Here is a 288,358-nt window from a genome sequence, read left to right on the forward strand (position 1 = left end):
AGACACACACACCAGGCACAGAGATGGAACACAGAGCCGAATTTGTCTTGCAAATTTGTTCTATGCAAATGAGCCAGGGCCAGTACTGTGGAAACATTGCAGGATGGCAGGATGGCTGAACTTGCCCGAGGGCATCGATGACACATTCATGGAAGACAGAGCGGGAGATTCCCAAGGAGAGCCATTCTCACTGTGAGATCAAAGAGAAAGTCACATGAGTCTGAGTCATTATTTACTGCTACGATACCTGTGACCAAACAGGCCTTTCATCCTGCCTCGTATCTCCAACTGACTCTGTTTTGGGGTTTAAACCTAAAGAGAAATCACTTTTACAGTTGTAGGACCCAGATTTTTTCTGTGTTCCTCCTGTTTCAACATTTAATGTGAGTCAGCAGATTCAGCAAAATGATTTGTCTGTGAATCAGAAAAACTGCCCTCTCCTTCATGCAAATGCGTTTGACAGAGTAGCATGGTGCTACATGCTACTGCTGGGAAACTGCTTTTAGCTTCTTTTCCATCAAATCAGGGCAAAAATGTAAAAAGACAAGATTAGAGACCAAGAGTGGAAACTGGTTGATTTAAACATTATAAAAGGAAACAATATAAAATAAGAGATATAACAACAGCACAAACAGAGATTTATAGAGACTTTCTGAGAACATGTGGCTTTTATTACAAGATTGAATTAGATATGATAATAGCTTTAATATACCTAATAGGAGGGAACATTCAACTGTCACAGCAGCACAGGGAACAGGCCAAAAAATATGTAGCTACAAACATAAATACAGAAATTATATATAATAAAAATAATAATATTGTTGAGAAACAAAATTTGGCATTAGAAAGTGAATGCAACATGGTGACTGAGGATATAACCTTTAATCTACAGAAAGAATCTTGAAAACAATTCTATGTTTTGTTATTGGGAGTGAGCCAGAACAAAGATATTGAATTAATAAAAAATTGAAGAAAAATCAATGAAAGGTATGCCCCAAATCATAATTGTAAGCAAAAGGCAGCTATAGAATTGTGCTGTCGTTGGAGTGGGGGTTGAATGTCATGCCAGTGATCCATCACTTAAAGAAAAAAACAGTTACAATAGTCCAAATAGAAAAATAAACTGTCAGCAGATTTCCTCCTCATGACTGTACACAGTAAGATGCCGCATGCTCACGTCCGCTGCTGTCACTCAGTGTGGGGGGTGTGATACTGTTTGATTGCCACTGACGCTGTGTTGTGGTCCAGCACGTCCTGCCCACCCACAAATAAGTGATGACGCACACAAAAGGCAACGCCTACAAAGTGTTGTACAAGAGCGATGAGGAGGAAAAATACAGTAGATCAACATCTCCTGTGGTTGCTTTTTCTGGGCTCTAATAATCTATTTACACATAGTCAACACAACCTGTTGTCAAGTCACCAGTAAAGGCAAAAAAATTGTCGCAAAAGATTAATTTACTGACACAACCCAAACTGGGAGAGTCTATCCACTAAAATATATCAGGGTAGTAACCATAGATGTCATGTAAACAGCAGTGGCAGGAGCTGATACTGGTTGGGGAAACCTGGTTGCTCAGTGGACTTGGATGTAAGCCAAGCGACATGTGGTTCCGGGGATAGCACTCACCACATGTCATCCTCTACTCTCCGTCCCAATGATTCCCTGTCAAAACAAAAAATGTCAACCAATTGGTCTTTGTTGGCATTTCAACACATTTCCAACTGTAGCAGATAGTCTACTGCAGTGGTTCCCAACCTCTTCATGACATGATTAAAGGATAAGTTCACAATTTTTCAAGTCTGTCTTAAAACAATTGTCAAGCATCCATATAAACATGGAAGCAGGTTTTGCTCGCTGTTATCACTCCACCTGTTCACACCAGACATAAGAGGACCCCTTCATAATGTGCTTCCAGTGTACAAGGTGGGGGCCAAAATCCACAGTCCTTGTCCTGTGCAAAAAAGTATTCAAATGTTTATCTGAAGATAACATGAGGCCTCAGCTATCCAAATTAGTCAAAGCAAGCAGTTATCTTTCAATGTTATATTCCTTGAAGTACAAAAAGTTAAAGTTTAACCATTTACCATTTGCATACATTTTTGCACAAAATGAGGGCCGTGTATTTATCACTTCCAGTGAAAGCACATTAGGGAGGATCTTTTAATGGGCAGTATGAACAGGAGGAATGATTACACTAAGCAAAACCTCTTTCAGTGTTCATATGGGCACCTGACTGTTGTTTTAAGACATACTTTACTGAAAAATTGTAAAGCTATCCTTTAACAGGGTGGGAAAGCAGAAAAAACATTTACACTAAACTAGATTTATTCCTTCAAACATTCTTTGAATCTTTGCATTTTACATATAAATTAAAGAATGATTTAAAATTTCAGGGATCTAACAATTATTCAGATTAAACAGGGAAACAAAAATAACTCTTTGGTTGACCTGGTCATAATGCATAGATACATTCAACCCATGACGATGAGTCACTAGTAGACATTGCTTGGGAACTACCTGTCTACTCTACTGTGGGGCTTCTCAGCAATTTGCAAGTTCCATGTAATTAAACATGTAATGCTTGTGAGGTTGTATGACAGTCCTGGGCAAATCTTCACATCAAAGATACCTCTGGAATGAATTACTAGAGTGCAGTGAGAGCATCCACTGATAAAAATCTTTTGTTTTGCCTACATAAAGTGATTAGGCTTCATGGGCATGGCCGAATGTTTATATCATACTTCCCAATACAGATTGCCTTTCCAACTGACAAACAGCCAGCCAGCTGCACATCCAGACGTTGGATGTGCAGAAGCTGAGAGAAGGGATGACAGGAGAGAGGGGAAGTGCTGAATGAGAGCAAAGGGGGTGAAATCTGAGGGCAACAGGCTCTTCCAGAGTGAGCCGGGCGGTGGAGGCTCTCTGATAACGTTATCATGTGCTCCACACACTGTAACGGCTAGAACAGGCCAGCAGAGAGGCAGGGAGGAGCGGACAAGCCCTCCACAGAGATAGCACTAAAAGCTGGATGAATATCCACCATCTCTTTCCCCCCCAAGAGAAAAGAAAGACAGAAAGAGATCATCGAAATCCTTACTTCACCACAGCGCACAACAGATTGTCAGTCAGAGTGTTGGGTACCTTTGTCCCCTCCTCCTTGTGTCCCTCCCACTTAACACTGAGCTTCATTACTTCACCATGATGGCCCTGTATCGGTTGACTGTAATCATTTATTGCCATCACAAAGTTGATACAGCTGCATGCTTAAATTTTCCATTAAATTAAGCAAGAGCAACAGAAGACAGACCATAGTGACAGACCATCAAATCATTTAGCCACATTGAGTCCTGATGTTTTCAAGTGTAGTAAAATTGCAGTCTTTGCTGTTATGTGACTGTAAGAAATGGACACTTTTCACAGCAGGCATTTAACTTGTCTTAGCAGGAAAAACACAAGTGTCACTGATAACAGTAATGATGGCTCTGTTCTATTCAAGTGTCCCATTGGCCATGAATCATTCAGAGAGACATTATTAATGTTATTAATTATACCTGAACAGTACTTTTGCTGCTTTAATAAGCTGTAATGTCTGCTGTGAGAAAGGGGTAAAGTCTAGCTCTGTAAAAATCAGACTTTCTAAGAACTCCAAAGCTATTATTTACTTAACATATTGTATAGTCACCTACACATTAAGGGACACGTGGATTTAGTGCTGTGTTATGCATGACAGTGCTAAAAACTGGCAGCACCACTGAGGATTGGATTTTTGAGCTAATGCGTACACCCACAGTACCTCACACAACAATGTCCACTTGTTGTCTGTGTGTATGTTTTTATTTCTGTGTATAAAGATACAATGTGAAATGTGAAAGGCATGTTTACCCCTAGGAGTTAGACTTACTACTGCTCATCTAGGCTAAACATGTTAGACTTAAAAAAAGAATTAGATAAAATAAAATTATAAAACTGCAACCCAAATGAAGGTGATTCAGAAAAGTGAAAAAAGGGAAGGCTACAGGTCCACATGGTTAAAATCCAGTGTTAAGCCTTGTACTCCCTTAAAGGCACGTGGAAAGAAGACAAACTAGAATAAAAGTAAACACAGTGTCACATCAGACTATAATTGCTTATTTAACAGTATCTTAACTAACTTGGTAAACACAACTGTTTCTTCGCTCTTCTTTCTTCTCTGAGGGGATGACAGTCTGTTGACAATTTCTGGGAGGGACAGCACACAAATCCTCTTTACTAAGGTCCTTCTGACAACAGAGGATGTCGCTGTGTGTCAATACAATACTTACAATACATTACTTTTAGTGGCATTTAAATGTCCAGTCATCCATATGAAATAAATATACATTATGGTGCTCATTCAGATGGACTTTTAAAAGAGGATTCAATTACTTATTTTGTTTAACTTTGATGGAGGCTTGATGGTATTCCCACAGCTAGATCATTTCCTTAATTGGCTGTATTTTGTTTGGTTTTACAACGCCATCTTGTGGCCAAAAGCTGCACAATAGCAGCGCTTTGATTTCAGTGGCTTCACAGTTTATTGTGACAACCAGTGGTGGAAAGTAACTAAGTACATTTACTCAAGTGCTGTATTTAAGTATAATTTTGAGGTACTTGTACTTTACTTGAGTATTTCCATTTGATGCTACTTTATACTTCCACTCCACTACATTTCAGAGGGAAATATTGTACTTTCTACTCCACTACATTTATTTGACAGCTTTAGTTACTTTTCAGATGAAGATTTGACACAATGGATAATATAACAAGCTTTTAAAATATGACACATACTTAAAGATGAAACCAGTGGTTTCCAGTCTTTTTGGCTTTTGACGTCTTACAAAAAGCAGTGTGTAGTTGGGGTCATATTTCAGATGTCTATGAGTTGTTAACAGCTCCACCAAATAGTGATTTTACCAAAAATCAAAGATTAGAGGAAAAAGGAAAAAATTAGAGGAAAAAGTCCAAAAACTGAAAAGAATTTTGTGTATCAGACCCATTAATCATCTCACAACCCCTCAGATTTATCTGGTGACCCTTTGGAGGGGTCCATGCAAAGAACCACTGGACTACTTTGCATTATAAAAAACAGAAATATTCAACAATGAATGTAGAAGATAGAAAAGAAAAAATATTAGAGGAAAAAGGAAATATCTATAATACAGTTAAATCCCTGCATTATGTGTTTCATGACTTTTCAGATTTTTTTTAGAGATAACATAAGTAAGAAAAAAGTATTAACAATGGCTTCATTCTTCTACTTGAATTTTTACTTGTAATTTTACTTTTACAAGATAACTTTTGGGGTTAATGATGAATAATAACGACTTCGAAATAAGTGACGGCGGAACTACGTGTGTTTACTAGCGTTTCCACACGGCGTTATTTTGCACTCGGACACACATTCACGCTGCACTAGCAGGCGAATGCGGTTCGGCTTTGTCATTCATAGTTTAGGGTTTATTTGCTCACTATGCCCGCATAAATACATAAAAACAAACAGAGAGGCATAATGGCGGACTCCAGGCAGATGAAGCTGGATTTCACCTTGAAGGAATTGACTCTCTCCTGTCACTCTGAAGATGTTCCCGGCAGCTCGTCCACGGTGGAGCTGCAGGATAAGAAGCTGGTGTGTGTGGAGTATCCGGCGGTGGTCAACAGTGTCAGCAAGATGCTGGAGACTCTCGGCGGTGATCAAGCAGTGTCCAAAGTAAGCAGAACACGTTGTGGCGTTAATTATCTAAACTTTGTGTGCCATAAAACAGTCTTGAATACAGTTCATGAAGACTCGTTTAGGTTTCATACACAGAGTACTTATTCTGTAGTGTCACGCCCTACCTTCATATCCATGTTATCCACTGCAACCGCTGTTTAATATGTTATATGTAAACTACAATATCCGCTGACATGATGGGGGAAGTTAACGGGCCATTGGTTTATTTTCCCGTAAAGTCAGAGGTCACAGTAGTGTCTGTTCTGTGAGTAGATTACTGTCACCATCTTCATAATCTGATACCTGTCTGTATTTCTTGTTAATCTCACAGACCTTCGCTCACCCCAACCGGCGGCTTGAGCTGCGTTACCGACCTCAGGACCCTTTCTGTCATTCTCTGTGTGGAAACCGCTTCCCGTCCAGCAACCTCCTCCTCAGGGTGCGACGGCGGGTGAGAAAAAGTGACCCCAAAGACGCTGAGATCAACATGGATGTACTGGGAGTCATAGGAACAACGTACAAATTCCAAGGTTCGATTAAAAGTTCTTGAGTGTGTGAAGTTTTTGGGATATTTCAAAACCACATGATATTTGGATGTTCTAGATAATATTTCAGTGCTCATTTGTCCAGCCACATCTTGATATACTGAGGTTTCAAGTTTAACTAACATTTTTTTTACCTTCCTTTTATTGTCTTTCTTCTGTTTCCTTTTTTATTTCACTGCTGTTAAACATTGAGCTATTTTCTTGAATTGTGTAATAAAAAAACTATTCTGCATCTTTATCATAGACACATTGTTTGAACATCTCAGAAAAAAACAACTGATTTGACAGATGATGTTGGTCCTTCAGATTACGTGTTTGTCCTTTGCAGGGCTGGCAGACTTTCAGTGCCTCGCTGTGCATTCAGAACATGGGAAAGACACGTCTTTATACGACAAAATCATCCTCCGCAAATCAGAGAATCAAGAGTTCTTTGAGCAGCCCATGCCTTACTTCCTTCCCCCGGCCATCTTCTCACGCCTCGACACTCCTGTGGATTATTTCTACCGGCCTGACATCCATCAAAAGTCAGTAACGTCTCTGTGGGAAAAGCATCATTTGCTTACTCAATTTAACAGCCGTTGCTAGTTCCCTTTGGCAACAGCAGTTAATTGTCCTGTCATTAGTTGACCTCTTTTTGATTTGGCCATGATCACTGATGTATACAAATAAACATATGGGTAGAAAAGTGGATTATGCTGCTGGTTTAAGAAGGTTCTCCGGTGTAAACAATAGTATTGGAAACTATATTTCTTATTTCACCATGCTGCTGCTGCAGCTTGTAAGTAGATCTTTATAATATTTCTCCTCCTTCCTGTTCACAGCCAGATGCCCCTTAACAAGAACTTTATTGGTCTGAATCGCGCCCGCCGGCCCCACAACGCCATTTTTGTCAGCTTCACTGAACCCACTGTGCCCACCGAGTGCCTGGAGGCAGCCAAGGTCAACTGGATACGAGTCTGCCTGAAGGAGCGTGACAAACAGGCAGAAGAACAATTGAAAACAGTATGTCTGCTTTTGAAATCGTGGTCGCTGGCTACTGGAAGCACCACACACCCTCTGATTGCTATGGTCACTAGTGTAATATAAAGAATAATGCAAAAAAAACCTGAGGCACTCTGATGCCAGTTAAGTCCTCTATCACAACAGGAGGGTAAAACACATTAGAAGGACTCATTAGATAAAAATTAAAATAGTGAACTCCAAAATACAAGTAAATGTCTCAGTTTTATATGAATTGTAAATTGAATATCTTAAGATTTTGGACTGTTGGTCAGACAACACCAAACAATATGAGGACGTCACTTTGTAATCTGGGAAATAGTTATGGTTATTATTTTTTCTGACATTTTATAGACAACAGGAATAGTTTTTCATTTCGAATCTTCTATTGGTGTACATACTGATCTATCGTTGTCTTGAAGAATTTAGCATTATATGATGGGAAATAGGACATTTGGGAAGTTAAAACTGAATCCACCGAGGTAAATATTACCCAACTTGCCTTAAAGGAACCATGTGTAAGATTTAGGGGGATCTATTGGCAGAAATTGAATATAATATTCATAAGTATATTTTAAGTAGTGTATAATCCCATGAAAATAAGAATTTTTGTGTTTTCGAGAGGGCATTTCGTGTTTTTCACGAGTTTTGGGGAGGGTGAGGGGAATAGTGTTCATTTGGTTGCAATCTGCAACCTCAGCGCTAGATGCCACTAAATCTTACACACTGGTCCTTTAAAGGTGCTCTGTGGAGTTTTCTTGTAAACAATGTTTATCTTTACATTCAGTGATTCTTACCAAAATGCACTTTAGGTCCAGCAAATGTGACAAATGCATTTCTTTCTTCGTACAAGATTTGAAAAGCCAATATTTAAAAAAAAACCTGCCCTGCTGGTACATTGTTGTGTCTCTTGGCAGGTTACCACCTCCTGTAGATCAGTGGAATGATGTCAGCTCTTTTTCCATCAGGCCATTTTTAACAGTCACTGTTCACCATCCTAATCAACAATTTGCCAAAAATGGCATCTGGTTGAAGTTGGAAAGTGATGTTATATAAAGCAGATATGACTTACCATCATTCTTTTATCTTATCTATAACCAAACTTCTGTGCCTAGATGTTTGAGAGTCGGCCCATCTGGTCACGGAACGCGGTCAAGGCTAACATCAACATCCACCCTGATAAACTGAAACTGCTGCTGCCCGTCTTTGCCTACTACATGGTGAGCTGAGTGTGACTGGTAAATATTTTGAGGTTGCATTTCAGAGGAAAAAATACCTGCTGATAAATGCATTGTTCAGATATACTTATAAACAAGAGAAACTAGTACTAGGAATACTTACTCATGCCTCATTTAGGTGTTGTTCTGCAGTAGATGAACTAAAAGATTTTAAAATGAATTTTTTTTCTCTGGTTAGTAGTTATCAAAAGGTTACAAAGTTACATGAAAACGTATAAGGATTATTATGAATCATAATATAATATATATCATGAACATGCTATGTATCCTCAGTACATTCAATATCACACCATTGTTGTTTGTATACAGGCACGTAACAGGAACCTTTATTACGTACCTGCAACATACATATTTATAGAGTGATGCATAGAATCTGCTGTAATGGAATAATTACATTTTATGTGAACCACAAAACAAATCTGAGAATCTACATTTTTTTTCTGCCCAAATGTGAGTTAAACATCAAATTTACTTTTGTAGGTGACAGGACCATGGAGAAGTCTGTGGGTGAAGCTGGGCTATGACCCACGAAAGAGCACAGATTCCAAAAAATACCAGATGCTGGACTTTAGGATCCGTTGCAGCACCAAGCACGGTAAGAGTCTGAGGCAAGATAGGACAACAGTTTTAGCTTTTTGATTGTTTGGAAAAATGAAGTGCTGTGACATCATAGAATTGGGTTATATTAACATATTTTAGAGGCAAATTTAGCAAAAGTTAGATCTTTTAGTCTATATTCAACATCAGCATTTTTCTATAAACCCTTCCTCAGCATATTGTAGTCTTAATGAAAAGTTATGACTTCTCTGTCTGGCACTTACTGTTGGTTCATCTTCTTCCTACTTTCAGGGTATTCACTATCTGACATGCCAGTGAAAGCCAAGAGGAGTGCCCTTAACTACAGTCTACCAATCACATTTAACAAAGCTGGTGAGTAGGTGAATTTATTTGGATGTATGTATTTATAAAACACAGAGGTCAACAGGCCTTTTTCACAGCAGACATCCACCAAAAGCCTAGTTGGGGTTAAAATATCTCATTTAAGAGAGACCTGACTAAATGAGCAGCATCAAGATTGACAAAAAATTGCAGATAAACATGCACCAATAGGAGAAATAAGCTGCAGTACAAAAGCAAATCAAAAGATATAAGTAAGTTCTTACCAGAAGTCCACAGCAAAGCAGCTCACCAAAGGGACAAATCTATTAGAATTTCATTAAACATCATGAAAAAAGAGGACTTATTGCACTTTTGACCTCTAACTGAATCGATGTGGGTGATAAAAGCTATTATTGCATTTTCACCTATTTTTTTTCCTGAGACATCAGCTAAAGGGAAAAAACAAAAGAATACATTTACTATGAACAAAGCAGGTGAATTAGCTTAAAAATAAAAAGTAAAATTAAGTGTACGTGCACTTAGGTCACAGAGTCACTGTTGGCTTTGTGCATTCACATGATTTCTTAAACGTCATGTAAACAAGAAACCAGTTCCCATTATAGGGGGAGGACATTAGCAAGATTTCTCTTGGAAAAAGCTGATTTCTTGGCCGTTTATATAGGTAACAGTTTTCTAATCTGCTTTTTACACGTGAACATGTGCGTAACAAACACATGAGAAAGGGAAAGACCAGGTGTGACAGCGGGATGAAAGGAAATATAAAATACACACTAAGTAGCCTCTATGAGTCTAAACAAGAAGTTTCCACCGCTGGAAATTTGACTACTTACACGTAAAATTCAGACAAAGAATGGTTGTGCTCTCACTACACAGCCGGCCCTCTAACACACATACACAAGGAAATAAAAAAATAGAAGATGCAGTATCTTATAATGTATCACTGCAGCAGTTAAAATAATGCTTCTAAAATACCTTCAAAGGTTGGGGAGGAAATTTGATTGCTGACCTGCATGTATACATGGATTTACGGTAACCAGATTACTACAGTGCATGTAAACACATTGTCCTGATTTCTCTGAGTAACATTGTTTCTTGTGTGCATGTAAACCTGCTTACAGTCAATAATTGATCTCATCTTTCTATCCAGTCCTGTTAGCTCACACCGTATATATACTGTATGTACTATACTTACTTGGCTCACCGAATTCAAAGGCAGTAACAAGTCCTCAATAATCTCCACTGTCCCGTTGCTGTTGCCGAGGTAAACTGACAACATGTTGTATAAACTGCTGTGTTGTTTTCTTCCAGGTCCTCAGCCAGCTAGTGTGATGGAACTTCCAGCTCAGGAGGGTCCAAGTACCAGTCGAGATCCAGTACCAATCACATACCGGCTGAAGGTCAGTGAAGGTTCAGCATAGACATGTTGATACGAATGCATTATTGGAGCATGATTCATGCTGTTCTGGCTTAGTGTCAGAACTGTTATTTTATGTAAATGTGTGTAACGAATGAGAATGAAGGAACATTGAGCCGTTTCACAAGTTCATGGTTACATTTTATATTTTGCCGTGTTTATTAATATTATTATTTTATATCTTATCTTTTGTTTATTAAAATTTGAACACTTTGGATCTCCTTAAACCTTAAGGTTCTTTCCTTAAGGTTGAAATACTGGAGGATAATGTCTCATCTGATAAAGTCTAAAATTGAAGGTGAAGGGATTGGTTATCACATTGTCTTGTGTAATAGTCATGGAAAAGCTTTTATTTTACATCTATGTGACACTTGACCCTTGTTTCATCTCCACAGGAGTCATCTTACATTTTCAGAGAGGGCATGCTGCCTCCTCACAGACAGATGTTTTACCAGCTCTGTGATTTGGATGTAGAAAGGTACATTGTAGTGCTGTGCATAAGTGGTGTCAAATCATTTGTAATTATTATAATGAAAATGGACATTTTGTCCCTTTTGCTGTATTTGGGTGTAATAAAGCCATGTGTGTGTCTCCAGTGTCCGACAGGTGATTGAGCAGAACAGCGGTAAAGAGGAGGTATGTGACGAGCGGGATGGCTGGTGTGTTCTCGGCACCACCGACAAGCTGAGGGACATAATCTCAGCCATGATCAAGAAGGTCATCCGAGCACAGAAACCATGTAAGGAAAATATCCAACACAAAGAATGGCCTGGGTCACTTCATGGACACCATGTCCTCTTTGTTTGTGATCACAGATTAACTACTCAGACAGTCACACTGATATTACACTTTTCTCTTACTGTAGCCACAACATGGCCAAAAGTGTGACCAGGGCTGATGTTACAGAGAGCAAAAGTCGTTCCCCACTTCTGTCTTGCTAGCTTTCTCAATGTCATTTCTTATAGAGAGTTTCCCTCATTAGCCCAGTGGCTCTCAAATGTTTAGCCTTGTGACCCCCCTAAAATGAAACAAAGGCTCCTTATGACTCCTCATCACACTTCCTTAGTGTGGTTATGAACTGTGAACGACTCAACCAAAGAGGAATTTTTAGCCATGCTAATGCAGTGGCTGTAGAGATGGCAGTGTTGGTCTGTCGGTTCACCGATTTGTCCAGACTGAAATATTTCAACAACTACTGGATGGATTGCCATTACATTATATACAGACATTCATGGTCCCCTGGTGATCCCTAGCTTTTCATTTAGCGCCACCAGCAGGTCAAAGTTTTCACTTATCCACTGATCAACATCAACTGGATGGAGTGGCACTGAATTTTGTACAGACGTTCGGGGTACCCAGAGGATGAATCCTAATGACTTTGGTGATCCTCTAACTTTTCTAGTTTGACCATGTGTTCACATTTGTGGTTTTAAGTGAAATGTCTCGACAACTATTGTTTAGTTTTGTACAAAGATTCATGTGCCCCGCAGGATGACTTGTAACACTGTGGTGATCCCTTAACCTTTCCCCTAGCACCTTCATCAGGTCATTTTTAAAATTTGTCCTATAGTTTGGTCAAATACCTGCAAAACTAGTGACTTCCATCGGCATCAGCTTGTGTTTAGTGCTAGTTAGCAGATGCCAGCATGCTAATATAATGAATATGGTAAACATTATACCTGCTAAACATAAGAGTGGTGGCATTGTCACTGTGAGCATGTTAGCATGCTAACATTAGCATTTAGTTCAAAGCCTTGCTGTGCCCCAGCAGCCTTACAGAGCTGTTTGCATGGCTGTAGACTGGAAGACTTGTTTCTTCTCAGATTGATTCATTTTGAAGATTTTTAGATACCCTAAAGAGGTTAAAGTATCCAGTATTTCATCATTGTGTGACCCCTTCTATTGAGAGGATAACAAAAAGAGATGAAGTGATAATGTTCTTAGATAGAATGGGTATCTAATACAATTGAAAAGTGTGTGTACTAGTAGGCATCTTGGTTAACTGATGTTATTTGTCTCCCCCAGCATTGCCAGAAATGCCCAAGAGGCGCAGACGCACAGGCCTAGATTTAAAATTCCCAGTGAGAGACATGGATGAGGAGGAGGAGGAAGATGAGAGCAAGGAAGATGAAGAGGAAGATGAGGATGATGAATTTCAGCCTTCAGAGGGAAGTGAAAATGAGATGGAGACAGAAATTTTGGATTACATCTGACAAAAGACTTCTGTGTTTTTTCTTTCTGTAAAATGTGATGTTTTGACTTATTTTTGGAGCTAAATGTAAATAAAAATGAAAGTGTTTCTAATGGTTTGTGCAAGAACATAATAAAAATAACAAATAACATTCAAAATCATGACCCAAGAGATACCCAAACTTGTTTAGGCAGATACCTTAGACATCCTATGTGCAGGTCACATGCTGTATGTATCCTTTATTTAATAGATATTATTTTTTTCTAAGACAGAGATGAAATGGGAAATTTATGACAAACATGAAAACAACAATAAGCATGAGAAAACAGCTCAGTACAGTGTCTACAGTACATGTTCCTAAGACCAGCATCCACAATATTGATGAAACAGATTCAGTTGCTTTTTTTTAAAATTGTTGATGTCATTGTTTTTAATAAGTTAATAAGTGAAATTACGTTTTTATCTCTGTTTTCTTGTCCAAAACTAATTTTATAGGTTATTTGGCAGATTAATAGCTAGGCTAATGTTCACTTTTAACTGCTAAAGACGTTACTTATTGTAGGCCATGATGAAAGTATTTACAGCCTGGCTTTGCAGTATTTGTAAAACCATTATACATCAATGAAGGCTTAATATGGATTGGCTACAACTGTGTGACTTTGAGTCTAGTTGGACAGCTGTGTCAACTCAGCAGAGGCTGGCTTCCTGATACACAACTGCAAGTTGGAAGACTAAAAATCATTTCTGAAAGGTATCTCACCTAAACCTTTTCTATGAAGGCCCAGACATGCTTGTGTGGTGCTACTTTTTTTACCCAATCATTTCTGAAAGTCTCTCTTGATTTAACTCACTAAATATCTAAAAACTATCTTAAAGCCAAATTAAAGCTTAATACAGTATGATGACCTCAGCATCCTTTATATACCATGCTCTGAATGTCCAAAGGTTGTGGCATTTTGGAGGGCAGAGAAAACAGTCAACAGAGTAAAACAGAAATATTGTAGCAAATGACAAGAATGCCTCTTTCTCCCTTTTTATTTGTGATTTAAGCATTGGCTATTTGGCTCCACAGAGAGGAGAGATTTAAAGGACCATCACAAGGACAGGACCAGTCTGTTGCCATGGCTATCCTTACACAAGTACACTCCATTAGTTGGTCTGCACAATGGCAGTTTCATGTGAGGTGGAGGTGGGAGGGCTGGGTCTTGATCTCTGGTAGATGTCAGATGTCACAAGGCTTAATTGATATATGCAATTTCAATCCCTTGTAGAGATTTCAGAGAACTGATTCACATTTCAAACTATGTTTTCAAGAAGATAAAATGATCTTATATTTCACCATTGAGCAGGCAAGTAGCTGAAGTCGCTAATAAGGTCAGTGGTTGGTATCAAATGGGCATTTCACTTCTCATGACATTTCTTTTTTTGCTAAATTTGACTCATGACTGATAAGACCCACTGCTGCAACTGATGCCAAACTGACTGCAGCTAACACTTACCCTTTTAACTCAAAAGTGATAAAATTGCCCTTGATCTTGTTTGACAACTACATATGTGATTTGGATCTTAGCCAAATAGGTTTTAAAGTGTTTGAGGTAATCCATGGTATGTATTGAGGAAAGGATTGCTGATACAAGGTGGTTAAATATTATGTGTTGTGTAACAGTGAGAAAAGCAGGCCCACAGACTGCACACTGGTCAGATGCTGGTTAGGGGAGGGGTACCCTTTATAAAAGTCTGGGAAACATTCAACTTGGTTCTCACAGATTGGTCATGATGGCAAAGCTGGGAATTTTGGTGGCTGTTGCTGTGTTTCTGGAGACGGTCTCTGCGGCCTCTGTAAGTGCATTTTATTTCTAGTGTGTTCATAGAGTGGAAGGTCATAGGTGTAACCCAAGTTCTCTGGGTGGAGAGGCTATCTCACCAGCTCCATACATACAGAATATTAATGGTGGAAAGATAGTCTAAAGTATCTAGAATTAAAAATACTATTATTTTGCACCCACAGACTTCCTGTAATTCAGCTACTATCCTTAATCAAGAAAGGATAATTATTTGCTCATTTTTAGCCATCCATCACTTTGATAGATATAATATATTGGAACAAAAGTCTATATGTCTATGTCACAACATATTTGTAACCTATTAATGTGTTTAAAGTATAATTAGTAGTAAAGTGCTGCATGAATTACTGTACCCGATGACTTTTTCCAAGACATGCCAAATTAAAACTGAGAAATCCAACTTAAAATCTATGCACCAAATGTCATAAATGTAGTCCTACGTGCAAAGAATTACTTTAATGCAAAATGTTTAGCGGACTACCACATCAACTTAATCTCTTGTACTTATTTGCCTAATTTCTGTAGCTTGGGGTGGTGTACACAGAGGGAGGCATGGTGCAGGGGGAGAACATTCGTCTTGGGTTCCGCCGTCACATGGACATCTTCAGGGGGATTCCCTTTGCGGACATTCCTGGACGGTTTGAGAAACCAAAGCGTCACCCTGGCTGGGACGGTGGGTAGACATCATTAAACTACAGACCTATTGGATTTTACATCTAGACAAATAACAAAAAACTAATGATGCTTGTTGCTCAAGAATTCACCTAACAAAGATTAGTAAGTTCCTGTAGCAATAAAAGCCATAATTACTGGCAACCAATTCTGCCACATCTTCCCTTTTATTTGTATTGACAGAAAAGATTTTATGGTCGCTTCTTGTAGGCATCAGATAAATGCAGAAACTTAAGAAAATGTACATAATTTATCTTGGCATTTTTCAAAAGTCCTGCTTATCAGGCTGAAGTTTATTGCCTGCCTCTAACAATGTTTGTGATTCTCGTCAGGTGTTCTGCAGGCCACTAAGTATAGGAGGAGGTGCCTTCAGCTGAACCTTATCATGACTGACACCAGAGGCAGCGAGGACTGTCTTTATCTTAACATCTGGGTTCCTCATGGCCGCTCAGGTAAAGACTCGATGAAGCAGACAGTGTCATCCATATTAGATGCATACTACAAGAGACTCTAATTCTTTTTGTTCTTAGTATCCACTGGTCTGCCGGTCATGGTCTGGATCTATGGAGGAGGCTACCTGGTTGGAGGTTCGATGGGTGCTAACTTTCTGGACAACTATCTGTACAGTGGGCAGGAGATTGCAGACAGAGGAGATGTTATCGTGGTGACACTAGGATACCGTGTGGGAACTCTGGGTTTCCTGAGCACTGGAGATGCTAGCTTACCTGGTTGGTGCCAATTTATTTTCTTACAACAGCAACACAATTGTACAGAGCCAAGTAGAGGTGGGGAAAGGTTTTGGTAAATTGTTACATATAATTAGTAATTCCTGTTGTGAATTTAATTAATGTTATGTCCTAAGACATAAAAGCTACTTAAGGGCTCTATTTGTTTCTTGTCAGGAAACTATGGTCTGTGGGACCAGCAGGCTGCCATCGCCTGGGTGCACAGGAACATCCGATCATTCGGAGGAGACCCCGACAACCTCACCATCTTTGGAGAGTCTGCAGGTGGAGCTAGTGTCAGCTTCCAGGTGAGAAGCTTTTTCTCAATTTCTAGCTCATTGCATGCACTGCTCCATCACAGCAAAAACATCTGTAAGGTTGAATGAGGCATTGAAACAGATGATTGATATGAAATGAAATCAAATTAATTCTCATCTATAAATATGAGTCTAAATTAATTTCAAGAACACACTAAAATATTTCTTATTTTCTGTCTGTCTACCCAGACTCTCACTCCCCACAACAAAGGGTTGATCAAGAGAGCCATCTCCCAGAGTGGAGTCGCCCTTTGCCCATGGGGTGTCATTAGGAACCCCCGCAAGGTCGCTGAGCAGGTACATAACAGCTTCTTTGACATGTTTCACTTGTTCTGTTGAACGTTTGACGCTGTCGTTTTAGGAATAGTAAACTTTGAGCTGAGAAACAATTAAAGATGATCTGCATCTTCTTCCTAGGTTGCTCTGAAGGTCAACTGCCCCACCGATGACACTATGGTTGCCTGTTTAAAGATGACAGATCCTGTGCTCCTAACAATGGCTGGTACTATGAAACTGGCCAGCTCACCCGATGGTAAGGACTGCACTCCAAACAGCATTGTTTTTTTGACATTGTATCAGTGCTTCTTACCAGAGCAAAGCACAGTGAAGTATGCATCTATGGCTTGATTAGTAACCATGATCTTCTCCCCTTCGGGGAAGATTTAGACTACCAAAGGCTAGGTCTAACAGGGTGAATAATTATTTTATCTCTCAGGCCACCAAACTGTTGAATTCTCATGATGACTCAGCTCATGATGAGTTTCTCATGTAACTATTGTGTGACTTGAGGGTTTTTTAACCTTTGATAGTTGGATTGAATGGTAAAACTTAGCTCTGGGTTTTATGTTGTCACTTGATGTGTACATGTTTCAAGCATTTTATTAGGCTTTATGTATGTTTTATGTTGGATGCACCTTAGTCTTGTGCTTAAGTCTCTGTGTATTCTATCTGGATTCAAGACAAATTTCCCCTAAGGGGATAATGAAGTTGAAAGTTGAAATGATGTGACATGAAGCAACGCAGCCAGCGTGTCTTGTCCTTAAGGGTCCTGACACACCAAACCGACCTCAAAGAGCTACTGAACTCACATTGCCTAATGTCTTCTAAAATTTGTACTTGAAGACACAGCAAAGACTACATCAAATGGCTCAATAGCCAGCTCTATGTGTGTGAATTCCACAACGCAAGTCAGTGGACATTGCTGTCTGCCACAGTGTCTTTTTTGAGACAACCACTGGGGGATGCCAAAGTTGCACATTTCAAATGCTCCACATTTTGTGGTGGCGTTTTAATGGCCCAAATCCTGAGATTGACTGGTTCCTTTCATATTTAGAGTTTAGTGTTATATATTGAATGAAATTCAGAAAATAATCTTGCATGACCTTGTGTTCAAAGTCTGTAGGTTTCTTATTGCTACACTAGAAAGGGTTGGTCAGAGTGCCACCACAGTGATGGGTAAAACTGGGGGGATTGTGTGATCCTCCTTTGCATTATGCCTGGAAAAGCTCACCACTTGCATTTGAAATAGAAGTGTGTCCAGTTTACACCCTCCATGGGCCAACAGCACATACAGCAAATGGCAAATTAGAATGCTGGACATTTATAAAACATACAGTACTGATGTCTGATTGTATCTGCCTTTGTTAGCCCCCCTTGTACTCAACCTGGTCCTGTCAGGTGTAATTGATGGGGACTTCCTGCCAGATGAACCTTACAACTTGTTCCACAATGCGGCTGAAATTGACTACATCGCTGGAGTCAACGACATGGATGGACACCTCTTTACTGGTTTAGACGTCCCTTCAATCAATTCCCCCCTAGTGGACACATCTGTGTGAGTTCAAGCCATTAGCCCGTAATAAGAAACATTGACAATTCTGTAACCGATCTAACCAGGGTAACATACCATACTTTTGTTTGAACTAGAAGCTATTAATATTTTGTGTAGAAGGAAGTTGTTTTAACAGACCTAATATTCAAACCTTATCTTCCATATCTTAGTAAGGATGTGAAGAGGCTCCTGGCTTCATACACTAAAGAGAAGGGCCAGGCTGGTTTGGACAAGGCCTACTCCACATACACCTCAACATGGGGCACAAATCCCAGCAGGGAAACCATTAAGAGAACAGTTGTGGAGATTGGATCAGACTACATCTTCATTGTCCCTACACAGGCTGCCCTTTACCTTCATGCTGCCAACGCCACGTGAGAACAAGATCTTTCTATGTCACTGTCAGTTTATTTATAAGTGCTTTTGTTCCTCATATTGCTTTACAATGTGAGGAATAAAAGAAGAGAATAACCTCTCTTAATTCTTAGTGGGGCCATTGGCTTGTGTCAATTTTAGTACCCTAAGAAAACAGGTTTTAAACCTGCTTGGGGGTAATTCATTGCAGTGAAAATTTGACTGCTTTTGCTTTTTTTTGTCAAAGTCAAAACCCCTCTTACTGTTCTATGGGTTGGATCTTTATTGATCTGTAGTGTGGCACATTGGCTGCATGTCTTTAAAAGCATCTGAAGTGTGGATGAAATTAAACTTAACTGTAAAACAGCAGAGTAAAGAAATCATAATGTACAATAGAAAAATACAAGAATAAGAATAATAAAATTATTTTGTGTATCAATTTAACTCCATCAGCTTTAATTCTTTCATCATTGAATGACAGAATAATGCTGTAAAATTGAATGATCATTTTATTATATTTTTGCATGCTTTATTGCATAATTTAAATGCAGTTGTCTTATGCAATTAATTACTTTACAAACTGTTCAAATCAAATCAATTCATAAATTAACTGCTTCATTGCTAAAAACAGTATCATGCATCCAAAACGGTCTCTACTGTGCTGTATAACATAGTTATTACTTTACGTGTAGGAGCCAGGCATTAAAAGAACTTTCAGTATTTATGTTGTTTTTACCAGACTGCAATGGGCCCTAATTTTAAGATTTCAGTTTTTTGAGTGCCATTTCTTCCTTATCTTTTTGCAAGGCTATTTCCCGCTTTTACTCATTCTTACACCCCTGTTCTCTTCTTGTCTCATCAAAGAACTGGTCGCACCTATTCCTACTTATTCTCCCAGCCCAACCGTATGGGTGGCATTGGCAGACCCTACCCCAGCTGGATGGGAGCCGACCATGCGGATGACCTGCAGTACGTGTTTGGAAAGCCTTTCACCACACCACTGGCATACTGGCCTCGCCACCGTGATGTCTCTGGATACATGATCGCCTACTGGACCAACTTTGCCAGAACTGGGTATAATTCTGCAGACACTATAGGAACATCGCAGAAATCAATTCAACCTTAATCAGAAACTAGAAATAGAAAACAAAAACTACCTCAATTCAGTTGTCTGTTTTCTGTTTCATATCCACAGAGACCCAAACAAAGGGAACCTGAGAGTGCCAGTTACATGGCCCAAATTCACCAGCAATGGAAACCAATTCCTGGAGATCAATTCTAGTATGGACAAGAGCTATGTACAACAGAAGATGAGGATGCGCTATGTGCATTTCTGGACCAGCATCCTGCCCAGCCTTCCCACAGTGAGCTCAGAATAAAGACCACCTGTGTGCCTGCAGTATGGACCTGTAGATCTAAAGTATTACATCATTATTGGTTCATGAAAAATAAAGTGATGATGAATACTTACAATGTTTCCTTGGCTTTATTAAATCATACGTATCTTTATTGTGACTCTTTAAATTTACAATATATAGTACTAAACAAATGTACTTTAGTACTAAACAAATGTACTTTGTATGTATTGCATAAGTGTTGGGTTATTATTTAACAGATACTGCTGCTAAATTATATTTTTGCATTGAGCTAATTTAATGTACAAAAATCTGTGGTATTTTTGTACCATAAAATGTGTGGTAGAATTGAAATGTAAAACAAAATCACAACAGACAATAAAATCATTCTATCATTCTATCTGTGTTAGCTAGCATACAGTTAGCCTAATATAAGTTTGTATAGCAACACAGCTGATTGTTTAAGGCAATTTGCATATTAAATGCAAGTTGACAAGGTAGAGGCGAAGGTTTCAGCAATGCAAATTAAGAGCTTCTCCATTGTTTCATTGTTACTCGTTTCAAACAAGGCCATCAGAGGTTATTATCACTGCCAAGACATAGATACCATGCCAAAGAAACAAAAGAGAGGCTGTGTTAATGAACCTAAGACAAATAATTAAGACAATTGAAAGATTAAAATGGGAGATACCAGATGCCACACCTTTTTGCTTCAAAGAGGAAGAAAAAACAAACAAAACTTTGTGATATGACAGTGAATTGAACAGTTACTTTAATTAAGGAACTATTCAGCAGCCAATTGTTTTACTGTTGTTGTACTAATTGACTGTGATTGCAAAACAATAACTAATTCATCAATACATCATGGTTCCAAAAGTTGGAGTGACACATCCACGTGCAGTTTTATTCAATAAAACACACATAATTTTTCTGTCTAGATAACAATACATCTATGAATACCACAGACAGAGGTTTGCAATCTATTGTGTGTTTTGTGCTTGAAGTTGGTTGTGCATATTATTCAAAAAGGTCTGTGTGAGAGGTTTACTAAAAATGCAGCTTTTAATTGAAAACAACAGAAAAACACAGTAATACACATGCATCATCAAATACATCATAGATCAAAATGACAAAGAGTTCAAATTAGGTATGTCTCCATCATGTTTTTGTTTTTCTCCTATAGCACAGCCTAAATAAAATTAGTAAATCAATTTACATGTTTGACTCCTGAATAGCTCTGCATTAAATAGAACAAAATACTACATTTCAAATACCTTTCTCAACAGTAGCACTTTAGAGGTGTGGGGTTATTACAGAGTTTTATCTTATCTGTGTTGTTGGCTAATCTGTGAATCAGTCCACCTGTTTCTGTGAGTCGACAGCAGCTTTGCTTCATTTACAGCTTTAAAAGGACTGCTGGGCTTTTGCTCCTCCATGTGTTAATGTATCTTCAGTATTTTTCAGTATTGCAATTTGTGACAATATTATTTTAGTGACATAAGAAATAAGGACTCAACAAGTAAACATTTTTACTCCTAATATCAAAGAAGAAAACAACAATAGTCTTGTAAAATGTTCAACTTCTTTGAAAATGTGCTTTATTGGGACATCTTATATTTGGGTGTTTGAGCTTAAAGTTTTATTGAAAAAAGATAACTTTTTTCATAAAGGATTTTAGTTCCCATCACAGAACATTGATAGGACAATCAGAAGAATTAGTTTTGGCTTCAAAATGTTAAAGTATGTAGACTCAAAATTCTGTCGTCTGTCAGTAATTGGGGATGAAGTTATACAGTATATTGTCCACTCCATTTTGAATACATTTGTGGCTTGGCAAGGTTTACACCAGGCTGTTTCCCATAAAGTTCAGAGGTCACATCATGGTCAGTTGGACCACAGGGTGACAGTATTGGTGTAAAGGTTGTATAACATGAGTAAACAGCTACGTTTACCATTTATTCTCTTGCAAGGGGTCTTGTGTATATAAGCACCCGGAGAGCCATTCGCTGGTTTGTGGACAGCCATGGAGAAGTTGAAGATTTTGTTTGCTGTTGTTCTGTCTCTGGGAACGGCCTCAGCAGCCTCTGTAAGTCTGCAGAATTTAATCTCATGTTTAATACGTGAATATGTGAATTAAAAGCATACAAGATCTGCACAGAGTGATAAATCTGCTCGTTGTGGCTTGAAAATGTTTGACTAATTTGGTGGTAAAAAGTGTCTTTCTTAACTGTCTGTGTTTGCGAATGATCAGATGGAAATTTAACAGCTGCTCAAACACACGTACATACAGTTTAACTTTCGCAGCAAGAGGAAAATTCTGTAACAATGTACTATTACATGTAATTTCTCAAAAGCACATTTTGTCAACAGTGACCATCCGCAATTTAATAGTTTATTCTCAACCAACTCTCTAGGTTCAAATTTTAATTCTTCAATATACAACATGCACATTCTGCTCTGTTATGTTAATATCTTTTAAAGATGTCATGATGTGTTAGTGCTGTGTCATTTACATTTTAGAATAGCTATCATTGGGATATACTGTCATTGAAGGCGAAAGCTCTCTTTTGACTGTTTACCTAGCTGGGTGTGGTGCACACAGAAGGTGGCGACGTTCGGGGACAAAATATCCCCCTTGGTCTTTTCCGCTCAGTGGATGTTTTCAAAGGAATTCCCTTTGCTGCCAAGCCTGGAACATTTGAGAAACCCAAACCTCATCCTGGCTGGGACGGTACATTCAAACTGACAAAGCAAAGCTGAAAATTTGAATGTATTATTTGCATAGCATAAATAGCTGCTCTGAAACATTAAGCATTTTCATTTTATGAATCAAAATCCCCAGGCATACTGAAGGCAACAAAGTTCGCCAAGAGATGTCTCCAGATCAGCATGCTCCAGACTTCAACTTTTGGTAGTGAAGACTGCCTCTACCTCAACATCTGGGTTCCTCATGGCCGACACGGTAGCATTTTTTGTATTACTACATGTTAATGTTAGAATTAATTGATACAGTAGATGTGGTTGCTCGTAAAATAAAATTGCTTCTCTTTTTCCTCCCAAGTGTCATCAAATCTCCCAGTGATGATTTGGTTTTATGGAGGAGGCTTCATGGTCGGAGGTTCTATGGGCCCAAATTTTCTCAACAACTATCTGTACAGTGGTCAGGAAATTGCAGACAAGGGCAATGTTATTGTGGTGTCAGTGGGCTATCGTGTTGGAACCCTGGGCTTCCTCAGCACAGGGGACTCTAGGTTACCTGGTGAGTGCATTAAAAGGAAATTGTCTGGAACTGGTGAAATCCTGTGCATTTGCTCCTTTTTCCTATGTGTCTACAGTGTGTTACACTACATTCGTTTACTGGGAAAAATGCACTTTTAACTCAGTATTTGCTCCTACGACAGGAAACTATGGTCTGTGGGACCAGCACGCTGCCATCGCCTGGGTGCACAGGAACATTCGTTCATTTGGAGGAGACCCCAACAACATCACCATCTTTGGAGAGTCTGCAGGTGGAGCTAGTGTCAGCTTCCAGGTGAGAAGCTCTCAGCAGAAATTTATTTTCAAAGTAAAATACACTAAGTTGACGTGAAATCAGACCAAACATGGTACAACTTTCTGAGTAGACATAAGGGTTAATCAGTTGTCATAATGGCTTTATTAATGGTTAATAAAGTAACATTTGTTTTTTACATACCATTACACCCCCTTTTAAAGTATTCCTTATAATTCTTGCCTACACAACAACAAATATGCCTTTTACTGATTAATTACTGATTAGTTTAAGACCAGAAAACGGACATTTCATGTTCATATTTCCATTACTTAAGCAAAGCAAATTGTAAAATAAACATAAATATAAGTCACATTTCTTATACTACACAGACTCTCTCTCCCCACAACAAAGGGCTGTTCAAGAGAGCCATCTCTCAGAGTGGTGTTGCCTTCTGCCCCTGGGCTCTCAACAGGAACCCACGCAAGGTTGCACAGGAGGTATGTACTGCATCTGTGTCACTGTCAGATACCATAGAGATGTGCGCTGGTGTCAAGAAAAAGTACCCACATAAGTCCCCAAGTGATTATAGAGATATGAATAGGTACAAATATACTGTAGATGGGTATTGGATTTAGACTTTTGATAATCAAAACATCTGCTGATATACTGAATTATCACTATCTTGTATATATGAGTTACATATACATTATACAGTATATGCCACATAGACATTGACATGCAGTGAATGTCTTAACCATCAAATTTGCAGCTAAGCAAGTTGGTTAACTTGCTAGCAATGCAATTTATACCAAATAAATGCCCATAAAATTATTATTCTTCCCTGGAAAGTTTTCATGTTCAGGGTCTTTTTCTGTTGATCAGTGTCAAAAAAGCTACATTACATCTACTTTAATTCAATGTTGTAAAGCAATAAAATATGAAAAATTCCATGGGGTTTGAATATCTCTTATAGGCACTGTCAGTGCTTTAGGATTTGGCCTGCACCAAGATATCTGTGAAATCATTATCAGTGAATTGATAATCGTCTATCACAGGATTTAGGCACACCATGCTTGTATTTTTGGCATAAAGCAGTGGTTGAAGTGGCTTTAAAGCGAAATGATAAGTTAACATTAAGAACACAACTCTGGTTTTAAACCTGATTTCCATATACAATACTCAATACTTATCTGTAGCAGCCTTTACTACCGTCATTCACTGTTGTCAGTGGAGGCCAGGAGCAGTTTTTAGCACAATTAAGAGTTTGGCTATGATCAGTTTTATTTTCCTTCTCTTTGCATTTATGGATCTTAGAAGTGTCCCCTCAGCTCAACAGTTTAAAGCAGCTATAATCAATATTTTTTATACTGACAATGCATTACTTGACTACTCATATGTAAAATGGATTCTTTCATATTAATTCAGATTAAAGATTTATGCTGGTACATCACATAAAGAACGAATCCACAGGGAATTACCACCCAACTCTGCAGTTTCCCTCAGCTCTTCGGAGTGTTTTAGCTCATTTCAGATCATTGTTTTGGTTCAGTCTCACCACTATTGTCAGTGTAATTTGCAGATGTAGCAAACTCTAAAAACCTGATGTATGTTACCTGCCCAGCACAAAATAGACAAAGTTTGTGGTGAACGTAGTGGAGCATGTATTAGCTAAAGAGCCAGAGACCAAAACAGAGCTTAATGCAGAGCTAATACTGAACTTACATTTGACAGGTAGCCAGAAACAAAACTTAAAATGTTGCTTTGTATCTACTGGATGTGTAAATTGGCAGGCAAGTTCACCATAACAACTTTGTACGGTAATAATACAAAAATATTCTGTTCATAGCTTGTTTCTGCCAACCCAAGTGGCCAAAGACACCACTGAGCATGTGCGAAACATGGTTCTGTTTACAGAGCTTCACTAGTTTGTTGTGTTAAATAACAAAACCTCTTGACTTTATACTGAAATTCTTTGAGAAATGTAGTACAAAGAGGTTTTTTCATGTACAACAATAGAGGTCTACAGCATAGAGGAATTACATATGTCAGGCTTTGGATACATGCATAATACTTGTAAGGATGAGTTCATTGTTGGTTTGGCTCTGCACATGAGATTTGTTGACAACAAGAAAAATATAGAAAATCACCAGTTTTATACTTTAAAGAAGCAAAAATGCATGTTTTTTTTTAAATAACATCATAAAAGTCTAGCTAAATGCAGCGAGAAGGCATCTTAAACATGGCTTGATTACCTACCATGTACTCAGGTTGCTGAGAAGGTCGGCTGCCCCACTGATGACAGAATGGTGGCTTGTCTGAAATCAACTGATGCTGGGACTCTCGCCATGGCTTCTCCCCCCATAACACAAGGCTCCCCAGACCGTGAGCATAATTTTCCTTCAATGGAGCAGTATGGATGGGATATTTGGCCAATCTACTTTATTTGCAATATTTATCAGGCAATGTTCACAAAAGAGCGTGCAAAAGATGATCATACCATTGTTGACAAAATGATTCCCTTAGTTAGTTTTAAGATGCCTCTTGGTCATAGTCCTACAATTCATCATAAAGTACACGTAATTTCTTTCAGTATAATTGCTTTACACACAAGCTACCAACATATTACAATGTGCATGCAATAAGATGACAGTTTATTAATTCTGTATCAATCATTCTCAGATCCGGCTGTGGAAAACCTTCTTCTGTCTCCTGTTGTTGATGGAGACTTCCTCCCTGATCAACCTGGCAACTTGTTCCACAACGCTGCTGAAATTGACTACCTTGCAGGGGCTAATGACATGGATGGGCACCTCTTCACATCACAGGACATTCCCTCTCTTGGTGACAAGAATCAAGAGACCCCCATGTAAGGGAGGCATTTTATTTTGTGGGCTCTTATAGCTTTTTTGCATAGTAATTTCACTAACAGAGCTCTCTACCTTATTTTCACTGCAGAGAAGATGTAAAGCGGCTTCTTGCTGCTTATACCAAAGAGAAGGGCCAAGCTGGTTTGGACATTGCCTTTGCTGAATACTCATCCAATTGGGGATCAACACCCAGCCAGGACACCATTAAGAGAACTGCTGTGGACATTGGGACTGACTACATATTCCTGGTTCCTATACAGACTGCCATTTACCTTCATGCTGCTAACGCCATGTGAGTCAGTTTTTGTGGTATTTTTTTTCCTCAAGAGGTTATACATAACAACAAAAGACATAAATACATAAATACAATAAAAGAGTTTTAATGAACAATTTTAATGAAACACAAATAAGCTTTTTGAAGAGCTATAAACCAAGATGCATTTCTCTCTCAGTGCTGAGATGCGGCCTTTAGTCTATGGACAATAGACGTGGGTGCTTCACTCAACATATTCTTTGAGCTTCTGTTATACAGAAGTACTCTTCGACCTTTGACAGCTCTAAATTATCTAATGCTGCACCTGATCTTGCACTCTCATGAAATTTACCCTTGAGATCATAATTTCGAAAATGTTTGAAAGAAATTAGGTTTGGTTTTCTTTTTTGACTTTGGAAGTTAAGGGCAAAGTTTGAGACTGGCATCACCAGTTTATGGCAATAGTAATATGGGACAGATACAGTCTAAACACACGGTGATGGTCTTTAACAGGTCTGGCCGTACCTACTCCTACCAGCTGTCTGAGCCTAGTTTAATGGCTGGACCAGGCAAACCTTACCATGACTGGGTGGGAGCCGACCATGCTGATGACCTGCAGTATGTGTTCGGCAAACCCTTCACCACACCCAAGGCTTATGGGGACAGACACAGAGACCTGTCTGGCTACATGATTGCCTATTGGACTAACTTTGCTAGAACTGGGTAAAACACACTATGCATGCATGTCATCATTGAAAAATTTTAACAGCTTGAAGATAATTTTATCACAACACATGGACAGAAGTGATTAAGATGAGATCAATTTTCTGCTTTGAGTCCTGGAAATACCAAACTATTCTCTAATGGATGCTTTCTTATTTTCGCAGAGATCCCAACAAAGGAAACATGAAGGTGCCTGTGACCTGGCCTGAATTTACCAGCACTGGACACCAGTTCCTGAATATCAATGCTAAGATGAATGAGAGCTCCATTGAAAAAGAAATGAGGCTACGTTTTGTACGACTTTGGACCAGCACCCTTCCCAGCCTCCCATCTTATGGTGTCACAGATGCAGAGTGATGCATTTTGAGTTTTTAAAAAAGAGACTTAAAAGAGACAAATAAAAGTGTGTAACCTAAAATCGAATGAAAAACAGAGTTTCTGTGGTTGTGATAATAAAAATAGACATAGACAAAGTATTAAATAAGATACAAAGACACATTAGAAAGCAGACATCTGCTATAAGGCTGCACAATCTTCTAAACATGTTTTAATAAAAACATTGGAACCTACATTCTAGCATTTTCTTAGGGTTATTTTCTCAGGCTTGACAAAGCTCCTCCAGAGCCACAACTTAGAGCCACAAGTTCTCAAATTCAGAAGTTCTTAAATTGGCCATCCAGTAATAAAAGAGGAAATCAGGCAAGGCCGGATCACCATTTGTCTTGCCTTTACAGATGCCATTTACTTATTCTGCGAGTTTTGTAGTCCCAAATAAAAGGTAGCATAATGGCCCAGTTTCTTAAAGAAATGTTTCAGGAGGAATATTGGTACATTTTGAAAGAGGTATAGTATTTGTGAGAGAAAGATCATTCTGATGGCATTAACCCTACCTAAAGGGGATATGGGTAATGATGTCCAAAACTGAATATTGGTGCTTAATTTGCAATCAAAGGAGTAAGTTTGCTCCTCATAAAGAAAAATACTTTCTAGTAAGTTTGAGGCCCAAGTATGTGAATTTCTCCAGATTAGATTCAAATTCATTGATCAGTGCTAAAATATGGGGTATACTGGTGCAGAGTTTGGAAATGTTTAATAGAATCATCCATGAATAGTACATTTTATTTAAAGTGATTGTATTGTTATACCCTTGAATTTTTTCTGAATTTTTCAATTCTCATATGGCACATTCCTCCCATAGAAATCCAAACTGGTTCCAGATATACTCATGCACCCTCTTAGTCATTATACCTCCCATTCTATTAGGAAATGATATTCCTCTGAACCTTATTACCTGTTGTGCTATCCACTATTATCAATATTGACTTTATGAGTGTGAGATCCCTGTTCATCAAACCATTTGTATGCCAAGCCTTAATAATAAACAAGAATCATGGTTTCATCCAGGTGACACATTACATGAAGCCACCCTTCTCAAGTATGGTGGCTTCCATGAACCACATTAACTGTTTATGGCCTGCCATAGAAAGAGGGAGTTTGCACCATTAGTCCATATCTGTCCTACACTTACAGTACCAGTCAAACGACTTTTGACTGGTACTGTCCAAACTTTTGACTGGTAAAGTATGTCTCAAAGAAGTTAGATTAAATTCAAGGAAGAGTTTGACAGTTTGAGAGACCACTATGCCAAGATACTTGAAGTGAAAACTCACTCCTCTAAAAGGAAATTCTGAAGATGCCATGTTTTGGGAAGCTGGGTTGTCAGGATATAATTCCCCATATTTTGTTTAAGAAAACCATAATGGAGATTACATCAGATTACATCCTCCTGGTTCCTACTCAGGCTTCCCTTTATCTTCATGCTGCCAAAACCAGGTGTGATCAAGATCTTGCTATACATTTTTACTGCATTATCTGAATGCAAATTGTTTTAATGCATCAATCATACTTGGTTCCAGAAACCACTGAGGATGCTTCAGAGGTTAGTGATGGGTAACTTGCAGTAGTTAGAGCACAGACTGTGTAGTAAGGGAATTGTAGAAACAGTGTACTGATGATGCAGTGTCAGGTATATGAAGGGAATACGTTCATTGTGTGACTTAAACTGAACCTTTGTGGAGCGTAAGCAGTCGCACCTCTCCTCCAATCACTTCTTCCTGTAACTGTAACCTGATATCCCTGTGGACCCCCGACCGGGCCAACAAAACCGAGCTCCCTCTTGGTCGCTCTCTTTTCTCTGCCCATGCTCTTACATGATGGTTCTCTGACCTCTGTGTGGTCTGCCTGTAGCAGACGCACCAAATTCCTTTCTTCATGGCAGTGATGTGAGAGACTGCCTAAGATTTCTGGTTAGCTCAGTACGCACCATTAACCAAGAGTAAACAAGTGTATTTAGCGCCAGCAGCAATGACACAAAGGCTGCCAGCTAACTCTACAAACCACAGGAGCAATAAAGCAAGTTAGCGCTGAGCTGCTAACTCTGTAAGGAGAACAAAGGAGTGACCGGTTTCCTCCAACCTGCACAATTGGACCACTGACAGCATAGCAAAGACTGCATCACTCGAATTACAGCTCTTCCCAGCCTGGCTCACCCATAGCCAATGAAATCGTTTGCTAACAAAGCAGCACGCCAAAGAGCCTCTCTCCCTTCATGGACTGATAACTTTAACTGGGCATAGCATAGCGTAACAGTACACAGCTAAGCACAGCTAAGCAGATGTTAGTTTTGCGTCACACATGTATTGAACTGGAGTTACATCCGGTAACTACCATGTCTTAAACTAACTATCCTCTTTTCTAACCTGGCACCGTGTCCCACACGAATTGGCCTTAAACATAGCCACACACACACACACACACACACACACACACATGGTCTAAGCCATCTTGGATCTGAGTCTTCCATTTTGTTTTGTCTGTTTTCTTTGTTCACACACATGCACACACACATACACTTGTATATAGTACCACCAGTCACGACTTACAATGTGTTCCTTAGTTAAGCATATTTAGTTAGATTACATATTGTGTGTTTTTACTCTTGTTATCTTTGAAATAAATGCTAATGAATATACACACTAGTCTATTTAATGTTGCACAAAGGTGAATGCTGCCAATCTCTACTCTTCAGAACCTATCAACCTTTATTAGCTATTGAACTGGTAATTTTGGCTGCTCTGCAGGTGCGCTTGTGGTAAATGGGCAGAGACAAGCCTCCTGAATTTGCACCGAAAATGCTGTCAAAAATTTTATTTACAATTTCCACTGCAACCTCCATAATCATTGCTCAGGGAAGAGGCAGAAAAAAGGTGCATAGTGTCATTAGGGAGAGCGCACAGTTAAATCACCCCAAATAACAATCACTCAATACAGAGTAAAAAAGAGAGAGACACACAGAGTGAAACAGATGAAAGAGCGGGGGAGTTAACAGATCATTAGAATAGTTATAATTAGAATTAAAATAAGTTCTCTTTCAAATCAAACATCCCAAGATATGAGTGGAAAGTATTGTTCTTGCATCTACGTTTACCTTTTTTTTTTTTTTTTGGACTGAAACACAGCTTAACCATGTCATGTGATATGCTACTTCAGTACACTTTAACAACAACAAATATTACTGGGACCACTACAGAAAATTGCAGATGAACATTTAATATCCAGTAATTCAAATTATAGACAGTACCACTGACTATCATTGTAAAAAAAAAAAAAGGCCACAATTTCACACACTGACTATACACAGTCCAGCCATATACTAGGTTTTGACCTAGTCTTGTTTACTTGTATGCACACCTTGTGTAAATTTTGCATTTTTCTTCTTTTCTTCACAAACAGGAGTTGAATCAATCAATCAGCTTGCTCCTTCCTTATGATGCATTGTTGATATTTGGGAGGTGTGTGCACAGTGGCGGATCTAGAGAATTTTACATGGGGTGGCAAGAGATTTTGGCAGGGTGGCACGTGGGGATCCCCAAATAATAATACAACTCTACTTCTGTAGGTAAATGGGTTCAACACAAGATCCACAAATATATTTTTATAATTATTCCTACATTACGTTGTTTTGATACACATGTTCTTAATGATGAACAACAGGAACAACATACCAGCATTCATACAAAAACTGTGCAAGCAGTCGCTTCCATGAAATGCACGTAGTCCATTTCCACTGATTGTGTTCATGTGTGTGTGTGAATTCTGTAAGAAAACAAAGTATAACTTAAAAATTGTCCTTGTACACTAAATGTACTGTTGTGCTCCAGTAACAATAAAGCTGACATATTATCTCTGCATTCTCCAGAGCATTACTGAGACAAGACCACAAGAGGGCACATGCAGCACATGAGTGAGCACAAGTCAGGTTGATTATACTGGTGGCCTACATTTTCACATTTACACCACATTAAACTAAAAAATAGTATAAATTCAATTAATGTAAAATATAAACTAATAGATATTATGCATACAAGGAACTGAGATAAGATAAGATAAGATAAGATAAGATTATATACTTTATTGTTGATGGATCATTTATTATTTTCTATGCCTCTCTAAGCACACACTTTCATATAGAAACTGAAGAGAATGCAGTTCTTTTCTCCCTATAACTTTCATAGTAGTCTGAACAAGTTTAATGGTCCTGAGAGGTTACTGTACCATGGCTGAATACTGTACCTGATTAAACTCTCTTGACTGATAAAACAAAAACTTGGTCTCTTGTCTACGCCATAGAATCACACTTTCTTAAGAAAGTACAGCCTCTGCTATAGCCCAGAGCAAAGGCTTTCAACATGGGCATGCCAGGTAAGAGACTTGATTAATGGAAGTAATCACCTGGTGGCACTCTGCTAATTGTTCACTCTAAACATAGAAGCAGTATTTAGAAGATTTCGGTGTTGATGTTAAATAGTGCCCTTAATCATAGTGTCAATTATATATATTGATTGAAGAAGTGATTCATTTCCTCACCGATGAAAGACAGAATGATACATCTTATTGATCTAATCTCACCTCAGATCCATTTAGTAGTTGCTCTGGAGCTTTTGATCAAATGATCTTCATCAGCACATGGTTGTCATGGAAATGTAGGTTTTCACACTTTCATTTTTTCTGAGAATTTTAAGTACACCTCATCAATGTTGGCTTTAAAGTCAATCCATCTGCTGATGAAGATAATGTAATGTGATTAAAGACTACAGAACAGCCTCTACTGAAGTTGTGTTTTCATTAATTAGATGCTTTCTCACTGTTGTGTTCGGCCTCTCTGGCCATCCCGGGTAAGGAGAGTGAGCATTACTTCTATAAGGTAAATTAAATTAGATTTTTTTTCCTCTGTAATGCTGGTGTGGTTATAAAAAAGTTGCATACACAGTTAGATTTGCTAGACTATATGAGACACATTCAATCATTAAATTGATTGGATTAATTATTTTGTTTGACAAAGGGAAAAAGTGATGAGCACCCTTATCCATTAAATCTGAGGAAGGCCACAGGACCAGATCATTTTAGTGCTTTTGCTTGTACTGAAAGATTTTCAGCTGAGCTTGTGCCTGTGTGACGACCTATTTGTCAGTGTTTTATAGATATATAATACGTGACATGAATATGACATATTGTGTTATACCTCTTCTGAATTAAGTGTGTTGCATTCGCTGTATGTGGACAAAAAAAAGTGTTGTACTGTAAAACTAATTTCAGAGATGTGTGACATTAATCTGAACTGGGCATCACGACACTGTTGCCTCACAGCAAGATGGTCTGGGGTTCGAATCCCGGCTGTCCCAAGTCCTTTCTGTGCAGAGTTTGCATGTTTTCCATGTGTTTGCGTGGGTACGTCTTCTTCTTACATAGTTAGAAAAAAGAGGGGTGGGGGGGTCCCAAATAAACGTTCACCTTAGGGCCACCAGACTGGCAGGGCCGGACCTGGGTGTGGCTTAAACAAAGTGGGGCATCTGGTCTCTAAGCACCCGTGTCAATGCGTGCCACCTAGGCGACACATCATGCCTTAAGTGTCTGATGCTCACAGTACGCTGATAAGTACCTATAGGGACAGGATAGACAGTCAGAACATGTTCACCGGGAAGGTGGCTGCTGCTGTTATTGGGTTGGGAATATGTGCAGTGCTTGTCATGCAAGGTGGAGAAACGCAGGGCTCTGTCAGCATCGGGTACCCAACATGGAGGGAAACTGGACTGCTCGGTGCTCCAGCGCGAGCTGCGGTCTGCATCATCGCCGGGGTTTCCCTCCTCGCCACGGGCTGGCTGTACAGGCTGCTCTTCTGCCCCCTGGAGCTGCTCAAAGCACCCGACGATGTGGGGTACATCGCCGAGGACGGTCGCTCCAAGGCGCAGGCTGCAAACCAGGTCCGCCGCAGGAGGAAAGCCGGAGAACTACCTCCGGTGTATCCAAACGGCTGGTACCGAGTGCTGGACTCACACATGCTGAAGACGGGCGAGGTCAAAAATGTCTCTGTAGTAGGTATGATACAAATTCAGTGGTAAAAACATGGGTTAATTACACTAAACAACCAGCTCCCATAATAGCGTGTGACGCATTCAGTTGTTAAAGCTGGACAAACATGACCATAATAACAAAACAACATTGAAATAAGTCTTTTATTAAGGCCAAATCCCTCTGTGACATAACAAATAGCATAATTTAAATCTGAAAGTTTGTAGACTGAGGCTCAGGTAATATACAGGAAGTGAAGATGCTGACAGTGCACCTCTATCTACCTGAGCTGCTGCAGTGATCAGTGTAGCAGTGTAGCAGAGTGATGTCATATTTAAAACATCTGAATCTAAATGTGTGATGCAGACAGGTGAGGTTTGAAGACCACCAGGAGACACTGGAACAAGAGTGCCAGAGTCTGTAGGATCTTATCTAAAAATGTTCTGTATCCTCTCCAGTTAATCAGATACACTAGTCTTTAATGAGACTAGCTGGTGCTGTAACTTATTTCATCACAGGCAAGGTCAGTTTATTTGAAGAGCACATTTCATACGTAAAGGCAACTCAAAGTGTTTTATATTATGTCTTAAAACAAGAAATTAATTGTAGATTTGTAAAGATGGTAATACAAGTCACGAATACTTCAGGTGTACTCAAAGGCGTGCATCAAAGTTTTAGACCTGCTTTAAAGGCAGTCAGTTGCAGCACGTCTCCTATCTTCAGGAAATTTGTTCCACCTCTGTGTAGCATAGTAACTAAATACTCCATGTTTAGAGTGGACTCTGGGAACAGTTAGCAGACTGCCACAAGAGATTTATTGCCACAAATTATAAATCAACTGTTTTTTCTTTTGAGATTTATTAAGATTTGTTAAATTTCAAATTGTAATGAATAAAGATAATAACAATAAACTTTATTTATATAGCACCTTTCAAAACACAGTTACAAAGTTCTTTACAATAAAAACAAAACATATTTCAAACACAGAGAGATTAAAATGAACTAAAAGCCATAAAAAAATCCCCATTATAAAACACAAAGGGAGCAAAACATAAAGTTAGAAATATTAAATATGAAATTAAAAACAAATGAAGTCAAGTAAAATAAGCAGGCAGCTCATGTAAAATCAGGAAATGCTTTCTGCTGGAAGTTTTTTAAGGAGAGACTTGACAGAAGGCAAAGACTCAGACAGCCTTATTTCCTTGGGCAGGTCGTTCCAGCGCCTCAGGGCTCTGATGGCAAAGGCTCTGTCTCCTTTGGTTTTCAGCCTGGACAGAAGACAGAAGACCTCTGCCCAGGAATCTCAAACTATGCAAAGGTTCATTAGGGATTAAAAGGTCTAAAATATAGTCTGGAGACAGGTCATGAAGAGCCTTAAAGGGAATATCTTAGAATCAACCTTAAAACAAACAGGGAGCCAATGTAAAGAGACTAAAACAGGTGTGATGATGTGATCATGCCTCTTAGTTCTGGCAGCTGTTCTGTACAGTCTGTAGTCGTTTCAAGGTTTTTTGATTAAGACAAGAGAGAAGGCTGTTGAAACAATCAAGGCGCAAGGAGATAAAAGCATGTACAACAGCTTCGGCATCTCTAAAATATCTAACAACCCTGATGGTTGTCAGTTTCAGGTGTGTACAGTAGGTGTAGTGAAGCCAAGTTGCCGGGATACTGTAGTAGAGAGAAGCTCATATTACAGAGATTTTTGGTACTTAAAGTATACATTTCAGACACAATGGCTTTTGGTATGTGTTAGAGGAGTCTGTACATTTTGTTGCTTAGTAACAATTTCTTTTTGAACAAAGCCTCATTGTTTCAGGTCAAACAAGCTTTTAACTGCTTGTTTGATTTAGAGGTGTATTGGAGACAATGTTGTGGTTACTAATCACTGAATCACTTAATCACTTAATGGCAGTAGGGCTGCAACTAACAATTCTTTTGATTATTGATTAATCTGATGTTTATTTTCTAGATCCTTAAATAGCTCCTTTTGTCTGACCAAAACCCCAAATTATTCAGTCAATATATATATATATGAAACAGTAAAGCATCAAGAATGAAATGGTAAATTGAAAATCAAAATAGTTGCAGATTAGTGTCTCTGTTTGATTAATTTCATACTGAGTATTCAACTCATACCGTGCTGCATGAGCCCAGATGAAATCTTCATGTTAATTAGCTGTACATAAAAATGCATTTTCAAATTTAAGCATATTGCTGTGTGCAGTATACAGCTAAGTAACACAACACAGAGGAGTCTTCTATACTGAATAGTCTGTTTTTGCTATTGTTCCTTAACCATTGACAGTGATATTTATGTTATTTGCGAGTTGTATCATAGAACAACGGATTTTCCCAAAACTGAAAGATCAGGATGTTGGGTTAGTCAGCAGCCTGATGTTAATAAAGCTTACTATGAGAACCAAGTTTGACCAAAATTACATATTAAACATATTTAAAAATATTTAAAACATATTTATCATTTAAAAACTACTACTAAGCTACAGTCTCTTATGATTGATTTTGATTCAGGAGCACTCAGCAGACCTCTTTGATTGAGTGTTTATGGTGATCTGACAGACAATCTATCCTGCATCAGCATCAAAGCTTTTAATATGTCATTTTTTTTATACAGTATGTGTTGCTTGATAGCAGATCTTAAATCAGATTGTTTTCATGCTGATATGTGATCTATTTTGGCATGTTTCCATTGCGTCACCTGATTTAAAACAGTTACGTGTTTCACATTTTAAATGTGTCATACTGGTCTTGATATGTGATGGGACTGTTTGATCTGTTCAGAGAGTTTCTTTGAGTTTGAGTTCAAAAAGGTTTCAAAGAGGGCAAGGTGCTTTCATGTGTCAGTCATATCACCTGCCATCAATAAACAAACAACAACAAACAACATGAAAGGTTTTCTACCTGAAAAAGATACCCACCTGTAAAAAGAGACACCTGCTCTTGCAGAGTGATTCAATGTACAGCTGCAAATAACTAGTTGCTGATAAAGATTATTACCAATTAATCTGTCTATTCTTTGATTAATCACGTAATCCATCCATTAAATTTGGGAAAAATTATGTCTTCAAATAGCAAGTTTTTAAATTTTATGACAATTGGCTGATCAATCAACTGATTGCTTCAGCGCTAATTCAGTGTTCCAACTTAAAACTGCTTACTGTGATAAGTGGAAAAAACAATTCAAGCTCTGCTTGCTAGCTTTTTCCTGAGCTGTTTTCATCAGCGGATGGAGTTTGCAAAGTTGTCATGGAGATGAATCTGTTGACATGTGAGCCAGATAGTAGCATAGCTAAAATTGATATGGATGATAAAAAACAGCTACTGAGCTTGCATGTCAACAGATCCATCTCCATGACAACTGAGCAAACTCCATCCACAGATGAGGAGATTGAGATTTGTTTAAAAGCTCCTGAAAACTAGTGAGCAGAGCAGTTGCTCTGAGCAGTTGCCAGGCAACTAATGGAAGTAGAAAGCAAGTTATTACTCCCAGCCAAGAAATTGTCCGGTACATAACTCGCTTTAAGTGGCAAATTGTCATTTTTATACTTTGATTTTTGTACAGATTAAACAAATGAGATATTACGTGTTAATTAAAGATGCTGGTAGGTGGAGAGACGCAGGCTAGCTGTTTCCCACTGTTTCTAGTCTTTATGCTAATCATAGATAACCAGCTACTGGTTGTAGCTTCATTATTTAATGGATAGATATGAGAATTGTATCACTCTCATCTAACTCTCTGACAGAAAGCAAATAAGTGTAATTCCCAAAATGTCAAACTATTCCTTTAAATCTCCTACACACTAAAAGTGTGCTGCAGATCAGTAATTGCCAAAGAGAGGATGAGGGAGTGCCAGAAAACCACAGGGTGTACTGTGCATGTTGGATAACATTAAATGATGAAGTACAGATTGTGTTTTTCTCCAAACAACATGAATGCCTTTCTGTCCATGATGCGTAATATACAGTAGATTAGACAGAGTTGTATTTTTCTTATCTTAAACCCGTCTGTTCACCTTTCTCCACCTGTATTCCCTTTCAGCAAAAGTTCTACCTCCAGCCCCACCATTTTTCTGTCCCAAATTCTTTTGACTCAAATCAAAACTTGGCCTCCTTTAGGGTCTGGATCTTGCTTTGAAGTACCGCAGTGCCTCACTCCTTACATTTCTCTGCTGTCATCCATTTACAGTATATTAAATTCTGCTCAGTGTGTCTTTTCCCCCGTGCAGTTCTCTCACATTGGGCTGTAGTTCAATTCTGCCCCACAACTCTCAAGGGGCAGCAGTGTGCTGCTGTGTCACTCCTCATTTTGGTGAACCTTATTTTGGATTTCTCAGAATTTTACTGAGATTTACCCTGACTAGACACTGCTAGAGCTGGCTTACTCCTAACCACCGTCAACCAGCCTCTGCTAATCTGGGTGCAATCTGAGCACTGTAGGTCAGCCAAATGTTAAGCCAAATACAGTAGATACAGTAGGTAGAGATCCCCAGGTGTGGTGTCTGACTGGAAACAGATTCAGTCTAAGCATGCAACATGCAAAGTGATTCCCAAGACATACCATAGCTGTAGTCTATCCCTTGAACCTAATCAGACCAATCAAGACTAATTAAAGTGTATCTATATAAAGCAGTGACTTCAAACTGCTAGTGCTTAACCATTGCAAAAGAGACAGAGGATGAGGGAGGAACAAGGCAAAAGAAACATTTAAAACTGTTGCCTACATCTGTTTAAAGCCATGATGTGTACTGTTTAAAGTATAGTGTGTGGTGAAAAGAAAGACACTAGTTGATAGCAATGCACGATGGGGCTTTCAAATTTTTCTACAAACAGAAACTTGATCCATCAAAATAATTTGATGAAAAAGCTAAAATAAATTCTACCCATATGGGCTTTAATGATTAATGAAACAATTTTTAATTTCCACCAAGAGAGACATTAGAAAAAGTGAGATTTTTGTTTGTGTTTAATTTATTTCCTACATTTCATGATGTTACCATTGTGTTCTGAAGCGGTGGCTCATTCGAGAAAATATTTTTTACATTTGTCCCCACTGTAATTAATCCTCCTAGGTGAGCAGGTGGCAGTGTTTCGGGGCCAGGATGGGAAGGCCTATGTGGTGGATGCCTACTGCCCTCATCTGGGTGCCAACCTGGCTGTAGGAGGACGGGTTGTGGGAAGCTGCATAGAGTGCCCATTTCATGGATGGCGGTTTCAGGGTAACGATGGCAAGTGTGTGAGGATCCCTTATGCAGAAAAAGGTATTAATTGAAGGTGATGTCCAATGATTGGTCATTGTATTTTTCAAAATGTATCTACACTATTATGTCTCCTTGGTTAGGTGTGTAATTTAAAAAGTAAGCAACAAAATTATTTACTATAACTTAAATGCTAATTCATGTTTTATCATGTTTTACTTTTTCCTCCATCTGTTTTTAGTAAAATAAAACTAAAAGTTAAACTTTGTCTCATGAAACTGCCACAACGTAAAATCCTGATTTTGCTGTTATTATTCTTAGAGCCTTATGAGTTAAATGTAAAGAATTTTCGCCATACTAGTGACACTGCTCTAGGGATGGCAACATTGCTGTCAGGTCGTTGGTCGGTCTACTACTTTGGTCCAGACTGAAATATCTCAACAGCTACTGGATAGATTTCCATGAAATATTGTCCACACATTCATAGTCTCCACATGATGAATGTTAATTGGTTTGGTAATCCTCTGACCTTTCCTCTAGAGCCATTAGCAGATCATATTTTTCACTTTTCCAGTGAAATATTTTGACATGTACTTGATGGATTGGCATGAAATGTGGTACAGACATTCATGATTTCCAGAAGATGAATTCTAATAACTTTGGATCCCCTGAATTTTCCTCTGGTTCGACATTGGCTTCACATTTGTGGTTTAAATATCTCAACAACTATTGGGAGGGATTTCTATGAAATCACTTTTGATCTAGAGCCACCACCGGCTCAAAATTTTAGTTGTTCAATGCTTTGTTTTATGACAAAATAGCACAACAGTTATAACTAATAGCATTCCCATCAGCCCCAGCTGTACTAATGTCTAATGTTGACAATTTGGCTTGAGGGTGACACTGCCCATGCAAGGTCAAAGTTCTGAAAGGTTAATTCTCTGAGAAGTATGAATGGACTCAATTAATTTATGCCATATGTACATACATGTACATATATAAGATGAGTGCTTGTTGAGAGGTCAAGGATTCAACAAAAATATTAAGATTCCCTACAGCAGATAGTGCACAAATCTTAGTTTGTGTACAAAGTTGACAATTTGACCTGAGGGTGGCACCAGAGGCAAGCTGATGGGTTGTCCAGGTTTCATCCTCTGGGATGGTAAATATACTGTAATGACTTTAGATTATGGTGTTTTCTATGGTGTTATGGGTTTAAACATTATGTTGTGAAAGTCAATAAACCAGCATTTGTTCTTCATATGTTGATAGTCTGTGGTTGAACAATGTTGTAGACAGCTTTATGTCTACTGTTAGGGGTGAACAGTGAATTGCCATAACACAGTGCTACCTATTTCCTTGTATGCATGCACACTAAAGAGACAATGATTTAGATTTTATTTGTCTTTCAGTGCCGGAGTTTGCCAATGTGCGCTGCTGGCCCAGCTGTGAGGTCAACTCTCAGATTCTGGTTTGGTTTCACTGTGATGGAGAAGATCCTCAGTGGACCATCCCAGAGCAGCAGGAGATCGCAAAGGGCGAGTGGGTCTATCGAGGGAGAACTGAACATTTCATCAATGCTCACATACAGGTATGCACTGTGATTTTATGTCTGCAGAATGATGATGTTTTTGTATGTTTGAGGACGTTGTTAGGTGTGTCTACAACTTCATATATTATTAATGTGGTTGTTTAGTGTAAAGAAATTGTACCTGTTCCCTCATTGTGGCTGGCTAGAGAGCAGGGAGGGAAAACTTTCTATAATGACACATGAATTCAGTTTCAAACCCCACCAGGAAGAGCAGATGTTTTCACAGTCACATAAAGGTGACCTGTCTTCCCTTTAGGAGATCCCTGAAAATGCAGCAGATATCGCTCATCTGGCTCACCTTCACACACCAGGCATCGTCAGCGGAGTAGATCTGCGCTACACAAACAGCAAAACCTGGGAATTTTTGCGACATGACTGGAAGGTGAGATTTGATGTAATGATGATGGTGCTTTTGCAATCCTCAAAGCTTCAGAGTTGTATATCTGTGCTATTTTTTTGAAAAGGATTTTAAAATGCACCTGAATGACCATTTTTCTTAACCTACTTTGCGCCATACTAGTGATTGTAATGTCAGACAGCCGGTTTAAGAATGAAAAGTCTTGACAAATATTGGATGACAATATTGGAAGACAATCATGTTCCTCAGAAGAGGAATCATATTCATTTTATAATCCCCTGACTTTTCACCCATTGCACCATCAGGTCAAAAATTCTATTTGTCCAATACTTCAGTTTATGACAAAATACCTGCAAAACTAATGACATTCCCAGCAGCCTCGGCTGTACTCTGTGTTTAATGGCAGCATGCCAACACAAATTAATGCCTCTTTGTCTGTGTGTGTGTGTGTGTGTGTGTATTTATTCAAGGTTCAATGGGAACCAGAGTCAGAACCCAACAAGCATTGTTCTCAGATGTTGGTGAAACATTCCCTAACTGTGTTTGGATGCCACTGGTCTCTGTTGGACATTCATGTTGTGGCCAGACAGGTACAGTAAAGTTCAAATGAGGAATGCACTTTATACATAATTCCCTGCGATTGATTGCAAATTATATTGACAGAATATAGAACATAATATAATTAGTAGTTGTTTAATATTGTCTTGTGCTCTATGCTTCTTCAACTCAAGAGCACAGAACTGTGTTTCTCTAGACGGCTGTTAAATTTAGATGAAAAGTTAACATCATCTCTTCCTTCTGGCTGTTCTGAAGACATAGCTCTAAGGATTTCTCCTAGTGCTGCCGTCAAGTGTTTACTAAAACAGTACATGGCCCGATGGATGTAGATGTGTGCTGGAGCAGTCAGCAGCATTATTGTGGGATGAGCATGGACTTAAATTGTCACTGTTTTATTTTTTATTTGTTTACATTTCAGGTAGGACCAGGAGTGGTGTTTCTGCTGTTTGACCACAGTTTTTTGGGCCGGGGTGTGATCATGCACTGTGTGACTCCAGTGGAGCCTCTGTTGCAGTGTGTCTCTCACACTATCTTCTATCAGTCCAATATCCCACCTCTGGTGCCCAAATTCATCCTTAAAGCAGAGTGCATTCAGGTACAGTCCACACTGACCTTCTGCTAGCACTGTGACATACACTAGAACAACAGGACAAAAGTCTGGACTGAACCCACTGTTGTTCTGTGATATCTGGAAAGAAATAAAAATGGTAAAAAACATTGGTTAGTGCAATGTTATTTACATTAATGATGGAATGTTATATTCATAAGTATGTTTTAATCAGTGTATAATCACCTAACAGTAAGAATCACTGTGTTTTTGTTACCTTAGAATGAGCCCTTTATATCTACATAGGGAGCTAGTCCTCTTCCACAAAGCCCACCATGTTGTACCACGCAGACCAGAAAAACCAAATACTGGCTCAAGAGAGGACCTTTCGTGTCTTTTGCAAGTTTCGCGGCCACCGTAGGTGGCAAAAAATCAGCAAATAGGAGTACCTCTATCAGCAGTCCACAGACAGTCAGACTACCTATGAAGGAACTGTGGCGTTTTGGCTTTACATTTGATATTCAACTTAAAAAGTTGTTCTATATCATAACATATCTTGGGAGTATACATCAAAAGTGGCTGAACTCCATGAATATTGTGCTTGCTACTTTGAGGTCACAGTTATATATTGGTAGTAAGTTTCAGTTTCAATTCAGAATTGCTTTTAAACTTCAATGTGAAGAGATTATTGTGTGTATTTGCCTCCCACTCTGCCTTTGATTTCATTTTGCCTCTTCATTGCCACCAGAAGTAACACCACACAATCACAGAAAAGGTGTAAGTAGTCCTCATTAAATGTGATAATTAGCTGTGTGGTAAAGTGAAAACTAATACATTGGCTCACAAGACATGGGGAAAAGTATTTTTGTGAATGGTAAATCAAAGGTTGTGCTCATAGCTGTGCAGTCAGACACCAAAATACACCCAGAACTCTAAAACTGACAGTTTTATCAGCTTGATATACAAGAGAAGCAATGTGATTAAACACAGAACACATGGCGATTGTGTTTCTGCCTCAAAGAATCATTTTTAAAAGAATCATGTAGAATTATTTTTGTCAAATTACTTTGTTTCCTGATGTAGTACAAGCCACCAAAGGAAACTCATTTTTAGAGGGTAGTTCCAAGAGGTGGAGTTTGGATGAATTGCCAAATCTCAGCAGCTGACGTTTAATTCTTAGTCCTACTCAAGTGTAAGTCTGTTCCTTTTCAAATCTTCTGCAACTGTGCTACCTACTTGATTATCATGTGCTCACAAGAACTGAATGAGGATAGAGGAAGTGCTGAGAGTACAAACAAATATGCTTTTAAGTGCATGTAAATATGCAATACTAAAAAAAAAAAAAAACATGTCAAGTTTGTTTAAATATTCATATTTACTCAGCATTTGTCTTCTTCACAGCTTTTTGAAATCACAGTGTCCAGTGACCTTCTCCTGTTTTCTTATTTTGTCTAGTTTGAACGGGATGTGATGATCTGGAACAATAAGAAGTACATCTCCAAGCCTCTTCTCGTGAAGGAGGATTCAGCCATCCGGAAGCACAGGCGCTGGTTCAGTCAATTCTACAGTGAGAACAGCCCGCGGCTGCAGTACCAGCATGACACTTTAAACTTCTGACCTCCTTGGACTACGGGGCGAGTGATCAGCAGAGAGATGTCTGATCAGGGTTGACATTAATCAGACGTCTCAGACGAGGGAGTCCACAGTTGGATTTTATCTCGCATGTAATAAATTGAAAGAAGAAAGGAGGCCTGACTTGTTTGTGGGAAAGTCCTGGGCATTCATTCATTCATTCTGGGCCTGAATCTTACATTAAACCTGAAATCCTCCTTAACTTCTTGTTTAAGTGGATAATTGGACTTTCCAGCCTCATATATGCAAGTGCCTGAAGCTGTCATGGATTAGTGTAACTGACTGAGAAGATTCAGGCCATAAATGTGAACTTTTGATGAACCAGTGCTAGTTATCAAAGCAAGCAATACTAAGAACACCAGAATTGCCTCGATGTAACTGAGAAGAAGACCATAAGATTGTCAAAATACTGTTTTACTCTGCAAAATGTGGATAATTTATATACTTACATATACAGTCCTATGCCTGAGTGACTGTTTCAGCATGTTTGACATAGTTTAATATAAACCACCTGCTTCTATTTGAGCAACAGATCAGCGAAAAGGTTCCTCTGTAGTATGTCTCACAATGCTATCACTTGATATTAGTTTCTGTGTTACTTTGACTTTAGAAAATATTAATCCGGCCGTCCACACTGTTAGTTTCAATCTTTAATGTGTAATCAAAGTCAGTCACAGGTTTAACTGCAGGTGTGTTTGTTTTCTCATTTATATCTCAGGTTACTCAACAGCGAGCTGATAGCATAGGCGGCGGGTAAGGCTGAGCATGGCGAAGGCAAATACTACTACAGTGGTGCTGAGCCGACGCCCGAGGGTGGGGGTGCTGCTGCTGGGCTGATGACGCATCTCTCTCGCTCTTGTTTTTGTATAATGGGCTGCTCAAGCGGCACACTTGCTCTTTTGGTTTTGTATAATGGGCTGGTCAATGTGGCCCACATAGCGAGCGGGGGATTTCTCCCGGTGCTCCTGATGGCTAGTCCGACTCTGAATTTAGGGAAGGCTTAGCCGTCTCTAGCCTACATTACCCGCCGCCCTTGGCTGATAGACATTTTCTAGTGACTATTGTGCAATGACAACTTAAGTAGTTTTATTAATCAGTGGTATTTCCGGTTATTATGCAGGAAATACCACTACAGCATAATCAGGAGGAGGATCTAGGGTAGTAATGACTACATGCTTCTTGTAAGTTACAGTCAATATTAAAGGAATAGAGAGTGATATGAGAAGATTGATATCAACCTTTTGTGTTAAGTAACAAGCTGAAGCGGGGAATGGATTAATTTAGTTTAGCATAAAGATTGGAGGCAGGAGGAAACAGCTAGCCCAGCTTTCTTCAAAGTGGCAAAAATATGCCCACCAGCACCTCTAAAGCTAACTCTTTAACAATTGCTGGAACAATTTCTTGGCCAAATACCAGCTGGGTGCAGTGACTGTGCGCAGCTTAGCAAAGTCTCGTCATGAAGTTGGCAGGTTGATACTACTGTGCCTGTACATAAACCTCCACTAAACTATGTGCTCACCAACTGTATCTGACAACTTGCTGTGGCATGCTGCAGTACTGGGCTGCATGGATGCTTATTTTTTGTGAAACTGACTTTGTGAAGAAATAGTTACAGCACATACCTACTCCTAAAATCGCAATTTTCAATTGTTTTTATTTCTGTTTGTGTATGAAATAAACTTACGAAATACAACATGATAACTTAGTAAGCTGAAGAGGTGGTGGTAGGGTGTAGTGGTGAACCAAGCTAGCTAGCTGTTTTCCCTCTGCTTCCAGTCTTTATGCTAAGCTATGCTAACCACATCCAGACTCCAGCATTGTGCTCTGCACAGACATTATATTTAGCTTCTCATCTCTTGGAAAGAATGGCAAATTAGCATATTTGAATATCATTAGCAACTATTCCTTTAACAAGCATAATTGTACATACAGGTAGTAAGATAATGTGGCACAAATGGTGACAAATAAGGTGGTCCTTTGATTATGAGAGATGATGATTGTTGTGAAATTATAATGTACACAAAAATTATTGACCTGAATTGAATAGTATTAAAAGAAAATATGTCCTCCTTTAATGTATATCAGCATACAAAAACTTTGTTGTAGGGTTACCTCTCTGGTCCACATTAGTTATAAAGGATTATTGCATTAGTGTATTTTTTTTTTTTTTTTAAAGTTCATCTCCTGATGTCCTTTTTCACAAGTTTCTTGTTGATATTTTTCAAAGCTATACTTTGAAAACTTTTATTTAAATTCATTAATTTCTGTCTGATCATTTGATACAGTGGGTATGTTTACATGTGCACAGTAGTGTGATTATGGCCAATACTGCGATTAAGACATTAGTGCGATTATGCTGTTTGCATGATTGCGAAGGTGACAACTCCCTTTAATAATCCTGTTTACATGTGTCATAAAGTTTGATTATATAAAGAGAGGTGTGACGTTTAGTAGCTTTGTTTACTTCCTGTTGTTATGTTTATTACTTTTAAGTCAATATGCATGCACGCCATACATGTCACCATGTACAACTCCTCAAACTTCCAGAAATGTTGTTTCTTCTCTGTTTTGCTTTCCATCATCACATTTGTCAACACTACAACCACATGGAGCACTACGTCACCAGTTGCCTATGCGCACCCTTATCAGAGTTTCAGTAATTTGACTGTATACATGCTCTGACTGGCCCCAAAAAAGTAATCCACATATTTTACTGTGATTATGCTTACTTGGACTATGAGCATAATCGCATTAACATAATTTGAGTATGGTGTTTACATGGGTTCTGCTTTACTCGCATTATTGCCTTAATCGCATTATAATCAAATTATTAATGTGCATGTAAATATAACCACTGTCATATTTTTTACATTACTCCTCTAGACCTCTGTCTCTGTAAGACAGCAATATGCTGATTCAGATTTTCTTTTTGTTCATTTACTCTGCACAGACATGACTCATTACTGACTTAATCATTGATGACGACAATGCTGTGAATCTTTATTAAATGCTGCTGTGCCTTCTTTGAAATGTGACAAAAATATAAAAGCAATAATGTTCAGTTGCCGGGTGGGGGTTGGCTATGTGGGATTGGTTGACATTACATTTTAATTTCCATGTTTCTGTTTGTCAGGTGGTCATAGAAGAGAGATACATTTCAAAGTAAATAACCAGTGATGTTAAAAAGCACAATACTTCATATGAACATCAGATGAACGCCTCCCTTCTGTTTCCTTTCAATATTAAAATGTATTTTTGTAACTAGCTAATCTACAGATGTAATGTTTATTTAAATATGCAGAATAAATCTGTCTGCTCTGCTCTAATGTGTTTGCTCATGCATGTCTGAAATGGCAAAATCTTTCCGTTGCACTGAATACGTTAGCATGTTAAATTGAGCAGAATGGTGAAATGTTCACTGTACTACTTGGCCAGTGGCACTTCTCTGCAGCTCATAATATTGCTTGGCACTGCGTATCTGAGAATGTACTTATCTTATCTTGGTTTATGGTGGGAGAGAACTGTTGCCTTTGCTTTACTAAAGCATTACATCAACAATTTGCTCAGTTGAGCTTTGTCCAGGAAGAAGTAGACTAGCTGTAATGAGGAAATGCAGTACATTGAACTTGTGTTAAAGTTGAGTTAACTGTACTGAACAGAGAGAAAAAAGATTTTTTTAAAAATCTTAATGTTATGAAGGATGGCTGAAGCAGAAGTCTTTGAATCTGAGGAAGAGGGCATGGTTACACTCGAAGAAAAGCACCTGCCAGCTACAGAGGAGACTTATCTCAGAGTTTTATACACAACAAGGAGAGTAGAGAAACAAGAAAATGAGAACGACTCAGTCATACAGCCTCTGCTTCAGCACAAACATCAGGACAACCGTGATGAGAATCACAAATCAGACACGCAAACAGCGACAGATGGGGCTGACCGAAAGACATCTGTTCCACAAGAGCTGGAATCGGCTGGCAGGGATCAGCCTGGCTGCAGTGGAAGTGTCAGGAGTTTGTGCAGTGACAGCAGCCGGCACGAGTGCCCCATCTGCAGTGAGCTCTTCGACTCACACGGAGTCACCTTATTGAACTGTAACCACACTCTGTGCCACCACTGTATAGCTGGCATCCTGAGGCAGGCCAAGGATCCGGGCCGACTGCAGTGCCCTTTCTGTCGACAGACCACCCCGTGCCCACAGTGGGAGATCCGGAGACTGCAGGAGGAATCGTACAGTGACAGCGTCTACCAGCCCGGACCGGACCTCGTCATCAGGCCTGGCCTTGAATTTCAGGCCGTCCCAACATCACCGTTATGCTGCTTTGCTCTAGAGAGACAGCTGGAGGCGCAGGCACACACAAACATATGTGGATGCTGCGTTTATCCTTCCTGCCTTCTTGGAGGACTGAGACTGATGCAACTACACTCCCTCTGCTTCTCTGTCACTGCTCTCCTGCTGCTCTTCATGGCGCTGCTGGGTTGTTTCCTCTACATAGTTGTTCCTGCTATAATAATATCCATACTTTTCGGTAATGACTAAGGTTGTAGATAATCATTTGAGTGACTTCAGCTGTCTGGCTACTGCGAAACTGTTTATGGCTTTGAATTAACTGCTTGTTAGCGATTTAAGTGCCATTACAGACAAATGACATTTGGGGAATACAATGTACATTTCTTTGGCACTTTCAACAGTGAACACAGATAATGGAATACAACCTTTTATTTGAGGCTTTTGCTCAAACAATAATTCAATGTCAAATGTCATTTACTCTACAGTTGTTTTATTAACCTCATTTCTTATCTTTCATTTCACATAACCTGATTATTCCAGACTTACCTTTGGACTGAGGTCTGTAAGGCAGCCTATTAGATATTATAATTGGAAAACATCCAATTTGGAGTTGGCAAAAGCCAAACTGACTCCTAAAAAGATGATTTGCAGGTGCACATGCAGAATTCATCGTTAATATTGCAAACGCCTGGAAAAAAGTACCAAGAAGTTTATCGCACAACATTTCTAAAATATGTCTAGGACTAAGAGGAGTCTCTTATGAGTTTGTCAATCTCTGACTTTTGTTTACTTTGAAGAGTGCTGCAGCTTTGTAGGGTTTGGTGCTGGGGATAATTGAGGTTTGACTTTGGATCAAAACTCTTCATATCTTTCTGGGTCTCATGTTGACCTACTTCTCATCAGAACAGCTCGGATGATCTCTGTTGTAGCTGCAGCATATTCTTAGCAACAAACCCCATCTTGATCTCCTTTCATAGCGGACATGAAGGAAACTTGGCCCTACAATTTTATCCTTTATATCAATATTATTTATTCAAAGAGAGAGAGAGACAGAGGGAGGGAGCAATGATGAAAGCTGGAATGCTTCTCTGGATTGTTTCTTCCTTGTTTTGTTTGTCAGTACTGTATGTAGTTTTTTTAGATGATAGATAACTCTGAATAGATTTCTGCTTAACCAAACTTTTTCAACAAACATGTTCTGTATGCTTCTCTACTGTATATCATGAAATCAAAATTCAAACACAATGGAAATTGGTAAAGTTTAGATTTAACTTTAAAGCTGCACTCATCAATATTTTTTTATATTAACAATGGGTCAAATGACCATGAAAGAGGTCACTTGTAGTGATAAAGCCACAGAAAATGACCACCAACTCTACGCTCTCATCAACCCTGTTTCCAGTAGCAGCTGTTTTCAGATAAAAACCTCTGATAAACTTCCTGTGCACTACCTGCCGAGCATCACCCGGCAGACAAAGTTAGCCACTAGCTGGCGAAGAAAGTTGAACAGGAAAGTGCATACTGGGCCTACATTCATGAGGTGCAAACCTGACTCCATATAAGTCGCTCTGTGTTTGCTAAATGTGTGAATTTAAGTTTGCTAACATGTTTGCTACACATGGTAGGAAGATGCAGACAAAGTTCTGCTACAAAGTTCAGTTTTATATCACAGCACAGTATCAAGGTTATAGTTTAGCCATAACATGTGAAATACTACTCTAATAATATTTTTAAAAAACTCACTACAGTTTAAATTGAATCTTTTGAAATTTCTAAACTGCCAGAAACCCAACTGATCGTCCAACAGCCAGGTCATTGATCAGGCAATTGATGAGGCATTGTAACCCCCCTCAAACTACACGTCAAACGACAACTTTTCTGGCAGAAATTTGGCTAGTGTCCGACTGGCTTAAAGGGGTTATGTCAGTGTTGTTTTCAGCTTGTTCAACTGCCACCAAGTGGCCAAAAGTATCTATTGTAACAGCTTTGCTGCTATATAAGGAAAACGATGCGGAGAAGGTGGTATAGGTTTTAAAAAACTCCAATAAAGACTAAAACCTAATAATCTACCATGTTAAAGTGATGTGTCAAGTTGCAAAATTTGACTTTGGTAGAAAATGTATTTGTTGTTTTTTTGCGCTGGGCTTTACTGTGCATATACATGTGTCTTTACAAAAGAGGCAGGTTCCCAGTATCAGTGGTTGACTGGTTGTAATTATTACAGCCAAGATAACAGCCAAGACAAGATTCTCAAACATTTCTTAAAAATGCATTTCTTACAAAAATACTGTATAGAAAATGTACAGAACTGATGTAAAGACGTAAAATCACCTGATACTGTTTCAAGATGGTGATCAACAGAAGGACAACGCAATAATGTGAACAGACAATCTAAGGCACTCTATAGATAGCATACACACATGCTCAACATCCATTATTCATTCAGTATATTCACTATGCTGTAAATCTACATCCAGTATTGCATGACTTTGAGGAACAACAGGATCATTATGCTCTGTAATAACACATATGCTTGTTTCCGGAGATCGAATCCTAGTTCTCTTCTGACTCTCTGCACTGTCTCAATTACTGAAGCACAAATTTGGTGCTAACAAGCCTCTCCAATGTGAAACGAGAAATTGATCCATATTGATCAGGCCTGCAGCCCCCTTGAGAGTTTGCAGTGTTGGAAATAAAGCTGGAACCTAAAATCCGGAAAAGTCTTCATGTTCTCTGCAGCATGAATACTTCAGCTCAGCATGGGGACCAGGAAGCAAGCGAGCACCGAGGGGGCTCACACATCTATGATTTATGTGAGGACTTCACACTACATGAGAAACACATCAGATAGGCAGGCATCCATCTGCAGATGACTCATCGAGGCAATCCATTTCCAAGACCTCATCAGCCCTGTTTATGTCAAAGCACTGGCAGAGCACGACCTGGTTTTCTCCCCCCCTTCGGTCAGATAATGTGGGCTCCATGAGACAGACGTTCAACAACTACCACGCAAAATGCTGATTGATGCTTTTAAAGCGATCTTCACATATCATTTATAGTGCACTTCTTCACACCAGTCGACTTGGACATGTTCAGGTCAGAGCAAATGTGTTCTGAAAAAACATTCATCTGATGCAAAGAGCAACATGAGGCGTTGAAGACACGCATTGCTGTCATGCCAAGCGTTAAAACATGTAGGAGTCTAAATGTAACATGCTATGTCTGTTCTCTGCTCCCACTTTGTATGTTTCATACATGCATGATTCTTCAATTAAAGGCACTTTTGACCATTTAAAATTCTAGAAACATGCAGTGAAATTACTTGTTACTTAAATCAAGTTTGTTTTATGTTTGTTAAAATGTGTATAACAAGTCCTGATTAAAACACGTCCACAGGGTTTGATCACCTTCAAAACCTCCACCTTCAAAAGAAATATGATATTTTAAGGCATTCTTTGTTGCTGCCAAAGCAAGATGCCATCACCATTGCAACAGGGAAGGATTTCATTTTAAATGGGATGAAAAAGGTTCAAAAGTCCCTTAAACATTTCCCTTACAAAACTTACAACATAGAGAACATCATCTCAAATTCATTTTAAATACTAAAATGCTTTAGTTTATACAGTGACACTTCAGCAGTATGCAGTATATACAGTAGATGATTATGTGCACTGGCGAGTGTAGTTTTATGAAGATTAGCTTCAGCTAGATGAAAAGGCTGGTGCTCATGGTGTTCATGAGTGTTTTCCGTATAGCCACACAGAACTCTCAGTTGTTCCACTGATGATAAACACACACCTTAGTCAAGATTTATTTCTACTGTGGCATGTACTGGAAGATGAAGATAATGTTATAAAGGTGGAGCTGGACCAATCACCCCTCGGGACATGCTCATTATATATGCATGAGGAAAACTGAAGATGCAGTGAGGAAAATGGGGAATGTTGTGTGGGGAAACTGCTAAATAATGAAGTGTGTGCCAAGATCAAAGCAATAGTAAAATAAAGGAGTTAAAAATGAAAATGAGCTAGTAAAAAATAAATAGAAGAGGAAAATAAATCAAGTTTTGATTTATTTTAATTTCATTAACTGATTGGTAGTTAAGGAAAAAGAAATGAAGCTTTTTGCTTTTTTACCTACTGATTGGAGGTTGAAGGACAAGTATACATCTTTAGATTTCTTTTAATAATTGATTTTATTCATTTTAATTACTTAAAGTAGCTATAATCAATATTCTTGTGGCAAGGATGGAGTCCATGCAAGAGTTGTATGTAAAACAAATGTAATTTATTAAAACTAAAGCTAACACAAACAAACAGTAGGGTGTGTAGAACAAGGTGCAAAACCAACAGAAGGTGATGCAGGATGGATTTTGGCAGAAGGAAGAAGAGCAAGAGTGACCACATGGGTCATAGCCTGCAGGCCCAGGTGAACACATCTGACAGCCCTCCACTGTCATTCAGACCAAATCCTGCAATCTGGCACTACGGTACGGCAATGGTGGGGGCATGTTGTTTGAGGTACTACAGGTGAGACAATGAAATACGATCCAGGAAGTCAAGCTGATACACTGTACAGTGGTTTGTAATTCACAGACAGGATTTTAGAACTCTGGGAAGTTTTCACAGCGGCAGCTGTTTTCAGAGAAAAAGCTCTAATAAATCCACTGTACGCTGCCTGCTTAGCACCAAACGGCAAAGTTGCAACTAGCTAGCTGGTGAACAAAGTCAGGCATTTAGCAGCTAAAGAGCCAGATATTTCCCTCAGGAATTATAGAGAGCAAAAACAGAGCTAAAAGAGAGTGAATATTGGACGCCCCTGTACGCCAGCTGTACAGGGGTGGCAAAGGAGTGGCAAGAGGTTTTGGCAGGGTGGCATGGAAGGGTGCAGTATGTGGGGATCCCCAAATAAAAATACAAGTCTACTTATGTACATAAATGAGTTGAACAAAAGATCCACAAATATATTTTATATTTATTCTTACATTATGTTATTTTGATTCACACGTTTAATGACGGACAGCAGAAACAAGATGCCAGCATTCATACAAAAAACTGTGCAGCTCTTACTGGCTCCCAGTAGAGGTCCCAGTATTTGTATTTGTTGAGGCAGCAAAATTATTTGTATTTGTATATGTACTCGAATAAAAGTGGAAAGAGGCTTTAAAATCCTATTTTTGTTTTTATTACGCTTTTGATTTTAGAAAATTAAAGTGTTAATGAATGAATAAGTCAATAAATAATGAAGAAGTGTTCATGAATAAACTACCTTATGAAGGAGGTCCCCACACGAGTCTCGAACTGGAGTCTCCCAGATCACAGACAACTGCACTGACTACTGAGCTAAAACTTTGCCAATTACAATTGTGCAGACAGACCTTTAGGTATACATACAACCATAACACAGAAACAGCACAATGTGTAACATGTAGGGAGGAACTTCAAAGGTGATTATTGCTTTGCACTTTTCATTTATTGCCCATTTTTTACAACCTAACTTTGTGGAAAGGAGAAGGGGAAGTACAGGTTATGGAGAGTCCCTTGGGAGGATTCCACGTGTGTTAGTAGCTCAGCTTTATCTCTGGGGAGTGATGTCCAAAATAGGAAATGTGCGTCATGTAGCAGGTCGATGGGACTCCCCTTGTTGAGACCTGCTTATAGACATAACAGCAGAGCACAGGAGAGAGACTGATATAGTGATGTAACCGACCTGCGCACTTGTATTTTGTTTGTTTTTTTCTTCTGGAAAAAACAAATAATTTAAAAAATATTTGTATCAAACAAATATTCGTAAAAAAAACCCCCACTATTTGTGTTTTGCCATATAATGTATTTGTATTCAGGCACACCCCTACTCTGCACTAACCATCAGGTCATATTCAATCACCATTTTTTTAAGACAGCTAAAAGCGATGATTTTTATGCTTTGCAGCAAAACATTTCACTAACATATCTTGTATTAATGCTGAGTTTTCTTGCTGAAAAATCTGGAAATATAACCACTTTTGCCCTTCCTTTTAATTTTCAGTCCGCACTGCACACCAGTCCAACTATTCTGACCTCCAGTAGTCAAGTAATCAGTAGGATTATGATGTGATTCATAATGCGATGCATGATGTGATTTATGATGTGTTGTATGTTGTGTTATATGATGTGTTGTATGTTGTGTTGTATGTTGTGTTACATGATGTGTTGTATGATGTTAGATGATGTGTTATATGATTTGATGTATGATGTTATTATGATGTGTTTTATGATGTGATGTATGTTGTGTTATATGATGTGTTGTATGATGTTTTGTATGTTGTTTTATATGATTTGATGTATGTTGTGTTATATGATGTGTTATATGTGTTGTATGATGTGTTGTATGATGTGCTTGGTTGAAAGCCATGTATTACATTACACTGTAAGGGCATGTGGTTAATAAATAACAATAAAACAATCAGATTTAACGCTGAGTTATATTTAGACTAATTAATCCCCTCATCACTAATATATTCAGTCTGACAGTCACGAAGGCAGCAGCCTGTTTGTGTGTAGACTCTGTGCTGTACTCTGTTAGAAGGGCAGTTGCTAATCAACCAAAAATAATACACTAATGTGCAGTTATTAGGCTACAGTCCCAACAACCCACTCCCTAAGCGTGATGGATTCAAACACAACAGTGTTTGCACCTGCAGCTTTTGATATCTATGAAAATCGAGGCTCAGAATGACAAAGGCTCTTCCTAATCATGTCTTGTGAGGTTAAGCTAGTGACTTAACCTTTGACATGCTCTCAATACTGAATCAAGTTTTGCATACAGTAATTACATTCAATTAACTTAACTTCACTTGCAACCCAGCCTCACAGCAGTTTGTGAAATAGTTATGAAATTTAATCTATAGATTTGTGTACATGGACACGAGTTTTCCATTTTTTTCATGACAGTCAGTGTGACTTTCAAGCTAATGTATTTCAATTGGAAGCATGTTTTGTGCCTGCACCACGTTTTTTTTTTCTGTCACTCAGGACTCAGGAGCACAGAAGCTGTATTGTTTTTTCTCTTTTGTTATTCTTTTTGTTATTTCTTTTCAACTACAACCACTACATTACTCAACATTTAATCATGAGATTTTATTCTTGTTTTTATTTCTATTTTAATTTTATCAGTACAGTCAGTGGTGTCAGTCTGATGGGTGGACCAAATGACCTGCTTATATGACCTGGAAGTAGCTTATTTTCCTCACCGTGTTAAGGTTTTCCTTCAATGATATCTTTAACATTTCTTAACACAAAAACACTAAAGTGTCCTTGATAACTCAACAATAGGATAGGTTAATGTTAAGGTCATCAGTTGTAATTATTTCTCCTTCAATTCTGAGAAATAAAGGTTTTTGTCCGGGTCCAGACTGACAGAAAAAAACGTGGTGCAGGCATGAAACATATTCCCAATTGAAATACATTAGATTGAAAGCTGTGCTGACTGTCAAAAAAATGGAAAATTCATGTCTATCTACAGAAATCTATAGATTAAATTTCATTTCACACTACACTACTGCCATGAGATCGGGTTGTTGTTTGAGTTAAATTGGTCTGGCTGGTTAAACTTCACACAGAGAACATCTGACTTCACTTCACCTGCAGATGCTGCAGCTCTCAGTCTCTCCGTGTGTTGTGTTGTTCTGACTCGCTGTGACTGTGTGTCTGTGCACATTTGACACAGTACCATACGGAAAGTTTTCGGGGACCAAAGTGAGCATTTTGCTTATTTCAGTGCTACCCCCCCTTACCCTTCCTCTGGATCCACCCCTAACTGTTTGCTAAAAGGTTTATCATCTTAAAATGTGATTTGTTGTGTTCTTCTTCCCTCAAGTGGACTAAATAAATAAATAAATAAAAATTCACTCATTTCAGGATTAACTAATATTATTTATTGTCAATTTAGTTTCAAATATTTCAAATTTAGTCTTTCAAATGACTAAATTGACATTTCGATGCACCAAAAAGATTTTATATCAAAATTGCCTCTAAATTTGCATAATTTCTCACATTTTCTTAGAGCTTGTTTATTTTCAATTCCAAAGTTTGTAACATTTTTAAGTGTATGAGAAGCAATATGAAACGTCCTTAGTGTATGAATTATGCTGTTTAAATACATTTGTCTCACCTTGCCTAAAAAAGTGTTTTCACATTGTGTTGGTATTAACCTAAATAACACTTGTTTCACAACACATACACACACAAACATCCCTCTCCTTTCCCTGCAGAGGACTGTGTGGGTGGTGTATGAGTATGTATTACTTCTGTGTGGGCGGATGGCTCAAAGTGGGAACTCAAGATTGTGTCCACGTGTGTGTGTATGTCTTCGTGTGGATTCGCACGTATGTGTGTGAATTTAAAAGTCTGCAATGATCTATGTGTGCTCGGCTGCATGTGCTCCCTTTTGTGCCTTACTGAGAATCCACATCTGAAGCGAGACGTGAGCAGCGCGTAAAGCTAGGTTTATGTTTGATGTCACCGCATCTTTCATGTCAAGGCTCCACAAGTTGTTACGCTTGGTCATGCACCTCTGACTTTTTGCAACTAGGCACGCTGCCTGGTTGCAAAAGTAGCTGAAGTGCATTTCCTTGCATTTTCCTTGCATTTCCTAGCACGCATCAACCTCACAATACAGCTGTATTCCCCATTGAAATGTCTCTCTGCATGTAAGGGATGGACAGACCATCTCCTCTTGCATTGCCTTTGTAGTTTTAATAACCAAAAGCAGATAAATTCTTCCTTGGCAATGACAAAGCTCCGGGGCAGCGTGTTTAGCCATGTTGGATAATGATGTTCTTCCGGTAACACTCATTGATTTCTTGCTTATTCACAGTATATTTTGTTTGTACGCCCCCTGGCCCAGGCTACTGCAATGAACGTGTTGAGTATAAACACCTCTGTGCATGCTCATAGCTTGGGCGCCATCTGCGGAGGCCTGCACCACGGTGTCTCGCATGAGCCTTAAGCGTGTTTTACCCGTTGATTTCACACTGACTCCAACCTTCATTCAGCTTCTCTGTCTACAGAGCTGGTGTTACACCGTATTTGATAACCCATCAGATTCTGTGACCTGCCCTGATATTCTTACCCTAACCATCTCACTCCTCAGGCCTAAACCTAACCAACACCAGGCCGTCTGTCAGCAGCAGCTCCTGACAAGCAACCGGCTAACCAAGCTGACTGACAGCAGAAATTTACTGAACCAAAATAGTTTTCATGTCGGCTCCACAGGAAGAAAATCAACAGTGTCTGTATTTATTGATTCATTGATTGTATTTCCCCACCCACCCTAGCGAGTGAGGGGAATCTGCCTGTAGAGAAACAGGCGAGCTCACAGACAGACTGGGAACCTTGATCAATCAACATAGATACGGTTAATACGTTCAAAACAACATATGCAGCTGGATATTTGTGTGATTTAAACAGCTGTCTGTGCAGATTACACTTCACTAAACGTGACAGAAATAGACGTAAAATACTCAGATTCAGTGTGGATTGATATATTTAATGAAATGGAATTGTATCCACTCCGTAAGATGTAAGTGACATCCATCACTTACGCTTCAAAATACGATTGAATTGGCCATTGTCTCACTGAACTTAAGAGTCTTTATATGACTCTTGTGTTGTATTACTCCAGAAGCAGACAAACAAACTTATTAGATAATGGCTACAGAGCGGATTGGTCTACCCTTATTGATGTGTGAGTGGTCGGTGAGTGGGCAGGAAGTGAGGCAGAGGAGGGCTTCATAACCTCATTTAACAAGAGGCCCACACTCTCACAGGGCCAACCAATTGTGGTGAGTTTAATACAAACTGGCTGCGGCAGTCACGCCGAGGCTGGGAGGGTAATCATTAGGTGCTCTGCTCAACACCATTATTTGTTCAGTTATTTTCAGTGGTTTGATGGTGTCAGGGACTTGTCTCCTCCTGTCTGTGGCTAGCATTTTGAAGGCAGTGTGTTTTATGGCCCCAGTAGCTTATTCGCTTCAATGAGAGAAAATGCCTCTGAAAATGAATCTATCCCGGCTGAGCCCCAGAGGGAGAACATGAACCAAAATCCTGGAACCAGCCAGTCCTGTCTTTTTCTTTTTGTTGATTTGTATAATGATAAAGGCAAATTTGTGTGTTAGCTGTTGTTTATTATATGGTTTGTTTGGGGGGTATTTTTTGCACTTTTTTACTCTGTTACCAGTCTGCCAGTCACATATCTCTCCTGTCATTCAGCCTCAGTGTGTTCTTGCCTATCTCTATCACCTTTTGACTGTTGCCTGCCTTTTCCTGTCTGTTTACTTGTTATGCTCTTTTGGAAGTGACCTCTGCTTTGTTTTTGAACCATAAATAAACTTTGCTTTTACTTGTTCTGTGTGTGAGTCATTCTTTTGAGTGAATTAAACTGCCTGAACTAAATAGATTTGAAAGTGTTCAGATATGGTGAAAAACTTCATAGGGCTGCTTTGTATGGGCTATAATGTATAAAGCCAAGCATTAGTCAGAGCCCTGCTGTGTTCCCTTCACGTAGGCTATGTAGAGGGTGATTTGTTTGGGTTGGTGTTTTTTTTTTATTATGGGACTGGATTACCACATTATTGTGTTTTCTCTTCTATCAAATATAATTTTGACTAATGAGATTCAACATTTTAAGTCATTTTAAAATAAAGTGAGGAGATACTTAGCCAGCTGCCAATAAGTCTGTTTCATATAAGTGCATATAAAGTACATTTTTCCTTGTGTCAAATTGTCAGAAGAAAAGAGAAAACTTCCAAATCATATCTGAGACAGCCTCATTTTGGAAGCACACAGCCAGCAGCTGATGAATGTTGATTTCTTCAGCCTTGTGATTAATTTATCAGCTCTCTGCAACAGAGAGAGACACCACTGTGTTGTGTGATTTATAATTCAGAACACTGTTCGATGATTTTAAACTGGCCTCGTTTCCAAAAACACCTTTTTCCAATTGCAGGAATCGTTGACATTAATACTTGGAATAAACGCACCAAAGCCCAGAGAAAAATCCTCCTGGGGCAAAAATATTTATTTGACTGTTAATAATTGAAATGTGTGCACGAGTTTCTCTGACTGAAATGTCTTATTCATTTTCGTGCGCTTACGTGTTTTGTTGAAGTGTTTTATTTGGATGCTTCCTGCTGTGATGAATAAACTCACTGTCAGCTCGCCACAGAATATTTCCTCAGTGTGAAGAACCTCCTTTGTGCGTGTGTGTTGTAAAAATCCTGTTTCCTAGGTAACCAGGAGGTTGATTCTGCTGCAGGGATGCTCCCAACAGTTACTTACACACTCCAGAGATTACACAACATCTTCACCACAGTCTGATTTTACTCCTGTTTGCACACACACATACACACACATGATTAAAAACACAGGACAGGTCTTGTGTTAGAGTGGACGGATGTTACTGACATGCTCAGTGATTAATGAGCTGTCCACGGAGACCTACACGACAAATAAGACCCCCCTTCCAGTTTGGAGGAAAATCCCGCATCAGAGCCCGTGTCCGTGGCTCAACTCTGACCTAAAACCCGTTACACTGGAATAAAGACCCCTCCATCTGCTCTTCTCCAATCAGGCTATTTGAGGGGAAAATCTCACAACGGTCTGCTTCTCATTTCAAAGCACAGGCAATAACAAAGCCCACATATGAATCCGAATTAATTTTATAACCTATCCATGCCCTGCAGGTATGCAAACGAACACTTCATGTGCGCTGCCCTCAGTGATCTCGTCTGTCATGTCACATTATGAAAAACATGGTGATCGAGAGTATTTGGAACAAGTAGGTGCATTTATTTTTCATACGATCAGCTTCTGCTTCAGCATTAGCAGCGGCAGCACAGCACGCCAACGCGCAAAACCCGGAGTGGGTAGCCGATACGGCGGGAGCGCGCAGTACCACCGAAGCGCGCATGCACAGCTGTCAGCACCAAGGACAGCAGCCGCTCAGCCCGGAGCGACCAGCCAGCGACGCATCGGTGTGAACAGTCCGCACAGAGCGCACGGAGCAGCGGCTGGAGGGAGAGATATACACCCCTGAGAGGAAGCCGCCTGGAAGCTCGGACTATGGTTTAACTCTTCTCTCAAAGCCGAGGGGAGGTTTGAGGAATTCTGCAGAAGAGTGCAAAAAAAAAAGGTGCACAATGCGGTTTGGACGTCTCTGGTTGACAGCCTGCCCCTAATATGATCATGCACATTCCTCCGCATTGCACATAATTCCACCGAATTTTTTTTCGGTCTTCTTCCTTTTTTGGCCTCCCTCCCTCGTTCACAACGCCCACCTGGATCGCGTCTGCAGTCGTGCAAGCAACTGGCTGAGCCGCGCTGCTGTCCAGAAGCTGGTCGAGCCGACCCGCCACCGGGGAGAAAAGCTACCGGGCTGCACTGTGCTGTTTGGTGGTCCACACGATGCGTCTGTTTCTGCTGGCGGTGCTCTTCTCGTGCTCCTGCGCGCGGGCCGGCTGCGAGCCGAAGATCGTGAACATCGGGGCCGTCCTGAGCCAGAAGAGATACGAGCAGGTCTTTAAAGATGCCGTGACCCAGGCCAACCAGGTCTACGGCAGGGACAAATTCAAGCTGACCGCCATCTCCGTAACGCATAAACCTAACGCCATCCAGATGGCTCTCTCCGTCTGCGAGGACCTCATCTCCAGTCAGGTAGTTTACCGCCACCTCTGCATGGGCGCTTCATCAGATAACTGCTTCATTTATCATTGAATCATAGCCTATATCTCACAGGCATATATGATCCATGCACTCATCCATCTAACTGTAAAATGCTTTGCTGTTGGACTCTGCATCAGGGTGTTTTGGAGGAACAGCAGCCTAGAAATTCCTGTGCCTTGCCATACAAAGTTGGGGCTTTCAGGAAACATTTCCTACATGTCATAATCAGATGTTTTTTCTCACTCAAAGGCCATGATTGGTTGCCATGACCACATCATCAGTCTTGAACTCTGAATGGCTAAATGGTTTTATTTTTTCTACAGACTCTAGCAGAGCAACTGTCCACTCAGCATGTAAATATTCCCAAATGTACAGAAAGATTAAAAGAAAGCAGGTCTGTCATTTATCTAATTTGGCATCCACTCAACACTTTTACACATAAACCCATAAATTAGTCCACATTGTACAATTCTAAAACAATGAAATCCCCACAGACCCATCTGTTTTACAGACATCCAAAAATAGGCTTTGGTTCGAGGCATATCTCGGATGAGAGGGCAACTGTACATTTCAGGACACACAGCTGCAAATCTACTGAACTGCAAAGGAATCAGTGAGGAGTGAAAATGTGCAATACATCATTTGCAATTAACGACTCGGCTGTCAGTGTGTGTGCTGCATGATAATTTTTGGCAGGAGGAGACTGACACGGCTGCAGACAGTTTGAGCAAACAGTTTCTGTATGTCGGCCTTCAGGCGTGGATCATTTTCTCTGCTGCAGTCTGTGTGGTAACATGAAAAACTGTGTTTAGAAGTCTGCGAGAATGAGTTTCACTTCAGAAATAGACACATTTGCCAGGGAAGAATTTTCTATCAGCATAAAGGTTCATATGTGCTGCATATCTAACACATGAAACACATTTCATAAGTAATGCATGGTGAGTGTGAGCACCTTTGAGAGTTATTAAAACACTGAAGCACACTGAAATGCACCATCCATCCTCTCATATAATGCTCAACATGGCTTTTAAATAGCGCCAACATTATGTCACAGCATGTTGAGGCGTGAATTCCCTCTCGTTCCCGTTTCTCCCACACACATAATTAGGCTTTATTCAAAGAAAAAAATGCACACCCACAGCTTCAGTGCTGCTCTCGTGTCCTTGGTCCTGTGCTTAGTGTAATGAGTCTAATTGATACAGGCTTGTACAATAATATTGCCACATCCAGTCTCCTGTCACATGCTCACTCAAAGTATGAACATACAATCCACCCATTAGGTTGCTCACATTACAACAACAATCGTCCAGATCTCCACACACACACACACACACCTTTTTGTAAATTAGACACACCTCACACCTAATTTAGGCAGAAAAGTCTACAGAAGGTTTAATCAGATGAGATTAGCTTGTAGGCGATAACAGTCACTGAGAAGGAAAGTTCGTGGCAGATGGAGGAGTAGATGCCTGGGAGCAGTCCTTGGAAGATAGACCTCATTTCTGACCCAACCATACGGACTGCTCATATCCAATAATTCATGCCTGCACGGCAATGCCAACTTTATTCCTCTTCCTCCACAACTCTGAGGCATTTGTCAAAGCTGGGCTTTAAGAGAGACACGCTGAAATTATTTTCTTCTCAAGTAGTTGGCCAGCTTTTTTTGCCTAATGCGGGGATAAGACTGAATCAGATGGCCTCAAATTAATATTAGTCCACCAGCCCACACAGTGAAGACATTTGAACAAAGGAGACAAATTCTTTGCTCTTCTATTTCTCTGTTATACATGAGTTTGTCCCTGACTACAATTTATATAGCTATTCACAGTTCAAACATGTTATTTTTAACCTGTTATACAACATTTTAGAGCAGCGGCTGCACCCACTAAAAGATGACTAAATGTAATTAAAGTACACTCATGTTTAATTTATCTTGATGCTGAAAACCAGATGTTTCAGTCACGGCTGGATTATCGACCAGGGAACATGGCCATCTGCCCCAGAGCCCCAGATGGTCAGGGACCCTAAAGGTCCACGATTCAATGTAGCAATTAGTTTGTGATACTCTGATTACCTGTAACTATAAACTGAAATTGAAAGGGCTTTTAGGTGACTCCTGCATATGTACTTAATCCTGAGGCTCTGTCTTACAGACAGTCTTAGACAGTATATATTCTTAAAGACATTTGCATTTATTCATGTTACAACCAAGTTAAGATGGGGAACACGATCAAATCAAATCAATCAATCAAAACATCTCACTTTTTGCCTTGGGGCCCACTAGTGGATTCATCCAAAAATAGTTTTACAATCAAGATTTCATCAGTTAACAGTGATGACTGAAACATCTGTTTTTTCTACATCATGCTGAAAATTTTATAGTCACCCTTAAGTCACACTTGTAAGTGTGCATAGGAAATGTTTTTTGTATGTGTGTGTGTATGCAACCCTAACAGAGTGAGAACTATACACTGAATCAGGGCGGTTTCATTTATTTTTTGTCTTTTTGTTGTAGTGCTAGCATTATAAAAAATTAAGTTTATTTGATTCAGGAAAAGGATACTGTACACTTATGTGCATGTGTGTATTGTGTGTGATGAATATTTAAATATGTTTATATATTTTTGCAGTACATGTCATGTTTCGTTCCCTACTGACTGCAAAAAAAGAGAAAACTATTCAATAAAAAAAGAAAAGAAAGATAGTAAAAATGCAGAATGTCCAAAATGGACGCCTCTAAGACTTACACCTTTATCAGGGTGTGAATAGAGGTGTCTTTATGCCAGTGTCAAAATGACAAAGTGCCCTTCTTCTGTGTCTCTGCAGGTCTATGCTATCCTGGTGAGTCACCCTCCCCAGTCCAATGACCACCTCACTCCGACGCCTGTCTCCTACACTGCAGGCTTCTACCGCATCCCTGTGGTGGGTCTCACCACCCGCATGTCCATCTACTCAGACAAGGTGAGTGATGGATGAGAGAGATGTAAAAAGAGATAAAGAGAAGAAAACAGGAAGAGAGTGAGCGGAGAACGAGGGAGTAAGGAGCTCCCCTGGGGAGGCTTCAAAAGCTTCTTAGATTAAACGTCCCATCACTGTCCATTAGGGAGCTGTGATTAAATGGGTTTCCAGCTGAAAATTGAAAGAACATCATTAATAATGTCTGTGACCTAAGTAATGTTTTTATGAAGCAAAAACCATTAAAATGAAACTTTAAAGCAATCACATAAATAAAACTCCAAGGACTTTAATATCTTAATTTAAAGTCGATTAATTGACATACTGCCTAATCTGGTAAATTATGGGAAATCAAAGGCATTAAATCCAGATGTTTGTCCAGTAGTTATCTGGTTTGGTATTTCTTTACCACCTAAAATAAACAGAATCTTCCCTTGTATCATTTTTTTTTGTCCACTTATTTTCCAAATGTTATGAGCTATGAGTCATTCATTAAAAATATAAGGCGTTGTGTAAAACATCTCTATTCCGTGACTCATGCTCCTCAGAGTATCCACCTGTCCTTTCTGCGGACAGTCCCTCCCTACTCCCACCAGGCGCACGTGTGGTTCGACCTGATGCGCGAGTTCAACTGGAACCACATCATCCTGATAGTGAGCGACGACCACGAGGGGCGGGCTGCTCAAAAGAGGCTCGAGACCCTCTTGGAGGAGAGAGAAACAAAGGTGAGACGCTTCTGCTCCCAGGGGCCCTCCCCCAGAGTGTGTGAGCGTGAGCACGCGCGTGTGTGTTGTAAGGCCTCTGTTTTTTAAACCTCAAAGGTCTTCTATGTATGTAACTGTTTTCCTTTCTGTTATGTGGCCACATCTCTTTCTCACCATTGTGTAAACATTGGCTAACATTCCTAGAGACATCAACAGCGTTTAATGTGGTCTAATCTGACAAAAGTTTGTATGTTTATTTGCTCATCTTCACGTTGCTTTTCGCCATAGTCCAAATTATCCTGTGTCTATCCACAATGGGAGCCAAATAGCGGACTTTAACGTGGGGCTTTGCAAACCATCACAGACTGAAGTGTTGAAGAGTTTATCGGGGGCCAAGGTGGAAGACAGGTGTTTCTCTTCTCTCAGCGTGTGACGAATGGCCGGTTTCATTACTGTGCACAGAGTCCTTGTGTTTATTGCACCATGCTAGGTCATGATCACAAGATATGGGAGATGTTTTCGCCTTTTCAGATACCGCTGATGCATCCATTCTGAGTGTAGCTCTGAGCTGTGTATGTGGGTCAGTGAAATGCTGATTCTCTATGAGCCAAAACAGACTTGAGACTGCGACGATGCGTGCCCTTTAGGAACGGAGAGCAAGCGAGAGGGGAAAAAAACAACTGCCATCTATTTCATCCATTTAATAAGATGAAATTACCTTGGGATATATTTTTTCTTTATACTCTATGATGCTTGTCCCTCTCTGAGGACTTTTGCTGTAATTGTGTGGCAGAGTGAAATGAGTTCTGATTCAGAGGTTTAATTAAATCAAACGCTGAAGAGACAGTGAATATGACACACACCCGAGAGTAATTCACGGAAGGCACCGACAGTTAAAGTGAAAGCTGCTTAAATTAAGTGACCGTATTGATTAACAACAACCAATTGGAAACATTTGCATCCGCATCCGTGCAGTTTAAATGATGCTACTGACGTTCAAAATCATTAAGCAGTGACTCACATCCTGCACAAGAGAAGAGAAATTTGTGTATTAAAAGCCTTTGATGAGAATCCAGGAAGTCCTTTTATGTTTGTATAATCTGACTTTGGATCTCAAAATGAACCCATCTGTGATTCCCATTGAATCTCATAATGCTGAGAGAAGTTGCTGCAACTCTCTCTCCTATGAAGCTGTAATCCTGCGTATATTTAATTATGACTGCAGGGCCAGCTGGAGCAATTCTGGGCCCCTGAGAAGGATTTATTAAAATCTCCCAAAATGTGTGCAGCAAAAATTAAATTGAAAACCTAGTAAAACTCAAAGGATAAGGCTGGTGATATTATATATATTTCTTATTATCTTTAAATCCCATGATAACACCAACAATGAATTGATCCTACTAACAAGTATTATCTGTGTATCAAAAGTCTGATATATCTTATTGAGCTCCACTGTTAAAACTAAAACTATTAAAAAAACATTAAGAGGCTACACTGGCTAACATGTTCCTTCATTGCCATGAAAACAAGCAATGTAGTGTATTTCCCAAACACACCGTCCTGCTGCCGTAAATACTCACCAGTGCACCAAATGTGTATTAATCCGCAGCTGAAAACAGTCCCCAACAAATGCACTATTTCACTTTCATAATAGCTGCTCTAAAATTGAGAGATGTCTATGTTTTTTTGGCATATTCTTTTCTATTGGCCTGCGTCTACATCACGTGACTGTCAAGTTTCTTTCTGTGAAAAAAAAGGCTGACATTCCTTTTATTCTCAGTGGAAAATGCAATATTTTAAGATAGTTTCTACATTAAAATGCATTTTGATAACATTTCAAGCGAGAAATGTGCATTTTACTTTTATAATCATTCATAATCGTTCAGTGAATGTATATGATGTTTAGTTTGTTAGTTATTATGGAGATTCTTTCAGTTCTTGCCAAAATATTGTTGGAATGCAAAGTTTTCTATTGTTGCTATAGTGGTTGCTATGGATGCTGCTATCGCTGAAACCACATAGTTGCATGTTGTTTGAATCATTGTCTTTGCGTTGTGGAGTTATGTTATTTGTGTTATTTTATGTAACTGAGATTTTGTGTGTGTTCAAGGAGTCTCTCCCTTCACACACAACAGAGATAGTGACATTTGGATTCAGATAGTTGTGTTCGCAGCCAACAGGCAGTAATTTGAAGTGGAATGAAGCCCACTGACATCAGACAACCCAAAACAGGAGTTGAACATGCCAAGTCCGCCCACAACACATTGCCCTTCCTTAACCTTAACTTGCCTTTGCACTAAATTGTATCAAGTCTTGTACCATGGCCATATAGACGGGATGAAGACAGGGATCTTGCATTTCATCATGGAAAAGTCTCAACCTGGAGAGTAACATCATGTCAGTCTGAAGCTGATACATGACTCCAGTTTGGAAATATTGACCTCTGAACCTTGAACCCAGTGCATGTTTGAAGGCTTGTCATTCAGCAACAGGAGGGGCTACAGACATAGGACCAGCTGTTATAGAAAGCTCTTTACCTCAGCTGTCATGTGGGTGTGGTCACTGTTAGGCACCAACTGGGGGCACTGTCAGATATGGAAAAAAGCCATTTTCGCCCATTTAACGATTAGATTTTTAAATCTAATAACACCAATGTGTTTCCCATCCCCTAAAACCCCCTAGGGTACCCGCAGTTTAATACTGCCAGCTTCTAATTATGGGGAATATATCAATGTATTTAAAAACTACAATTCCCATTAGAGACGTGACATAGAACTTGTTATGAAGCGTACAAATCAGCCAGCACACTTGTAGTTCTTGCGGTTTCCAGAGTAGGGTTGTAATTAAAAAATGTATCTTTACTAAAAAAATGTGTGTGTATATATATATATACATATTTTTTAGTAACTCCTAAATATATCCTATATAGTCCTATATAGTCCTATATATATATATATATATATATATATATATATATATATATATATATCAATAAATATAACAATCTACAACAGTAGTGTAAGTTGTGGACACTGTCAGCAGGAGTTATACGACCCTTAAAAGAGGGATTAAGGATCTTTCGGTAACTCCCCCCCATGGATGTAACAAACTGTGTTGAAATAATACATAATTCAGGTTCATTGAAAAACTCTAGGGGACTGTACATTCCAACATTTTTCTGGTGAGACCTGACAGAATCTCAGTAATAATTAACAAACTAAACATCATATACATTAACTGAACAAAGACTATAAAAGTAAAATGCACATTTCTAACTAGAAATGTTATCAAAATGCATTTTAATATCGTCTTAAAATATTGCATTTCAACTAAGAATAAAAGGAATGTCAGCCATTTACATCTTCAGGGGGAAAGACTGGGCTTGGGGCTGAGGGCTACATACAGGGCAGGAAAGTCTTGAGAGATCGCCAAACAGATAGTTGGTTTTGGTCTTTACATGGCATTTTTTTCATATTAAGAAAAATATAGAATAATGCCAGCCTTATCTATTAAATATTACTTGATTGCTACAGCATAAATTCGTATGGAAATTGAATATAAAAAGAACATTTAAAAAAGCAAAGGATATAATAACATTAAAATGTACTCCCTAATTTTCATAAAGGGTCACCAAATATCAAAATTTGGTGTTCCATTGCCAAAATGTTGTCAGCTGTGAGGATGTTGATGAGGATTTGCTGCACTATAACAAAATCAGGAGGTGAGACTTTAAATTTTAAGACAAGATAAAAAGAAAATTTGTTTACACTACTGATTTTTTGGACGCCCCCTGGTTGTTCAGCAGCCCTGAACATCTACTTAACTCATCTTCACCTCAGCCCTGAAATCCAATGTGTGTCACGACACCAGCAGGATAATGAAACCTTTCCCAGCTCTTTCATTGTATGTTTGGGTCATGGCGTCAGCTAAAAACCTAAACAGTTAATGCAGCAACAGCTTTGACTGTCTTAGATGATGTTAGTTTGGATGTAGCAGATTCCAGCTACGTCACATTATGCTCTACTTAAAAGAGAGATGTGTTATTCCTGCTAATCACCCGGCTGTGTTACATAGATGCAGTAAATTTACATAGTATTTTTAGCTTCATGGCAAGTTGTTACTGAGGTCGCACAGTCACAGGAGGATCACTGTCACCACCAGCTAAGAGGCTCTGGACACAGTGGACTTAGTCAGAGAGCAAATGTGACCAACACAACATGAAATATTAATGCCTGACTGAGGATACAAAAATAGAGCACTGAGAAAAACTCTTGGAAGAAAAAAGACGAAGACAGTTTTTTTTTCTTGTTGCTCATGGAGACTGAGGACACATAATGACGCATTTCTGTTAAAATTCTGATGGTAGTTACTTGGTATTTAATACTGACTCTTCATAGTTTTGCATGACTGAACTGGACTGTAATTAAAATCTGTCTTAATATTTTAGTTTTCCCAAAAAAAAGGAAAATATATACTCTTGCTTATTTCACTTGTTTCAATTGTAGTTTTATACAATTGTGATATTGTTCCTCCATCTTTTACAATATCTCATGATCTCAGAATATATTCTTAATAAAATGCAGAAGTGGAATAGGAGGAATTATTCATAACCTCACTACAATTTTTTCAAAGAAAATGTGTTGACATTGGAAAAAATATTTTTTGTCATAAGTATGACGACTTAACATTTACCTCTCAACATTTAAAGTCACAATTACTCAAACTAACATGACTAACACAAAAAACATGACAGCCTCAGCTTGTATAACAGGCCTCGAAGGCTTTCAGTTGATGTGATTGGAAGTGTTTCTGGTCTGCATTGTTGTGAATTTGCTTGTCAGCATGAATATTGTGCTGATCGGCACTGACTTTGTGAGGGGAGGGCAGCAGACCCATAGTGCACTGAGGTGTGAGCTGTGAAGCCAGGCAGCTGTGCAAGAAACCCCGTGAAGCAGAAAGATGCTGTATATTCCAGCAAAATGGCTTCCTGTCTCAAGCAGGACTCCCGAGTGTCTCTTCTCACTGACACAGGACCGGACTGAAATTCAAAATGGTGACACCTCTGGTCCGACAGTCTGAAGAGTCTGACTTACGTTTAACCTGCTCAGCCGCTACTGAAAATCAGTATCTTGTGCCGTCTCCCAATTCCATACAACATACTAAATGTATACAGTATTTACTATATAGAAACTTGATAGTATATTGTTTTATCAGGTATTATACAACATATCAATTTACTGTTTTATACCAACGGGAAAACATCAAACAGCTACTTTGGAAAGCAAATTAAACATCACAGAGAGAAAGCAGCATTTTCTACAGATTTAATACTTGCTTTTTATTTGATTTATTTTCTTAGATCTTTCTGAAGCTGTCTGACAAACATTCACAATTAATTTAAATTCTTTGCAGCCGTGAGGTCGAGCCTCGAGTGCATCTACTAATTGTGTGTAAATCAAAAGCACACTCAAAAATTCAGTGCTTTTAATATGAATAGTATACTTAATTTTGACACTTTTCCGTGGTGAACACATTACATAATCAATGCCTGTCTAGAATTAGTGTGTCGTATGAAACCGGGACACAGCTTTTGATTATTTGCTGGAATTAAATTGTGGGATAAATGACCAGTGTGAATCTTTTACTTGTGTTTGTGATTTAAGTTAGATTACTGCTTTTCCCTGTCTGATTTGGTTAAATTTGATTTTGTAAATCACAATTAAATAAGACCACCAGTATTAGCCAAACTTTATAATTGTTGAATAAAAATGCTCCATGTAAATGAAGCTATTTAGCTTTTGATATGTTGTTTCAAGTGTGTGGTCACACTAGTTAATAATATTAAGGATAACTAGCAGCAGCCTCTGAAGTTGGCATGTCTGAGCTGGTGAAAATATTGTCACCTCAGCAGATGGTTGGATAGATGAGCAGTTTCCTCTTTCAGTTTTGCAAGTTTACACACTTCACACCTTTTATTGAGTACTGCAAATATTTTAGGAAGGCAAAATGTGGTCATGCTTTGGACTCAACGCATCTTCATAATTAAGTGACAGTATAGGTCTAAAATTCAGCCTTCAAAAAACAACTTATAGTTATGTTTATGCCATCTAGCAACCGTATTAATGCGGCCTGAATTTTAGACCTATACTGTCGTTTTTCTTGTGAGGACGGTCTGTTTGGACTCGTTGGTGTGTTTGTAGAGTGTTGAAAATCTGCTCTCTTTGACAGCCATGTTCTTTTCTTAAGTTTCCAGTATCCAGTTGTATAATATTAGTTTCCAGTATGGTGAAGAAGACACCAAACATGGTAGAGTTAATGAGCTGTAAGTATTGATTATTGCTGGAGCCAGAGCATTTTGATCCAATTATTTCTTACAGTTGATTGATGCATCTGAATCAGCATCATTGATAACTGATGAATCAACTATAATGAATAAATCACCCTGATAATTATTTTGTACTTTCTATTTTAATCAAGTACACATGATTTCAGCATTATTATTAAGCGATCATCTCTGATGTTCTTTGCAAGCCCCTCTGTTAAAGATCCCAATTTGAAGCAGAAAAGTGGAGATTTGTTGGAATGCTTTACTGCCCTCCATTTTCAACTGTTTATAATATTTTTCTGTGTCTGCATATTTTCTCTGTGCACATTACTCATCAGAATAAAAAAAGGAACTATGAAAACCTCGACCAACTGTCCTATGACAACAAGCGAGGACCTAAGGTATATTTGCATGGTCAATGCACGCCGCCCACCAACTTTCCAAACGTAGCAACTAGAAACCAGCCCAAACCAGTCACCAGCCGACCCAGAAATGTCCCTCTATTGGTAGCACATGTTTTCTTTAATTTTTACTTTGAGACATTTCCCTATGATTTAAATAAAGAATGATTTTGTTATGAAAAATCTATAATTTTCGGTCATTACAGAAAAAAAAAAGAAATCAGTGAACAGCGCCCCGCTTTTATCATTTTCATTTTCTCCTTCAATAAAGGAATGCATGTACTCAGAACACACACACTCACACACAAAAAGAGTTTGCAAGTCCATTCCTTTGTGGAGAACCGGTAGTGTGGGACAAAACCGTTTCCCAGATGCTACTTCCTCCTGTTCTGTAGCACCTCCCTAGTTTTCAGCAGTTTTTTTGTTGGGGGAAAACGTCCCCCTCACCCCCCTTCACCCGTTTTTAGTTACTGGTTGCATTGACCTTCTTCTTCCCCCTACCTAACACATGCACGTCCTTCTTTGGAGCCTTGATAACCCTCAGTTTGCATGCGAACAAATGCAAAAGTTTTTTTTCCCTTCAAGCTTTTTTTTTTTTTTTTTAGTTCAGCCGGTTCCCCTGGATCGCTTTCCTTTTTATCTCTGTCTCCCGTTTTCAAATAAAATCGGCCAAGCTCGAACCAAGCAGGTAAAGAGGCAGCATGGTGTCTACGGTAGGGAAAAGTAGCTGGCTTGACCTTTCTTATGCCCCGATCACAGGCAGAGAAAGTCCTCCAGTTCAGCCAGGAGACTAACTTAACTGCCCTGCTACTGGAGGCGAAAGAGCTGGAGGCCCGAGTCATCATCCTGTCCGCCAGGTGAGATTTTTATCTAAAATTGCACATAAATGTCACCCAACTTCTGAGAGTTAGCGTCAGCAATGTTATCAGATGCTGAGAAATGTACACAAGATTGAACTGGGTAAAAAAAATACAAACAAGATCATTTTTATTATAGAGGTGACATTCAACATAAACCTTCTGCTGGATCTAGCTGTTGTACTTTATGTTCAGTTGTAGGGTGACTCTAAATTCAGGCTGAATTTTACAAAATTTGTCAAACTTGAAAGCTAATTAAAAATCAAGCAGACATTTAGGACCCAATACACAAAAAAAGAAGACATTTCACATCTTTCGTGTAATCGAAAGTACTGGTAGTAATAAAATGTTGGAGGGCAAGCATGCCCCAAACTCAATTACAGTGATATTGTACATATGTACACATTGTACATGTGCATATATGTGTGTATATTTTTTTATGTATACACACACACACACACATATGTGTATATAGTATATAAAAATACTTTTTCCTTCTTCCTACAGTGCCACTGTTATTGAAGTATTTTTCTTATTCTACCTTGTTCTATTTTATTCTACTCTAATTTATTACCTGTGTCTTTTTATACATTTCCTGTGTGTGTAGCATGTAGGGGGCTACAACTGCATTTTATTGTGCAATCCTGTATTGTATAATGACAGTAAGACTCAACCTTAAGCCCTCAGTGACTAAAAATGATCACAAAATGTCTTCCTCACACTTACATTCAGCATGTTCTGATGTGAAAAATAATCTTTTGTCTATTTTCAACATTCCAGTGAGGAAGATGCTGCTGCAGTGTACAAGGCTGCCCGCTTCCTCAACATGACGGGCTCAGGCTACGTGTGGCTGGTGGGCGAGCGGGAGATGTCGGGTAAAGCCCTGAGCGAGGCGCCAGACGGTACGTTTATCCAGAAGAGATCAGTGGGAAATACGCGAGTTAACCCCGGCTCTACTCACAGGCCGATCATAACACACACAGGATTAGAGAGATTAACCGTTTAACCATGGATGCATTACATGATTAACTGTAACTGCTTGTTGTGTGTTGAGCATTTAAACGTTTAAGCATTGTGTGTTTAAAGGTTTAAATGTGTTGTATGCAGAAGCTACACTCAGTTTTTAGCGTATATGTGTATGTCCTGGATTATCCAACGGTAAATTCATTGTCTACTTTGTCATATTAATACCCTGGTTTCTAATGAATCATGAAGGGAGAGTTTTGCAACAGATAACTGATAGAATGGTAAGCTACAACAGCCTTTCTTGTCTCTGTTACTGGATTTCCGCACAAGTCTTTCACAATGTTTTATCGTTTTGTGGTCACAAAAGTCGAGCGTCTTCCCCCCCAGGCACTCTAACACAACCAACCCCTGCAGAGAGTTTGTTGTCCTGTCCATGTCCAGTCTCCTTCACCTCCACTGCGGCTTCTTCCAGGAGTCTGCAAGACTGACGGACCTGGTTGCAATCAGAAAACTTAGCTGAAGTTGGATTGTTGCTCGATTTAAATTTAGGTCTGATTGCATTTTTGTTTGGTCCTAACACGAATAATGCTTTGCCTGTGCTGATTCCCCAAACCTTAGCTGGTAGGGTCGGGGAAAAAAAAAATCCAACTTCAAGGGACTCTTTACACATGCTGTGAAAAGGTCATCAGTGGCATAAAAATGATCCATTTATCTCTGTTGCCTTGTCTCATAAATGACACTTTGTGGATATTTTCTGAGTTATCGTCCCTGAGATTAACAGGCAATGAAGATGGATCATGCAGCTGATGTCTGACCTTTATTCAGGATGTCTAAAGTGGAAGCCCTATAAGTTTTTTTCCACTTTGTGCATTGCAAAAGGATCCTGAGAAACTTTAGATGGCTCAGGTCAGTGATTATCTTTGTTGTCGGCCTGGTCTCAGGTCTGATTGGCCTCCAGCTCATCAACGGGAAGAATGAGTCAGCCCATATCAATGATGCAGTGGCTGTGGTGGCTCAGTCCATCCAGGAGCTCTTTGAGAAGGAGAATATCACAGAACCCCCAAGAGGATGTGTAGGCAACACCAACATCTGGAAAACAGGACCCCTCTTCAAACGGTAAGCTTGGATTTGCAATGCTTCAATTCTATTAGATATTAAGATATAGATGACAAAGGTGGCTAAAGGAATCTATAAGTCTGACTTAATTTAGCCAGATGTGTCAAATCCAGATTTCTCAATTGAGGAAGAACTGATTTTAATTTTGTAAAGTTTGCTCAGTTCCTCATTCTCTCACTCTGGTTGAGTTCCTGATACTTTTTTGGTCATTTCCAGGATTTTTACATGTCTGGAAAACTGCCTTATAGAATGACAGTTTATCAGGTTTCCCAGGATGTGTAGGAACCTCGTTTCCAAATGAAACAACTGAGTTTTGACTGACCCACTTAGAGCGGTTTCTCAGCATAACATAAAATAAATGCAGTGCTTCCAAACAGATGTGGTGACAACAATAGCCCATATCATCCTCGCTCAACAAACACAGCTCTGTTGTGTTCATAAAACTTTCAACAAAAACTGTGTCGATGCAGTCAGTTTACCACATGCACTGAATTGGGAGCCTCATAGCGAATGATACACAAGACGCATCATTACACTCCAAGAAGATGACATACATGATATCCATGCGTAAACAAATGTGCACCCATTCGCACATATAATCATTCTGCTTGGCTTGCCACAGGGTGTTGATGTCATCTAAATACCCAGAGGGCCTCACTGGACGTGTGGAGTTCAATGATGACGGAGACAGGAAGTACGCCCACTACAGTATTCTCAACTACCAGAAGAGTCGACTCATTCAAGTCGGCATATACAATGGAACACAGGTAAACTCTTAAATATTTGACACAACCATAAAACAAATTTTATAGGAATTTTAAATTAGAGTTTTTCAAGTTCATCTTCTACTTTATACTCATGTGTATGTTGTACAGAGTCTTCTTTTTATTTATGCTGGACATGCCGCTCCAGTTTTCTATCTATAGTACAATGTAGCTAATGTAGGACAACTCCACAGTCCTCATTCTGTGCAAAAACACTCTGCAGTACATGATGCTACAACAGTCCATCATGATGGATTAGAGGGGGTATTTAGAATTTTGTTATTTATAACTGGGGCACATAGAAGATATGATGATTTACAACAACTGGATGCCAAGAGGGCAAGGAGAGGAAGTGGTCAGTTTATAATTAAAATTGACTACAAACTTCAAATTACCAGGTCGTTTTACTAAGATTTTGACTTTGGCCGAACCGTGCTTTGATTTTTTTTCTGTATTGGCTGGGGACTGTAGATTTGTCCAGTGTTTAACTGTAGTCAACTCTAGATGCCAAACTGGACCTGAAATCAAAACCGACATAAATGTGCTTAATGAAAACAAGGTATAAAAACAGGGATAAAAAGAAATCAATCGAGAAATCAAGATACCGAAAGCAAACAACCGCATTCCTATTATGGATAATAATGTGGGTTTGGCTTGACAACAAAAACATCACTCATGAATTCAAATTTCGTCACTTACACTAAAATGTAAGAGTCAGCTGCTCCACATCTTGGATGTCTTTTTCTCAAACTGTGTCACCATACCACCATAACTTGACCAAAAAAAAAACCCTGTTTGCTGTAATGGATTGCCTATTTCAATTTGCACTGAATTTGGAATAGCTGAAAATAAATCTAAAAATGTTGCTTGAGATGCAATTAAAAGCTGTGGGATGAACTAGTTAGTTTTGTCAAACTATTCAATTTGTAGCTAATGGTGGTTATTAACATGCTGCAGCCATGCAAAGTGCAAACAGTAAGGACTGCAGGGATCAGCACTTCAGTTCCCTGGTGATAGGTGTAATAATAATAAGTTCCTGAAGCCTTCAGGTATGATACATAAGTCAGAGGTCAATGTGATAAATAAAGGAACCGCTGAGCTGTGGTTATATAAAGCTGACTCATTAGTGATGCTCACCCACAGTGTTGGAGCCTCATCAGCAGCATGCCTTCTGTCAGCACTCAACTATAATACCTTATATGTGTGTGGCATCCCTGCAGGTGGTAATGAACAATCAGCGGAAGATCATCTGGCCCGGAGGAGAGACTGAAAAACCGCAGGGCTTCCAGATGTCCACTCGATTAAAGGTAAGGTGCCTTCACTTAGCTGCAGCGATGTGACATTTATGTCTACACAGATAGAGTACGGACCTCAGCTGATATGCTTGTGTTGGACAGTGCGTTAACGTTTGTTTCTCAGAGGGGAATGAAGTTACTCTTCGTTCATGAAGGCTGCAGTGATTTATTTGCTATGACTTGTATCTCTTCAAATTTGTCATAGGCCTGCAAAGAGCCTCTCATTTTTATCCTTGTCAGTTATTTTTACATTCAACTATTTGTCTGTCTTTATGTGTCTCTGGGTATCTGGGCATTTGGACATGGGTTTAATTTCTCTCTCGCTCTCTCTCGGCTATTCTGAAGTCCCTCAGGATCGAAACGGGTCCAGCTCTGACTACGTGATAAACAGCTTTCTGTCCCGTCTGTTGTAGATAGTGACGATACACCAGGAGCCATTTGTGTATGTCAAACCAACTATGCCGGACGGAACGTGCAAGGAGGAAATGACATTAAATGGAGTCTTAATTAAAAAGGTTATCTGCACTGGGCCCAATGAGACCATCCCAGGTAACACATCAGGGACGTTTATAATATCAATGTGCTTTTACTGCACCCGCCAAACACCCACTGGAGATGCATACATATATATGCAGTAGGTATCTATATATGTATGCATGTAGCTGAGTGTGCCATCCAGAATGTGTGATTGTCAGGATGCTGGGACGTGCGTGGTTTGCTGAGTGTGATGTCTGAGTGTGTGAGTGCAAGGGGCACCGTGTGACGCATTTTGTTCAGTCTACGTGCGCCGCCTTTGGATTCAAAAAATTAAATCTAACATGTTTCCTCAGGACTGATTGTAACTTGCAACCATTGCTGGTTTTGTTACAGGACGCCCAATTGTACCGCAGTGTTGTTATGGATTCTGTATTGATCTCCTGATCAAGTTGGCTATGACCATGAACTTTACCTATGAGGTTCACCTGGTGGCTGATGGGAAATTTGGAACACAGGAGCGGGTTAGTTTTACATTAACAAACTAACAGCCATATCTGTCATATTTATAGGCATGAATGCACATTTTTGCATGAAGCACAGGTTGCATGCAATATCTCACATTCATTACTTTACGTGACTTAAACTTTTTATCATTTTGTTGTACTCGACTAACAGTAGTAATCTCACTTATCCCAAGCTGAAGCGTTAAGCAGTCATAGAGCAAAGACCCACAGCTGTCAAATGTCCAGTAGGTGATTTTGTCAATAGTCAGTGATCTAGTTTCAGTTTTAAAATGTGTTTTAATAGACAATATAGTTATCACATGCAAACATGTATTGATAGGTTGTAAAACAGGTACCAGTACACATTGAAGATACTAGATATATTCCAGAAAAAAAACCTGTAAAAATCTACAATGAGATTCTAATTTATTCCACCTCCAACTACTGTGGGTTTTGGATGAAAAGGTCAGTTTTCTGCTGTGGTTTGAATTTGAATTTTTATTTTATTTGATAGGGACGATGCAATTTAACATAGTTCCAATACAGAGCATGAAACTGTTGCTATTAGCTATTGCTAATTTTCAGCTCTTGTCCTTAGTTGGGCTTTACATGAACAGTGTAATTAAAATATATATACATGCATATAGGTTGGGAGCCTAGTTTATGTTTAACAATGAGCTAATTATTTAATATGGCTCAAATCTCATTATTTATGTTGTTCATCTGCTCTGGTGTTGCAGTCAATGAACAATATCCATTCATTTTCAACATTGCCCTGTGAGGGAAACGATTACAAGTAAATTAGGAAACATGCCATCATAACAATTTACATTCATGATAACTTTTGTTGGAAATAAAATAATCACTTCAGGCAAAATTGGTAACACAAAAAAAATCTTTGTGTTAACAATAAAGTACAATATTCCAGTACTCAAATCCATTCCCACAAAGGCTCACAATAAAATCCAACAGACTGAGGTGCATCTAAATTATTATTATTATTGTTTAGTGTTTATCTATATGATTTCACAGTACCAGTATTACAACGATACATATATTTAAGAGCATACATTATATGTATCATGACATATCCGAGCCATGTTTTAATGTCATGGTATTATTTAGATGCAATGCCAACACCATGTAGCCTAACATTGATTTTATTTCATATTATTCATTATTTCATGTGAATTTAACCAGGAAGATCTCTCGAGATTAAAATCTCTTTTGTGACAGAGTCCTGGAAAAAATGGCAGCATGACTGTGTAACACAAGTCAATAAAGATCCCACTTTCACAGAAGTAAGACGAGAAAGGAAAGGAGGGAAAACCTGCATGGACTGAACAGAAACATGAACCTCTAACCCAGAAAAAAAGCCTGTTTTATAGTCAAAGCATGAGCACAATCCTACACTTTTGGTGTTACATTATCAGATTTCTTGAAGAACAGAAAATAGTGAACCCACTTTTGATATATATATATATATATAAGACAGAGCCCGTTTTAAAGATGTAGAGCATGCCTAGCACTTTGTATATCCCCACTAGGCTTAACCCAAATCCTAAAACCTGTAAAAAACATTCTGTGGTCTAGTAGACAGCGGGTTGATAGCGGACTCTCATGTCAACACCTTCCTTTTGGGGCTGTAGGTGAACAACAGTAACAAGAAAGAGTGGAATGGCATGATGGGAGAGCTCCTGGGGGGCCTGGCTGACATGATTGTAGCCCCGCTGACTATAAACAACGAACGAGCCCAGTACATCGAGTTCTCCAAACCCTTTAAATATCAAGGTCTCACCATCCTTGTCAAAAAGGTATGTGTTCACTTTTGGTGCTTTGTCATGTCAGATAGCCACCGGGGAATTGCATGTATCATCTTGTTGTGCATTTGCTCTTGTTCGAAAAAACCCGTCAAGGCAATTTTTTATTCTGTGTGCACCTACTGTGTCAGTAAGGACCAGCAATTTTACGCTCGCTATGACATTTGCAAATAAACACAGAAAACTTGCTTGTTAGGTGTGTAACCACCATACTATCCTAATAATTTTACATGATATATGGACAGCAGTAGTGACATGTGATATGATGAGCAATAACACAAATTACATACATTTGGGTCACCATTCATCTGAAAATAATTATTGAGTGGGAGGGAAATTTATACACAGCTGCCATGGTTTCTGCCGCTTCATTACTTCTGTTTTCTGCACATCATATAGACTTTAAATCACACCTGACCTTTTTGCAAACAATGTGCACTGTGTACTTTCAGGCATCTATTAGCTTTCATCCATTTCTATACTGTCTGGTATTAAAATCTTTTATCACACTCATGTGTAATCCATCACATTGGACAGCAAATCTGCATATATATTTGTTATTAATATGAGGTAATGCAGTGCTGGCTTCAAATCAATTGGCATTTGCCACACAAGGGTGATCATGTGACAAAATTTATGGTACCTTATTACCTGTGGATTAACTATGGGTTACACAACTCACGCAAGTTTCAAGGGTTTGCTTAAGATTTTCATTCCACTCAGAAATTAATGGAAACAAGAGGGTGCCTGGAGCCACAAGGTGCCAGAAGGAAGAATACATCTAAATCTAAAACTCTATAGCAAAAATGGTTAGCAAAAATTGTAAATGTACATGGGTTGAAAAGTTTAGGACATAATATGCGCAACTAAGGTAATAAAAGTTGTTAAATATCAATCAATAACCATCTGTGGTGTGTGCTTTCAGGAAATCCCTCGCAGTACACTGGACTCGTTCATGCAGCCGTTCCAAAGCACGCTGTGGCTGCTGGTGGGTCTTTCGGTGCATGTGGTGGCGGTGATGCTTTACCTACTAGACCGGTTCAGGTACAAGGGGAACCTGTGTGTGTGTATGTGTGTGCCCGTGTGTGTGTGTGTGTTCATGTGTACTCAGGTCTGAATCAGCGAGTGTGTGTATATGTGTGTACATGCGCTCCTTGCCCGCTACAGATCTTCCCTCGGTGTGGACAAGAAGGCAGACAGAGGTGAAGATTGGCTCCAACCATCCCACCGCTCTGTCCCTGTGCCGCCGTCTGTGTCTGTTTTCTTTCTGTTTTCTTTCTTGCTTCGCTCGCTCATGTTCAGTTCCTTTCCCTGCCTGGGGTTGCCAGGGTTTTCGCCTCTACAGTTTCTCAGTGATTTCTCACTGTATCTCCCGCAACCCCTCCCGATTTCTTCCCTCTAGCCCGTTTGGAAGATTTAAAGTAAACAGTGAAGAAGAAGAAGAAGATGCCCTCACCTTATCATCTGCTATGTGGTTCTCCTGGGGAGTGTTGCTGAACTCTGGAATAGGAGAAGGTGAATGTTCCCTTTCTCCCAGAACACTGTAATACACCTTTTTCACTGAAGAAATTTGCCACAGCCACACTGTCATAGCTTAACGGAGCCATCATTAATGTTATTAGTAACATCTGTGCTTTTCCCACTTTGATGAACCAACATATCCGCTGTGAAAAATAGCCTATTCTGTTGAGTACTTTGGTCTTTAAGCAGTTGTATAAAGACCAAAATCAAGACGTTTGTGGCAGAGAAATGCTCCAGGTGTTGCCTCACTGTGGGGTTTTTCTTTGAGGATGACAAATTAATTGCTTTTAAATCGCATTTTGTGAAGACAGGCTTTGATGCTGGTTGTCTTTCAGCAGTTTTACTCCTGCTGCCTTTGCTTGTTTCATTTGTCTTCAAGTGTGTCATTTTCATGTCTGATAGTTTTAGTGGCTTGTATTTTTTGTTCTAGGTCATTTCTTTTGTTCCAGGTAGTTTTGTAAGATAATTAGAGTTTTTTTAACCATCGATTGTAATATATTGTTAATGATCGTTGTTATTATTATTATTATTTGCAGAAGCTGTAACAGTAGTAAAAGTAGTAACAGAAGTAGCAGTTTTAGAGGTTATTAGTGTTGAGTGGTACAACTATTACTTGACAGAAATGGAAATATCTACTACTCTACACAGCTGATCTGATTTGAAATGGAAATTTACTGAGCTTAAAGGTCAAATCTTGAACTTTCCACACAGGTGCCCCGCGCAGCTTCTCAGCGAGAATCCTGGGTATGGTGTGGGCCGGCTTTGCCATGATCATTGTGGCATCTTATACTGCCAACCTGGCTGCCTTCCTGGTGTTGGACCGGCCTGAGGAGCGCATCACCGGCATCAATGACCCAAGGGTGTGTAGATGATGGTGCTAGACCACACAAAAACATTGATATTTATGAAATTAAATTTATAAAATTATTTTTAAAAATTACACATCAATGGAAATTATTAGCAGTCGTTACATGACTGTTTGTGCCTTGTCCTTGTCTCCTTGTGCAGCTGAGAAACCCATCGGACAAGTTCATCTATGCCACAGTGAAGCAGAGTTCTGTGGACATCTACTTCCGGCGGCAGGTGGAGCTTAGCACCATGTACCGCCACATGGAGAAGCACAACTATGAGAGTGCCGCCGAGGCTATCCAGGCTGTGCGTGACAAGTGAGTCTCGGCCAGGCCGGGCCGACCAGAGCACGTGTCGGCCGGCTGCTCGACCTGTCAGGCACATATTCCAGGGTCAGTCCAGTCAGCTCGGGGGGGGGGACATGGACCTCCGGACCAGGTGGAAGCGGCAGGACTTACTGCAGCCTTCCATCTGATCCAGGCCCATCGCCCAGCCAAGGCAGACGTCCAGGGACAGGAGCAGGTGTGGACGTGTCAACAGCACTGGCACCAGTGTGAGGTTGAGCTAACATTGAGTCGAGGAGCACCCTTTTTCAGGTTGTACCCAGACGAACATCTTTGAGATGGGGGGAATCCAATGGGGGACGCGCCCTCACCCATCTGGCATTGGATTTCATTTGGGCCATAAGCAGCGGTAGAGATTGCTGGTAAACGCTGAATGACACACACGATCTGGTGTGCGAGAGAGAGAAGGGTGGGAGCCGTAAATGTGTATGTAAATCATTGTATTGTTGCACCGTAACCCCCTCCTTCCCCTCCTCCTCCTCCCTCCTTCCTCCTCCTCCTCCTCCCTCCCCCTCCCCCACAGCAAGCTGCATGCTTTCATCTGGGACTCTGCGGTGCTGGAGTTTGAAGCCTCGCAGAAGTGCGACCTGGTGACCACGGGAGAGCTGTTTTTCCGTTCGGGCTTTGGCATAGGCATGCGCAAGGACAGCCCCTGGAAACAGAATGTGTCCCTGGCCATTCTCAGGTCTGTCCCAGCCGAAGCTGCATTACTCGTATGACTTTTTTGGTTTCTTATCAATATGATTTCGTGGTCACGTATTGACCATTTACAGCCATCCAATACATCGCCTTATGTTACATCTCTCTCTGTATCTCCCCTCTCCTGCCCTCTCTGTCTGTTTGTCTCTGTCTGTTTATGTCTGTTTGTCAGTGAACTTGTCTAGCTGTCTCAGTCTCATTTATGTTGCTATCTGGGAGTGAGCGGCTCGAATATTCCCTCATTTGCGGCGTGTATTAACTTTGTCACCTCTCTCCCCACCACCCCCAACCCCCTGCAGTTCTCATGAGAACGGCTTCATGGAAGACCTAGATAAAACCTGGGTGAGATACCAGGAGTGTGACTCGAGGAGCAATGCCCCAGCCACACTCACCTTTGAAAACATGGCAGGTATGGTCCTTATAGCGTAGAGAAACCGTTAAAAGTGATTGGACAAAAACTGCAGTGGTAAGGTACTGTAGCCCTTTTTTGTCCAATACCTTTGCAAAATCGTTGTTTTAGTGTCGGCGTGGGTGCTCTGTGGAAGTGTGCCGTACAGTATTTTGTGCTGTGGCTTTGTGCGGTTGTGGTCTTCAATTAATATTGTGTGGTTTACAGCCGCTGTCGTCAGTAGGAGCGGGTTGAAAAAAGGCGGGGTGACCGCTGAGCATGACAGGCAGACCATGCATTCATGCTCAGTGGGAGCGGCGGGGGTTGTAGACCAGCAGCTCACACATCTCCGTCTCTGCTCTTTCTCCAACTGTCTGTCCCTTCCCGACAGGGGTCTTCATGCTGGTGGCTGGAGGCATAGCAGCAGGGATCTTCCTCATCTTCATTGAAATCGCCTATAAGCGCCATAAAGACGCCCGCAGGAAGCAGATGCAGCTGGCCTTTGCGGCCGTCAATGTCTGGAGGAAGAACCTGCAGGTAGGAATGATCCCCTCTGTCCTCTCACATCTAGGGTGGAAGGGCCGGGACTGGGGTGCGAGCCAGCAAAGCCTCTCTTCTCATGGAGGTTGATTTCTGTCTCTGTCAGGAGCCTTTAATTTTTCACATCAACAGTGGTCAGACTTCCAGATCACGGCATGAGAAACTGTGATCTCTGATGCCTTCATGTACTGCAAGGCATCCTGAGCGGCCACCCTGTAGGTCCTAACAGCTCCCAGAGGCCAACTGCGCCCGTGTGTCTTGTGTGTGCCTGCAGGACAATAAGGAGGCCTCCGGAAGTCAAGCGGTGGCTGGGACTCCCTCATTAGTATGTAACTGATTAGCAGAGCCATTTCCACCGCCATGTCACCGCTCACTGTTTTTACTCAACAACAATAAGATAATCAGCCTCGTGATCCTTTAACATATTGGACATCCAAATTAAAACTTCACCTTCCACGTTCATGGCATGAACCAGTAGTTTCTAAGCTGCTACTGTGGCGCTTATACGCTTCATAAGGTCAGATGATGCGGACATGGAAAGCCTTGAAAACAAACAAATGTCCAGCCAGTCATAAAAAAAACAATAACAACAGTGATTAGTGGACAGTTAATGCTCTTTGAGCACGTCATCATTGATTTCCTTCAATCTTCCAACAACAGCCAGAAGCTAACAATGCAAATAGAGCATAAAGATTAAAATCAATGCCCTGGAACAATCACACAGCAGTGACTCTCGCAGTATTGTCGGCATAGCTGTAACGTGCCACGCTGCAGTGTACAGTGTGTCTGCCTCCCCCTCTAATCCACTGCAGTGTCCATAATGCACACATCCAACAAGAGTCAAACTTATCTTGCATGCCGGAGGCTTCATGCAACACAGTGGCTGCCTAGCAGGCAGCAATTTAAAGGGTCAGCTCAATCAAATTATATAAATACATATTTTCCGACTTGCCCTAGTGATATCTAGCCATGCAGGGAGTTTTGGATAGATATCCATTATACCTCTGTAACTAAATAAAATGGAGGTCTGTCGTTCACAGTATGCATGGCTACGTACCATTAGTAGTAAATAAGATTTTTTTTTCTTTTGAGTGAACCGGCCCTTTAAGCTATAATCAAGCAATAAGGTCCTCTGCTCAGCCAATGAAGAACATGATTTGCCTGCCAATGCAATTAAATATGGCTGTGAAGCGTTGGCACATCGGAGCACCCCTCCTCCACCCCCACATACTCCTTTCCTGTACTCTTTATGGTTTTACTAGCTGATTGGATAGTTAGGAGGTCCAGGGGTGCCACATTTAATGGCCAGTCACTGTGAGTGTGTGATGTGGCTCTTCCTGCTGCATCTCTGTAAAAGCCTTGAACCAGAACTCGGTGCTCAGCCCTGCTGAGTAGAGACAGCAGGGCTGCAGGAAGGTACAGTATAAAATCACAAGTGCCTGTCAGCAAATCGATGTCCTTCTGAGAGTGTCTGCCATCGACCTGACTACTGTATGTAACTGTTGTGACTGTCCTCATATGGATGTACGTTCTCTAGGCGCACTCAGCAGGCGAATGCATGCAGGTGTTGGGGGGGAGCATCACTGAGAAAGGAGAGGGACACACTAAACTGCCTGTAGACCAGCGCGTTTTAGATCTATGTCAGCCATGAGCATGTTGATTTTTCTGCACCGTTGAACAAAGACGGCTCATGCATGCTCATCTTACTCATCTACTGTCACTGTGGGCCCTCGAGCTAAAATCACGGACCCACACAATCTTCACTGCTCTAACTATAACCGCTGTAATGGGGCCTCATGCAAGGAGCACAGAGTGAGCCCACAAAGTCGAGCTTATACAATCTGTTCTGTTCTGCGTGAGTATTATTCAGGATATTATTCATACTGTTTTGGTGCACTGATGTGATTACTCACCGTGATCTGATTTACACAAATTAAAAATGACAACTTGGTTATGTAAGAAACAAACTCATCATGATGGAAAATCTAAGATCACAGTTTATGTGGCCTCCTCCTTCCTTAGTACAGCAAGCACTGAAACCTGGAGTCCCATTGTTGGCATAATTTTGACTGCTTGTATGTGTGTTTGTATGTTATTATGTGCTTATACTGCCTCAGGTTTGTGTATTATGCAAAGCACTGTGAAGTACTGTGCACCTTTCAACACAGAGACATAACCCCAGAGAATGTGCACTTCTGACTAATCTAAATCTGTCCATGTAGTACATTCCTCATCGTCTGCAGACTGACATGACCTCGCAAAATATACAAGTTCATTAACTACCACACTTTGCTTTCACAATGCTTTACAAAGAGATAAAGATGCATGCATTGTTAGCATTGCATGCCCACAATAATCCAGCTTTATGGAGCTGTAGCCACAGAGGTGTAGTGGGGGTAAACCTACAAAATCTCAGTTAGTACATATTTATATTTAGGTAAGAGAATTTAAAGCTGATTTAAATCTTTATGATCTAAATTTATAATTTACATTATACAAAGTATTGTATGTAATGGATGTACTGTTTAGCCACACTATCAGTCCATAAGATGTCTCTCTTTTTAAGAGATTTGTAATGAGTGAGGAAATAAAGATACAATAAGTACTACATTTGAGGCCAGTATCAAAATATTTGTTATACTGTATCAGCCAATATTCATTTTTAACATGAACAGATTTTTGAAAAAGATTAATCAAAGATTAAGCTGACACAGAGCTGTCACAGAGACAGTATGCACTGAGGAAGGATATTACAATTGAACAATCAAAGATGACAGTAAAGCTCTTTTCAGACATGCACTTTACTATAAATGTAAATGTGCTGGCATTTTTACATGGCGGTCTCATGCCCCAGAGACTTTCCCTTAACAGTCATGACAGCAATCTTACTAAGTTGCACTAACTAACTACATTAACATGACTCAAGTCTGAATTAAATGTCAACAAATAGGCACGCACAGGAATAAAAAGCAATACAGAGATCATTCTGAAGTAGCAGATTTGACTCAGCTGCTTTCCCTCTGCACCATGGGCCAGACAACAAGGCACTTAATGGGACTGTATACGACAACATGATTGACATCCTTCATCAACAACGCATATAATTCTGTTATAGTCACGTCATGTTTAAATTATTTATAAATCTGTGTTTTTGTGAGCTCAGAGTCCATTACCTTTACAGACAGATGAAGCCAGCAATTTTATAGATACTTGGCTGGAAATTTTGAGTCTACATTTAACAGAAACTCAAATAGTACATAGTAAAGTTGGAACAATTATACAACAAGAAATACAGCATATAATTCATTTTTTCACATCTCCACTATTGATGCTGTGCCAATATATGTGTAATAAGCCAATATTGACCAATGATCTGGCTCTGATATGTTCTTTATAGGCTTCATATATTAATTGTTTTGCTGATTGGTCTTAATGCTACTAACTATAATGTATTCTATAAAGTTACATCATAATTATTTATATCACTACATGTTTCTGATTTCTCTTACTATTATGATACGGTGCAGATAGTTTACCCAACGTTTTGTTGACCACTACATCACTAAGAGGCTACATGTCCGGCTTTCTAGCTTTCTCTGTTAAAACAGATGTTAGTCAGAAGTGCACTGTCTGATGAAGACTGAAACTGGTGTCAGTCTAAGATGATAACAAAGTGTCAGAAACCCTGTTACGTGATGATGATGATGATGATGATGATGATGATGATGATGATGATGATGGTGTATAATGACGATGCACTGCGGCGGCTCGCCTCTGTTTCCGACGAGAAACAGGCGAGTCTGATGCCACACTTCATCTGACAGCCCAGCATGCCCTGCATGGCCGGGACTGTGCACACGCAGCACCTCATCAGGGCTCAGAGCGACCAGACTGCATTCCTGCAGTCTCACAACGTGTAAGAAATGGGGGAAAATAACAGAGAAGTGACGTCACTTGGGCATTGATTTTTCCTGAAACCAAGACAGTTAAAATCACTTGTTACACATGCTGACGTTCACCATTTACTAACATGAGATGTCATCTCCCAACAGGAAAAACATTTTACTTATTACACCTGCACTAAAATCAAGTGATGTCTTGCACCAATCACTCCTCCTGCCAGCTTTCATCGAACCGCCATGCCAGCTAATGCCTGCTCGCCACCTGATATCATGACATCAGGGGATTGAGAGGAAAACGCTGGTTGGCGGGGTGATGGGTGGTACAAATGTGCCCAAAAAGAGCCTAGTCATGTGACCTGATGAAAAAGGATGTACTGCGGGGCCAGTGCTGGCCAAAATTGATTTGTCATGCTATTTGTTTTGTGTTTACTTATTCTATGTTTCCCCCTTTTTTATCTCTCCCTCCATTCATACAATGTTTTTGGCATGTTGAAATTCACACCACACTGCCCCGCCCACCCAAAGGGCCTCACTCCCTGCAACTACTCGCTCATCCTCCACTTATACTTTACTAACGCCCATCTTAGAATGCTTTCTTTTGTAGAAGTAGCATCTTCCATCAAATCTTTTCCATTTCTGCACTTAAACTTACAGAAAGAATATTTTTTGCAGCTACAGTAGAAGACCATTCATTTTCCTCTTATGCTCTCCATCTCCATCCCATCCCCTTGTGTGTGGGGTGAATTTCCATTATACCCCTTTAAAGGTATAATGACTTTCAATGGGCTTTAATTACTGACTTTTGTCGCTGTTGTTTTCCCTCTTTGATATGCATTTTAGTGGCTCTCCTGCCTCTGATACCATACGTAGCTTCTCGACTTTTTTACACCTGCCTGGCTTTGGATGTGGATGTTTGCTTTGCTAGTGTTTTTTTAAAGATATTCACCCTTTTTGGTTCCCTTGGCTTTTGCTTAAGGATCTTCTTTAAAGTAATAACGATCAAGTGGATGGAAATTTATTTCATTTTTCTTTTCTCCCCCTATGCAGCCCTCTTCCTCTCTAGAGACTCAGGATGTAAGAATACCTTAATATGAGTTTTTTTGCACACAAACACCCAGTTATTGTGCTGAGAGTAGCTGTGGGGCACTCTGATGGTATGAGGGAGGGAAGGGAGGGCACCAAATTGGCTCGCCGGTTAAAAATGCTTCTTTTTTCTTTTTCTTCTTTTGTTTATTTTTTGTGACGGGAATGCATTTGAAAATGTTTTCTAGAACCGAGTAGCGAATATGTTCTAGATATTTTCAAAAAGTCATATTCAGCATTCTGTTTAGTCGATCCATGTTTAATTTGACATCGCTTGTGTGTGGAGATGAGGAAGTTGGAACTGTAAAGTGTGCGTTCAGGCAATAGTGAGCGTACAGGTAGAATACTGTAGATGGTTTAAGTAGTGTAACGTAGGTATCACACCCACTGACATCTTTACTAGTCAGTCATCACTCATTCCAATGCATTTCTAGGAGCCGAGTGAATGTGTCAGCACATTTCTAGAGGACTACTGTGCCATCTTGTGCAGTCCCAGTGTGACAGTGTTGCTTAAAATGTAGTCGAGTGCCCTCATATCAGACTGAACAGACTATTTCCACTCTCACATCTAACAGGCTTTATCCCTTTCTTTCTTCCTCTTTGCGCATTTTACTTTTACAAATGATCTAGTCTTTCTCACAAGGACCCTCCCTCTATTTAGAAAATAATAATTAATTCATTGGGGTGGCGGGTGGTGGTGGTGGTGGTGGGAAGAGAAGAATGGGTGAGACCAAGGTTATCACTCAAGCCAGAGAACATGAATAATGTTTCTACATATATTTATTTTAGGATAGGAAAAGTGGTAGAGCAGAGCCCGACCCCAAAAAGAAAGCCTCTTTTAGGTCCATCAGTACCACCCTGGCCTCCAGCATCAAGAGACGTAGGTCCTCCAAAGACACGGTAAGGAGACGAAGAAGCAACATCTTCCCTTGTTTATTCTTCCCTCTCTTTCTTCTTCTCCTCCTTCTCCTCTGTCTCTCCTCCTCCCCCCCTCCTTTCTCTTTTTTCCTCTTCTCTGTCCTCTCTGCCTACATCCCCATATCCGACCGCGAGAGAGTCCCATGTTCCACTCACCCATTTCCACACGGCTCCGCGGCCTCTGCCACGTGTCTGTCCGTTCACCATCGATCAACCATCACCATTTAGCATCTGTAGGTCCTCAACAGGCCGGAAGGCATCAGTGCAGGAACTCAGGTCAGGCCAGGCCAGGAGCTGGGCTCTGAATTGGGGAGGGGTCGTCCAAGTGTCCAGGATTTTGGGGGGGTTTGATGGGATTAGCGGTGTGTTCTTCTGGAGAAGAGGTGCGACAAAAGCAAGCAGTCTGCCAGTGGTGTTTTGTCTTGGGCTGTTCTTCCTCCCCGCCTCTGGTTTAGACGTGGATTCTGGCGATTGTGTCCCATTTGGTGGCGTTGTGGTGTGTGTACTGTACATGAGCGTGTGTGTGTTTGTATATTTGTGTTGGTGTCCTGTCGTTTTGACTGCTTGATCCTTTGTATATCCACCTTTTATTTGCACCAACCCTGCACTTCCTCTGTTTGGGTTTCAGCCGCTGTTGGTTTGCTTTTGGTTTGAAAAGCATGCGCTGGTGTTTTGTCATTTTGTACAGTCCATTTCCAAGGTAGTCGTGATGGCCAGTCCTCCTGAGAAGAAAACTAATGTGTGGTCTTATTTATCAACATGTCTATTTCAGGATTACACTCATGGATTTCTATTAATCAATTTACTTTTTGCTTTGTCATATTTTCTTTGTCATAATTCCTGTTTATTTTTCAGTGTCCTTGTGGTCTGAACTGTGCATGCCTCTTTCAGGGTATATTTTCAGGTGGCGAAGACAGTCTTCTTTTTTGTTTTAATTCTTGTCTTTATGGGCTACAAACTCTGTGAAGCCTTAGACTCTCACTGTGTTACAAACTATTCTTTCTTTAAAAATCCCTTTTTACACCATCTTTAGATCTCATATCTCTTTGACTCCTTTGTTGCAGCACAATGAGAGTGTCAGGTTTTCTCCATTCCTTCACAGTTCAGTTGAAAAACCCTGCTCGTTGCGGTCGGGGGGGGGGGCTGCACTCCGCAAGCTTGGAGTGCTCTGACAAACCAGTGACCCCACAGTCATTTGTGCCCAGCTGCTCCGCCAGACATAGCTGGTCTGCTGACCAAATCTGGCATGGGACTCTAAAAAGAAAAGAAAACGTAAATCTCTGAAGATAGCACAGATACCTTCAGTGGAAGGCTTCTGTACTAACATTGTGTTTTGAATGTGTTTCTCAGGGGAGATGTAGCTTATTGCAGCTAAGCTAACAGGTCACAAATTTTTTTTGAGTGTTTTTATTTGATCTTCTGTCTTTCTCTCTCTTTCTCTTGTGTTAACTGTCTTTTTTTATGGATGTTTCTGCATTGAACCAAACCATCTTTACTCTCCCCTGGAGGTTTCACAATAGAATTGGTCACCTTTGAAGAGAAGAAGAGTTGGATCACCATTGTTATTATGTCTTTATGAGGGTTCGGATGCTGGTTTGGGAGCCCCAGTAGGGAAAAAAATGGCTCAAAGTGGAAACTTAAAACAGGATTCAGCGTAATCAAAAAAGATGCTCCAATTTAAAGATTTACCATCTTCAGTCTTTGACCATTATTTTGATTTTATATAAATGTTCTTCTTTTATATTAATGGATATCAATGGACTTGAGTGTCAGTGTCCCTCACCCACATGCCACACTGCTCCTCTCTCCCTCTGCAAGCATGCCGATTACTGTAACTGTCATAGATGTAGTAACGGTAGAACTAAGTAGAAATAATCTTTGTAGTTGTGCCATATATTAAGATGACTCACTATAGCTGTATTGAATAAGTAGCTTTAAAACCATTAACTGTGGTTGTGAAGTGTCTCTCTTTTGCTGGTCCACTTGACCCCAGTAGGGTGAGCTGTTAGCAGGCCCTCAAGGTACAAGACATGAGGAGACCTAAATGGGGGCTGTAAGCCGTCGGATGATGCAACTCACGGGTCAAGGAGATGAGCGACATCCACTCTGACGCCAGTTGATTTAGAAAAATGAAACCTTTTATCATTCAGGCTGGATGTTGCCCCATCTGTCAGCATGTTAGTTGCATCATAACAGCTTCTGAAGCTCATATGCTTGAATGTATTGGCTCTATCAGCTTAAAACGAGAGGAACTTAAATTGTAAGATCTTGCTTAATGGAGACACAAAAAGTACAAAAGTGAGATGGATACCGTGAGGCAAGACTCTTCCCTGTTTTGGTTCTGTCATCATTAATGTAGGACAATTATCTTTTATGTATTTAATGTCTTGCACATTGGGTGTTATGAAACTGGTTCTTCTAATATAGTGCTGTGAGTCAGGATTTTAATTGGCATTTTGGAAATCAGTCCAATTTTAAAGAGCATAATGCAGACAAGTTAGTTACTCCGCCCAATACCACTGTGTTTTAAAACATGACACAAGGAATCATTACTACAAAAAAAAACGCATGTTGAAGCTATATTTATGATGTAATTGACTGTATTCACAATTTTTAATGAGTGATTGTTTCATAATGTTTCTATATTTTTGCTCATTAGTAGAAAAAGCAGCCTCAGCATTGTGAAAAATATGGCTTACTGCTTTCAGACCACACAAGACTCAAAAGACTCAGTCAAAAGCATAATAACGATTACCATAGAAACTAAGCACCTGCATGCAATCGAGATCTTGTTTCCCCCTCTCAGTACTGTAGACGCCTCTAATTCAACGCACTATGCTTTAAAAGAAGCACAGTGAAGTGGGGACTGGATGTAAGAGTCCGACACAACAGCACTTTGAAATCAGCCTGAAATTCATCTTCTCCTCCTGAGCTGCTAAAATTAGAGAAGTCTGCATGCGTACAAATGACTGCAGGGAGATAAATGAGCTGTCCATTTTACCCGTGGCAGCAAATTATCACCCAGTCATGTTGTCAGGCTGGAAAATAAATGATTGCCTGATTCAAATTTGCTGTTGTCTAGACTCTCATGACCTTACATCTGCTCCCAACTAGCCCACCTCAGGCACAACCAAACTGCTTTACAAAAATCCAAACTTAAAAGATTCAAAATAGCAATATCAGAAAAACTGAGGTCTGCCTGAGAGGGGTTAGAGAACCCTCCTGCTTCTACATTTCTCCAGAAATGAAGCGCAGGTTTTCTTAAAATCAAAACGAATGTATAGATTAAGTTGCAACAAAGCTTCCAAATGCTGCTTTTGTCAAGAAATCACACCCTCTTATGTGTCTCCCTTTACTCCTTTCCCCCCCATTTCTCTTCACCTCTGCAGCAGTACCCACCCACTGACATCACGGGCCAACTCAACTTGTCTGACCCGTCTGTCAGCACTGTGGTGTAAAAGAGAGGGAGACGCCGAGGTTTGCTCCCCAAAGGAGAGAGGAAAAACGAGACGAGGAAGGAGAAGGGGAAGCGGAGGGGAGAGAGCCATCTCCTCGACTTCCCTTCACCGTTGAAGCTGAAGCTTTCATTTCACCGCTTTCGAAGCTTTCGAGGAAACTGCTTGCTGAAGAAGTGGCTGAAAACACTGAAGTTGCACCTTTTTTGAAGTCAGGATTACCTGGTGTTAGATGTTTGTAGGGTCCCTGAGCATGCACAGAAGAACCCATCTGACTCACATATACAATCTTTCCGTCTGTATATTATTAGCTGACTTATTTAACCTTGTTTTTGTCCTTTTACTCACAGAAATTTACTTAATGTTTGATGTTATTTCCAGTTTCCTGACCAGCTTAGTTTGGTTAAGTTTAAATAAACCAGTTTTGGTGCAAGTACTGTACTTAACATATCACTTCCAATTAGGGCCTAGATACAATAGTAATATTTAGCATTTCTTAACAACATATACTGCAATACAATATGTACTGTAAGCTTCGATGGATATCAAGTATTTTTAATAGGAACTTCTTGTGTTTTTATCTACACTTTAAAAGTTTTTAGATGATATTTCTTTCATCAGGAGGCACTAATGATAACAAAGAGGATATAACTAATCTTGTCTACCAGAGAAGATGATGGAAGCATGTGTGTGCTTGTATATGAATAAGAGCTTTATGTATCTGAATGATATAGTTAATGAAATAGATAATTGATATTTTGAAGGCTATATTCTGGATTAGTAGTTGTTAAAATTGAATCTTTTTCCCCTTTCATTTTCTACAAAAATGCCAAATGCATGTTTTGTTTTTTATTTCTAAGAACTCAGTTTCTTAAGGAAAATCAGTTAAATTTTGCTACTATTTATAGCGAGAGATAAGTAGTGAATACATGAAGTTACAGATTAATTTGCAATCTGATGAAACCTTCAAGTAAGACTGGTGTTTTTAGGTCTCAGCCATAAGCCATGTTGCGTTTGGGGACGCCCTCTCTCTTCCTCTCTCCTGCTGCAGCAGTCTTTCTCAATTTCCAGTCTCAACGGGGTTGCATCAAAGGGCCAGGTTTTTCACCCAACCAACACTCGATCTTTCGTGCAAAACACTCCTTGCTGCGCAGCACCGGAGAACTTTTACACGAAGGAACCCGAGTGAATTGAAAGCGTGGCTCAGCTTGCGAGCTTGTGTGCAGGTCTTGGTTAGATGCAAAAACAGGCCGTTTCCCATTTTCTGGAGCTGAGAAACCACTGCTGCTTGTTGAAAGACTATCACATTCTTTCTGGTGTCTGGCTGGCACCGCATAGCACTTTAAGCTGAGGGGTCTCCCAAAACTGTTGAAAATATACTGATTTATCAAGAGAATAGGAACAGAACCTCTATAACATCAGTCAAACATGTTAACTTCTCCACATTAAGATGTTTTAATTTCACAAATCTTACAAACAGTAGTATCTACAAAGTCTTTATAAGTGACATAATGACACTTTTACACAACCACGCAATGTGCTAAAACAGAGTTTGGTTTCTAAACTTGAACCAATACTTTGCCTCTGATCACATTCTCATTCTGGCCTATGCATGCTTACGTGTTATTATCAGTGCTTTCGTTTTTTTGTTTGTTTGTTTTTTTTCTTGGATGCGTGTTGTTTGCCGTGTACAGTTAGCTGAGCTGTGTGACGCACTTAAGTTGAATGAAATGTAAATAGAATCTGGTTCAGTGTAGATGGGGGTTGAGGAGATTGTACTGCGCTTGTATTATGACTGCAGCTGAGAATGTCTTATATTATAGTTATACACACACACACACACACACACACACACACATACACACACTCACACACACAACAGTTGTGATACACAGGCATGCATCAACACACACACACACACACAGAAACATGACAACACCCCTTAAGGGAAGAATCACTTGTTTTTCTTACCTTTTCCAGTAAAGATCTTGCATTGAATTATCTTGTTTATACAACTGTAAATAAAATATACTTACATACTGCCAAGTCCATCCGCTCTTCTGCTTTAATTATTTAAAGTCCTGCATCTTACAGTTACTTACAGTATCAATTAATCTCTCAGCTGTTTTTTTTCAACGAATCAATAAATAGCACAAAAATAATCAATAAAATGTCACTTTCCTCAGTGGACAAAGTGGTGTCTGCAAACTGCTTAAGTCCAACCCAAAGATATTCAATTTACAATCATATAAAACAGAAAAAAGGAGCAAATCCTCACATTTGAGAAGCAGGAGAATGTGAATGTTTGGCATTTTTGCTTGACTTAAACAATAAATCAATTACCAAAATTGTTAGCAATTATTTTTGTTGTGATCGACTGAGTACAGTATGAGTAAGTCAGTAAAGTTTTTGTAATATAGCACTTCTTAAACTGCTATATGAGGAGTCTCTAGGTGTGTCGTATCTACAAACGAAACTGTTGTGGATTTTCGGAGCTGATGCACTGGCAGTTGTCAGTTTGAAGAAGAGAAGACCAAACCAAACTTCGTATGATGATTCTGGGAAAACTTTAATGAAGAACCTTGCAAGGGAGAGCGACTCAAGGGACACCTCCTGTTCGTACGGTGTCCCCTAACTCGTCTGACCCTCACAGTCCAAAACCAGCCTTTAAGCCAATCATAGAAACTAGTTCGTCAGTTCCGAATCATAAACCTATGACCTAAATCTGTATCTTTGGTTTGTCTTGTTGCGTCTGATGATGACCTGCATTCTGGCCTTGGTTCGCCTGTGAGGCTCCTGGTTTATTAAACAACATGTGTTATCTTCTGTTTGAGAGAACAGAAGAGTACAGCTTGACATTCTGTTGTCCTGGTCAGTTATGGAATATCCATAACAATCCCCTCTTATTGATCAAAAGATCAATACAAATTACCAATTTATGACTGGACTGGTGGACTGTAAGGGCACAAACAGAGTAGAAACAACATCCGCACAACAGATAACAATTCTCACACAAAAGTAATACAAGAATCAACAATTGCATTGCACAAAATCAAAAGTAAAATCATCAAAACACATAATCATTTAAACACATAATGCAATAACAATAAAAGCAAACAATCAGTAAATTAGATAAAAAACCCCTCTTATGTACCCCTTTAAAACAACTGTCATGTGACCCATGAGTTCTGTCTTCCAACCACCAGGGGCAGTAGTGAGGCAAAATCCTCAAAGAAGATCTCCTAGAACACCAAAGCGTTAAAGGAGGTCATTGACAGAGGTCACCAGTCACATGCGCAAACAACCTAAGACAAGACACTTCCTGCCTCTTACTAGATGAAATCCTAGCAACTTAAAGGGGAGTCATACAAACATTTGATTACATCATAACAATAAAACAAATCAATCACAAAGTGAAGTCTTCAACCCATGCACTTTGCGTACAGTAGAGGGCCATCACCATGGAGAGGTTACTAGCACATACGATGCATGGTGATGTGGAATCCATCCTCCTTCGTCGACGTGGATGAACTCTGCTTCGTCTCAAACAGTGTTTTATCATATGTAGACCACCGCCATCTACCTCGAGAAAAAGTAACTGGATATGCAATATTACAATCATTCATTTTACATCTGTCAATAGGACATTTAAAAACAATAGAATTCACAATTCGTTTAACTCGGGAGAGAGCTGGTAAAATATGTCCATCAGTCTTTTCTGACTCTTTTTCTTCAGACTCTCTCATTGCAGCATTGTCAATGTATCTCACTGTTTTGTCAGGACTTACAGTGTTGTAGAGTCCCAATGGGCTCATTGATTTGTCCGTATGTCCAAGATCTGGCTCTTGGTCTGCATTTTCTGGATCATTCTGCAAAGGGCGCCCCTGTCCATGGGGCACTGGGTTCATGGCACCGACTGTGTCATGAGAAGGAAAGCCTTTCCGCTCTCCTTCGCCTGGAATCAGAGAGACTCCTGTCTCTCTCTCATTTGGACCGACTTGACCTGTCCCCTGCCCGAACCTACTAAACAGGAGAGAAAAAAGGAGTAACCATCCGGTTACCTGCCAGGGCTCTGCTCTCCTCCGCCAGTGGTTGGGGGAGCCAGTCTGCACCTTGTGGCGTGGATCCATTCTGCTCTGCCTTCGACCTTCAGGGCCGTCCTAGTAGTCAGCAGCACCTGGTATGGACCTTTCCACCTAGGAGACAAAGACACTTTTTCCAGAGATTTGATTAATACCAGGTCACCTTCTCGAAAGGAATGAATTGGTTCTTCCGATGGTTTGGGGAGTCTGTCAGCCACCTGTAAATGATACTTTCTCAAAATCTCTGTTAGTCTTTTCACATACTCAGTCATGAACTCATCCGTCCAAAGCAGAGTAGCTTTGTGTGGTGTCAGTGGGGGACTTGTCCCTGTGGACATTGGTCTTCCCATCAGCACCTCGTGAGGACTCAGTCCTGTAGTTGCACTTGGTGCACTCCGAATGGAGTACAGCACAATCGGCAGTGCATCAGGCCATTTCAGGCCTGTGGCTAGGACTGTTTTGGTCAATCTGTCTTTGATAGTTGCATTCATTCTCTCAACTTGACCTGAACTCTGTGGATGATAAGGAACATGTAACTGCCACTTAAATCCTAAGATTTCTGACAGTCCCTGAGTGATTTTTGACACAAAAGCTGGACCTCTGTCGCTATCTATTCCCTGCGGCACTCCGTACCTAGGGATTACCTCTTTTAGCAGACACTTTACAACTGTTCTTGCGTCTTCTTTTTTCGTTGCAAAAGCTTCTACCCACTTCGAGAACCTGTCGGTTATGACTAGCAAGTATTTGAAGCCTTGTGAGCTTGGCATATGTACAAAATCTATTTGCATATTTACAAAAGGACCTGATGGGGGTTCTAAGTGGTCATGTTTCACTGTGCTATTCTTTTTTCTGGTCTGTTGACATATCATACAACTATCCACAAGTGTTTGTGAAACTTGAGTAATGCCTGGAGCAAACCACTGTGAGCGAATAACATCATTCATCACCCCTCTTCCAACATGCGCTGGACCATGCGTCACACGTGCCAGTACATGAAGGAGAGCTCGAGGGCAAACCGGTCGACCATCAGGGTGGAGCCACAAGCCAGACTCCGCGTCAACTTTACAACCTTTACGCAACCAAAGACTTCGCTCCCTGTCATCAGCGTGATTTTGCATTGTCACGACATCATTAGCGGAAGGAACTGGAATTGGATTGGTAGGTTGTGTGGAGGCACATTGAAGTACCAAAGAGGGAGAGGAAAGTGCCGCTTGTTTGGCTGCAGTGTCAGCCATTGCATTTCCTCGTGAAACAGGATCAGTTCCATTCGTGTGAGCAGCACATTTGATGATTGCAAGCTGAGATGGGCGCAAAATAGCATCTAACAGGTCATTAACCAAAGTGTGATGCTGTAGTGGTTTTCCAGAAGATGACACAAAACCTCTCATCTTCCATAACTGGCCAAAATCATGAGCAGCGCCAAATGCATATCTTGAGTCAGTGTAAATAGTAGCCACCTTACCAGAAGCAAGAATACACGCTCTAGTTAGAGCATACAGTTCTGCTGCTTGAGCAGAGGTACCTGGAGGCAGTGCTTTTGCCTCTACTACCCCCCAATCGTTAACTACTGCATAGCCAGCTAGATGTGTGCTATCAGATGGTCTGCTAGCTGAACCATCAGTGTAAAAAATCAAATCAGAATTGGGTATTGGTGTCTGCAACAAGTCTGGCCTTGGGGATGTACACAGGTCAATAGTTGTGATGCAATCATGCTCATCATCTGTGTCAATCAATGGAAGGAGAGTAGCTGGATTCAATGGAGGTGAGCGTTTTAAAGTGATGTGTGGACTATGAAGAATGATTGCTTCATAGCCTGAACGACGTGCAGCTGTCATGTGTTGGGTAGCAGATGTGTTCAAGATGTGAAGTACTGCATGTGGAACGTGCACAACACAGTCATGAGCCAGTACAATTGGAGAAGATTTCTCAATCATGATGGCAACGGCGGCCACCGCTCTTAAGCAACCTGGCATGCCAAGAACCACAGGGGTTAGTCGAGAGGAGTAGTACGCAACTGGACGGTAATGAGACCCATGTTTTTGCACGAGAATGCCTGTAGCAAAGCCATCTCGTTCATGTACATGCAGATGGAACGGCTGATGATAGTCCGGCAGCCCCAATGCCGGAGCCAAGGTGAGAGCATGTTTCAGGTCCTGAAAAGCTTTGTTCATGTCCTCAGTCCACTGCACCTTGGGAGGAGCTGATTGCAGTGTGGCGTTTCGCAAAACAGAGTCCATAGCAGCATACTCAAAGATCCAATGTCTGCAATAATTCGCCATCCCCAAGAACGAGAGCATTTGTTTCTTGGTTGTGGGAGGAGGCATGTTAACCAGCAGTTTCAACCTCTCCGGTGACAACAGGCACTGTCCATTTTTCAAAACATGACCCAAGTATGTCACCTCAGACCGACAAAATTGCAGTTTGGCAAGTGATGCTCTATGACCACACTCAGCTAGTCTCTGTAGGAGCAAGATGGAGTCCGTTCGACAAGCTTCCTGTGATGGTGAAGCTATCAGGAGGTCATCTGCATACTGTAGGAGAGTGGAGCCCCCTGGAAAGTGGAGGTCATCCAAGTCCCGTTTCACTGCTGCTGCGTAAACTGTAGGACTCTCGACAAAACCCTGAGGCAAACGCTGCCAGGTGTACTGTTTTCCTTTGAATGTGAATGCAAACAGATACTGGCTATCTGGATGCAACGGGATTGAGAAAAAAGCTGAACTCAAATCAATGACTGTGTAGTGTGTTGAGTTGGATGGTAGTGAAGCTAAAATCGAATTTGTGTCTGGCACAATTGGAGCTGTTGGCACTACAATGCTATTAATAGCTTGCAAATCTTGTACAAAACGCCATTCATCTGGGCGGTTTGCTTTTGGAATGGGTAAAATGGGTGTGTTACATGGGCTTGTTGTTTGAACCAACACACCTTGATCCAGTAAAGACTGAATTACACCTTCAATACCAGCAATTGACTTGTGTGGCAAATTGTATTGCCTGACCATTGGTAGTTTAGCACCAGGTTTGAGTGTGACTTCGTGAGGTGGAGCCGAATTCACAAAACCCACATGGTTTTTATGTTTAGCCCATAAAATAGATGGAACCTCTGAAAGCTCTGATGGAGGCCCATACTGTGTGGGGAGGGGTGGTTGTTGCAAAACAAACCTACTCTGAGGTAGCTGGATGTGCTCAGTTAAAGATAACATGTACAGCTCAAGGCCCAAGTGTGTTATTGTTTGAGTTTGAGGAGTCTGCGCAGCTCCTCTCAATGCCTGGCACTGTGCCACCATGCTTTCAAGCTGTTGTGGGTCACAGCCAGGAGAGACAGCTACAGTGATGTATGGAAATGAATCTTTATCATTAACCAATTTGCGCTGTGCGTCAGATAACCGAATTGGAATTGCACATCCCTGTGGACCAACAAACAAACATTGTTCACACTCCAACCCCTCTTGTGTATTCAAAAACACATCAGCTAATTGTTTGTACACCTCTGGGGGGTTAAATGCTGCTGTACAGTGACACTGTAGTACAGGCCTCATGGCAGACATCTGTGTTGCACATGCTGGTGAAATTTGAGCAATTTTTTGAATGCTAGATACTGTGAAACTGGAAGCCATGTTAAAATCAGTCAATGACCAACAATACAAACAATCAGCAATAGTTTTCAAAAACTGAAATGCATGAGCAGCCTTCACATCAGGTAGGCTTAAAAACAATCCATCAGGTGTGCATTGAATGGTGGCATGTAGCTTGCAAAGTAAATCTCGTCCCATGAGATTAATTGGACTTTTCTCAGAAATCAGGAAAGAATGTTGCACATCTGAACCTTCAACAGTTATTTTAGCTCTCTGTGATAGTGGCTCAACAACAGGAACGCCGGAAACACCCACGGTGGTGACAAAATTAGGTGTTGGTGTACATACATGCTCATCAGCTTTAACAGTGGAAATTGTGGCCCCACTATCTACCATAATGTCAACTCTACTACCATTTACTTCAACAGGCATTATTGGATCTTCTGAAGGATCTTTTGAAAGTCGAATTACAGCTGCTTGAATGGGAAATGTTTTTTCTGATCCTGCCCCTCTATGGCCTCCCTATGCTTGATTGTAATATTGTCCATGATTCACATTATCAACATGTGGAGGAGGTGGTAGTGGTTGTTGTTGTTGTTGTGGTAAAGCAAGGGGGGCTGTTTGTTGGAAATTCCTTGTTTGGTGATCCTGGAATGGGTAATTTTGCTTGTTCTGACGACGACCACTTCTACACTCATTAGCCCAATGTCCCGCTTTCCCACATTTGTGACACTTTCCCGGTTTTCGCTTGTTATTGTTTTTGAAATGCTGTTGTCCACCCCCCTGTCGCGCATGCTGTAACATTTGTTTTGGGAAGGAGGCAGATTTGTCTTCAGCAAAAACTTCACACCTATCTAGCGCCATCATTTTGTTTACCGTTGCTTTCCAGTCTTTGGTTTGCCAATCGGTGACAGACAATTTGTATGCAGCTGCAACATTTGGTTTTAGATTTTGCACAAAGGTTGTAACAACAAAATATTCATTTCCTTCTCGTCCTATTCCTGCATTGCTATCCCAAGTACGTGTAAATCTGTTAACAAACTCAGGTACAGTTTCATATGCATCTTGGACACAGTGAATTACTTTATTAAAGTCAGTGCGCTGTCGTGCACATTTTCTTATTGCTGTTTTTGCTTCTTCATTTAACCAGTCAATCATGGTTCTATGAGGAGGCCACTGGCCATCCTCTGTCCGAGCAGGGAAAAGAAATTCACCTTTGCACAAATCCCACTCCGTTCTGTATGAGCCAGCAAGTAATTGTTCAACATCAGGTATCAGACAGTTATACACAGAGCATACATATCTTAACCATCCCCAGTATTCATCTGGGTTTGTGGTCGGATTGGGGGCATTTTGTGTCATTCCAACTATCTCAGCAGGAGTCCATGGTTTGCAGACAGCTGTGTTGCCAACCATGATTTTTGGAGCATTTATTGAGGTGGATGTAATGTTTAGAGGGGGCTCTAAAATGTTAGTTTTCGATCTTGTATGTCTTTCCAGATGTGAATGTGTCATTCTAGTTGTACCTCGTCTCTGAGTTTTGCTACTTGCAGTGTGGGGTCGTCTCTGTGTCATCTTTGGCCTGACTGCAGGTTCTGTGTCGTCACTATGGTCTGTGTCAGACTCCTCCCCCTTACCTCTGGCTCCTTGTAACTCAAGTTCTACCTCACTTTCTCCTGAGCTGTCCTGAGTGTCTATCTCTGTTTCTTCAGCAACGGCAGCTAAATGTCTTTTCTTTTCCTTTCTTTTCTGGCTTTTTACCTGTTTGAATGACAAATTAGCTTTCTTTTCTTTTTCTGCAGCTTTCCTAGCTTTTTCTTCGTCGGCTCTATCTTTCTTTTCCTGTTTAACTCTTTCCCTTTCTCTAGCAGCCTGACTGTCTCTTTCCCTTTCTCTAGCAGCCTGACTGTCTCTTTCCCTTTCTCTAGCTGCTATCTGCTCTTCTCTATTTTCTACTTCAGTCTGTAGTCTTTGTCCCTCAACAGCTGCGGCTAGTAAGAGAAATTCATCGTCAGTCTTTGCTTGTTGTGAAATGGTTTGATCAGTCATGTTAGCAGCTGAAAAGGGGTTTGAAGGTGAAAGTTGTGGAAAAATTGAAATCATTGTTTTGTTTGTGTGTGACTCTTGCAAAGGCACTCCAGCTTTGGATATTATGGTCAACAAAGTTTGTGGAGAGGGAGCATCAGTTTGCCGTTTTGCCCAACCGTATATGATAGCTTTGGAAATGGCCTTCACATTCTCACCATGCCTCTGTTTAATTTTCATCATTTCTGTAGCTCTGGTTTGCAACTCTGCTTCCAACATAGGCAAGTGACATGCTGTCACACATTTAACACAGTTCTCCACTGCTGCTCTGAACTCATCAGAAAAACGATCAACTCTTTTTTCATCCAGACTCACTCCACACCTCTGACGAGCAACAGTTAACCACACATTTACACAATCTTTCATATACGCACTATCCCAAGATGGATTTCCAAAATCTGGGTTAACATTGTACTCAGCAATCTGAAGCTTATCTCTATCAAACGCTCCTTCGTATGGCCATTCGCCGTCTGTCCACTGATTCATAAGGGAAGAAAATGGAAACACACAAGTCCATCCTTTCAATCTACCAACAACTCCCGCCGGAGATTGTGGAGAAAACATCGCTCTATATTGTGCATCTGTGAGTGTGTGGGGGTTTGCTTCGGGAAGCTTATCAATGGCAGATTGACCTTTTACTTCTGAATTGGTGCGTTTGTTTCCTACTGAAACAGATTTGTTCTTTCTCTTGTGTTTTGGTGAATGAATTAATTTTGTAGTAGATTGTGTTCTACTCACTGCTTTAGACGTGTTGTTGCCCATTTTAACACATTTACATTAAAAACATCACACAAACAAACACATCAAACACAAAACAGACACATCAAAACTTTCCCAGCATCACCGAAGTTCTTTTTTTTACACCTCTCTTCCTGGTGCAATAGCAGTGATCTGAAGCCAAACCGACGAAGCAACTCTTCGTCTTGTGTACACTGTTTATTGTTTGAAAAAATTTTTATCGGCGCCCGACTCTAGGACTTAGAATCCCAAGTCTGAAAACATTTCTCACAGGACACAGAGTGGATGATCCCCGATCTTGGCTTAAACGAAATAGGCCAAATCCTACCCCGAAAACGTCTTTTCTATAGTTTAAACCTCAGGTGGGTCCCCCTGTGCCGGACGTAGCCCGAAGCTAGCCCAGAAATCCCAGCCACTTTTGTGGCACTGCAGGAGTTAAGACTCACTCAACTCTGCCTTTTTTTACCTCTTCACAACCACATGCTTTGCACCTGCTTATCACTGCACAGTTTCAACACATTTTCATGTGTTTAGATTCTTTAACCATCAGCTTTTTGCTTTTTTTTTTTGTTCACTTTGTGACCACCTTTAAAGTGAAAGTGATGCACAGTTTCTTTGTGATTTCGTCAAACGCAGACATGGTAAGGCACAATAATAAAATAAAATTATGCACTTACCACGTCTTTGTTGTGTTGAAATCCTGTTCGTGACGCCAAATTGTTGTGGATTTTCGGAGCTGATGCACTGGCAGTTGTCAGTTTGAAGAAGAGAAGACCAAACCAAACTTCGTATGATGATTCTGGGAAAACTTTAATGAAGAACCTTGCAAGGGAGAGCGACTCAAGGGACACCTCCTGTTCGTACGGTGTCCCCTAACTCGTCTGACCCTCACAGTCCAAAACCAGCCTTTAAGCCAATCATAGAAACTAGTTCGTCAGTTCCGAATCATAAACCTATGACCTAAATCTGTATCTTTGGTTTGTCTTGTTGCGTCTGATGATGACCTGCATTCTGGCCTTGGTTCGCCTGTGAGGCTCCTGGTTTATTAAACAACATGTGTTATCTTCTGTTTGAGAGAACAGAAGAGTACAGCTTGACATTCTGTTGTCCTGGTCAGTTATGGAATATCCATAACAGAAACAATATAAGTACACACTGTACCAAAAAAGAACAAAAGAGAGGGAAGAGATAAAAAGAAAATAACACCTTTGCATCAATATATGAATCGAAGACAAACGAGTTTTTAAAAAGGCTGAGAACAAATCAAAGCAAGAGAGAGCATCGGTAAAAGGCCTCCGAGAAAAACAGGTCTTGCAATGAGATTTAAAATGCATTTGATACTATCATACAACCCGTATCAGATTCATTTCCCAATAATGTGATTGCCTAACAAGCACAGTACTGGACGAGTCACTTCGGATTTGGCAGCAAACTCACCAACTCCAATGGTAGCCTGATGTTGGCAAAGGCAGGCATTTTCCAACAGTCTGATGTGCAGTGGTCCAGTGCTGAAGCAGCAGTGCATGCTGGAGATTTTTAACAATCTCGCCTGCTTTCATGTTGAGCTTGATAGACTTTTCTTAAAAGAAAGAAAAATAGACATGTAGCACTTCTCAAACACATGGCTTAAATGTTCCACACCATTGTAAATAAAATACACACATATAAAATGAATTAAAATGTTTGATGTTAAAAGTAAATCAGTGATGTGATGTTGCAAGTGTTGCCAGAATTATAAACTTTGCAGCAGCTCTATGCAGCTTTTAGTCACTGTAATAGCTAATTGTTTTGGCTATCTGACTGTATGGTTGACTCCATAATGTTCATACCAACCATTCATATAAAACTGAAAGCAGCAATCTCCAGATAACAAGCTCAGACAAGCTGAATGTGACCTGCCCAGCAGGAAGCAGCAGAGCTGAAGTGAATGGTTGGTGAACTGAGCAGCTAAAGAGCCTGATGTTTTTCTCAGGGGTTCATGGAGACCAAACCAGAGCTAAAAACAATTGTGACTATTGGACTTACACTCATTACACAACATGTGATGATAATGTTGATCTGAGTCAGGTGAACATGTAACTTTTTATCAACATGCCAGCCAAGTGATCAGCTGATAGTATGTCTCAGCTGTGGTGTTTTGGAGCCTGTCTTTCCCCTGGTGATACAAAAAGTGCTTAAAAAAACAAGAGAAGCCAGCAAAACACATCAAAAAATGGAAAAGATGAATATGCAATTAAAGAACCGGGTTTCATTACAGTCAAAATTAATATTATGCTCTTTGCAGTGACTTAAGAGTCAGCTATACAACTGACAAACTGTATCTGTTCCTGGCTATTTTGGCCACTACTTTGAAATTGAAATATCTCAAAAACTAGGATGTAGCCTTGTTAATCGAACTGTCAGTATATGTCTCTTCCACACATTGTACCATGTAACTTAAAAACAAACTGACAAGTTTGATAAAATCAAGGGTTTCTCCCTGTATCTGTCAAAATGTCATGTTGCATCTACAGACAAAATAAGGGGTGCTGTCTGACATGTACTGTATATCTTTAGGCTCATTGGAAACCTTCATTCTTTTAAACAGCCCTCACACATTGTCAATAATATGACCTAGAGCAGCTGAAATGATACCAATGTCATTCTGGATACCTAAGTGGAATATACCATAACACCAACACAGTCACTGTCAGTGTAATCTTTAATTAAATTGGGAGGACCATCATTCTTCACATCACAGCTGTCTTTGTTAATTAATGACATACCTTGTACGTCATTTATTAACGCAGGGTTTTGTCAGGTGAGACATTTTTTCTGGTCCATTGACCCTGTGTCCTGATCACAGCAGACACTCTGTCACACTCTGTGAGAGAGATTGATGTGACACTGAGTGCTGATTGGTCCTGTGGATTACAACCAGATTTTATGTACAGGTCTCAGGCCTCTGCTAAAAAAACACAATAAACACAACAATGTCATTTAAACATAAAGTTTGATGTACAGTCTGAGTAACTGTCCTTATTTCTAATACATATTGCAGGGTTTTTCCTTGTAAACAAGTTAGATTCTTTTAATTTTTTTTTTTTTTTTAAGTTTTTACCTAAATTTGCTGTGTTCAACCTCTAAATTACTGTACATCAAGTTGGTGCTGTGGGTGATCAGAACAGTTGAGCCTTAATTAACCCTTTTACTGTAAATGTCCTGAAGTTGCTGCTCATGTAAAATGTCAATGTCAAAACATGTCTGATGCCATATTGTGTCTGCAATCATTCATGTACAAGAAACAATGAGAGAAAGTACAGGCCTGAGGAAAGGCTGTGGAGGAATTTATGATTTAAATGTTCCCTCTTATATACTTACTTAAAAATGCATTTGGACTGTTTGCTCTGCTTAAGTGTGTGCTATAGCCAAATGAAATTTAGCACAGTCTGACATCCACACTTTCATTTCTCCTTGACTGCCTCTTGCTGAAGGAGCTAATGCAGGTTCTAAAAGTGACCACAAGATGTCCAACATGTGCCTTGCTTTCTCATAGGCCCTGTTTACACCCAGCATTAACATGAGTGTTGGGTGATCTGATCACAAGTGTGAATGCACCCAAGATGCTTTGAGGACACATTGATATCTGATTACATAAAGATCTGTGAGGCGTGATAGACGAACTTGTTCCCACATGACGTGGATTCGGTGGAAGTTGCTCAGGACTGTTATGAGACTTTGGAAAAAGTCTGACTCATGAAAAGAACAATGAAACGGGCTGCAATTAAGAATTAGGCTGGATGTAAAATGCAAAACTTTATGGCAAATTTCAGCTTGAAAAGTCATTCTTGACTTTTGAAACTGCAATTCAACAATACAATCTCACTTTCTAGCTTTTGCTGAAGCTTTTAAACATATCACACAGTCTTCATCAGCAGATGGAGTTTGTTCAGTTGTCAAGGAACTGTAATTATAGGATTTTTTTGTCCTTAAAAGTTGATCTTGACAGTTCATTCTTGACTTAGAAACAACAAAATAATTTCAACTCACTAAAGTCCTCAATTTGAACACATAGTTTCATGACAAACTCCATATACTAATGACGACTGTGATACAGTTGAATGCTAAAGAAAAAGGTTTTTGTTGTTTTTTACAGCATTGCTCCTTTATATTTTTTCACTTATCACAGCTATACTTATTTATTCTGAATATAATGTGTTTATTTTTTGCTCCTCTCTCCCTACTTCCTCCTCTCTGCTGTATTTTCAATATGGACCTTACATAAATGGGCCCATTTTAAATGCCAGCTGCTTTATGACTGTGTTTTTAATGGGAAAGTCAAAAGTGGAAATATGTCAAAAAATTGCATGTTTGTTGATTCACTTGTGTGTTATTATGACAAAGGTCAGGAAAAAATATCTCTTCTGTTGAGGTTGAGTCACTGGGTTAGAGGCACTGTTAGTAAGTAAAGTTTATTCATACAGCGCCTTTCACAGACACCAGTCACAAAGTGCTTCACAGGCACGCACACAAAAAACAATAAATAAATAAATCAAAGATAAACAACAAATAAAACACACAGGAGGTAAAAAACAGGTATAAATCACAAGTTAAAACATAAAATACCACATGCTACCTAAATGCCCCTCTGGACAGATGGGTTCTTAACTGCTTTGTAAGAGTCCCCAGAGTCCAAAGCTTAGGTGCTGCTGACTCGAATGCATGATTTCCCTGAGTCTTAAAATGTGTCCAAGGACCACTTGGAAGACCCTGATTAGAGGACCCTCTGGTGGTGCAGAGGGTCCACGATATAATGTGGAGCTAAGTGGGGCTCTATAAGTGAGTACCAAGATTTTAAAATGAATCCTAAAATTAACAGGAAGCCAATGTACAGAGATTAAAATAGGTGTAATATGTGACCATCTGTTGACTTGTGTTAAAAGCCTAGCAGCAGCATTTTGGACGGTTTATAAGCAGTCCAAGGAAGATTCATTAATACGGGTAAAAACAGAGTTCCAGCTCTTGACACATCAGACCTGAGTTTGGCTGTTTCTTAAGTGAAAGAAACATGATCAAGTCAGCTTCCTAATATAAGCATCAAAACTCATGTATTGGACAAAAATCACACCAAGATTACACAGACTAGATTGAGAAGATGAGGATAAGGCACCAAGGTTCTGCCTGATCACTGAGTGAAGGTTATCAGGAGCAATAATCAATACTTCAGTTTTATCTGCATCTAACTGCAGGAAATTATTTGCCATCAAGTTCCTAGTTGCATTTAAACACCTGTTCAATACAGACAGTCTGTCAAGCTCATCAGGTTTGAAGGAAAAGTACTGTAATTGTCACACTACTGTAATTATTTTTGGCATTTAGTCTCCCAGATGAGCCTGTTAACCTGGGGTGGGATACTGACAGTTACAATAACAGTATATACTTAATGTTTTTGCTTTTTGCTTTATTATGCAATGTCTAGCATACTGCAAAGGATACAAACATTTAAATCTGTGCTGGAGTGACAACATAAGGATAGCTCAAGTGCTTAACTCAGAAGCTCCTTCAAAATACCTCATTATATATTCTGCTAAATTTGGACACTGTCAGACTTTTTTAGACAAGACTTTTTTAAGTACAAGTACAAAGAAATTTAAGGCCACTACTGAAAACTTGATGAAAACTTCATTTCCATGCTTCACTTTACATTCAAATGAGGGTGCAATTTGCAAGTCAGGTTTTGAGCTGCACCCATTCACATGCAAATACGGGGGGAAAAAACAAAAAACAGCTCTGCAGTTCCTCTGTCCAACTGCCTACAATCTGGACCTCTGCCGGTTTACGCCACCCATTGTTTTCCATAAATGATTATATAATTATAATATTCATCAGATTTTTATCTCTCTTAAATTAACAAGGAAATGATTAGGCAGAGATTAGACGTAGCTCCACCCTGACTAACCGCTGAGTGTGAATGAGTAGCTCAGGCCCATAATAAAAACATTTTCCCCTCCATGGCACCAGTAGCCTTGGAGCTGATTTCATTCATTGACCCAGGAGAAGGTTTCAGACACATGGAGGAGGACTTGGTTGCGCTGGGAACATAAATTCAGGTCAGACTTTGCTATCTCAAGTGAAATGTAAAACAGGAGGCAGGCAGCAGGTGAAGCGTGAACCACAGGCGGGCCGGCAGCGGGAAGCCACCAGTACCTTCTCCCTCTTGGCCACTACTATTAAACGACGCTCAAATTTCCAGCAGGCGCAAAGAGGAGCTGCACTTCTCACTTCATGGCTCAGCGCTCCGCTCATCCTGTCGTCCCCATCGCGCTGCTGGTGTTTGGATTTGTTGCAATCCTGCTCCTCACTATCCCCACCGAAGACATCCAAGAGGCGCCGGGGTTCATGGTAAGGTCCCGTCGGGTATTTTTAGCTCTTGTCAGGGTGTTAAGTCGTAGGGATGTGTTACCAAAAGCGCTGCTGTGCAGGGTGCACAGGAAGCAAAAAGGTGTTACATAGAAATCGGTGGCACTGGAGGATTCTGTGAGATTACTACCTGAATGTAGTTTACTCAGACTGGGTTTTACCCTTAAGTTCTTTACATCCTCGGCTGTCTTCAAAAAAGATGGGGTTGGTTAATAGTCTCTGGGTCAGCTCAAATATATGGAAGTAAAATACTGACAATATTAAATAAAACGTATTATACTCTAAATTTGATTTGCTATACACGTGCACATTATATATTATATTATATATATTATATAAGTATTTTTATGTTTAATTTTTACTTTCATATTGAGAAATGATTTGGTGATTTGCAGTTCAAAAGACAACTAGACATTAAAATGGGTTTCAATCCCTGGACTGACAGGATAATTCTGGGTGTGGAAAGTGAAAAAGCAGCGCATGCCCCTCCTGCATTACCATCACTGAGGTGTCCTTGAGCAAGGCCCTTAACCCCAACTGCTCCAGTGGAGCTGCTCAGTGGCTGGTAGATCAGACTGTGGTTGTACTGGGCAGCTTCCAGGTGTGAATGTGTGTAACTGTTATACTCTAAATTGTATTTGCTATACACGTGCACATTATATATTTTATATATATATATATATATATATTATATATATTATATAAGTCTTTTATTTTTACTTTCATAGTGGGAAATGATTTGGTGATTTGTAGGTCAAAAGACCACTAGACATTAAAATGGGTTAACTTTGGATAAAAAGTGAACATTTTATAAATGTTAAGTTGTTTCAACAGCATTTCAGTGACTATATTCTAACATGTAGTTAGGACCTCCCTCATATTTAAATATAGTCATTTAAATGCTGCTGAAACAAAGTTGGGCTAGTTTTAACCAGTCATCTGATTAATCTTATCCTCTCCTATTTTTATTATCTGTATGTTTGGCTCTTGGTCATGGCTCACTCATCTGTTGCTCACTCAATATCAACTGAGGACAGTACTGTTTGCCTATCATGAGACTGTCATCAGTAAGTTTGTGATATGCTATATATTATGCACTCAGGTGACCTCATGGCTGAAATACTGATAAACTGTAGTTGCCTCATTGTAATGAAGCAAAAAATATGGCAAAGAGACTGCCCTACATCCAGAATGTAAACCAAGATTTAACGAAGAGACAAACAAATAAATGACAAGCTTGGCTGTCTTGAGGATTAAGGCAGTGAAAGGTTGTTGTTCACTGCTGTTAGGAAACTGCCAATGCAGCTACACTGGAGAAGTTTCATTGTAAAGTGCCCCATATCTATTATAAATCTATCGTAAAGCATTTTTAAAGTGAAATTTGAAAGTTTTCTCATGTTATAATTTTGACCATATATCTAATGATTACAACACACACACACACACAAAAACAACATAAAACTCTCAACTCCATGCATGGACTTTCCTGTCTATTCCCTTGTTTTGAAACTGTAGTGGAGTGCTGTTTTAGCATTCAGAGCAGGATTGCTGCAAAGGTCAACTCCAGCTTCTGTTGCCTCTGCACCATCCCAGTGTTTGTGTTACCGGCTAAATATCCCATGGTTCCTTTTTTAGTATAACGTAGCTGCCCTTTCGCTCAGTAACAATGTGGTCAACCAGTCACACAAAAGGGCACAAAAAGGTTTTTCTTACGTTTTTCAGGGAAACAACTGCAAGAGTTCCCATAGTGTATCACATGAAAGGACAAACAGATCATTAGAGTTCCTGTGTGTTTTTGGCAAGTGTAGAGCAGGTCCTTACAACTGACTGCACAGCAGTAATGAGAAAATATTATGAGAAGTAAAGCTGCCAACTTCCACATGACATTACTGTTCACCTGTTGTGCTGATTTGAGAGGCTGTGTGTTTTCAAATGTGAATGTAGAAGGATGTGCAAGTATCTATTTAAGCACACGTATTTGTGTGTATGTGTGTGTGAGATCCTTTTCTCTCAGATTATCAGTCAGATATCCTCTTGCGTGTGCAGACATCCTGGGGTCCAAGTACCTTTTATCTAAACAAGAGGTAGAGGAGGTATTTCCTGCTAAACAACTAAGACAATTAGTACTGTTCACACACAATATATTTTAGGCTACATGGTTGGTAATGTAGTGTTATGATAGAGACTGTATAGTGTGATAACATGCACCCGAGAGTTCAATGCATACTTCAGTAACCGCAAGTATGTTGTAACAATGCTAAATGTCTACAATATGTTATAACAACCTGAAAACAAAAAATCTTGGATGTATAAGAGTGGAGAGATACAGAAGTACAATGCATTTACATTTACCTGAGAAAAAACTATTGTGGCATTTTCTTATAATTATGACTCTGTATCTTATAGTTTTTTTTTCCTTAATATCTCTATCTTATGATTATAAAATGAAATCTTGTAGTTATGAGATCTGTCATCTGTGTCAGTTGGGAGAGTTAACGAGTCCCAGGCCCAAAAGGTTTCCGTAGATTGAACTGAGCTATCCCCTAAATACACCAACCCACCCCACGAACACTCCTGCAGTTGTTTCAATACGTTTTCTTAGTTTGACCAGCAAAAATTGTATTTTTATTTTTGCCAGTGTCACACAAAATTAAAAGCACACACAATTGGCTGGATGCAAGAAGTGGAGCAAGAACTTCAACTGGATTGTACAGAAGACTACTCAGTTTTAGATTTCATATTTCATTCCTTCAGTCTTGTGGAGCCCAGTTGAAATGTGTAAGTTTGACGTATACAGTACCAAAAGCTGCATATCAAAGTGCTGAGTCCTTACTTAGCAATGTCATTAAGATGAAAAACTGAGAGTTGTTTGAAAGAGAATGAATAAGCAAACATGTAAGACAACTAGTAACTGGTACTTTATATTTCAGAGCTAACATTAAGGTTAATAAAAAACATAAATAAGGTTAATATTATTACAATTTTAATGATGATTTTTATGACTTAAAAAAAATTGTCAACTTTGAATAAACTACATATATTGATGTGAAGCAGTGTAACTTGAACTCATCTGGCATATTCTTGTACACAAAACAATATTGGCATTTCTGCACAAATAAAAAAAAAGCAAAATAACACATTTTCTTACTTATTTTATAAAAGTGAACTCCTCCTTTCCTGTATTATAAAGGTGAGGATTAAAGATAGGGTAAAAATGTAATGCAATCAGTGTCTTTCCAACACAAATACTTGTGTAATATGAGGCCCAGAATGCTGTCTTTGAACATTCACATTATTAGTTAACCTAGTCTGCAGCCAAATGGCTTCAAGATGCCAACATTGAGGTTACACAGCCATGACTGTTAACGTCTTTCATGTTCTTTTATATGGTTAACTAGAGTCCTCTTTTCAAGACTGTCAGCACAATTAACTTTTTGAAATGTTGAGTTGTCTCTGTTATAACCCCCTTCACTTTTTTCTCACTCTATAGTATGGGATTGTCCTGGATGCTGGGTCTTCGCACACAGCTTTGTATATATACAAGTGGCCAGCAGACAAGCAAAATGGCACAGGCGTGGTCACTCAGCACAGGGAATGTCATGTGCAGGGTAAGTATTAGCAGTTTCTCCACCAAACACTTCACTACCAATACTCCTGCTTGTATGCTTTGGAGATGGTTTTGAAAAGTTTCTACTTCATCTCAGAGGATGGCAGCTTTAGTCGGCTCAGATTCATAACAGTTTCAACAGCAGCCCATTCACAGTGAAAAAAGAATATCCTCAGAGACATTTCAAAACACTATCTGTTTCTCTTTCACTTATAGTGATCACGTCTGTCGGGGTCAAATTGATCACTATAAGCGGATGATTATTATAACCTTTTTTTTTTCTTTTTCTTTATTTCTCATTCAGATTACAATCTGTATATTTATATATTTGTATACTTATTACATGAATATAAAGTAATAAAACAGACACCGTCACTATTTACTGGATTTTATTTACTGTTTCAAAATACAGTACAGCTGTTTTAAACTCTTGTTGTTTCACTGCTGCATGTTGTTGGCTTGTTTTTGGCAGTTTGTCATAAGCCCCAAGGAGACTATGTTCTTCATTCAGAGAAAAAGTCTTTCTTTTTCCTGTTTTCAATGTGCATGCAACACCAGCCTCAGGTAACCAGCTGGTGCTGCAGCCGCTAACACATATCATATGTGTATCATGGGAGTAAAGTAAAAAGAAAATAGAATCACCTTAGTTTTAACATTTTTTTCCATATGTTGTCATGTATGAAAATACCCAAAATGAGCACTGTAAGTGGAGTGCTTGATTACTACAAGCAAATTATTTAAACAGCATTTGTATAGGAATGATTCTGTCCTAAGCTTTTTGATCCTTATAAGCGGTTGATCACTGTAACCTTGATCACTATAAGTGGTTTCCACTGCACTGTTTGACAATAGGCTAGCTCATGATGACCATAAGCAAGCTAATGTGAAAGTTAGCTTGCTTATGGTCACAATAGCAACAGAAGATGTCATACAGTAGTTTGTCATATTTTAGAAAAAAATATGAGAAATTCATATTTTAAAGTCGTTCATTTCATGATTTTGCTCCCTAGTTTTACATTATTTAGCTGAAATACTCTTAAATACTCTAATCTTATTTCAGTAAAACAAATCAAATCTTGAATAAATCAGTTACGTGGTGTTCTATCATGGGCAGATCAGACGGTCACACTGAGCCTGACTGCATCCTGCTACACAACACAAGAGCCACTGACTCTGAACAACAACCCACATTAGCTTTCTTGATAAAGTCTCATTCTTATCTAACTTACAAACATGAACACACATTATATCCTGCACCTTAGCTTGTTGAACAAGTCACCAAACAAACATTCACTGGGGAAAAGTGCACCGCTAACATCAAGTTAGTAGTGCACTTTTCCTAGTGCACAGGCTATCTAGCCCGAAGTTAGCAGGCTAGATAGCCAATTAGCTAATCAGCTACAGCACATTAAATTGCATGTAAACATAGGCTACCTGCAAATATCACTTTGGTCTGGTTAGATCCTGGTTTGGTCGTTGCTCTTCAAAATCCCTGTTAGCAACACAATGTCTGGCCATGACTTGTAGCTACAGCAGTTTGTTTATTTTATCTGTGTTCTGTACGTTGTAACACTGGCAGCCTGCCAACTAATGTCAATAAAACAAGCCTCAATCCTGGAGGGGGCTGTTGGAATCAGATAAATTGCCTCAAGTGACATCAATTGAGGCACTTTTATAACTGACAAATAACAAAAAACAAAGCTTACAAAGTTCTTTGTCTTGTTATATTACCAGTGAGTGGGATCTCAGATAGTGCCTGCTGGCTCCTGGGACTGGAATACTGCACATTGTGAAGCAAATTTTTGTCTCCAGCAATCATGAATCACAAATGAGTCAGAGTTGAGCTGTGCGGGTTGCCACTCCTGTCCTGCCAAAGGGTCTTTATGTTTTAAAAGAAAGATAAACAAAGATTTTTTTTTTTCCAATTAGTCATTAAGATGGTGTTTACTTTGTCATGTTTGTCATGTTTCATTGTAAAAATGTCCTATCAGTAGTGACCTTTGATCCTTAGATGGATGTCTGAGAAGGATATCCAAAATTACAAATTTCTAAATATAAATCAGACAATTTACAGTGCCCCAAGTTTCCTTGAATATTTGTAACATTTTACTTCACTATTTTTTATGAAGTCCATGATCAGTGACCTCTGATAACAGTGAGGAAGAACTAAAACATTCTTAAAGTTGATTTCTCAGTCAAGAAAAGCAGTATTCCTTCCACACTGCGTGATTCATTTTCATTGTTCACCCACAACTGTGATGAGTAGATTATGTTGCAGTTTTCTTACCAGGTAAGTGGGAGATTTCTAGTGTTGTCGGCGTGATTGATTTGCATCAGAATGCAGGTTGGTCACAGATGCAGAACAAGATTCTTCAAGTCGATTATGTAATCAGATGGGTTTTTTCCTTCTCTTCCTTTCATCACTCACCCAGGAGGAGGGATCTCCAGCTATGCAGGCCAACAGGGAGCGGCAGGAAAGAGCTTAGAGGCATGTCTGGACCAGGCAATGAGTGACATCCCCAAAGAAAAACATCAGGTCACGCCTGTGTACCTGGGAGCCACAGCTGGCATGAGGCTTCTGCAGTGAGTCAGTGTGTGTCTCTCTGTCCATATAACCAGACTGTCACTGTCTGTGTTTATTTTGTTTTGTTTAAATGTGACTTTGCTTGTCTTTCTCATACTTCACCCTCCTATGTTACTCCTTTTATACGTTATAATAATAGTAAAACAAACATTTTGATCTAGCATAATATATATATTAGTGGCCGATAGGTTATACTCCAATACAGGAGAAAATTTGATTATTATTGTACCAATATGGAATTTCAGCCAATTATTACGTCTAATAAGGCTTTTCTTACAGTAGTTGTCCATGGTTCCTCTGTGGCCTTGAATGAACACTATATATAATCCTACCACAGGCAGATAGATGAATTTATATTAATTGCACTGTTGCCTGTTAGCACTTTTAGAGGGAAAAAGATAAAGATGAATGGCACATATTTTTTGCATTAACTACAATGTGTTTACCAAATTGACAGTGGAAAAATAAATTGGTCATCATTAAAATCAGCCCTGAAATTGCATATCGTTACATGTTTAATGTAGCACATACTGTATATCTTTGACATTGTGAATATCTTATTTAAATAGTAATGATAAGTCTGTGGACGCTTTATTTTTCTCCCTGCACGTTACATTCAATTATTATTCTGTTTGACTTGACTTGAATTGACTCAGTGAACTTGCATATCTTATCTTGCATTACATTCTTGCATATTTTGCATACACAGGTATGTATTTTGCAGGGCAGTCTGTGGTATATCTCTGTTAAGATAGATATGCACCTATCCTCCAGCACACATGAAATAGACAAATTACTGTAAGTTGATGCCTCTATGATCTCAGCAGTGCTAGATTGTGTCTATTTTTTTGCTAAGTAGAAATATGTGGTATACTGACTATATAAATCTGTAAATACTGTATGAACTCCATTTTTGTTGCAGTTGAGACTTAACTTCCTTGACTATATCTACTGATTTCTTTCTTTTGTTATTATTCAGTATGCATAGATCAACTTCAGGTTCTGGAATCAGTCATGATGGTACAACTGACCAACAGACTGGAGGGCCTACATTAATATTAATAATGCCAATTTCCTCCGCATTAAATTTGAGCTTATTTCCAAATTTTGTTTTGGCCTTTCTCGCTCTACATACGTTTTAAGAGAGGCAATTGAATATCTGTCCAATTGACAGATATTGGGTAGCGCATGATATCAGATTGGATATCATGCCTGGGTGTGACGTCGGTAGGTATCACATTGACTGGGTGGTGCATGATGTCCAGGTTGACTGGATAGCTGGTGTCTGGGAACTGGATAGGTGGTGTGCAGTTTGGGTGGGGTTTTGAATGACAGGGCTCCTCATAGGGTGGTGCCTTCGGTGACAACCAATAGCAAAGCTCGTTAGAGAGCGGAGCACGTACAAAATAGAAATAGTAGTTACCTATATGTAGCTCCAGGTCTATGAGTATGTGCAGAGCCCTCCTACTACTAGCTCAGTGGGCCCCAGTTGTTTGTTGCTGAGTTTCAAAGGGACACAAGCAGCACAGACACTGGGGTTTTATAGTGGGAGGATGCTGCACGGTTGCTACCTCCTGATTGCAAAGATCTTTTCTTAGGTGATGGGGCAGAGCCTCATAAGGGTAAACCAACAGCAAAGTCCATTAGAGGACTCCGCACATAATCCTAGAACTGGAGTTACATCCAGGTAACTACTATTTAACATTAGTTGATTCAGGAAATGAATCGATTTGTGGCACACTTTTTAAATAACATACTTTTTAATTTGGGCTTGGAGGAAAGTTTCTGTCTTCAGCTGTCTGTCTAGAATGAGTCCACTTAGTAGCTCTTGTGGAGTCTGGTAGGCTGGGTGAAATTGGTGCATCTGGTCATGCTGACAAACATGTGTAACTGATTTCACTGTGGTGTCTCCATGAAGCTTTCAAATGGGTAAACCTCAACTGGAAGTTCAGGGTTTGTTAAACCTTTGTAGTTTTAGAGGTCAGCAGTGAAACCTGAAGCCTGAGGGAGTAAAAGAGGGAGAAATAAGTCAGGTTTATGAAAACTGCTCATTTTCAGCCATCTAACAGCGTTTTATTCATACAACTTCTGAATGAATGTCCAGAAAATTACCTGCTGCAGCTGAAACGTATAATGGTCTAATAAATTACGACTCTTATTTCTCCCCACCAGTAAGTCCAATCCAGAGCAGTCTGCTCACACTCTGCAGGAAGTGGGCCGTAAAATCCAGTCCTACCCTTTCAAGTACCAGGGTGCAACCATACTGAGTGGTCAAGAGGAGGGGGCTTATGGCTGGGTCACCGTCAACTATCTCTTAGAGAACTTTATCAAGGTACCAAAGCTTGTGCAAAGTGTTGGAAGGTTTGAATAAGTAGGAGTCTGTATTTTTATCTAAATCAACTATAGGGTGTCAACTGATGTCAAGGCAACCAGTTAGAAATCTGGGAGCAACAAATGGATAACAATTACAGTTGTACTTTGTGAGACAGGATGGTGCCAAAAAGCAGCTTACACCAGAATCAATTCCTGTAATGTTAAAATTCATTTAAAATATATTCTTGTTTTTTGCTCTGGTAATTGTTGCAAAGATTGTCTGTCTTGAGGTATTTTTCTCTTTAAACCTTATTTAGTGGGTGACCGATGACATCTAGTGGCTTCTCCAACACTAATGGTCATATGCTTTTAAATACATCAGATATTGTCTAAATACATTTCTATGTCAGTGGAAAGTGGTTAAAGATTGCATGAGGCATCATGTGGAAATATACAGTACATGTAGGAAATGGCTCTTTAGACAATGAACACAAAAAAAAGATAATTTTCTGCTTTTGTTCCCTATTCCTCACCAGTATGGTTTCGTGGGGCACTGGTTCAGCCCTGGCAGACCCACAGTGGGAGCCCTCGATTTCGGTGGGGCGTCCACCCAGATAACATTTGCAACCCAGGAGGAAGTAGAGGACGAGAAGGACTTGATAAAACTGCGTCTGTATGGCCAGGAGTACTCTCTGTACACACACAGCTTCCTCTGCTACGGGCAGGACCAGGTCCTCAAGAAACTGCTGGCCCATATGGTGAAGGTAGAGTAACATGCCGTCTTCACACTCACTAAAAGCAAACTCAACCATCCTATTATTTCAAAAATGTATGTTAAACACAGCAGAGAGACTGGATACCAAGAAACTGTTGAAACAGTTATACCAAAAGACATCAATGAATGTTGTCAAGACACTGTGTCACAGCTTACTAAAAGCATATGACATGTGGACTGTACAACATCCTGGCAGTTAAAGCAATTGATGTGCTGCATACAGTTGATAGTGACAACACTTGTTTTCTGTGGTTAGGATCCAGATGTTACGTTAACTGGCTTAAAGTTAGTGTTTTCACTGTCTTTAGACCCAGACTAATCCAGGCTGCATGATAGACCAGATTTCATTGTTAAAATATAACAATATCATATGTCTTGTCGATATTATAGCCTCTTCCCTACAAATTTTCAAACATATTCAAGCTTTCTGTATTGTTGTTAAGTAACCCAAATATTTTATTTTATTATATTTTATAGATATTAAACATATGTAGGTATTCGGCACTAAATAAGGATGCATCTTTTGCTGTTATTTTTAGGCCCTAAGCCTACTAATACTGGATTTTACAGGCTGTAACTATGGCAATATAAACATTTGATAGTTTAAATGATTTGATGGTAATATATTGGCAGATATAACACACATTACATACACATACAGTATGATGTAAACAAACATTTTGATAAAGAAAGGTGTCATGCAGTCAGTTTTTTTGAGGGATACAGTTTCACACCACATATGTTCATATTCACACCAAACCAAGTCGTTAACAGTAATTATTTGCTTTGGCTTCTATATTTATGATCTAATAATAATTTAATGACAAAATGTTAGCAAAAAGGTTTTAAACTCAGGGGTAACGTTAGCTTGGTTAGCGAACCAGCACCGTTGATTATTTAACATATGTAAAGAAAACTGACAAACACGTAGCTAATAACTGCAAATGACATAAGCTAAAACTAATGTTAATTACTCATGGGTTATAGTTAAAACCTCTAAGTAATTTACAAATTCAACTTGTCAGCGGTCTCTGCTGGACAAAAGTATGTAATGGCAACATCAATTTACTTATCAGCCATCACATTCAACCATACAGTTATATCTGTAATAAACTGTACGGTATACATACAGTACATACAAAGTACATGTGCATATTAGAAACTTTAATGTTTGATTGTAATTGTTATATTAATTTAAAGGATTTGTGAAGGGAATGTGTCAAGGCTCTCTTTCGCTCTCTGTCTCTCTCTCTCAGTCTCAGGGTTATTCAGAGTCAGTCACTCACCCCTGCTATCCTGCAGGACACACCAGAACTTTAAAGCTGGGCAGCATATTCAACTCTCCGTGTACGACAGAGAGCAAACCCGACTCCTACATCCCTCAGGCCTCTTTGACGGTACAAGGCAGTGGACATTATGAACACTGTGTGGGCAATGTGTCCGAGATCTTCGACTTCAACAGCTGCCCCTACTCCCAGTGCTCTTTTGATAAAGTCTACCAGCCAAATGTCACCGGTAGCTTCATGGTAAGATCACAGGTAGTATTATACACTAAAGGTCAGCCTGTACACACAGGGTTCAGATACAGTGTTAGTGATGCCTACAGTTGTACTTATTTACCATTTGGAAAGCTGTTGACACCACAGCAGCTGTACTGTATTGTCCTTTATATGTCAGATATTAAATATGTAGCTAACATCACTGTATCACACACTAAAACTTGTGTGTTGTGACTTACACATAAACTGGGCAAATTTTTTGTCATTCCATCGCTCTTATGGCTATATCATTTTCCATATACTCTTACCGTAATTGCCCAAGTCTGAGTTTTGTATTTTGTCTTCTTTCTGTGTTATCAGGCGTTCTCTGCATTCTTCTACATTCACTCCTTCCTGCAGCGTATCACTGGTATCACTGTGAGCACTCCCTCACAAATGGAGGAGGCAGCCAAAACACTGTGCAGTATGACTTTCGATCAAGTTATGTGAAGCTATGAATTCATAACATCTCACTTGTGTCTTCACGTGTTTGGAGTGCTTGTATGTATGGAGTGTGCCACCTGATTAATTTATACATTTTCATTGGTTAATTATTATCATTTATTAATTGATGCATTGAAAGCTATTCACAATGGGTTCATGGATTTGGAAATACATTTTTAAATGACATCTATTTCTTAAATTCCATTTGGGAATGTGTCTTCCTGTCATATTCACACTCACAGTTGTTTTATTTTTAATCCCTTCCACTCAAAAGTGTGTTTTACTAATTGTTTCTTCACTTCACGTGTCCAGAGTTTGATACTGCAAAGCCGTTCTCACATCATTGTAGTGCACACAGCACACAGCACATAAATTGATTAATTAAGACAAGTTAACAGAACTTTTTTTGTGTGGAAAACCCATATCAGACAAAAGTAATCATTACAAGCAGAGTATTTTTATAGGTATTTTTACATGTCCGGGGGGGGTCTTTAAATTTAACATTTTAACTTTCACTTTCGTGACCACTTTGATTAAAGACCCATGTTTTTAATTTTAAAAAACATGTGGCCAGTGTGTCACATTGAAAATGAAAGAGAGAAAAGTGAAACAGATTTTTTTTTGTAAACTTGTAGTTTATTTGTATACCATCATTTACATATATATTTCATTATTCACTTCATCAAGGTCTGAAAAAATGTATAATTATTCTGGTGGTACAATCAAGACTCCATATACTGTACACTTGGGTGGATGGGTATTATTTTTAATCCTATGTATTCATCATACTCTAACATTACAATATATTTTAATCTTTGTTCCAGTTGCTGCTTCTTGCTCCAGAGCAAAAGTCTCGTTTGCAGGACTATTGCACTTCCTCTGTGTTTGTCAAGATTCTCATGGTGAGAGGATACAGCTTCGATGAGACGTCATTCCCACACATTTCCTTCCAGAAGAAGGTGAGAAATTCATCATCATTTTACAATACATTATATCCTCATCATCATTTCACAAAACAGTATATCCTCAATGCTCATTTAACAATAACTTGCAACAATATTATGTTGCTGATCCTCCAGGCAGGGGACACCTCCGTGGGTTGGGCTCTGGGCTACATGTTGAGTTTGAGCAATTTGCTGCCAGCAGAGAGAGTGCAGCTGAAGAAGGCCCTGAACCTGGGAGCGTGGGGAACTCTTATCTTCCTCTTTGTCCTCCTCCTAGCAGCAGTCATGGTCTTCATTTTACTTCGAGCTCGTGATGGGAGGAAGAAGGGAGTCAGTGAAAGTACCATCTAGGTACTGCCAGTCAGAAAACAGTAGGACAGAAACACATTTTTGTTTGTTTTGGCACTGTAGTACAGCACATTGGATTTGAAATAAAGATATGACTATGAGGTAAAAGAACTGCTTAGAATTCCAATTTCTGGTGTTCACATTATAATCGGTGAACACTGTAAAAGCCCTAACTCTCTTTATAAAGTCCCCCAACTTTAGGTTAATTCAACAGGACAATGATCCTAAGAGACTGTTATGTATGTTCACAGTCTGTGTATTTGTATTTTACACTTTACCTAGACTTATGTTTACTTATCCAATTACTTTAAGCCCCCTAAAATTGGTGCATTCTGCACAAGAAAATTTTGCAGAGCCAACACAATAAAAAATGTGTTAGACTGAAATATTGTATGACTGCTCAAATGGTTGAAAAACACATCACTCCGCTGGTGCCATCAGCACTACAGTGGAGGTCTGTATGTAATTTTTATTTTTAACAAGTCAAACCACTTTTTGGTCCTATGATATGTAAAAAAAAAAAATACAGCTTTTTCTTTTGTAGAGTAAGACTGTACTCTGAAGCACTGTTACAGTAAACTCATTGTGGAGATGACTACCAGTTTAGTATATGAGGGATCATAATTTTCTAAATGTTTGTCTAAATGTTCAAAAACATTTTTCAGGTAGCAGTTTTTATTCACATTTTAGTCTGTCTAGATTCTACAGCAGAGTTTAAGTCATTAATAAAGATTGTGTCACACAGAGGAGGGTTAATAACTAACTTTGACTGATTTTGAGGCAAATGCCGAAGAGCCGTGACTCTTCCAGAAGTTAATAGTCAGTAATGGAGACCTTAACTTGTACTTTTGATACAGGTCGATATCTGATAGAATAGAGCTCTCACTATCATTGATAAAATGTAGAATGACAAATGGATAAGGTTTGGTGTTTAAACTAAACTACATCACACTCCCCATGTACAGTTCAGAAAGGAATGTGCAATGTTAAGTTACTGAAGAAAACTCACATCAGATCTCACCGACCTTGTGTTTATATTTTTCTTATACGTTTCTTTAATGACATTAATGCAGGTTTTAGTCATGTGTGCTGTAATAAACTTTAGCCATCACAAATCAAGCTAACATTTTGACTTTATATAGATGTTCAGAGAATCAGAATCAGAATTGCTTTATTGGCCAAATGTACAATGTACACAGGAGTTTGACTCGGTGATACAGTGCAGTGAAACAAGAAAATAGCAGAATAAGACATAGATGAGCACACTGAGGTTAAGCAAAAGTGAGAGTAGAAGGAGAAACATAATAGAACAAAAAACCATACAGTTGCTGGGTGCCATTTCCCAGAACACAATGCCCATTATAGTATAAGTGTACTTGTACTACAGTATGAAAACCATCTTTTTGAAGTTTATAATGTTTTGGGTTTAGTTGACATTGTGTTAAAAAGATCATCAAAACCTTTTTTTTATCACAGCTCAGTGATCATTTTTTAATTGCATTTGGTACTGTTGTACTGTGTTATATTGTCAGAGGTATTTTGAACCATACATACACAACATTAAAAAAAAAACACTGTCTACAGTGTCTGGGCGCCTTTTTACATGTTTACATGTTGAATTTGTATGTATATTATGGAGTATTTCAAATTATTCTAATACCATAATGCGTTTTTGGTTGTTGAAAAATCTGACAATTCTGGTAATTAGTGCAGTCTGTGTGTTACTTTCAGCCCATTCAATCAATCATTGTTTGATGAAACAGGTGTGACAGTAGATTAAACAAATGTTTTACCAACATATTCCCTTGACTCATCAAATCCTTAATTAATAACCATTGTTAATTTTGTATTTTATTTCCATCACTTACACTGCTTTCTGTGCGGTCACGTTGTATCTTTTACTTCACATAAACAATTAAATGTTATTTTTCTTTATTTGTACAAGGAGCCAACTGTGTCTGAGCATCTTCCACTCAGCTAAACGTGCCTCCCTCCTTCCTTAACTTCTTTTGGACCACAACTACCAGAATACTTATTTTACGGAAGTTTGCCACTCGTTGACTGCCGACATAGTCGCTTTGCCTTCAAAATAAAAGCTGGGAGCAAGTCAAAGCATGGGGAAGGGAGGCTCAATATACATTCTATTAACGTTCAAAGTCGTAAAAGAACATACTTGTAGATTTTGATATTGTTTCCTAACTGTTTCAGCTAGGACTGCTGAAAAGGAAGACAACTTTTTACATGGTGAATTGAGGTGGTCATGAAATTATAGTGTAAATGTGCAGTGTGTAGAATTTAGTGGCTTCTAGCAGAGCGGACTTGGCAGAAATGGAGATGGAATAAGGATGTTTTAATTAGTATATAATCACCTGAAACTAAGAATCACTGTTTCCGTTACCTTAGAATGAGCCCCTTATATTTACATAGTGAGCAGGTCCTCTTCCACGAAGCCTGCCATGTTTCTACAGTATCCCAGAACCGACAAACCAGACAGTGGCTCTAGAGAGGGCCTTTCGCATTTTTCCATAGACTGTATAAAAATAATGGACGTAGCAACCATGACGTCACCCATCGTCACCCATTTTCAATTCTCAAGTTTGAAGCCTTGAGTTTGGCATTTTGACTGTTGCCATCTTGGTTTTTTGGAGCCATAAGTGATAAGAGGTGTCCATATTTAAACACGAGTGTGCAGCTGGGGAGGAGCTCCCCAGGGTCAAATTACAGCACCTCATGCAACGCCGTGAGAGCAACTTGTCAATCACATAGTAGCCACACCGTAAAGCATACCCTGCTTTATCATGTATCATACTCTAACTGTAATTTACAAAATGAACATCATGCTGTATTGAAGAAGAATTCAGTTGGTTGCAATCTGCAACCTTTCCGCTTGCAGGATGAAATATTTGTATTTATAATAGCGCGATGGCGCTTTTATTTTGAAGGCTATAATCGGAAGTAGTTTTGTTGTTGCTGCATGGTGGAACAGGCGTGACAGCAGAGGAACCGCTTGCTGTTGTAATAATTCATTATTGCTCCATATACGTCTTGCTCAAACTATTAACGGCGTGTTTCCTCAGGGGCAGACAGAGAGTCTGTTGAGAACATACGAGCATTTTTTTTGTTTGTGTTAGTGTGGCTGCAGACAGGTGTGAAGATGTGCACTCAGACGAAGGCTGCTGCTCTCATGGCAAACATACCGCAGGCAGACATCGACCCGTCCGGTGTGTTTAAATACGTCCTGATCCGAGTTCACAGCAGAGAGGAGGGAGACGACTCGGAGGTAGACATAGTCCGAGGATACGGCTGGGCGGAGTACCACGGTGAGTCAGGACCTACACAACCAGACTGCTACTAGCCAACAGAGTACATGACCATGGATGTATAAAGAGAACAGGCTGAAGGGTCCCCGACAAACCATCAGGTTTCCGTTTATTAGGTGTAGCTAGCATTAGTGCAGTCTAATACTATGGCCATGCAGTAAAACACACATTCATGAAAGTATTAATGTCAAGTTTTTGTTGAAAACATTTTAAGGGGTGTTCATTCAGATTTCTGGTCATTTTGGAGGCAGTAGTCCTTGTGTTGATGTTGAATTGTATAACGTTATATTAAGAGGTGTTCCTATAGCCTACGAGGGTTGACGACATTTCAGAAACACCTCCTCAGTATGAACTAAAGCCTCCATCCTGACCATGAAGTCAGATCAACACCTCTCTACATCAGCTGTAACAGAAGCCTTCATGAAGGTAGGATGGATTTATTGCAGTGCTGTTGTATTAAAGTTATGTGTAACTGTTGAACTGGAAAGTTATAGTTTTTCACGTTCATCTCGCAAAACTAATTATGTATTCATTAAATCAAAAAATGCTTGCAACTGCTGGTTTTTGTTATGATGAATGACGAGATAACTCTAGCGTGTGCGCGCTGTAGACTGACCGGGTGCTGCACTGCCCTCGCAGTTGAGTTCCGCCTTTTTGGTTCCGTCAACATTACGTTATTAACATTTAGAAATTCGATTTTTGACGTTTGGGAATCAATGCAGAATCGTCCACGTCCGCGTCGCGATGCATCTAAAGGCTTTTAGGCGACCCCCCACCCCCACCCCAGTTGAGACAAGTTGATTTTGAAGATATAGCAGCAAAAACAGATTCCAGCACTATGTTCTGAATTTTGGTTGCTGGGAAATTGAGTTATCTATGTACATGTAAAGCTTTGCTAGGTGTTTCCAGTAAGAGGGGGATGTCAAGTTAAATTCAATAAATAACAGCAGAGAAAAACCAAATATACATATAAAACTGGAAATAAATGTACAGTACAATGCAGAATAATGTTTGTATTACTGGGTTTACGCAAGATCACCACAGTAACTGCCCAAACCTGTAGGGATTAAAAGTCATTTCTATTATCAGTATATTCATTTATACACATAAGTGGTATCTAAAGTATGGAATATGATTTTTTTTTTAAAACACCAGATGGAGGCAGCACATCTACACAACAAGCAGACATTTGAAATGATAAACATATTTAATGGACAGCTGGCAACTCAAACATGAATGGCTTAATTCACAAGTTTATTAAAAACAAATGTACTTATTGAGGCAAAATCTGTTGTTCAAACTAAATTTTTCTATCATAACCCAAATTATAAATACTAAACATATTTTTCATCATGTATATTTAGATGAATTAAATAATTTTTCATATTTCTTTTTCTTGCAGCTGATATCTATGAGAAGGTTTCAGAGGAGCTTGAAAAGGACGGACACCTGGACTGTGAGTGTATCGGAGGAGGGAGGATTAAACATGATGCTCAGGCCAAGAAGATCCACATCTATGGATACTCAATGGTAAGAGACTCCTGCTTCCTGCTTCCCTCCTCATTTCCTTCATGTTATCATTATATATATAAAGATATTGATCATTTGATTTTAAATAAATGGTTGTCTTTTAACTGTAAGGGAACATTGATGTGGTACTTTTCATTACAGGGATTTGGAAGAGCGAACCACGCAGTATCTACTGAAAAACTGAAGGCTCGGTATCCAGACTATGAGGTGACCTGGGATAATGAAGGATACTGAACTGAGACCAGCCTTTGTTTGACACCCTTCCTGGACTGACTTAGTACTTAGTCCATAAGGAACGTTTTGATACCACATTTATAATCCAAGACAAAGATTGACAAGTCTAAATAGAAACAAGCCTTTTTTGATTTTCTTATGTTACAAATGAAGTAAAGTAAAGCAAACAATGTTGTTTTTCACATTTAAATTTTATTTACTGTAGGTCTAAAACAAATGCATGATAGTCTAATTTGGAATTACAATTGTGTAAAATCTCCCCATTAAACTTGTTTCTTAATAAAATAAATAACTGGTTATGACAGTTTTGTAGTGTGACATACAGTCACGCATTGACTTGTTTTAAAGTCACATAGCCTCATAAAGTTCACCTTATCACTAAGATAAGTTGGAAAGTGAACCTTAAATGCTTTGTTGCAATGTATGTTTCATAAAGGTTTCCTGAAATCTGCTAAGTTGTGTGGATACTGTGTCTCTCCTGTCACTGAGCTCATTGCTTATCTTTTGGCCAACAGCCATTTATTTCTTGGCAGCCTCTGAACTGTAAACTGCTGATGAATGTCATTTCCTTAATTTAAAGTGGGGTAAGTGCTAGATAAGTGCTGATGAACTTGTTGATCTTGAAATTATAATACACCCGTATCATTGCTAGTGATCTAATTAAGAGGATAGAGGATGGATACGTGCTGTTGAGCTGCATCTTGTATGAGCTGTTGTATCTGTTGTATGAACAATATAAGATAAACCTTTGGACAGTGCAACAAACTACAAACACAGTTATAATATTATCACCTTACAAAGTTGAAATGGCTTATTTTCCAATATTCACTTTTTATAGCCTTGTTTTGGTCTCCACTAACTAATTGTATGTAAAATAATTGTCTCTACAGCTGCTAAATGCTCTACTTCTTTCATAAGTTTACATACAGTGGATTTATGTGAGAGTTGTTGCTGAAAGAAACTGCCTGCTGTGATAAGAAATTAAGCTGATGAGAGCGATTAATCAAAATGGTAAAACCAAAACAATGAGCTGAAAGATGCTAAAATGCTGTTGACCATCACCAACGTAATATTGTATTATTAATAACAGAATACATTCAGCTCATTCAAAAGGAGCTATAAACTGTTGGTATGTTGTTTAATGTACTAATGAACCACTAAAAATGTTACACTGTAAGAAAACATCTAATTTTAGCTTAATTCCCATTTATCTGGTAGGTTAGCAACAGGGGCAACCATGAGAGATCTTTAAATCATGCCTGAACGCTCCACAACTTGAAATAATGTTTCCCTTTTCTTCAGACCAGCTAAAGGACTTTAAACCACTTACATTTTCTTAAACAAGGCACTTAACCTACATCTGCTCTTGTGAAGCAGAGTCAGTGAACACAAGGGATAAATAAAGATCAAATATAATAATAATAAAGTTTGGAGTATAATTTTGTAGACTACACAGCAGTTATAGCTGAATTGTTCTGCAGTTCTGTTGCCAATTGTGTGTACTTCATTTATTGCTGAATCTACGGATGTATCCTGTGAAACATCCGTAGATTTAGAGGAAATTGTTTTATGGTTTGTTGCACTTGCATACTTGGTGAATTTAAAGTCCAGCTGTTATCTCAGAAACGGAGACGGGTCAGAGTTAACTAGAGAAGACTTTCCAGGTTGTGTTCAGTCCTTCACTGAGCTGGTGGAAGAGGAAAGATGTTACATTCAAGGGGCTCAGCCCTCTTTCTGCTGTTGATTCTGCAATGGGGTAAGTGCACATTCAGCCAAACTCCATTCAAACATTGTCAATTTTTTAATGTAGAAATTATGCTGCTGTTTGTTGGGCTAAACTTATCTTAAGTAGAGTAGAAATTCAGATTCAGATTTCTAAACAAGCCACTAAAGTTTGGCCAAACATCTTAACTTAATGTCTTACTTACAAGTTCAACCACTCAAAAAAGACTTCAAAACAGCATTTAGACCTTTACATTGAGATATGTGTATATATGTGTGTATATATTATAATAATAATAATAGTAATTATTATTATTATTATTATTATTATTATTATTATTATTATTATTATTATTATTATTATTATTATTATTATTATTAAATTATCATTATATTATTATTATTATTATTATTATTATTATTATTATTATTATTATTGTATTATGTTATATTATGTAATGATATTATCTTTTTTTTCTTCTTTTTTTTCTTTTAAATAGACTAACTGGAAAACTTACTTTATGTCTAACTACATATGCTCGCTTGTGGTGACATAATTTGTTCTTGCAATATCCATTTTCATCGTTATGCAGAAGACTGTTTTCCTTTTTTGCCCATAAAAATGTCAAAACCAGTTAAGACAAGCACAAATTATCTTTAAGATTTCCTACATTGCATAATTTTAGAATTCTTAACAATATTTCTAGATTTTTTTTTGCCTTGAAAAAGAAAAAAAAACAGAAAAGAGAAATAGCCACATACATAATTACATGCATTAAGAAAATACTAATCATGTGAAGATATTATCAAAAGATAACAATAAAATAACCATAAAATCATTAATTTAAGTAAAATATATCAACTACTTCAGCTATAAACAACAATTTGTCTTGTTTGGGTATAAACAAAATATAGTAAATCAGGATCCAATCATCATCCAATAATTCTTTCTTCACATTTACATTTATTTCACATTAAAAAGGAACAACCAGAAAAATATTCCCATTGAAAAATAAGTTTTAAGAAGTTTTCTCTTTTCTTTGATTGAACTCAGTTAGAGTCATGACTCAACATTTTCTCAGTTTGAAACATGATTCATCATCCTACTTGCTGTTATGTTTAATTTCCTGCCATCAGGCTGATGAAGCAAAAAGTCTTGAGTCTTAATCAGAGACCTTTGGATGGTCGGATGGTATTTTGCTTGCAACCTGATTACTTCTCTCTGGCCTTTGAGCCTATTGACATTAGTTATGCCATAAATCTGTGAGAGCAATGAGTCCTGATAAGAGAATAAGTGTTTGTGCTTGAGTCATCTGTGGGATTTTATACAGTCTTCAAACAGAGGCAAAGAAAGAAGGTAATAAATGTAAGAACAGTTACTTATTTATGGAATTTTACATTTTTCCTTCATGAAATTTCAGAGTAAAAAATAAAATAGAATAAAATATATCGCTCTTTTTATTTTACCACATTTATCTGAAGGCTGACTTGTTACTTTACACAAACTCTGCAAGTCTGTCTTAAAACAACAGCCAGGAGCCTAAATGAACATTGAAACATGTTTTTCTTGCTGTAATCATTCCTCTTGTTCAGCTTCAGTCCACCACATTCATCAAATCAAGTAGATATCTTTCAACGTTACAGTCTATTTGATGCTAAAAAGACAGTAAATGTGGCAGATATCCACTTGATATGACTAACTCAGACTGCTGAAGCCTCATATAAGCTTCACATCAACTTTTAAATGCATCTGTTCACAAAATGACTGTGTGGACACACTCTGGATTTTGGCCTCCATCACTTACATTGAAAGCACATTAGAAGGTAATATTTTAATAGCCAGTATGAACAAGAGGAATGATAACAGCGAGGAAAACCTCTTTCACTGTTCATATGGACGTGTTTTAAGACTGTTTTGAACAATTCTGAACCTATCCTTTAAGATCTTACATTAAAAACATGAGCAATAAGCTGAGCTTGACAGATCATTCTTGACCTTGGAAACAGTTGACACAACAATCAAGGTCCACTTACTAGCGTCTGACGTTTTCAACTGTATCATACACTCTTAATCAGCACATGAAGTTCCCATGTCAAGAATGAACTGTCAAGCCTGTTTAAGTCATAGACATGATCTGATGTTAAAAATTAAATCATTTCAGAAAACGACACATGTTGACAGAGTTTAATCATTTGCTTTATTTAATATTTTGTATTGATTTTCTGATTTAACTTGAAGTAACACTGTCTTCTGATGTTTCTATCTAATGACACAGCAGCTGGTGCTCAGGCTAATCCATGTGAGACTGACCTGAGATGTGACTTTGTGTGTGACTGCACTGACTGCAGCGATGAGCAGGACTGTGGTACGTTCACAACATTTAAACATGTTTAAAACACACCGCTGAAAACTGAACTCTCAATTGCAACTTTATTATAAATATCATAACTTCTTCACTTACCAAGACGACAGTGTATCTACTGAGGCTGGCACCTGATCTAATAATGACTTTTCCATCATTTACATATCAAAAAGTAGCACAAAATTGAAGCCTGGTGGACAAAAACACTTCAAAGTTATATGTCTGAGTATATTATTAATATAACATAAAAAGATCTTGTCTTCAATGTTAGAAAATTTTTTGAAAACTGATTTTACTGATTCAATTTTTTCTGTTTTTTTCTTTTCTTTTTTTTAAATTTTTTTTTTTACCGTTTTACCTTTCCAGGCTACAGTGGGAAGGGGTATGAGTGTGACTTTGAGAACTCAGGGATGTGTGGATGGACTGCCCACACCTTGGATGGAGAATACTTCTGGGAGAGGCGTCAGAGAGGCGACACCCTGCCCAACAGTGGACCGTCCTCTGACTTCACCATCGGTACAGCTACAGGTATGCTTCAGTACACAGTTACTTATCCCCTTTTATATCACCCTGATGTCGTATATGCCACAAGTGTCTATACAAGTTTCAAGACAGTACACTATTTATTTGTCAGTTTGCTGTCTTCTGCCAAATGTATTTGATTGTTCTGTACAGTTCTGCAAGATCAAGGTGATTAATTCACATTTTAGTGTCTGCTCCAAAGAAAATTACAATGACTAAAACAGCAGTGTGAGTTTATGAGTGTAGCTGTTTCCAATATTTCTGACCTTGTAAATACACTTGATGAGAAGTTAATAACCAAGTAATATAGATGCATTTTTCTGTTTAATGAACACTGTTAGAACTAATAATAACTAATAACAATTTGTTTGTTGCTGGTGTGTTGATCAGTGAGTGGTGCACAGAAATAACAAAGACTGATGTGTTACAGGAATGGAGAAAATATTATAATTTTGACTGATATTGAGTTATGTCTCTATAGCAACCACCACACAATTATACCACTGAAAAGATGCATGAAATTAAGTTAAAATCATTCATGCTATAAATGGCAACTGAACAGTAAGTGACTCCAAGGTTTTTGCAGAGACTCCTAATGAAAGAACTGTGTAAACATGAAACGCACTGATGTAGTGTGTAATTAACGGAACATGGGGTGATTTTCACAGCCAGCTTCAACATCCACTAATTTCTCTGCAGCTGTGAGGTCAACTATAACAACAGCGATCTCTCCCCAGCAGTTAGTCGTCATTTAACAAGAAGACATGTGTTGAACACTAAGATATTAGATTACAACATGTCATAAAGAAAGTATAGATGGAAGACATATTGGAAACTTCAGTTCTAGTTGAAGATTTTAAAACATGATCCTCAGATTATAAATTTAGTTTTCTTCCATTTGAAGTTAATTGTCCATTGTGTGTTAGCTGTGTGTTTGAATTATATGTGTTTGCTTTCACTTTTTTGTGTGCTTTTTTTGTACATTGTATGTTTTGCTGTACATGGGTTTCTGTTAATAAAGCAATTATGATCTCAGTTAGATCAGCTGTTTAAAGGATTAATAACTGCAGTAAATAATGATGCAAATAGATCAAAACCAGACTGATAGAACTTGGTGTATATGCGCATACATACAGCTTGGAATGAGCCATTATTTACATTACCTTATATGTATAGACATATTTAGTTTTAGTTTCTTTTTAACTTAATTTTATAACTTTAATGTTACAGGTTAGTTTAGCTACAAAAATGTGAGTGTAACAAGTTGCTTTAGATCAAACAGCACTAAATAATAATGTGAAATATAACATGTCTAATTTGACGTCACACAGGTTGGTTTATGGGGGTAAGTGAAGTGAAGACAACGCATCTCAGTCAGGCAGCTTTAGTCTCTCCGAAGATTCAACAGACTTCACCAACATGTCGTCTTCGTCTCAGATATTTCCTGTGGGATTCAGGTAAACTGTCTGCCTCAGCCAGCTTCTCACAATGACTGGATTTCATACTAATTTGTGCAACTTTTATTTCTCATAATTCTAATTTAATTGATTGCTCTACTGCATCTTATAATCCTTTAACTTTGGCAATTAAAATAGTAATTAATAAGTCATTTATTGTTGTGTACATTGAGACCAAATTTCATTTCCTATCATTTCCTGAAGGCAACAGAGGACTGGGCTCCTCACCCCTGTGGGCGTCTATCCGTCACCCGGACTCTCAAGAATCCGTAGTGTGGCGTCCTGAGGCCACAAGTGTGCGAGGCTGGAGGGAGGACACCATGTATCTGGGCCGTATTTCCACAGCCTTTCACATCGTTATTTACTCGCAGCGCTCTGACGGACGAAGAGGAGATGTGGCCATAGACCAGATGGAGTTTCTGGACTGTGCTCTGCCCTGTGAGTGCTTCATAATATCTCTTTCATGTGTTGTTTCTGCCTTATAAATGGATTAATTAAAATTAACTGTATATAACTTAATAATCACACATTCATTTTCTTATATACTTATGCCAAGAATTCAGTTACAACAAAAACACAAAAGTTTAAAAAGCTTTAAAAATATATAACTTTTTCTTATAACTTATGACTTAATATGTGTATTTCTTCACAATACACACATTAGGTTTGATCATCATAATCATGATTTGGTGTTAATGCTGTTTTTCTCTCATTACATCATCAGTACCCCTCCCTGGTCAACACTGTCCACGAGGGATGATAGAGTGTAAGCGTGAGGGCTGCGTGAAGGAGCAGCAGGTCTGTGACGGCACTGACGACTGCGGTGATGGGACTGATGAGGAGAACTGTGGTGAGAAATCACATGTCTTCTGAATTACAGCAGAGAACCTGCCGTAAATATTGTAGGAATCTGTCTAAAGACGCATGATTCACCGTACAAACTGTCACAGCACAAAACAAAAGATTCTGTGATGACAGTGCAAGACTTATTATGGAGAAGCGATTCTGGGACCAGTCCAACACTTTTGTGGTATCCACAGACCTCACTGCAGATTTAACAGGAATCACTTTCGACAGAAGATATAGTCCCAATAGAAACTGTTGACAGCGTTGTCTGTAAATTATCCAGAGAGACTAGGATATTGTTTGTAAGACACACTGCTGCTGAGTTTTTCACATATATATTTTTTTAAGATTTTAGCTAATAAAATTGCCTTCAATTAAATTTAATTTGGATGGAGGTGGAAGTTTCAAAGGCAGTTATCTTAAAAAAAAAACTACTAGCTACTGCTGCCTTTGCTTCACCGAAAGAAGAAGTCATTATTTGCATGATCAAATGGTTGTTTGTCAAGAGAACGCAAATGTACACCAGTAAACAAACAACGAGCGCTGTCACCTCTGTTTCCACAACAGCTTTCCCAACTTTCCCACTGAAATATCCAATTTCTTCCAACACTCTCTGTATGGAGTACACTTTCCATTATCCCACAATATTCTTCATATTCAGAGACAAGAAATTACTTTCCATGTAATCTACAGAGTACATTTTACAACATGCATATCCAGTGATCACCAGTCAAAGTGAGATATGTGTGTGTCTTGTGTCTCCAGGAGAGTACAGGCGCTGTGATTTCGAGGACGGCCTGTGTGATTGGGACCTGAGATCATTTTCCTCACTGAAATGGGAAAGGACAAATCAGGAAACCATCTCTTTGACGGATCCTCTGAAAGGACCAGGCAGGGATCATTCCAACAACACCGGATCAGGTATCATATCTGACCAATCAGAGTCAGTACAGTATGTTTTTTTATTGTTGAAACCACATTGTTGTTCTGCTTCACAGTTCATGTGTTTGGTGTTACTCTTTTGTAAGTATTTAAAGTAAATTTGTAAATAAATAAGAATATTTTTAAAAAAAGACTATTCTTATTATTGCAGGTTACTTCCTTTATGTCACCGTCCCTGAGGGTGGTCTCAAAGACGACTGGGCATCTTTCCAAAGTCCGTTTCTTCAACCCACCAATAGTTCACACCCTTGCAAGGTGAATCCCAAGTTCCCTCCTCAATCAGAGAGGTTTTTATTTCACTCTTACGCTTCAGTTTCACGGTAATTTTCATACAGTCCCACTTAACATGTACTGATTCTCTTTAAAATTAAAAATAAAAAAGATTCTTTACACAAGGAAAATATTCAGAAAGAAAATGTCTGAGACTCCGATGAATTAATTGTCATTTCATCATGTTTAAAACATTTGAATTAAGAAATTATATATTTTTAAGCATAATTTGAACCTACTTCAACAAGTCTCCTGTGTCTGCCCACTATAGCTGGTGATGTACACACACCAGTTTGGGCCAAGGTCCGGCGGTCTGACAGTGATGGTGGCGGATACTAAAATCTACCCGGTGTGGGAGAGGGGTGGAGCCCTGGGTGATGTCTGGGTGAAAACAGAAGTGGACATTGTCACCAACAGTACTTTCGCAGTAAGTAGTTCACCTGAGTTTGTAGCAGTGAAAATGATAACAGCAATAAATTTATTATAAGCATATTTTAAACAGTTACTGAGCACTACATTTTGATAAATAGAAGTAAGGAATAACAGAATTAATGCAAATTTAGTGCAGGTTGTCAGTGCTTCATCATTTGAGAGAAATAATGATGATAGGAGCAAAAAAATTATAATTGATGTTTAAATTAAATGATGATGAATTCTTTCCTAATCTAGGTACAGAGCAAATTAATAATTAACGATTTCAGATCTCTAGTTTATTTTTTGTTGTATTTAAATCATTTTGATGAAATTTACCCTTTATTCTTATTTCTTATTTTTCCCCTCTGCTGTTGAATTTCCTCTCCATTATAGATTGTAATAATGGCAGCAATCAGGGACATGGCGTATGGAGGTATCGGTATTGACAGCATTGTGTTGTCTCCTGAATGCCGCTTATCAAATGGTAATCTCTTCAACTGTCTGAACTTTTAATTTTGTGATTCCACACATCTGAAAAGTAAGAATAAGTATCTCCTTCCTGCTATCTCACTCTCTCTTCTTGAACAGAAAGTAATACCATCGGGGAATTCCCGGATGGTCCTGAACACCACTGCCAGAAACCAGACAAGATGTGCAATTTTCACCCTGACTGTCAAGAAGGACATGATGAATCCAAATGTGGTGAGTTCGTTTATCCTGTTTACCAAGTTTTACTTTTATCAACAAGTCTGCAAAGGTTGAAGAGCCAGCTGAGGATTAAGTAAGGCTGCTTAGGGCCTCAGGAGCCACCAGGGGGCCCCCCAAATGAGCAAATTACACAATGAAAACATAAGAAAAACACACACTAGTGTTAGAGGGATGACAGACACAGAATGGGTATTTTTTTTAAAAACGGTTTTATGGGCCTGAAAGTTTAAAATATTCAGTCCAAGGTGGAGCAAGACTGTCCTCACCAGGAAAAACAACATCACTGGTTGTTTGTTCAAACACTAAAAATAATCTGTTTACATTTTCCTGACAAGTCAACTCTTGACCGTGCATATGACTGTTGTCACTGAGAAACAAAGGAGGAAGGAGTGCGATGTTGTCATAGCGCCTCATAGGGATGAGGTCAGATGTTTGTTTCTTTAAACCATGACGTCCAGCTTTTTTTCTTACCCTTGCCTTTACTTGTTTTGACCAAATATTATATTTTGGGAAGAACTGACAAATAATGTCATCCAGTGTTATGTTTTCGACAAACTGTGTAGTCCTGGTTTCATTTTTTAATACAGGTATTCTGTTTTTGTACCATTTTGATACCCAAAATTGAAAATAAACTGAAGGTCCCAAATATGCTTTAGTCAGCTCTAATCTTAATGAGCCCTGTCTCAAGCACTGAACTTGTAACATACAGCAATAATGCAAGTTGTTGTTGTAAGGTTATTTTTGTTGATGTTGTTTTTAATACCATAACATAACTCATTTTGAATGTGATGTCTCCATGAATGATTTCTGCAGGGGATTTCTCTTACCCTGACGGCAGCTCAGGCTGGACTGATACCAGCATTGGGAGTCAAGGTTGGGTGCTGTACAAAAATGCCACAGCCAAAGGTACATCATCACTTTCTTTACTTATTGATTATTACTATATACTGATTTAAAAAGCATAATCTTTAAATATTTCTCTCTCTGGCATGATGCTTTTCCCTCCCTTTCATATTTGTTAGAGAATTACCTGTATGTGGCCAAGGCCCCAGGCCAGCAACTGACTGAAGCCCTGACACGGACCCCCCTCCTGGGACCCTCCGGCCCAGCCTGCACCCTCAGCTTTGATTATGCACTGACTGGAAATCCATCCCACATTGGTATAGCTGTTAATTTAATGGGGGTTTTTTTCATAATAAAGACACATAATTTGGATGTTTTAATAGGACTCCAATTATGTCTCTCTGCTGCAGGTGAGGTGTCAGTGAGGGTGATTGACAGCGTGATGGGCATGCAGCCTAAGCTGTGGGAGTTCAGTGGGAAGACGGGAAGAGAGGAAGGGGTGTGGGCACATGCTGAAGTATCTATTGGATCCAGGAAAAATCGCTTCCAGGTGAGCTTTTTTTTTAGGACTTGTCTCATATAATCATCACCTTTACATTTAAATTTTTTTGCGGTGATGATGAAATTGGACTCACAGATACTGTTCTCCTCTAAAATAAACACAGGTCAATCTTTGAAAAAAAGTCAGGTTGTCTGAAAACAATCAGAGTGGAAACATTTTATATATCCCCAAAGTCTCAGTCTTTATCCTGTCGGTAAAAAAATATTTTGCCAGGTGGAAAGTAGATTTTTTATTTAAACAAAAATGGCAACTTGTAACAAATTGTCATTTTTACATTTTTACATTTCAAATTTTTTACTTTGATGATAACACTTGACTTACAAATATGATCCACTCTTCTCAAAATAAGTCAGACTTTGATTTTTGAGGACAGCAGCATCTGCGACTAGAATGTAATCATGAGTGTAAAAATGGTGATTGCAAGACAGTAACAAACAGAAGCTAAGGAACTTTAACACTTGAAGATGAATTTGTTGAGTTTTGTGAATGTCTTTTCACTTATTAGGGCTCCTCTGTTTTTCTTGTTTTATCTTTATCAGCTGGAATTTGAAGCTCGTGCTAAAAAAATGTGTCGATGTACCAAGATTAAAGTGGCAAACGTTCGCTACATCGGCTGTCATGCTGAGTATTTTCCATTTACTCCAACAGGTAACTAAGGACAAAATACAAACATGATACTGTAAATTAATATTTGAATATTTTACCTATAGATTTCTCAATGCCTTGATGTTTTTGCTGGGTTTTTTTTGGCCAGGGCTGTCATGTAACTTTGAGGACGGACTGTGTGGATGGTATCAGGACCACAATGACAACTTTGAGTGGACGGTGCTTGATGGGATAGACCACACCATCGGGATTGGTAATGTCATTTAAAAATAAACAGTGTATATACAAAAATACACAGTGTCCTTCTCAGTAGAGACACATACTTAACCTTCATGTTTCCTTGGCCTCATTCATAGAAAACATAACATTTTAAATATGTCATGTAGAGTAAAAAATACATATTGAAATCATGGTTTGGTGCAATAATAAGTTACCAGTTTCTTTCAGGTGTTCTCTCCATTTAAATCATTTTATTATTATATATTATTAATATATTTATTATTATGATTATTATTATACATTTTTTTGTCTGAAAGTTTGTTTCCTTGACAACACTCAAACTTCCATGTTCATCAGGGTGAGATTCTGAGATCTGACATTTGGGATGTTATTCTAGTCCCAAAATAGCCTCGAGCCTTTAAGCTATCATTATATTCATAGTCACTGTATCAGGGAACATGGAGTGACAGCAGTGCTCCATTCTGTTCAATAGACAATATGAACAAAACTATTATCTTTTTAAAGTTATAATATAATACATTTCTGAATAGTTTAATTGGGGTAAATGTGCACACTTAGTATATAATGTAGTTCATAAATTGCATTAATAATCACTACAAAACATAAAGAAGATACAGTATAATTGTGATGCTTTAAAACTCACTTCAGTTTTCCATCTTTCTGTTGATGTCCAGGCAAAAGTCTGTCTGTGGACATGTGGAGTTCATCACTGCGTGGTGTGTTTGGACGTTTACTTTCATACCCGCAGATGCCAAGTTCTACAGATTACTGTCTGTCCTTCTTCTACAAACTTTACGGGCCGAACACAGGTGAGATGTTGAGCCGGGATGAGACTGATGTTGTGATGTTCCAAGTTGTTTCTACGAGGCTGTGCGTGCATTTTGAGGGGGACAATGGCAACAGTGATGTTTTTTTGTCAATTTAACTCTAACAAATTAAACTTGCTATTGATCAGTTTAAGAGTGAATAAGTTGTTCAAAAATGCAGATATGTCGGTTTGTAACTGAATTTTACCTAATTGGTTACTCCCTCCTCCTCTTCCACCCACTGATTCCATCCAGGTGTTCTGAATGTGAAGCTGTTAGATAACAATGGTTATGAGCACATCCTATGGACCCGCAGTGGAGCTCATGGCAACATCTGGCACCAAGCACACTGCTCAGTACCACATCAGCTCACAGGCTTTCAGGTACGGTATAACAGTCAGCCTGAAATTATGAATGAATGTGACAGAGCTTAATGTATCTGTAATATTTTTTCAAAAAAGTGACAGAAGGGGAGAAAATAGAATAAAAGGGGGGTTTAATCAAGTGGTTTGGAGTTTTGGGAATCTCTGCCCCCATGTGGTAAAATATCACTGCAGCTTTAAGCAAGTAGTCAAAAACAGATAAGATCTTTCTTCTTTTTCAACTAACCCTATCTGTCTGTCTTTTGACCTACCAACAGCTGATGTTTGAAGCAGTTCGCGCCGGCTTTGATGGGCAGGTGGCCATTGATGATGTGGTGTTCGCTGAAGGTCCATGCACCGTGCCGAGGACGTGTTCCTTTGAGGGCCAGCAGTGTGGGTTCACCAGCTCTGGTGAAGTTCGCTGGATCCACCGCAATGGACGCGGCGTAACATTGGCTGGACCCAAAACTGACCACACTCTGGAGACTGATCTGGGTAAATAATATTAATATTTGAACACACATGCAGAGAAATGAGAGACTCTGAATGTTTATTACCAATCACTACATTATACATCACAACTATGCAGTCGCTCCCTCAGAAATGATAGTAAAGGTGGGCACTACTAATATCAGTCATGGTTCATTCAAGATATTTTTGGTCAGTTACTGTCAGAAGAATAAAAGGTTGTTTTGCCAACTACTGTAGGTTTTATTTTTTTACAATTCAGATATGAAATAAGTAAATATAAATAAATATTCACACATAAAGAACTTAAGAGCAACAAAAAATCGAAAACTAGAAAACTTTAAATGACATTCTTACATTCAAGTAGTGACTAGCAACAAATAACAATGTTTTCATTATTGATTTATCTGTTATAAGCTTTTCAATTATTTTTAAAAATAATTTAGTCTACAAAGTGTCAGAAAATACTGAAAATGCCCATCACTAGTCTTCAAATATCTGTTTTCTGCTCAATCAACAGCCCATAGCCCAAAGATATTCAATTTAGAATGATATAAAACAGAAAATTAGCACAAAATTACAAAACATTTGGTGCCAAATGTGCCAAAAATTGAAATTACACACATGTAAACAAGGATTCCTCTGCCCGGTCTGTGCTCAGGTTACTACATGATGGTGAACACTGGAGCGAAGATCCTTCCCCCTGGCGGTACGTCAGTCCTCACATCTCCTGTTCGCCATGGAACCATGAAGACCGAGTGTGTCAATTTCTGGTATCACACGGATGGAGTGAATCCTGGTGAGACACCTGCACACACTGAAAAACACAAAACACACACAAAAAAGTGACAGAAAAACACGATATGACGTGTGTGTGTGTGTGTGTGTGTGTGTGTGTGTGTGTGGTTTGCAGGTTATCTGACAGTGTACATGAAGCCAGTGAAAGGAGAAAGGGTGAAGATCTTCTCTGACACTCTGAGCCAGGGAAAAGTCTGGCGCCATGGCAACGGAAACATCTCGAGTGTCCTTGTGGACTGGCAGGTACAGTGTAGAGGCTGGAGAGGGACGCTGGAACAATTATAGACTTTTCAAGTGGTCAGTTATGAAACAAGTAATTAGTTTATGCATTAAGAAAATAATTTATGAATTCATGAAGTGTGCTATTAATAAAGTATTTCATACAAAGTGATGAAACATGAAAAATATGCAAATTAATATATTCTGTTTGAGTATTATGCATGAAAAGACTCCCTGGTCTTTGAAACATATTCTGTCACACAGTTCATTATTTTGCCTTCATGTCCCATTTAGTTTCTGTTTTATCCACAATTAATTTTAAAATGCTTCTCTAATTCAGAGACGTCTTTAAATGTCTTGGTGAGGGTGTCGCAACTCTCCAATAGAATTTTACCCAGAAACTTTTGAGAATTGTTTTTAGGGAACTTTAATATTTAAGATCTTGTGTTTGTCAATGTAACCACGCTGATGTTGTGCTCATTTTGTTCTGTAGGTGGAGTTTGAGGTGGTGGGAGCCGGAGGCAAAGACACTGCTATTGCAATTGATGATATCTTCTTTTTACCTTTTCCGTGTGAGAGTCAAGGTTCGTATCAGCTTCATCAAAACTAAGGTGGAACATGACAGACTTTTAGATTTTTCTAAGCGAACTTGGTTATTTATACACATGTCCACATCTAATTAAAAGACTACATAAAAGTCAAGTTATGGTGACATTATTACTAGGTTTAATTAAAGAAAACAAACTGTACCACATACAATCTGTATTTTGTAACATTTCAATGTTAAACAACAGTACACTGTTGTATCTTCTCTGTGTCATGTATAATTTTGTTCTGTTAAAGGTTCTAAGTGCAGTCTGGAGAGAGGAATGTGCAGCTGGAGCAACACTCAAAACGCCAATTTGGATAAACTGGACTGGGAGCTGACGAGTCAGGAGGGAGAGAGACACTACTCCACCCCCCCTGAGGACCACACTCTGGGAACAGAGAAAGGTAAACCAGAGAGAGAAACAGAGACAAGCGACTGAATATTGTGTCATTAAGAGAACAACATTTCTGTGTGTGTTTGTTCATCCAACATGTACAAAAGAAAACATACTGAAGTGGAAAATAATCTACCTTCCCTTTTCTTTCCGCCAGGTCACTTCCTGATCTTTCCAAGCAGCAACCGGACAAGTGTCTATGAAAATGCTCAGCTGCTGAGCCCCCACCTGCCCTCAACCAAAGGCACCTGCCTGAAATTCTGGGCCTACAAGCCCTACTCATGTAAGGATCAATGTTCTAAATGAAACTTTAATGAAGCTTGGTTCATCTGTGGCTGGGCTGATACAGCTCTAAAGCTGTATCCAGATCCACATTTAATCTCAATTCAGGTGCATGCTGGTGTGTGTGTTGCATTCCCCTTTTTATATTTTGTAACGACCCACTTTTTTAATTGTATGCAGCGGACAGCCAGCTGAAGGTGTGGGCTCTGTCTGAAGGTCGTCTCCTGCAGCTGCTGGTGGTGAAAGAACTGGGAGGACCGTGGAAACGCTTCAATGTAGACATCAAGTCTACTGAGGAATACCAGGTTAGACTCTCATCTGCTATAAAACACTGAATACTAATACAATGATTATAACATGTTAATTAATCAATTGTCAAATTAGTTGCCTATTAATTCATTATTGACTAATTGATTAATAGACAAATTGTTGCAGCTCCAATTCATTGTAACTTTCAAGTTCAAATTCCTTACATGAGACTGACTACTACTGTATCTCTGCTGCTGTTTTTGTTGTTAACAGATTGTGTTTGAAGGAATCACAGGCACATCCGGCTCTGTAGCTCTGGACGACATTGAGTACACAATTGAGGTCAGCTGTGATAACCAAGACAACATAGTTGCAAGTAAGATGGGCCAGTGATTTTATGTGTTTTTCAGCCAATTAAGCGCTAACAACATATGTGTAACACATGTGTTTTTTGTTTTTACTTATTTTCTCTGAAAAATACCAGGATTTTTTAAAAGAATAGTTGGACATTTTGGGGAATATTGGAAGATGCTTTCTTGCATTGCAAACTTGGTTTTAAGTTGATATTCATAGCACACTGAAATTCATTTAATTGAATCGCTGCCTAGAAGGTAGGAAATAAGACTAAAAACCTATGGTATGCTTCGAAAATTGTTCAGCAGCAAAGGAATTTGTTAAATGTCAGCAGTTTGGCTTGAAATGCAAACCCAGCTGAACAGCCTTACACTGAATTCCTATCTGAAATGTAACATGTTCTTGTTGTCTTCAGCACTATTCTCTACTGGAACTGAAATCTAAACATTTTCCATCTCCTCTGTAGCCAAATCAGAGAAAGACGATAAAGGAGCACTTGCAGCGTCCGTCATCATAGTCCTGCTGCTGATTGGCACGGTGGTCGCCGTGCTGGTTTGGTACCTGCTAATCAAACAGAGAATCTTAGAAGCTCAGGCTGGTCCATCACAATCTCCACCATCATTCCCATCATCTTCCTCAGCTGGTGTTGGTTTCAGTAATGAGGGATATGAAGCTGAAACCACAGTAAGTTAATGACATTAAAACTTGTGACAACACTTAAAAAAAACTCAGTCAAATGAGGATAATTCTGGTTTATTACAATTTGAGTCTAATCCTAAAGTTCATTGCTGGGATTCTTCAGATTCCCGCTGTAATTAACTAGTTGTAAATCAAGTCATGTCAACTTTAGCCCAAAACCACAAATGTTCCTCAAAGGGCTTCATTATCTGTAAAGCATACAACAACCACTAGACCTTCAGTTTGGAAAAGAAAAAACTTGCCAAAAAACAACCCTTGAGTGCCTGCAACATCTATAGATAAGCATTTCTAATTTACAGACATGCCTCTTTAGAAGAAACACTCAGTCAGCACAAACCATTGTAGTATAGTTAGAGAGGATATGGTAACTGTGGATAACTAGAAGCTAAACTAGGAGCTAAATTAACATGGCAGCAACAAAGGCTACACTGAATGCTAAAATCATTTCTAAAATGTAATCTACTATGATTTAGACTTATCACAGAGAGAATAACAGATAGTAGATAAGGAGAAGTGTGAAAATTAACTCAATTAATTTACAGAACCGAGAGAGTGTACATAAAGGTTATCAATCTCATGGCAGTCATGTTTTGCAGTTGTTGAGGTGTAATTTAAATGATAATAAAACTACAACAAAGATGGAGTACCATAGCACTTGTGACATTGGTCATTTTGTCTGTTTTCTATGTAGTTAGCTCAACCAAAATGCCCTCAACTGGCTAAGTAATGTCTTCAACAATTTGCTGTTTGCCTAAGAGAGAAAATGAATCAGCCACAGTAAACCAGCAACATACTGTATGTACCCACAAGTGAATTGTGGGTATTGTGGATGTAATGTAGCTAGCAGCAGAAATCCTTTTTGTATTGTGTCTGATTCATGGTTAATCATTTGTTCATTTCAGCAAGACCGTTCGAAGGTTACAGTACCGCATAACCATCCGATGGCAGCTGGGTTCAATAATGTTTCTGTGAGTATAGAGTTCTTTTTTATGACTTGTGTTTTATTTCATTTATCTATTTTATTTGGTGGGGAGACAGTAAATTCATCCTTATTTCCATGTACTCTTTAAATATAGTTGAATAAAGGTGGTTTAAAGCTGCGACCACTCAAGGACAGAAAGTAGGCTCCAAAATACCCAACATTACACATCTAGCAGGGATGAAGCAACATGGTGCTCAATGGAGTCATTTCTGTCTTCACCTGTCAAATGCAATTATTATTATTATTATTATTATTATTATTATTATTATTATTATTCTCTTTAGTGTATTTAGCTGAAAGCCACTGATGGTCCAGACTGAAGTGTTGATTCACAGTCCGATCAGCAGCAGCAGCCGCTCTTTCACATTTCAGGAATGGATTTGATTTTAAGAGAATATTAAAAACTTTTGGTTAAAGCTTCAATTTCACTTTCATTTTATGACAGATACCAAAACAACACAATTAATAGGACTCATTATAAATTATTCAAAGGAGTCATTTCTTATTTCTCAAACATGTTTGTGCAGACTTCTAAATAAAACTATTACCATTTACCGACAAGCTGTCATCCTTCCTGGGCAGATTTAAGTTGTGCTAACTGACGGATTTGACTCTTCTTGTGTTTCAGGAAGTCTCTGTTGATGTGAGAGGCATGGCAGAGGCCTGAAGCAGGAGGAGTGGGGGTCCTGCCAACTAAAGTTGGCTTTGTGAAATTTGGGCGATATCACAGCAGAAGAACTGCTTGTGTCACCCTTACATGACACACACACACTAACACACACACACACACACACACTAACACACACACACACACGCACAGCCCACATACTGAAACACTGATGAAGGCCTAATCGGTGCAGCTGCCTAACATCTGATGGAGCCCTCAAAGGTCACAGCTCTCTGCCTGTGGACAGACATTCGAAGTTAGAGGGACAACACATAGCGCTACACTCCTGAATCATGTTTGTCTAGTTTAAGGAGAACTCAGCAGATTTGGCTTCTTTCTCATGGGTTAAAGGGACACTTGTCCAATATCTTACAGTGTCAATTTACTTGTTGTGGAGCATATACGAGTCAGCCTGTGAAACAGTTGTATAATGTCTTCCATGGCTCTGGAATTAATCAATTAATTTAGAAAACATCTCCCTCAGTAACTCATCACCAGCCTATCAGCTTTAGCTGGGAGACTACACACTTACAACAAAAAGCTGGGAGCATGGAAGACTTGATTACCAGGCAGGGATGGTCTAACGAAAGATGCTATCAAATTGCATTATGGAAGAAGAGCTTGACTCACAATAGGGACTATCTGACTCTAATATGTCTCTCACAGGTCCCACAAGTGGACAGAAGGGCAATACTAATTGGCTGGAGTGCCCCTCTGAAGAGAAAGGAAAAAGAAAAGAATTATTGTAAACAAACTTGTGGAAACTGTAAAAAAAGATTTTCAGATTACAAAGGAAGTCAACATGCTGTAATGCTATTGTTCGGAAAGAGACTGTAGGAAGGATGTATTGCTTTAGATGTGTTGGGGGGGCACATTTACTCTGCTTTGAAACAAGAAATAATTGAACTCTGATGATAAATAAATTAAACTTTAGCAGTAAAACACTGGTGTCCGAGTGTTTTTTTACTCAGAGAGTAAATTGCTTGACTGGGGAAATTAAATATCGGCATCATGTCATGCAGATGCTGAGATAGGAAATATTTTTAGGGTGAAAAAGTTGATGTGATGATCATTCCTCGTAATACAAAAATCTGATTCTCTAAGTTGCTCTTATTATTTTGATATTGTGGCTTGAAGTTAAATATTTGTCTTCATTCTAGAAAATCTTGTCAGTCACAGTTGTTATTTATGGATGGCTGCAAGGTGGTTTAAAGTGAAATTTCAGGTATTTTTGCTAAAAAAAAATTAGTGCAGAAGTTAATTAAAATATTAATATTAATAAACAATTAATTCTGAAGATCTTTGATAATTGACTAACATTCAATCGATTAACTATTTAATTAAAAATATTGCATGGTTGCATCTTTTCAGTTTTGAAGATTTTCCTGCCTTTCTGCTTGTTCTGTTATAATATTTGGCTGCTGATGAGACAGTATTGATATACTATATATCCTCTATAATTCATAGTTTTTTGGACTAAATATTTATCAGTTGATGAAAAAGAATATTTATGAAAGAAATTAATTGATCATTCAAATAATCAATAATGGCAGCCTGTGTCAGAGGATGAATGGTATAGCCTCATAAAGCAATCATGCGGGAGGACACAGTCATGCGTGCACTTAATAGGTAGCTACCGGCATGGCTCTGATTTGGTCAAATGCCTCGTTCATCTTTAGGAAAGGGATGACGACATCCTGTCCCTAGCAACGGTCGCGTCTCTACGGCAACATCCTCCGCTGTCCCCTCTCTGCAGCTGTCACCGTGACTCTCATCTGTTGTCAGTGAGAGAGAGAGAGCGAGAGTGAGAGAGAGAGAGAGAGAGATCACTGTTTTCACTCGGATGAACTGATGATTTTGGAGGATGCTGTGTTGTCATGGGTGGAGTGCGTGCGCCCACCTCTGCAGCCGTTTGTGTTTCGCGACTCGAGTGCCTGAAGTTGGACTGGACACGTGGCAACTTGGGCACGAGGGCCCTCTCCTTATCTTCCTCATCCTCATCATCATCACCATCACCGTCCCTCCTCCTGCACAAGGCTGCAACCCCGCGCCGTCTGCAGCCCGGTGCTGCTCTTTCTCATCTGGATCGTTTTTTATTTGCACCGCGCGGTTCTCATCCAGCGGTGCGCGCGATTTGAATGGATCCGGCCGTGCTCATCTTCCTGCTGTACGTGATGATCGCGCACGAATTGGTCTGTGGCTTGATGCAGTACCGGAGACAGAGTGCCAAGCCCCGCAAACGGGCTGGACCTCTGCTGCGCTCAAGGTGTGTGTGTGTGATAGCTATTTGATACACCTACATTTACACAATAGACTTAGTAAATAGGCCTATGTTTGCACTGCTGTATTGATTGGTAGGCTACTATTAACCCAAAGATAGTTCTGAAAGGATTAACTGAACATCAGCTAATAAAAAAGATATATATTTCATGTATAATACGACATACTATATTGCCTAAAGATTAATAGCCTAATTTATTAATCAGTTTTGTTGAGTTTGGTGTCATGTAATAAAATATAACTGTTACATGACATTTTCTTCAAATTCATCAGTGTTAAAAGTTATCTACATTCAGCTGTACAGGAACAAGAACTTGTCTATAGATAACATATTTGTTTAAAATACTATTTGAGGTTCATTCTTGACCACTAGATTTCACTTACTGGATATTTTTCAGGAGCTTTCAATCATATCTCAGTGCATTCTCCATTGGATGGAACTTGATCAGATATTATCATATACAGCCACCTGTTTTCATATGACACAGGTTCAGTAGTTACGACAGGTGAGGACACCTGAGCGAGCTGCATTAGCTCCAGAGAAGCTCAGGAAAATAGATAGTCAGCGATCCTTGAGTTTCGAATATTTTATCAATGAAAGGAAAACTGAATTAATAAAATTATGATTTAAGTCACAAAATACGACCAATTATCATTAACAACAATTATGGATAATCAAGTGCTGGAGACATTATACAGCACTTTGTACTCCAATGGTTTTGAGGTTTAATACCCCATGCAGTCCAACATTTTTGTCATTTATTGGTAAAAATATGGTTGTGGTGTCAGCTTTAAGTACAAAGAGTCACTCGCTTTTCTCTGTTTTTACACCATTATACATTGAATATTTGGGTTTTTTCACTTGTCACCCATGAAACAAATTTTGGTTGTGGGAATATTCTGGGAGCATTTTTTGTAGATAAGAGATAATTCCCAAATGTTTACAGAGTAACATTTAAATATTTCCTCAACAGTCACTTTTCTGTGTTGGATGGGGTTGAGGTCAGGGCTCTGTGCAGACCACTCAAGCTCTTCCACACGAAACTGGGAAAATCATTTCTTTATTGACCTGGCTTTGTGCACAGGCAGTACTGTCATGTTGAAACAGGAAAGGGTCTTCCCCAAACTGTTGCCACACAGTTGGAGACACGCTATTGACTAAAATATTGTAGTGTGTAGTGTTAAGATTTCCCTTAACTGGAATTAAAGGTCCTGAACCAAACCATAAAAAAGAGCCTGAGACAAGATAAGTTATACTTTATTGCCCCTGAGGGGGAAGTTGTCTTGGCTTAAGTGCTGCAAAGGAGAGACCAAATGTACACAAGTATGTGGACAGGGGTCAAAAAGTGAACCTGACGGAAATGTTTCTGAAAATTTCTTTGACGTTTACAATGAATAATAAGCCTTAGGGGAGCCATAAAAAGTATGTGTTTCCTTGGCAAACACACAATTTTCACTTTGAGCTCAGTGTTTTAATTAATCATTGTCTTATTGACAAGTTGGTTTGATCTTTTATTCTAAAAAATATCTCTGGATGAATCAGTTCTGAAATAAAACAATTTTTGCTTTGGACAAAATTGAAAATTATTACAACTAGAGTTCACTTACACTCTTGGAGTTAGATGTTGGTTGATTGCAGGAAAAGTGATACCATTTACTAGTCTTATGACCTGAAGATATGTGGTGTGTGGTTGATTACTCACTCTTTCTACTGAAATTGCCTACGTTGTGGCTTTCTGTTTAATCCCTTGTACTTCCTCCTCAGCACCCGGGTATGTCAGGGAGCATGGAGGGTGAGCAGCCAGCCAGCCAGGACCGACAGAGGAGGGAGAGACCTGAGGAAGAGTGGACGCATCGTGAGAAAAGCTTAATCAAGAGAGACGACAGATATAAATGGCCATTTGTTGAAGGATAACTTTGACTTGATTTCCATGTGACTGCTGAGCGTGAACTTTTTGTCTGCCAGTCAGATCAAGTCCACCTTGCCTTTAGGCTTTATTTTAATTGCACATTCGAGCATTTGAACCTTTTATTACTGTGTTAGTCTTAGTTCTTTGACAAGTGAACCATGTAACACTGTTGGCGAAAGGAATTTCTGTCTGACATAAATTAAGGTTCAGATGGCCAAACTTCTGAGAGAGTAACACCAAAAATGCAGCATTTTTATTGAAAATACAAGCCATGGCATTTCAGTAGTGATCTTCATGATGGACTTTCATCAGATCAGTATCTCAGCCTCTTCTCATCAGTTTACTTTTGAGCTGCACCTTTCACAATTGTTGTTTTGTGCTCATTTTGTTTTGGTTTGGTTGTATTGCTAAGACAGCCTATTAAACCCATCCACCAGCCATCCCCTTTGCCTCTATTTCAAGTGATCAAAGGTCAAATGTGAAATATCATGGGCCTCCCTGGCTGATTTTTATTGACCTAAGACTGACAATGTGTCCACAGTGTTCCCCTATTTTTTCTCTAGTCAGTGATCTATTTTGTTTGACCCTTTTCCTCCATTGTTTTTGTCTCTCAGGTCAGAAAAATCCCTAAAAATAGAATGAAATGCAGGGATATTAGTGGCCTGGTTGCAGACCTCTGAATCACTGCCAACATCTCTGACTTTACCTCTGATTCAGTTATGTGCTCATGGACAGCTGTTTCCCTGGCTGGAAAAACAACAACAGAGTGAATCAGAGCTTTTTAGATGGGATTAAAAGTGAGAATGTTGTCTTCTCGCACCAGAGCTAGAATCCTTTCAAACCAATCCTGTTACACATCTCTCAACCATTTGTGCAAGAGCTTTTCTTTGGGGTTTACAGTGAAGAGAATTATTCAGTTTGTTATACCCTCTTTAACCAACAAATAAGTTTTGATCAACATGACATTATGTTAACTGCGCCAATAGCAACCACTAGTGCAGCAGCTAAAGGCGACACTGTTAACTGATGTTTCTGTCCAGTCCCTTCTGAATAATAAGGTTAAAACAAAATGGCAATTCATTCTGATTATATCACCTGAGAGTCCCTCAAAGCATCAATATTAAGAAACTACAGGCAAGTGGCTCTGTGAGGCTGTACTAGGGTACTGCACTCAGCTAAATGTTAACATCAGTATGTAAGCATTCTAAATTTTTGCCAGAACAGCTGAGGCTGATGGGAATGTCATTTATTTTGCATGAATTTGGGCATAAACCAATGTATTGATCACACAGAAAATGTGACCTGGTGAAAAGGCCACTGCAAATCCAAAGTCGTCAAAGTTATGTACAGGATATTTCACAAAAAAACCCAAAATGTCAACCTGCTGGTGGTGCCAAAGGAAAAAGTCAGGGGATCACCAAAGTCATCAGGATACCATGAAGATGATACCATGGATCATCTGGGAACCATGAAGGTACCAAAATCTGTGCCAAAGCATAATGTAGGGATATTTCACTGGATAAGTGAAAACTTTGACCTGCTGGTGATGGTAGATGAAAAGTCAGGGCATCATCACAGTCACTAAAATTCAGTCTATGTATATCTGTGCAAAATTTAATGCCAATACATCAAATACTGTTGAGATGTTTCAGTCTGGACCAAACCTAAACTTCTGGTCTAGATACCACTAATGGTAAGTGGAAAATGTTTTCAGGGTTACGTGACCAGTTAATGTTCCTACTTTTTATCGTGATGTGCGGGTGGTGCCGTGTACATTATCTGTTTTCTTTTGTACTTTGTCATTGTTCCCTCCTAAGGTTGGTGAACCTTTGCACCACAAGCCAACAACAACAACAACAATATGCAAAAGAATGTCATCCTTCAAGTTTGTTGTTTACTGTGGTTGTAAGGGAACGATTTAGTGATGACGAAAGCAATCTTCATGCGTGGGAGGGAAAGGGAGGGAACTCAGACTGTATCTCGCTGATCCATGACTCTTGATGCCTGAAAATGATGTCATAATCATAATGTGATATCTTCTGACCTGATTCCTCTGTTTGAGCTGCTTTTAGAAACAAACTTTGTGCTCAGACTCAGAACTTCATGAACTGAAGGCCTGTATGGATTCCCTGTCATATATTCATCTTCAGCTGCAAGAGCAAAAACACAAACAAACGACAATTTCCAGTGGAGTATGAACGAAACACTGCTTTGCCTTTTTGTTTATTAATATCCCTTTTTAAAACTATGCATATGTCACATGATGTGGCAGTTATGACACTGAATCTTGATCAGCTAATGATTAAACATTGGCAGGTTGAGTGACTAAAGCGTCTTGTTGAGGATTATTTCAAATAATTTGAACTAACAGGTATCAGGTTCGTCAGTTTATTATACCTGATAAACTGTTCACGCTGAACTCAATTTCACTGCGAGACAGCTTGTGGTCTATGGAGGACCGAAACTGCCAAAATCATTAAGAAAATAAGAAATAAGTAAATGACTCAATAAATAAATTAATATGCCATTAATTGCACCAAAAATAAATGTAGGCCTTAATTAATTAATAAAAATGACATGAATTAATATTTCTGTTTTAATTTGCTTCTGTATTTATTTACCTTTGTATTAATTTATTTTTTCTCTCCCATTTTACTTATTCATTTATTCATTTTTAAATTTATTTATTTATGTATTTATTCATGCATTGGTTTCTGTGTTATTTTCCCTTTGCATTTTTCCCCCCATCTATTTCCCCAAACTTATTTATTTCTATATTTTCTTTTTACATTTCTTTATGCATTTCTGCTTCATTATGCAAATGATGGAGTCAACTTTTCACCTATTTGCGCCTTTTCACCATTGTATGGTGGCGTCAGCTAGATGCTAGGTGCTGGAGTTGTTAAGAGAGGCGACTAATAGACTAGAGGAGTTATACAATACCATACGGCGTGAGAAGCAGCAGAGAACTGGGCAGATGTGCTGCTAGCGGCAGGTAATGCTGTGTTGTTTCACCTCACAATGTTGTAATGTTTGCTATCACATATCAGTTAGTACCAGCAACAGTAGTGATTGTCTACAAGATACCCACAACAGAAACTAATGTGCAAAGATCAGCTTGTTAGGTCAGTTATATGTCACAGTGTCTGATTAAACTCTACTTTTATGGCACTGCCACACAGCAGAGAGAGAGAGGCAGATAAAAAGAGTTTCTAATCAAAGTTTTTAATAGGACAGAGGATATTACAAAGGGTTTCAATGGCCTCATTAAGGTGACAATAAAAGTTATCAAGATAACAACCAAGTGTTTGGATGTATTCAAACATTTTATGCAGTTAAGAGCAGCTTCATAATTATCCAACAGATGCTGCATTACTTGCAAGGCCTGCAGGCATTAGTAGCTAATACTATTAAAAAACCTATATAAATAAAAACTTTTAGTGCATTCTAATATTCTCCAACTGCATTGAGTAAAACAAAGCTCATTATGTAATAAAAATGTAAACCAAGGTTTAGTCCCATCACCAAAATTCAAAACACTAACTTAGAAGTTACTATCACAATCAAACTGATCAGTAAGTGTTTTGACAGATAGAGTGAACAGTAACAGGCAACCACTAACCTATAAAATACTGGTATGAAATATACAGTATCTATAGAATCAGGTAAGACGTATATACAAACATAATGAATGTAAGTTTTTAATGGATGTATCTGGATGTATCTCAAACAAATGGTCAAATGAAAAAATACCAGTTTACACTTTTAAAACAACAAGAAAGCACAGAGTGTATACCACCAAAGCTGCACAATATTTAATTAGCTATTTCAAAATGTTTCAATCTGTGTCTGGCTCTACTTCAAAATACACACAGAGACAGACAATCGTGAGACAGATTTTTATTTAATAATCATGAGTAAATAGTGAAAATGTTCAAAAATACCCCATCACTCAATCATTCATGATCTAATTTTTTTCCCCAAATTTCATATAAATCTCTTACCAGGTTCCAAATATAAATAAACAACAAAACAACTGAATCAGTCTGAAACTGAAAATTTAACCTCTTAGTAAATACTGTACGAGTACCTATTGTAGAATCAATCTGACTTGTAATAATGTAAAACTGAGAACCACAACATCTGTGCTGGGTTTCACACTAAAGTCCTGTGTTAAACCGTCAAGGCTGTGCAAGTTAAAGGGCAACTGCCTTGACATGTCTGACATATCTGCTTTCAGGATCTGGAAAGGGACCCTGGGTCAGTGGAGGACAGGGCAGCACTGCTGTCTCGTAGAGTCTTTGGTGTATGTGTTTGGTTGGCTTGTGAGCCTTTGTTTTAGAGGAACCTTTGAGTATGGTACTTTCGTTCAGTTCATATTCCAGTTTTGTGTTTGGTTTCTGGAATTTTGTGAAGGCAAAACATTGGAGGTTTGTTTGCTTCATCTTGCTGCAGGCCACTTTTACACTTAAGATTAGCTCTGGTGTTCATTCTGACCTCAACATTTTTGCATACTTCAGGTCAAGGGTTGAACCTCATTCCATCCTGACCACATTCCTTGCTATTCTGTTTCCCTCACTTTCCTGTGTTCCGCAAAGACAAATCATCATTTTTAGGTGGGTACTGTCTTATACCATTTGGATATTCATTTCAAAGGTACAGTAAAATCCATACAGCTATGAACGAGTCTTGTCTTGACTATTTACTTGCCAATTAACTAGCCTCTCTGTTTTGATGGGTTTGTGTACTCCCCATTTAAGTGCTCCTCAGGATCCAAGGTTGCTGGGTGGGGATTCAAATCTGGTGAATTGGGTGGCAGTGATTTAAGTGTTTAGTCATTCATTGATATGGATGTGTGTGACTGCCATTCTAAGATTATGGGGAACAATTGTGAATTTTACATTGAGCAAATGTAACCATTTCTCTTTCTATGAAATATTGTATTGTTTTGTCTTTGTAACAACTTTGTTTTGCTTCAGATGTCAAGGTGGAGGTGTGACGGCCCTCTCACTGTCTTGGAGGCTGCCTTCTGGATATTGGCTGACAGCGGAGGGTCATCAGTGTAATATGGTTCACCTGGGCCTGCCAAGCTATAAAAGCTAGCCCATGTTGTCACTCTCTCTCCCTTCCTCCTGCTGACATCCACCCTGACTCATCTTTTCTTTTGTTTGCACTTTGTTCTAAACACCTTGTTTTGTTAGTTTTAGAATAAATAAATATTTGTCTTAAGCATATTTGTTTTAATGTTTGTTTTTATTTGGTTAATCAATATTACAATATCTAAGTGTTTTCTCATTGGTTCATGAGGTGTGGTTGACTTGACATAGATGACAGAAATTATTGAATATTCAATTTGTAAGCACTTCATTTTCAGATATTTGACAGGAATTTCCCTTTTATTTGAAGGTTAGTTTTTCTCTCCACACAAAGGAATGCGGTCCCTCAAAAGAGCGCCAAGGATCCTTTTCTTTCAGAACACACCTTATAGGCTATAAAAAGTTGTATAACTCTCTTCTGCTTTTTGACTTGCTGACAAATAAAATTATACCTGCTCCTGCATGCAGAGCTAATGTCAGTATGAACGCTCCCTTAGTCCTGTTGAGATACAACAGAAATTTGTCATTTGGTTGTTTGGGGAACCCATGGTGGCCTTTTGGTGGCCCCTCAGCTCCCAAACAGCTGCTGAGGTTGCTTGTGTCATCAGCATCACACCCTTAAACACACCATCACAGTGTCTCATGTGATTATTCCTATTTCTGTAGGAGTTGTTGAATTTCTGCTCTCATGCCTGATCTGAGGACAGCTAACCAGACGGAAACTGAACATATGAGCTGCTCCTAGTCTGTAATTGTGTTCACTGAGCTGCAAGACTTGACTCAGCTCAGCAAACAGCAGTCACTATAAGCAGATGGCCTCTCCAGCACAGGTGGGTGTTCATTATTATTTCTCATGGGAGTTTATGGTCGCCTCAGCTGTACCTGTGCAATGATTTGATTGATTTGTTTTGTTTTGCTTTCTGTGTGCACTTTTATATGTTTTATTTGTATAGTATATGTTATGTGGAGGACAGAATGGGTGGATTTTGACTGAGGAGGTCAGTTTAAATGTTTACAATGTGCTGACTGTATACGGATGTCATGTTTACTGCTTGACATGTTTTCTCTCCACAGAGCAAATCTTGTCACAGATTTTAAATGTTTTTCTTAACAGACGCATGAAGGATCTGTTTTTGTCTAATGAAAACATCATCATCAGACTGTATGTAATGGAAACATACATACAGTATTACACATAAACACACACCTACAACTAATGAAAGCCTTTAAAATGTCATATTATGTTGAGTCCATGTGATCCTGTGACGTCAGCGTGGTCATTTACATTCCAGTTAAATACCACAAACAGGTTCAGGCAGATCAGACAAAGTTGTCTATAGTCACTTGACTACATCTGGAGCCACCTGTAACACAGTAAGTCCAAATATTTATCTGTTTTATTTTTAATGTGCTTCAACAAAGCACAACATTGTGTAATCTGAATCAACACTCATGATTTGAGTTAATGTATCAATTTTTGATCCTTACATGAGGAAAATTGCTGTGTCTGATGCTATTAACTGGACAAATGTGGTCATTAAGTGATACAGCTCAAACTACCTGAACTTATATTACTAAGAACTAAAGGTTTTGAAAAGTTTTACATGTTGCTGAAGATAAGAGTGTTAAAGTTGTTGAGTGAAGGAAACATGAGGGAAAATGAAAGTAAAAATTAAGTTTTGTACTTTTTCTGTGAATGAAGTTAAGGGAATCTTTAAATTTAATTAAGCATAATATTATAATATGATATATATGTATATGTTCTTTATCCACAACTGGATCTGTTAATACATTATTTACAGATTTTGTAAAAAAAAAAAAAAACCATAGATATATATATATAACAATAATAAATAATTCATAATTGATGAGGTGCACATGCAAAAACCCCAATGTTGTGTGTATATTGTGTAATATATATAGGTTATAATATATTTGACCTACTTATTGTTTACATTTTACTGACAGCAAACAGCTGTTCCTGGCAGCCTCTGATTGGTTTTCTCTTCCTGGTTTATGTTTACATATACATGGTATCGGCACTCTTTGTCTGTCTAAATCTTGCCTGATGAAGGTCTGAGGACTGATTTGATGTTAATAAAAAAGAGTAGAGGTGATTGACAGCATGCATTCAGAGACCAGATGTTACAAATTTTCATTCGTTTTCTTCTCTGTTCTATTTTCATTTACTGTAATTGTGCCTCATAGAGATTTCAGCAGAGCACAGGCAAAAGACAGATTTGGTTTCAGTAAATATTAGTGTACAGTTGTGCACTAATATGTGCACTTGATTTATTATTTTCAATCAGATGGGTTTTTTCTTTGTTTGTTTGGTTTTCTATTTTTCACTGTTTGCTTTTGAGTGTTTGTAACTGCAGTCTCCATATACAAGTGTGTTTAAGTCTTGATCCTGGTCTTCTGTGCATGGAGTTTATCACCTGTCAATGAACATACTTGGTTTAAGGTGAATTGGAGACTCTAAATTTCTTCACTAAAGTAAAAGAAAGAACTATGGAATTGCAGCCTAAAAAACTTTCCTGAGGTAAAAGTAAACAAACAACACAATATTTCCCTTTAAGAGTTGTCAGAGGTAAGTGCTATAAGTAGGCAGATCAACTACTAATCTAAAGAAGTGACTAATCCAGCGTCTAACATAAAACACAAAACCTAGGACAGATACTGGAGGTAACAAGTCACATAATATAATAAAAACATCACCTCTGCATTGTGATCTGTCTCTCTGATCAAAGGTAAACATGGCATCAGTGTCAGTCAGTTCCTGTCTTAACAAGGCTGTGCACCAGCAGTACATGAGCCTGCCGCAGGGCGGGAAGTGCCAGGTCACCTACATCTGGATCGACGGCACTGGAGAGGGACTTCGCAATAAGACCCGAACCCTGGATGAGGAACCAAAGAGCATAGATGGTAAATGTCCTCTTTTTATTGTGAAATACTTTTGGGGTGCGTAGCAGTTGACATTTTACCTAACTTTAAGGAGTCTACTTTTACCTTTGTACCTTTACTTTTCATGTCAAGATAAAGTAAAATATGCATTTAATACGTTTCTTTAAGGGGTGAAACAATTGATCCTTCAGTCTACTCTTAGCAGTTAATGGCTTTAAAAACTTAATGTAATGGTTATTTAAAATGTCCTCCAGCCTTGCAAAGTAGAGAAAGACATTAAATTAGGAGATTAAGAGATGGATAGAGATTACAGAATGATTTAGGCATTTAAAATTTATTTTAGAGATGTTTGTGGTCTAGTGAAGGAGTTATTCATAAACAAATATCTAGACGAATAACAGCTGCGTTGTTAGGGAGAAGCTCCAAGAAAAGGGAGGGTTGCACACCTACATTGTAAACAGCACAGGTATAGAAGAGCATCCTGGTACAACGTCAGTGAAACGCAGGCTCAGCTAGAGACCAAATGTTTAAGTACTGTATTGAGATCTCAGAGGGCACTGGTACTTAGAGTTGCACTTTATGTTAACAACAGATCAAATGACTAAGTGTAATGTTAAAAGGTGACCCTTGTAAATTATCAACTGACTCTGCAGTTCCACTCAGCTCTATGGGGAATTTTAGTTTCCTTTAGGTCCTTTAACCAACTTCAACTTTAATTGTTTTGGTTTTCCAGCTCTTAACGGAGGCAGTGGGTGGCTGTTTTCAATGAAAAAGGTCCAATAAACCAAATGTACCCTGATTGCCCTGCACTAAACAGCAGACAACGTTAGCGACTAGCTGGTGGACAAAGTGGAGCATTTAGCAGTTAAAAAAGCAAGAGACCAAACTAAAAGGAGAGAGAGAATTGGATTTACATTCATCAGGTGGCCAGAAACATGACTCCAAATGAATGTTAATATTGGTTTGTATCAATTGGGTGTGTAAGAAGATATTTGACAGTGCATGGTAACAACTTTGTCAATGTTCTCAGCTTGTTCCACTGCCCCCAAGTGGCCAAATAAATCAATTAATGCTGCTTTAAATCCTTTCTTCACCTGATCTGATCATGGAAACCTTGAGATCCAAGGTTTTCGCTTGACAGAAAAAATATCCTAACCCTACTCTACTTTTGATACTTTTGGTACATTTTACTGTTAATAACAATCAACAGTGTGTAATAGTGTAATTTTCCATTATGATGTTTGTATTTAAGTAAAACATTTAAGTTAATTTGGTTCCCAAATACAATAAATGCACAGGATTTTTTTCCTGGTGGCATCAGAGTTAAAATAGTCTGTGAGCTGATCAGGTTTCACATTACGCAGCATGACACAAATCCAATTCTGACTTATATTTAGAAGAGATGTTTTTGCTGACAATCATTTGGCTAAAATGATATTACCAGATATTCCTGAGTGGAACTTTGATGGCTCGAGCACATACCAGGCCGAAGGCTCCAACAGTGACATGTACCTCATCCCTGTGTGCATGTTCAGGGATCCATTCACATTCGACCCCAACAAACTGGTCCTGTGTGAGGTCCTCAAATACAACCGCTTGCCTTCAGGTACATTTTTCACCTTTCTGTTTACCTTTTTACGGCCATGACCCATAAGGTTAGGACAAACAAGCTGTACTGGTTTTTGTCTTTACTGTCTAGAAACGAACCATCGAGCGAGCTGCAACAAAGTGATGGAGAAGATTAAAGAGCACTCTATGTGGTTCGGCATGGAGCAGGAGTACACTCTCTTAGGAATTGATAAATACCCTTTTGGTTGGCCTGCGAATGGATATCCACCACCCCAAGGTGAGTCAGCAACCAATTTTCACTCCTCTTTGTTCAAATTATTCATGTGGAAGAAGTATTGCAAAATAAGGTACCACTGTTTAATAAGCAAATAAGTAATAAGTAAGTAATTTATGGCTTATTGATTTTTAGTAAAGTAAAGTATTTAATACTTAACAAAGCAATAATAAGCTGCTTGCAAGCTGAACATTTGGGTTGCCAGGTTGTGAGAAATCTAGGCCATTGACTAACACATCGCTAACACCTACAACTGCAGACCTCATGACTTATTAGAAAGTAAGAAATCCACAACTTTTTAGCAAGATAAATCTACGGGGTCACAATAAGATTAACAAGTTAAAAAAGAATCAGGCAAAACACTTCTGTAGCAGAAAACTCAGCAATTTTTTTAAAATTTAGAATTGTAAATAAATCAACTTAATTTAAAAAGAAAAGCTACATGTAATTTCAAATAAATCTTTGGTTTTTTATGAAATACTTTGGGAATTTTACCTCCTCAGAACTCTAAAAATAATCTGATAAGGAAACATCACTTTTTGGTTCAAACTGTTCACTGCTTGGCCGTGAATGTGCATTGGCTATAAAGGATAACAATCCAAAAAGGTTGTGAATGAGCGTAACAAGTTATCAAATCTGCAGTTATAAATGTTGGTGAGTCTCTTATAAAGAATTTGTTCCATGAAAAAAATAAAATGAATTAAATTAAATGTGTAGTGTGGATGCTCTTTAGCTCTTGGTCCGACTCATACACCAGAGAATTTTCAGAACCTGGCAACCCAAAAGTTCTCCTTGCAAACAGCTCATCAGATCTTCCCTGTGAATTAAAGAATGAGATAAAAAGACAAAATCATTTATGCTGGTGGAGGATCACCTCCAGCCAAACTGTTTTTTACAAACTGGCATATTATAAAGTGGTACCAGAAATAAAATTATCTCAGAATTGTCAATTAATCACAAATACAATTAATTTTTGCACAGGCTTTGCATGAATTTTGTCTTAACAAGCTTCCCATCTTATCCCCCATTTTCAGGTCCTTACTACTGTGGGGTGGGGGCAGACAATGCTTATGGACGGGACATTGTGGAGTGTCACTACAAGGCCTGTCTCTATGCAGGAATCAAAATCTGTGGCTCCAACGCTGAGGTTATGCCATCTCAGGCAAGTGTCAGCATTATTCAAATACACAGCAGTGGAAAGAAAATGCTTCCACATTGGCATGACTTTGCATTCAACTTGAATTATTGTTCATGTTTTTTCTTTTCTTCCCATGTGCTATTTCACCCTCTTTTCATTGCCTCTACCCTTCTTCTAACCTCAGTGGGAGTTCCAGGTGGGTCCCTGTGAGGGCATTGAGATGGGAGACCACCTGTGGGTTGCACGCTTCCTGCTGCACCGTGTTTGTGAAGATTTTGGGGTTGTTGCAACACTGGACCCCAAACCAATGGAGGGCAACTGGAACGGTGCTGGTTGCCACACAAATGTCAGCACCAAGCAGATGAGGGAAGAAGGGGGACTGCAGTGAGTAAACATTTCCATAGAAACTTCTAGTGACAGCAATTCATTCATTTTAATTGGTAAATAATTAGGATTAAATATGTTTTTATTGACAATGTTTTTATTTTTGCAAATGGTTGGATGGTTTTAAAAGACTGTCGGTAAATTATTAAAAGCACTGTTTTGAAGTCAGAGTTTATCTAGAAAATGAATGTTCTGGTAAATAGTGTCACTTATAGATTCTGAAACACACTCTAATTGTGTTTGCATGATCACAAATCTCTCTATAGAGCTATATGATTTTGTATTTGATATGATCCAATAACATAGCTGTTATTTGATTTGGTCTTAATACAATGTGATTCCATACAATACAATGAAAATCCCCAAGTATAATTTACATTTACTTTACTTTTTGTGTCCTTATTTGATCATTTTTGGTACTTAGGGTGATAAAAACACAGTAACACACTGCAGCTTTTCCAACAGGCTAAATTTTTCACTGGTTGATCATTTCACATAACACATGCACCTTTGAAATTTCTCTGTTTTCAGGCAGAAATCTTTTAATTTTTTACATACTCAAAACTTATAAAGAAAGAAACAATTGGACTAATTTAATATGGACTGTAAGTGTTCCTGTGACTGCAGATAATTGAGTTTCTCTAAATTCTGTAACTTAACGCGGCTATCAGCAATATTTATATATAAACGATGAAATACTTGTATGTACAAGGGATCACTTGATAGCGTGATAGACCTTTATAGCACCTTTCAGCTCATTGTTTTGGATTTCTGGCCTTTACTGTTTTGGTTCACTCTCACAGTTCTCATAGTGTTGTTTGTGGCTATGTTCTCTGTGGAAAAACTCTAAAAACCTGCCATACACTAATGCCCAGCACCAAACTCCACTCAACTGTCTCTTCTGTTTTTTTCTCTGATGACAGATACATCGAGCAGGCCATTGAGAAGTTGAGCAAAAGACACTTGGAGCACATCAAAGTGTACGACCCACGTGGAGGTCAGGACAACATGAGACGTCTCACAGGTCATCATGAAACCTCCAGCATCAATGATTTCTCTGCTGGAGTGGCCAACCGTGGCTCCAGCGTCCGCATCCCTCGCCAGGTAGGCCATGAGAAGAAAGGCTACTTTGAGGACCGCCGCCCTGCAGCAAATTGCGACCCGTACGCTGTGACAAAGGCCATCGCGAGCACCTGCCTGCTTGATTCACAAGAGGAAGAGGAGAGCGAGTAGGAGAATTGCACATCTATCTGTGCGTCTACCTGAGTAAGATGCTTGAATAACATGGCGATGAAGAAATTAAGACATGATGTTTGTTTTTGTTGATGAATTTATTGATCTAAGTGGTTTAGTTTGACATAGCTTGCATTTACATGTGCAGATGTGCACAGACAGCTGCTTCTCCAGTACTGTTATAGTCCTTAGAAATAAGAAGTTAAATATTTTGCACAGCAGTTTTGTCAGAAATGCAGGTGGGTTTTTTTCGGAGCCCTCATACATATTATATTGTATTAAAATATTAGTCATTGTTTCTTAAATCTTGTGTTACATGTGTTAGTGCGGACAAAGTGAAATAAAGATACATGGTGCTGTACTTGTCTCAGTTTTTTCTTGTTTGTCTCTTAAAATTTGCAAAAATGTAACAGGTTAAAACTAGAGCAGAGCAATCAATCAATACAATAGCAATAGTATCATGGTCAATAGAGTGTAATTTGTCCTATTGATTGGTTGCTGAATGTCAGACAGAGACACCAAAAGAAATTAGTAAGTAAGGAGAGGGAAGGAAAGACGAACAAGATAGGTGGTGTGCTGCTGACAGCAAGGAATAACCCTCATCCCTGAAGTGTTTTGGTTCAGATCCTGCTTTGAATTATAATAATGTGTGTCTAATATGTTTTTCCATAAAAAACTACTTTAAGATCCTTAAAATGGCATCTCCTCCTTCTTCCTCATTGAAAAAACTGCTGGATAGCCTACGAGATGTCTCCTACTTCACTGTAAAGTCCATTCTCAGTGTATGTGCACTGGAGTCTTCAAGTTTCTACATCACACGTGTTTAAGTTGCATACTGGGCCATGATTGGCTTCCAAACTAGTTGTGATGTCACAAATCATGCTCATAGGTATACGCCTTAAACTGAGAATTAAGATAGAGAAATTTTACTCATTCAGCAGATGAAGGTGAAAACAACTTTGTAGTGTCTCTGCACATACGTCCTTCTGCACAGTAAAGCTCAAACATGCAGCTGAAGTAATAATAAGAAAATCAAATTTTTCAGTGTAGGGACTTTAACCTAAATGAAATGTAGGCAACGCTGTGAGCAGTCAGTGTTCGGAAGCAACTGTGGGAAATAAACTGAGCTCATCTGGGTTCGTTCACTCAGTTTGGGTATTCAGTATATGTTGTGGCCCGTTAGAAGCTGCTATAGCCACAAAGCTTAGTGGCAACAAGGTGGCAGGAAGTTTCGGCAGGGTGGTGTGCGGGGGTCCCCACGATTCTGCAGGTAAATGACAGAACATAGCCAATAACTTTTTGAGTGAGTGTGTTATTGTGCTGGAATTTATATAAACAGAGAGAAAACATACCATGACGTCCAGCTGAAAGCAGAAACAGAGTCAAAAGTCCCTTAATTCAATTTTTCAATTTTTTTCAATTAAATTCAACTTTATTTATTTAACGCCGAATCACAACAGAAGTTATCTCAGGGCACTTTTCACATAAAGCAGGTCTAGATTGTACTCTTTATTTTACAGAGACCCAACATTCTCCCATGAGCAAGCATTTGGCAACAGCAGCAAGGAAAAACTCCCCTTTGATGGGAAGAAGAACCAGGCTCTTGGTGGGCGGCCATCTGCCCTCACTGGTTGGGTTGAGAGAGAAAGAGGGAAGGGAAGAGAGGAGAGAGAGACACAGAGAAGCATAATAACAACAACACTAACAATAACAACAACAATAATAATAATAGAAATATGACTAATACTCTCAGTCCTTATCTCTTCCTGTCAGTTTCTGTTTCTGTGCCTGTGCCATTCTTATTCTGTCTCATCTTTCTCACTCAGTTCTTCATCCCTCACATTCAGTTCTTCTTCATCTCATTCTTCTCTCTCTCTCTTCTCCTTTTCTCTTCCCTTTGTGAGTTTGTCGTCCTCCTGCCTCTCACTCTGCTCTCCTTTTCCATCCCTCCCTATCTCTTCCTCTTGCGCAGTCTGTAGCATGTTTTGTTAAAGATGGTGCTATCTGCTGCTCTGCCCTTCCTTTTCAGTTTCTATCTGAACAATCCAGCTGCACTGACCTACAGTAGTCAACAAGTGAAGGGACATCTTGGTTAAAATCTGTTATGTAGAAAGTATAAAGAACTATATTTGCTACAGTGATATGCAATTACTCTAATTACAAATACTGTGATAGGTTAAAAGACTTTATTCAGCTTATCTGACTCTAAAAGGAAAGACTCATACTTTTACAACAGTTGTGCTAGATGAGGAGAAAAGGCAAAAAAGGCCTTAAAAACATCAAAACATCCAATCCCAAGAGTAAAATAAATTCAGGAAACAGCCATCTGGCCTAAACCACCACTGTAGTTACAGATGTAAATACTTATGGCAACTGTCCACCAGGTGGAGCTTCTGCTGTATTTCTCATCTTACTTTGTCTCAGCATGACTCCACAGTTAAAACAACAGTAATTCACTTGTCAGATCCACCTGATGGAAGGTCAGAGTGTCATTACAGACCAGAACCTCCGTTTCCCAAATGCATCTTAAGGCTAAGATGATCTCAGTCTCATTTTAAGTCTGTGGGCTAAGATCACATTAATCTTAAAATCCTTTTGGGAAATGGGGCCTTGAGACATCTATGCAGCACTTTATGAAGGGAGAAGAAGGATGTGGTTTGAGTAGATGAACCATCAATCCACAACAAGAACAACATGATCTGTTATCATATGATATATGATGGCAGAAAAAACATGAATGAGGTTGCCTAGTCATCATACTCTCAGTATTGGCATGGATTCACCTCAACCTGATGCTCAGTGTATCTGACATATGGCGTTAACATCTTATCCTGTTACTTCCTGAAATACGATCCTCTCATTTTCATCCTTGCGGTGTCAAAATGACTCATTATTCAAGCTGTTGGAGGGAAGCGTTTTTTGCAATACGAGTAAACAAAAAAAAAAAAGAGATTCTTTAGGCCAGATCAGATGCCACCAGATTTCCATGGATACAGGGAGTAACTTGGCAACCATGGTGTTTGTCTGTCGTCATGGAAACATCAGAGCTTTTTACCAGGAATATTGGCAGCCTTGTGAGATGATGACGGAGAAAGAGAAGCAGAATGAAAACTATTGTCTGTCTCTGTGTGTTTGACGTCATTTTTTTTTTGTCTTCTGATGAGTGCCATATTTTAAAGCTTCATGACTAAAACTGAAAGTGGAAACAATAAAAAGCAAATTATCTTTTCTGTGAATGTTTTATGCATCAAAGCTATCAAAACTTTCAAATCTATAACATTCATCTGCTGGTGCTGCACATCGAGACAGGAAGCACAGTTAGAGACAGGAAGCATACACAGAGATGGGAAGTGTATGAGCCAAGAGAAGTGCTGTGAGACAATTTTATTCAAACTGTGTTTCTAATAGTGTATGTTTTAACTTACCAAAATACAAAATGAAGTGCACTTAAAAATGCCAGCATGCAGTCTAAAATGCCTTAATTTTTGAGTGTGGTTTTGATGTACTTGGTTAGCCCACAATGGAAATGGTTGAATCACTCACAGCAGGAAAAAGTTGCGGACAGTTGTGCAATGCTTTGCCAACTGCTGAAAAAGAAAAGAAAAAAACACATTTGTGTTGAATATGTGGTGCAATAGTTTTACATTTTTTACTATATGTTAAGTTTTGATTCAGAGTCTTTTGGTTCACACCTGGTATCTTTTCCTGTTAATACAAGACAATATGGTCATATATTGTTCTCTAAATGCCAACATAGTGCTCTTAACATTGACTAAAAGGATTGCGACACTGCCAGTCTACATGCAATACATTTCGTTTAGAGGGTTTTCCTGTTTTGAACATAGACAATATTGTAATAATGTCATTTGAGACAGTTGAGTTGAGTTCCCCACACTAACACCTTCACCCCTTGCTGAGAGTGAACTCTATTAGACTTGAACTGCATGCACTCAGAAATTAAGTGCAGAAAAGTACTTTTTGGAGGGCAGTGCCAATAAGGCTGGATTATCAAATGGCAAAGTGGGCAACTGCTCCAGGGCCCCAGAACTCCAGGAGCCCCAGAAGCTCCAGTCTTGCTGTACTGTATGTTACCCGAGATCCCGAGGCCCTAGCTTGAGAAGGGTCCCTGTGAAAGACTAGTTGATAACCTTTCTATTTCAGATTTGTACTTACATGTTGTATATTCCTAAATCATTTTGTGTTTAAACAAATAACCACACAGGTAGAATTCTAGCTTAAAAAAAACTGTAAACAATTTACAGAGCGAGAGGAAGTAAGGACTTAATAGTGTCCCAGCAGCTCATTTTTTACCCTTGTTTATCCCATGCATCTATAATGATACACTGGGAAGGAATGTAGGCCTACCAAATGAACAAGATTTCTCAGACTGCGTGGTAATATTTGTACTGTATTATCATCCTTGGAAAGTCCTGTACAGTCAAAATGAAACTGAACCTGCATTACAGGTATTACAGTATGGGTAGACACATGAGGATATGGCTGTGTACAACATGTGTCCAACTTTCAAGTGCACACAGGATAAACTGCTATAGTTGGTGAAACAACATCACCAACTATGGCATATCCTTTCAGTCTTACTGGTATTTGGAGCTCTGTATTTCCTTTCCTCTTCTTCCTCTTCTTTTTAATAAACAAGGATGTATCAACAGTTGCATTATAAAAACAAATAAATAAATAAAAACATGGCAAAATGTGTACGGGGTGAAGGGTATTAAGTTGAGTAAAGCCATTAAGTCCACTAAATGAAATTCATCCAGAATGCTGACATCTTTCTTTCTTTCTTTCTTTCTTTCTTTCTTTTTTTGGAGATTGACTTCTGCAATTACAATGTTGAAAGCAGGTTTTAGAGCCAGTTAATTTAGATAAATACTAATTGTAACCTTCATTTATATAGGCTAGCACTTTTCAAAAATAAGTGCTTCACAGACATAAAAACAGAAAAGACACAGTGAAATTATAAATTAGAATAAGTTCAATGCAATCAATGAGCAGGACAATGAATAAAAAATTTAAGAATAGACAGCTAAATTAAAAACGTAAACAAAACAAAACAAAAATACTATACCGTGCAACTTAATTATATTGTGGTACTCAAAGTGGGGTCCGGGGACCTCTAGCGGTCCTTCGGGGGGCTCTGGATGGTCCCCAGCCAAAAGGGGAATAATTTATTTTCACTAAAATTTCATCCGTAAATAAGACAATGACAGAACGTATGACTATTTTGGTCATGGGTTTCATACACTTTCTGTAATAAAACATCTCAAAGCAAAAATCTTATCAAGTAGAGGAACCTGGGACAAAATCTTATCAGATGGGGGTCCGTGGTCTGATTTGTGTCAGTTTAGGGGTCCTTGACGTGAAAAAGTTTGAGAACCACTGGTTTAAACGACCTTCGCCTTCAGCCCATAAACCGCGAGATGAATCAGTGATTATCCCTCCCATTACTCTCAATGGGCTGTCAAAGTGACGTCAGTGGTCTCTGTCGGCAGCAGGTGAGAGCGCAGCGTCGCCTCCTCGCTGCTTTCACAGACGCAGAGCGGCGGAGGAGCGGAGCCATGGGAAAGCTTCAAGAATTTGAGATCACTTTTGCCAACAACAAGGTGGTTTACAGTCCGGGAGAGTCTATACGCGGAAGTGTGAAAATACGAACCGGCAACTCGCTGCAGTACAAAGGTAACCTCCAACATTTCCACACAGAAGGAGAGAAACATGTTTGTGCCAGCGTGTCTTTCAGCTGCTGGTTCAGCGAAGCGCGCGGAGAAGGTCGATGTAAATAAACTTTTCCTCGGTGATGGTAGACATGTAGGAGAATATATGTCGCTGTGGCAGCAAAGTGGTGATTTCTCAGCCGATTGAACGTATCGTTTTGTGACCGTGACCGCCTTAAAAATGTGGTGCGGACATCACGGATTTCGGTGCTGCTGCTGCGCCGAGGAGAGGACGGAGCGTTTCCTCCCGGCAAATGACACCAGCAGCCGCGGAGGATTCTGTTGTTGTGCCATAAAAGCTGGTTGTTACTGCTTCTCGTTAGTCAGGCCGTTTGAAAACCACATCCTGGATCACATCCTGCTTGTTATAACATGTTGCTTCCACATATTGTTTTTTGCGAACCCTAGAAATTGTTTGGAGATATTGTTTGAATGATGAGAAGCTTCCAAAAAAAATCAGGACAACAGGTGTTAAACACTTTATTGCTATTAAAAAATCTTTGTCTGTTCATTTACGGTATGGAAGGATATTAAAAGCTTTTACTGCCAAGCATCACAAACTTGTGGGTACAGTTAATAATGGGAGTAAAGTAGGTTAACAAGGTGGGGAGCAGCTCTTTGGAGTTTCCATGGAAGTACACAAAGAATCCATTGTACGAAAGTGATCCTTGTGGGGATTCTTCTCTAATAATAGAGGGCTGCTAACAACTTTAACTAGCCTAAAGCACTTGTTGTATGGGAGTCTGGCACAGAGGTATGTTAATTGACAGGGACAGTAAATGAGACGGGTTTCTGTGTGTTTGCCGAAGTTGTGAGAACGAAAGATGTAAATGTTTACCTTTTGTCATTGCCATGAAATAACAAGTGCAGAGCTGCACTTGCAACTTTCCCCACATGCATTTTAAATGTGTGCAACATAGCCGGCTGCCAAGTGAACATCCATCCTCTCAAAGGAAACATTCATGAACATCTGCTTCCAACAGAACTAATCTATCAAGATGATTTACTAAAAAGACTATTCATGGCTTGATGTCTTGATGATTTAAAAACCTGATTCACCTCTTGAATTCCATCATATTTTAGAGATTTTGTGTGTTTGTGTGTGCATGTTTGTGTGTGTGTGTGTGAAGTTATGTGGTGTATGTCTGACGTGGTGAAATTAATTTGCCATAATGCACAGGCTGACCTGAAGCAGATGGTGTTACAACAGAGGTCAGAGCTCCTGCTGAGCTCTGTTACACTGTAAGGTCACACGGCTGCAGTTCCCCAGTACCTGACACCGGCTTTATTCCTAAATAGACCCTCTTGTGGTGGCTGCTGTGGCAGAAATCGGCTGTTCTTCTCCAAATTACTGTATGTGAGCAGCTCAATAAAAGTATTTTGCAGTAAGTTGGTGACCAGAACATGTGGAGAGATTCAGATGTTGATTGAGGCTTTGGATCAGCTGCACTGACTTGAAATGTATCTGTTGCAATTACTGGTCTTTGTTTGAAGTCAGATGTCACAAATGCAACGTTCAACCAGACCGCAGTGTGCTTTCAGTTCTCACTGCTGTGACAAACGACACAATTATTAACAACACTGATACAAAAATCATCATTTTTCAAAGCAAAGTAGATCTTAAATCTTTAATTAGATAAATGCAGATCAACTCAGAAAATGCCAAAAAAATGCACTTCAAGAGAAATAAAACCAGGAAAGGAGAATAAAATTTCACGCTGCAATCATCTTGACCAAAATGATTTTGTTACATTGTCATTCAGTTGACTACAGAAATAAAATAACAATCTTCAAACGGTATTAATGACAAAGGACAGTCACATTTATATGACTGTATCTGGATGTTGTGAAGGTTCTGCCAGAGCTGACACACACCTCCACAAACACTTAACTAAACACAATTACTGAAGGTATATTTTTGAACAATGTGACCCAATAGAACAAATTTTTATTCAAGCCTTTCCTGGAATTCGACTATAAACGTTTTTGACAGATGTTCTTTCTTTGAAAAGAACCACAATAACAGAAAAGTTCATATCAATATAACTTTTTATAGTTTTGGCAGACTGTGACAGTTCTACAGAGTGATTTTATCCGGCAGGCTGGACAGTAGGAGGTAAAAAGTTAAAAACATTTTCAACAGATTCTTTTAGTTTTCCAGTGGTATTTTTGTCAAAACTGAAATATATCTCTATATTTGCAACTTTGCTTTGATCGTAGAAAAAGTGCCGTTTTCTCTTTGTCTTTCTATTACAACAAAACAAAATAGCTGTGTCCACCTTCTGCCATGATAAATGTGTATACTGGCATGCTGCTGAGTGCAGACCACGTAGGAGGTGGCATAGGAGAGTCTTCTTGTTGCTTGTAACTGCTGTTTTTCTGTAACAGCACATACTGAACTGAAGCTCACTAAAGCTCAACTGTAAAGTGTGACGGGGAAGTGATATACAAGATAATACTGTTTATGCCAGTCAGAATCCTCCGCTTCCTCCTCCAGGTGAAGGTTCTTCAGCTGAGGAGCTCCATCTCAGGCTCACAGCATGTCCGTTGTACTGTAAATGCCGAGGCTGCATTATGCATCCAGTGATGTCACCCCTCTAAATCACGACTGCTGATGATTCCATCAATCAGACAGCTTGAATCATGCTGAAGCAGGAAAAAACGTCTCCATATCTGCTTTGTTTTGAGCGTGAGAATTTCCTGTTTTTGTGTCTTGAGGAAAGAACAAAGAGGAGTAGGTGGTTTGTTACGGTAAATCTGGAAACTCATTGATGGGGACAGTCGGAATAGGTTCGCCATTTAATCCGTTTAATGATTTTATTTGATTAAGGATGTCTCATTAAGTCAGATGATGAGTCACAATGGTAATAAGTGTGCATGGTCCTAGAGTCTTTTTTTTATTTTTATTTTTTTACCAAAAGAATGAATATCTCTTAATGAAAACAGCAAAAAACACATTTTTAACTGAAGAGAACTAAGCATTTGCCTTGAACATGTGTTGGTCAACAGAAAGTTAATCGTCGACAATTCTTCCGGTTCAGTCAGCTTTCACATTTCTCTTCCATTCCGTGTTCATGAGTCTCTGATAGTCGATTTTAACAGCTGCTGTTTCCCACCAGAAATCTGTGTAGCGCCCATGAAAGGCAGAATCCATCCTCAGATACTTCACCAAAGAGCAGCACTGGTCTTCTTTTTCAGGGCATGATATCAAAGTGGACTGTAAATGTATGTTTTATGTCCTTTGAGAGTGTGTGTGTGTGTGTGTGTGTGTGTGTGTGTGTGTGTGTGTGTGTGTGTGTGTGTGTGTGTGTGTGTGTGTGTGTGTGTGTGTGTGTGTGTGTGTGTGTGTGTGTGTGTGTGTGTGTTTGGTGTGATAAGCAACAGAGGCTATCTGTTACACAGATTGTGGCACCATATGAGCTGTTTAGTATTTTATTTACATTGCAGTGTGTGTCTGGTGTGTACTGTTACCAAGTAACATGATGAAATAAATACAGAGGGATATTATTAACAACATACAGGCTTTCTGAGCTGCTGGATACTGTAGAGGTCCAAATTCTCAGCCTCACTGTATTATTGATGATGGAGACCATTAGACAGCATTTCTATTGATTGGCTTCCTTACAAAGACATTTGTCTTGGAGCTTTCAGTCATTTGAGCAGAGTCGTGAATGCATGAATGAAAGTACACGAATAAGCAACTTATACTATACTGATACAGACAGACTGATAGACATGTCGTTGCTGTCATGTTACTGTCGTTACATTAGAGCAGGTAGCATAATATGAAGAACAGTTGTGGGAAGAAATTGAACAGCATATGTTCAGCAAAGCATTCATCCTTTCTTTTGCAGTGGTTACCAGAGCCATATCTTTGGCTCACTTATGTAATGCGTTTTAGCCCCTCTAGTTTTGATGTTTGAGTGGTCGGGTGGTTGGGATTTTCTGTGGAACTTTTCCGTTTTTGTGGTGTTTCAGGTGGATGGACTAATTTGCAGTGTTTGTTTTGCTCGCAAAGTAACATAGGTGTTTTTGACTGTCATCAGTTTCGGTTTATTTGTTGTTCCTCCCTGTTGCCGGATCAAGTCAAGTCTTGTTTTGTGCTTGTTTTGATGTAATGCGTCTCTGTGCCAATGCAAACACGGCAGAATCGCATAGAGGCCTCAATCAAGATTAAAAATCAAGAAGACTTATTTTAATTAATCATGCAGCTGTAGGTGCATGATTTACATCTAATGCTGACGTTGCAATTGTGCAGGAAGTAGTTAGTCCTTTATGTTGTGAGGCAAAAAGTATGTTTCGGGTGGTGGATTGGCAGTGTAGTGCGTCTGACTTTCATTCTGAAGATTGGAGTTTGCAACCCTTCACAGACAAACGATGTATGGTTTTTTTAAAAAAACCATATCCAAGATCTTTTCCTAATGTTAAGTTTTTAATCTTAACCTTTTCTCATCCATAGTTTATTTGCCATAATCACAATCTTTCCCAAGTCATAACTATACTATAGATTCTTGATTTTTGGTGTTATCATTGTCAACAGAGCACTTTACTATTTGTTTTTGATGTCTTTATTTGTAAGATTTTTTAGTATTTGTTTGACAGTTGCCACAGACGCAGAATGAATTTCCTAAACTAATCATAAAAAGTTGAAATATAAACTACATTTTCTGTTATTGACTCGGGGCAGTGACAGAGAACACACTCAGTGAGCAGCAGGGGATCCCTCTGTGTCACTGATGATGATGAGTTATAGATCTGAGGTAGTGGGCAGAGCCAGCCTGTCTGTTTGGTTTAGCCTCCTCCTGTGTCTTGATCGGCCTCGCGGCTCTCAGCAGCACCTATAGTCACCTGATACAGGAGATGTTGCTGTATTGACTCAGTGTCTCAGCTTGTATGGACATTTTATCTCATGAGGGACATTCCTCTTTATTGACAGTTTACTCCAGCCTTTGCCACTGTATGAAAGTGAGAAGTAAGGTTTTGGAACAACAACTGTAACAGGAAATGAGTCACCTTAAGTAAAAGTCCTCTCGGTCTGATTTCCTGCCTGTTTGTAGTCTTATTTACTTTGTCTTCACTGTATATCTAAGTAGACTCCTATGTAAATCTGTCAGTGTGCAGGTGTGAAACTCCTTTCTCAGATGACAGCAGTAGATCTCAGCTAAGATTTCAACAAAGCAGAAACACAAACACCTACTGTAATATAATCGTCATCTGTGGTAATGCAAACCACCGGCTTTATGTAAACAAGACTATCCTGCCCTCAGGTTCATAGGAAACTGGCCACAAGCACGCATATGCACACATACACACACACATACACACACACATTTTTATCTTGTATATAACCTGTGGTTTGTGAATCACATGGGAAGAGTCACTTGTTTTTACAAACTAGTGACAAATAATTTGGACTTTTTCTGCCTTTGTGAGTAGTCAGTGAATTACTAACTCATCCTGTCTGTGTTTTTGTCTAAATGTCACTGAGCAGTTTTGTGTATTCTCACATGTCTGTTGGTTATACCACCACGCTTGTTTCACAGCCATGTTTATATGACAGAGAAGAAGGTGTGAACCTATCCAGTTGCCTCTCTATTAGCTCTGCTAAATTTATGCAAATGTATGCTCTTTACATTTGTTTTTACAATATCAGTTGTACTTTTTTTTAATAATATTGGACAAAGATAACATATGACTACGAGTCACACATCAAAATAGGGAAATGTTATCATTTCCCTATTTTCACCACTTTGTAAATCCTCCTCCTCCTCGAATCTGCTACCTGGCCGGTTGAGGTTTTCAAGTGTAAAAAATAAGTAAACATCAAGGAAAAGCTGGAGGGGATAAACACCAGCCACGATCCAGAACACATAGACAAGCAAGACCATCTCTGCATCCATGTCAACATCGAAGGAAACACAGAGGTAAACATGGAGGGATTAAACACCGGCTGTAGTGTTTCCCTGATATATTCTGCAGAATCATGAGTGCCACTGCTAAAATTTTACACAATCATTAATATCAATGGGCTACTAATGATTTTCACTCGCACACTGTGCAAGCACAATAATACCCTACATTATTGTGGAATTGTTTTGAATCATCGACTAGTGCCAAGGTCACTACTATGTGGACTGCAATCCGGGTCCGGTATTCTTTGTTTCAACCGTGGTTACTGTCTTCTATCATGTATGTAGTGCATGCTCATCTGAAATACTCACCAGCAACTAGATTAAATAGAAGCCGAAGGACAACAAGAGATGAAAATGTGATTGGAAAAAGACTGGATTATTTAATACTGCAGTTTATTCATCACTGTTTTGACTTTAGCTGATGTCCGTTAGGCAAACACTGTCTGGTAATCCAAAGAAAACTGGGGTCAAATTGCTACAGAATAAATCAATGAATCCAGTGTATAAGTGTCTCTTCATTGTGGCAAGACATATCCCAGCAGGCTGAGGTTTCTGTGTGACTGTCTAGTCTCAGGGCCTGAGTAAATCATGACATCATTGCCCAGAGGGTGACTGATAAGAGATCCGTCTGAACAAGAAAAGAGCTCTGCACTGAGCACTCAAAATAGAGGACATTCTGATGACAGACTTTAGCACATCAGACTTTAAGTAAATCACAGTGAAAAGACTGGAAACTACTACAGAAATCTATTGATTTTTTTTACTACTACTGCGGCTATTACTATTACTACAACTGTGCCTACTACTGCAACTGCTACTACTACTTACTACTGCTACCACTGCAACTGTTACTACAACTGCAACCTCAGCTACTACAGTTGCAATTATTGCAACTTTTATGACTACAACTGCAACAACTGCTACTGCGACTACTGCAACTGCTAATACAATTGTGACTATTTCAACCACAACTACTACAACTCTGACAACTGCAACTTCTACTACTACAACTGCTACCACAACTGAGAGTATTGCAACTTCTAATACTATAACAATGCCCACTGCATCCTCTACTACTGCAGCTGTGACTACTGCAACTGCTACTACAACTGAGAGTATTGCAACTTCTAATACTATAACAATGCCCACTGCATCCTCTACTACTGCAGCTGTGACTACTGCAACTGCTACCACAACTGAGAGTATTGCAACTTCTAATACTATAACAATGCCCACTGCATCCTCTACTACTGCAGCTGTGACTACTGCAACTGCTACTACAACTGCGAGAACTGCAACTTCTATGGCTACAACTGTGACTACTACTAATGTAACTGATACTACTTCTGCTACTGTAACTGTTACGGTGTGTTCATACATACGGATACAAAGTAATTGTCAGTCTCTGGCCTCTTGTGAATCTGTAGTTGTGTGTGTGTGTGTGTGTGTTGAGAACATAATTTTACTTACTCTGCTCCAACTGGACAGTTATTTTCTGATGTAGCCATCGTAATAATGAACCAACAATGTCAGCGATTTGTTTCCACATGTTGTTCTTTTAATTGTCTTGGCAGCTCATTAAATACACGTCGTAGAGAAGCCGGACGCCATGACGATCAGCTTTTCCTCCATTTTGTTGTAAGTTATTTCATGTAGCAGTGTGGAATAGTTAACAACTCTGTGCTTCCGTTTCCACAAGAATCAAAACAAGTTTGTGTGAGTGGCTCTTGCTGGTTGTCGCTCACACTGCATCAGAGGACATTTGCATAAAGTTGAGCCTTTCTCAACTTTCCCCTGCAGTGTCGCTGGGCATTGTCTGAATCTCTCTAGCTCAGCGGGGGACACTATGCTGTAAAGCCAGGTGTCATTCACAATGAATAGTAGCCATCATTGTGCCAGTTTTTGAGTCTGTATGTTTGAAGGCCCGTTACTAGTGGTGCTCCTACAAAGAGTTTCTTTCTTGTTTTAATAGGTTTGGTTTGATAGGTCACCATGACCTCTGATCATACTTCACTTTGTTTTGTGGTTAAATTTTTTAGAGGTGTCTTTTCCAGTTTTCTGTTTGCATTGTCCTTTTATGCTTGTCACGGAAAGACTACACTGTATGATCCTGAACTGAGGAAGAAAGAGCTTTTAATCCCTCTGACTTGTGGTGTCTTTTGTCCTGAAATGAGGAACATGACACATGATTACTCAGTGTGAATAACAGTGACTCAGAGCGACTCCATTCTCTCTGCTGCCCTTCAATGTGTGCGGTTGGCATTGATCCACATTTATATTATCATCTCAGTGTACTGTGCCCATAGAGCCGGTGCCATGAGCTGGAAATCTTGGCACCAGCTGCTCCCTCTCCCCCTGGACTTAGTCATCTTAATAATAACTATCCTTTGACCTCCATAACCAACACCCTGTCTAGCCCCACTGCCAGTTATTTAGGTCTATCATAAGAGGATTCTGTCTCATTCCCCATGATAAGCACAAAACACCCCCCGATCACTCCCCCTCGTCCTCTCTCTAAAACACTGTCCTAGATCCTGTGCTATAAAATGAGAAAAAGGAGCAAAAGCAGTTTTCAGTGAGGATGTCACTCTTCTGTGGAAGTGGAACAAAACGTCAATTATTTCCTGCTAACAATGAAACTAAAGATAGAAAGCATGTAGTCAGCTGGGATATAGGAAGTTGGTTTATGCTTGCTCTAGTTTGTTGTTATCTGTGAAGGCGCACATGGTACAGGGATATTCTCAATCCAATCTTAATGCACTGACCAATGTTTTTATATTAACTATGATTTAAAAAACTGTATGTAATGTGAAAGATGGCATAAACCCAGATAATTACCACCAACTCTGAGGCTTTATGCAGCTTTTTAGCCTCTTTGACCTCCATAGTTTTGATTTTCGTCGACATATTTGCAGTACAGTTCAGCTCTCTGCTCGTATTAGCCTCATTTTCAGCAGCAGCAGACGGCTATTTTCAGCCATCAAGCTCTGATAAACCCACTATGCACCACCTACCCAGGACCAGAGACCAAGTTTATGACTAGCTGGTAAAGAAAAGTGGAACATCTGGGAGCTAAAGAGCTCCTGAGCTTTAACTTTTCATTGAAAAAGCCAGGTTAATTCCGCTGAGATCATTTTTTAAGGAAAACTTTGTAAAGTAAATTTAGTAAAAAGAACTTGGAAAAAGTGCTATAATCTTAAAGACCGTGGAGGAACAGGACATGTGATGTTTGCTAAGAGGGCTGAAGTTTTGCTTGATGTGGAGCGAGAAACCATGTTGAATAACAGGCTGCAGAACACAGAGATTATATCTTTTATATCCCGTATTTAGAGGTGAACCTGTGTGTGTGAGTGTGTGTGTGTGCGTTCGATCCAGCTTTTGAGAGGCCATGAAAGGTTTCAATCATCATTCCATCGTTCCACATTTGCTGCTAATCCTCCATCACCTTCTCCCTTCTCACCCACATTTTTCGACAAAGCTCATCTTTCCCCATTTGACGTAGCTGAAAATTGTTTCATCCCTCATGCCTTTGTCAACCTATGATGGGAACTGCCACCACTTCCTATTGACACTTTGATTTAGAGATTGAATACTTCCAGAAACATTTAAATATTGTTTTCTTTTACTTCTGCTCCTTCCATTTCTCTCAAATGCTGATTTCAGTACCAAACTGGAGTGTTGTGGTCGGGGCAGTGATGCTTCTGTAAACAGCATACGGTTGGTTAGCATGTATACTCGTTCCAGGGTTCTCAGTTGTGGGAAATTGTGTTTGTGGCAGACTAGAATCAGCAATAATGGACAGTCTGAATATAAGTTTGTTTCCTCCATTCTTCCTTCCAGTTTTTTAGCACTGGCTTATTGAAGGGTAGTCTGCTTTCCTGACATGGTTTTTTGGAAGCTCCAGGCCATTGGCAGCTGTTATTGTTGAATCTAGTTCACCTACAAACCAAATGAAAAGTTCTGCATAATTTGTATATAATTTGTCCATAACACACTTTGTTAGGTACCCAGATTCATGTCGGGCTTTTTCAAAACAACTGCAGTGCTCAGAAGTCACCAATAACACAAATAGCACAAGTCTTTGGATGGTACTGATCACTACACGAATGCAGCCCAAACACACCTACATCATAAAATCAGCTGCGATTGAACACTGACAGTTACATTCAGAGGGAGTGAGCAGAGGTCTGAAGGTCGCTGTTGGGCGGCTGTTGATACTAAATGACTAATCACACAATCAAAACCAATGTCTGTAGCTTAGAGCAGAGTAAATATCTCTCCACTATAAGTATGGAAAACACAGAACAGGACAGTTTTAATAGTAAATGTTAGATGCAGCAATGATCCTCATGTAACCACATGATGTAACAGTTGATTAATAGTAATAATGAATAATAAATATGAATGCAAAGAGAGTTGCTGGCTTTCTGACTTGGTCTATCATTATACTATGACTGATTATATGAGTCACATCTGGTGGCCCAACTGAAACTGAAACTTTCCGCCTGTTTTGCTGAATACTTAATCTTGAAATAAGATGTCAAAAGATTCAAGACGACTTCGGAAACCAGCTGCTTTGTGTGAAGCCAGTAAAATGAGACCAGGTCAACTGAGGACATCACTGATTGCTGCAAGCCAATGCTAATGTAGGTCTCTGCTGACACAGATACCATCAAACGTGATCCTAAACTGGCAGTGAAGCAGTGTTTACACATCTTGATTCCTGAGTGAGCCTCATACAAATGGCAAGATAATGAAATATCCAGAGAATGAAATGATTAATTCCCTTGCTTCTTGTCATATGATGAAAACCAGATGATAAGTTAGCTGCTAAATATGTGAGTATCTTTTGATGTTTTTGTTTTCCTGATAAAGTCCATAAAGAATACAGAGGAAATTTGTGTCTCCTCAGATCATGATGTCTGCCTGGATTTGAGCCTAAAGCAGTTAAATGTTGAAATTCGTGCCATGATGGGTAACGTGGGAGCGAGTACAGATTACACGTCTGCTGGGTGTTTTATGATGTAACATCTGCAGAGATAAGCCTCTTATACATGCATGCAAACATACGCAGGGATTTGTGTGTGTACTGTACATGCAGATGTGTATGCACCTCGACTCTAACACGTGCAAACACAAACATCATAAACTGATGAGTGATATTAAAGTGTGCAAAGGTCGTCAGCATCCATAGAGGAGGTGAATATTATGGTGCTTGGGCTGGTCCATGATATCAAACTCTGTTTTAATATCACAGCAAAGAAGTGAACTGCATTGGTTAGAACTAGTTTAACACTGCCAGCATGGATATCTGTTGAATTATATGGATGAACTATGTGCTCTACAAACCAACTTGATAGCATTGCTAGAACAGCAGAACAAATTAATGGTACAACCAACGTTAAATGTGTTAGTAAGGTGTTTTTCCACCACAAGCCTCCAGAACAGTTTCAGTGCTCCTTACCATAGATCCTCTATGTGTCTGAACTCTACTGGAGGGATGAACACTAGTCTTCTAAAGATAATCCCTCATTACGGGTTTTGATGATGGTGATGGAGAGCGCTGTCTGATACATTGCTTCTAAATCCAATTGGTGTTCAGTTGGGTTGAGAGCTGAGGCGATGTATCGAAGTAATTTGATTCACCTCTAAATTTTCAGTTATTACAATATGCACACAACAGTTATTTTTAGTCAAAAAGTAACACAGATGCTATATTAGTCGTTTTGAGTCACAACAGTCCTGTAAACTGTGACGTGATTAGTTGGACTACCTGCACACCTGCTGCGGTTTACAGGACTGTCATGACTCCTGGTGGCTAGCTGTCTCTGGCTGTCTCCTAGTGAATTTAGCCATCACATCTACAAGAAGGACAGACTGAAAATGACTCTGCACACTGGTCTGTGCTCCTGGTTCGCATTTGTTGACGAGGCATCATCTCCGGCTCTGAGAGTGGAAGTGCTGGGAGTCTACTGAACAGTTCCCAGATTCTGCTATGTTCAGTTTGTCCCTACCTGCCAGGTAAATAATGCTAGCTACTAGCAGTCTGCCGATATCAGACTGATGTCTCATAAAGAAACAAACAACAGCACATCAATTAGTGAGCGAACCATTCTGCTCTGTCTGTACTGAAACCCATTATTAAAATGGATGTGCTCTAACTAGTTGGAGCATCTAGTACTGACAGTCAGTAGCTGTATGGGATAACCTGTATTTTATGCAGAAATGATGACAGCCTAGCAGGTGATGCAGGTGTTTTATTATTATTGCTCAACTGTTTTATAAAACTTGAGCTTGAGAAAAATCGGATTATATTTTTTGACATATCGCCTGTATGGAAGCGTCTGCATTCCTTGCATTCATCAGGTTTTTCCTTTAATTTCTCACCTCTCTTTACATTCTCCAGCTTGGAGGTGTGATACAGTGAGTGATGTTAGGTATCTGAGAAGAGTTTTAGGATGCAGAAACAGACATATGGTCCCCTTTTACCGCCTGAACTTTTCCAGGAACCTTCTCAGGAATCCTTGAGTTCGACCAGGGAAACTGAAGTGCATCTCTTTTACTTTTCTACTGGAGAAGAACTTTTGTGAAGGAGAACGCAGTGTTAAGAATAATTGGCAAAGGCTTGTGGTCAAACACTGCTGCAACTTGTACACAGCCTTCATTCAGACTGCAAACAGCTGCAACCTAATATCAGGGATGGGAATATGTATTTAATTTCTACTGGTGTTCAAGGACAGTTGTGTAATGCACTTTCCAAATGGTCAGAAACAGATACGTAACTTAATATGTGCTAAAGCAGAAAAATAACCAGAAAAGTACACTTCCCTGCACTTTAGTCCATCTTGCAAAAAAACTCAATCTCAATTAGATTACTTGATTAAATAAAGGTTATTCATCTGTGCATTTCCTTTTCAAACATCACAGTAAATGACTTCACTCTATCACAGTATATTACAAGAAATAACGAGTATAATAATAATAATAAGATTCTGTGTTAATGTCATGTCAAAAGGTTTTCTCAGTCCATTGTCTGGTGATGTAATTTCCCCAGTTTTCATGGTTTTTGAGAAGTGGTGGAAACACAAACGCAAATGCATTAAGGGAATGTTTGGACTCAGTTTGTAGTTCCTGTGTTTTGTTCATGTGCTTTTCTAGTTCCTGGCAAGTGTTTAGTTGAAAACTGTAACAGAGGGCATGAAGCTGTGTGTTAATTTTGTCTCTCTTTCACTGACACGTTTCTGTCTGTTACTAATCCTACAGTGAGCTAACTCAGGACGTGTCTGAACGAACAGCCCTGGCTCTGTTCTGCTGTGGGATTGTGGGGGATTCCCTTACAGTCCAGAGTAATAGATCATAAGATCAGGTGGCAGTGTTTGTCGGCTCGCACTGAGAGGCATTAGAAAGGAGATGAGGGATGATGTTGGAAAAGTGAGAGGGACTAATTGTTTGCAGCGCTTAAAGATTTAATGAAGGTAGTAAGTGTTGCGTCGGGTTACTCTGCTGTACAGAATGATGGCTGTGACCTCTGAGCTGTGTGGAGGAAACTAGAAATAGTTTTATCAAAAGGTTTTACAAATATTGAGAGAACAGAGGATCAGTGGTGTCTGTTAGTGCATTTTGTTATCTGTTCTTCACTGCTGTTGTTAAAGCTACAAGAAAAATGAATTACCCTAAAACTCCCTCAGATAAAAATATGTGTCTCTGACCTCACTGGTAGAATGACAGTTACAGAGACATGTCAAAACAAAACTGTATTTCCTCTTTGTGCAGTATCAGTACAAGAAACAAATGATGTTTTCTTCATCAAGAAGTTAAATTTCAATTTCTCATACTGTGTGTTAATGAGCTTCTAATGTTTTAAATCTTGACTCCTCAGTTATAACAACTCCATCAGGCTAATTAATCAATTTCTTCATTTCAAAAACCAGTGCAGCAAAGCATTATCACATCAAACTAACCACCAAAGCCAACCAACAACTGAACCACTTAATTATCAAATCTTACTCAGGGTTTCCCCCAGAAAAGTTGTTAGGCCTGGTGGCAAGTATCCTTTTTTTGACGGGGCTGCAGTGCAGGCCAACAACAGACTGATGGCAGCATTAAAGTAGGGCCCTATAGTTTCTGTGATAACAGAATCACAGGTGGAATCGTGGTATTGAGAATTTAAAAAAGCTATAACACAGATTCAGCAGGGCCCTACATTAAGTCACTGCTAAAAGCTGACTGGAGATTTGAAAATATGACTACGTAGTGTGTTATTAATAGTCATTTATTCAGCAAAAACAACAAAAAAAATCAACAACTATTGCAGAGTCTTACACAGAATCTGACAATGTACAGTCTCTGAATGCTGTGTTTTCAACAACAACAAAAGAAATTAAATTAAAATAAATAATATCAAAGTTTTTGCACTCTACAAAAAACTTGAAAAAAGTCCTAATTGGTGACAGATTCTTGCAGCCTTGGAATCCTGGGCACATTTCAACAACAACAAAATAAATTAAAATGAATAATACCAAAGTTTACGCCATAGCTGATTGAAAAGCTCTGAGATACCATTACTGCTCCATGGAATAAATTGCAGCTCATTCATGTCACTACAATCAGCAGAATTAATCTACACAAGATTCAGGAATTCTGCTTTGCTCAAATGACTGCGCATTTATTTTTATTGCAAAATGAGGATCATAATATACACGTACACAGTGTATACTGCTCACCCAGCTCTGCGCTTATCAGCACACCTCTGTCCGCCCTGATACCAGCCACGCCACCGCTCTCTCACTCTCCCTCGCCCACTCACTCACATTGCTAGTTTTCTTTTAGCCGTTCGCCTGCACACCGCAGCTGAAACATGAGTGATGCCTCAAACGGTCAAGACTGCACTTCAACACAACTGCTAGCAAAACTTTCTGTCCTTAACATGCAGGCTACAGTAAGTAGCTTTCCATCCATTATATCTATGTTTCCAACCGAGCCGCCCCACTCAACTGTACTTTAAAAAACATCTTAAAAATACATTTTAAAAAAAATTGCCTGATGCTTAGGCTCAGTGGGGGGTCAACTTAGGCCCAGCGGGTTACTGGGCTTGCAGTACACTGGCGGAAACTCTGAACTTACTGGATCAAAGTTTGAGCTGCCGCTTCTCAAATTGCGGTTTGTAACATTTCCACAGAAGCTTCATTTTAAAACAGTCCGGTCTTATCACGCAGACACTGCTTTGGGAGTTTCCATGCTTCATTATGCTGGAATGTTTATATATGACGTCCGAGGAGCCTTTTGGTGCATTTGAGGAATGTTGGTAAATTCAAGTCATTCAAAAAGCCTCTCTCAGTCCCCCTCACACTCCTGACCCACTTCAAGATGACCTTTTAGTTGTTGAAAAGGCACAGTTCCTCTCTAGTCTGTGTTGTCTGAGAGGTTTGGGGTTTCCTCAGTCTGCTTTGTTCTTATAAAGTCCAGACCTTGAACAAACTCACTGAGGCTCCTTTGTGCTTCAGGCAGTCAGCTGAAACTGGAATGTAATCAGTGTAAATAAGGAACTGTCATTATCAGCCCGGCTTCCCTGCATGCTTCCCCACCAGCCCCCGAGCTGACTTTTCCCATTTACTGATGCAACATGCTGTAAGCTCTGACATAATGGTTTTATCCCACAGACACACTTCTGCTTTTTTCCTGGTATAGTTAAACATTTGTTGCTTAAGTCATTTTTCTCAGTCAACATATTTGTATTGATATGTGGGCCAGTGTGCAAACAAAATTTTTCATAAAGAAACTTCATAAAATAAAGCGGCTCTTTGTTTGGAAAAGCTGATGACAGAGCAAATAACACTATTGCGTAACTGGCACATACTTTCTCAGGGAAGTACGCCCTCAAGGACAAATATCCTGCACTGGGAGAGGGTGGAAGAGAAAAGTATGAGTTGCATCAATGACTTTGCCAGACAAAAAAAGTTATTCTTATAGGTATGTGAAGGATGGCATAGAGGAATCAACAATCAGTTATTTAGCTAACAGTTGTCTGTTCAAATCAAGTAAGAGGATACCTCAAACATGTAGATAACCATAGCAACAGTACTTGCTACATACAGTTGCCACATGCTAAAAGTTAAACTAGCTTTCACTGATGAAACTGACCGAAATGTGGGTTAAACTAACCACAAATACATTTTTAACAAAGGATGATAATTTGAACACACATGCTTTTTTTGCACTTGGTAAGTGGCCATGCTATAAGCAGGGCTGGATATTGAACCTACTGCACTTTTTTGGCGCTGACCTAAATGGGTCCATAGCTCTGAGCATCAAAGCTTAAAAGTACCAAAGTATCTGTCATGAATGTCTGGTCAGATTCTTTATCTTCTTTACTTGTTATTTGATCAGATGGTTCCTGATTTAAATCCACATTTTTCCACTTTTAGACTGTTTTATTTCAACATCATTAAACTAGGGCAGCAATTAACAATTATTTTCATTATTAATTTAATCTGCTGTTTATTTTCTCGATTAATTGATTAATTATTTTGTCTATAAAATGTTAGGAAATAGTGAAAAATGCTTGTCGTGATTTCTTAGAGCCCAAGATGATGTCTTCACATGTCTTGTTTCATCTGACAACAGTCTGAAATCCAAATATTTACTGTCATGTATGACACATAAAAGCTTCACATCTTCACATCTTCACGTCTGGGAGGCTGCAATCAGCAAATGTATCATAAGACTCTAATCATTGCACCTCTACATTCAACATTTGTATGTTGTTTGTTTTTGTTAAGCAAAAAAAAGGTTTAGTAGGAAAAAGTTCATATTTCTTATCATTGTGTTATGTTATTGAGAAAAGTATAGTAAATCAGAGAGAATAGAGGAAATGAAAGAGTGACAGTCTGTTCCTTATCTTACATTTGACTTCTTTTTTTTTTTTTGACTTTGTCATCCCTACGTAGAAGTTCTGCCAGCCAGCTGCAGTAAAACAGAATTTACTTTACAGATGCATAATGGCATAAAGAGATAAGAATCTGACTTAAGGAGTCAACCGCTTACTCAACAGTATTACACCTTCAACTCTCACCTACATCCTCCACGACCCACCAACACCCTGTTCTAACCCACATCAGACAATCCTTGACGCAGTGCAACCAGCAGCCAGATCTAGACACAGTATCGATTCCATCTTCTCAGGCACACAGACAGTAATGGGCCTGGTGGCACTGACCCACCCAGCCAAGTTTGATCAAAATACATGTTGTAACAATGAATATATATATATATATATATAAATAAATATAAACTTGATTCATTGTTGACTTGTGTGCGTTGAATTTGTCTTCTGATTAAAACGGATCTGTTGAAACAAGTTGTAGGAAGTCTCCCAACTGTAATTGAGTAAGAAGACATGCCACTGCCTCTATCAACCAAGTCCACCAGACTCGTCAGCCCGGCCGCTCACTCCCTTGTGGTACAGCGCTTTCTCCCGGTCAGCCTGATGCAGATTCACCTGTAGCTGCTGGAAAGTAGAGATACTGAAGGTGCTGCAGCCTCCAGGTGGCCTATAGGCCAGTGGTGGAAAGTAACCAAGTACATTTACTCAAGTGCTGTACTTAAGTACAGTTTTGAGGGACTTGTACTTTACTTGGGTATTTCCATTCTTTGCAGCTTTATACTTCCACTCCACTACATTTCAGAGAGAAATATTGTACTTTCTACTCCACTACATTTATTTGACAGCTTTAGTTACAATGGATAATATAAGAAGCCTTTAAAATACACATAGTTAAAGATGAAACCAGTGGTTTCCAACCTTTTTGGCTTTTGATGTCTTACAAAAATCAGTGTGTAGTTGAGGTCACATTTCAGATTTTTTCCCTCTAAACTTCTCGCATGGTTTCATTTCAATAAATGTTCAAATGATCCAATATTTCATCAAAAATGAAAGATTAGAGAAAAAGTCCAAAAACTGAAAACAGTTTTGTGTATCAGAACTTTGTTTTTTCTTCTTTCTTCTCCCATTAATCATCTCATGACCCCTGAGATTTATCTGGTGTCCCTTTGGAGGGGCCCAGCCCCTAGGTTGGGAACCACTGGACTAAACTAACTGTAAATAAAGTTGTTGAAACTAGCTCCACCTGCAGTAGTTACAAGAGTAACATGCTGCTTACACACTGATGCTTCAGTATTAATGATGTAATGATGTCATATATAATAATATATTAGTCAAAAACTGTACTTATAAACTTGACAGGACAGAGGAAACTCTCCAGGAAACAGAATTAAACTTTTAGCTTCCGAAATACATTTTTTAGACAGCTCTGATGGAGCTCAGGATTTATCAGGAAGACGGCTGCTTTACTCCAAACAATTTCACTGTATGAACCTGGACTGTGTGTGTGACCTTTTAGATGTGTAGAAGAACACAGAACATTAACATGAGATCCTGACCGATCCTGTAAGCGTGTCTGGAAATTTAAATGCCTCCTGCGTAAATGCGCACAGCGTCTGTCTCAACGGGGAGACGCACTTATCATTTCTGCTGCGATGGGATCGCTGCAAGTATTTAATAAATTGAAACAGTTTTTTGTGAAGGGATGTTTAATCATCAACACCCCCACACCTCCAGCTGGAATCATGTTCTCGTGGCTATGGGTTCACCTGCCAATTCATGTGCTATTTATGAACCACGGCCAAATTTGTATGCATGTCCCTGCACAGTCAAGAATGGAAAATCAAGGTGGTATGGAAAGTTTTCTTGATGTGTCCATATAGTGTTTTTCTCTGGCAGAAAAGTGCTGGCAGGTGCTGGGGAGTGCTGGGATGAAGCGCTTGTGCGACAAGAGAAAAAACGTTGCGTGTGACGGTATTTTAGGCTGGATAGGCAATAAAAAAATGCTTTTTGTCTATACTGTTGTGTACCGCCTTTATCGACTGAGGCTCTATTGGTTGAGCATGTTGGATAGGCAGTGTTTTGCTGTTATTGCCTTTTATGATGCAGAACGTTGCAAAGTAAACTGGTCGCTTGTTTTTCAGTTGGTTCTTTTTTTCTTCTTCTAACTTTTCATAAGTCAGTTATTCTGGGAAAAGATGGCCCACCCACCTTTTGTATTAGCCCAGCTGAAATAAAATTCCTGCCTACGCCACTGCATCCTCTTGGATCTGTTGCCCACTCAGTCTAATTCTTCAAATCTAATGAGTAGTAGCACCAGGATCGTCTACGCCTACGGACACTCTCATTGAACCGTAGAAAGGACCTGGACAGACTCCAGTGTGTTGGCAACAAATCCAGGCAGCTGCTGAGTCAGAGCATGCTCTACTGCAGGCTCCTACTACCGAGTGTCAGTCTCCCTCCAGGCTGTGGTTTATTGTGTGGAGAGGTGGCCCCTGGCATAGATTCCTGTGCTGGCATTTCTAAGGTGTGATCCATAGCTGCTGGTGTGTGGACAAGCTGGAAGTTGTCTGTTTGGCAAAAACCAGATGAAATCTTGTGCGCTCAGTCCTGCTGCAGGATTTTTGTCATGAAACTTCTGAAGTTTGTGAAGAACTACTTAAATTGGCTATCATAGATCACAAATCTAGCATAATTTTGGAACTTTATGGTCTACTTTTTGCCTCAAATTAATTTATAGACCAATTTTAGTGGCACTGTAAACACGTAACCTGAACAGCCAACCTGTATTTTCCTGTTTAAAATCAGAAGCAAAGACAAATTGTAACCCAGTGAGTCAGTTTGTCTAGATCCTCACAAATATTCCCATAGCACTGATTTGTATTTATGTAACATTTGGAGGGATACATCTATTGACAATTAACATTTCAGCCTCTATAATTCTTTGCCTAGAAGAGCAAGAAAGAGACACAGAGACACCAGGCAATCCTAGCAAAAGAAAAAAGTCCTTGGATGCAAAAGACTTCATCAAACTCCAGGTGAAGTTTAAGTTTAGGTCATCATCTTTATGTCTGGAAGCGCGTCCCATTAAACACATCATCACTACTTGTGGTCCATCCGGCTCCATGTGTCTGCGGAGAGGCGGGCCCATCATTTATCCACAGACAGCCAGTCTCTCTGCCAAAGCAGCTTGTCTCTTATGACAGAACTATTCACTATTCAGCTCTGCTGCAGCCGCTCTTCCTGTTGCTGCTGCTACTGGGATATTAACAGATTACCCCTGTGCTGACCTTTCACAGGCTGAACTCTTCACTTTTCCACACCAGACAGCTTTAAACAATATCTCGTAGAAGTCATTGTTTGCCTTTTATCGTCGTGTTTGAGTTCTTTGCACTTCTACCGTTGCTTCTGCGAAGTGTAACGACTCCATAGAGCTCACAGGGTTTCGGTATGTGTGTCTGTGTGTGAATGTGGAGAATAAAGGTATTATTCTCGTACGTGAATGAGGCAGATGGCTGGAGGAGCAGATTGCAGGGTTTAATTAATGACCATAAAAATGGACGTTAGTCTGCGTGGCTGAAGGACACAGCTCTGTTTTGTGCGCTGCAGATTTTGGTTTTCTGTTTTTACCTCCTCCCCCAAACTGTGCCAACAGTCCTGCCGGTGTGGAGAGCGCAGCCATCTGCCACTTTTAGAGAGAGAGTGTGTGTATGTTTGTGTGTGTGTGTGTGTGTGTGTGTGTGTGTGTGTGTGTGTGTGTGTGATCCATGATGCCAGTACAGGATCTTACGTGGGTGTGAGCCAGTGATTGGTCAAACACTGTCTGTAGCATGATATTGTGTTTAGGATTTTTTGGGTTTGCACATGTTTCTTATTAATACCAGAATATTGATCAAATCGTGTTGGTAGCTTTGTGAATCGAAGACATGCAGGGTTTGGCATCATGACAACAACAAGTGGAGAATTTGTCCTATTCTGTATGTTGAGGTGTCCCTAATGTCTCTGCTTGGACAGGAATCCATTATAGCAAATCAAGGAGCAGGTGTGCTTCATGCCAATATCAGATTTTTTATTATGTATGCATCAGTGTGACAAATTACCTTTATTTTATGGCTGAAACTACCAACTTTTTTCATTATCAATCTATTTATTGCATTTTTATTAAGTTAGTCTATAAAATGACAAATGTCCACCACAGGTTCCCCAAGCTCAAGGTGATGTATTCAAATTGCCTGTTTAGTCCGACCCTCAGTCCAAAAACACAAAAATATTCAATTCACAATGATATAAAACAGAGAAAAGCAGCAAATTCTCACATTTGAGAAGCTGGAACCAGTGAATGTGTGACATTTTTGCACAATAAATGATTTAATCCATTAATTGATCCAGAAACTTGTTGGCGATTTAAGTTTCAGACCTGGTTGAGTTGTCAGGTCTTTAATTGACTGAATTGGGCAAAGGGTTATGGTTAGGGTTAGCGTTCTAAGTGGTTCTTGTTTACTTTTCTCTTTTTCCATATTACCAGACTTAAATTAAGTATATTTTGTCATTTAAAAGTACATTGCGGAGGTAACATTGTACAGATGTTTTGGTCAAAGCAAACAAAAGAACTTTAAAAGTTAAGTTTAAAAAAGCGAGTAGCTCGGAAGGAAATAAAGAAATTCATGTGTCACATCAGGACCGATAACATTTATTTAGAACGATACTTAGCCTGATCTATCTGTCTGTCTGTCCGCTTATCAAAATACTGAGATAATACTGAGGCCAGGCCATCTCTGTTTAATCCTCTGGCTTCTGTCACAGTTTGGGTGTTTGTGTTTATTTGTGTGTGTGTGTGTGTGCGTGTGTGTATGTGTGTGTGTGTGTATGTGTGTGTGCATGTGTGTCCGTGTGTGTGTGTATTATCAGAAGATTTTCATTTCCTCACAGACAGATCAACAGGGAGACAACAAGGATAGAGAGAGGAGGGGTGACACAGACAGACAGGCTGTGTTCACGCTGCAGACCTGCAGGGCCGTTCATGTTGCTCACTTCTAACTTTCTTTTGCGCTTGTTGGTGGACTGTTGACGTCTGTCACAAGACACATATAGCGCCATTGTGAATTCAGAGTGGCGTCTTTAGTGCAGAGTATAAATGATCTTATCATCTTGATGTCTGTATCAAGCGTGAGAATGAGATAACACCATTTCCTGCACCTGAAGCAGCAGTACAGGAAAACATGTTGCTTAACCTCACCACTTGTCTTGTGGTTTACTGGCGACAGAAACACTGTCCAAATGGTGAAGAGTATTGGCAACCACTGAAAACATCTGCTGATTCTTAATTGTTGTCACTCTTATTCTTTAACACCTCTTTTTGTCCTTGTTGTTGCTTCTGCTTAGTTACTTTTTTTTTGTTTTTTTCCCAAAACGGCTTTCTCAGCATTTTTTTGAGGCCACCGTACACATCGACAGGCAGGAAAACAATGAAGTCGGGTTCAGTTGACAGAAAACAATGTGTCTCTGTGCGGTTATTTACATTTACATTACATTCATGCATCCTGTTGTAATATCAGTAATCCCGATATGACGTCAGCTTTATCTAATCTGCGTTAAGCATCATCGCCATCGTCATCACAACAAGCTACTGAAGGTGAAGCACAATCAGTGTTATAATCTAAACCAGTCAGACCTGAAGCATCCAGGCCTTTATTCACAGTAACCTCTTTCTTTCAAAACAGCTCCCTGATAAAGTTACTTGTCCTCTTTCCCATCTGTTGACAGAAAGCCCATTCACAGCCTCTCCTGATTATTTACAACTACGGCAGCACGGGCTCCTAATGATTTAGTGAGGCGTCCTTGCTTGTTAATCATTGTCGTGCTGATTTGTGTATATTGTGCCGGAGGTCCGTATTTCTCAGACTGTGGTGCTCAAACTGGCAGCGGTTACATGAGACATTTCTTTCTTTTTCCAAATTAATCAGAGCTTTTTTGGCTCAATAGTCAGAAATAAGAAAGAGGACTTCTGTCAATGTTCTGACTGAAGACTTTACGCAACATTTTTTAAGTCTGATTAAGCTTTTATTGTGATTATTGGTGGAGTAAAAGATTTAGATTCAGTCCCAATTAAATTTCTGTTTTCAGGTAATCAGTCGGCAACTATTTTGATAATCGAATAATTGTTTTAGTCATTTTTTAAGGAAAAGTGCCAATAGTTTGCTGTTTTGTGATTTAATGATTTTCTTTGTCATATGTGAGACATAGGCCATAGGTCAGAAAAAAATTAGACATCTGAAATGGGAAGATATAACCTTAATTTTTCACCATTTTCTGACATTTTATAGACCAATTGATTAGTTAACAGATAATGAAAATGACAGTTAGTTGCAACCCTACTTATTTTTTAATAATAATTTTGGAAATATCTGAAAATACCAGTGAACTTGCACAGGACTGTTTGTTTTCAGACAGCAGACTGACTGTTGTTCTCTCTCCTCTTTCCACAGCCATCAAGGTGAACTGTCAGGGATCATGTGGGATCTCCAACAAAATGAACGACCCCTCGTGGACTCTGGAGGAGCAGTACTTCAACAGCACGTTGTCTGTCGCTGACAAAGGTGATGACAGGAAAACCCTCAAGACTTTATTTGTAGCTTTTCTGTTGATGGCACATTTAGCCCCGATCATTGAACAGGGCACATCAAAACACTGTAAGGGTGCATGAATGGAGACCGTAATATATAGGCTTTACATTTTATTTTAAAGTTAAAGAACCACACCAATATTTTTGTTCATTTGCCCATTTGGTGCATAGACAACTTTCAATAGTATAGACAGGTTTTTGTCAGGTTACATTTTTCCTACTTTCCAGGCGGCTGTAGATCTTTATTCCTATTTGTGCACACTATTAAAAAACGGAACATCAACCCTAAATGATAAACCTCAAATATATGTGACTTGTAGATAGTGGTCTATACATGTAAAAACACTGTTACAGTCATTTAAAAGTACAGCACATAATCATCATGTGCATGTGTCTCTGCTGACATCCTCCATATGAAACAAACCGATTTATTCGTCACCCCGGAGGACATTGAAATGTCAGAAACCCAACCTCCCCGCCATAACAACACTGTGGCGTGACTGAAGGTTCCTGTCTTTCACCTCATTTAGTTTATGGGAAATGTGCAGGAACAGGTTTAATCTCACAATGAATTAGGTGTCAGCAGCAGGTTTTTTCGGCCCAGTAGTGAGGAGTTAAAGTCTCAATCAGTCAGAGTAACAGTCTCCTGCAGAGATGTTCCAGCCTGCCTCACTGCATGACACTTCTCCAAGGTGAGACATGGTCATCAGTGTCCACCAAGTCTCCAAATGAGAATGTTAGATATGCTCCACAGAGGACAGGTTTACACCCCCCTCCCCCCCCCCCTCCTCCAACCACTCCCCCCCAGCGCCTTCCCCTGCAGCACTGAGGCCCAGCTCGCCTGCGGAAACGAGGGCTTACAGGACCTTTTGTTGTGAGCGTGATCTTCCATCTTTTGTATGTGTTGTCGATACTGCCTACAGCCAGAAGGTGAAATGTGCCGTGCATGCATGAAATCTGTTGTAAATGCAAAGTGCACTGTGGGACTTTTAACAGTCATTAGAGCATGTAATCCATGCTGGTTAGAACACCACGAAGCAGTTCAATGTTTAACTCTCATTCACTCTGTCTCAGGACTGTGTCCTTCAACATGTGTTACTCTCTCTATATATATATATTATATATACAACCTCTGTATATACTATATACTGTACTACATTCTGCATGCACCATTACTGAAGAATAGAGGAAATACAAAATAACACTGCACAGGGCCATTATTTATAATGACTCCTTTTACTTTTGATGCTTAAATACAATTTACTGCTAACACTTTTTTTAACTACTGACTTTTACTTGTGTACTATTTTAAATGCATTAATTGTACATAAGTAAAGGATGCTTCTTCCACCACTGACTAGTATAGCATAGAAACCTGTATTACACAGGGAAAAGGTTTTCATTCAAAATACTTTCCACTGAAGAAATATTCTATATGGAAACAGTTGACAGCAACATCTAGATTTCCCTTCCGGTGAGAGAGTAGAAAGGAAAATACAGTGTTTGCATTGGGGACTACTAGGTGTAAATGAGAAAGAAATGTATTTTATAATTTGGGGGACTTGAAGTAAGTGGAAAAAAAATCAAAGATATTGGATTCTTCTGCTTGTTTCCAGTGTGACTCTGGTGTGTGGTGATACCGTGTAGTTATCTTCAAGGAATTCAAAGTAAGTTTAGGCTCTGCTCCATTTCAAGATAAATAAGAGGGGAGTTCACGTGTTGAAACAGAAATAAGATCCTGAGGCTGAAGAAAAGATGAAATGTCTTGTTACGCTGGAGATTTTGTAAAATACTTTGATATATAATTTCTTACAGTATTTCTGTTTCTCTTCCATCAGCTCAAGAGATTAAGACAAATTCAACTACAGGAACTTGAATTATTGTATCATTTAAAGTGATTTCCAGTTGATGTGAGTGAGTGAGTTATGATTCTAGATCAAATGTCAAACAGGATGTAAAAGAGAAGTGAAAATTTGCCCACAAAGCGGGCACAGGTTATTCAAACCGACCCAAAAAAACCAGGCATAAACATGAACACACCCATCTCACACAGGAACATGCAGACCTGTTGCCATACTACTATATTAGCTTAGAATGGTGCATGCATAGAAGTGAAACTTGCAGTGAAGGTAAAACGTTACTTACAGGCTAGTTATCAAACGTCAACATTTTTGGTACTTCCCAAAATGTGTCCACACACCAACTACTGAAAACTCAAGTGATGAAAGTTTGCAGTGAATTTCTGGTCTTTCTTGTCTTTCTTTTCTTTCTTGTTTATTTTTTGATCATAAGTGCCCAATTTAAATTTAAATAAAGCCAGTTTTACACTACTTTATTAAGGCAAAATTCTTGTACAGCTGCTTGTGTTAAGACATTTAATTTTTGGTTAAATGAAAAAAGGTGAATTTACTTTTTTAATTCATATTTCTCAAAGTAAAGTATCAAAAAATGGTATTGTTTCATTAGTAGTCTCAAAAAATTGTGACATGAAAGAATTAAAAAAATCATGCACGCTGTTGAAGTACCTTTCAAGTGATCGACAGAGTGCAGGATATTTTGGTTCTTTCCCAGTAAGAGTTTGTGACTTTCTAGTATGCAAAAACTTTTAAGCGATAGATATGAGAAATAAAAAACACATACCACATCTGCAAAATAATATGGACGAGGAGATCTCTGAAGCAATATTAAAACCCATTCAACACCTCTGTACACATACACACACACCCACAGCATATTGTAAAACACCAGGCGCACTCCAAACGGAGGAGGACATAAATAATTCATTACACACCCTCCCTCTGTGCTCCGCTTTATCTCTGCCATTTTTCCGTATCCCATTCTCTTCCGAAAATGGGCTGCTCTGCCCCCAAGGGCCGAGCAACACAGAGAGAGCGAGACAGGAGGGGTGACAGAAGATCACCACACACACTCACATACACACTCTTGCACAAAACAAGCGACGCTCACTGTGGGTGACTGATAATGTGGTATGCCACGGATGCTTGACGGTTGGAGGAGTAAAGACCAGTGATGTCAGCGTCCGCTCTTCATCCTGTCACTGATCTCGGTTAATGACCTTCAGGAAATAAGGATCTCACTCTCACTGCTGGTGTGTGATTGTGGTTCCACTGAAGGCTTGCTTCATATTTAGACCACGAATAAGGGAGATTTATTGTAGTATTTCCTGTATTTTTTATATTTTACTTCTTAATACTACTACTTCACACATCTCTGCACAGACAGTATTTGTCATCATTTCCAAAAATGATGATCAAGTTCTTGGCATTCAAAGAAGCTCCCGTGGAGTTTTTCCAACGTGGGAACACATAATATGTCATCCTAAATGTTGCTAGACTCATAGGTCAGTCTCTAAACGCTTCGCTCAAAGAGACAGAGGACAATCTCCCAGGTTTGGTTGTTAAAACTGGGTGGAAACAATTAGAGAGTTTTAAAAAATCCTACATCACAGAACAAAACCAAGCCAACATCTTTAGGACAGCCCTTCATACTGGGGCGGTCACATGCAATTCGCTACGGAGGAGAATGTGGGTAGAGCATAATTTCCAGTAGGGTGTGTCCTTGACAAAATGTAAAGGACGAAGGTTTGTTAGCGTCTCTTCTTGCTACCATTCAAGGAGCTACTGAGCATCAAGAAATCCCCAGCTTTCAGTAGGCAGAGATCTCCGATTGTCTGGTATCGCAAGACTAAAATGTTGCTCACTCCCTTATTCTCTTTTAATGTGTAATTTGTCCCAAAATTAATTTAACGTTACAGGACGACAGGAATTCCCAGCAACTCCAAAAATAGAAAATCAATATGTGGCGGGCAATGTTGATGCTGCCACAGATAAATGAATGTATGGGAAACCCTGATGTCTGAACTAGCCTGTGCCACCTGGAGCTAGCCAGCCCAAGGAACTAGTGGCGTTTAACCTCCGAAGGTGCAGGGCTTTTGGGAAACGGTGTGTGATAAAGGCTGATAAAAACTGAGATATCAAATAAACAATACACCACCATAAGTGTTGACCAAGGTTATGTTCCAGGGCTGTATTTTTAGTAATGAGTTTTTCTTACTCTAGAACCTGGACGTTTTACTTCATCTCTTTACAGCCATGCTAGCAATCATGATATCATCAACTGTGTTAGACGAGCGGACATTTTGTCCAACGGTAATGTAAGTGTTGCCAGATTTAAAGTCAGTTGATCATTAAAGTCATCAGGATTCATTAACATCTACACCAAATTACATGTAAAACCATTCTATATTTGTTGAGATAATTTACTTGGAAATAAAGTCAAACTCCAACAGTGTCTAAAAACAACATCACTAGGTCAACACAGGGTCAAGGAGAAATAATTATAGATAAAGAGAGTTATCACTGCCCATTGTCCTAAAGACAAATCCAGTGAACTGAACACATTCACAGACAGTGAAAGCAGTGAGGTTTGGATTAATCACGGTTGGCAGTTGCCCCTCCGACAGATAAGCGTAGCCTGTGTGACTGTGGCAGTTGTTCAGTAAAACGCTAGTGTAAAGCAGTTAAGACACAGACTTTGGAAAAAATAAGATTAATGTACCGCCTCTGTCCAACCTCCATGATGTGGATATCAAAGTGATGCGAAGGAATTAAACCAGCTGGCAGTACACACTATTTTATACCTGTAAATACACAAACTGAACCATGATTTCAACTGACCATTGTAATGAGAAGAAATGCATCATTTAATAAAAATCTGAAACACATGATAGTGTGAAAGTGGAATGTTGGCTTGGAAACACAAGAGAGTATCCAGCTAGCAAGAGATATGTGGATTGGCTGCTCACCATTGGCCCTGTGCAGCACACGGCTTGGGTCAGTCCTTTGCTGGCATACTGCTCAAAATGCTTGTGAAGATTTAAAGTAAAATTTATTTCAAAAATGACAAGCAGTGGATTTGCCTTCTGTTTTTTCCGATTATTGTTGGAGGAACTGATAACAGCACAGAACAGAAAAAAAATCTTAAAAGCTGAGTGAAACTTTGTGAAAGGTTTTCAGATTGTACCTTTAATTTAAATGACATTCAATGTCTATATTTTTAACGTGTAACAGATTCTACAGGATGTCTTAGACAAAAGCAGTTAAAAAGTAAAGTCATTTACATACATTACAGTATACTGGGTTTGAAGGTGCCACCATAGTAATGGCTGCTTGTTTACTTCCGGGGTGGGTGAGGGGTGCTGCAGCCAGGACCTATAACAGTAACCTGGGAACACCCTCAGGTGACTGACTTTACTTTCAAGTGTTCCCAGTTGCGCTAATGACCACCTGTACAGCAGTACAGCAAACAGGCAGGTGAATCACTCAGCAAAACAGACGACACCAGGGGTTGTCACACCTCCTACAACCCACAAGTTGGCTGTGTTGGATATTTAAAAAGTGTGAGATATGGCAGATGTAGTAATGAGAGGGATCATCTCTTAAGGTACAGGAATATGAGCCATGAGTCTATTACAGTATATATAAGTATATTTTTAAGTTTGTTTGGTTGAGTTTTAGCGTTTTTTTTTTTTCAAAACTGGACTGTTCTGTTTTTAACTTTCAGCCAGTAGACTACTGATAGTTTTGCCCTTTCCCTTGAGTGTAATTATATAGTCTTAGCAGTGACTAGTACTGTAAGTATGCAATGGGTTTTAATAGTCTAGGATTGTTATAGGTTCGATGGATATTCAAAGTGAAGGGTTTGTATGCTGAGGGCTTTAATATTTTTCTTTCTATACCTGTAGAGTTTAGCCACTTTAGTTGAGTATCTATAGTAGGTGTTGCACCTGCACAGTGCTGGTTGAAAGCTTGACTGCTTCCTCTAGCAATAAACATGAAAATGTAAATGAACACACAACCAGTCTGTGCACTTCCCCTACTGAATTGAGACCAGTGGAAAAAGTTGTGCTTGTCCCTAATGAGGTGAGACATTTTGCTGTCTGGAAGAATTTAATTGGGCTGTCAGCTCACGTAGAGAATTAATCATCTCATTGGCTCAAGGTGCTCTAAGTCTGACGGAGATGGAAAGGTCTTATTCTCTTGTTATAAATTCAGTTGAGCTTGTGAAGTATACAAGATTGAAAAATTCTCTTCACAATTATGTAATTGAATGAATTGCAATTTTGTTAAAGATTTAGTTTCTTGGCAAACTTGGAGACGTCGAGTTCTGCAGCCAGCTGGTGTCGTATTGATTGCAGCGAACATTGTAATAACCAGGCAATGTCTGAATAACTGAGATAAAAGCTGAGCTCCTATTTTGTGGATACAAATTCTTATTCTGGGTTTGCAGTTTTATTGTTTTCTTCCAAAACACATCTTCATATTTCAAAGCACTTCCTTCCATCCTCAAAATGCCACATGTATTTCTGAAACCCCCCAGTGAATTCTGCTTCAGTTCACTCTGTGTTGTCTGATAACATACAAAGTTTGCAGCCCTCTGCACTGCTGCTTGATAGAACTCCTGTTCATAGCACTTTCTTTCTCGTCTTTCCCTGTATACCTTTTGTTTATGCCAACATCTTTAAAGAATAAGGCTGGAAATATTCTATATGTTTATTATCAACAAATCCCATGAAAAAACAAAACCAACAGTGAACTGATCTACTTACAAGTATTGTCTGTGCATCCAAAGCCTGATATATCTTATTCCTCTGTGCTGTAGAGCTCCATTGTTGTCAAAAAATATTAAAAACACATCAGTGAGCCACACTGTTACACTGGCTGACATATTCCCTCATTAAAATAAACATACACACTGTAGTTTATTTTGTGAATCCCCCACACACACTGTCCTGCTGCTGTAAAAACTCTCTAGAGCAGCAAATATGTATTAATCTGCACCTGAAAATAGTCCCTAACAAGTTTGCTACTGACTTCTATTTGAATAGGTTTACTAAAAACTACAGTGCCCAGCTGCTTGGGGAAATTGCTGAGCCCCTTTTAAAAATGAAAGAATATATTTATCACACATTTCATAAGATTTATATGTCTTCAGTAGGAACCAGAGGAGTTGGGGCTGAGTGCCACAGACAGGGTTGTTGACAATAAAGGAAAATATAGAATAAAGCCAGTCTTATTCTTTAATCTAAAAAGGGCAGACTTGGCACACTGATGCTGACTTGTAGCTGTTGTAACGGTGCAGAAGAGTGCACTCAGAGTCTTGGGTCGATCACTGCTGGTCCCGCTGTGCTTGTAAATCATTGATTAACGTTGCTGAGAAATGCTCCAACTTTGGCAGCTACACATGTAGGCTATTACACTCCCAACAGTTAATCACTTCCTCTGACACTGGATGATTAGTTTCAGTTGCAAGTTCCGTTAACTATAAAAGACATCTTAGCTCAGCTGTCTTTGAACAACAAAGCCTTGTTGTCTCAGTGACTCCCACTGGTAAAGCAGATGAGCCCAACAGTCACGGCATCACCTGGACAACTGTTTACTAAGGAATATGTGAAGCTAGAATAAACACAAACCCTGAGAATTATCACTGTAGCAGAATTTGCATTTTTTTCTTTTCTTTCTGTCTGATGTGTAACTGATAAACCCTCCTCTTTTGCAGGAACTCTGGCAGCTGGCGAACACAATTTCCCTTTCCAGTTTGTCATTCCAGGTGAGTGTGGGATTAACCTCAGTGACCTGTTTCACCACATTCCTCTATGTGAAGGGCACACTCTCAGTATCCATAATTGTTTTCTTATGGACCTGCTTTATCAGAAGTCCAGATGACGTCAGTGTAAGGAGTGTGCAGGTGCGATAAACTCTGATAACCTGGGACTTTCCTCAGCATGTGCACTGACAAAATATTTACACCCTTTGTGTCTGACACAAAGCAGACGCGCAGAGATCTGTGATGCCGATGGTATGTGAAGGCTCATAACGTAGTTAATGTTTAAAAGGTACAGGAGGAGCATGCTAATGTGAAGCCTCGGCATCATAAAGTCTTTACTCCATGTGACACAAGCACATTCTTCAATCACAAAAAAAAGTACATTTTTTTCTGAAGGCTGGCAAAAAATTACTAAACCATGACTATGCAAATAACACAACGATCAGCTGAACATACTTGGCACCTGTGAGGGCACACACCATGCAGTGTCTGTCTGGTATCTTATACTCTCTCAGGCGTGGGCTGGAGCACAGGGAGGCTTTGGGGTTATTTTTAGTTCCCTCTCCTGTTGTGCAGTCACTGTTTAATTGGTCTTCATGCCCCCATGCTTCGCCCTCCCCTCCTTGCGGGCTCTCTGACTTGAGAGCAACAGCACAGGGCATGTTAACAATCAGCTAGAGATAAGTGGATCATTGGAGAATAAGGTGTCTCCTACTGCCTCCTGCTGGCACTTAAAACAGACTGTCATGCTCTTTTGTGTGCTTAAAAGAGCTGAAGCAAAGCAGGTTTTTAGTAAGTTTAAAGGCAAAATGAGCCAACCTGAGTTTTAACACAGGATTTAAAGAGGTGATGGTGATAATTTGTTTTTTATCACCTTTTTTTTAATCCTCTGTTCAGATATGAAAACATACATTCAGTGCTAGAGAACAGCAGGTGTGCCAGAGATCTTAAAGCTTGTTTGTGTGATAGCGTTGGCAACAACAGTTCAATGTTGTTTTTAAGGGAGAAAGAAGAAGAAGAAAGTAGTAAGAGACTTTGATGAAATATGCAGGCTGCAGTGTTTTCTGTAAGTCATAAGTACTGAAGAAAGTATTTCTTGACAAAAGCTGCGTAGAAGCCTTCACATCAATAACATACACCTCGTCACCAATTTACCAGGTACACCTAGCCGAAACTAACATAATGTTAATACAACCACTCAAGCAATAAATCCTACCTTCATGAAGATTATAGTCATTTTTTGTTGAAACAGTTTTCGAGAGATGTTGACTTAACTTTATGGTCATTTCGGTGACTGTAGTTTGTGGTGCTGTTGAATTTTATTGTGTTATAATGAGGGGTGTTTCTAATATTTATTCTACCCTTGTTCATATAGTTAACCGTTAATTCTCTCAACCCATCTACAGCAAAAAATAACCCTCAAGATGGTAGGATTTATTGCAGGTCATTTGTCAAAATAAATAATAAATACATAATTTAAGAATAAGCCACAACAGTCCACAAAGAGTATTAGCAACTAGTTTGGTATCTGTGTATCTTTGATGGTGTCAGTTTGTTTTGTAAGTCAAAGTCAGTTTCAAGGCTTTACCACCTGACACCAGATAGTACAAGTTAGTGCTTTGGAGAAAATTGTCAATAACAGAGCACACAAATACATTTCTGATGACAAGTCCACATTTTTTATTTTATTTGTACATAATGAAATTTTTATGCCTCCCTCCGACACCAGCCGTGGAGGCATCATGTTTGTCGAGTTGTTTGTCCATCAGTCCATCCCATTCTTGTGAACGTGATATTTCGGGAACACCTTGAGTGAATTTCTTCAAATTTGGCAAAAATGTCCACTTAGACTCAATGATGAAATGATTAGATTGCGGTGGTCAAAGGTCAAGGTCACTTTGACCTCAAAAAAACACGTTTTTGGGCATATCTCAAGAATTCATATGCTAATTATGAAATTTCACACAAAAGATTTTGATGGTCAAAGGTCAAGGTCACTGTGACCTCACGTCCTTCCCATTCTCTGACGAATGCGATATCTCAGGAATGCCTTGAGGGAATTTCTTCAAATTTGGCACAAACATCCACTTGGATTCAAAGATGAACTGATTAGATTTTGGTGGTCAAAGGTCAAGGTCACTGACCTCATGTCCGTCCCATTCTCATGAACGTGATATCTCAGGAACGCATAAAGGGAATTTCATCATGTCTGGCACAAACATCCACTTGGACTCAGGGATGAACAGATTAGAATCTGGTGGTCAAAGGTCAAACTTAATACCTTTTTATTAAATTACTTCAAAGTCTTCACTACAAATATTATGAGTATGGACAGACATGGATGTAATCTTCAACTTGACTAGTTGACAGAGGCATACAACCGCGAGGCGGTATTTCTAGTTCAGATATGTACCATCTTGCTGTTACTTTGAAATTTTCTTTGCATTTGTTTATTTAAAGAAAAAGTTATAATGCAAGCAGAAATGATTAATGTGTTATGAAAGTTAGAAGATCAAGGTTGCATGACATCAGTTTTTTTTAGCAAAGCTGTCCTGAAAGGACTAACAGAGCATTTCTTTTAACAAGCCCAGCCCTTTTATCTGAAGTGAAGGCACCAGGTGTTGTTCATTTCTCACTGAGGGAAGAACAAAATTCAAAGAGGAGTGGAAGGTATAGGCTGAGATAAACACAGTACAAGGACACTTAGAGGGATAAATAAGGTTAGATGATATGGTGGATGGCCTCATTCCAAAGGGACATGAGTTACAAGTTCAGGAAGAAAGGAGAGAAGAACAAAATAAATGAAAAGTCATACTATTACCATTAGATTGCCACTGTATAACTTTGTAGATGAGTCCCTGCACAAATAAACCAAATAACCAGTGAGCAGCTAACTCCATAGCTGAAGATCTCCATATATCCTCCTATCTCACTGCTGATCTTCTGCTGAAATTTTACTGTCAACTGTGATAAATTTCAAAACCTCCATACTGAGCTGGAAGGAGGGTTTTGGGGGGCATAATTGGCTGCTACCCAGTGAGTGTACCGTCAGACAGACTATGTGTGAAATGTGTGACGCCTCTCCTGACCAGCCAGACCTTTTTAAAATCAAAAATATTGTTACCTCCAAGCAGGATTTCTACCCACAACTAATTTCCTATGTGTGTGCGTAACGTTCACTTTGTTAGCGCACTGTTAACCTAGATGTCTTCTGACCCGCAGTCAACAAGTGTTTACATACACAAGTCCATGCTGAAGAAGAAATTTTAGGGGTTGCTTGTTGAAATTAAGATATGCCCCTGCCATTTTCAGCAGCCACGAGCAGCTCAGCCTGGTGTGTCTCCAGGGAAAGTCAGCCTAGTGCTTCAGTCTGTTGCCAAGCTGTCTGCTACAAGGCGGCAACAGCGTTCTTCTCCTGGTTAATTCTTATTGACAGCAGCAGCAGACTTGTCCCTGCAGCAGCTGCAGGCTGCACCGACATTACCATCTGAATGAGGATCAGGGAACAAAAGGAACACATTAAAATAGTGAGGGTGAGAGAGTGGCTCGGTTTGTATTTTGACAACACATTAATCACCTTTTTCTACATCCTGTTTGGGAATTTATGTGCAGATTGTTTGTCAGAATATCAGAAAATGTTTAGATTCCAATGTATTTTTTTTCCTCTCCTCTGGCTCTGAACATCTCTCTGCTTTTGTCTGTCTGGCTGCTCTCTCCCCAAAAAGATATTTTTATCTCGCTCTTCTTAAATTTCCTGCCCTCCAGCCGTTTCCCTCCCTGTTTCCTTCACTGTCCTTTTCTCGAGTCACAAAAAACAAGGATGAGACAAGAGGTGCAGGAATCGGTCTGAATGGCTCCTTACATCTTCTGACAGCTCTGATAGAAGGACACAGTTTACACCTCTGGAACTAGGAACTAATATAGAAGAAATTCACATAACATTGCTTTTGCTAGCATCACATCCTTAATTTATTAGGAAAAGAACATGCATTAATTGACCATTCATTCATTGTGGAAATTATTAAATGAATGGGCTTTAGCAGTTAGTATGTAAATCAGTCCACCTGAAATGTCAGCATCTGTCCTCAGTGTCAAACTGATGTGTGTGTTGTCTTCCTGCCTCCTTCCCTCCCCCTCAGTCTCTGTCCCGACTTCATTTGAGGGACCCTTTGGGAAGATTGTTTACCGTGTGAGGGCAGTCATTGACACACCCCGCTTCTCCAAGGACTACAAATCCCAGAAGCCCTTCTACCTACTCAACCTGCTCAACCTCAATGAGGTGCCTGACATTGACGTAAGTTTGATGCACAGATCTGTCTATTTTGTCATAATTTCTCTGCTCATTTTTATCCCTTACAAACTAAAATCTTGCCATTTTGTCTTTTGAAGAGCTGTAATGCATCTCTTTATTTGATCAACCTTTATCTCGGTTTAGGCTTATTTGATTTCATGGAGGAGGATCATATTCGTTTTTTTCTTTACTCCCTTGCATTATTTACTGTTCACTCTCTTCCTGTCATGTCTGAGATCTCTGATACTCTGGAACTGAGCAGGAAAAGATTATCAGCTAATGAGGCAAAGCACAAACAAGCAATTATCCTGTGACTCTGTCTCTGCAGCATTCGAGTTACGCTGTGATCACTAAGAAGTTCAACTACCTCCTGGTGAAGACAGGGACCCTGATGCTGAAAGCTCGCAGTGACCTCAGGGGTTACATCCCCGGTCAGGTGATCAAGTTAGCCACCGAGATCCACAACAAGTCTGGGAAGGACACGGGATATGTACTGGCCAGTCTCATACAGGTAGCTGCTGGATTATTGGATATAATTATGGTTTTGATCACCTTTTCTTTTTCTAAATAAGATAACATATTTCCTACAGTAAGTCATCTTTAGAAATATGATTTTGTCTTTATTGGATTTGCAGGTGTTGAGTACAGAACAGGTGCACTGAAAAATGCATTGAGTTGAAAGAACTAAAGAAAATAGATCATAAAATAAAATATGGAACACAACACTTCTAAACATCATCCCACCTCTTCAACCCACAGATGTGCATCTTCATAGTCTTTGCTGAATCCCAAATACCAGTATGAGCACAGCCAGTGTGAACTGCCCCCTGGAAATTTCCATTTTAGAGGGTATTGACCTTTTAGAGATGTATTATAAATCTCTGCTGGGACTCGGAAGCTTCAAACATAACCATTCATAGAACTAATCCTTTCATGTGGGTGCACATAAAATCTCTATACCCCAAGATAACAGTAATAGAGGTTTCCTTGATCCGTTTCAAAAGAACGTTTTTCCTTGCAATAAGCCAGAGGTGGATGAAGTGGTTGGAAGACACTATCACATCTTTTTATGTCTGGATATGATTTTTTTTTGTGCACACCAGAAAGTGACCTATAAGACCAAGCGGCCTGTGTTTGACCTGCGGACCATTGCGGAGGTGGAGGGAGCTGGAGTGAAAGCAGGAAAACACGCAGAGTGGAGGGAGCAGATCATCGTCCCTCCTCTTCCTCAGTCAGCGCTGGCCTGCTGTGGCCTCATAGATATCGACTATTTCATTCAGGTCAGTGTGTGTGTGTGTGTGTGTGTGTGTGTGTGTGTTTGTTTCAAACACTATATTATAGCTTTATAAGCTGGCACAACTTATATAAGTGTAGACAAAATGATTGAACTTCCCCTCTGACTTCCACAGTTCATGGTATTTTGTTGTATTGTTTTTTTACTTGTGTACTTAAAGGACACAAGTCCCTCTTTGTGAACCAGTGAATTCTTGATGACCCTCACTCATTATAAACTCACTGTAGAGAACTGTGACATAAAGTGATATTATTGAAATATTATAGTGATTATGTACTTGGTGGTTCAGGCTGTTCCTGTTTTCTCTTTTGGATCAACTTTTTTGCAGCTTTGTTTTTTTTCCCTTTTGTCAGCTTTCCAATCACATTTACAAAAGTAAATGTAGAATAACCTAATTATGTTCAGCGTTGTGTAAATGTAAACACAGACAAATAAATGTGCTCTAATTTATTATGCTATAATTTATTTTTTACTTTTAAAAAAAGGCTAAATAATTTCTTTAAACTGGTAAACTGTTTTGCAAATAGTATATATTTTAATAAAAACTAAAAACTAATGGTAATGAGCCATAATCATATTGCAGCATAAATGTAAAATCTAATTGAGGCCTGTGCTTTATTCATAAGTCCGTGTTTGTGTTACAGGTATCACTAAAATCTCCAGACACAGTCGTCACTCTGCCCATCTACATCGGGAACATCGCTGTCAACTTGTCTCCGTCGAGGCCCATTGCCTCTAGTCCGGACTGCTGTGGTGCGGCCAGCATGGCAGGGGTGACACCCAGTGCCCCACCGGTGGAGGAGGACCTAGGGGAGGGGTTGTGCGCAGGTGGTGTGGCCAGTGAGGAGATTCCCACCAAGAGTCACTCTCAGCAGGATCCCTCAGGTCAGCCGGTCACCATGTCCCCGAGCGCCTTCGGTCACGCCCCCGGCGCAGCGCTGCCTCCCGGCCGCAGACGGCCCGACGCGTCAGCTCCCCTGTTCTGCGTGTCCACCGGGGCTACCATACCTTTCTTTACAGAGGGAAACGTCACTCCTGTCCCCACTTCCTGTTCTCTCATTCTCCCTCCAGAGTACAGCAGCTGGGACTACCCTCACGGTTAGATCTTAATATAATCCTGCACACGAACACATACACAGATGCATGCAGGGACATACAGTAGATGATATTGACTAAATATTCATATGAGTTTGTCATCTTTATCAAAGTTGATGCTTTGAATATCCTTTTTGTTTTTTTCACCAGTCAAATCAAGCAACAAGTTCTTTCTAAAACCAGATACACCCTGGCTGATGTTCTGTCAGCAGTGGACTATTGTAATAATTTTGTTATATGTCCTTCCTATTGATAAACCATAATAAGACAAACACAGAAGTAATCTTACAGTCACCTTGCTCAAATCACATATCAGACAATAGTACCACAGAGCTGTGGATGCAACGTTATGTCACTTTTAACACAGACAAAATCTGTATGTGTGCCCACTCACTCTTGAAAATTCCGTAATACAACTTTCTAATCATGGAAAAGTCCTGAAAACGCCAAAATGTCCTGGAAAACAAGCAGGTATCTGTAAATTGTTTCAGGTTACTCTTTGACCTTTCATAAGCACAACATTTATTTATTTATGATGTCCCCAAAATGGCTAGCAGCTGAAATTACAGTTCTGTTGAGGGACGATATGAAACTGAGACTTTGGGGCTCCAGTTTTTTTTTGTAACATTTTAAACACCTTGCTATGGTGAGAGCTGTTAAATGCCCCCCTAGGCTAGTTAGGGAAGACAACTACTTTTAAAATTCAAATGAATGCAAGTGACCAATGACCTGAGGCCACATTTATGAAACAGTGCATAGGATCCATACCAAGAAATGGCATACTCCAAAAAATGAAAATAAGATTTATAAAACAGTGCAAATGCACGTCTGCATGCATTTTCCTTTTTATAAATCACAATCAACTTAGAGTAGTAGAATAGTAGATTTTATTTTATGTTAAAATATGGACAGAAAATGACAGGAACATGCTTCAGATTTTCAGATAGACTGATGAAAGAATGACCTACAGATACTGGTGGAACAGAGGCTAGGAGAAGGCGCAGGACTTCAACTGTATTACTGATTTTACCGTATTTACTTTTTGCCTTTGTGTGTTACAGAGCCCCCGCCCACTTATGAGGAAAGCTGCAGTAGCGCCAACTCCAGTTTCAACAGTAGACAGTAGAGAAGAAGCAGGTGATGAAGCATCATGGCCAAGCCCACCCACACCTGTCTGCACTCGCCTCTGGACAAATCAGGACGGAGAGACGCTGGGTGAAAGAGTGTGGAAGATAACTCAAACCCCAACACTCCAACTCCAACCCAAACACCCCAGAGATTTTTATTTGTCCTCTATGAGTAGAAAAGGGATCATATCTTATATTGAATATAAGAATTTTAATTTCACCTCATGTCCCAGCAGGTAGTGTCAGACAGAACGGGAGAACATCACTGTGCCTAAAAGAAGTATTTTCAATCATCACACAGCATTTAGAATATTCAGTGATTGGTTGGACCTGATTCTTTCTTGGGGCAGGGTAAAATCCTTTTTTTTTTTCAATGAATTGTTGCATCTGTGATGCCTTGAAAATGATTTCGGTCTACTGAGGGTCGTGTTTGACAAGACCAAACTTTGGCCTTTTTTGTAGCGCCGTTCCAAATGTGCACTTGTCATCGTGGTCCTTCGCTGTCTGTTTGTGTCTCAGTGTGTCCTCGTCATCAGCGGGGCAGGGTTGTCTTCATGCTGGATATCAAGAGGAGAACTTACAGCCACAGGTCTGTCTGTAAAACTAGTTAAAACCCCTGTGTGTAGGATTTTTCTGCATCTTTAAAATGATTCTGATGGTTTAAGTCTTGGAAGAAATATGAGGCACTGTGTACTACAGCAGCATGTCTTGCTCTCTGCCTCCGTGTATTTATTCAACATACCACTGAAAATCACCATACTTTTTGAATCCTACACAAAGGGGCTTTAAAGTAGGGCTGCAACTAAAGATTATTTTCATCATCGATTCATCTATCGAAATGTCAGAAAATTGTGAAACTTTTCCGATCATTGCTCTTTAAAGCCCAAGATGCAACCCAAAATGTCTCGTTTTGTCCACAACCCAAATATTTTCAGCTTACTATCATAGAGGACTAAAGCAACCAAAAAATATTCACATTTAAGAAGCCGGAACCAGAAAATTTTGTCATTTTTTGTTAAACGACAAACTATTCACTGATTATTAAAACGGTCACTGATTAATTTTCTGTTGATCGACTTATCGTTGCAGCTCTACTTTCAAGAGTGTGTCTAAAGGAAACCTCTCAGTTGTGTAACTTGAGACACAAGTAGCAGTAAACACAAAATACAAATGAATGCATTCACACGAAAATAGACATATTTTAAAACTTTTCTATTTATTTCTATGTTTTAATTGACATGAATTAACCAATTGGAATATTTACGCTATTTTGTGTGTTTTTATGCAAAATCATTTATGTTGAGTAAATCAAATTCAACACATGGAAGAGCACTTATACTGACACTCTGAAAAAGTAAATTCTATTAAATATATATATATATTTATGCATATATATTTCACCTCTGTACCGCCACTCTGTGTTGGCTCATAAAACTGAGAGGTTTTTCTTTGACACCAGTTTTGTATTCAGGAGACAGTTTATCTGCAGATGAGATTCATTTTTCCTGCAGCTGGACATGTAGACTTCAGTACTGACACGGTCTTTCTCTGCCCTCTAGTGGTCAGTACTGTTACAGACTTTATCTCAACTTAGAACTGGAGCCCGACATTATCACCCATGCAAGCTGAAATGCTAAATTGACTCCTTGATTCAGTGGTGCACGAATTAAGATTGGCTGTGTAGACTTAATCTTATTTTTTTGCGACTGTCTGTTCAGCAGAACCGACAAATTGAGATTCATGTTGTTTCAACATCTTTTCAGTCAGTCTGGATGAGATTGTATTTTGTTTTTTCCTCCTGTTTGTTGCCTTAACTTTCTTTATTGTTACATTAATGAGATGAGAATCTTCTAAAATGTCAGTCGGTGCACATGATAAACACACATGTGCACAGCAACACAGCACTTTTGATCATTTGAGTGCATGGGTTTCTATGAGTGTGCGTGTCTACTGTACATTTTGTGTGTATGAGTGTGTGTCTGTAAAATATAGCTGTCTTTACTTGCTGTTTATTTGGACCAGATGCTAAATTCACCTCAAATCTGTTTTCAGTCAAACAAAACAATTTCCAATTAATTCTAGATTCAAGGTCTCTTATAAATTGTCTGTAAGAAACATTTTTCTTTGCTTGTCTACAAGGGCTGGGTGATCAAACGTTGTATGAGCAAATTGCAATTAAAAAAGTTTTTAAACATCAATTTGGTTATTTTATATATGATTTCACATATATGTATTATATCGTATCATATATTGGTAAAAGACAATGTCCTTATTTATATCATAATAATGATTTTAACCATGTCATCCAGCCCTACTGTGTTGTAAAAGCATCAGCACATATTCATTGTCTGTGGGAATGTCTGTCTAATGCCACTGAGGATGTGCTGTACTTAATGTTTGTGTTGCTATTGATGTTTTTATCTTATTTTACCATTATTTTACCAAGTCCAGTTAACTTTTAATTCTGTGAATTGAGAAAAAAAATCACAGTGCTGGTTTTGGCTTCTTACAAACAATCTTGTTTTGCAGAACTTGTATTCACATCAGCTCTGATATTTCCATCGACAAACTGCTTTTACTGTTAGAACCCTGACAGTCACCCTAACTACAATATTCTGGCTCTACATTATTGTGAATGCATGCCTTAAACAATCTGGATTTCCACCGCCCCCCTACAGGAGCCTGTGATGGACATTTCTTTTTTGTCATGGAGGACATCAGGATGTGCTCATGCAGCTCTTTCTGTTTTGTCTCCCGTGGACTGTGCCAAGTGCACTTGATGTATACAAATGTAGCTTTTAAAGGACACTGGACCCTGGTTAAAATTTGTTTTTATTGTTTTAGAAAATATGTGCAATTCCTCTCATCACCAAGAAGGCTGCAGCAGCAGCAGCAGCTTGGTTCCCTGAAGTCATTTCACGCTGCCTTTATTGTTCCTCATTCTGTTAAGTTCTTCTTCACCAAAAGGTACTATAGCTTTATGAAGCCCCACTTGTTTTGTGCTATTTTTTCATTGTTTCTCCCTCACATATTGATGAGTGGTGTCTGGTTTTGTATTTTTCTACTTGTAAACTGTTTACAGGTGCAGTATGCAGATGCTAATAGTAGCACCTCAATCAGTAAATGTAATATTTCAACCTACAGCGCAGAATCAAAGTTGTACTGTACAGTATAACAATAAAATTATCTGACATGTGTTTTGGTGTCCATGTGCAGTCAGCTTTGTATTTCTGAAATGGGAACATGCCAACAGAATATCATGGCAACCATTTATATTTAGTCTCACAAAATAGATTAAATGGTCTATAATTTCTGGAAAATATGTGTTCAACCAAAGGAATCCTCAAATCAAAAGGCGGAACGGTAAAGATACTGAGAGATTGTACTTTGCATAACGCAGATCAGTGGGAGGAGGCCTTTTTCACAGAAGACATGATGATGTGTCATAGAGGGAAAAGTACAGGTGTAAATAATAACATTAATGATGGCTATATCCTATTTAGCGGCTTCAGTTTCAGGGTCCTGGTATTGTGTATGCTGGTTCACTGTCACACTGTCATGGCTCACTGGGACACTTGACTAAAATGGGGCCATTAATGTTATTAGTTATACCTGCACTTTTCCTACAGTTATGAGTCAAAATGTCTGCTATGAAAAAGGCCTAACATCAATATTTTGCAGTTTAAATCCTGTGTGGGACATAGAGCAAGTTAATAATCCCAGATAACATAATTTGTTAAAACAAACATATATTACACAGTATAACAACATAAACAATATTACATATTGAAATTTCAAAAAAAGTAAATATTGATTGCACCTGGTTCGGCTCATTCAAAGATTTACCGCAATCATTTGTTGTTTGTAGGTTGACAAAAGATTTCTAACAGTACGAGTTACAGCGAAAGAGGCCGAAACTCCACGAATGCCTCCCTCGGCTATCTCCGTCTGTCACATGACCCAAGTCGTAGTAAACAATGCTGTATGTTATGCGCATGCGTGTTGTCTTGAGAGAAAGTAACAGTAGTGGCTACATTCCTCGGCTAAAGTTAGCCAACTATTGAATTTAATGCTAATGTTTGTCAGTTAGACATAGCTACACGGACTCTACTCTTTGTTGACGATGACATTTCGTTTTCTGGACGACTGGAATAGTAATTGAGTCACTATTTCGACTTTATTCGCGGTTGCTGAAAAACTCCACTAACCGTCAGCCCTTTGTGTCGGCGTCATTCCGCTACACTGAGAGTCGCTTGGTCAGCTGCGGGTAATAATGTGGTACAGTTGAGAAATGAGTCGTACTTGAGCGCTCTCTAAAAGCAACTGTATCCCGGCTGTGAGCCGCCCATGATGGGGAAACAGAGCCAGTAACCGCTGAGACTGTCGTGTTTGCCTCCGCGCAGCAAGTTCAACATGATGTCTGTAAGTTATGTGTTTATAGTTTGCCACAGCTCAGTATCATAATGTGTTTCTGGAAGAAGTTGCTTTGCATTTAATATATTGATGCCTGTTCAAGTGTGGCGTTGAGTAACGTTAAATCAGTGTGTGTGGAAAAACAAACGATATGACCCGCATGGAGCAGACCATAATAAGAAGTGAATATCCACAAGTTTTGAGTGAACTGCTGTCAGGTTTTGACCATAGACATTCTACACACGAATATATATATCTCCACAGAATTTAAACTGCAAAAATATTAATGATAGGCCTTTTTCATAGCAGACATTTTGACTTGTCACAGTGGGAAAAGCGCAGCTGTAACCAATAACATTAATGGCTCCATTCTGGTCAAGTGTTATGCATGCACAATACCAGGACCCTGAAACTGAAACAGCTAGATGGGATATAGCCATCATTAATGTTATTATTTATACTTGACGTTAGTGTTCCTCTTATGACACATCATCATGTCTTCTATGAAAAAGACCTACTCTCACTCATCTATTATACAAAGTACAATCTCTTAATATCTTTACCCTCCACGTTTTGATTTGAGGATTCCTTCAGTTGAACACATATTTCCCAGAAATTATAGATCATTTAATCTATTTTGTGAGAATAACTATAAATGGTTGCCATAATAATGAGTGAATATCAACAAGTTTTGAGTGAACAGCTGTTAGGTTTTGACCATAGACATTATGTGTGTGTTAGGCTGGAGAGTTAGTACACCTCTTGACAAATAACATTCTATTTTCAGCTAACATTAATACATAGTTACATTTTATGTCAAACTGAACAAAAAATAAAATAAAAAACATCATTGTGGCATTTGCACCCTATACAGTCAGTACTTGGTAACACTCTCTATGGCAGATATCACAGGTAAAAGTCTTTCAGTTCTTGTATTTGGGCCCATTCTTCCTGTTCTAGTAGTACAATATTCTTGGGCTGTCTTGCATGCACAGCTCTTTTAAGATCTACCCACAGATGTTCAATCATGTTAAAGTCAGGGGACTGTGAGGGACATTCCAAAAGCCTCCACCTGTGCAGTGTTTCCTGTGCCACTGGCTGCAACACAACCCCAAAGTATAATAGATCCACACCCTTGCTTAACAATTGGCAAGGTGTTCTTTTCATGAACTGCTGCTCCTTTTTTTTCCTCCTAACATACTTTTGCTGATTGTGGCTGAAGAGTTCTATTTAACTTGATCAATCCACAGCACTTGTTTCAAAACACATCAGGCTTCTGTAGATGTTCTGTTGCATACTTCTGATGTTGGATTTTATGATGAGGACTCAAATAATGTTTTCTTCTACTGACTCTTCCATGAAGGTCTTGTTTGTGCAAGCATCGCTGCACAGTGGAACGGTGCACCACCACTCCTGAGTCTGCTAAATCTTCCTGCAAGTTTTTTCCAGTCAAACAGGGTTTTTGATTTGCCTTTCTGACCAGCATATAAGCAGCTCTCTCTCATCTCTCATCTCGACCTCCACAGTTGCCCTAAACCGCTATCTCTAAATTACATTTCGCACTGTGGAAACTGCAAGTTGACAACACTTTGCTATCTTCTTGTAGCCTTCCCTTACATTATAGGCATCAATAACTTTCATTTTCAGAGTCTCACACAGCTGCTTAGAGGAACCCATGGTTTCTGAGTGTTCACATAAGGTTTGAAGAATCAGAATATTTATAAAGCTTTGAAATTGGCACCAGCTGACATTTCCTAATGACAATTGTTGACATGCTTCAGGCCTAATAAGCTGATTAAGCTCTGAGACCTTTTTATAAAAAGAATCTAAGGCTTCAGAACTCTTAGGCTGCCCAAACTCTTGCGTACAACAGAACCTCTCACTGCTCGAAAAGATTAACTGTAAAACCTGAAGGCTGTGTTTTAAAGAGCCCATTTAACTAGGCCCTCAAATCACATTTTACACTCATAACAGAATTTAATTAATTTAGCCAGTTATGAATCACAGTTTGCACAGGCCCATTAACTGTGACAACATCATTTTGTAAAAACAATAACGTGATCAAATCATCATGATTTGATTCCATTAAAAGTCCATATACTTAGATATAGAGTGATTGTCCTGCCCTACATGTAACCAATTTATATCACACGTACTTCACATGATTCCCTGGCATTTTTCAAGGTGAATCTTAGCTTCTTATATTTTTTTAATGTGTTATTCCTTTCTGTCAGGCAGCCAGTATAAGAGAGTAAACTTGCATTGAATTGAGAAGCAAAAATCATCAATATTTTTTGGTTGAAATGAGAATTAAGTTAAATTTGCGTAACTCAAGACGCTGCAACATCTTTGCAGGCTGTTGCAAAGATATTAGTCGGCAATGACAAGAACAGCAACCAAAAACGTACAAAGTTATATGCTTGCAAAATGCTTGACTGACGTACGTGTGACCTGAAACATGCAAAAAGACACGCAGTCCTTTGAAAGTGTACTGGGAATGTTTGTAGTAGAAGCAGTGCTGTCACGGTTTGCAGTCTCAACATTCACCTGGCAAACAAGTATCAGGTTTTCACAAGCAGCTTGAAAGATAAGCTCACAACGATCACCCTGCCTGGCCTTGACTCAGATTGTTGACTCAAGTTGTCCATATTTGACTTTCTCTGTGGTGTTTTCCAACCGTGTCAAATACTTCCCTTTTCCTCATCACTTTAACGGGACTTTTTTTGCACTGTCCTTCATCTTTTTTTGCTTTGACCTTTTACTATTTTTCAATGTCGAAGCTGTTCACGAGTCTGTCAGTTAAAGAAGTTTCTACACATTTGACATCAAAAGAATTGGATTTTAATGGAGCGGATAAAAGTGAAAGTGACATTGAGTTAATGAGGTCACTTTTCCGCAGAAGCCGATTTTCCTCTTTTCCAGCTGACACAGATTTTTAAAAGATAACTCGATATACCACAATAGGATCTTGTTTTTGTAGGTCATTTTACTCACCAAGTTAATTGCTGAGATCTGAGAACATGGTGTCATCACTGAAAAGAAACCGAACAGTCAGACGATGAGACAAGTTTCAACCAAACCCCGCTGTTAGATAATCTGTAGGATAAAACAAAGGAAAACTGTGAAATTATTACCCAATGTGATTACTCATGTTTCTCGCCCCATTGTGTGATGTGATGTCACTGTGTTAACTAGGTATGTACCATGTTATCATGACTGATAGAAATGAAGCTAAGAAAATAAAAGCCAAGTTATGGAATTACCCTTTGATATTTCATTTGGTCTTTAATCGGACAGTTGAAAGTGAAGAGGGACCAGAAGAGTGTGAGAAAACCTGGTTTGTGTTCCACCTCAGTAGAGCTGCAACAATTAGCTAGTCAATCAATTAGTCAGTCAGCAGAGAATAAATCACCAACTATTTTAATAATCGTACAATGAAGCTTTGTGTTTTTCTTTGTGTTCCCTGTGATGGGGAAGGACTACATACACATTGTATGCACAGTTGCATCACATAAACTAGAGCTGCAACATAGTTTTTTTTATTAGAAAATGTCAGACAGTTGAGAGAAATGCCTTTGGCTTGCTTCCAAATCCTATATTGATGTCTTCACATTGCTTGTTTTGTCCAGCCAGCAGCTCAAAACACCAAAAAAAATAAAGTAAATCCTCACATTTTAGAAGCTGGAACTGTAATATGTTTGATGTTTTGCTTGCTAAAGGATTCATGATATATTAGAATTGTTCTGGATAAATATTCTGCGATGGACTAATAGTTTGAGTGTTAACATGGACATCGCAGGTTCCATGTACACCTTCTCCAGCGCGCAGCTGGTGAGAGACACTCATGCGCAGACGGGTGGTGAATTAGCAGGGAAGTGGGCTCAGAGAGAGCCTGGCAGGAACCGGGCAGCTGACTTAGGAACACACACACACACACACACACATACACACACAAACAGTACATTCCTCTGTCAGTCACACATCTACAGCAGCAGGACAGAACAGAGTGTGCTTTTGTGGAACAATACATCCTGCAGTCGAGGTCAAGATCAGCTGAACAGATATTTGTTTGGAACGAGGAGAATTAAATTCTTTTCGTTTTTTAAGGAATCCAAAAATTATATGTTGAACAAAGGAGCTTTTGAGAATAAAGAATCCTGCACATAGAGCGAATTTCCTACAATACAATTGAGAAACAGAAGAGGAAGAACATCTCTTCTCCCAGGATTGTTCAGTTTGCCTCAGACAAAAAAAAAACACCACTTCCATAGAGTATTTTATGTCTTTATTTTCCCTTATTCAAACTGCTTATTTTACTGTTCTTTTATGATGCCTTATCAGCCTGTCTGTTATTTTAAAATGTAAACCTTTTTTTGATGAGGAGTGCTTTTTATTATAATGTGAGTCTGGGCGGGTTTGTTAGATGTGTAATCAAAGACGTTTTGAGTCGCTGCCCCAGAAAATGAAGGAGAGGACTGATCAGAGAGCAGTGCAGCAAGTTCACAGGTTTGGATGACTGATCTTAAAGGGAAGGAGGATGATGTCAGTGTTGTTGTAACACCTGGTCCTGCATTAATTATGTCTCTCGGAATTGGAAAGGTGCCTTTAAAGTAAATGACAGTCTACTTGAAGATCAACAGAGGTTTAGAGGTTATAATTTGTCTCTTGTTTTTTCTTCTAGATGACTTTTGGGGTGTCAAGTAGCGTGACGCTGCTGTTTGACTTCTGGGATGTACATGGACCTGCAGGTAAGCTGCCAAGTGAAGAGTAGCACCTTCACTTCAGAGGAAAAATTGACTGCTCACTGTGAGATGTTGACTGGTAGTGGTAACTCCTTAGAACCAGTTCATCTGGTTAAAACATACTGTACACATTTCTCTGTCTTGATGGTTCATGTTACATTTATATAACATTGCATCACACTTAACAAAGATGCAGGTGCATTTTTTAAAGGAGTACTCCACTGAAAGCTTGTATTTTGAGCATCGAATACTCACCTGGAAGCCGGCTCTAAAAGGTTTAAAGCTTGCTCCTCTGTGGAGGACGGCAGCTGTAGTCAGATTGATTCACGACAGTTACAGTGGTTTTAAACACTGGGCCAGTGTAGCAGCGAAAAACATCAAAAAAACCTGTAGCATGATCCACTTGTCTGCTGTCCATCTATCTGCTCAGTATGGGAGCCTGACTGAGATTTTTGAGGCTGAAAATTTACAAGTACTCATATCTTCAACCTAAATGCATAAGAAATACACGTCTTTGACAAGGATCCATTAAACTTGGTTATTAAAGAATTGAATATACAATATGTGTATATGTTGATACATCTTTGTTTATCGCTATTGCTGAGAACTGCAGTGTATTGGTCAGGCTCTGCTCAATATCTTCCAAATACTCATATTTACAGCTAAAACTGTTTCCATCTGTCAGAAAAGGCAGTTGCACCAAAAAAGAAGCTGTGTGTTTAGACATATTTATGTATTTAGACACATGTATTTGGAACATAGGCAACCCAATAAATGGGCAGAGGAAAAGTGGATTAAGCAGCAGGAATGTTTTGAAAATTTGACAATGCATTTTAAAACACTTTTATAATACAGTCATGTGTTGTATCTTGTGCATTAATTGTGTCTCAGGTATGGTGCTGTCGGTGTTCGTGGTGTTGCTGCTGACGGTCTTCTACGAGGTGCTCAAAGTGTGGAGGGTGTGGCTGAGCAGTTGCTCCAAGCTGGCTGAGCCACAGCCTCTGTGCGCCGTCCCTCCGTCCTACCGCACCGATAGCAGTTCCGTGCTGGAAAGCAGCCCCTCTGAATCCTCGCTGACCCCCATGGATTCACCAGCTCCCACTCCAAGCACCAGGAACAGGTCAGGGTCTTTGAAAGCAGATCCTTCAGAAAACCAACCCAAAATCCTAAAAGAGTTGAATTCTTTGTGCTTCTTTGGCCCCTATTAACCACTTTGGTGTTTATTCAAACGAACATGTAGAGTTTGGTGATTTCTCTGAGTGTTGCTGTCATTTCTGAGCTTTATATTAGCTTTTTCTGGTTTTCTTTTTGATGCCCCCCCCCCCCCCGTCGTAATAGTTGTCTTAACACCTTGACAGACTGAATGTGCATTATTTTGATTGATATAATTTATTTGAGGTGATGATTTCTCTGTTTCCTCGTCCTCAGCTGGTTGCTGCATGGTATCCAGACGGTGCTCCACATGCTGCAGGTGTCTCTGGGCTACATGCTGATGCTGTGCGTCATGTCCTACAACACGTGGATCTTCCTCGGGGTCATCGTGGGCTCTGTGCTCGGTTATTTCATCTCTTTCCCTCTGCTGGGTCAGATGTGACGGTATGGACAGAGATCAAAGACGGCTCGTTTTTGGTCTCTTGAGACAGAGGGATCGCGTGTCCTGGAATCTAAATGGAAAACTACTTGAGGGACTAATTTCTGTGTGTTGTTTTGCAGCTCTGAGTAGGCAACAGTTAGCATTTGGGAAAATGATAACACTGTGGGAGCATGAAAAGGCAAACTCCCTCTATGCCACGCTAACGCACAAAACTCATGTGGATGTGGAAGCTGACTATTTGAAAGACAAAATCTTTCTCATCGCCCGTCACCTGTTTCAGTCTTTGATCTCTGATTTCTCGGTTATACATTTCACACACTTTAACTACATGACGCACAAAATTTGAACATTTGACCTCAACCATAGGGATGCATATTATTTCATTATTATTATTATTAGCTGGTTCTTCTGTGTTAAAGGGACATCATGCTCAGTTTCTGAGGCATAGCCTCATTTCTGTAATCAAGAACTCAAGCAAGCGCTTGTAAAAATGCTTGTGAAAAATGTTTATAGTCTACGAGGGGAGGAATGCTTGCTTTCAACTCTTGTCTTTTATTTATCCCAAAACAATCTACATTAAAGAGATGAAATGCATTTGTATCGTCCACAGTAGTAGTAGATACAGTAAGTAGTCATCCATAGCTCTGGGAATTTCCGATTATGATTTTATGTTTTTGTGGTCAACACGGACCGATATTGATAGCTACTACACAGTTCACTGTATTTTAGGAGTAATGACACTACAGGTGATTCAAAGATGAGATCTCTGACAATTTTGATAAAACGCATCCAATTATCTGTGTTTTGCAGTGTTTTGGAGTGAAACCTAAAAGCAGAATAGCACTTTAGAGATTTACTGTCAGAGGTCATAAGACAGTTTGAGGAACTGACTCAATCATATGATTTTGGCTTGTAAACTTCTGTGATGTGTCATCTAACCGACCAGTCATTCTCACATGCCTATCAGGGGAAGGTAAAAGTCGGTCATGTTGTGATGCAACGTTTGAGTGCCTTGCAACTGAAATTTCATGTGTTTTCTGAGTATTTTAAACTCTATTTTTAACTGATTCTGACTATAAAAAAACAATATTCAAATATGTGTTATTTTCTCAGTGATGATTTTCTGTCAAATAATAAAAATCTTGAAAGACTTTGATGACAATAATAAAGAATAGTTGATGAAACAGTTTTATTCATCCATATATTTTTGAAATATATTTCAGGACGACAAAAGACTAAACATACAAATCAAAGAGAGCTGTTGACAACAACCACACAGAGGTTTTATAATAAATAAACAGGAGAAGGTGACAGTGGTCCTCCATTGGAAGTTATGGATATATAGGTCTAAAGGCAGCAAACTTAACAGTTGAGACAAATGTGCCTTGCATACAGTGGCAGTAGGTGATTTCACAACAGGGGAAAATGCAAGGGGATTCTCAGCATTTAAGATAAAATTCTAACTTGTCCTGTTGACTACAGATGATAGAGAAGTGAAAATAATTCACCCTTTTAGAGTATGTGATGCTGACAACAAAAATATAGTAATACTTTATTTTACAAGTTATTAAGTTTCATAGAATTTCTTAGAAAGAAACTGATTTGTAACTAAATTCACAGGAAGGTTCCTGGAAAGGACGTTTGGTACAAATTATAATTGGGAGACATAAAATGATATGCATGTACCTAAAATTGTCATTCTGTCTCTCCATGTTGTAATTGTGCTACAGTTACTTCTGTGTACAACACCTATTATAATTCATGTCTGTCTGTCCTGGAGGAGAGATCCTTTTCAGCCATGCTAGCAGAGTGGCTCTAGGGACAGCAATGCCAGTCAATATGTCCATCAGTCAGTTTGGTCCAGACTGAAATATGTCAACAGTTTTGATGGATTGCTGTGAAATTTGTACAGATATTCATGGTTCCTTAAGGATGAGTCCTAGTGACTTTGTTTACCCTGTGGCCTTTTTAGTGCCACCTGCAGGTCAAAGTTTTCACTTGTTCTCTGAAATATCTCAACATCTTAATGAATTAGCACAAAATTTACAGTTTCCAGATGATAAATCCTACTGGCTTTGGTGATCTACTGACCTTTTCTCTAGCTCCATCAAGAGGTTCACAGTTTTTTGTATTTTTTGTGACATATCTCACACATTCATGTTCCCCTCAGGATGAATTGTAATCACTTCAGTGATCCCTTAACTTTTCATTTACATTTTAGCTTGTCAAATACTTTCATTTAGAACGGAATGGAAACAGACTTTCAAAATCTTTGTGTTTAACACTAATAAGTATATGTTAGCATGCTAACACGCTAAAGTTAGATGGTGAACAAGGTAATTATTATACCTGCTTAGCATCAGCATGTTAGCATTGTCATAGTGAGCATGTTTGCATGCTAACTTCATTTGGTGAAGTCTTGCCTTATCTGAATTGATATAGGATATAGTTTGCTATCTGTTGTGCAGACTGTAAAGCTTTTAGGCAAATTTGTGATTTATGATTTAGGGATATCTAAATAAAACTGACTTGACAAAACAGTGTTCAACTGGTAAACTTATAAATAATTCCAATTAATTGTTAGTGTAACCTACAGTAGAGAGCTTTTAGTTAGTTTGCTGAACATGCAAAAATACAAGATTTGTGAACAGCCAAGCATACAATGTGGAGCATCTCTTTCAAGAAAACAACTGCTGATAAACGCAACACAACTACTGAAAGTCAAATAACTGTGTCAGATCTTTCCTCTTTTCTTTCTTTTTTTTTTCTTTTTTTTTTTGTTTCATTTTCCCTATATTTAGTACCAACTTACATACATGTCGTTCTCTCCTGGAAACTTCCTAGGAAACTATACAGACATGTAGAATAAAGCATTACCAAAAAATGTCCATGTTAATTGTAGGTTTGACAAGCAGTTTGTTATATACTGATGTATTTCAGGAATAAAGTAACATTTCCTGGATGTATCAAACATTTGTGTCCCCTTAATTAGTAAGATGAATATAAACAAATGTCTTCACAAGGATAAGTATCAGAAAATATGTTTAGACTTCCTTGTGATTTAGGTGAATTGACCCTTTAACCCAGATTAGAACATTTAAATAAAATAAAATGTTAAATAGACATTGTCATATCTGTTTAATGTATTTACAATGAAGTTGAAGAAAAAATATCAGTGATATTTGAACATCATCACCAGAAGCCACTATTAAGATTCCCCCAAATAACTATGAAGAGGGCTTCCTCTGATTAAAAGTTTCATCAAAATCCTACAAATTAGAGAACCATTATTTACTGTATCTTGGCCTTCTACACCCACAGGCAAAGACAAGAAATTTAGTTTGTTTTCCTCCACAGAACTTAAAACTAACAATAACATCTTACTTTTTTGTTTTTTCGCAGTTTGAACTGAAACACATTGAAACATTAAGGCCATTTGCTACTATAAGAAATGCTCACAAAGTAAACAAATTGCATATTTAAAAACTTACATTTTACAAAAATAGATACCAGTATTTGAAAAATTTGTAGTTAAAATACACATAAATCCAGACACAACAACTGGAGGCTGATATAGCACCCCCTGCTGTCAAGTAGAGGCTGTGACTTTTAGAGGATCCATTCACCAGCAGTAGAGTTAAAGGCTGCATCTATAGTATATTTGACTATATAAATGTGAGAGATATTGAGAAAAAACATTGGCCTGATTTCCTGTTGTGTTCACAACATTAAATTAACAAATAACTTAAATTTAGTTCCTCTCTTATTGTGTGTGGATTATCGTTTAAGATCCCTTCTGATTCATATAAATGAGATACAGTACCAGTCAAAAGTTGTACTGTATATTGAATTCAGTGTCATACACAAAATATGAAGAAAACTTGCATTGAGTTACATTAAGCTGCATAAAGAAGAACCAATCACCAAAGAAATGTCTCTAGTCTAGGAGAGGATGGAAGAATTGGTTTTATAGTGCTCGATATCAACAACAATAAAGAAAAGGCAACGCTTCAAATGAAACCCTTAAATACAATTCTTATTGTACAATCCTTACTTCTCTCCCATCACATGTGATGCACACTGCTGTTTTCTCTCCAAGTGCATGAGCAGATAATTGTCTTCTTACGCTAAAACCACCTCCACCTCTACAGGGTCAACGATTTTGTCCTCTCCATTCAGACCGTTTGTGACAGGCTGAAGCTTACCTTCTTCCAGTCCCTCATTGGACGGTGACTGGAAGCCGCTGTCATCATGCAGGCGAGAGTCTGTAGCCAATGGTGGCTTTGGTGATGACTCAGAATCTGACTCTGCAGCACAAACCTCAGCAATCCGTTCACTGTCACGTTCTTGTATCTCCATTTCCTGGATGGCATTCTTAATTGCTTCTTCCTCCTGATGCTCCTTATCAGCTTCCTGCTTCTTGCTTCCTACCAGCTGCTGGAGGATTGTCTGCGGGGACGTCTTGTTTTGTGGAGACTTCCTGGGGACGTCCTCCACCAGTGTGGTGACATGTGTCACATCCTCCTGCACCCCATCATCCAGGGTGATGGTGGCAGTGCTCATCTCCATCCCGTTGGTCATGTCGCTCTGGTTCTCCTTTGACACTGGCAGCACCACCTCAACCACCGGATTGATCAGGTCCCTGATTTCATTTACGCTATCAGGAGACTTGGGATCCTCAGGCAGGTCTGAGTCCTCCTCATCGTCCTCTCTGCTGTCACACATCTCGGGATCCTCCTCAGGGATAAGCTCCACACCTGGAACCTCCAGACAGGACTCATAGGGCAGAGGAACCCCTTCCAGCTGGATCATGGACACAACCTGCCTGCGTCTTCTCCCAGAACCCCCTCCTTCAAGACCGCCACCGAACGAATCCTCTGGCTCATTGCCTCCAAATTTGGTGGCCCAGTCCACTGGGGGGGTTTCTCCGAGCAGGTGCAGGTTAGGGTCACTGTTGGTCAGAATGATGCTGTCCCTGTAGAGATTGTGTCGCCTCTGGACAGCTGCCTCCTTCACAGCTGAATACAGAAAAGAACAAGAGAGTCACTGTGTTAGCAAATAAGTTAGATCATGTAATTTGACACGACATTGCTAACTACCACTACTAACGCCATGGGCACAGTCATTTCAACATCTTAATGTTTATTGTCCCTCACCCATCATTATGTCCTTGGTGACAGAGTGCAGCACCACCTCCTCAAACATATTTTCCACCAACAGAAAACGGGAGAAGTCCTCGAAGATTAGCTCTTTAAAGCGAGGCAGCTCCTGGAGGGGAAAGGGACAGAGAAGAGGTTCATAAAGCTTTCAGCATTCAATACTCACATTTCAGTTAACGACTTATTGGATTTAATGTTTCTGATCCCCTCAGTTAGCATTCATCTCTGGCCACACCTGCAAGTGTTTTTAGGGAAAGAAGACAAGGTAGTTGAATCATAGTCATACTCACCCACCGGCCAGTGATGCATGCTGATTGAAGGAATCACAAACATTAAATGTAAATGTTTTTAAATGTCAACTAATATGTAGGCACTGATTCAGATGCAGTAGACAGCAATATTAATGAGAAGTATTACTTCTATTTGTATGTGCATATGTTGCATTGCTAATGTTTTTGTTGCAAAATTGCAAATATTTTGTTGTGGGTCAAAAATTAAAAGAAGGCAAAACCACCAAATCGTTCATATATTCTTTGCAATCAGACTGGTTGCATTTTTCAGCAAACTCAGGAAAGCAGAAAGTATGATCTCATTTTAGGGCCAAAAATGCAGCACAGCATACTAATAATAATCCCCTAAACAAAGTCTGTCAATTAGAAACACAATTGCTGCAAATGAGGGAATTGTCGTTAAATCAGATTTTTCTCTTGCCCTATGTTTCTTGTACTGCTGTTCTTAGTGGTGATACTTTCTCTTGTGAATTTTGACACTTTTTAAATTTTGCTGTTGGAACAACTCAGTGGGTCCTGTTAGCTATAGCAAGCCACTGAGCCATTTTTTTTTTTTTTCCTCACTGAAAGTTAAATTACATTTTACTCATGGCTTTGGTTTCTGGGCTAAAATAGAAAGAAAGAAAGGTGGGACTGAATTTCAGAGTACTGTCACCCTTTCATTGTTGGAAAGAGTCATTAGAATTAGAATATATATAGAAGTATAAGTATAAGGTGTATGTGTATATATACTATAAAGCATTCAATATGAAGAGATTATAAAATGAAAAAGGGGTAAGTAAAGTGAGCTGAGTTTGGTGCCACTCACAGGTGAGCAGGATGGCGAGAGCTGCTGCAGCATGTATGGGATGATGATCTGCAGCAGAGCCTCTCTGAAGAACTTCTTGCGCACTGTACTGCTGTCGTAATCATATTTCTGACAGGGAAAGACCAGAAACACAGACAGTAGAGATTACTTAATCATAAAAGCTCTTCTACTCACTGCACAAACCATATTTACCTTAGCAAAAAACACCTTTTAGCATTTCATTCTGCTTCAGCTGTAACCTCAGGTTCCCTCTGAAGATTAATAAAATATACATCCACATGCTGCCTGTCTAAATGAACCTCAAAAAGACTCCTACTGGTGAGTTTTCTGAGTTACTTTGCCCAGATCAAGTCATATAGAAACATGTCATCAGAACAGGCTCATAAGGGAATATCCACATTTAAAAATTATTTTCAGTGTTGTGAGTACCACAATAAACCTTGAGGCAGAAACCTCACTGGTATACTGCCTCAAAATAAATCAATCTGCACGGCGAGCTATCACCAAGGGTAGGTGAAAAATATGTTTTCTGTAAATTAGGTGACCTGTTTTATAGTATTATTGTGATTAATGTGCTGTGACTAAAATAGTGAAAACATTTGTATCAAGTTACACTCTTTACAGTCATCCTTTATCCACCTATCTACTACATTACTTCTCTGTCTTTAATTTCTCTGATTTACCTTGAGAACCCTGTCCTGGCATCGCTGGATGGCCTTGCACATATCGTCTTCTCCCTGGGCATCCAAAGACTGGTGGAGCAGCTGCTCAAATGTGTACACTGCATTGTCCATTTGCTGCCAAAATGAAAACAAATTATAAAGTAGCACAAAGACACAGATCAATGCAGACAGTGATGATAAACCACAGCTCTGCTTTAGCTCACGGTATTTCTTTACAAAATGTCATTCTCTATTTGTCCAGCAGATGGAAGTAGAGACTTCACCACAGACGAGACAGGTTGCTGGGATGAGCTGTCTTACTAGGAATCAGCAAGTCTGTTTTTAAGCCATTTAGACAGAGAAAGGCTGTGACAACTCACCTCCCTCATGAGGATCTGAGCCCTGCTGACGAACACTGAGGGGCTGGAGACGTCGAACCTCTGCTGCAGCCCCTCCAGATTGAGCTGCTCCACCTTCTCGTAGCAGCTCTGCATTTTCACAGGGTGGAATGCGAGCATGGACAGCCTCTCCATGTGCTGAGAGGGAAGACGCATAGAGGAGGGCAACAGTGAGCAAAATGGTAGGGCAGCTGAGGACACTCCCTGACTTTTAATTAAAGACCAGCACTAATGTGACCGAGGCGTCCACTAACACACAGTTTCTTTGCATGCTCTCTAATTCTCCTTTTATTGTAACCAAAAGTCAGACAATACTCTTAACATTCACAAATTATCAGCTTAACCATATTCTCCTGCTAAATTAAGTCTTAACTGGAGTGCCTAACATCCACTTAGAGCTGTCTAACTCATGCAAAGGGATTTTGTTTAAGAAAAGCAGCATATCTAACAGATGTGGGGAAAAAATGGCTTTTCTTGGGTCACACCAAAATGGGTTTCTTGTTACAACTGATGCCACAACTAATACCCATTTAAGCTGCATTAATCAATATTTTTATGATAACACAAAATCAAATTTTAATAACACAAAATGAAATGATTGTGTAATGTGACAGGGGATCACAGTGATGAACCCACAGAAAATTCCCACCAACTCTGCAGCTCTAGGAAGCTTTTTAGCCTCTTTTAGCTCTTTGTTTTGATTTTATAGCAGATATGCTGTATGGTACAGTCTCAGCAGTCAGAAGTAGCAGGCAGCTGTTTTCAGCAAACAAGCTCTGATAAACCTACTGTGCACTACCTGCCCAGCACCAGATGACAGACAGGAACATTCAGCTAAAAAGTTTTTCTCTTAGGATTTGGTGGAGACCAAACAAGCTATAAGGAGAGTGAATATTGGACTTATGTTCATCAGGAGGACACATTCATGAGTCCAAATGAATGATAATGTTGCTTTGTGTCTGCTTAATGCCCTAAGAACTTGATAAGGTAACAATATATCAGAGTTACTCTGTCCCCTAGTGGACAAAAACTGATTAACGCAGCTATAAGATGCTCAACATCCTCAATACTTGCCCGTTTTCTTTCTATATTACCTCGTTTATCAAACAGCTGACAGAGAAGTCAGATTCCTGTGAACCATGTTAACACCTAAATCAAACTGTTACATGACTTCATGTACAGAATGAAAGAGTGAACGTAAAACATGACTCACCTCTCCCAGTCTTTCTTTGCTTCCTCCGTTGAGTGAGTTCTTGCTGATCTCCACCATCTCTCTGAAGAAGACGTCCCTGACCTCAGAGAAACCGCGGCTGGCGGGATCCATCAGGGCCTCCAGGATGGAGCTGATGTAGGGCTGGACGCTGGTCCGCAGGAGCTGCTCCGCCTTGGGCAACACCAGAGCTGCACGCCAGCAGCATCACATAGAGAAAAGAAGAAAAACATATTCATGGTTTGTTAATTGTTAAGTTGCTGCAGCTTGTAAACAATTAACACTCTGCAGATGATGATAAAGAGTCAGTCAAAGCATCAAGAAAAATAAAGGCATAGCTCTGACTGAGAGGAACTGTGCCAAAAGGTTCTTACAATGTACACTGTATTGTTTAATGCCAGGATGAAATAGTAGGTATGCATGTGTTGACTTTAAACAAACGCACTTGGGCAAAAGTGAAAGCCGCAGGGCTTCCATGGAAACAGTGCAACTCGGATTCACTCACATTCTAGCAATTCAACCTCTGTGCCAAAAGAGATCAACAAAATTAACGACTAGGGTTACAACTCTCAAACTTCTGCCCTACCCTCATGTAAGGTGAACCTGCATCATTTGTTCTTCTGACTGTTGTTTCAAGCCTTATCTGTGGGATAAAGTCGGAAACGGCCCATACAGTGCAGGTGATGGAATGCAGTTCTTCCACTTTAGTTCAATGGAAAACCATACACATGAAAAAAAAAAAGAGCAGCCAGTGCTAAGTTGAACTTTTGAATAGAAAGATGACATGCTGACAGACTGATCAAAGAGTGGATGCTTTGGTGCTGTAGAGGTAATCAAACGAGTCTTGAGGAGAAAGTACATAAAGTAAATGAGAGATGGAAAATTAATTACAGAGGGAAGGCCCTTATAGTGCCAAATGTCCAAACAAACTCATTGGAAACTTGAGCCATGTGGCGTTATTCAGTGACCAGACTGATCGCTTCACTGTGCCAATAATCCCTGAACCAGAGAAACCACAGCCACATGTCACTGAGGCAAACAGTAGGAGAACAATGAAGCATGGCTGGAGGTTGGGAAGATCATGTTCCATGGAAAAGTGAGCACCAAGTGAAGCAAATCACTTTGCATAGCATGTTGTTTAGACATGTGTAGCTGAACACTACTCAGGTAGTATTCTGTTAAAATATGCCTGTCTGCATCTGTTTCTGTCTTTCTTTATTCCTTCCCTCCTTCCTTTCTATCCATTGCTCCACATTACTCTGGTTCTTACAGCCTCACTTACTCACTACAGCTATCTACAGCTGTTCTATTATAAATAAGTGATTGCCTCTTCAGAGTCAGTTTTCACAAGTACAGACTTCCCAGTCAGTATGGTTTTTGCAATTTACAGGTGAAACCACATCTAGGTGTAAAGGGTAAAAACTGTGATTTGGTTCACAGCACAAACTCTCAGTGAACAATCTTCTTTACTCATGAGGTTCTTTCAGAGTATACAGATGTTCCTCTCTGGCATCTTCTGTGTTGCGTCCTGTAAGCAGTGGAAGTGGTGCACAGACACCACTGGACCCAACTGGTCCTGACAATGATCAGTAAACAATCACATTCTTTGTACTTGATGAATAGTCAACCACCATCTTAAATTCATGCAGGCCGTTAGCAGATGTTGAGTAGTCAACTAGACTGCAATGAATTTGCTTGATGCAACACATTGCCAACTGGTGGACTGAATATCTACTTCAACAAAGGGGACATTCTGCAAAAGACCCAAACAAAAGATCCTACATGGTGGGCATGTCTATACAAATTTTGAATCTGGATAAAGTCTAAAAAGTGATACAGTATGGAATCACAACCCAACTTCAAAGCACTTCCCTTTGTTTTGTTCAAAGAAAAAGCTGAAGTATATCTCTTACTGAGGTTTTCAAATCACACAGATGCAGGGGTCGATAAAACTACCCCAAAAACAAGCACTTACTGCATTGAGAACCAAAAGTGAAAGATTTGTTAAACATCTGCAGTAGGTTTCATGTAACTCTTCTTTCAACAGCATTTCAGTGACTATACTCCATTGTGTAGTTAGCACCTGCTTTACGTTTAAACAGTAATATAAATGCTGTTGAAACAGTTTTCTGAAGTGCTGGAATATGCAGAATGTGCCTTACCATCATTTACCGCAGTGTGGCCACAATATTTAAACATATAGATGTAAATGCGTCTGTTTGCCTTCTGTAAACACCCTATAATTGTATTTTTAGGAAGCACCATGAGACATTCTCTGTTAATTTATCATATTTAACCTATTAAGACAAACTCAAAACAGGAAGATTAGTTTTCCAAAAGCCATGAAGAAGACTTGGTTGCATGTTGATATTCAGTCACCTCGTATCTTGCCGCTGACGTGTTCTTTAGATGTGATGATCTGATCCATGTCAGTTCTCAGTCTGGCGTCCAGTGGACCTCTCTGAGCCTCACAGGCTTCCACCAGTGCCTCATACTGACCGGTAGTCTGGGACAACACCTGCTTGTACACCGCATCAGAGATCTGGAGGAGAGAGTCGTTCAAGAACATGACTGGTTTGGACTGGTGTTGATTCTCTCCTGTGCTTTTACAGGAGAGAATCTGCTGCACGCTGTACGGTATGACAGGAACTCACCAACATCCAATTTCTCTGTCTCTGTTGCATCTTCCCTTTCAGGCGAGGGCCAATCACATTTCTCAGCTCTGGTTGGAGGGTCTCCATCACCAGATTAGCCAGAATCTGCAGCCACACACACACACACATACACAACACATCTATTTACTTAAACACGTTCATGTTGTTTTATATTTTGTGCATTTTTATGTGCAAGTAAAATAAACAAAAAAGAAAAGAAAGAGATCCTGTCTGGCTAACCTTGCATAAGTTTATAATAATTATGACTATGCAATATATATATATATATACAGTACATATATATACTATGAGCAGTGAGGTCAGCCCTCATCAGTTATAGTATGTTATTGTTTCTACGTCAATGTGCCAACTGGGTTTTTTTTTTTGGGGGGGGGGTTTGACTAGAGGTGTAGTCAAAAAAAATAAACAACTAATATCCTCCACCCAAAGAAAAACAAAAATAAGCCTTAAAAAAGTGCAGCCTGTCTTTCCTGTGTGGATACAGTGGAGCGATTGAGATGATACACAGCTGGATACAGAGAGACAGGAAGGCTGGTTTTAGTGGTACTGCCCTCACAACTCACACATATAAATTTAAGCACTCCTTTATTTAGACCTCCTGTGCACCTCCATGAGGTTTTAACTAAGCTAAAGTAAATATTTGGGGAAACATGTTGCCGGGTAATGAATGACTGTAACAAAAGCATCATTTATTTTTCCACATGGACAAACAGAAGGGCCTGGCAAACAACTGTTAGTTGTTTAAGGACACAAAACTTCATGGAAGTAGCGCCACGTAGTGAAACAATGCTTTCTCTGTGTTACCTTGCACTGTGGACCAGGTTTTCTTTTTTTGTAAAATATCATATTATATATATTAGCAAATTTATAAACCAAACTCCATATATTTGTGCCACTTTTAACATCCAAATAAGCCAAAATTTTTTCTGAAAATTGTAGGACTTTTTTTTAGAACTTTTTTAATATCTTGAGCACCACTTTTATTCAGAATATTATCATTTTTCTTGTGTTTTATCAATATTTGCATGTGTTAATATCATGTATTCTCTGAGTAGCTGCTGTATATTCTGTTTACTGAAACAGCACGCTGAAATTTCTTTAACTTTTTCCACACACCATACTAATATGCTTCAAGTATTGTATATTTAACGCACCTTACGTTAAAAGGCGGTCTATTTAAACCGTTGGTCATCGCTCACAGCTTTGTTACTCTGCTCATTTAAAAACTGCTGTGTTTCTGCTGTAAACACTTTATGAAACTGACTGTTTCTAATATAGCATTTTTTAGTCAAGATCGCTTGTCAAACAGTCTGACCATGTTGCTCCAGGACTGTTTTGTGGAAGAAATGATTTGTTTTGATCCTTCCTCCTGTCCTTCTGTGAATGTTCCCTGGTTGTTGGTTGTATCACCTGTAACCTTCAACAAGTAGTCAAGTGAGGATTTATATGATGGGTGCAGTTAACTGGTCACCCAAAGTCACATTTGATTCAATGAATTTTTGGTACACAGTATGTATAAGTTCAAAATGAGTCATCAACCATATGAAAATGTTTTACAGTAAGAGGAAAGAGAGATTTTGATTAGAAATGCACGATGTTGGATTTTTTTGCCGATATCCGATATGCCGATATTTCCAACTCACTATGGCCGATTGCCGATATCAATATATGCACATATTTTTTTCCAGATGGCTGAGGAGACTATTATGCATGCAATAGATTGTACTAAGTATGATCAAGAAAGACAACGTATGAAGGAAGAATTTAGGAAGCCTTAAAACTTTAATGAATCTGCCAAGTGGTAGAGTTTTAGAGTAGAGTACAGTAGAGTTTTCATTGAGTTCATTAGACAGACAGGATTAATGTGTAGGATTTAATCTCTGGTCTACACTCCGGAGCAGAAGGTGGCAGTAAGGCACCTAATATGCTGGTTGCCAACTGCCCTTATAAACCAAAAAGTTTTTTTTTCCAAACAGAGTGGTACATCCTGTCAGCTGAGGTGTTTCCTATCTGTGCGGCCGAACTTTGCAGCTCCTCAACTGACTGTTTCTCCCTGACGGTCCCGTTGCTTCCTCCTCACACAGCTAGCTAGCCTCTGCTAGCTAGCTGCTAACGTTAGCCCCGGTTCTGTATGTGGATCCAACCAGACCACCGAGCCCCGGTTTGTTATTCAAGTTAAAGTGGGAAGAAGCAGCGGGTCTGACGGGCAGCTTAAGTGAAGTGGAGCCTGCAGAGGAAACACCGGGACCGTTGGGGTGAAACAGTCCATGTAGGGACGCACAGTAAGGCGGTGGAGGAGATCATAATCGGCAGAAATGGCCGATGCCGATATTTCATTTTAGAGCTTTTATCGGCTGATACCAATGACGTGCTGACAGTATCGTGCATCCCTAATTTTGATATAAAAATTTACATATATTTGGCATATAACAAGGGACAACTGATCAATTAACACAAGGACCCATAATAAGAACTGTGAAAATGTATTTTTTTATTTCATTATGTCTAAAGCCAGCAGCTAGCAAGCTAAGCTAGTTGAAGTCTTCCTGCCCTGCCGTCACCTACTTGGTACTGTGAGGTCTATACCCGCTTCTCTTCACTGAGGTAAGCATTTGCTGCTTGTGTCATTATAAAATGCCAGACTACTGTGTGCCTTGGCTGTGGCCTTGGCTTAAATTGCTGTTTGTGTGTGTGTAATGTGAGTAAACTATGAGGTTAAAATGCCTTTTCCACAGCAGACATTTTTATTTGTCTTAGTAGGAAAGCACAGGTGTTTCTAATTAACGACGGCATCTTCAAGCTAAAACTGAAGCAGCTAAATGGAATTCAGCAGTCATTAATTTGATCACTCACATCTGTGATTTTCCTGTCAAGATGTCAAAAAAACCTATTTGCTTATGTTCCATGTCTTGTTTACTGGCTGTTAATTTCTGCTTGTATGCTGCTGCCAATGTTCTGTTTTTCCATTGATACTTATTGTGCACTGGTTACTTCTTGTGGCGTCACAGCTCTTTTGCATTTGGTTATTGTTTGGTAGGTGCATTACGGTGCTGTCATGCAGTTAACAGTGGTGAAATATAAAGACTCATGTTTGATGATGGATGTTGTGGGCTGATTTGGTCTTGCTGGTTTTTGTTTTGCAGCATCTCTTCTTGGCTCATTGCAAACTCTGAATATAAGCAGAAGGTAATATTGTAAACTAGCTAAATCTTAACTGCTAATCTCTTATTCCATGTTAAGTGCTGTTTTTACTTTCCGCTTTGCTCATTAAGGTTATATCCATGTACTAATGGTCAACTGCTGCTTTCAGTATGTTTCTCTTCTACAATCACACGATAAATAAAAAACCCACAGGAATGTCTAAAAGGGAGAGGCCTCTATATTCTCCCAAAAGTACTAACAGCACTTTCATCTGCTCCAGCTAACTTTATTCTTTATTACATTAGGAAAAGCACACTGGAGACCAAATTATCTCTTTGCCAGGTACAGATTATGATTCCTCTGTACTACCCTTTATAGTTTACCTGTACTTGTCAATCTGGGCTGGAAACATTGTACCATTCTTAATGTAACAGGAGCAGATGACAGAGAGAAACTGGGATATAGACAGGAAGCATAGGCATCAAGTAAGGAAAAGGTGACCAACATAAACACACAGAATGATTCTGAAGCTCTAGCAGGAGTCTGAAAGGAACCTATTCAGAGGAAAGACTCCAATCAACAGTGTTTGTGTATGCTGGTATGTTGAGGGGTGGGGTTGTGTTGCTGACAGTCTCTTTTAAGGTTGTATGTCAATGCATTCTTGTTCTTTAGTGGGAGGAGAGGGTGTGTGTTCATGATGCATGATTGTTTGAGCTAAATTCCCTTAGAAAAAGTTTGTCTCTGGGAAGCAGCCCTGCCTCTTCCAGTGTGTGTCATCCATCATTTTGGCCTCACAAGAGGTTGAACTAAGGCACTGATCTGAACTTTGGACAATCATTCACAAGGACTGTTATGATATTGTTCCTGAAAATCTCTTTTAAATTGTCACCTGCGGCAAACATGCAGTTTGAGTCACAATATCCTCATTGTTAGTCTACCTCCCAGGAGAGAAACATAAACTATATCAGGGGCTTGATCTTCTGAAGGATGTGGCCCATGAAGGTGGGTCCCCCTGAGAACCTGCAGGCAGGGCTGAACCTGAACTACTAATGGTGCATTCAGGTACTCCTCAACAACTTGTAATGTCAAACATTTCCAAGTGTCATCAGGACTTTGCCATCAAACAACAACCAGCAATGTGTTAATACTTGATTTTCATTATATTCATCCTGCCTGAGTCACAAAAGGCCTTTTCAAAGCAAACATTTTGACTTGTCAGGAAAAGCACAGCTGTTACTAATAACATTAATGATGGTTCTCTTATATTCAAGCCATGACAGTGTGACACTGAGCCAACATGCATCATACCAGGAAGGAATACATGCATCTATTGTTATATGTTACGCTATATGTTAATCTATTAGTTACACCTCTCTTTCTCCTACTGTGACATTTCAAAATGTCTTCTGAGAAAAAAGCAACTGATCATTGCACAATAGATTGACCATTCATGTCTTTCAACTTAGGGCTGGTGGTGTGACAATATAAATGTGTCAACCATCAGATTCTCTAGTGATTTTCCATAAACCTCACTGATATCAATATCACAATATAACATTATATGACATCGGCTTTGTCAACCTGTGATGACATATTTGGTCAGAGAATTGCAAACCATCTATACTGTGATTAAACAAAGACCCTGACTGTGTCCCACCTGTGGGGGCGCTCCGCACATCATCTCCCAGGTCCCATAGTGTCCCTTGGCTTGTCTGTGAAGTCTCACGGCATCCGTGAAGGCTGGCGTCTGAACAGTGCACTTCTCTGACAGACCTGTGTGGTGCAGGAGAGAGTAGAGCAGATGATTGATAACGTTCTTCAAGAGAGGATGATGTGGGCTGAAATCTTAGTAGCAGGATGGTGGGATGCATATTTTTGGTATTTGATGATTTCTATGTATTTAAGTAAGGTGTCAGAATACTTTGCAGTAATAATAGATGTTATCTTGGTATAAATTGCAAACAGCCGTTGCTGAAGCTGTTTCCATAACATCTGAGTTGTCAGTTATGGAAACATCGGACATTGGACAGTCAGGCGGTATGAATTTGGCAAGTGGTAGGCTATATTCAGTAGCAGTTGCTGGAGTGTTGGACAACAAATGCAAACCATGTCATCCCCCAAAACAGGAAGATGTCGTCTTGTTGGTGGACAGATGTCATGTGGTCGCTATGGTTACTGCCCCTCCCAGTTGACAGGACAATAGAAAACCACTCTGGAACAAGCGTGTGTTTTTAGGAAGTTGGTTCTTATCACGTAGTCATGTGGCTATGTTTATATGATGAAAATACATCAATAGCTGAAGTCAAGAGCTGCCTCTCTCAAGGCCACGGCACATGGGACACCAAGTGCTGAAAGTCATACATCCCTAACAAAAGAGTATAAACAGGTGTATGGAATAAAGCATCCCTATAATTAGCAGTTTGCCCTTCAGAGCAGTCCTGTCCTTAAATAAAAATGGCTAATGCATTGGTTGTGTTTTCTCCTCTAACAACAAAAAAAAAGGCAAACCTTCTGACGCACAAATTTGTAATTAAAGGATATGTTTGCTGTTTTTCAACCCAGCCCTTATTGAAATACCATCATTCCTTCATCACAACTTCAACTACAGCCGCAATGACTTCTTTAAAAAGTTTACTCCTCTGCTGCCGCTTTTTACTGCACTTTACTTTAAGTTATTAAGTTAAGTATTTCCATTTTGCCATGGTGGAAGAAATATTTAGACTTAAGTAAAAGTGGATATACTGTACTAGTATAATACAGATTACTGTACTACAATAATACATATTTTTCTACTGGAATGACCAGCCCAGATACAACTCACGTTTATTTAAAATTTAAGACATCACAGTAAGAACAGGCTATGTTGTCATCATGATGTCATTACAGGCATTACAACCACTGACATCTCAAACATGTGATGCTTATAACATGCTGAAAGGCAGCTGAAAATATACCCAAAAAGTGAGAAGGAAGTCACATGTCTGCACTTTTTTTAATGTGGAATTGTGTGGCTGTAATTTTTTATATTGTCAAGACTCTGTAGCCCCACCTGTGGGCCAAGCAGGCTTTCAGACAAAAAAAAAAAAACAACAAAGAAAAAGGAAAATTGAAAAATAGGCAGTGTAAGAAAAAAACAAACAAGGCTGTTGTGGACACTGCAGCATCTGTTCTTGCTTTTTTTTTTTTTTTTTTTTGTGGCTGATTCCTCCAGAGATGTCAAGAGATGAAATGATAGAAGTATGAAAGTTTCCAGTGTAGCAAATAAAAGGTGAATGGATGGTTTATCCACAGCACGCCAAAGTGATAATCTGTTCTCTGTGAGCTTTGTCATACAAGGGCATCAATGTGTATTTGCGTGTCTTTGGTCTGAGTGTCTTTCAAGTTGTTTTGTCTGTGTCTGTAAATCTGTGACTCAGAGGAGGCTGACAAAGACAGGAAGTGACCAAGGAGTGAGGCCAGACAGGAAGCCGTCTCTGCTTTCGGCTCACTAACTCTGCGTTGACAGGCGGAGGGTCGGGAGTTAGCTTGTCTTGGCACAAGTTTCCATGAGAATTCACTGGACACTAAAGTTAGAGGCGCAGTGGGAAAATAACCACACAGACTTCAGCCATGTTGGCAGGTGACCAGCCATCATTTGGAGGTCAAATGTAGGGAAAAGTGTCTGAAGGTGGCAACAGGCCGATTGATGGTTTACCAAAAAGTTCACAGATGAAAACATGCATGTCAACACCAACCACAGAGCCTTGTCCAACCCTGCTACTGGTCCACGGTCCAGCAGCTGCCACCACTGGGATACAACATTCAGCCTTGCTGTTTGCCGCTTGGTCTTGACCCTTTACAATCCAAATCTCTGTCTGATTCATTGAATGTTGGAAAATAGATTCACACAATGTCAATCTAAAACTTCAATTATTAGACAGAAAGTGTTTCCAAGAGCAAATCTTTTAGGATATAAACTAGAGTTAGGGACAGATCACCAGGGTGAAATGGCTGACATACATTCTCAGCTTGTTGAAATTTCCTCTTGGTACCAGCAGAAAAAGGAAAATATTTTTTGACGACCTGCCAGGCCTGTAAACCACTACACATTCTCCATGTGTCTGAACCAAGCTAGATCAAGGAACAGATTACATTTTCTCTGTGCTGTGTGTGTGTGTGTGTGTTTGTGTGTGTGTGTATGTGTGTGTACTATGTATAAATAGAACATGTGGCAGCACTTATCACGGTCTCTTTATTTGAGGCATTTCCCTCCCTGCCTTGCTCACCACACTCTGGTTGGTGGGATTTTAGCAGCAGCCGAGGACAAGTTCCCAGGCCTTCAAATCTACAAATGTTTGTCTGAGTTGAATACATTTGACATTTTAAAAACCTATTAAGCTTTTTGGATGTCAAATATGGTCTGATGGGACTTAAGCTGCAGGCCACCTGCCTTCACGTTAAGATTTGAAAAAATTTCGTTCAAACACTGCTGCTGCTCCCATTGACACGCATGAGTAGGGTTTCACCATATGGTGCAGCCCTACGGAACCAGCCAAACCCACAGTCCAATAAACACACATGGACACATACCATCAGCCGCAGACATCACAAACACATGAATGAATAAGTCTTAACATGCGATTTTAGCAGATGCCTGCCTCCAGTAGCAGCGGATAAGCTAATGCTGGACGCCCTGTATTTGTTTATATATTGTATTGTATTGGTATATACACACTCTCTGTCAACACTACTGTATAGAGAACATAAACGTCAGCATTTTGAATCATGTAGCTGAGAAGCACACTGCTCTGCTACCGACGAGCCATAAACCTGCATTGAAATGTTCTTTTATCGTCCTTTGAATGTGCACATCGCAGGTCTCCTCTTGCTGAGTGGAATTAGTCTGAGGTCTGTGGATCAGAGCAGAGGGTTGGTGGCTGGGTTTAAAGGCTGTGGGGGTGGAGAGTCGGCCATGATTGATGGCTCTCCAGTGGCCTGGCGGCAGCTCAGTGCAGGGTCTGACTACTAATGTGATGCCCTGCAGCATCAGACTGCTGCCTGCTGGCCTGATAGCAACAACTGGAGCCATCATTAAAGTTGCAACTGATGATTGTTTTCATTGTCGATTAATTTATCCTATCTATTGAGAATTCATTGATTAAAGTAACATCTGAAAATTGCTTGTTTTGTCCGTCCAAGAATCCAAAATCCAAATATATTCAATTTATAATCATAGAAAACAGAGAAAAGCAGCAAATCCCCACATTTGAGAAGCTGGTATTTTTGCTTGATAAATGATGAATTAAATGATAAATCAGTAATCAAAGTTGTTGTCTAACATTGATTCATCATTGTCACATCATTCTACCTTTACAACAGACTCCATTATTGTAGCTCAAGCATCCAGAGCAGTCAGACAGATTTAACTTAGGCCTAAATAAATCCCAAGTTAAATTATGCTACCTAAACCATTTATTTTGAAGTATAAATGAAGATGAACAGTAAAGTTATTACCAAACTGTATGTTGAAAAGCTCAAAGCTCCATTGTAAAGCTGAATTTATACCAATCTTTCAGTGACAATATTGGAGTGTAAAATGTTTAACGCTCTCCCTGTGAATCCACTAAGAGACGGGCTTTTAGTCTTTTTATACGCACACTTCTATCTCTAGCCTTGTTGGGTTGTACACATGTAATTCAGCCTCTGACGGTCCCTTTCAGCAGCATAATGGCCGCTGGCTTTTAATTCTGTGGTGGTGTGCATTCAGACTGAAAGGTGGACCAGTCAGATGGGTTGCGGCTTCTTGTGCGATGAGGTCACCTGTAACTGAGCTGATACACAGAGCGCTTTGCAAATCATCCTGTTGAGGCGATGCAAAGCAGCTACTGATCGTTTTATTGGTCAGCTATTATGGATAAAACAATAGGCACTTTAGTACATTCAAATAGATTAAACTTATCAAAGCCAGCTGAACAGTGGCTGTGTTCAGTTGAGAAACTGCTTTGCATGAAGTTTCTGTGCTGCAAACGGTTTATTCTTTATTGGCATTGCAACTTTCTTTAAAGCGCCGAATTCACTGGTCAATTTCTGTATTTTTTGATGGCCTGTACACCCTGACAACATTTCTATTAACAATTTAATATCTAAAAAGTGTTCATTCTGACATACTTGACCAGGAACTCTTTCAAATCTGCCCTATTGGAAATGGTGGCATGTACACTAAGTGTAAATGTGTTTCCAGTGAGTTAAAGGAACTGCAGAGAGGACAGGGGTCAGGCTGTTATCACCCCCAGGAAAAGTCTTTTACCGGTTCTGGTTTTCTTCAAAATATCGACATGACAGAGGCGAGACTGGGCGTGTCAACACAGGCCAAAAGCATGAATGCCAATCCACACAGAGAGCAACGTAGTTAACCTTTACTTACAACATCTTCCTGGAGGCCAGCCTGCCACAGCTGGAATGTACGGAGGCTTTTACTGAGCATGCCCAAACAGGTGGAGTTGGGAAGTAATGCATGAGCTCAGCTGGATACAGACAGAGGCTGATCTTGTTTTACAGTCAACAAATGTGTGCACTAAAGTTGGTATTTGGTTTTTAATTAATTTTAATCTGCACCCAGGTTGGTTTTGGCTAAGACTTAAACCTAAAATGAAGAAATGAAGCCTCTGTTTTTTTTGGCTCCTCTGACTTCTGGGCTCGTACTGAATGTTTTCAAACCAATACTGATGATAGATAGCTGCTAGCTTTGTCATGTGTGGTTAATCAGAACACTTTGAATTCATGCAACACAGTTGGTTGGCGTAATAGTTGACTAAGTGCTAAACAAGACTAAATCAGGTTGGACAACTTTTTCAGCCTGGTGATAAGCTTCCAGTCAATGTATTGTTTCATTTGATACATGGCATGAAGTTTTGCTGTATTGGTCATGATTTAGGATTTTCTAGGATTTAACTTGGTGGCTTTAGACAAACTTTAGTGCGCGGGTGCCCTCATCTTTCTGTAGTGATTTGATGCAGCTGACTTGATGTTCTATGACTCCTTTTGCATGATGACCCATCCTAACAATCTCTTAAAGCACAGTTACAGATACTTAAGCCCTAAATTAGCTGTCTTGTGAGGAAAGCTGTTGAAATATAATAGCACTAACAATACAAACAGAATTATAATTATGTGCGTGTTAATGCCCACAGGCATGTAAATCCACATGCTTCTGTATGTACTGTGCATGACTGAAAACTAGGGTCAGCTAAAGTAAAGCCTTATCTTTGTTTTATTTCCCTAAAATTAAATAAAACCATATGTGTGAGTGCTTTTTGGCTAAAATAATTTATAGACAAGATGTGCTTAATATCTTTTGAAGTCATAATAGTTATATAATGATTAATAATAATGTAGAGAAGGTATATTAGGTAACATGTGGTTAGTGTTGTCTGTACAGTAGCAAAGTAAAAATGTGGATTTATTTAAAACGATGTGTAATTATATGGATTTTAAATTAAAACATATCTGTAATAGAAAAAATGAATATAGCCAGTAAAGGTCCACATTACCTGAAAGTTTATTGTAAATTAAAACTTTACGGTGGACCTTAATAAATAATCTGTTCTTGATCTACAATTTAACATAAACACCACCTGCCTTTGCAGCCCGAAGGATCCAAACAAGCCTGATCACGTTCCCTGCAGCAGCCTTTTTTCTATGACTGAATCTCTAAAGCTTTGTATTTTTATCTCATCTACCCCAAGTTTCCCATTCATTGTGATTCTCTTTGTCACGTCTAAATAAAGCGCACACTAAATGTGAGCTCACATCCACGTGTACGCGCGCACATAACCACAAAAATGTAACTTGACTCTCTTCCAGTGAAGGCAGCATGTGGACTCCCTGCGTTGCACTGCTAAATGTAAATTTAAATATACCCGCCAATTAAAAGAGTATAATTTGAAGTCAACACGCCATGTGGCAAACAAAGTCTGGAAGCAGGCCGATCACTTAAACCAATTCGGATTCTTGCGGTATGACAACATGACAAAAAAATGGATGACATTATGTTTTTCACATCCTCTGGCATGACTCTGTCTTTTGTCTCTAAACACAAAGACACGAGTCATGTCCTCAAAAGAAACCTCGATAGCAGATCAAGAGTAGTTCGCCACCCTCATAAAACAAACATCTACTAATGTGCAACCAAATGCAAAATGCAGTATCGTCCAAAATACCATCAATTCACAAATACAGGCCAGAACTTAAATCACTGTGGCATATACAAACAAATAAAGGCGGGAAAAGTCTAGAAAAAAATCGAATAAAAGTGAAAAGCAGCAACTTGTTACCAGTTCACTATTAAAGCTTTTGATAAACGCGTCATGTTGAAATGTGATAAGCTTGACTTTTTAGGATTGTTTTATATACTGGGACTCTGGATTTGCTTCTTTTCTCCTTTCAATGTATTTTTTAAATTTTTATAGTTCCTGTCATCAAGTACTTGTATCCTGGAAGAAAACCTCTTGTGCTGTCACATCACTATACTAATGACCTGTATTATAATGCTTCAATGTCCAAAAATTATACTCTATTTGCAATGATTAAAAACAGCAAAAATCAGCAAAACATCACATTTGAGAAACTGTGACCAGAGAATATTTGACATCTGAATGACTAATTGATTAATAATTAATTTTGTGTTGATTGACAAATCAATAAACTGGCTGATGGTTTCAGTACTAGAAGAGGTTACACTCTGAACTGCTGGAAGGTTTTTATTGTGAAACAGAAACAGAAAGAGTTGTGTTTGCACAGCAAACATCAAATTAGAAAATGGTAAGCTTTTCACTAAATACAGTCAAATATATAACAGGAAAATAGAAGAAAAGCCAGTCTTGCCTGTCTAAAATGAAAGTCTGCTTCTATTTTCAGTTGAGTAAATAACGTCCCCACCCGCTATCAGTGTGAGCGTTGCAGATTCTCTGTCTGGGCTGTACAATATGTAACATTTATAGCTTTGATCAAATGACAACACGTCACACTGTAACCAAGCAAATACAAATAAAGAAACAAATAGACATTATTCCTGCAGTGTCTCACCTTCACAGACTAACCAGCTCACTCAGATGGCATGTAAAGGTTTCATTCACGCCCTTGCCTGAGACACCGACAAAGGTGAAGAGACAGACAGAGAGTCTGCTGTATGTACTGTAGTTTCTACTCTACTCACCGTTTTCAATAAATAATCTGAATCCCATTAATTGAAGATCTTTTCTAGTGCTCTTACTGCTTCCTTTCTACTTTGGTAAAACATTTGTGTACTTCACTGTGTGCTTGTGTGTATTGTTACCATTGTTACTGTGTCTGACGCAGTCCTGCAGCACAGCGTGCCACTTCTTCTGCTCCTTCTCTGTCAACACACAGAAGTAGTGGTGGCGGGCGTATGGGTGCCACAGGATGAGGGGAAACTGAGTCGCACACTTGATGAATGGATGACTGCCCACTTTGGCCTTGATACCTACAATAAGTCACATGACAGGAGGAGAATGAGAAACTCTTTTCCCTCTTTGTTTAATAAGATTTAGAAAGTGCTTCACAGATGATAACGACAAAGAGAATATATATTAAATATCAGTTGATTTAAAAAAGTTAAATTAAACAATGACAGATTTTGCCCATTTTCTGTCTTGATTTGATTTTGCACATCATGGCCAAATTGATTGATTGATCAATTGATTTTGTTTCAGATGAATACATTTGGGGGAGAGCGAGAGATGTACTGAGATATAAAGAATAGAGAAAAAGAAAAAAGCAAGAAAAGTACAAAAGAATAAATACACAGAAAGTTATTTAGTGGGTATCCATCCATTTCATCCAACAAAACTCAACTGATTTATGAGTAAAACTATTGCAGACTGATGATATTACATCAGTTATACAGTATTTTTAGTCATATATACAGTACATAGTCATTATTTCTCTCTTACTGTCCTACCTGGCAGGCTGGTGTTAATCAGCTCCATGTACTCCTCCATGGAGGTCAGGGCCTTGTACCCAGCACAGTTGATGGTTACTTTTGGGTGCAGGTGTCGTTCATGTGCCTGTTAGACAGACAGAAAAACACACCAAACAGTTTTAACACAAGTGTCCAAATCAGCAAACTAAACAGCAGTTCAGCAGAACCGTACTCACTGCTTTGCTCTCATAGAGGCTGATGGTGTAGCTGTTTGGCACGTGCACAAAGCGATTCCTCCACTTCCGATTCTCCTCCAGGTATTGAAACAGACTCCCTGAGAAGATTGAATGGCCTGCCAGGGGGTCCTGAAAAATCACACATTAGCCATTTTTAGTATGAAATTACTGTGAGATATCAAGCGCAATAGGTGCAGACATTAATGAGATAAAGTTAAGTTTCATTAGTCTCACAAATTATTATTTTTTCTTCATTTTTTCCATTTCCTCTTCAACTGTTCCAAAGTCTTGAAGCTTACTTTGTGTTTTCAAATGTGCAGAGGTGGAGATTTTTACCCGAAAACACAAGTGTTTACACAAGGAAATACACCACCCGCTTTGTTTTCAGATTTCCTGTTTTATATCTAATAATCCTGTAACTCAGACCGCTCAGAGAGGAAGGAAGGAACGAGCGCAGAGGCGAGCAGCAGGGCTGAAACATAAAGAGGTGCTTGTGTGTTTGAAGTCCGGCTGGCTGCTGTTTGTTTGCCTGAAAATGTTAAATTGTGGATTTTGTGTCCATGAGTGACAGGGTCAGTGGGTCCTCTTGCAATGCACACAGCTCATAAATGTTTCCAGTAAAGAAGTCAAAATAAAAATAGGGAGAAAATGCAAATGAGGTGCTGATTATGCATCCATCTACTGTAAGTAAACAAACAAGTGGTTAAAATGCAGTGTTTGTCCTGAAAACGGTGTTTTTATGATACAAATGTCAGACAGATTTTTGTGCTATTATATATTATTGTATATTTCTACTCCAATATTTTTAAATCATCAAAGTAAACACGGATGAATTTGCAAATTGTTTCTGTGTGTTTGCACAGGGTTGGTTCACATGTGCAGTTTGTTTTGTACGTTTGTGTCACAATCACACACAAGCAGCTGTCCTCCACATAGAGAAGAGAGGAGATGAACTGCCATAACAGGATTCCAAACAGCATCTCTGTTCATGTGTGAAATGTGCTCCACTTTCCCTTTTCGCTGATTGAAAACGTAGACAAAAGTGAGACCTTCAGTGCATTCAGTGACCAAAAAGATGAGAGGAATACAAAAACTACAGAGTGGTAACGCAGAGGGCTTGCTCTTTAGGTAACGCACTGGTACACAGACCCCCATGAATGAGCTCATTCATGCATTGTATATAACAGCATGTTCTGTTGGCCTGACAAAGCCCATACTGATGCAAATCTGTTGTGCACAAATCATTTAGCTACAAACACCGGTGTAAATTTGTTCATATTAAATACAAAAACATCCTGTTAAGATGGCAGAAAGGAAGCTGGAAATAGTCAAATTAGTCAAGTTAGGGATGTGTGGTGGCCTGGAGGTTACAGAGCTGACCATGAACTTCAACGTTCCTGGTTCAAATCCAGCTGGAGACCTTTTGAAGTATGTTGTTCCTCACCTCTCTCTACCCCGGCTTCCTGTCATCTCTCTAGTGTAATCTCCCTAATAAAGGCATAAAAATGCCAAAAGCTAGTTAGAATGATAAATAACAAAGTTTGATAATTAGACCAAATAAACCATAATAATTCTAATATAACAAACCACTCTGGATATAATTCTTCAGTTAACAAATAACATCAGGGAAAAAACACACAATTCTTGGATGACAGGAAGTTTTATCCCCAACAGCAAGATGCATCCACATAGATGGGAATCTTGTGAACTGGTTTATTACAAATTCATCATTACTATAGATAATAGTAAAACTGTACTCACCTAGTTACGATTAGACAGATTAGCCCTCAACTTAGCCAAACTTACTGAGACAAACTGTAAAAATATTACCTCAACTGTTTGTTGCATCACAACAAACATCTATCTGGTTCAACTGTCACCTGCCATACATGTCATAGTGTGTTTTCTTGTACAGTGAGGAATTATTATCAACATTGTGAGTGTGCTCACTTTCACGGTAATATTGAAAGTAGTAAAACTTTCAGTTTAATCTGGATACACTGTTGTTTCGTTTACAGCCTGTCTTGTGCTTGTGTTTGTTGCCCTGTTAAGATTTTGTTGTAGCGACTTCCTGTTTTTCCAGGTCTCAGTAATTACTTGTGGTGAAGTGGTGAATGCAGTGTTATCATAATTGAAATCAATGAACTTACAAAAATAAGAACCAAGTTGTAATAAAGTGGAATTATCCTTCAATATCCAGTTCCATGTGGCATTAAAGACACCACAACTAATATGTTTACACAAATTACAAAGATCTTGTTCGATGGGGAAGAAACATCCTTTCTTTCTTTGTAGTTTTGTTTATGTCTTTTATCGTTCTATCCACTGAGCACGTTTGAACCTCTCTTGTGAAGCAGAGATATTGAACTTGCCTTTCTGTGAAGCAGCTGTGACTGCGTCCCTCCTCCTCCTTCTATCTCAAAGCGGACGCTGTTAAAGAGCGCGACCGCATACTGCTGCTCGTACACATTACTGAAGTCCTTCATCACATCTCTGGTCCGAGCTGCAGGAGGAGACAGACAGACACACAACATCAGCAAACATCCAAACTACACTAATGATATATTTCTATAGCACTTTTACTGAAGATACAGTAGAGTGAAAAGTCAGTCTTATTACAAGGGATAACATTTGTGTTGAAAGGTACACACTGTAACATATTTGAGGTAAAACATCAACTCAGTCCTGCAGTGTACACTAATGAAGAAATCTTCAATGACATAGTAAAAGTTGATATTGGTTCAAACAACACAAGTCACAAAAGAACAAATCAAGCAGTTCAATTAATCCCCAACAAGGTAGTTTTGTTGCAGAGTGACTGATTTCCACCAACTTTTCAAAACGTATCAGTATTGCAATTTAAGTTTCTTTGTTAAATATTAGCTAAGTGTTGAAGGGGAGCAGACATTCTCCTGTGAAGATAAATTGTTGCAGTTGAGGCCACAAACCTTCACTGCTGCTATCAGCTCTTTATGAAAAGTGCCATACAATAAAATGTAAAATGGATCTTTTGAAAATGGAAGATAGTGACTCAGGTGCAGCATTCAACAGAGATGTCTACCATGTATTATCAGTATAATTCACACTCTCCTGTATGTCACGGCTGTCTGGTACAGCTCAGTCACAGGAAAATGTTTGGATGGAAAGCTTTTGCATAGCTGAAGTATAACCACAGTCATAAGACATTTGAATGAATGGAAGACGTTTGAACATTCTCTAGCTTAAAATGTTATTTCTCAGCTACTTCTAAGGCTGGGCATTGAACCTTTGTGCTTTTTTGGTACAGGTCAAAATATGTCTGCGGCACAGATCGACAACAGTCAACCACTGAATGCCCGCATTGAATTTCTGGTCAGATTTGTAATCTCGTTTACTTATTCTTTAAATCTAATTATCTTATCAGCATTAGATTCGAAACATTTCAACTGTGCACTACGAAATCAGATCTGGCTGACAATTTTTTCACTCCCTAAATTATAATGCTACTAAAATCAGTGACATAATTTAGGGGAGATGGTCCTTAACTGTCCTTAGCCAATTAAAATCCAGGTTTCTCCTTTTTAATTACCCTCAAGGTCACTGACAGTATCATATGTATTCTGTATCATCTTGTTCCAGCTCTTTATTGAATGCATCATATTTACACTGAACTCAAACCCAAGACGCCATGTTTTTACAGCTGTACTATTCAATTAAATTGTTGCTCATCGTGTAATTCACCTTTCCTGGACAAATTTCAAGACAAATTTGAAGATGTCACCCTGCACTCTAGGAAATCATGAAAGGTATTTTTCACTATGATTAGATATTTTAAAGACTAACGATTAATCAATTAACTGAAAAGTGAAAATAAAAAGCAGCGTCTTCCTTTGGGGTTCAATAAAGTTGGATCATTGTTTTCCTTATCACAGATCCTCTCCACTGCTTGACTCATCATTTCTTTTCCACTGCTGTTTGCAACCAGTTTCCAATAAATAGTCCAAGACCCTGATGGATGGGACGCAGGTTTTCCCACGTTCCGATACTGGAGAAAGAGTCTGTTAGCGAGCCAATCAGAGTGTTTGGCTCTGTCAGCGGCAGACAGCGTTGACTATGATCTGTTTATGGAAGGTACAACACAGGAAGGAGGGAGCCAGCCTGCAGAGGGAGAGCAGGAAGGAAAGAGCTGACAGGACAGGATAGACAGGGAGAGAATGTGGAGGAGGTGGGACAGGGACACATGGACTAATTAAAAACATCATCTGTTTCATACCAGGATGGGACAGATGACTGATGAGACTCAGACTCTTTTTCCTCCTGTAAATCCACTGTTTAGTAGGGCTGCGTATCAAACCTCAATATTTTTCTGGTACTGACCAGAATGTGTCTGAGTATTGAGTAATGTGTATTTTAAATTGTCAGGTACAAAATGTTTCAACCATTTTGCCTTTTTTTATGTGTTTATCTGATTCTGGATAGAAACTTTTTTCTGTTCTGTGTAAATTTCCACCAAATATGTGTTGGTTAATGAGGCCTCCATTCCAAACGTGCAGGGAGTCAGTCGGTACTTTCCGTTGGTTGTCTTGCTGTGCCAAAGTCAGCAGACTGAAAAACTGGAGTTTGGGAACAAAGACCTCTCCTTAAATACATACTCCACTATTTAGGCCTGCCAATATTAATCTTTCTTTCCTGTTTCTCTCAGTTTGCATATTCCTCCATTCACTCCAAGACCTGTTTTCTATATCCTTTTGCTCTCTTGTCCAGTGCAGGAACCAGAAAGAAAACTGACATAGTCATCCTGTAGTCCATCAATGAGATGTGCCTCCAACCCTTAACCACCTGAAATCACTGAGCTAATACACTCGCTCTTTACTTGACCCCAAATATGTATAGATGTTGATACCAGAACACAATCACACCTGCACTCACACATGGGAGAACATACCCAGAGGCAGTTATTTTATTGGTTTGAAGACCTTTTCACATGTTATTACAAACTAACTATAAATTACGTAAGATTGCACCTCGAATCTAAATGTGCTGATTATGGAAAAATACTATGATGAAAGAAGGGCTAGACTGGCCAAGGGATTAAGGCACCAACCATGAACCTTAACGGCTCTGTTTTGCGTCAAGCAGCAGACTTTTGCATGCCATTCTCCATTTCTCGCTCCCTCCATTACTGACTAACAATAAAGGCATACAATTTGACTGAAATTGACTGAGGATATTCACTTCTTAAAAAATTTAAATATCAAGTGGTTGGCAGATAATACAAGCGTCTGTTGTTTCAGCTTTGCTGACCAGGGGCTCGTTTCACCAAAAGTACAACATGCACACAACATGACTTGCAAGATGAGATCATTTCTTTCTCCCCTTTCGGCATGTTTCTCAGATCAAAACAAATGTCATACCTGCAGATTTAACAGCAATTTGCTAGTGTCAGTCATGTGTGAAACAAGACAATATTATATTGATTTATTGCCCAGCTTTGTCTTTGTCTTGTTTTATCTTAGCTAAAATGACCAGAAGTTTGAATTCTACTATGGAGCACAATAGTAGATACTCATTTATCTTCTAATATGTACAGAAAACCTCAGGATCATGTTCCAGCTTTTCAGAAAGCCTGATGAAACAAACACTCAATGAGAAAATCTACAGAGTTACAGATGATAGTGGGAGAGATGCTAGCTAGCAGAGGGGGCGGATAATAGCTCGTTTTAGGGTTTAGATGGTTTCACTCAAATGTTGTTTATCCCTGTATTCTAGTGAGCAGGGTCTCAGTTACACAAACTGCACCACATCTGACAAGAAAACTGGGAAAACTGCATAGCAGCAACTCTGAGGAGTATTTCCCACAGACAGGCTCATGTTGTATGCGTCATTCAGTCTCTGCTATTTCTGTCAATGCATTGTAATGTGTGTTTGTACGTGATCATCTTGTGAGAATGTGCTAAGGCAGCGAGGATGAAGAAATCACCTTGCTGGGAGGTACGTACAACAAATAAGACTCCCAGAGCAAGAACGCTGAGTAGAAAAGAAGAGCAGCAGAGGATCCACAGAGAGAGGTGGTGGGGGTGGAGACAATAGAGGCAGCGGGCGTGTGAGACTTAGCAGTTTCAGCTACAGTATTAATCCTGTGACATGTTTCTACTTGCTTTACTTCTGCAGCTTCGCACACTATCTTCTGTATCTTTCTCTCAACCAGACTCCTGCAGAAAAAAGCACTACACGATTTAAGTTAATCTAGCTAAAACCCTAAAATGACATGAAGTTAATGTTGCTGTCCACAGTAACAATACAGTTTAAACCTCCCTGTGCATTCCTGCATTCTAGCAGATTGACAGCAACATAAATACATTTCCCAAATAGGCCGACTGTTCTGATGAGACAACACCTTTTGTCAACACTTGAGTCAAGTGATGACACTTGAGCCAGCTCCACTCACAGATGAGGATTGTGAAATGCAGTTGAAAGCTGAGAAAAAGCTAGTAAGAGGACCTTTGGGATGAGAGTACGATGTTACACATAGTGTGAACTTCCGTACTCGACACGTTTCATGTTTGTTTACAGATTCTTTTCAGCTCACCCTGAATCTGAAAGGTTGTTGTATAGCTTGATTGAAAGTTGTGATAAATGGTAAAATGACAATCACAGTTTCCTAGAAAAGTGAGTCATGTCCTCAAATTTGTTGTTTTTTTCCAACCGACATTCCAAAACTCAACAATTCAATTTACAATTATAGAAAACAGAGAGAAGACGTCCAGCAAATCGTCACATTAGAGAAGCTGGAACCAGAGAATGTTTGGCATTTGTCTTTGATAAGTGACGTAAATGGCTAGTTCTTTATCAAAAATGTTGTTGATATATTTTGCGTTGATCAAATAATCAGTTGATTGACCGAATCTCTTTAAATACACAGTAATAAACACAGCTGGTGTAAAGAGGCAGCTGCAAACAGGGTCATACGTCTGACTTTCTGAGACTATTTCTCTTTCTGGTTCACAAACAGCAGCAACAACAAACAAACTGATTGTCTGGCCAACAAAAAATCATATTTGGTTGTGTGTGTGTTTGTGTGTGGTGTGCTGTGGTTTGGTTTGATTTCCACTTGCAATTACGCCTGCCAGCATATACACACAAACACAATTACAATAGTGAAAGAATATCCTAACCCAGCCTTAAACGATTCTGTGACAGGTTTCTGGAAAGCACAAGTCTAAAGGATCTAACCACCAGCACAAACATAACAACAAGCAAGTCTCATTCTTCCTGAGTTATTTCTGATCCTCTAACTACTTCTAGCAAAGAGAATCTGATCATTTTTAGGGAAGCATCCACTGATCCAAGTATTTCACTCCACTCCCACGCCCGCTGAAATAATCACACAGACCTGCACAGTTCACTTTGGGGAGGCTGGAGCAATCTGAGACTTAAATAGCAGTGAGTCCCAAACTTATACAAACATGCTCCCCTTTGGGAAACCTACTTATTATCTCTGAGAAATAGGCCTGCAGCAGACGTGGGATTGAGGGGAACTCTTCAAGTAGAGCAGAGCAACAATCCCCTGATATAAATAAATTTTTTATAAAAATGAAACCCGGGAAGGGAACGCTTGCTGTGAAGTAAACCAGGAGTTAATGTCTTTTGTAGATTCTTTGGTTAAATCATGCAGGAAGGTTTCAGTGGATTTCTCTGTGTGGGTCAGCATGATGACAGCTCAGTATAAAAGCAGTTTGGTTTATCTGAAGTAGAGCTTTCTCCAACAGATAAACATGGGTTTTATGCTGTAGGCTATTAATCTTTTGACTTTGAAAGACAAAATTGCCCAAATTGCAATGAAGCCCAACTGGAATTTAAAAGAATTTTCTAGCTTTTAAAACCCTGGTATTTGGAAAAGTGAATTAAAGACATTTCAAGACTCGCAGACATGCTGAACGAATGCTTTTACTCTGGATGAGTTTATAAAACCAGAAAAGTAGTTTCACATAATGGAAATTCACTGAATGATGAGTAATGAGGAGATAATAGAGCAAGCCATGAATTATGTAATAGCAGTATGTTGATAACCCTACACGAGGATATAAAAACTGAACACACTTGTTACAAACTTTGATGAAAGCTCCACTGCTGCTTTAGATTTAAACAAAATGACTTGGTGCAGGAACTCTTCTCTCACCTGTAATCATCTCCCGTCTGCTCTCATCCAGGTGAGAGGAAACCACGTCCCCCATGGTTACAGGAAAGCCTCACAGATCCTGTAAGTATCCGAGCTGGTTACAAACTGTACAGATTTCCAGGTGAAGTTGGTGATATCTGCAAATATCCGAGCTGAGCCGCTGGGGGTTAAAAAAGCTTTACTTTCCCTCCTGAGAGACGCACTGCTCCTGACTACTCTCCTGCTTACCCCAATGAGGAGGAAGACTGAGGCGAGGTGTCAACTCCCGGGCGGTGAGGAGGAGGAGGAGGAGACTGAGGAGGTGAACACTGGTCTGGTTCACGGTGGCAGGACACACCCTCTGGGAGTCATCACTGGTCCAACGTGTTCAGTCGGCGCTGCCAAGGGTGTGGCCTGCGTAGAGTAAGACCATGTTCAATATCTACTGTGTATCTCAGTGCTATTTTTTGGGTGCTGTCCTTATTTGGTGTTAAACTTATGACTTGTTGATATGAAATTGTAAGACACCAACTCCCATTTATTCAGATATCACCACTAACCAATGAGGCTTTTTGCAGTTTATTTCAAAACTGATTTAAAAAAAAAAAAAATTCTTACAACACTATAAAACCAAAATAAGCAGACTTCAATTGAATTAGAAGTTCTGCATTGGAGTGAAACCGTTTTCCATGATGCCCAGTGCAGGTCCTGCAGAAAGACACATGCTGCCCCCTTGTGGACACTTTCTGTCCCGGCTGTTTTATATTTAAACTGGCCTGTATCTACCTCACACATCCTCCATCACAGCAAACCTGTGATATAAATTCAATTACTCACTTTTTTTTAATTGCCGTGCTTAAAATAGGCCTATGAGTGTAATTTAACCTTTAATGGAAAACCATGTACAATATTCTCACTGACTGATGTCTTATAAACTGTTGACAACTGTCGAGTTCTGAGTTAATCATTTATTAGATTAGTTGTTACTTCTCTTTCTGGGGTCCATATGAATACAGGAACAGCAATAATCTCCACTAGTGCTGAAAGTACAAATGTATCAGCTGATCAACAGAAAATATTACACAACAACGTCAGTGATCTATTAATCGTTAGTGTCATTTTTTCAAGCAAATTTACACAAATTTACTCAATTGTGTGTTTGAGCCTCGTTCATATTTGTGAATGAACTTTTTTTATTATTTTGGACAGTTTTCAGGTAAAATAAGGAACTTCAACATCATCTTGGGCTCTGGGAACTTTGACATTTGTAGACTATGATTAATGAAAAGAATCATCAGACCTACTTGCCTTCACCAATTAAAAACTACTAATCGATTAACTAATTACTACTAATCACCATTTACACCAAACGCAATAAAATAGCATCAAAACCAAACATATGACATAGCCTGTAGAGAGGTTATAGAGTGGGGTCATCCTCTGCTGTAGGCTGTACATACTATACATACTATAGGCTACAGACACTAACTGCATGTGGCATGTTTCTGGATACACAAGCTCTAAAATATCATTATTTTATAAGGAATGTATCTGTAAGGGTTTATGAGGGGCTACAGAACAAGCTGTTAATGAAGCTTGTCATTATACGGCTAATCAAGGAATTGTTTTAGGCTAATAAGACGCAGTTGTATCCAATTGTGCAACACCACCTATGATCGGATGATGCGGAAGGATACGTGGTGACGTTTCCCACTGGAGGCTCCTCCGCAGCGATGTGAGGTGAACACAGAGAGGAGAGAGAGAGAGAGGGAGGAAGCAGAGGGTGAACACTCGGTCCAACACTCAGCAGCATCATGGCACCTATCGGATTAAAGGCGGTGGTCGGCGAAAGTAAGATTTTCACTATTATTATTTTTGCTCAGAATTTGTGGAGATGTTCCGCTGCGGCTCTGCGCTGTGCGCGCAAATGTGTTTGTGTTTTAACAGGATGCGGATGGCTGGATGGCAGTGATGATGATGGTGATGAAGGTAGTGCTGTTGGTGCCCCATTGTATCCCATTGTAAACCACAGCCGTGTGGTGAGGGAGCTGTAGATAACCTGCAGAGGCTGGTTTGTCTCACTGGGCTCCTGCGGCGCGGATGCGCAATAGTATTTAAAGCGGCCGAGACCTGAAAATGGCTCTAACAAGCAGCGATTAGCCCACTGATGAAAATGTAGGCATCCTTGTCCAGCATGATGCAGAAAGCCTGGAGGCAAATGTAGCCCACATACGCCCTTTTAGCCTCAATTTATTTCAGGAATAATCCGCGCTGCATTGGAGCTGCATCACAACTGTAGTTTTGACTGACTATTGTGCAAGAGGATGCTGCAGACACTGGCTTCTCACGCCTTGGTTAGCTAATTATAGTCTGTAATCTACTGTAATGCTATTGATTGTAAAGTGATTGGACATTAACACTCTCTCTCTGTGGGATTCCCTGATTTCAGCAGTGCCTCACCCCTCTGATGGATCATGAATCGGTTGCGTAAAACACCCTTTCTAACCCGGTGCGGTCGAAAGCTGAAACAAGCTGCTGTCAGCTCTGTTTCACATTAATGGCGGATTGTATTCAAGGCGAGAAAGTTCCCTTGCGAGAAATTCCGCATTATCTGTGTACAAGCTACCGTCTAGTGAATGCCCTTTCATCATCATCTGCCCTTTCCTGGCAGTGCGCCACCGATCAAACCCGGTCTGTGTAACCCTGCATCGTTCAGACGCTCTAGACTCGACTCTCCACTGTCTGATTTTGTCCATTTAGACTCATTTCATTCGGCCGATGCTTCAGCAGTGTCGGTGTGTGGTGCTGATGCAGGCCTGAACATGGAGGCGCAGCTCGATTCTCCTCAGCAGGGTCAACTGGGTGCAAGTGTTGGTGGTCGTGATGATGTGAGACAGGCCTGCATAGTAAAGACTCACACAGAGCACTCAGATAATGTGAAGCCAGCTATTCTAATTTATAATTATTGTTTGCCATCGTTTCTTCAGCTGCACGTTCCCATCATTAACGTGCCCTGCCCATGGTGCAGGATTTGCCTCATTTAATATCTGTTGTTCAGCTTATTGATTCGGTTTCACATCTCATCTCTTACAAAAATCTACACTCGCTCTGTAGTAACGCCTCACTTTCTGGCAGTAAGATTGCTGAATCTTTAAATTCCTTAAATTGTATCAAGCTCAGTGGTGTATCATATTACTCATGGGTTCTGCTGCAAATTTTTGGGCCCCCACCCCCACCCCCACCTCATCACACACACACACACACACATACACATCCACCTCCCCAGTCATACACACTTCCTCTGCTATGATATGATGGAGGGTGAAAATGCCTCTACAGACCTCCCACATGGAGCACACAAGAGCTGATCCTGAACTACTAATGATTACACATCCAAAAATGTAAATTCACTCTGAAGCCAACAATATAATATTATATAATAAATATAATAACATTTTTTTTTTGATTAATGGTAGCCTATATAAACTGACTGTAGTATAGGGCTGGAGGATATGGCTGCATACTTTAACAACTGACTTTGTCCATTTGTAATTACAGTTAGCTTCTGTCCATTTTTAATTACAATATAATCATGTAAAACAATGATATGATATGATTATATTGTCATGATAAGATTCCAATGCTCATACTGACTTTATAGCCCAGCCCTACTGTGTAGTTGGAGCAGATTTTTGGATACTTGAGTAGGAAACGTTGTTTGGCCCAGGTGCCATATTGTGGGTGAGGTGAGAATAAGTATTAGTGGGAGCCCAGACCTGCAGTTTCACGCCCTGCATCACTGCTAGCTGTGCTAGTGAGGAGATTGTCATGGCATGGTAAAATTTTTTGATTTAAGGCCCTCAGACTGAAATTTGATGGGAATGAAATCCTCTGCGCACCTACACCATTACAACTCCACGCTTTACATGCCAGATATTCTTGCATGTTCTGTCTTCTTTAATCATGTAGGCCTTGTAACTGTCAATTACATAATCCCGTTGGTTAAAGTAAAGGCAAGCACATGCAAGCTCGAGTGTCGAATGAATCGTCTTTTACAGAACAATGTAAACACTTGTGCGTGTTTCCCAGTAGGTGAAGGCAGGGACGCTGCAGGCAACACCTGCGCTCTGTTTGGCTTAGGTGAAGCCGGGATGGGATTGGTGGAGGTGGAGGGGGCAGAGAGGGAGGGGGGGGCGACACCATCATGGGTCCTCTCTGCAGCAGTGGATGTAGCAGCCAGGATGGAGGAGAGGGGGGGATGGGCAGCGAGCAATGCTTCACCCTCCCTTTTCATGACTGTATGTGAGCATCATTCCCAGAGAGCAACAGAAGCTGAATGAGGATCTCATCAGTCAGCAAAAGCCTGAGCTGATGGGTATTTATTTAAAAACGGTGTTGCTTCTCAGGTGAACAGATTTGATGAAACTCAGTGATCATTACGTTTTGCAAATTACAACCCAGAGATTAAAAAGAAATATTCTGTATTTGACACTCAAGACGTGAACACTTTACAATATGATGCATGCAGAGTTGGTGGACTGGATATTATCATAGTGTGCAGGTGTTTATTCTGCCCACTCCTTGTATTTCTCAAGAAATACAACAGGACAGTTATGATTTATTTTATGTCAACCTAGATAAGGAATCACCTACTTTCAGTCATTCATTCATTTATTTAAATGTGGGTTATATGGATAAAATTGTGTATTACAGTATATGTAATTTTATATTGTGATATAGTAACATTTCTGGAAATTAAGTTGAGAAACAGTTAGTAGATGAAATAGAAGAATAGAAATGCCTTTTTTGACTGTTCAAGAGAGATACTTAATTACCTCTCCGCCAAAATCCTATAAATCCAATAATACCATATAACAGTCCCGATCTGCAACATTGTCTACAATGACCCAACACAAGATATAAAACGGAGAGCTACCTCAATAGAAATGTAGAAAATCTCTGACATATTATAGACGTTATTGTCTACCTGCTTATTGTTGTGCAGGGTCATGAGGTTCATACTGCACATGCAGTGCTGTTAAACTGACACCTAGCACTCAGCATGAATATAATCACCATCCTGTGATTGCATAACAGGTAAAAGTAATGTGATTGTCCACTTCAGAGACCATATATGCCCGATGAGCAGATTGAGTTAAAGGTTTAGATCATGAAAATTGCATTCAGTAACTTCAGTGTAACCTTACTATTGTTTAAATGGCATTCTGTTAATACAGGAGCTTTTCATTTTGGCTTTTGCCTTCATCTGATGTTACACAGTTGAGATCTGTCAGGAAATGCAGGTAGAGAGAGGGGGTTTGACGTCCGCCTGACTTGAACCACGGACATTGTGATCACATGGTCACAGTCTTAGATCCCCTGGTCAACGTGATACTCGTCAGTAGCTGTGGACTGAATTTGGGTTCTGCTCTGAATGTACATTTTCTCATTTTCTCCTTGTGGCATTTTGATGACTTTATTCATCAGTCAACTGGTCAGAACACTGAAATTAGCTTGTCGTAATCCAAACATTGAATAGTTGTACCATACCCACAATGCTAAAAATTCAATTTTTGCTGTCCTCATGTGTCACTGATAGGGCTGTGAATGAAGTCATTTTGTCCTGATTCTATATTATATACTGTTACTAAATGCTATACATTATTCTTCACTGTATAATATTTTGGAAATTAGGATACAATAAATTTGTACTGTAAGATATTGTAACAACAGCAAATGATGCAAGGCTTGTGCTGAAAGATGTCACTGGAGTTGTATAAAGGACTGGGGTTTTTGAGTATTTATGCCCGTTTCTTTCAGTCTTTTCTCTTGTTGCAACATTTTAAAAACATTAATGTACTAGTTGAGCTAGTTGAGTTAGGATACGATGTGATTAGCCTAGCTTAGCATAAAGACTGGAAGTAGGAGGAAACAGCTAGCCTGGCCCAGTCCAAAGTTTTAGTTTATTGGGGACCAACAGCCAGCGACAGTGACTGTGCAGCTTCCCCAAGTCTTGTCATCGTAGGGAGGTTGCCAGGTTTGTTTCCATCCTGCTTGTGCCAAGACCAAAATCAAAACTTGTGCTCGCCAATTGTATCCCGGAACCCGCGCTATCGCAAGAAATGCTGCACAGAAGCACTGATCAGGTAGATAAACTGGATATCTGAAACCACAAACTTCCTTTTTTGCATTTCTCTTTAGGTACTGATAAAAGAAATGAGATAAACGGTATTTAATGATGAGCTTTAAAAGTCTTGGTTGGCATATTTTGTTTAATTTTTGTCTAGGGCCAGGGTAGCTGCTAGTGTTCAGTCTTTATGCTAAGCTAGGCTAAGCATACCTTGACTCCAGCTCCATATATTGATATTGAGATTGATATTGATCTCCTCATCTCACTCTCAGAATAAGGAAGCAAATAAGAAAATTTCCCAAAATGTTGAACTATTCCTTTAAATATCTTATTGGTTGTGATGAGTAAGTTCAGTCTTCCTTGTATGAAGCAGCCGGATGTGTATTTACTCCTCTCAGTGTCAGACTGTGTAGAGGAGAAGAAAGGAAGAAGGTGAAACAGAGAAGGACACATGCATGCACTTAGTTGCACGCACACACACATACACGCACACACACACACACACACAGTCTAAAGCTTTCAACTGACCTTGGAAGCATCGCTGAACCAGAGCATCACGCACATCGTCTGGGCTCAGTGTCTGACGCAGTGCCTGCAGCCCCTGGGCCTCCGTAGAACACACACACACACACACACACACACACACACACAACAAACACACATGCAGGCTACACACATACAAGCACATGTTCCCAAATAAATCCATGCCGAAATGTCATGTCGCTGTGGCTACAGAGCATGAAGGGCTGGCAGAAATAGAGCTCTCTAATGCAGGGTTACAGTGGCTCGTAATTGTAATGAATTCCCCTTCTCTTTCACTGAGGAAGAGTGCTGTGTCAGAGCTGGCAGACATCCTCTTCCTCCCACTCCTCTCAGCAGCACGTGACCGCTCTCGCCATCCTCCTCTCGCATACATACAGTACGCACACACATACAGTGGAGACATATTTAACACAGTGTTACCGAAATATATTCTTATAGAAGATCGGTACGGTAAGAGAGCCAAGTAGCGACAGCCAAGATGCTCTTGTCCTCCAGCGACAGCAACAAAAACGCAGATTAAGGAGAAAGAGAGAGGGATAGTGTGACATGATGGTGACGTGTCAGGTTGTTATGTTAACTGTAAGAGGATTTTATATGCAAAATGATACTGATTTGAGGTTTTATGCTGTACATTAACCAGTGAAACTGAGCCGGAGGAGACTGCAGAGCATTCAGAGCTCCAGCCAGGTTGTTGCAGCCTGCGGCATCACAATGCATCACTTGCTTTCCTACAGTCTATTATATACTTCCTGTCATTTTCAGTGCTCTGGGCTCCTGTGAGTTGTTTTCTAGCTTCATCTAAATCTTTCTTTGGTTACTTGCTGTAGAGAACAACTTGTACACCTCTTGAATTTATGCTTTGATTTTTAATACATACTGATATCAGCGTTATATTTTTGTAAAAGAACTGAAAACAATCAGCTGATTAATCAGTCTAAAGAAATGATTAGTGATCAAGTTTAAAATATTAAGTCTGACTGAAACGGCATTTAGGGCATGGTAAGCATCTGTAACATGATGGGCTTCTAACTGACATAATATGTGGGGTATAATGATGATGGGGATTTGATCAAATCGTTCAGGGATTTCATTTGATCACAATGAGTGTGACTTAGTGAGTATACAGCGTCTCTGGAGATTCACAGCGATTTGGAGCTGTAGAGGACTGTTGGCCTTCACCCACACCTTCCTCAACCCACTTTGTTAGAAGGGAAAAATGAATAAATTAGACTGCAACCCACACTCTATTGGAATGTTAACAAAATTCTTGCCAACCGATAATCCAAACACATAAAATCTCTCTGCTAAACTAAAGTACGACCCACGAGCACAGATGCCCACAAGCTCACAAAGTGAAGTGAGGTTTGTATAATGGGAAGGGTTAGTCCCAGGTCTAACTCCAAATTACATATGATAGGATCCTTTTATGTTTACACCCCTGAGTTTAAAATGAGTCATCAAAAAGGTTAAGTAAGAGAAAAGAGATTTGGATATAGAATAACTCAAAAAATATTTTTCGTAACATATATTTGACAAATACCAAGAGATTAAGAGAAAAAATAACAGTAGTTTCATATTATAACCATAACCATAAAAACAAAGAGCCTCTCGTCTTACCACTCTGAGAAAAAAGGACTTAAGTAGGTCATCACTCTCTGAGTGAAATGTGTTGAAAAGACAAGACAAGATGTGTTCTTATAACACACAGAACAGTTTAGTCATACTTGCTAAAATTATTCTACCTGTGGGTGTTCAGTAGGAGTTTAAGACACCCAAGTGTTGCATCTGTTAGTTAACTGGTTGTCATCGACCTAATTATGTAAGAAAACAAACAGTGTTATCATGTGCAACATTTCAAAACATTTTAACATTAAAGAAAAGAAAAATTGAATGTAATTTCTTAAGAGGTAAAACAGGAAATATATACATACATACAGTATTTTTAATCAACTGTGAGAGTGGAGCAATAATACAAAGCTGTATGTGTACAGTACATGCACACAGCATGTGTACACAGTATATGTATGCTGTAAATGTGTTTACTGGATAAAATCATACAGACTGTGAGTAGCACTAGCTGACCACTATGGACAGCATCTACTGGTAGTAATAGTCAACTAGTCTGCAAACCCTTTCATGTGAGAGGTGAAATACACAATGAAGGCCACACATAGCCTGATGCATTCATGTGTGAAATTAACAATAAATCATGTTGTTGTTGCCGCATTACTGACTTCTGTGGATTGATAAGACCACCCATTCATCTGAATGTCCCCTCAGAGAAGCTCCTTGCTGTCAGATGAACAGAGGTGGCCGATAGCTCCACGTGTGTTGCGATTGAATTGCAAGCACAGAAGACTTTCTTCTTGTCTCAAGATGTTAAAAATGTATGAATATGTTGATTCTTGCTGAGTAATCACACCAGTGTTGACTGATGCATCCACACCGTTGGCTGGCACTGCTAGGCCTGCTCCCTTTGGAAATATAAAGGGCTCCCGCACGCCTACCTGCTGTCATATGTGGTCATAAGTCTTTATATGTCTTCTGCATCTGCTCAGATTTCAGCTTAATGAGCTACGTTTACTGTATGTAAACTACAGGAGAAATACTGCCCACACAGTCACCAGAGATCAGTCCACTACCATTAATATACTGTATTTCTGGCAGGAAGATTTCTCAGTGGATGCGCTGTCAGAGCATCTCTGCTCTCAGGTCTCGTGTTTTTGCCTTTTCTCTGCTCCTGTACATCATCTCCCCATCGACGCAGGTCATGGGAAAGGGTCCTCACGTCCTCCCATTTACTGGTGACCTGCACTTCTCATCAGCCTGCATGACCTCTGAGTGGATGGATGTTGGAGGCCACAAAGTCATGATCCTCTTCTGCTTTTTCTTATATCTCACTTGTGCTGGTTGGGGCTGGTTAGTGGTGTTATGTAACTGCAGGCCAGCTGCAGACTAACAGTGGGCTGAGAATAAATGACTGCTGGGTTTCAGCTTTGATACTCACATACAATTTTTTATGATTGGTTTCATTTTTTGGATGTAATTTAATGCGATATCAGGATATACTGAACTGCAGGAAATCATAGCAACTGTGATGTTTCATGCTACGTTACCAGTTAACCCTCACTGTTAAAATAAACTCAATGTTAGTTAAACTGACTACAAACACTTGAACAAATGGATCACCATTTAAACAAGGGATGCAAATAACTATTATTTTGATTATGAGGTAATCTGTTGATAATTTTCATTAACTGAGTGATTCTTTGGATTAAAAATTTAAAAAATACTGATATATGCCCACTGAAAGTTAATTTATGTCTTAAAACTGCAGTGCAAATCCTGATTTAAATCAGTTATCAATGACATAAAACAGAGAAAAGCAGATAGTTTTCACATTTGAGGAACTTTAATTGTTAGGTACTTGATAAATAACTATTGCAGTTAATCAATTATCAAAGCAAATTAGTCAATAAGCTATTGACTAATGATTTCAGCTCTGTTTTACACACACTATCAACTCAACATAAACCCCAGAAACCATGAAACCCTGGCTTCATGTTTCCTTTTTCAATATGGCCACTCTTAAGTTGAGACCCTAGAAATTGAAGCTTTAAGTGATTTTTTTTTTTAAAAAAAGCTGAACTGTGGTGATGGCCTTCTGAATTGTCTGCCTGTCTCTTTAAGATCAGACGTGTCAGATTCTCTCGGGAACGATGCCGCTGTGAAGCCGAGACCCAGAGAAAAAAAAATGGGTCATGTACTCATAGGTGAAAGTCCCTGAAGGGGGGAGAACCACAAGGCAAAGGGAAAAACTGTCGGCTACACTGTTGTAATATATGTGGAGTGGAGGCTGGGTGGAGGAGTGTACATCGACTCTATCAGCAGTATCATGTACAGTAACACATCACACTGCCTCTTAGGGTGTTATAATAGGGTGAAATAGGGTGAAATGTCAATATGTCTGATTCTGTCAAACAAAATTCTGCAATGTAATGTGTTTAGCAGTTGAGTTTTTTAAAATTTCATTAGCATTTTTCATAATTTAGTGTATTTTCTCTGTAAAAATCTTGTCGTGTCTTCTGCCCGTCTCCATTGTCGTACCCTGTTTTACCTTAAGGACGTGCATCCTGTTGAACTGGATGTGAGAGAGATTATGGGGATTTTGAGGAGTGTGTTTGTGCCACTCTGTCCGTTTGGTTGACACAGCTGTTGCACTGTGTTTGTTCAGGTCCTTTTCCTTCTGTCTGACCGATGCGTTCCTGTATTGTTGTACCACTATCAGGACGTCAGAGAGGAAAAATCCACAGCGCTGTCTCCTTCTGACGTGGTTTTGAATCTCATTCTTAACACGTCACTTACGAGAGTGTGCAGCGGCTACTTCACTAGCTTATCGTCTCATTATTCCCATGATTCCAACGAAGGCCAACACGCAGGAGACGAAAGAGAGGAAGAGTGAGTCGTTTCTAAAGACAATACAAAACTGATTTAACTGTAAGATTTCACACAGTTCCTGATGTCGCACACTATTTAGCCAGTCCACATCTAACAAATAAAACACACATTATCAAAAATAGGAAAAATACGTCATGATGTACAATTCAGTCCTTTATTTTTTTCTTGCAGGATGCTGGAAATTACACAAGGTCACTAAACTTCATGCGCCAATTGAATTGATAAAGGTGTTAGTTGTCTCATCCAAACAGATGCAATAAAACTAACAGGAGAGCGAGGGAGATGTCAGTCAACAAAACACAGTGTGTACATGCCCACACAGTCCTGAGAACAGAGACAAGTAGATTTAGTTCAAACACTTGTGTGGGTGAACCGTGACTGTTAAAGAGCTTTGAAATTGTGCTTAATTTTTGGCCACTTGGAGTCATTGGAACAATCTGGAAACAACATTGTCATAACCTTATATGTTATATGTTAGCAAACCGTTACACAGCATTTACACATCAAGGAGTAATATTATCATTCATTTGGACTTGTGTTTGTGTCCACATGATGAATGTAAGTCCAATATTCACTCTCCTTATAGCTCTGTTTTGTCTCAACTAACTCTTAAGGGAAATATTTGGTTCTTTTTCTGCTAAATGCTCTAATTTCTTCTCCAGCTAGTTGCTAGCTTTGTCTATCTGCCTTTGGTGCTGGGCCAGTGGTGTACAGTGGATTTATAAAAGCTTATTTGTTTAAAACAGCTGCCCGCTGCCGCTGCTGGAAACAAGGTTGATGAGGGCAGAGTTTGCAGGCCAGAAAACCAAAACAATGAGCTAAAAGGTGCTAAAACTCTCTGTAGAGCAGAGGGGAACTGCAGAGTCAGGTGATAATTCTCTGTGGGTTCGTCACTACAAGCAACACCTCTGGATCAATAGATCCATTGTTTATATAAAAATACTTTATAGTGCAGCTTTAGCATTGATTACACAACCTGATATCTCACAATCTTTTCATACATATTTCCCCAAACTGAGTATCAATGACTTATCAATAAACAATGAGGATTTTTTCTCAACTCTGAGCCTTCACAGACGAACATAAATGATAAAAGTTGCTGTCATTCAATTCCCATTTAGAGGCACAGTTAAAAACAGGAATCAGTGTGAAAGTAACTCTTTGCTTTTATTTTAATGCAATTTCTGTGTAGGACAAAATCACCATTTTTAAAAAATAAATGAATACAAGTTTACACCAGTATACCAGTTCAGTGACTGGAGATTTCCATTCTTGGAGCTTTTATCAGAAAACCTTTATCAGAAAAATGCTGCAGCAGACAACAAAAGGAAACACATCAGCTGCAGCAGAGGAAAAGGGAAAACGAGTGACGGATATCCCACTGCGTCTTTGTTTGTCTGTGTCTCATCCTGTGGCCCGGAGCCGCTGCTGAATGAAAAACAAGTCAACTTTTTAGGAATGAAAGTGAACCTGCTTGAATGCTGCAACTGTTACTTTGAGCATTTAGCATAGATTTGTCAAACTCCACAGTGAAAGCACACACCCCTTAATACATTAAAAGCCCATGTGTGTCAGTTTTTGGTTTTGTCACTTGAGTTGATATTCTCTCTGCTATTGTGCTGACGCAGCGGCTTACAGAACAGGATACAGAAGATGCTGGAAATAGACTGAAGGAAGCTGAGTTGGGGAATCTCTCATTTAGTGAGAATAAGATTTGCACTATTCCAAGATCATCTGTCCCACAGGAGGTCAGATACAGTTCCTCTGACTCACAGGAGGTGGAGGCCGGAGACTGACGCTGTTTCTGGATGAACTCGGTCACATTTCATTCACTTTCAGTATGTCAGCTGCTCTTAAAGGCCCATTCTGTGTTTTTTTTTTTCATTTTTTTTTTTTTTTTTTTTTTGACAACATAAATTTGATTTATAATCCTGCATGTAACTGAACGCTTTTCTTTGCTTCCTTCTTTACATCCATCCTATCTACATATCCTTCCTTCCATCATATCTATCTGTCCTATTGGTAGCCCTTAGCTCCTCCTTCTGTCTGTCAAAAGAGCCAATCAGAAGCTGTTATCTTCATCACCTGGAAGAATTTATCAGACGTTGTAGTGGAGGCAGAAAACAAAAGCGCTGACTGAAACGAACACACCCCTGATCTTTATTCGATGTGTGTTCTGTAATCTTTTGTACGAATCCTTTTTAATCTGTCGTAATCCATCAGTATCTGTGTGGCTTCAGGTTTTAGTCGGGGACGAAGGGCTTAGCGGTTTATATTTGCAGTGATCCAGCATGATGTTTAACAGTAATTCACCCTAAATGGATTTATCCTAATACGGCTGGCAGATGGTTGGCAAAGTGATCGGGCCAATATCAGTATCGTGGCATGAACACGGCCGTTGTGTTATAACCCCACAGTGGATTGGATTATTTCTCCTCTGTGGATTTTACTGGAGGTCCTGAGAAACAAAGCAGAACCATTTACCAGCAGTCTCTGTGTTTTTATTCACTCCGCACCGACAGTGTACATCTGTGGTTATTAACCTTGTTGCAGGCCATATCTGACTGTTGCATGTTGATATCCTCCAGTGCAGGAATTGCATTATGGGATTTTTAAATCTATATCAGTATGGTGGAACAGTTTAGTTTAAGTTGTTAGTTGAGTTTCGTTGAACTAATACTCAAACGTGTTCTTAAATCTATTCTCTACTCTATACTACAACTACAAAGTACATTTTTGTAGCAGCACATATATTACTGTTGTAGTATAGGTTATTTTTAGAGGATGCTCTTTTAGCAGTTTTGGCAGAAATCAGTGAATTTTTACACTTTGAAAAGAGTAAGACATATTCCTTAAAATATTTTTTTATCATCAAATTGTGGAACATTATTCTGAACTGAACTGCACTTTATTTGTTTCTGACATTCCTAAATACAATAATTGTATTTTACTTAAAAGATGATTGGGATTATCAGTATATGCGGTTGGGACGGAGGGATTTGCCGTCATTGCTGGTTGCTTGTTCTTTTGTAATTGTTAATTGAAATGAATGGCAGAAACAGTTGTCAAGATCTTTCACTGCTCAGTTGAGATCACAGTGAAAATCTAATTATGATTGTAATAATAAGATATTTAACATTTCTGGCAAAAAAAAAAAAAAGGAAATCTCTTTATGGACACAACAAATCACATGAAGTCAGCTGTCAGTGTTGTAGAACTGGATACTCAAATTAATGGAGCACATACTGTGCTGTAAGACAGAGCCATATGTGAACCCTCCACACACACACACGCACACACACACACACACACACAGGCAAAATTATCCAGTCAGAGAGGACATATTCAGGCCTGCAGGGTGCAGCGACACCGAAACAGCCAAACAAAGGTTGTTACATACCGTATATTCTCCTGAAATTTAGAAATTATTTATTTATGTTGACATCATGTGAAGGCCTTTATGTCTGAGGGTTGATATTAACTTACTGTGTAGACATAGCACTATCAGTGTGTGTGTGTGTGTGTGTGTGTGTGTGTGTGTGTGTGTGTGTGTGTGCCTTTTCATGAGTATTCCCTGTTTACTAAATGGAATATTTTTGCTCATCAGATCACCACGCACCCCTGAGATTCCTGATGTTTTGTTGTTTTTTTTACAGAGATTATGAATGATGTAATCAAGAAGATAAAGAAGAAGGGAGAATGGAAGGTAAGAAGAGACTCCCACACATGAAGAGACACATACAGTACATACATTTGTAGGCATTTGTTAGAAAAAAGTTACAAAAAAATACCCTGAAATTACAAACTGTGGGTCTAATTGAGGGGGGTGTTGATGTGGAGGACTGAGCCTCAAACCAAACAGTACATCATCATATTTCAATTACCGACATGTCTCGACTCCCACACAAAGTGATCAGTGAAGTCAACTGTTGTAGAGCTTGATTCAAATCAAATTTGGTTTGTTCCACATGTTGAACACATATATTTGATAATGTGCATTCTTGGAAGGAAAATCTGCCGTTCACTATTCACAACTGCTTTACAACTGGGCTGATATAGAATAGTCCTCCCTGTTCAGTGTTTGATTAGTGTTATAGCTGCCAGTAAAGACATAATGAAGTTTTCAGCAAAGTAGCCTCACTCTTCAATCTGCATCTTGTGTGAATGAGATAAAACAACTAGATTTCTTATTTCCAGGGCTTGAGTAGGAATTGGAAAAAAAAAAGATAGTCTAAACCAGCAGCCTGCTTACAGTAACATGCACACGCAGCATTTGGGAGCACGAGTCTTGTGTAGGCATTATTAATTCATTTAAGGACACAAATCACTCATGTGTAAAAAGAAACACTGATAGTTATTCATACACATGAATTATAAAAAACTTCTCCCTGATACCTGCTGGGTTCTGTATCTTTTATGGACAGAGGATTTTGGAGGCGTAAGCAGAAATCTAAGTTCTCATCCTGCAGGTCTCTGACTCAACTAAATGTTGGACGTCACACAGCAGCTGCACATTTTTACTTCTTTGCAGATTGTTTGAGCAGGAAACTGGGCTGATTTTGGTCGACGCTGATATTAGCTACATCACATATACCTATATTTACTGGAAAATGGCAATATTGAATAGTAATGGTATGTATGTAGTGCTCATTTCTAGTGAGTGATGTAAAATGTAACCAAATAATATATTAATCAAATAGTACTATAGATCCTGGAATAAGTCTTGAATAATGATGTCAGGGCTGTGCAGCTCTCCTGCACGAGCAAACAACCACAAAATTTAGTTAAATTTCATTTTCAGTACTAAGAAATGTCTTTACACAAATTACAACAACAGGAAAAAAAATAATTCTGAAGATAAAGCAAAGAGAAGTACATAAAAGATACAAACAATGTATGAAACACACACACATCAAATATAGAAGACACATAAAAACATTTAGAAGTGGCATAGAATGAAAAATAAATGAAAAGAAACTTCATATTTCAATAAGTCAAGTCAAGTTAAATCAATTTTATTAATATAGCCCAAAATCCTAAAGGTCAAATTTGCCTCAAGGGGTCTTTACGATCTGTGCAGCATATAATATCCTCTACCCTCAGACCCTCCACTCAGATAAGGAAAAACTCTTTTACTTCAGGAGGAGCAACAGAGGAAGGATCTCACTTCCAGGACAGATAGACGTGCAACAGTGTGTAATAAGTCCTCATATCATAATGGTCCACATTAGACAAGTCAGAATAACTAAAGCCATAGTCACATGAAAAGAGTTGAAGCCTGCATTTAAAGGAGGTGACTGAATAAGCCTGAGTCACTAACCAATGCAGGAAGAGCAGAGAGCTCCAATCAATTTGTTTTCATAGTTTTGACATTAAAATAAAACCGACCACTGACACACATTAGCTTCAGATATTTACTTAGACAATTCCTGGCAGTGAACATCAGAAAATTCCCAAGAATTTCTGTATAACTTTATTTGAATGAGACAGTTTTATTGTCAGCAAGCTGTAATATGAGTAATAAACTGTGTTTGTATAGTTACTGTCTTCTCTCCTGTTGCCAGGCGCTGATTGTAGACCAGCTGAGCATGAGGATGTTGTCATCCTGCTGCAAGATGACAGACATCATGACAGAGGGCATCACCAGTAAGAGACGATGGTCACGTCTACCGTTTCTCTGTGACACTTCCTTTAGTTTGTTTGTGTAACCGTGTGCCTGCATACGTCTGTTTCTCCTTTTCCTCTAGTCGTGGAGGACATCAACAAGCGGCGAGAGCCTCTTCCCAGCCTGGAGGCCATTTACCTGATTACACCCACAGAGAAGGTGAGCATGCTCTCTCTCTCCCTCTCTCTCTCTCTCATTCATAGTGTATATTCAGAGGTGTGTCAATGGCGGCAGGTCTGTGTTTTCAGCAGAGAGAACAGAGAAAGCCGCTGTATGTCAAACACATGGCTGTTGACTTACCCGAGGCAGATCACGCATACACACTTATTGGTTTCCATGGTCTCTGAATTCATTATTGGCGACACCATAATTAAGTTCAGTGTTGTCAAAGCAGGCTGTATAATGTTTTCAGTGTACCGTGAAGTGTATTATGTACTGTATGAAGGAGCACAGAACAGTTTCATATGCTGTTGTTGTTGCTCTGACATGTTCTGACATATTTTTTTTGCTTCTTTGACATAGTGTCACATTTTTCCTTAGTAAATATTTAACTTTGTTTTTGTTGGTTGGTTTAGACTGTTTAGTCTCTTTGGTCAATTGATTTAAGCTTCATTGGCATGTATTGTGTAGTGTTAAAAAGACTAAAAAAAAAAAAGTTTTTCATGTGCTCATTGTATTTATTCATTTAGTTCTGCTTATGTAAAAGCTTTGGCAACATCCTTCTGATCAGAATGCCAGAAAAGCTTCAATGAACTGGATCGTACACACTCAACACACTTACCTGAACGCTACTATTCTCTCTCCTCAGTCTGTCCACACCCTCATTGGAGACTTCAAAGATCCTCATTCAGCTAAATACAAAGCAGCCCATGTTTTCTTCACTGATTGTGAGTAGATGCACGTTATGTAGCTTTGTGTTCTGTGCTTTTTGCTCTTTCATATTTTCTTCCGGTCATCAGTTACACTCTTTGTTCAATGTATTATTGTATTCTTTTTCTTCTCTACTGCTGTTTTCTAAGCTCCTTGTAATAATTGATCTAATAGATGAGCTACCGTTGTCCCTTTTTGTTTTCCTCTCATTTCTTTCTTATTTTGTGCTTCATTTAATTGAATTGGATGGAGTTACTATAATGCTACAATGAGCTCTGAGTTCGAAATGTCTCTGTTATATAAGTTGCTGTTCTCCTGAGAATCTGCAGCTACTGTACATCCTGTCAACTGATGAGTGAGATGGTTGGACACAGTGCTCAGACTCGTCTCAGATGCAAATAACTACCGTTCACACAATGAATTGTTGCACGTCATTTGCAAACATAAGCATAACAGTACATCATTTGCATACACGCTGCAGTCAAACAGACATAAATGTGAAGGATGCACTGATATGAAAATTCTTGATACCAATAACAGATTGTTTACAAAAATATCTGCAGATGCCAACACTGTTAGTTTGTCATTTATGCCTGTTTATGTCCATTTGTCTTTCAGCTGCTTAAACACAGCTCACCAAGGAACACAGTTTCACCACTACTACACACTAACCTCCCACTACTGCTGCATTTATATAGTTTCTATTGTTTGCACCTCCACAGTAATCAAACTTTAAGCCAATTTGATATTTTGAAAATCAGCTAATTTGAAAAGATGATGACAATGTAGCCTAAAGCTTTTGTTGGCTATGGTGAAATAAATATTTTAGGGCTCTGCTATTACTTAATGTTATGATGATCTAATAACAATAAAGGCTGAATATGAACATGGCTGTTGAAACTGTAGAAGTAATTGTACTTAATTTACAATGGGGAAATTTTCCTAGAATAGGCAAAGTTATAGACTACAGTGCCAAGACGCTGCTGCCTCTTGCTGTTAGACTGGAGTACGACACGTGCACAACTGAACTCACAGGCATCAACAGCTTTTTGCGTAGTTTAGAGTGACAAATTGTAAGAGCATACTTTGAGGTCAAATTACGCACCTGTTATGCAAAATGCGTAAAAAATATCAATCAACAAAATCTGCCAAAAAGGTTACTAGATGAATGTCTGAGGGTGAACCTGATCTCCTAACAAATACCAACATCCCTTCAGAATTCCTCTATGGATAAAGATGCATAATTCAGGTTTTCTCAATTCCACCTCATTAAGATTCATAAGTTTTCAAAGGTGATGAGAGCAAATAATCAACTAGAAGCTATATTATTATATATTATTATCATTACTTCTTGTTTCTGTCCCTTCCAGCCTGCCCTGATCCTCTGTTCAACGAGCTGGTGAAGAGCCGTGCTTCCAAAACCATCAAGACTCTGACGGAGATCAACATCGCCTTCTTGCCCTACGAGTCTCAGGTAAACATCCTGCCACATGTAATGAAGGTGGCCCTGGCGCTGTGAGAGAGCGCTGTCCGTGTGACACAACGTTGATATGCAAACAGGGGATTAAGGGTGTGTCACAATGATTGAGATAAATAAAACACAACCATGCAGACAAATGGCAATGTAAATCTTATGAAAAGAGTGCGTATGCATAGACTTTTATGCATCTGGATTGTTTTTTCTCTTGCATTATTCACCTCTCCTTTCTCCTCAAAACAGGCCATGAATGAAAGCTGGTTGACTTTTATTGTTTGTTAGTGACTGTGAGTAAAAAGCAGAGAGAGAGAGAGAAAGATGCAGAGATAGAGAGCGAGAGCGAGAGCAGCGAGAGATCGATTAAGACAGATGGGAGGAGAGAGATGCTGTAAAGGACACGGACAAGAATAGTAACCGTGAGGTTATTGGTTGTTAGATTCAGGGTTGGATAACAAAGAGACAAAGAGAGGAGAGAGAAACACAAACACACACTCAGGTGGCCACTTGGCAGAATGCTGCTGACTCACCAGTCGCTCTGTTTACTGCCAGACTGTTCGAGAAAGACTCACATTTGTCACATCGCCTTCCTTCCCTCCCACTTGCTTCTCCACCCTTTGCTAAATTTCCAAATTCCTGCCTCCATCATGTTCTTTCTTCCTCCCTCCCTCTTTCCCTCCTTCTGTTTTCTGTTTTTTTTTTAATCCCGCCATTCCTCCCAACCTGCCTTTGCACGTCGCTTCTTGCTTTTTTTTTTTCATTATGTATGTTTATTATTTCCCTTCCTCCAACAGCATTTTGCTAATTTACCCCTCCCTCCCTCTCTATCTCCCACATCTCTCCTTCTGTCCATCCTTCAATCTCTCCCTATCTGAAGATGCGGCTCGGCCCACAATGCTTTGCTGCCCTCCTGTCTACTATGATTAATTCAGAGTCAGTGGTTTTCTGCTCTAGGCAAAGTGCTGCCTCATAGACCCGCCCACAAGACGACACTCTGGTCCCATTGGATGAGTCAGGATCCACACAGCAGGCGGTAGCCAATCATAGTCGAGCTAAGGCAGGGACCCTTCTGCAGAGCAGGAGTGTGGTCATGTGACTGTGGACAGATGGGTTGGGAGGAGGGAGTGGTAGTGAATGATGCAGGAGAGGAGAAGGATGTCTCATTTCTCTAAAAACATGTTTCCTCATTTCCCCTCTCTGTGCATCTTCTCCTTGCATCTCTCCTTGAATCTTTAGTGGGAGGGACTAAGATGCCAGTGAGGGAAACGTGGATGCAATTAAGGGAATTGAAATGGAGAAGGAGGAGGAGAAGGAGGGGAGACAAGAGGAACATGGAAATGAAAGAAGAGAGGAGAGGAGAAAAGATAGGAGGAGATTCAACAAGGAAAAAAGGACATAGAGGAGGAGAGATGAGATGAGATGAGAGAGAAAAGGAGAATGAGCGTGAAGACCTGAGAGAGGAGAGTACACAGACAAAGAGTGGAGAGTAGATTAAAGAAGAGTGGATAGAGAAAGACAAAGAGGGGAGATGAGAGGAGATAAGGGAAGAGGAGAGAGTGTATAAATCAGATATGTTTGATATTATCACAACACTTCCAGCTTGTTTTTTGCAGTAAGATAACATGCTGTCTGTTGACGGTGACCTTCTGTATTTTACACAGAGCAATTCATACTCTTCATGATACTGCAAATCTCAATCACCCTCTACATTCATTATCAGCCATCACATCCTGGAACACATCCTCTGTTCCTGACTGCACGCGACAAAGTGTCTCAGTCAGCAGCTACACGTCACAACTAAGCTAATTGTGCACATTACATAAGAAAAGAAGGAAGGTGGAAAAGCTCAAATCAACAAACGTAGGAAGGCAAGAAATGGTTTGCTGTTTCGTTAAAGCAGAGTTTAAGTTGTGTGTTTGCGTGTGCAGGTGTACTCTCTGGACAATCCAGATGCCTTCCACAGTTTCTACAGCCCTCATAAGACCCAGCTGAAGAACCCGGTGATGGAGAGGCTGGCTGAGCAGCTGGCCACGCTCTGCGCCACACTGAAGGAGTATCCTGCCGTCAGATATCGAGGGTGAGCAGTGGGAGTCGCTGCTCAGGTGCAGCCGTGGGTACAAGCCGGATTCTCAAATAAAAGGCTTCTTAACTTCAAAGAAGTAGCTTATTTGGACAGATATGGTCTAAAAGTTGACTTCAGGCGCTGCAGTTTGGAAGGATATTGGCCTGTATTTATCAAATTTTGCAAGCTAGTGAGAAATGAAATTAAAAAAACCCTATTCATTCCAAAATACATTTAATTTAAAGTTGGCTGTGATGAGTTTTCTAGATGGCTGATTCATTTTCCAGCACTCAAAACCTACAGCTCCTATGAATGACAACACAGATGAGTTGTTATTAGTAATATTATTAATGATGTATTTTGCATAATGACACATCTCTTTTGGATGCTGTTTTTGTTTTTGCTGCACTGACTTGTGTGAGAGGAGAAAACTGATGATGCTGCAGATGTTACTGTAGATCATTTAATGTCATTTTTAAAAAATTAATCAAATATAATTCTTGCAGTACTGATTCAGCATATTTGCCTAAATTAATTTCCCCCCCTTAACAGCAGTGTTCTCTGGAAGCTGCAGCGTAGACAGAGCGTTTACACACCTGTCTGTCAGACTGATGCTGTCAGAATGTATTTTTCCCGTAGAATTTTTATCAAAATGTTTTCTGCTTTTTGTTGGTTTTGTGTCACCTGCTGGCTTGAATGTCTGTCTGTCCTCCTCCTTCCTCTCCTTCACATTTAACCGTCTTTCTGACTTTCTGTGTCTCACTTCCACATGCTTCCATTTATCTGACCATCTGTCTGTCTGTCAGGGAGTACAAGGACAACGCCACCCTGGCTCAGCTGGTTCAGGACAAATTGGACGCCTACAAGGCTGATGACCCCACCATGGGAGAGGTGAGCTCAGGAGATTTTTTAATTTAATTTTTTTGTCTAATTGTCCCCTGTTGTCTTGTATTCTCATCGTGCTTTTGTGTGCCTACTTTCATTCCTTTCGAGATAGTGTTTTCGTAAGAACATTTTGTAAAGTGTATTATCTGCTCAGTCTAAATATTTTCTCTTGTCCTTTTTTATCTTATCGCTCCTTTCACTCCTGTCTTTCTTCCTGTTTGTCTCTCTGTCTCTCTCTCGCTCTCTGTAGGGTCCAGATAAGGCTCGCTCACAGCTGATCATCCTGGACAGGGCGTTTGACCCCGTCTCACCTGTCCTGCACGAGCTCACCTTCCAGGCCATGGGTTACGACCTGCTGCCCATCGAAAACGACGTCTACAAGTAGGAAGAAACACAAATGCTGCACTGGACAGACTTTTTAATAAAAATATTCCTATCAGGTCCAATCACAGAAAATGATTGTTTCCGTTCTTCAGATATGACACCAGTGGCATCGGAGACTCTCGTGAGAAGGAGGTTCTGTTGCATGAAGACGATGACCTGTGGGTGAGCCTGAGACACAAACACATAGCTGAGGTGTCCCAGTGAGTACTTGTCTTTATAATGTACTTTATAGATCAATTCACTCAGTCTTTTGATACTGAATCAAATAATATAACAACCTTTCTCTCATGCGTCACTTCTCCTCCTCTGCTGTTTGTGTGTTGTCATCAGGGAAGTGACACGTCAGCTGAAGGAATTTTCTTCCAGCAAGAGGATGAACACTGGAGAGAAGGTAAAGAGGAAGCTGCTTAAAGGAGATGTTGATAAGCTGACGTATACAGTCTGAACACACAGTAATGGCAAGATATTGGTACTATAGTGTTACTAAACATGGAGGATAACTTCTTTAATTCTTCATTGCTTGTTATTCGTTTAAATGCTAAATTTCCTTAGTAATTTAGGTAAATAGGCTTTTCTAGTCCTCCAACCACTCAAAGCACTTTTACACTGCATGCCAACATTCACCCATTCACACACTGATGGCACAGCCTTCAGGAACAATTTCGGGTTCAGTATGTGGCCCAAGGACACTTCCACATGCAGACTGGAGGAGCCGGGGATCGAACCACCAATCTTCCAATTAGTGGAAGACCTGCTCTGCCTCTGAGCCACAGCCGCTGCAAATAGCAATAAAAGCTCTAAATACAATCTCAAGTTCTGGTGTATAAACTGATCACTCTGAATTGCCACTTAAGGTGAAGAGATCTACTGCATATTTTAAATTAATTTAATAACTTAGAACATAATTTTAGTTTTTATTTGGTCAGCGTCACTTGGCAGAGGAAACTGAATGAACCGTGATGTTTCTCTTTTTCTTTTCCATTTGACATTTGTAGCAAGAACTTAAAGGACCAGTGTGTAGGATTTAGTTTATCTTGCATTTATATTAATATATCACACTTTTATTATCATGTAATTTCATGTTGCTTTTGTGTCAACAGACCACAATGAGGGATCTATCCCAAATGCTGAAGAAGATGCCTCAGTATCAGAAGGAGCTCAGCAAGGTATGTGTGTGTTCATATGAGTGCGTGTGTGTGTGTGTGTGAGTGTGTACAGTACTTTGACTCTGTATATTTTGTGTTTTTCAGTACTCCACTCACCTGCAGCTGGCTGAGGACTGTATGAAGCATTACCAGGGAACGGTGGACAAGCTGTGCCGTGTGGAACAGGTGAGAGCGCAGTGGAGGAAGAAGAGGAAACAATGAGACAAGAGAGTAGATCTAAAGGAGGATTATCACAGTTTTTATGCAGTGTACTTGAATTCCACAATGTAATCCTTGGAATAGTTTATTTGAAGGTTTGAGGGAGTACATGTTGTTATGAGACCATTTTAGATGTCAAACATTATATGAGACCTGGGCTCTCTGTTGCAGGATTTGGCTATGGGCACAGACGCTGAGGGAGAGAAGATCAAAGACCCCATGAGGGCTATCGTGCCCATCCTGCTGGATGCCAACGTCAGCACATATGACAAGATCCGCATCATCCTGCTCTACATCTTTCTCAAGAACGGTAAGAAGGAGACTACAGGCGACAGAAAGGACTCAAAGCTAAAGTTTGTACAACTCTGTGCTGCTATCTGTCCCTGTAAACTTGTTTCATTTTATTGTGCTATTGTCCAATCATCTTTTTAAATATTAACACAGAATTGTGAGTATTAGGATTTCCGTACTACACATAGAACTGTTTAAATGCACAGAAATGCTCAGAGTGCAGGAACATTAACCTGGTAATTAACCACACAGTCAGTTGGGATCTGAGACTCATGGGCAACGTCTGTCTGCTGAACATTCTTCTAGATTTATCTGTCACCGCTCTTTTTTAGAAATTATAATAGAAATGAGGGGCTACTGCACTGCTGGTGCCACTGTAGTCCTTCACTAATTAATATCTGCTTTGTACAAAAGAGAGAAATGAACCACTGCAGCCCGACTCAAGCTTCAACCAGTCAGCTTTTCAGAAAATGTGAAATGTAAAAATACAGGATACAGATACAGAGAAAGACAGAAATTTACCGCTGCAAAAATCCAAAATTCAAATTCTGTGTAGCGAAAGTTTGATACATCCTGATAATGAAAGGATATATCAGTGACTCATCATCTTCAGATGGAAACAACAAGAAATATAAATATAGAATAAATTTTGTAAATAGAATACACTTATCTGTGAAGGAAGTGCAGTGACATCAAACTAAACACATTTTGAGTTTGAATGAAATAATTTTATTTTTGTGCTCCAGTAACAAGATATTAATTCCCCTTCATCGCATTTCAGGCTGAACATATTAAATGTAAACAAATACGCTTAGAGGTTATAAGACATGACCTGTGTGTGTGTGTGTGTGTGTGTGTGTGTGTGTGTGTATTCAGGCATAACGGAGGAGAACCTGAACAAGCTGATCCAGCACGCTCAGATCCCCCCTGAGGACAGTGAGATCATCACCAACATGGCTCACCTCGGAGTCCCCATCATCACAGATGTAAGACCCTCACTGATCAGCTGATCAACTTCTTTCACTATCAGACACCAGAGATACTGTTCCCTCAGTGTATGGACCAAACAAGTTGACACAAAATCTTTGAGACATACAGGTTATTCTGATCACTGTTTCCTTTGTCCTTCTTACTTTCTCTTTCTTTCACCTCCTCCTCTTCTGTCCTTCATCAGTCCACCCTCCGCCGAGGAAAGAAGCTGGACAGGAAGGAGCGTGTGAGCGAACAGACCTATCAGCTGTCCCGCTGGACACCACTGGTCAAGGACATCATGGAGGTGTGTTTGCAGGGCTTGAATCTCTGTTGGAATGACCATATATTCATTTATTTGTGTGTTTTTCGAGCCAAAAATAGCTTAATTTTAACCCGGTTCTCCACTTTTCATTTTCAAAAACATTTCCACTGTTTTTTATTTCCTCAAGCAAACAAAAATTGGGAATGTAAAAAGCAACAAACTAATTCATCTGAGCAGATTTTTTTTTGACTCAGCAAAACATCTGTTTTTCCAGCCTTGTTGTCATTGACTATATTTAGCCTCTTATTTGTGCAAAGCCAATTCTCCAATGGACCTCCATGATGGAGCCACACATGGTTGCTAAGAGACATGACGCAACTGTGAAGCCCCTATTCAAGTGTGTGTGTGTGTGTGTGTGTGTGTGTGTGTGTGTGTGTGTGTGTGTGTGTGTGTGTACAGAAGGCAGACAGTATTGCTGACAAAGATCTGTTTTGTCTTTTTGTCCCCCTGCAGGATGCAATTGACGATAAGCTGGACACCAAGCACTACCCCTACATCTCCACCCGCTCCTCTGCCTCCTTCAGCACCACTGCAGTCAGGTACACACACACACACACACACACACTGCATCTTATTGCATGGTTTGCCCTTTTTAAATGACAAAGACAGAAATGGTGCTATTAGATCAATAGTAATTTGGGAAGGGAGATGAGTCTGGAAGATCAATACTTGAAAAACTGAGAGCAGGGAAGTGCTTGATGACTGGCAGGTTAGTGAGCCGTATACAGATGCCAGTGCAGTGATAGGAGGCACCAGAGCTCAGACATTCACCAACTCTTATATATATTCTAGCAAGACCGATAAACACCAGGCAGAAGCTTCCAAAAACGTAACATTTTTAGAAATCAACCATAGAAGTTTCCACATTTTAAACTAATTACCTTGCATCTTTTGAAATATTTTATTGGATTCATTATATTATCTACGTTCATAGAGGATGATGCAGTAATTTCAATAAAAGAGGGCAACATTTGCAAAGATTTTTGTGTTTTCAAATGACGTGAAAACTGAGTAAAAAACGTTGCAAAGACAGTCTTTTCTGAAATGATTCATGTCTTCCACAAAAAAACATTATCAGTTAAAATATCACCCCTGGCAACAATATTTAAGCAAGCTGACCTGAAAACAAATCAGCAATATTTCCAACTCCTTTTGCATGTGTGTATGTGTGTTTTTCTATGAGAGGATGACGCCACATTGAACCTTTCTAATCCTTACACTCCAGTGTGTGTGGAAGCTGCTGGTGTGTATTGATTCAGCATCCAATTCTGTCTTGTTACAAACTGCTGTGTCTCACTAGCTGTCCATCCCCCACAGCTACAGATACCCAGCGCTGAGGATCATGTTAGGATACATGTAGGTTACTGAGACACATACAGATAAAACCTCTAATGGACTGATCAAACTTTAGCTTCAACTCACTTTATTTGGTTTCAGTTTCCCAATTTAAAGCAGCTATAATCAATATTTTTATCATAATAATAGATTAAAAATGAGAAATGCTGCATTGATTTCTGCACTGCAGTACTGAACACCACATTTTGTTTGTTTGTTGGCTGGACCGCAGGGACCAGCCTTATAAACACTAAATGTCTGTCCGTCACTGACTCACTCACTGACTCAGTGACAGAGTGATGAAGACAAAGCTCGGGACAGCCAAGTATCCCAGAATGCATTTCGCACCAACTGGCAGCGATGGCAGAGATTTTGAGCCACACTAAAAGCCGTCATAATTTTTCGCTGTAGGACAGTAATTTTTATTAAGTTTTAATATTTTTCAGGCAAGAAAATAACCATTTAGATTCCCAATATTTCGTCAGTTTATCCAAATAACACCTGTTTGTAATGTGCTCCAACGTTTCCGGGCATGTAACCGTGTGAGACCAGCCAGTCATCTAAGCCGCTAGCAGCCCGACTTACTGAGATAATCAGCCAGTCAACATGTCGACATCCCAGAGAGAAAATGATCTGATGAACTGATCTGTGCAGCTCTTTGGAGATTTACCACTGGCTCTAATGTCTTAATGCATTTTGTTGTATGATATAATTCCTTTTGGAAGATAAATGTTGGTCTCACAGATGAAATCTAACAATTGTAGCTGCCACATTAGTTTGTCTGAATGTTAAGTGAAGCTTCATGTTTTTACTGTACAGAACAACAGCGCTGCCTCTGGGGCTTTTTATGTACAGATATCACCACATTTACATAAATATAAATGTATTCAAATGAACAGATCAGTTCATTTTAAATTTAGTTTTATTTTATTAAGCTACGTAACAGTTTAGATTTTGTTATAGCTACATTACAGACTGAATAACAAAATTTACTGCATCTCTCTATCAATGAGGTTATGTTTTTGTGAGAAGACTGTTAGTGGAGCTTTGAGTTGAGATTATTTTGTCACAGTACAGTCAGGTAGGTGTGTTGAAGCTGAGCTGCTTCTGTCAGCAGGCAGAATGATCGTACTGCGTCCTCCTGTCCTCAGAAGTTTGTACTCCTGAGTCCAACTTGCCAAGTCTGAACCAGCAAGTACACAAGTCTGAACTCGGCGTACTTGGTATCAAGGTCAAATTGGCTTCAGTCAAGGCCCGGCACACTTCCTGGCGGTTTGGTCGCCATGTGTCACCACTTCCTGTATCCATCATTTCAAATGAAAAGCCCTCCAGTGTTTCATACACAGTCCAGCCATATACCAGGTTTTGATTTAGTCTTGATCATTTTTAAATAAAACCAAACAAAAAAGTAAAACCACTAAGTATTTTCTATCAGATACCTGCTTGCAAATTTTTTTGAAAGCACTGCTTTAGCTTTTAGTAATGATCAGTTGTAGCATATTTATAGACATTTTTCCAGAAATACATCTTGATATGTCACAGTAGGAAAAGCACAGGTGTAAATAATTAACTAATGATGGCTGAATTCCATGTAGCTGCTTCAGTTTCAAAGACTGGTATTGTTCATGCTGGCTCACCATCTCTCTGTAATGACTGACTGGGACACTTGAATAGAACAGAGCCATCGTTAATGTTATTAGTAACAGCTGTGATTGTCATACTATGACAAATCAAAGGCTGTGTCTGAAATCACTCCCTCGTTCACTCATTCACTACTCCCTTTACTGTAATAGACACTCAATAATGTACTCAGTAGTGAGCAGCAAATTGAGATTTTGGACGTTTGCTAATCATCGTCATTTTGCATCAGCACTGTCAGCTGTAGTGTCAGTAATTTTTGCATCTATAAAAAGCAGCATGTTGCATTGTTTGATTGTTAGCACAAAGTACTTTTTTGTTTTGTCGTGAAATTCTTGAGGGAAGTATATAGTGGATAAATTTACACATTCAGAATTCAGACATTCAGATGGAACGGCAGAGGTTATAGTAAATAGGGAGTGATTTCAGACATAGCCAAAATGTCTGTTGTGAAAAGGCCTTTTGCAATAACACACTGTCGCCTTTGAATCATGATCTGCCAAAATGATTTGTTTTTTTCCTTGAGAAGTTTGTGCAGGCTGCAGAGCTTCCTGCCAGAGTGTATGCAGCTTTCAACAAGCTCCACTAATCTGATGCAGGAGCCTGTATGTAGCCTGAGCGGAAACGCTGCCTGGCAGGCAAAATTCAGGGCAAAATAGTTTTCCCAAAGCCTTTTTTTTTTTTTTTGCATTTTCCTCTACTTAAATTATCATTATTTTGAGATCTAATCTCACTTTTACAGCTGGACGATAAGAGGACACTGTTAAATGCAATTTTAGCATTTCAACTCAAATGCCAGCTGGAAATGTGGGAAGTGACAAAAATAACTCTCTCAAGTCTCTAAAAATTATAAGGGAGACATAATCCTAAATTTGGAAATCTTTCTCATTTCACTAAATCTTTTTGACTCAGTTGTGACAGCCAAGCTAACAAAAACATGACATACTTTAGGAAACTGTAATAACATGAATCCTGTTTTCCTGTCTGGCAGTGCTCGGTACGGCCACTGGCACAAGAATAAAACACCTGGAGAGTACCGCACCGGTCCACGTGTCATGGTCTTCATCATCGGGGGCGTGTCCTTCAGCGAGATGCGCTGCGCTTATGAGGTCACACAGGCCAATGGGAAGTGGGAAGCCATCATTGGTGAGTAGTGCAACAGGGGGGCACCACTGAGTGCAGACTGAGAGCAAGAAGAAGCGTTCATGTGTAGGCTGTGGACATGGCTACTCAAAAACACACCCGCCGCAACATTAAACACAGAGCAGGTGTGTCTCTGAGTGGACACGTTTTGAAGAAAGTGTGGTAGCTTATAAAAGCTGCGTCCTAATTCAGGGGCCACATCCTTTGAAGGATTTAAGAGGACTGTGTGAGGTTGAACCAGCAGGTGCGGGTTCAGTCTGGCCTTCAGGTCCGCAGAAGGACACAGCTTCTGAACCGGGACGCAGCAAAAAATATCAGGATGGAGGGAAGGGGAAACACGGAGTGAGTCAGCCACAGGAAGTGAGCTGATGGGCAGTCTGACCTGAGGTGGAAGTACAGCGCATAAAAAGAAAGATTTACTGCTTTATGACATATTAAACCTTATATCAGAACCTGTTTTTAAGTTTTCAAGTATTACTTCTAGGAATTAAGTTGCATTTTGTTGAAGTAGGCGGAAAGATAGTTTCTTTTCTTTTACAAAATCATGGAAAAAAGTTGACAATCACTCACAAAAACAGTGAAATCTCACACCAAGGCCAAACTAGACTCAACAGATATAAATAAAATATTAAACATGGTTTGATATTTCATTGATTTTTGCATCAACTATACAACTGAGAGGTAGATTTATATACGGACTTATTGTTAAACACCTTTTTTTTTCACCTTTTTCATACAAAACGACAAATTAGGAATTGACATCTCATGTTTTGCAAACAGAACCCATTTCAACACAACATAAATGTCATGCACCCAGATCCTGAATCACATACATCACTACCACCTCAATCACACGGACACACTTTAGATGTAATCTTGTGTAAAGTATTAGGAGGGTCTAGCTGCAGATTGTTACAACCTGCCTACTGTGTGTAAAGCCTTAATGTTAAAATAGTCCTTTATGTCATGCCCCTCTGTACTGTTTATTTAATGTCTTAAAGCTTCGCCAGTCAGTCTGTGTTAGTGTCTTGTTAGTTTCTGTTGTGCTCTGCTTCAGCTGTTGTCTTTAAAAACAATTGTTGTCTTTAAATTGCAGCCACGCCTTGTCTTTTTCTGTGTCCCGGTTTTTTTGTGTTTGTGCAACATGGCAAGTCTGTGTGTGTGTGTGTGTGTGTGTGTATGTGTGTGTGTGTGAACTGTGAGTGGATGAGTGTGTCTCTGTGTGTGTGTGTGTGTACGACAGGTTGCTTGTTTTAACCCTTTGTGTTTCTGGAGAGAGCGGGGGAGGGGGCGTGGCATGTGCTGAGAGACGAGTGGTGAAGCCGCCTCTGTTCCTCCACAGGTTCCACCAACATGCTCACTCCCACCAAATTCTTATCGGACCTGCAGCACCCCGACTTCCGAGAGTCCACTAGGGTGTCCTTTGAGGACGCAGACCCCTCAGCCGAGTGAGGCAGAGACAGATTGGGAGGGAGGGAGAGAGAAATCACACTGAAAAAAGTAAAGGCAGCCGCACAAAGAAGCCCTTTCTGATCTTTCACAGCACAAGGGCTTCATCCTTGTTCCTTCTTCTTCTTTGATCACTCAGTACCGTTTTATGTACCTCCACCCTCCTCCTCCTCGTGTCCCTCAGGGATGGGCAACCCCCGACCTTTACTCACTGCATGGACCGCTCCATCAGGCTCCACTCCCTATAGGCTGAGAGTTAGCCTAGAGAGTTAGTCCTGCTATTCATCAGGTGTTATCTGTCTGCTGCCCCTACAGGAAGGCTGAATCAAAATGTCACAACTTTACCGAATATCAGGCATGTTCCTGAGAAGTCCATGAGTGCCTAGGACTACCCAAGTCCACAATTCATCATCATCATAAGTCCACAAGGGGGCACATGTGGACTTTCTACAGACTACTAGAGAGTTCACGTAGGGTTTAGACTTTGTTGATTGAACCCACAGCTCGTTGCAAAACGAATGTGATGCTGTCATTTTTAAATCAGACTCAATGCATTAAAAAAAACATTTTTTTAAAAAGTGATCAGCTGTGAAGTCTTACTGTGTATGTATGTGACATGAGCTGCGACAGCCCAGTCTGTAAGTCTGGGTGGACATTTGGATTCGGCCCAAGTAAAGTCTGTGCTGAAGAGCGGCCATGCCTGAGGGGGTCGTGACCCCATCCCTGCTGCCTCCTCCCATCATCTCAGCTGGGTGGATTAAATCACCTCTCGACAGCCACCCAAAGGCCTTTTGAGCCTGTTGAACACTCACTCCAGATTTAATCTACCCCGAGATCCATCTTTATTAGTTTTTACTTTCTGATTATTTTTAGAATTAAACCTTCGCAAAGACAATCACCTTGATTTATTACCAGTTTCTTTCAGGACAAGGTCCTTAAATTGATGTTGGATGAAGGATTCTCTCCTTTTTTCCTTTTGCTTTTTTTTTTTTTTTTTTAATTTTGACTCCCAGTCCTCAGCCCACCATCACATGCTCACATGGCTCACGGCTCGTCTGCAGAGGGTGCTGGATATTAGTAACAGAACATCTTTATCATGATAATACCTACATAGTGCTGTCACACAGGGCAATTTTGGGGGCAGCAAAATGAAAAAAACAGTCAGGCAAGAAAAACTATTTCAGAAGAATTCAGTTCAGACACCTAAAAAGTTGCCCTGTGGATCAGTGCCACTATGAAGCCTCTCTGCTGACTCAGTCGGGGAATGTAGCAATGTTCCACCTGATATGCTTTAGCAACCTAACAAAAAATAAAGATGCCACACATGTCAAACAGCTGCCACTAATCCCCCCTCCCTTAATGTAGGAGAAGATTCATTTCCTCCAAAACTAATCCTTTATACCAGCCACTAGCAGATTGATAGTTTCCAGTATGTTGATGCAAGAACTAAAAAGACAATACATCCAAAAGCACCTGTCGTGTTCTGTTCTGATTGTTGCTGTTGTGCCACGTATTGGTGAAATGCCATCAGATTTCACAGGATTGCTCAACGCTGACATGTGCATGTGTTGAACAGATGTGTTGACAACAGCACAATGCATTTAAGAGTTACTGTAGTTTATTTAAAATAAGCCACACCTGCGAGAATTTGGTCATTTAAAGGAAAACTGTGTATAATGTGAAAAAATCAATACATTTTGATTGAGTCACCCATTATTGTTATGTAACAATTTTGGTTTCGTTTGGATTACAGGTGTAGCATCGAGAAACGACTGTTGAAAACATTTAAATTCAAATTAATTCATGTAAATACATAAAAGAGGGAAAATAAAGGTTTTTCTTTTAAGCCTCAGCTCAGAAGTTGTAACAACATTCAAAACATAACCTCCTTGGCAGAGGTAATAAATAATACAGACTAAAAAATAATACCTATCTGCATTAATATCCATGACCACCTCATTGCCCGTCTCTGTAATGCATCAGCAAGGCCACTTTTACACACACATTTCCATTAAAAGCTGGATTTTCACCCACTAAAGACAGAATACTCTTTCCCCGGGCATCCATCTCATTCCTGACTAATCTGCTAAAGCGATATCGTTTACAAACCAACTTTTGGTTTTATGGTTTCCTCAGTAAGCAGCTCTCACCATAAGCAGTATGGCTGCTCCGACGCATACTGCCGCATTCAACACTTCCTGAGCAAAATGGCCATCACTTACTAAAACAAGTCTTTGTTTTTGTTATGCTGTTTTGGTCTAAATCTGGTCATATACAAGAGTTTAGTGGTGTTGGAAATCAACATCACGGTGTTGTGTTTCTGGGGCAAAAAGGCCCACGAAGCTGTGTGTTTTGGGGAACAGCAGAGAAGCAGGCGAAGCCAGTCCGACGTTGACCTCTGTTACCCCCACTAAACCCCACTCACGATCCCTGACACTTACGACCCCTGCATCACCATAACGACCCAACTCGAGATGGGCTTGCCTCTTTCTCTCCTGTTTTTACCTTCAACTACTTCCACTTCTTGTTTTGACCCCTCATAGGATCAAGTTTAGTTTTACTGTAGGCGAATGTCTTTGAGCCAAAGAAGCAAATCAAACCAAAGTGGAAGAAACATGCAGCTTTGCAACAGAAACAAACCAATGTAGGCCAAATACTGTTGATAATGTTGAACAGGTGTGAGGAGTAAATCAAATCGTCTGTTTGCCTTCTTTATGGTCAAGGATTAAGATGGTTATCCATCTGTCAATCTGGTAATGAAGCGACAAAAATATTTGGCAAAATGATTGCTTTACTCCAGTCGAGCACCTTTCAAGTTTTACAATGTTCGAAATGTGTCTTCAGCTGTCACAAGAGTTCATCCCTGTGTCATTAGAGCTACTGAGTTTCACATTTTCATTCATATTTACAGTAGACGATAGACGTAACTCTGTGGTTTTTGATCCCATGACATGTAGAGATCCGCTTTTGTCTTTTTTTTTTTTTTTTGCTTTTTCTAGCAGTATTTTCAGCTGTGTGCATGCTTTAATGACTGTACTATACCACTCTCTACTGTATGTGGTTGTGTGCACATTTTTCTAACACCTGATTGGCTGTGCTGTGTAGACAGGTTTGATGTCAGAGGATTTCTACTAGCCCGCCTGCAGCTTGCAGCTCACATGACAGTTGTGTGGTGCCATCACTGATCTGTGTGCTTCCATAATGTTCAACTGCATGTGATTAAGTTTGTGTCAGGCTGTATGTTTGTAATGTGACGGACTCAGAGTATTAGTGAGAGGTGGAAGAGGTTAACATGGTACTTCACCTGGGTAAAAGATGAAAACATTTCATGTCTGAAGTGATGGATTGATAGCTGGAGATATAAAATGAAATGAAAATGAAAAAAAAAAAAAAAAGAAAATCTTTAAATTTGGACCTGTGAGGATTTCCAACCTGTCTAGTTAATCTTGCATAAGTCATATGGGGATTTTCCTACTTTCAGACTAGTTAAAATAGTACATGATTCTCTACAAGCTGACAAAATTCTCTAAATTAATGTTTAAAATCACGTCCAAAACTCAGTCATCACACTGACTTTTGAAAATACTGATATTTTGGAGACTGGAAAACGTTTATCAGACAACACTGATGAGCTGTTTGATGACCTCTTCTGTTTAATGCAAAATCTGAATATGCAGAGTAAGAAGTAACTGCAGCTGTAACATAAATGTAGTAAAGAAAAGAGGACAAGTACAAGTGAAAGAAAGTAGAAAGACACTCAAATGAAATACTCAAAGCACTTAAACTTGTAAGTACAGTGAAAGTTTGGTCCCACCTTAAGTATTTTTTTCTCTTTAATACATGAACCATTTTTAACTTACAGACTAACTGATTATGATTTCTTAACTTTGGGTTGCTCAGTGTTTCTATCTTTACTTTCATTATGTGAGACTGCCCTCATCCAGCTACTGTAGGCATTCATAGCAAGAGCTGAAAACACATTTTCCCCTCTGTGTCTTTTCAAACGCGCAGATCTAACACTCTCTCTTTGTGTGCGTGTGTGTGTGTGTTTGTGTGTGTTTTCTGCGTGTCTTCAGGATCGACCCACATCTTTACCCCCACCAGCCTGCTGGAGCAGCTCAAGGCCATGAACAAACCAGACGAGGAAGTGACAAGCTAAAATCCTCCCATCACATCTCCCTCCTCTTAACCTGAACCTGGCCCCCCTCTACCCATCTTACCTCCTTCCTTTCCCCACAAGAATCCTACATTTATTGTGTATGCATCTTGCTTGAGAAGAAAAAAAAAGACATCTTAGATGACAAAAAAATATATGTTATATCAAAGAATAAAATCGTTGTAAGTATTCTCATGTTTTACAATGGATGCAACTAAATAAACTTATTTAAAAAGGTTTAAATATCAGAACAGAAGGCCATTTAAAACTGAAAGTACCAAAATGTAATATTGTATGCTATGAATCCTGCTAGAATGTGTAAAAGGTAGATATTTTCTCTCGTTTGTTCCTTTGGGTTACCTCCTTTGTGTGAGTTTTATTGGAAGCGGGTGGAGGAGGGATGTGCAGTTTGAGAGGTTGATGTTGTAAAATATATCATATCAGTCAACATGCAATATATATATAAATATATTTCATCAGAGAGGAGTCGCCCCTGCCCATTTGAGATGTTCGTATTCAGTAGCATGCTTGGACTTGTGTGGACTGTTACTGTGTTTGTATCCAGTGTGGATGTTCTGGGAGCCACAGAGTTAGCATTTAGCTTTTTCCTAAGATGTTGTGCTTGAATACTCCACTGATAACTTTACTTTTCAGTATCAAACAAGTATCAAAATGTGCTCAAAAACACTTTCAAACCACTCTTACTCAAAGGTCTGTCTATTAACTCAGTTGCCAGTGTTTTAGGGACACCTAGCGTTAGCTAACACTAAGCTAACTAATTAAACTAATGCATTATACTCAGAGGAGTTTCTAATATTTAGTCTTCTATCATTGATATAAATAGGGTGTACAGAATATTAAAGGCACCTCTCAGTATAGTGCAATACAATTCAACTGTATCACAAACTGTAGCTTCCAAAAAGACCTTAAAGTGGTCACTGCTGTCATTTTGTTGAGATAATTCATATTTTTAAAACTCTCAAATTTAGGTAATGTTTAAGAAATGTTGATTCAGTTTGTTTGTTGCACATGTGCGCACTAGCAAGAAAGGAAAGCTGTCTTATTTAACAGAGATGTAACTTTTGACTAGACTGAGCACATGGTTGAGCAGCTGATAACTGGACTATGCTACAGGAGTGGTTTTATAAGTGTCTATGAACATTTTGATACATTTTTTCACGGTGTAGCCATTTTGTATCTAAGTTAACCTCGGCTGCTGCCCTCTGCAACTTTCCATCGTACCACGTTGCAGCCGGTGAATGTTTGATACTCAAAATGAAAATTTTCAGTTTAGTAGAAACTCTTGGTTGAGAGGGTTTTGAGAAGAGAAAAAGCTCTGTTAAAGCCAGAATCAACCCTGCTGAGACTGTAAAGTATTCACTCGCCACAAACTTTTCCTTTCTCCGGAGAAACTTCACGTTTTAATGTCGAAACGGCCGTTGCTTGCTGATATTTAATGAATAATCTTTAAAAGGGCCAGTTGTATTTCAGTATTGTATCCTGTCAGATTAAGTCTTATCATTGGTTAGTAATGATGTTTAATTGGGCCATGCACTGAGTAGTGTTGTGTATATGCCATATGTTGCTGTTTTAGCGTCTCACTGTTGACTGGTGATATTTCTGACTGTGAAGTAGTGATACTTTTCCTTTAAAAAATGCCAATGTGAAGCCACCGTGTTTGTGATGTTTTAGCTGTAGCTGTTAGTGGTCAACTGGAAAAAAGAACTAATATCTATATTTTCTTTGTCTGTTTCCTCCTCTGGTGCAATGTAAACCCTCCAATGGTGAATGGCTTTGCAAAAGAAAAAAAGACTTCAATCCAATTCTTTATTTTATTTCCTCCCTCCCTTCCTTATTCCCTGGCCAAACAAGTTGTATATTGCACTATAATGCGTTTTCTGTGATGCAAACGCTTGACTTTGTGTTTATTTTTTTCTATTATAATTTGCTGTTGTATAGGGTTTACTCTGTCAAATCAATTGATTTATATCAAATTTATTTATCAGAGAAAAAATATTATTGAAACATTAGTCTGTCCTAAAACTGTTTAACTTATTGGGATTGTATGTTTGCGAGTGTCGAAGCACAAACAATACTTCCATGTGTACCTAATATGTACTAAGGCTGTCTAATAAATTGGCTTCCATTACATTTAAGACTCAACTCTTCTTGAGTAATATCTTTACTTTTTAGTAGGTTCTTTTATAATATTAAATCAAAAATACACGTGAGACAAAATGTTCACTTTCACCTTTATTTGGCTCCTTCGGGACAACTGAGAAGATTCCCTGCAAAATATTAAAAAATACAGTTTGAGAAATAATGGTACAAAAGTAAAAAAGGATTAGAACAAAAACAGAATTCACTTAAAATCCACAGTTCTTCAGTATGTAACGTATAATCTGATCTGTAGAAACTGTCCTGTGTGTTTGCAGTCCCACCTGTAGAGATGGATACATCAGCCTTGATGTTTAAAGGCATTCCTGACTGCAGTGCTGAGATGTGTGAATGCTTGATCCACATAAAGCTGTTCAGTTACTGTAAACATCTGGTTCACACACGTGCAAGCTTATGAAAAAATACTGTACTAAATTACATTCATAACTTCCATAATCTGTAAAATATGTAGAATAAAACAGACATGAACTAATTTTGAAGTCCGAGTCCATCACAACAGGTAGAATGAGCGAGTGCGTTTCATTTACAGCACGATGTGTTACTGTATCAACGAGGTGAAAAAAAAGTTGCAACTAAAATAACACTGAAATGCTGAACTTATTATTAGATTTATATAAACTAGAAAAGATTTAAAAACATTCACATGATCAATAAGCACAGTCACATAATCAGTACCTCAAAATAATTGAGTATTAACTCAGGACCACTGCCACATCCAGACAGCTGAAACTCTGTCATATGATGTAAAGAAACTCATTTCTTTACTTCTTGGGTTTGAAAATCAATA

At 39.4% G+C, this 288,358-nt stretch overlaps 15 protein-coding genes and 1 long non-coding RNA gene across 34 annotated transcripts in view; 12 read left to right on the forward strand and 4 right to left on the reverse strand.

The window, feature by feature from the left end:
* The first annotated feature begins 5,385 nt into the window (after positions 1-5,385).
* On the forward strand, positions 5,386-13,123 carry gtf3c5 (general transcription factor IIIC, polypeptide 5). The gene is made up of 11 exons (XM_044334659.1): positions 5,386-5,729; positions 6,064-6,262; positions 6,606-6,801; positions 7,099-7,279; positions 8,392-8,496; positions 8,995-9,109; positions 9,364-9,444; positions 10,723-10,811; positions 11,224-11,306; positions 11,425-11,567; positions 12,854-13,123. The coding sequence occupies exons 1-11, from the start codon at positions 5,532-5,534 to the stop codon at positions 13,039-13,041; spliced, it is 1,578 nt and encodes a 525-aa protein (XP_044190594.1). The 5' UTR covers positions 5,386-5,531; the 3' UTR covers positions 13,042-13,123.
* A 1,333-nt stretch (positions 13,124-14,456) lies between these two features.
* cel.2 (carboxyl ester lipase, tandem duplicate 2) lies at positions 14,457-20,232 on the forward strand. The gene is made up of 11 exons (XM_044333859.1): positions 14,457-14,858; positions 15,389-15,536; positions 15,868-15,987; positions 16,066-16,263; positions 16,438-16,568; positions 16,767-16,874; positions 16,995-17,109; positions 18,225-18,411; positions 18,579-18,782; positions 19,627-19,836; positions 19,958-20,232. The coding sequence occupies exons 1-11, from the start codon at positions 14,793-14,795 to the stop codon at positions 20,139-20,141; spliced, it is 1,671 nt and encodes a 556-aa protein (XP_044189794.1). The 5' UTR covers positions 14,457-14,792; the 3' UTR covers positions 20,142-20,232.
* Positions 20,233-22,104: 1,872 nt separating this feature from the next.
* On the forward strand, positions 22,105-27,871 carry LOC122968566 (bile salt-activated lipase-like). The gene is made up of 11 exons (XM_044333914.1): positions 22,105-22,203; positions 22,701-22,848; positions 22,960-23,079; positions 23,179-23,376; positions 23,519-23,649; positions 24,000-24,107; positions 25,878-25,992; positions 26,290-26,476; positions 26,566-26,769; positions 27,244-27,453; positions 27,618-27,871. Exons 1-11 carry the CDS (start codon positions 22,141-22,143, stop codon positions 27,808-27,810), a joined length of 1,677 nt encoding a protein of 558 aa, XP_044189849.1. The 5' UTR covers positions 22,105-22,140; the 3' UTR covers positions 27,811-27,871.
* Positions 27,872-27,888: 17 nt separating this feature from the next.
* LOC122968567 lies at positions 27,889-31,813 on the reverse strand. Its single transcript, XR_006398843.1, has 3 exons — positions 31,536-31,813; positions 29,823-29,829; positions 27,889-28,997 (listed from the first exon to the last, which is right to left on the reverse strand). It is a non-coding gene; the product is annotated as an uncharacterized LOC122968567 (long non-coding RNA).
* A 1,555-nt stretch (positions 31,814-33,368) lies between these two features.
* zgc:92275 (cholesterol 7-desaturase nvd) lies at positions 33,369-47,069 on the forward strand. The gene is made up of 7 exons (XM_044334694.1): positions 33,369-33,888; positions 38,949-39,137; positions 40,487-40,665; positions 40,922-41,047; positions 41,494-41,613; positions 42,000-42,176; positions 43,584-47,069. Exons 1-7 carry the CDS (start codon positions 33,480-33,482, stop codon positions 43,743-43,745), a joined length of 1,362 nt encoding a protein of 453 aa, XP_044190629.1. The 5' UTR covers positions 33,369-33,479; the 3' UTR covers positions 43,746-47,069.
* A 12,924-nt stretch (positions 47,070-59,993) lies between these two features.
* On the forward strand, positions 59,994-94,679 carry grin1a (glutamate receptor, ionotropic, N-methyl D-aspartate 1a). 7 transcript variants are annotated; one of them, XM_044334447.1, is made up of 22 exons: positions 59,994-60,737; positions 63,573-63,707; positions 64,250-64,426; positions 71,069-71,131; positions 71,891-71,988; positions 72,769-72,890; positions 73,896-74,070; positions 74,693-74,837; positions 76,055-76,141; positions 76,543-76,690; positions 77,000-77,127; positions 78,759-78,923; positions 79,855-79,973; positions 80,332-80,444; positions 81,162-81,310; positions 81,459-81,616; positions 82,167-82,328; positions 82,642-82,751; positions 83,122-83,267; positions 88,220-88,246; positions 89,045-89,155; positions 92,563-94,679. In XM_044334447.1, exons 1-22 carry the CDS (start codon positions 60,489-60,491, stop codon positions 92,629-92,631), a joined length of 2,856 nt encoding a protein of 951 aa, XP_044190382.1. In that variant the 5' UTR covers positions 59,994-60,488; the 3' UTR covers positions 92,632-94,679. The 7 variants fall into 7 exon arrangements, with proteins under 7 accessions (XP_044190382.1, XP_044190383.1, XP_044190384.1 ...); XM_044334448.1 differs by having other exon boundaries at positions 76,543-76,678; XM_044334449.1 differs by lacking the exon at positions 71,069-71,131.
* Positions 94,680-95,460: 781 nt separating this feature from the next.
* Positions 95,461-102,829, reverse strand: LOC122968743. 5 transcript variants are annotated; one of them, XM_044334175.1, is made up of 4 exons: positions 101,809-102,829; positions 96,741-100,470; positions 96,417-96,651; positions 95,461-96,226 (listed from the first exon to the last, which is right to left on the reverse strand). In XM_044334175.1, exons 1-4 carry the CDS (start codon positions 102,731-102,733, stop codon positions 96,035-96,037), a joined length of 5,082 nt encoding a protein of 1,693 aa, XP_044190110.1. In that variant the 5' UTR covers positions 102,734-102,829; the 3' UTR covers positions 95,461-96,034. The 5 variants fall into 5 exon arrangements, with proteins under 5 accessions (XP_044190110.1, XP_044190112.1, XP_044190113.1 ...); XM_044334177.1 differs by having other exon boundaries at positions 95,461-96,651; positions 101,809-102,201; positions 102,232-102,426; XM_044334178.1 differs by having other exon boundaries at positions 95,461-96,651; positions 101,809-102,140; positions 102,201-102,426.
* A 5,728-nt stretch (positions 102,830-108,557) lies between these two features.
* On the forward strand, positions 108,558-123,998 carry entpd2b (ectonucleoside triphosphate diphosphohydrolase 2b). The gene is made up of 9 exons (XM_044334498.1): positions 108,558-109,486; positions 112,995-113,112; positions 115,544-115,694; positions 117,868-118,027; positions 118,545-118,772; positions 120,040-120,309; positions 120,643-120,762; positions 121,590-121,724; positions 121,845-123,998. Exons 1-9 carry the CDS (start codon positions 109,370-109,372, stop codon positions 122,058-122,060), a joined length of 1,515 nt encoding a protein of 504 aa, XP_044190433.1. The 5' UTR covers positions 108,558-109,369; the 3' UTR covers positions 122,061-123,998.
* Positions 123,999-125,004: 1,006 nt separating this feature from the next.
* Positions 125,005-127,592, forward strand: phpt1 (phosphohistidine phosphatase 1). The gene is made up of 3 exons (XM_044334666.1): positions 125,005-125,377; positions 126,780-126,907; positions 127,049-127,592. Exons 1-3 carry the CDS (start codon positions 125,212-125,214, stop codon positions 127,139-127,141), a joined length of 387 nt encoding a protein of 128 aa, XP_044190601.1. The 5' UTR covers positions 125,005-125,211; the 3' UTR covers positions 127,142-127,592.
* Positions 127,593-128,813: 1,221 nt separating this feature from the next.
* Positions 128,814-146,447, forward strand: mamdc4 (MAM domain containing 4). Of its 2 annotated transcripts, none has more exons than XM_044332707.1 (29): positions 128,814-128,897; positions 131,140-131,229; positions 131,593-131,754; positions 133,080-133,205; positions 133,410-133,643; positions 133,930-134,055; positions 134,817-134,972; positions 135,145-135,248; positions 135,535-135,690; positions 136,071-136,161; positions 136,266-136,379; positions 137,199-137,291; positions 137,408-137,545; positions 137,639-137,778; positions 138,330-138,438; positions 138,545-138,649; positions 139,311-139,445; positions 139,698-139,825; positions 140,083-140,299; positions 140,934-141,071; positions 141,186-141,313; positions 141,783-141,873; positions 142,133-142,282; positions 142,430-142,555; positions 142,735-142,859; positions 143,077-143,179; positions 143,624-143,841; positions 144,759-144,824; positions 145,467-146,447. In XM_044332707.1, the coding sequence occupies exons 1-29, from the start codon at positions 128,846-128,848 to the stop codon at positions 145,503-145,505; spliced, it is 3,660 nt and encodes a 1,219-aa protein (XP_044188642.1). In that variant the 5' UTR covers positions 128,814-128,845; the 3' UTR covers positions 145,506-146,447. The 2 variants fall into 2 exon arrangements, with proteins under 2 accessions (XP_044188642.1, XP_044188643.1); XM_044332708.1 differs by having other exon boundaries at positions 128,819-128,897; positions 131,143-131,229.
* Positions 146,448-156,119: 9,672 nt separating this feature from the next.
* On the forward strand, positions 156,120-162,654 carry LOC122968599 (glutamine synthetase-like). The gene is made up of 7 exons (XM_044333956.1): positions 156,120-156,165; positions 157,542-157,716; positions 159,140-159,301; positions 159,395-159,541; positions 160,573-160,700; positions 160,861-161,060; positions 161,984-162,654. Exons 2-7 carry the CDS (start codon positions 157,548-157,550, stop codon positions 162,291-162,293), a joined length of 1,116 nt encoding a protein of 371 aa, XP_044189891.1. The 5' UTR covers positions 156,120-156,165; positions 157,542-157,547; the 3' UTR covers positions 162,294-162,654.
* A 5,125-nt stretch (positions 162,655-167,779) lies between these two features.
* arrdc1b (arrestin domain containing 1b) lies at positions 167,780-207,605 on the forward strand. Its single transcript, XM_044333535.1, has 8 exons — positions 167,780-167,987; positions 191,299-191,409; positions 199,014-199,064; positions 203,201-203,355; positions 203,681-203,863; positions 204,456-204,632; positions 205,291-205,744; positions 206,803-207,605. Exons 1-8 carry the CDS (start codon positions 167,870-167,872, stop codon positions 206,865-206,867), a joined length of 1,314 nt encoding a protein of 437 aa, XP_044189470.1. The 5' UTR covers positions 167,780-167,869; the 3' UTR covers positions 206,868-207,605.
* A 3,245-nt stretch (positions 207,606-210,850) lies between these two features.
* On the forward strand, positions 210,851-218,693 carry slc31a2 (solute carrier family 31 member 2). The gene is made up of 4 exons (XM_044333536.1): positions 210,851-211,290; positions 215,963-216,029; positions 216,915-217,143; positions 217,452-218,693. The coding sequence occupies exons 1-4, from the start codon at positions 211,282-211,284 to the stop codon at positions 217,615-217,617; spliced, it is 471 nt and encodes a 156-aa protein (XP_044189471.1). The 5' UTR covers positions 210,851-211,281; the 3' UTR covers positions 217,618-218,693.
* A 94-nt stretch (positions 218,694-218,787) lies between these two features.
* Positions 218,788-250,589, reverse strand: niban2a (niban apoptosis regulator 2a). The gene is made up of 15 exons (XM_044333530.1): positions 250,502-250,589; positions 250,274-250,352; positions 244,488-244,618; positions 242,116-242,244; positions 241,919-242,024; positions 241,274-241,441; positions 233,618-233,733; positions 228,799-228,903; positions 228,524-228,686; positions 226,148-226,335; positions 224,917-225,072; positions 224,558-224,671; positions 223,875-223,982; positions 222,774-222,885; positions 218,788-222,635 (listed from the first exon to the last, which is right to left on the reverse strand). Exons 2-15 carry the CDS (start codon positions 250,326-250,328, stop codon positions 221,740-221,742), a joined length of 2,547 nt encoding a protein of 848 aa, XP_044189465.1. The 5' UTR covers positions 250,329-250,352; positions 250,502-250,589; the 3' UTR covers positions 218,788-221,739.
* stxbp1a (syntaxin binding protein 1a) lies at positions 250,589-287,544 on the forward strand. 3 transcript variants are annotated; one of them, XM_044333532.1, is made up of 21 exons: positions 250,601-250,675; positions 251,884-252,103; positions 265,040-265,089; positions 266,948-267,029; positions 267,131-267,207; positions 267,857-267,935; positions 269,289-269,392; positions 271,321-271,469; positions 272,261-272,345; positions 272,590-272,720; positions 272,816-272,923; positions 273,054-273,114; positions 273,824-273,889; positions 273,974-274,054; positions 274,259-274,397; positions 275,255-275,364; positions 275,553-275,654; positions 276,126-276,211; positions 279,637-279,791; positions 281,131-281,288; positions 285,314-287,544. In XM_044333532.1, the coding sequence occupies exons 2-20, from the start codon at positions 252,067-252,069 to the stop codon at positions 281,238-281,240; spliced, it is 1,812 nt and encodes a 603-aa protein (XP_044189467.1). In that variant the 5' UTR covers positions 250,601-250,675; positions 251,884-252,066; the 3' UTR covers positions 281,241-281,288; positions 285,314-287,544. The 3 variants fall into 3 exon arrangements, with proteins under 3 accessions (XP_044189469.1, XP_044189467.1, XP_044189468.1); XM_044333534.1 differs by lacking the exon at positions 251,884-252,103 and having other exon boundaries at positions 250,589-250,675; XM_044333533.1 differs by lacking the exon at positions 281,131-281,288.
* Positions 287,545-287,628: 84 nt separating this feature from the next.
* Positions 287,629-288,358, reverse strand: part of akna (AT-hook transcription factor) — a 22,138-nt gene continuing 21,408 nt past the window's right edge. For all 6 annotated transcript variants that reach the window (XM_044333524.1, XM_044333528.1, XM_044333529.1 and 3 more), the window contains one exon: positions 287,629-288,358. This exon is cut by the window's right edge and continues 623 nt beyond it. The gene's annotated coding sequence lies outside the window, so the exon portion shown is untranslated.

Source organism: Thunnus albacares, chromosome 18, assembly GCF_914725855.1.
Source record: "Thunnus albacares chromosome 18, fThuAlb1.1, whole genome shotgun sequence".
Classification (NCBI taxonomy): Eukaryota; Metazoa; Chordata; class Actinopteri; order Scombriformes; family Scombridae; genus Thunnus; species Thunnus albacares.

Bases quoted from the DNA above. Each gene is read 5' to 3' on its own strand.
- gtf3c5 (XM_044334659.1), top strand. From the start codon at position 5,532: ATGGCGGACTCCAGGCAGATGAAGCTGGATTTCACCTTGAAGGAATTG. The intron at 7,280-8,391 runs GTATGTCTGCTT...TTCTGTGCCTAG, and splicing joins CAGAAGAACAATTGAAAACA to ATGTTTGAGAGTCGGCCCAT. The intron at 11,307-11,424 runs GTACATTGTAGT...GTGTGTCTCCAG, and splicing joins TGTGATTTGGATGTAGAAAG to TGTCCGACAGGTGATTGAGC.
- cel.2 (XM_044333859.1), top strand. From the start codon at position 14,793: ATGATGGCAAAGCTGGGAATTTTGGTGGCTGTTGCTGTGTTTCTGGAG. The intron at 15,988-16,065 runs GTAAAGACTCGA...TTTTGTTCTTAG, and splicing joins GGTTCCTCATGGCCGCTCAG to TATCCACTGGTCTGCCGGTC. The intron at 18,783-19,626 runs GTGAGAACAAGA...GTCTCATCAAAG, and splicing joins CTTCATGCTGCCAACGCCAC to AACTGGTCGCACCTATTCCT.
- LOC122968566 (XM_044333914.1), top strand. From the start codon at position 22,141: ATGGAGAAGTTGAAGATTTTGTTTGCTGTTGTTCTGTCTCTGGGAACG. The intron at 22,849-22,959 runs GTACATTCAAAC...CAAAATCCCCAG, and splicing joins ACCTCATCCTGGCTGGGACG to GCATACTGAAGGCAACAAAG. The intron at 26,477-26,565 runs GTAAGGGAGGCA...TTTTCACTGCAG, and splicing joins AAGAATCAAGAGACCCCCAT to AGAAGATGTAAAGCGGCTTC.
- zgc:92275 (XM_044334694.1), top strand. From the start codon at position 33,480: ATGTTCACCGGGAAGGTGGCTGCTGCTGTTATTGGGTTGGGAATATGT. The intron at 33,889-38,948 runs GTATGATACAAA...TAATCCTCCTAG, and splicing joins CAAAAATGTCTCTGTAGTAG to GTGAGCAGGTGGCAGTGTTT. The intron at 41,614-41,999 runs GTACAGTAAAGT...TTTACATTTCAG, and splicing joins TTCATGTTGTGGCCAGACAG to GTAGGACCAGGAGTGGTGTT.
- grin1a (XM_044334447.1), top strand. From the start codon at position 60,489: ATGCGTCTGTTTCTGCTGGCGGTGCTCTTCTCGTGCTCCTGCGCGCGG. The intron at 63,708-64,249 runs GTGAGTGATGGA...CATGCTCCTCAG, and splicing joins TGTCCATCTACTCAGACAAG to AGTATCCACCTGTCCTTTCT. The intron at 76,691-76,999 runs GGACGTTTATAA...GTTTTGTTACAG, and splicing joins CATCCCAGGTAACACATCAG to GACGCCCAATTGTACCGCAG.
- LOC122968743 (XM_044334174.1), bottom strand. From the start codon at position 102,733: ATGAAAGATTGTGTAAATGTGTGGTTAACTGTTGCTCGTCAGAGGTGT. The intron at 100,471-101,808 runs GTACAACTAGAA...TCATGGGACGAG, and splicing joins TAGCAAAACTCAGAGACGAG to ATTTACTTTGCAAGCTACAT. The intron at 96,652-96,740 runs GTGCAGACTGGC...TCTCCTGTTTAG, and splicing joins GAATGGATCCACGCCACAAG to TAGGTTCGGGCAGGGGACAG.
- entpd2b (XM_044334498.1), top strand. From the start codon at position 109,370: ATGGCTCAGCGCTCCGCTCATCCTGTCGTCCCCATCGCGCTGCTGGTG. The intron at 115,695-117,867 runs GTGAGTCAGTGT...TCTCCCCACCAG, and splicing joins GCTGGCATGAGGCTTCTGCA to TAAGTCCAATCCAGAGCAGT. The intron at 120,310-120,642 runs GTAAGATCACAG...CTGTGTTATCAG, and splicing joins ATGTCACCGGTAGCTTCATG to GCGTTCTCTGCATTCTTCTA.
- phpt1 (XM_044334666.1), top strand. From the start codon at position 125,212: ATGTGCACTCAGACGAAGGCTGCTGCTCTCATGGCAAACATACCGCAG. The intron at 125,378-126,779 runs GTGAGTCAGGAC...TTTTTCTTGCAG, and splicing joins CGGCTGGGCGGAGTACCACG to CTGATATCTATGAGAAGGTT. The intron at 126,908-127,048 runs GTAAGAGACTCC...TTTTCATTACAG, and splicing joins ACATCTATGGATACTCAATG to GGATTTGGAAGAGCGAACCA.
- mamdc4 (XM_044332707.1), top strand. From the start codon at position 128,846: ATGTTACATTCAAGGGGCTCAGCCCTCTTTCTGCTGTTGATTCTGCAA. The intron at 138,439-138,544 runs GTAACTAAGGAC...TTTTTTGGCCAG, and splicing joins TTTTCCATTTACTCCAACAG to GGCTGTCATGTAACTTTGAG. The intron at 140,300-140,933 runs GTAAATAATATT...GTCTGTGCTCAG, and splicing joins CACTCTGGAGACTGATCTGG to GTTACTACATGATGGTGAAC.
- LOC122968599 (XM_044333956.1), top strand. From the start codon at position 157,548: ATGGCATCAGTGTCAGTCAGTTCCTGTCTTAACAAGGCTGTGCACCAG. The intron at 157,717-159,139 runs GTAAATGTCCTC...TGATATTACCAG, and splicing joins GGAACCAAAGAGCATAGATG to ATATTCCTGAGTGGAACTTT. The intron at 159,542-160,572 runs GTGAGTCAGCAA...CCCCATTTTCAG, and splicing joins TGGATATCCACCACCCCAAG to GTCCTTACTACTGTGGGGTG.
- arrdc1b (XM_044333535.1), top strand. From the start codon at position 167,870: ATGGGAAAGCTTCAAGAATTTGAGATCACTTTTGCCAACAACAAGGTG. The intron at 167,988-191,298 runs GTAACCTCCAAC...CTCTTTCCACAG, and splicing joins CAACTCGCTGCAGTACAAAG to CCATCAAGGTGAACTGTCAG. The intron at 203,356-203,680 runs GTAAGTTTGATG...CTGTCTCTGCAG, and splicing joins ATGAGGTGCCTGACATTGAC to CATTCGAGTTACGCTGTGAT.
- slc31a2 (XM_044333536.1), top strand. The intron at 216,030-216,914 runs GTAAGCTGCCAA...ATTGTGTCTCAG, and splicing joins GGATGTACATGGACCTGCAG to GTATGGTGCTGTCGGTGTTC. The intron at 217,144-217,451 runs GTCAGGGTCTTT...CCTCGTCCTCAG, and splicing joins ACTCCAAGCACCAGGAACAG to CTGGTTGCTGCATGGTATCC.
- niban2a (XM_044333530.1), bottom strand. From the start codon at position 250,328: ATGGGGGACGTGGTTTCCTCTCACCTGGATGAGAGCAGACGGGAGATG. The intron at 244,619-250,273 runs GTGAGAGAAGAG...CTCCTCCTGCAG, and splicing joins CAGACGGGAGATGATTACAG to CTCGGACCAGAGATGTGATG. The intron at 228,904-233,617 runs GTGGGACACAGT...GTGTGGCTGCAG, and splicing joins TGTGCGGAGCGCCCCCACAG to ATTCTGGCTAATCTGGTGAT.
- stxbp1a (XM_044333532.1), top strand. From the start codon at position 252,067: ATGGCACCTATCGGATTAAAGGCGGTGGTCGGCGAAA. The intron at 265,090-266,947 runs GTAAGAAGAGAC...TCCTGTTGCCAG, and splicing joins AGAAGAAGGGAGAATGGAAG to GCGCTGATTGTAGACCAGCT. The intron at 272,721-272,815 runs GTAGGAAGAAAC...TCCGTTCTTCAG, and splicing joins ATCGAAAACGACGTCTACAA to ATATGACACCAGTGGCATCG.